This window comes from Camelus dromedarius, chromosome 10, assembly GCF_036321535.1.
Source record: "Camelus dromedarius isolate mCamDro1 chromosome 10, mCamDro1.pat, whole genome shotgun sequence".
Taxonomy (NCBI): Eukaryota; Metazoa; Chordata; class Mammalia; order Artiodactyla; family Camelidae; genus Camelus; species Camelus dromedarius.
The window spans coordinates 47,219,042-47,507,399 of record NC_087445.1 but is presented as its reverse complement, the minus strand read 5'-3'; the positions used below and the strand labels follow the sequence as shown (position 1 = coordinate 47,507,399).

The window sequence follows — 288,358 nt, the reverse complement described above, 5'->3', positions numbered from 1 at the left end:
AAAGGAAGGTCAAGGGAAGAATGAGTTCCCTGCCTCCAGAGGCACTCAAGTGCTGCAGAATATTTCCTGGAAGGCTGCTGCTGGGGCTCTAGAACAGGTTCAGATGGGGAGGGGACTAGAATGATGTGGCTCTTCATGTGCCTCCAACTTGAGTTCTCTCACATCCGCTCTTCAGCCTCATCTCCCCTTGTGATTCCTCCAGGCCCTCATGAAGGTTCTTCCGTGTGGAGCACCGTTCTCCTCTGCTACCTGCGGGACCCCTTCTCAGCTATTCTGTGATTCAACATTTCATTTGCTGTTCTGGGGATACGGGGATTACTGAAATATTGTCCCTGTTTCCAGAACCTCAATCAGCTATCTCCTTCCTCCCATCCGTTAAGAACAACTGGCCCCTGTCCTGCCATCCCTCAGGCCGTGAGCAGCCACAAGGCTTGTGTCTGCCCCTCTTGCCCAGAGCCCCCTGGATGGGGTGAGGAGAGGGAGGGGGAGGCCAGGCAGCAGATCACATGGGCTCTGCACAGGGAACCAAGGAGCCCCCCACAGTCACAGGTTCGTACTGAGCCCCTCCAGACCTCAGAATATTCAAGAGTCAGGTCCCTGGTATCAGTCAATGGTTTAGGGACTCAGGCAAATCCATTTATTCTCCCCAGATCTGGGTCACAGCCCCTTGCCTTATCTGGAGAGGTCAAGCCCTAACAGACAGAGGAATCAGGACCTCGTGCCTCGTAACACCCCATCTCCATTGTGCATGTGACTCTAGCCTTGAAGCCATAATCATCTTGGAAATTTGTGGCATTTCTCCCAACAATGGGATTTCAGAGCAAATGTATTCTCCTCATTGGTGTCACATCCTATCTACCCCAGCCCACCCAAAAAGGGTTCTGGAGTCCCAAGGAGGTGCCCACAGGCTGGGCAGAGGGAGGCTCAGAGTGGGAGAGGCTGGACGAGTGATGCCTCACACAGTCCCTGACTCACAGAGGTACTTAATACATTTTGGTCATTATTACTACCCCATTTGAAAAATAAGGACACTGAACTTATATCCTTTGTCTGGAGCTCCACAGCTGGAAAGTGGAAGAGCCAGAACTTGAGCCAGATAGGACTCCAAGCCCACCCTCTGGGATCTACTGACAAGTCTCAGAGTTCTTTCTGGGGTCAGTCCCTGAGATGGCAGTATCATGGGAGAGGATTGAGACCCTTGTTTTATGAAAAGTCCTCTTTCCAGGTGCACAGGCATTTGTGAATATTCATCTTGGCACCAGAGTAGCACACTTGGCCTCTGAATAGATAGAGAGGCCTCCCTGAAAACAGATGTTAGCTGTTTGGTTTACAGTGCAGACCAGGGTTTCCTCACCTTGGTTCCATGGGGTTCTCCCAACCCCCTCTGCCATCCTCACAGCTGCCTCTGCTCCCTCTTCCCTCTGCCTCCGCCCAGGGGGTCAGAAGTAGGTCCCACAGCTCCCAGGTCCTCAGGCCTCACCACCTCTCATCTGGACATTGCAGTAGCTTCTTCCCTGCCTCCTGCCTCCCCTCCAGGCCATGCTCCACACACAGCCTGCCACCTTCCCAAAGTTTCAGAATGCACCCAACCTTGTCACTTCCCTGCTGAGAACCCTTCCGTGTGGGCTGCGTTCATTGGCCACAAGGCCCTGCATATCAGGCTCCCATCTGCTTTCCTGCCTCCTCTTCCCCCATCTCTACCACTCAGCCACCTCCTGTCCATGGGCTGTTCCCTTTGCTATTCCCTCTGGATGTCACCACATTTGTCTCCCGCATCGTCAGCCTGTGAACACACTGAGAGCAGCCTGAGGCTTGGCCATCTCTACTTCCCCAGCACCTGGCACCGAGGGCAGTCAATATTTTAGAAACAATTTCATGATAGTCATTCTGCCTTAATTTTGTGTAGTACTATACTTATAAAAGCATGTTTCTATCAATTACTTCATTTTAGCCTGAAATTTCTCCTCCCATGATGGTAGACCAAATATTATTCCCATTTGATGGATGAGAAACTGAAGTTCAACAAGGTTAAGCGCCCCTCCCTGCAACAAGAGCACATGACCAATCAGTATCAGGGCCTGACCCTGCCTCAGGGGCTCTGAATCCCATTCCTCTGGCATGTTCCATCACACCAAGATTTTCTAGGTATGGCTAGAAATCTTTGAAAAACACCAAGGCATAGGGATGTTGACTGTGGCCTGAAAAATGCTATTCCGGTTTTTTGAAAGAGAAATAAGAAGGATGGCCCAAACCAGAGATCAGTGACCTGGACATTGACCCAGGCAAGACTGGCGGTTGTGAGCAGCCAGAAAAGGCAGACATCAGTAGGAGGTAGCAGGGCTTGGGTGAGACCTCAGCATCCACATTTACCAAAGTGAATGTTCATAGACAATTATAATCAACCACAAAAATCTGTGATTCCACCAGAAAGCGGAATTTGATGTATTTCCTGGTCAGTTACCTTCGGACTCTACAAGTTCCCTGGGTTCTTACCCTCCCTGTCTCCTAAGTGTTCAGTGATTGTCTTAGCTGACTTCTTTTAGTCCCGTGTGTGTGTGTGTGTGTGTGTGTGTGTGTGTGTGTGTGTGTGTGTGTGTAAAATCCTCTAAATTACCCAGTACCAGCCGCCCCATCCAGGGACTCAGGTCCTCTTTCTTAATGATGATTGATGGCTCTGAAGATGCAGCAGATCAATAAGGTCTGAATTCCTAAACTCTTGACAAGAGCTGGAGAGAACACACATCTCAATGCCTGCCACACAAAGCAGAAGGGGGCCCTGTCCCTCACCCTCCACTTCCTTCTATGGTCAGATCAACCAGAAACGGGGCCTCGAGGGGTCACTGAGAGATGGCACATCATACGTGGTCTGCAGTGTGGCAACAATTCCTTCATTCACTCAATAAATATTTAGCCCTATTATCTGTAAAAGATTGTACTGAGCTCTGCTATGTGCCAGGAATTATACTCAGCTCTTGAATGCATCCTCTCATTCAGTCCTCACGCAACCCAATGAGGAACCATTATTATCATCCCTGTTTGACATATGGAAAGGGGAAGCCCAGGTGGGGTCTTTTGGCCAAGGTCACAGAGCTAGGAAGTGTTGGAGGCAGGATCTGGGGCAAGAGTCCTCACCCTGTCACAGATAAAACTTCACAGGAAGGAGAGATGACCTGGCCGTGGAGAGAGAAGGGATGTAATTAGGGAAGATGAGGCTGGTGAGCCAGATTGCCAAGGACAAATTGAATTGGGGTGGGGGGGACAAGTATTCTTGCCAGATCCCATAACCGGAGCAAGGGCAGGAAAGACAGGCTGGAACCCAGTTTCAGGAAATGGGGAGAGTAGGTGGGTTCTCAGAGAGCACAGGTCCCAAGGAGAGGGACCATAGCCGGATGATGTTGGGAAAGTAGTTCAGGGCCAAGTGAGGCAAGACCTAGGAGCAGTGTTTTCCCGAGTGGGGAATAGGGAGCCACAGAAGGCAAGGTCCCCACACAAGAGAGGGTCACTGCCAGGGCTCTGAATCCATAAGAGCAACCTAGAGGTGGCCTCAACAGCAAGACAGAATGAGAGAGATAGAGCCAGAGATGGGGAGAATGGCACGTTTGTCGCCTGGCCCCAGCCGCGGGGCCTGGGCTGTACTGGGTGGGTTGTGCCAGGCTGCAGGGCCCGGCCGGCTCTGGGGCGGGCAGGTAGCCAGGGCCCCGCGGGCGGCTGGGGAGGCCGCTGCGGGGCGGCAGGCGGGAGGCTCCCCCTCGACAGGTAAGTGATTGGATTAAGAGGCCTGTCTGACAGGATGTCCGTTCAGCCGGGGAGGCTAATCAACTTCCCCATCCTGTCTGCTAATAAATCCTGCTCCGGGGACCACTCTGCCTGATGATCTCTCCTCAGGGACCGCCGCAGACTTCTCCCGGAGAACACTCCCGCAGTCTATTAAGGAGCCGCCTCGCGCCTGTCAGGCCCGCCGTCCCGGGGAGTCTCGGGAGGTGCCCATCACCCAGGTGCGCCCGCTCCGAGGCAGCCCGCTGGGGCCGCGGGGCTCACGACGACACGAGCCATTGTTCTGCTGCCGCGGGGCTGACAGCGCGCCCAGGTCCCCGCTCCGCCAGGGGCTGCGCCCGGCGCGGGGGCCTCTGCTTCCTCCTCCGGGCAGCGGCCCAGCCCGCGCTCGGCCTCCTGGAGGGCTCCGCGTGCATAAATTAGGAGGCGGCAATTGTTGGACCTATAATATCTACAGAGAAGATGTATAAATAAATTAAAGCTTTAATTATTTTCTTGGATTCGTTGCAGCTCAAGAGAGCTGGCGGAAAGCTGTCGGGGAAGGCCTGACTCTCCAGAAGCTGCTCTAGTTTGCTTAGTTGCAGTAATTTCTTTTTTCCTTTCTTTCCCCCACCAGCCAAAAGGCACCAGGGGGGCTGAGAAACAATCTCCTTTGTTGCTCAAGATAAAAAGTCCAAGCCTTTTGACTTGTAGACCCAGCTGCTTCCAAAATAGGATGCATCCCCACCCCCAACACACACACACACACACACACACACACACACACACACACACACACACACACACACACACACACCCTCTACCACCAGCTTTCTTTTTTGTGAACAGTGTCTATGGGCAGAGTTCAATCCCACATTTTCATCAGATCAGGAAGAACCTCCAAGGGCATTATTAAATATGTGAAATATGCCAGAAATATTCAAGCAACCCCCATCTGGCCCTGAGAGGAAAGAAAAAAGGACTGGGAAAGTAATAAAGTGTGTTTATTTTTTAATCTAGATGACATGTTTTACATCATTAAAAAGGACAATTACTTTTAAAATTCAGCCTGCATGCTTCAGTGGTTCGGGAGTTCTGCCACCATGGAATCCATCAGAACCTCCCTCCACAGCCAGGCCTGGGTCCATCCTCAGGGCCAAGTCACATTCTTAAACATTCAAAACCACAGGAGCAATTGTGAGTCATCTCTGAGTCACCTATCCCAGGAGAAAGGGATTTCTGATCTCACAACTCAAAGGACCCTAAGCTCAGGCAAATGAATTTCAATGGGTGATGGAGGTTAGACAGGGTTCACAATGCCCAAACCTTGGCCAAATCACCAATATCTTTGAAACAAAGCACCAGTTGTCCCATTATGAAAACCCTGCTGATGGCTCTCCAAAGTAAATCTCACCTCTGTTGTCACTGGTCCAGGCTCACATTCTAGTGAGGGAAGAAGCTGGGACTTCCACCTCATCATCTGAGACCAAACCCAGGCTTCTCTCCAGGACACCCAAGAGCCAGCTCCTGAAACTATTCTTCTCCCCCGTCCCTTGGCTTCTTGGTCTGCTCTGAACACAGGCCAGAAGCTGGTATAGTTAAGTGTAGATCTGCTTAAAAGCACGCATCCATTTTGACTCAGCAAATGGATTTCTAGGAATGCCTAGAAATACAAGCAAGTCACCGAAAAAATTATGTGAATATCAGCCTTAGTGATGTTCACCATGGCATTATTTATGTTAGGTTAAACCACATGAAACTGCCATTTCTTAGGTCAGGAATAGCCCAATGTCAGAAATTTCATATGGCTGAGTTTAATAATATAAAAGAATTAGAAATACCTAAACACCCATTAATTGGGATAGTTGGCTGGATTTCAGTGGCTGGAAGACTACTTAGCTGCTGGAAATGATGTCACAGAAGTATACTTAGTAGGATGTAAAGATTTCTGAATTATTTTCAATAAAAAAATAATGTATACCACCTGATCCCTCTTCTGTAAAAATGAAAAATAAATACACAGAGTTAAGGATAGACCCAGAATGTTAGGAGGGTTTTCCCTTGATATTTGGATTCTATATGATTTTTATTTTCTTCTTTTTGTTTATCTGTATTTTCTGACTTTTATAACAAATGTGCATTGTTTTATAATAATAAAAGTAAGCAGTATAGTGTTTCACACACACGCACACACACAATAATAAAGTGTGTGTCCCAGAGCTCAATCTGAGGTGCTGACCAAAGCTGAAGAGAGGAGACTGCCCAGCCTGAACCCAGACCTGAACACACGCTTCACCTCTACTCCGTTGCCTGCTGGAGGCAGGCAGAGGAGGTGGGACAGGAACTCGGAGAAGGGGCAGTGGCCTAGGGTGGTGCTGAATAGCCCTCTTGGGTCAAGTGACCTGGGCACCTGTCAGCACCGTGGGAGCTCCCTGGCTGCCTCGGTCAGGGCTGGCCTTAGGGCAGAAGCAAGAGGAGTAAGAAGCACACATACAAAGGTGGGCTCCCCTGGAAGAGAAGCTGGATTTCTAGCACCTGAGTGTGACTCCAAGAAAGGCAGAGTGGATGAAGCAAGGTCAGTCACAGACCCACCCTGGACTCACCAAGTGCTCTGTCTCAATGTGGCCAGATAACATTCCAGCTATTCACTGGGATGCTTGCTTCCACATTTCCTTATAACTTTTGCTCTTGCCTGACTCACACTGCACAATAGGCGATAAGGTTATTTCAGCAGAAGCAGAGAGCAATTAAAGAGAACCAGGGGAAAAGGTTTAAGACAAAAGGATTGTCTTTTGTCAGAGTCATTTTTTTTTCTACCCCAAAGGACATTAAAAATTCCCTGAGCTGTGAGAGAGAAGAGGTCAGAGGTTAGATGCTGCCTTCTCCCTGCTGAACCTGGGATTACAGGGCTAACAGAAATCTCAGGTGGGTTTGAAGAGATCTGAAAGTCGACAAGACCTGGGCCTCTTCCCCGGGGGAGGCCAGGGAGGCACAAGGCTGGGAGATTCCCCATGTGTGAGTGTGGGCAGGAGGGACAGAGTAGCGATGGCTGTGGGTGGTGTGCCTGAGCAGAGAAGGCCTTGGGGAGACTTGAGCTTCCCGCCACAGGAGCGAGCAGCTGGATTTTCCGTGTCTCTTAGGGGCCTCTAATGTAGCTGAGATTACACATCTAGAGAAGTCTGTCTTGGGTGGGAGGGATGGTGGAGGGCACCATCCCTGAGAACTGTGTATCTCACGGGCTGACAGCCAGGGTGGGGGTCTCCTGGAACACAGACAGCAAGCCCCCAGCTCATTTTGCAGAGGCCGTAAATGAGCTCCCACCCAAAATTGAGACACAGTCTGACTGATGAAGACTAGGGAGAGAAACTCCAAAGTAATGAGATCACTCCCAATTCACTGAGACTAGACATGCAGCTGAACGACAGCACAAAAGAGAAAGAAAGCCCCATGGGGAAAGATAAAGTCTTCTTTCTTATAACCTGAGTGTGTGGCCTGAGATTGGATGAAAGGACGATAAGGTCCCACTGAGCACCATGTTCTGTGAGTCTGCACCTTCTCGGGCATTCAGGCAGCCAAGAGGCAGAAAAGGCCAGGCATGGACAGGGATGAATAGATGGAGAGGGCAGGCCAACCTAGACTCAGAAGAGCCCTTGGAGGTGATTTGGTCTGACACCTTGGCTGGACAAGTGGCAGAGAGAACAAGGAGATGCTTAGGGTACCAGATAAGCTCATGGCAGAGCCAGGTTTGGAACCCATCTCTTTCTAACCCCAGGTTTTGCAAGTGGCCACAAGACCAACAGAGTGGGGTGGATGGATGGGCACTGCAGAGCCATCCCTGAGGTGTGTGGCTGGATAGGTGGACAGTTCCCCAGTCCAGGCAGCTCTCAGAGTGCAGCCTTGACTTGGGGTCTCCGGGAGCTCATATGCATGCTGAGCCAGCTGTCTCCAGCCATGGTGTCCTGCTAATAACCGCGCTAACCGTCCCCACACATGTCAGCACTAATATCCCACACAGCCTTCCAGGACCTGATTTATCAGAATGGAGGGCACGCTCTTAAAGGGTCACAGCCCACCGCGGATCTCCACTCCTTTAGCGGTAAGTGGCGGAACATATTTTCTCTGCTAACACTACTGTATGTTACAGGATAGATTATTTTAAGAATCAAGTCTAAATTGAAACAAGGCAGGCTTGATTTTTTTTTCCCCTAGAACCATAGGAGAGGGTCATCCATCAGCGTGACGCAGTGGGCACAGTACTAGAGAGTGACTGCAAAGCCCAGGGCGAAGTTCTCATTTCCAGCACTGATTTGCCCAAGTGACCTTGGGCAAGTCACTTACCCCCCTTGAACCTCAGCCTCCTCATCATTAAAGTGGGGCCACTATCTCCTGTCTTGGTACACCAGATGGTCTTACAAATATATCAGGGAAACACAGACTGAACATTTTACCATGAGGGACACGCACACGAACACACCACTGGTAAACAGAAAAAAATGTTCAAAATCTCTAATCATTTTAGAAATACAGATTAAACCAGCTAGAGGACATTTTCTCAGTTATCAAACTGACAAAGATTGAAAGGTGAGAAAAGCCAGCATTGGTGACTGTGGAGAGATGCAGGCACTTTCAAACACTGTGGCTGAGAATATAAATCAGAACGACCTTTGTGGGGGGCAGACTTGACTGTTAAAATGAGCTTACTCTCTGATACTGCAAATCCAAACCCAGGAATTTGTCCCAAGAAAATAATTAACTGCGTGAAAAAGATATAAGAACTTTAGGAATTTTATTCCAGAATTAGCTTATAATGGGGGAGCAGAGAGGAATAATCCAAATATTTGATCATTAGGGATTGGTTAAAGGTTGTTACAATCATCTGATGGCATATTATGGCAATTTAGCTGCCAAAACCATTAGTGACACAATATTATTCCTTGTTAAGTTTTTAAAGAAGCAGGCTACAAGACAGTATCCAGAGTGAAATCTACTGGGAAAAAAATACTAGAACAAAATACACTAAAATATGGACAATGGGGAGTCATTGGGCAATGGCTCATAAGTGACTTTTATTTTCCTCTTCTTGTTTATTTGCATCTTCTACAGTTCTACAGTTTTAAAACAATAAAAGTTATTTATGGTACTAAAAACTATCCTCACTCTTTCTCCTCATGGTGGGAATGAGGATCAAACTGGAGACACTAAGGAAACTGGACCACATAGAGGACTGTGGTTCCACTGTCCTCCCCGAGGCCTCTGCCCTTGGTCAGAGTTGATCACTCCCTATTCAGTGCCTCCATTAACCTGTTTGTGTTGTTCTCCTGGTACTGACCATACGCTGCCTTCTCTTAGGTTATTTACATACCCATCTCTCCTTGTGGCCTGAGACTTTACTGGTGCAGAAAACCACCATGTCTTGCCATCATCACCTGGTCAGGGCTTATCCTAGAATCACTTTCCAGTGAATTCCTGATGAATTAAACTAAATGGCCGTCAGCTAGAGCTAGATCACCTTGGAGCCTCACTACTCAAATCCAATGCTCTAACCCTGTACGCAGGGTAGCAGAAACCCAGACCCAAATGGATACTCTGAAGTCTTCACACAGTGACAGATTTCGATTCCAGGACTACCCTTCCCTAGCTGTGTAGCCTTGGACAAAGCCCTTCCCCTCTCAGAGCCTCAGTTTTCTCATCTGTAAAGTGTTCCTAATAATCTCTGTCTCAGAAGGCTGTTGAGGGGATTACATCAGAGGGGGAAGCTCCTCACACAGGATCTAGCTCAGTGTATCATCTTGCTGGTCAGATTAAGGGCTGCCTCCAGACATGGCTGCCGGGTGGGCCTTCTGCTGGGCTTCTCATGGGAATGGCCTTACTGTCCGTGTGCCCTGAGATCAACAGGTGCTGCCTAGGAGGCTGATGGCAGACAATGCCTCCTTCTCCACGTTCTGTCAGTCTCCTCCTCTCTTAGTCTCATTGCACCCCTCCACCTCTGCCCCGTAAAGAAGCTATAGAAGGAATTTTGTCTGAAGACACCAAGTTTGTGGTTAATTTGTTACAGTGATCACAAGAAATGAATACAGTTAGCCTCTCTGAGCCCATAGGAAAGTTCTGTGATCCCGTGCTTGTAAACCCTCAGGCCAAACAAAGCTTCCAGTTGAATAATGAAGAAAGTGACTCACTTCTGGGTTGTGGCCCTCAATCATTTGATGTCAAATATCACCCTTTTCAATGCTAGAGGCCAGTGCAGGATTGAACAGAACCTTATGCTCTAGAGATGAATCAGGAATTCTCAGAAGTGCTCTATCCAGCCCCAAGAGTCTGAGACCAGCACAGCTTATCTGTATTCTTTTATATAAAGGACAGTATGGTTACTTTGAGAAAAAGAGTTCTGCTTTTAAGGAAAATGTTCATGATTTAAAAACTAGGGAAATAATACCTATAGTATGTTCCTAATATTGCAAAATTATATAGATGTATAGACAGAGAGAGAGAGAGAGATAAATCTCCTTACTCCTGGGCAAAGGTGGTCCCTAGTCTTGGGTCACAATTTAGGGCATTCTACATTTCATGAACACACCACACATAGTTATTACAGAAGACATGGGCACTTTTGTGACTTGGGATCTGGTGCTTGGTGCTGCATAGCAGAACCTTAAACATCAACTTTCAACTAATATCATTTAAGCCCCAACAACTATGTCTCCATCTCTTGCCGCCCGTCTTTGAAATAAAGGGGGCCTGAATCCGAGCGCCACAACACTGTGTGGGCTGTGATGCTGCTGACATCAGAGATGGACACTGCTTCAGAGTGCAGGCAAGATGTGAGCAGTGGACGTGCTTAAGTAAGAGAAAAGACAAATTAATTTGTCAAACACTTCCTCTCAGATAGCATGAAATGAAATCTTTTCTTGCATAACAAAATATCACCTCCCAGAAGTGCCAAGTGTCCATTTCCTTGCTTTTCTTCGTGTTCTAATTCGTGGTTCCAGAGGTACACACTAATTAGCACGATATTTGTAACAGCTGCACATAACAGCTGAGGAATATTTTGCAATAGCAAATAACTCATTTTACTCTTAAATTTGTATGCATGTAGGTCTAGACATAATATTCATAAAGCACGATGCCAATTCTTTACATTGACAACTAGATGGATCTTGGCCATTAAAGTAGCATAGACTTTTACTATTTTAAATATTTAGTTTAATCTATTCAAACATTTGAAAATTAAATTAAAATTTTCAGCTTTATTAGAATAATTTTAATCTAAATTTTTAATATTTACTAATTATAATTTGAAGTTTGCCTTCTCATCTTAATAATTTTGAATGTTTTAGAAGAAAAACAACTTTTTTTAGGAAAATGATTTAAACATGTGGAATATGGAACTCCAATAGTACTCTTGCCCTGGACCCCTCAAATGTACAGGTTAGTCCTGCGTTTAGAAAAAGATCCTGAGAAAAAATACATTAGAATTTTAAAGAAGGTTGAATCTAGATCACAAGGTTGCCATGATTTTTATCTTATTTTATTCTTTTATTTTTATTTGTATTTTTCAAGATTTTCTACAATAAAAAGATATTACTTATCTAGCCAGAAACAAACACAGTAAGCATATTTTCAAGTGATGTATATTTACCAGGTCAGCTCTCCAACCCCACCTCAACATGGAACTTTCTAACCTCAACCAGGATCCTCTTAGCTCCCACAACGACCCCAGACTTCCAGCAGGAGGGACCCAGAGGGTGGCTCCTCCCACAGCCCACAGTGAGCATTTCCCCCCGTAGCTGACATCGGTGTCAGGTAATGAGATACATAAAGGAGCCCCCAAGTGCCCCATGGGACACACCCCTGGCAAACAGCATTCTCAGCCCGGGGTTTTTCCCAAGCATTTAACTCAGTCCTACTTCTGGGCACTAGAAACCAGCGCCCTCCCTGGAGTTTGCACTGACCAAATCTTTCCCACTACAGGGCTAAACCGCCCCACCACCTGACCTTCCTCCTCAGATAATCAAGCACACTGGGGATGAAGGGAAGATGCTGTCATGGTTCTATGCTCAGTTCGCTGGCAGATGGAATTTCCCCATATAGGGAACTGACAGTAACGAGGAAAAGGCATATTTTTTCAGAGAAAACAACAGTGGGAACAGGGAGGTGGAGAAGGTACGATATTCTTACTGGTTCCCACCCAATCCCAGTCTGACACCTGCAGCTTCCCCTGATCCCATCCCAAGCACCTTCACCACCAGCCCCTCCACCACCAGCCCCTCCACTGACCCCATCAGGCAGTGAGTGAGGCTGTTCTGAGAATTTGGAGCAGAAGACTTTGCCACCTTGTAACCTACAGGGTCCCCGAGGAGCAAAGCCAGGAAGGCCTCAGAGCTAAATCATGTGTAAATCTTTTTACACATGAGTCTCAGAGCTCCACCAACCACTGGCCCTAGGTCACAAAGCAATCATGTCCCAGTGGGAACCCAAGAAGTTTCTCTTCTGGCACACTGCAAACCCTGAAACTTTCCCTCACATCGTGACATTTAAAATTGAACACAGGATATCTGCCACATTATTCAGGACACATGCTTACACTTCAGGGTTTGGGGGTTTTGTTTTTTGTTTTTATTTTGTTTTTTTAGAGGGAAAAAAAGCATCCACCAAGATGCTTGCCCTGAGCTGCAAACTGAGCAAAGGCAGAGACTGCAACACCAAACTCCCTACTGTAGCCTCAGCGGTTCCCAGCATGCTGCCTGGTTCTCTGGTTCTAAGGTGGGCATTTTCCCATATTTTCACGTCTCTGAAAGTGGGCTACAACTTGCAATCAACCACAGATCAAAGTTTAGTTGGCAGCATTTTTTTTCCCTTAATAGATCAATCATTGTGCATTATACAATTGATGCATCTTAGAGTCAATGAAATGTGGTGAAATACGGCAATAGTGACCAAATCTTATCTGCAACTGAAATAAACTCCTCCGCTGGTTCTTCCCAAAGTTATGAACCACAGCTGAAGACAGTTTCAGAAAATCTTGTGGCCCCTGCCTCATGTCACCTCACTCCAGAGCCTCCTGCAGCTGGGGCCCCATGCAAGTGGGTCCAGACTCAGTGTCCCAACCATGGGGACCCTTGACCCTAGCCCCTTCCTTCTGAGCCTGTCACTGTGGTCCCACTGTTGAACAGGAGGCATTAAACAGCTCTGTTCCCCGCCAGGGGGTGAGAGCTGCAGGCCCTGGGAAGCCTGCAGTCACAGTTTAAGTACTGTTGGGAGCAGTTACCCAGAGCTGAATGCTACTTTATCATGTGCAGGTGTCTTTGGTGCCCTCTCCTGCCAGCTTCACTGGGAGCTAGACTCCCCATCCTCTCTACCCCAGCCACACTTGCCACTGCCTACTGCACTCTCCCCTCTCCTCCTGCTAGCCACCCAGGGCTCCCCAAAGCACACTGCAGACTCCCTTGTAGTATTGGTAAATTTAACATGAGTAATGAATATATTGATCTACGTCAACCCACCCTAACCACAGCTCCATGAAGACAGGAATAGGGTCTGGGGTTTGCCCTCTACTAGATCCTCAGTTCTCAGTACAGAGCTCGGCACATTGTTGAAACTAATAAATAATTGAATAAATAGACAAATGAATGAATCCCACATGATTCTATGAAGCAAGAACTACTATTATCCCCCACTTTCATAGCTAAGGAACTGAGGCAGAGATGAAGGAATTTACTGACCAGCTACTAACTGAACAGAGTTGGAACCCACTCTTTGGGCCCCAGACCCCCAAGTTCTACCTCCAAACCTGAGAACATTCACAGCAGACAGACCTGGGGCTACTTTGGCAACTGGTATGCTGTCTGTCCTGAGACCAGGCAATGTTTTCATGTGCAAATTTTCTCCCCTCTTCTTGCTCCTAGATTTCCACTTCTGTTTCCCTTTCTTTCTCCCTCTTCTCTCTCTCTTCTCAGACCTCCCCTGTCCACTGTGTCCACAGCCTGAGAGAGTCACAAAGACCCAGCAAGCTCTTAATGGGGAACTTCTCAAAATAAAGGCAGGGTCATGTTGGAGATAGAAAAATCCTAGCATTAGGCTCACGTGATTCACTAGCCCCAGTGAGCTGGGGAAACAGAGGTAAGTAAATATCGAAAAGAATTAGTGCTTTTTTCATTTAAAGTCTGTCTTCAACAGGAAAGAAAAATAGATTTTTTTAAAAGCTCCTGAAGATGAAGAAAAAGAATATTTGGAAAACTTGGAGAAACAGATATAATAATGATAATTGGAAACTGGCTTCCACCCTTTAAAACGAATCCTGATGAGATGCATCCTGAAGTGTAAACAGATTTGAACAATAAACTTATTGAACCATATACAATTATTTCTGGAGAGAAATGGATGAGCAGTTGGTTAGACAAATGGAAGAGGTGTGAATGATTCTTAACACTCTGATCTGGCAAAATGGTCCTTGGAAATTAATGGAACAAAAAATTATACCGAGGAAGAGAAGCATCATCAGGAGAAAGCACTAAACATAGGAACCATGAAATGAAAACGCATTCTTATGAATAAGAGAATTAATGAAATGAATTTAAGAAAAGGTCAAGTTGGGGAGACTATCAGATGGGCTGCAGTTCCACAGAGCCCCTAAATTTACTGTGGCATTTGAAGTACAGAACTTTGGAAGCACAAATTCCCTGAGAATTCATCCATTCCATGCTCTTTTTCTATAGATCAGGAGTCTCATGTCCAGAGAGGGTGAGTGACTTGTTCAAGGCCACACAGCAAGGTATGTACCAGTCCTTATGCTGTGTTAATGCCACATGTGGATCAAGGAGAGTCATGCTTTTATTTACTCTGAGCTGCATTTAGTGACAGAAAGGACACTTTAGAAGGTGCTGACAGGCAGGGGGCAGGCCTAGAGGAGCTGACTCAAGAGTCTCCATGCAGAGAACATGTTCTCTTAAGTCAGGGAGCCATGGATTCAAATCCTGCCTCTACCACCTCCCAGCTATGACCTTGCAAGTCACTCCACCTTTCTGAGCCTCAGTCTCTTCGTTAGTAAAATGGGGCCAACATTGCCTATTTCTCCAAATGAAATGAAATACCCCTGAAAAAACACCTAGTACATGGTAAGAACTCAGTAAGTGGTGCTGCTGTTATAGGTATGACCAGAATTCATTGTCTGAAAAGTCTCAAGTTCACAAAAAGGAAAAAAAAAACTTTAATGTCAATAGAAGGAAAACAAAGCATCATGACAGAATGAGAAGTCTGACAAAGAAATTAGGAATGGAGTGTTCTCCAAAAGCTTGCTAGCTTTCCTCAGAGAAGTCAAATGGCCCAGGATTGCAGAAAAAATATACTCAGAGAGTGGGCGCTGCCTGGGGGAAATGCTAGCCTCTCTTTACAGCTTGGTTCTTGAGATGCTCTTGAGGATTAGGACTGCCCTTCCCCAGCTCATCTCACGAGGGCCCCTCTATGGAATACTGCCCCCGTAACTAGTGGTGCCCACTCTGCAGGAGAGCGGGATTCTTTGTCAGGCCCTCCAACCCCATCGCTGGCTGTGGTTCAAGGAAAAAGGGCAAGAAGAGCCCTGATGAAGAGGCTCCACTTACCACTCCAGGAGGACACCAGGGCTACACTATCCTCCCAGGGCTTCTCAGAAGCAGTCCTGTAGCAGCTGTCTGGCTAGGGCATAGAATTTTGCAGAGGTCAAGTTTGGAAATATCCACAGGGCTCCTGAGGTCTGCAGAGCCCAGAGCTGACTCCACTCAGCAGGGCCCCTGAACAGCCTACTTGTAAGAGAAGTGAGGAGAGTGGCCTGGTTAAGCCCTGACTCCTGTTCTATTCCTATGAAAAACCAAGGTGTATTTAGCTGCAATTATTTTCACAAAAGGATGGTATAATGAGCTTAAATAGCTTACTGCCCAATAAGTTATTATGCTTGAGCCCTGCTCACACATGACCTGGCAACTCCCAATCAGCAGAACAGACAGACTCAGGCACTCCAGGCTAGGAATGTGGCCATAGCGCACTAGATCCTTCAGATTAAGCTGCTTGCTTTGACTGGATGAACAAAACAGCAGTAATATCCCAGTTCAAATTCTACCAAGTTCATAAAGCCTTCCAGATCCCCCTATCAGAATCGGTTCCTTCCTCTAGATCCTGTGACTCCATGTACACCACTGTCGTTCTGAAATTTAAGATTAGACTGCATGTCAAGTGACAGCAACTGAGGTCAGGGACCACCTTTTCCTTCATCCTCAATGACTTCAGCACATCTAGCTGGGTCAGGACTAAGAAGCATTCTTGGAATTAAATTAAATTAACTAATTGTGGAAAATGTAGGGTTAGGCCAAATTTTCCAACAGTGACTTTACTGCTTTTATATCCCTTATTCTTTGTAGGGAAATCCCAGGTAGTTTACACCAAGGGATTTATAGTAAAAGGTAATGGACTCTGTTCAGTCATGGGTTGGCCTTGGCTGGAGAGCCGGCATCCGAGCTCAGCGAGCTGCCCAAGGGAAGAGAAAGAGGCTGTTCTTTGGTATGGTTGGACCCAGGGTCAAACTCTAGCTCTACTGCTTACTAGCTTGGGCTTCATTTTCTTCATCTGTAACAAAAAGATAATAGTATTTAACTTTTAGAATAATAGTGAGATTTAAATGTGATCATGTGCAAAGCACCTGGCTCACCATAGGCCCATAAGTATAATAGTTCTATTCTCCTTTCATGTTTTAAAGAGACATCATGGGTTGGAAAAAAGTTCAGGCTTCAGAGTTTTGCTGACCTAGACTAGGTTTGAAAACTCCCTTCTCCACATGCATTTGTGTAACTTTGAGCAACTTATTTAACATATGCAAGCCTCTGCTTTCTTATCTGTAGAATGAGAATAATAGTACCTATTTTATTGGATTTGAGGGAAGACTAAATGAGATGACTAAAATGCTGAGAACAGTGCTTGGAACATATTCAATTCTAAACAGGTGGGCACTATTATGTTCTTCCCTAGGCTGGTAGGAGACCATCTACCAGGCCACAGTCAGGGCTGGGCTTTGAGGAGGGCTCTGTGGATTGGGGGTCCTGGTCGAGAGAGCCTGTAAGACCAAAGAGCAGAGGATCTGGATAATGGCAAAAAGCCTCTGATCTGGTCAGCACCATGAACAGCTCCACAGGCACCTTTGGCTGGAGTGTGGCTTTTGCCCCAGAAGTTCACGGCTCCTGAGGGTATATAGACTTTCCAGGGGATACCCAGTACAGATAACTTTAAGAGAATCAATTTCCTGGTTCTCAACTATGAATTTTTTCCTAAAATTGATCTGTCTGTGGTGGAAACATCATGCCAGTTTTCCAGTCCCATCTTCCTTTCTATAATACCCCTTCTTCTACTGTACAGACTCATCTATCTTTTCACCCTGAATCTTATTATGGCGCATTGCCCTGTTGAGTCAAAACTTCTGGGACATCAAATAAAGGGAGAACTCAACAAATGGTGTTATCAATGTCACCTTTAATCAAGGTGACCACATTTAATCAATAACCACCACTTCCCAAATCTGGGGCCACCACATTCAGTTATGTAGGTTGTTCACTGCATAATTCCAGGGGTTGCCTTCTACATCCCAGTCAATGGGAATGGCTCTCCCTGGAGATTTGTAGTGCACAGACTGCGTGGCTATATGAGGTGGTCTTCCCTCATCCATATCATTAAGAGAAACATTTCTAATAAAATTTAACTATTTAATTATTATTTGTCAAAATTTGCAGTACATTCATGTTATTTTTATCATGTTTGTATTACTAATAGTTGAAGTAATAAGTCAATCCAGAAGAATTTTTTTTAATTCTTAAAGGCTTATGGTCACAGGAAATAAAAAAATTTCAATTTATATACATCTTTTTGTTGCAGAGAAGTATGATAGAAAAATCAATAAAAGACTTTCAAGCATAAAAATACATTACATTAGAATAAAATTCTGTGGGGGAAGTGGATTGGAAATACAATTTCCTACTGTTAAATAAGAGCTCATTCGTGTATTTTTAAAAGCATGGTGGTGAGTATCAAATTGCTAGGATATTTGTATTTTATTGGACACATTTAAAACAGCAGTGTGAGAGTTTTATAATGTCTATAGTATATCAGATATTACACCCTTTGTAATTATTTTAAATTGTTTATCTAAAATTATTTAAAATTGCTTAAGATATTCTAGATGTCAACTTTTAAATGCTCAAGAAAGGGATATACATTTTTCCAAATTATTTTAGGGAGCATTGAGAAAAAATAGTTAACCCCACTGATGTCAACCCCATTTTAGACACCAGCCTGTCCCAGCAAGTGGATGCATCCCCTCTACAGTAGAACACATATCTCACTATGGGAGTATTAGTTCTTTGCTTTTCTTTAGCCCTAGGTCAGGCTCAGGGGCAGGGATAGTCCTATGTGGAAAGGATGGTCTTTGGCTACCAGACTAGGTGTGCCCGGCTGTCTGCCGTCATTCCTCTCCTTCCTACAGAACTTGGGTTTTCTTCTGTGTGATTTTTGACAAGTGTTCACCTCCCTTTGGGCCCCAGCAATCTGGCTGTCAGGAAGATGAAGGACTCAACAGACCCCACCAGGACTCAAATGGTGGTTTGGGACTCTGGCTTCTCCTCCACCAAGGCTCCCTCACTCTGAGTGCCTGACACCATGCCTGGCACATAGTAGGCCTACAGTTAATATGTCTACCCATGTGACAACCTCAAATATGGAGAGGTCTGCCTTCTCCCAATAGAAAGTTCTAAAACAGAATTTTTGTACAATCTGCATATATAAATTTTTAGGACTATAGATGCCATAGTCAAAGGTCTACTTATAAATAAATTTTAAAATTTAGTTTCACATATATTTAAATTAACTTATATAAAACATATTAATATAGCATTATAGTAATTAAAATCAATATGTTAATTGAAATTAACATATTAATATAAAATCTTATATGAATTACAAATATATTTAGAAATACTGCTTTTTTTTCCACATTCACATTTAATTTGTGAAACAATTATATTCATTCTCTTCACATACATCTTTGACATTGGTATTTTTGTCACCACTAGAGCCGCTTCCCAAGCCATCTAACTCAGCCTTCTAGAGAGCATCATCTTCACTTCCATCTGAGTCATTTAAGATACAGGACATTTTGCATTTTAGGATGATGCTGTCACTGGAAATTATACTCCTAGCCCCAAGTACCCATTCTCTATTCATGAGCTCTGCAAAGTAACCACTTAGTGTATTGTTTTTTAAAGGGATCTTTAAAAGGCTTGTTTACAACATCGAACACTTGCAATTATGAGGAAAAATGACTAAATCTGTGCTTAGTGTTTTTGTCTCCATTTTTGCCTCAGTAAGTGACCTTTATGAGTGTTTGAAGCATAGCCTTGACTGAAGTTATTGGGGGCTAATATGTCATCCCAAAATAGTGCTTTGTGGGTTAAAATTAAGTGTTTCTGACAGTGAGCCCTGCAACATAAGAGACTTAGTAAGGGCTTGAACAGAAGGTAATCTCTCTTTTCTGAAAGATAATGGGTTAGTGGCAGGGTGAACGAACAGTTGGGTATTGCAGTCTTTGGCTAAATTCAACACCCTCCCTCCCAGGTTAGGGCTTCAAGGGGGCTGCCCTGCAGGTCCCAAGAGTCCTTCATTAGAATCTCCCCCAAGACCGACCCACCAGTATGGTTGGTTCCGGTTTGAGCAGACAGAGGCCGATGGCAGGGCTATCATCCCCACCCAGACCCAAGCCAAAGAGAGGAAGCCAAGTTCACCACGTGCTTCCTCTGTACAAACACCCTGGCACCTTCTCCTCTGCTACCCGCTAAGTCTCCCCAAAAGGCTGTGAGATGGCAGTTTAGCTGTGAGAACACTGAAGCTTTAGGCATTTTTCAAGTGCATTTATAGAGACATGAAAACTCGACCAATAATTAATCTCCCAAGTGATTACAAACTTATGCCCATTGGTTCAGAGCTAGCTTTCGGAGTTAGACATCCCAGGTTTAAATCCTGTTTAAACCACTTAGGAGACGTATGACCAGTAGTGAGTCATTTAATCTTTCAAGGCTTTACTTTTCTGACCCATAAAATGGGGGTAATAATGTCTGCCTCATAGGGCTGTCATGAGGATTAAAATAATGGTACCTAGCCTAGAACTCAGTACATCTGTAAGACCAGACCCTGGATGTGCCCAACTCAAGCTCTGAGGGCAGAGAACATAATATAAAAAGAGAACCAGTTGCCCCTTGGGACAACGCAACTCTTCCCTGGGCAACAAGTGGCCACACTGTTTGTCTTTGCACATGTGAAATACAAAAAAGAAGATAGCAAACTGGCCACCCACCCAGAACACAGTGATTCTAGCAGGGGGCTTGGTGTACGACAAGAATCTTAAAAATATGTTTGCAGCTTATTTCTCTTATTACAAAAATGATACAGTTCATTATACAGAGGAGCAAAAAGAAAATTACAATCAACTGTAAATCTCAGGGATAACATCAGTTATTACTTTGGTATACATCCTTCCAATCCTTTTTTTGTTTGTTGGTTATTTTTTGTTTGCTTGTTTTGCTTTTCCTCTGTTGATTGCAAACATAGCATCATACCCTCCATATTATTTTGTAACTTGCTTTTCTCACCCTGTGAACATCTTTCTATACCATTAACTATTATTTCACATCATTTTAATGATTACATAATGCTCCACTGATTGTGCCATGCTTTTTTTAAAAAAACAAATTTCCTTTTTTGGAGACTTTTGAGTTGCTTCTCATTTTTTTCATTACAAACAAGGCCTGTTAGAGTTTTACAGTGTATAAAGCACTTGCTCCCATCACTTTGGATCTTCTCATTAACTTGAAAACAGGACAATGTGATCATCATTTTCCCCACTTGACAGGTGAGAAAACTGAGGCTCACAGAGAAAAAAAAAGTGGCCTGACTGAGGTCACTCAACAGCTGATAGAGCAGCACCCAACCTGGGTCTTTGGGACCTCCAGCCTGACCAACTTCCGGACCCTCCTTGTTTTTCCCCCTCACAGAGTAATGAATCCCCCAAAGGATGATGTGCCTCTTCTACCTCCTCCCCAGGAGCATCTAGGCTTAGAGGGACCACTCAACCCAAACCCGAAACCCTGACCTCCTAATCCAAAGAAGCTCCTCAAAAACTCCCTACCCTGTCACCCGGTTTTGTTTTGACCATTGTAGTTACCACTACTTACTATTTTCTTGTTTATTTACTTGTCTTTATATAGTTCAGTGATTCTCAGTGGGGCAGAACCAACCCCCAGTGATTGCAAGGCAAGGCGTGCATTGTCTCACACCCTTACAACATCTGAATTTTAACCAGACATCCATGCGGGTCAAACCCATTTATAATTATCTAAATCTAGACTCCAGCTTCATCTTACACACAAAGGATCATATGCTTGGTTTAATTTATACCACCTTTTCCAGGAATGCAACCACCATGGAAAGTGAGAGATTAGTTTCTTCAACTTGGAGTTTTCTTGTTTCAGAAAATGACATCCTCAGTGACAACACCACTCGTGGTATTTGAGTCACTGTTACTACCCTTGTATCAGTCTGCATCTATAGCATCTCATTCAGAACAATTTTACTTACTGGTATCTTTTTTTAGCCCTTATTTCAAATTGCCAAAGATAAAGAGAAAATATCATCAACATTCAGCGAGACATGATCTCTTTTTTCTTAAATTCAAACATTAATTTTAAGTAAGTAAATATGAGAATGCTTCATGATGCTTTCTGGTGTACTTAGGACCAAACCTTTGTATATTGAAATACGTATTATTTTATTAAAATTTCTTTCCCCATTATATTACAGTGAAAATGTTACATTGATTTTAAAATTATGTGACTAAGTAGAATGTGTTATTGTGAATTTAATTTCAGGATAATAAAGGAGCCATTCAAAAGATTTGAGTTACAAAGGGGCCTTTGGGTCTGATTGTGTTGAGGACCCCTGGTGTGGTCTGTCTCCCCCACTAGAAGCTCAGCTCCATGAAGGCAGGATCTGATCTGACGTAGTGCCCACTCTGGCCCCCAGCACCCAGAAGCGTACTCAATTAAAACCAGTTGAATGAAGGAATCATGGAGGCATTCCAAGCATTGTAAAAAGCTGGGTGGGGAAGATATTTACGGGCAGAGTTCAGTCTTTGACAAGTTGATTAGGTAACATTTCTGAAATTCTTTTTCTCCAAGTACCAATGGGGGTAGGAACCCTGATCTGCCTGGATGCTGAGAAGATTCAAGGAGATAACAGATTTGAAGACTCCTGGCACCAGGCCTGGCACAGGGGAAGGTAACTGATTGCTGGTGTTGTTTTTGTTGTTAGATTTCCTAAACAGTAAACCATTAACTCTCCATCTCAGCTACCCGGCCCCCTTCTCTGCTCAAAATCTGGTCTTTGTTACTAATACATTTTCCTAAGAACCTCCTATTCTCACTTATTTCCTCCCTCCTCCCCCATCCCAGACCTGGGCTCTCTTCAATAATCTCACTCTAATCGGAAATTGGGGCTGTCAGGATGACCTTCCTCTCCCCTCCCCAGTTCTCACCTTGGTCCAGTCTCTGACAGATGCAAAGGTCCCTACGGCTCCAAGCAGAAGCCACAGACCTGAGGCCAGGAGGGCCAGACTCCCCGTGGGTGCCGCGGCATGGCAGACCCAGGGCTCCAGACTTCAGCTGCCACGCGGGGTGGACCTGGCTCCTCTGCCGATTCTCGGCGATGAAATGCCGCCGCCCCCGGGGAGCCATCTCCAGCCTTCCACGGTGGCTCGGCGGCAGGTTTATCACACTCGCTGAGAGAAGACATAATCAATTCCCCAGCTGGCACTTTGCGCTGAATACCCACTTTTTCAGCTTGATAGCAGGACTAAATTAGTTATTTAGCAACTAGGCCCTAATTTAGAGCAAGCGAGAGCCTTGACAAGGATCATTGTTCAAGGCCATCCCCCCTTTGCCTTCAGATAGGAGGCCCACAAATCCCCAGAAGGTGATAAATAGACAATTAGAAAATAGATATATTTGGTTAGATCTACAAGGCTCCCCGGCGCTGTCAGGCTCACAGTGAAGGGGGTTGGGGTAAATTGGTGGCCAATGAACGCCAGCTGCACGGCCATCCGTCCTGCAGACACTCAGCCATATGTGGCCATTTACAGGCCGTCCTGAAGAATAGATCGGACCAATAAGACCAGAGGGAACGAAAAATACTTGACAAAGTTGGCTGCTCTTCATTTAACAAGAATAAAATATCTAATGGGGTGTAATGGAGGCCATCAATCACCTGCTGCCAGACCCGGTTGTAATACCATACTTTTAACTATTAATGCAACTTTTTTCTTCTCTAATAAGTGGGACGGGCACATCTGCTTTGTATACAGGGTGGATGTTTGGGGAGTGGAAATGAATGGGAGATGCTGGAGAGCTGTGGCAGAGGATGAATTTCAGCTTAAAAATAGAAAGAATGGTGGGATGGGAAAGTGGGGCAGCCACTGTGGAAAACAGCATGGCGGTTCCTCCAAAAGTTAAACATAGAACCACCACATGATCCAGCAATTCCACTCCTAGGTATAAACCCAAAAGAACTGAAAGCAGGGACTCTAAGATACCTGTACACCGATGCTCACAGTAGCATTACTTATAATAGCCAAAAGGTGGAAGCAACCAAGGGTCCATCAATGATTGAATGGATAAACAAAATGTGATGTATACATACAATGGAATATTATTCAGCCTCTAAAAGGATGGAAATACTAACACATGCTACAACATGTATAACCCTTGAAAATATTATGCTAAGTGAAATAAACCAGACACAAAAGGACAAATATTGTATGATTCCTCTTATATCAAGTACCTAGAATAAGCAAATTCATAGAGACAGAAAGTAGATTGGTAGTTGCCAGGGGCTGGAGAGAAGGGGGATTGTGGGGTTATTATTTAATGTACAGAGTTTCTGTGTGGGATGATGAAAGAGCTCCAGAATTAGCTAGAGGTGATAGCTGTACAACATTGAATGTATAGAATGCCACTGAATTTTATACTTAAAAATGATTAAAATGGTAAATTTTATGTTATGTATATTTTATCACAATTTTTTCTAATTATAAATAGGAAAGGCAGAACAGGCAAAACATTCCAATTTGCCTTAAGAACAGAAAAATCTTGTGAATTCAATTAACCTAGTATTTTTTAAGTCACCGCAGAAGACTGATCTTCTCTTGGCAAGTCATGTTGGGATATCAGCTTCCTTGTCAACAGATGATAGATAACAACCCTTGACCCCTCTATCTCCCAGAGCAATTGTGAGGACCAAATGAGATGAATGGGACATGAGATGAGCATCCTTTGTAAACTTTTAAGCACACTTGTCTAATGTGTCAGTCCACACCTGCTTCCCGTACAGCTAATAAACACTTCAGGAAACCTACTAAAGTTACTTCATCCATATGGACTGAGACATCAATCTGAAAGATCCCTTGGATGGGAAAGTCAGGCCCCCACAGATGGAGACCAGACCCTGTCCTCAACCCACCACCCACTTCGGGAGGCTCTCCCTTGGCCACTGCTGGTTTCATGCATTATTCAGTCACCAGAGTCACCCTACAAATGGCCCTGATGGTGTCCTTCACACAGTCTGCGAGTGTTTCCAGGTAGGGCAGACAAGGAACAAGAAGCAGAATGACTTTGAACACACCTGCAGAGCGCAGATGAGCCAGGTGCTATGGCAGCGTGGGGCTGAGTGTTCTTCACAGGGAAGGTAGGAGAGGTCTGGGCACTGGAGGGGATGATGACGGCTGCAGAACAATGGCCATCAGGTTTCATGATGATGCCTGTGGTTTGGGCTTTTGTTGTCTTTTTATAACACCCCCCACCCCGCCACCAGAATGCATGTTTTGGGTTTATTAAAAAGACTCCTTCTTTTAAAAGCTGAAATGTTTTTAAAGCACATTTATGCCTTTTAACTCATTTGATCATCAAAACCACCTCATGCATAAATAGACTGAACGTTTCCTTCTCCTGAATCTGGCATGCTCTGCTTGTGTCCTAGTTCACCAAGCCTGAATTCAACTCAGTCCCTGTGCTCACTGTTTAATATACACCCATGAACCCAGATGCCTTTTCTTTTTCCATCTGACGCATGCTCAATAATTAATTCATTTAGCAAATTATACTAGTTAGAATTCACAAGAAGCAGAAAATCAACTCAAAGGAGCTTAAGCAAGAAAGAGGAAGTTAGTGTAAGGATTATAGAGACTCTCATGAAACCCAAGAACAGGAATGTGGCTGGGTCCCAGGGGCAAAACCCATAAACTCAGTCTTGGTCAGTACACTTTTCATCTCCCTTCTCTGGCTAGGTATATGACTTCTTCTCTCTCAGTCTTCCTCTCTTTCTCCCCGTAACAGTCTTCTCCAATTCTCTGGTTCAAAGAGAAGGAAATATGGTCACCAACAGTTCCAGAGCTTCATCTCTTATGTTTTTAACCACTAGGAAGAAAGAAAGCTAGCCTTTCTTCTATCCGAAATCTAAAAGCACCAGGAGGGGGCTTACTGGCCAGGTACCCATTCCTGGGCCAATCGTCAATGGGAACCATCATATGAATAGAATGGGAGATATGGAGCAATCCTAGAAGAGGTTGGGGGATTAGTGCTGAGAAACAAAACACAAGGTTTCCATTACACAAACACCTCTACAGCGCACCATGTGTGAGGCATTCATTAATTCAAAAATATGAACTAAGCACCTACTATGTGCTAGCTACTGTGGCAGGCACTAGAGACAAAACAGTTAACAAGAAACTAACCCTGCTCTCAGAGACCTTATGGTCTATTTGGCAAGAGAGATCACACATAATTATACTTGATAATTTACTGCAAATGGGGGGTTTAAAGGAGGATAGGATATATTTATACAGGATATATATCAAAAATAGATAAGGAAATATATATATACACAATATTTTATATATCTACATCTACATATACCTTCCACCCTAGTGTGAATGGATGAGATGCCTTCCCTGAGGAAGTGCGATTGAAGCTATGACTGAAGGATGAGTGGCAGTTACCTGGAAACTACTAGGCACTCTGGGAAATTTAAGGATAAAGACTCTATCTTCAAGAAATTTCAGTCTAACAGGGCAGTGTTTCCTGAAGAGTTCCATAGAACACAGGATGCACTGCATATTAATAAGTTTCTGGTTTATAAAAAAGGTTCTCTAGTCAAATACAGTTCGGAAACGCTGAGTTGGACAGTTAAACTATTGTCTTTACTGTAGAACTTAGAGATTTTTATATGCCAAATTGCCCTGAGAATCTCCAAAGAGATTCTCTTTTCCAATTAAGACAAACCTTTATAAGTTACATCTTCAAATGCAAGCAAAAGTGCTCTGACTAAACACCCTATCAATTTATGGAGGGTAAGAGACCTGCCCAAGGACACACAGCTCATTAATGATAGAATCTGGACTCTATTGATCTTCCCACTGGTCCTGCCTCTCTCCTATCTTCCTTGCATGATAGAGGTTGTAAATGCAAGATAACCACTTCCCCAGCCTCCTTTATAGCTATGAATGGTCATGTAACCCATTTCTGCTAATGAAATGTTAGGAGAATTCTGCTTGAAGGCATGTGAAAAAGATTTTGCTCCTGATGTAAAGGGAGATTTAATAGGATGAGTTCTCTCACTGGCCTCCCTTCCTACTTTTGTACTCTACTGACAGAAGACATGGCGCTCTGGGCTGCTGCAGCCATTTTGTGACCATGAGGGGAGACATCACCAACACTGTGACTGTAGTAAAGTATAAAGCAGGTGAGCATAGCCAGAGCCCTTGATTCCATTACATCTGTGATCATCCATCTCTGGATATACCCACTGTAATGAGGGAGAGTATTATGTTACTTGCCACCAAAAAAAAAAATAAAATCTTATTAAATCAATTCTCAATCCTGTTCATCCAACTTAGACTTTTAAAACACAGAATGTCTCCTGTATAACATTATCCCAGTATTATGACACTTAGAATAGGAATACCCAAATTTCATAGAACATATATGTTTTTCAATATGATACTTAATCAAACATTCATAAAGGAAAAAATTTTAGTTAAAAAATTTATCACAAAACTCATTATGACATTATTAACAAAACAATCCATGAGAAAAGTCTCAAGTTTTTTCCAACTGTAATTGGTAGGTCATCAGAATCTCATACAAAATTTTGAAAGCACACTGGGAGACTGAAAAAGGAGGTGTGTCTCAGATGCAGCTGGCCCTAAACAGAGCCTTGTCACTGTGCACAACTGTTAACAGCCCTATTTATCATATAATGACAGGAAGAGATGTTGTAAGCCTTTTTACATCCTAATATGACCATTTGTAACTTAAATTTAAATGGGCATTTGATTGTGTTTTAGTTATGTTTTAGTAAAATTTGGTTGAAAAGTTTGGGTTGCATGTAATACATTGAATTTTTTGCCCCATTTAAAATATTGGAAAATTGGATCCCAGTTAGTGTTTGTGTGCAAAATGTCTGGTTTTCAGGAATGGATTACTGTAAGTACAGATGTAGTAGGAAAACTGAATTCAAATTGCTTTATAAATGCCTTCACTGAACTACAAATCAATACCCCTCTCGTATTAAGAATCAATATGATAATTGGTTGTACTAAGAGTTTCTGCATCCTCTGCAGAACAGTGATTACTCATTTGTTCTCCATAAGGTTTCTACTCCACTGAGCCACAGGCCTGGCCGTGACTTAAACCTACTTGAGGAGCTTTTAAAAAATATAGATGCACATGTCTCACCCTAGACAGATTAAACAGAATCTCTAGAGGTAGGGTTCATGCATCAGTATTTTTTAAACTCCCCAGACAATTATTAAATACACTCAAGTTTGAGAACCACTGCTCTAGACAACAAATCCCTCCAAGAACTTAGGAACATTGACATTGACAACAAGATTTATGAAACCCACTAGGTTCCTTTTTATCTTGGCTATCAGGAAGCTCAGTCAAACTAAGTTATAATAACTCTCTTATCACTGGTTCTTACCTCAATTAACTCTCTCATGAGATGTTCAGATGCTGATTCTTTTATCTTAATTCACTTGTATTACACTAAAATCACAAATCTTCTGTGTTCTATCACCAGAATCCCATCCACTTTGACTAAGCATTGTAGCAAACATAACCACACATGAACACACACACACACACACACATACACACATGCGTGCCAGGGTTTAGCCTACACCAGGAAGCCACACCTCGTGCTTTTGACTTAATCTTCCCCCTCTAGAAGTTTGATTGCCTTAAACATGTTCTACAGTGGTTAAAACCTTGACTAATCCAATTTTCTATGAATCAGGGCTATCAAATATTAATATCAACCTACTTTCTGTGGCTTAAAAAATATTTTACTTTGGGAACAAAATATATGGCCTCATTTATGCCTGAGTTCATCAACCAGTTAAAATTTTTTTGTGTTGTTCTTTTCATCAGCTCTGACAAAGTGATATGGAATTAGACACCCTGTGAACTGTTTCTTTGCTCTAATGTGTGAGCTGCGCTTCACTAGAGGGAATAAAATAATCCACTGTCATTTCTGTTTTTATCCTATTCATTTTTGGCAGAGAATTTATTCACTCTTCACTATATAGTTATTTATGTGCTACAATCTTGCATTTTTGCATTCCCCAGAGAACGCACCATTAAAACTCTTAATGTGACACCTCATATTTTTAGTAGACTAGAAAATAGTTACAATTTTAATTTAAATTGAAATGACTATGTAATAGCTGGACAAATCAGTTTGAGATCCCCAGAGCTCTTAATTGTAATTCTCCATTGTTTTCTATGCATAAATTTCTTTTCCAAAGTGCTCATTCTGAAATACTCACTCATTTTTTTTTCAGCTGTTCCATGTTCATTCCAAACTCACTTATTTAATAATTTTCTATGGTTAACAACTTCATGATTAAACTTTAATGTTAAATATAAATGGTTGAAATAATAAGCTTATTAGAGTGTTTAGAAAAGAAAGAGGATTGGACATTTAAGGAATCATAAATTTAAGTATCAAGTGTAAGAACAGGAAAGATATTCAGTCTAGCCAAGAACAAAGCAGAGACATAGATTTTGATACTTAATATACATGTACTATATATATTATATATAATAGAGAGACATATGGTAGTATGAATGTCTGAGTCTGCTCCAAGCAATGGACAGAGGAGACTTAAACATGATGGAATTCAGGGCTAGACGCAGCTATGAGAGTATCTTGCCTAACCTACTCATTTTACAAATGAAGAACACAAAATTCGGAAAAGGGAATGATTTTTTCCCCCAAAATCAAGTGATGTCTTAGCCGAGACCAGGCTAAGAGAAGAATCAGAAGTGAACTGAAAGAAGCGGTAAAGGATTCTACTAAAAGTGGTCAGATAGCCTCCTCCAGAATCACCGCACTCATCAATGCAAGAGTCAAACAGAGCAATAAAGGATACTACAGCTTCCCATTTGCTGTGCTAAGGATGTGTTGCACAGCATCTGATTCTTAGTTTAAAAACAAAAACAAAAACAAAAACAAAAACCGACACCTGCACTCCAGTCACATCAAATTTTATTTTCACTTGGCCTGGTGATGTTGAAAAGGTGCAAATGTCTCCAATAGAAAAACAGGTGTAATGCCTCTCAGATAAGCCTTGAAGGGTCTGCTCAGCTCCTTTGAACGTTATTAGAAGCAAGAATATCTATTTTTCCCCCTCCATGCCATACTCCAAACTCCCAGAACACACACACACATACACACACAGATAGGACCTAATGAAAGTTGACTGCTGAGCTGTCCTTCTACATAATAAAGGAGATTTAAACCACCTAGAAAAGAGCCTTAAATAAGTTCTGACAGATCTATGGTCCAATACTGACCCTGACACTAACTGGCCATGTGACTTTGGTCAAGTCCATTGACCACACTGGTCCTAAATTTCCTTATCTACAAAATGAGAAGGCACACCAAAAGTCCTCCCCTTCCAGCTCTAATATTCTGTGGCTCCAATTCTACCCTTTAACTCCATCTTCATGGCCTTTACTTGACATTTACTGAGATGTTCTATAGGCCAGACTCTGTGCTTGGCACTGGGAATATCAGAGTGATTAAGACATTGTCTCTGCTCTCCAGAGTCTCAGTCTACTGCAGTGTGATGAACAATACAGAATGTGGAAGTTAGTCAATAGGGGGTTTAAAAGGATAAGTATGAAGTTTCTGGTGTGTGTATTTAAGTGAGTGGTCATGCCACTGTCCAAAATGGATAAAGGGACCTTATAATGTGTTATACAAACCAGGACATCTTTGAGAGTGAAAAGAGGGATTATTAATAATTATGCTGGGACAACAGTCTTAAACTGAGACTATCCCAGGCCTACCTCACGTCAAACCAAATCCAGCTTCTTATTATATCCGTGCTTTTGGTCTTTTTTATTCCCAATGGGTCCACCCACAAAAGATCAAATCTCTCTTCCACGTATCTTCAGATGTTTGAAGATGCCTGTCACATCTCTTTCTTAGTCTCATATCCATAAAGCCCAGCCACCTCCATTTTTCCTACATTCCTCCTATCACAGCTTCAAATCCCCTCATGACCCTGACCCACCTATCTGAATGTAACCATTTCCCATAGTGAAGTAAGTGTATGTATGTGTGTGTGTCTGTGTAAGTGAACAAAAGGAATTTTTTCTAGTTTTCCTTTAAGTAGTTCATTTTTGCAAACATCAGGGAGCAATTTCCGAGAGGCAGCATGACATATGATGACATAGGAACAAGGTTACCCAGAGCCCAGCACATCAGACAGTCTGGAAAACCCTTAAGTGAAGAATGCTTGTCTCCATGAAACCTTGATAATTTAAAAGGGACAATGACTATCTGAAGCAGTCAAGGTCTCCATTAAATCCAGCAAAGCTAGGCAACTGGAAGGGGGGGGGCTTCTCATGCAAGGGGACCCTTTGGTCTTTAGCGACATCATTATCTGCGGGTTATTATCATTACTACAAATACTAATACACTTTTATTAAGCACTGGCAATGACCCAGGGCAAGTGAGTTTAAGTTCATATTATATCCATTTTCATTATCAAGAGAAAAGAGGAGAGTGAACAAAGGACTATAATGTGAAATTCTAAAGTAGGAAAAATGAAAAAAGGTTAATTAAAAAAAAAAAAACCCACAGAGTAAAGAGAAGGGCTCCAACTGTTCGTGGTCAGGAGCCATGATGGATGGTGGATCTTGTCACCCTGGACTTGTCCCTATGATTTCTTTCCATCTCCCTCTCTCTAAAAAAAGATCTTCCTCTCAGCTAAGGACATAGCGGGGACAGGGGCGGGGGTGGGGAGAAGGCAGAAGACTTATCTCAAGGGCCCCTGAAATTCTACAAATCAGTATTTCCTAATTCTAATACCTAGACCAAAACCGAATCAAATTTAACATTTAAAATCCATTAAAATATAAAAATAAAATAACAATATTAAATCCTGAGAAAAACCCCCTTCCCCAAAGACTTTTTTTACACCTCTGGCACTAAACTACCAACGTATACTGCTCTCACCTCTGAGTACACACCCTGGCCTTCTGTATGGTTTACATTTCTTAGGACAAATGTAAGAAATTTCCCATTAACCACCAAACTTCTCTGAAAGTCTCCCATGGAATTACATCTTTCTGCTCTATAATTCCATGCTGGTAATTCAAAATATTTTTCTATGCAAATTACTTCTCTCCATCAAGTGAATGCCTGAGGCTTTTTAAGTGTATAAACCCGACCGGGAATTCAGAACACCCAGCAGGTCAGCAGAATGGACATCCAAATATAAAGTGTGTTCTCTAGACCAGAGTGTCTTTATATTTATGTCACAAGATGAGGTGTTTGTAACTACTCTGTTGGAGCTACTTATCTCGGCTAAACCTTAATCCATCAATACAGATTACATATCAAACCTCAATATCATATGTGGTGTCAGCTAAGAGGGACCCAGAAAGAGGTTTGTATGCATTTGCACGTATGTGTCATGTATATAGAAATAAACCTGGAGACAGGCAGTGACTTACCCAAGGTCATACAGCAGAATCAGGTCTACCGAGTTCTCCGAGTGCCTGAGTCCCAGCATCCAGTGCTCTTCCTGCTAAAGTGCACAATCTCTCACAGATACTGATACAAAATGCCAGAGCTGGCCTTAAAGAAGTCTTTACAATGCTTCAAAGTAGAAATAAGAGGTCATAGCCAGACCTTTCTCATATGCTATGAGAAATAGGTGCCTCTTGGAACACTGGCTTAGAATGAAGATCAGGTGGAAAGGAAACACCGGAAAACCCCATGTGTGACCTTTTAAGCATCTTGTGTTGCCCAATGTGTTTTCCATTGAGCCCCTTAGCACCCTGATAATACATTTATTCTTTCCCATATCCCACCTAGCACCAAGAATCAAGTTTAAACTCAATAAATGTTGACTGAGTAACTGAACTGAATGAAATTAAAAGTGAGTCAAGAATGAATAAACATTCAGCAAATGGCATGGGGTCAACTGGCTAATCATTTCAGGGCATTAAGTTTGGCAGTGGAAGGACTGGGGATGGGCGTGCAATATCAGATTTGTGTTTTGACAAGACCACTCCACATCCAGTCCAGTGAGGAGGACACTGTGAAGCTTGTCTGCACTTACTTTGGGCAGACACTGTGCTAAGTTGCATGCATGTTCAAACAATTCTTGCAACCACCCTTTGAGGAGGGCATCATTCTTGTTTTGCAGCTGAGACCCTGAAGCTTTCAGAGACTAAGCAACTGCTCAAAGTATTCCTACTAGGACATAACAGGGCTTTAACAGTAACTGCCATTCCAAACATAATAAATGCTTTAACATCTGCCAACAACCCCAACTCTTCCACTTAATGACATACTCCCATCAATGTGGGTGTTACTGTTGTTAGCATTTCCTTACTTTCTGGCACTACTCATCTTGCATATTTCCTGCCCCAGTCCTAGAATCAGCCATTTCTCCATGTAGCCCTGGCTCCTTTTACTAGAGAAGGGTATTAGAAACTAAGATCTGGTCATTAAGTCTGCTCATTGCTACCAGGGTGTCGTTTAGATCTTCTCAGCTAACAGAACAAAGAAATACATATGCAAATATGAACTTGAATACATACACAGAGCTATAAGTATATCTATATGTAACCATCTCTATATTAAGGTAAACACCACATGGATCATTCTGGCTTTCTTCCCTTGTTTATCTGTAAATTTCCATTCCAACAGTGAGAAATCTGGTATCCAACACCCAAAATTCATTTACTTCAGTTCTGGTATATAAGTATCAGGAGTGTTAAATTGACTCCTCTGGGAAACAATTTTATCATCTAGAGTAGAGTGCTTACGTGTGGTTCCTTTTGCATTGAGTCTTACACACTTTGTGAGGTTGTTACATACACTTGTAATACAGTTAGATTTTCTTGTCAGTATACATTTCTTCCTGGGATATCCCAACTTCTGTAATGATTTTTTTTTAAATTCACATTACAGTAATGCTATAGACTGAAGGTTTTTGTCTGTTCCCCCCCCCCCAATTCATATGTTGAAACCCAATCCTCAGTGTATTGGTATTTGGAGGTGGGTGTTTGGAAGATGATTATGTCATGACTATGGAGCCCTCATGACTAGGATTAGTGCCTTTATAAAAGAGACCCCAGAGGACTCACTTACTCCTTCCATCATGTGAGGTCACAACGAGAAGACAAGCGTCTCCGAACCAGGAAGCAAGCATCTGCCAGTGTCTTGATCTTGGACTTGCCAGCCTTCAGAGCTGTGAGAAATAAATGCTGTTTAAGCCACTTAGTCTATGGTACATTGCTATAGCAGCCTGAACAGATTAAGACAACTAATATTTACTTCCTATGTGGTAAAGTTCTGTAGATTTTGACAAATGCGTATTATGTATACCCCCTGTACGGTATCACACAGAAGAGTTAATGTAATGATTACTGTAATCATACCGTAGATGGTCTCTTCAGACTGATTTCTTTCACTTGGCAATATGCATTTAATGTTTTTCCATGTCTTCTCACAGCTTGATTGCTCAGTTCTTCTTTCTGATGAATAATCTTCCATTGTATGGATGTACCACAGTTTTGTTTACCCAGTCACATACTGAAGGACAATTCTGTGGCTTCCAATTTCTGGCAATTATGAATAAAGCTGTTATAAACATCCACATGCAGGTTTTTGTGTGGACTTAAGTTTTCAGATCAATTGGGTAAAGACTTGGGAGCACAATTACTGGATTATATAGCGAGATTATATTTAGCTTTGCTAGAAACTGTCATTTCCAAAATGGATGTGCCATTTTACATTTCTACCAGCAGTGAATAAGAGTTCCTGTTGCTCCACATCCTTGTTAGTATTTGATATTGTCAGTTTCTTGGATTTTAGTCATTCCAATATACAGTAGTATCTTGTTTTAACTTGAAATTCTCCAATGATAAATGATGTTGAGCACCTTATCATACATTTGTTCGCCATCTGTATATCTTCTTTGATGAAGCATCTATTCAGATTTTTTATTCATTTTTCAGATTGTCTTGTTTTCCTATGGTTGACTTTTAAGAATTTTTTTATATTTTGAATACAAGTCATTTATCAGGTAGGTGTTTAGCAAATATTTTCTGTGGGTTGTGATTTCACTTTTTTGATGGTGTCCTTTGAAGCACAAGTTTTTAATTTTGGTGAAGTTCAAAGTATCTATTTTCCCTCTTGTTGATTGTGATTTTCATATCATATCTAAGTAACCATTGTCTAATCCAAGGTCACATATAATCCCAGATTTTTTTCTAAGAATTTTTATCATTTTAGCTTTTACATTTGGGTCTCTGCCTCATTTTAAGTTATTTTTTTTAATATGGTGTAAGGTAGGAGTGCAACTTCATTTTTGCATGTGGATACCCAGTTATCTAAGCACCATTTGTTGAAAATGCTGTTCTTCCCCATCAAATTGTCCTGGCATCTTTGCCAAAAATCAGTTGATCATTGTAATAGGCAGAAGAATGCCTCCCAAAGACATTGCAACCTAGTTCCTAGAATATATGAATATGACATATAACATGTCAAAGGAGAATTAAGCTTGCAGATGAAATTAAAGTTGCCAAATAGCTGGCCCTAAAACAGGGAAATAATCCTGCATTATCTGGATGGGTCCAATGTAACCATCTTTGTTTGAAGCTGGAGGAAGAGGGCCATGAGCTGAGAAATGCAGGCAGCCTCTAGAAATTGGAAAAAGCAAGGAAGTGGCTCCTACCCTCAAGAAAGGCTTGTAAATATATAATTCTGTAGGCCTGTTATTACCTAATAATCACAGTCATAGAAATAAAGCTCTTTACAATGCATGAAATCACTGTGGAACCCAGAAGCTGACAGTCATTCAATTCTTATTCCCTTAGAAGACTGTATTTTCCTTACTCAGATGAAGACACTTTGAACTTGTTACTTTTGCTAAAACGAATCACATAACATACTCTATTGTAGTCAATTACAACGTAATAAGACCTGAATTAGTGAAGTTTTCCCATATCTTAACAAGTTTGTATAAGATTGCTGCTATAAAAAAGCAATTTTTTAATAAGTATCATATATAATCATGCTTCCCTATATGGTACAATTTCAGGAGAGAGGTATTACCTCTATTTCTAGTACAGGAAAGAACATGGACTTTGGAGCCTGTCATGCCTGGTTCAAAGCCAATGTACTTATAAGTTTTATGACCTAGAGAGTTATTAGTTTGCCTTTCTGAGCCTTAGCCTTCTTCTCTGTAAAACAGGATACCACCTCACTTGCAGATTTAAAACTAAATGAGTTAATGTGTATAATACATACTGTGTTGATTTCAAAACATTTATCTAAATCAGAGGTCAGCAAACTTTTTCTGTAAGTACTTTGTTTTGCAGGTCATACGTTGTCAAAACTACTCAACACTACCACCACAGCATAAAAATAGACAATATGAGCTATTTTATATTGGCTGTGCTCCAATAAAACTTTATCCAAAAAGGCTACAGGGTAGCCCACAACCCATAGTTTGCTGACTTTCGATACAAATCATCCAGTGTAGCATCTGGCATGCAGTAGGTGCTCAAAACCTGATGGCTACTAAGACCATTGCTTTATTTCTCCCTATTACAGCCAACAAACACATCTCCTGCGACTTTCACCATCCTATCATTCCCAATTTCCAAAATATTCAAGACTACCTAAAATGCTGCTGTAAAAGTTTCTGCAGTCATTCTACTCCCAACATTCAAACAACTGATTATCTTCCACAGTGTGACTGGACCTCAGATGCTAAGGTAGACAGGAGCTTCAGGGCTATTGGTTCGGTTCAGTACTTAAATCCCTTCTTTGACCACAAATGGTTGTCAAACAGGTCTGAACACCTCCAATGACAGAAAACCACTGTATTTCTAAGTGTACTTTCTCTTGTCGGGTAGCTTGAAGTTTTTCTGAAAGCTCTTCATTGTGAGCTGAAGTTCAATTATGGCTCAACTTTCTAAGTATATACTGAGTCCCTACTATATTCCAGACACTACTACACACAGGGGACACAAAGACGAAAGAGAGAGACTTTATGACAGACCTTCAGGTATCTGAGGAAAATGCCCTAAGTGTTCTCCAGGCTCCAAACTCCCAATTCAACAATTCCTCACAGATTCCTTCATCATTCCTTCATACTGCCTTCCTCTGCACATAAAATTCACACATGCCCTACAAAGAACCCCAGGTATGGCTGGACAGTGGAGAATGCAGCCCATATACCACAATGCAGATTTAGTTTGGTGTCAACAACCCAAACCATATTTGCCTCTTGGAGACTAATCCAATCTCATTTACTTAACTCACACCTCTACCTCTTTTAATTTTCCAAATGGTTCTATAGAATTAGAGCTAAGTGGTAGATTTTGGAAGACATGGCAACCATTAACATTTTATTTTCCTTAAAGTAAAGCAAGATTCAGCCTAAATAGCAGTCAGGGTACCTATTTTTACTTGATCTAGCCTGATGGGCAGTAGAATTAATAACACCATTTCTAGACTGAATTGATCCCCAAAAAAGATTTTTTTAATTTTTAAAATTTTAAAGTAAATATACTAAAAACTTCAGTTGAACAATTGCAGTTGTCAGACCAGATGTTTAGAAAAGAAAACAGAATAGAAAATAGTATCACTTACAGTAAGGTTAAGTAGTATTTCATAAATAAGTCAATGCGTTGGAGCCCAAAGTAAAATATGCTTCTTACTATGGTTCATGGTCAAAAGTGTTTGAGAATCACTGCTCCAGGCCATGTCATCTGCCACAGGAATAAAAGAGTAATCTTCTCTTATGTTTTATAAAAACAGATCAAATGGACTTTAGAAAATTTAAAATTTTTGTTCTTCAAAAGACACCATCAAGAAAGTGAAAAGACAACAGACAGAATGAGGGAAAAAAAGAGCAAATCATGTATTTGATAAGGGACTTATAGCTAGAACTACAGAATTCTTACAACTCAACAATAAAAAGACAAACAACCCAATTAAAAATGGGCAAAGGACCTAAATAGATATTTCTCAAAAAAAGATGTGCAAAAGGCCAATAAGCACATGAAAAGATGCTCAACATCATCAGTCGTTAGGGAAAAGTAAATCAAAACCACAATGAGATATCACTTCACACAACTTCACAGGGCTAAAATAAGAGACAGACAATATCAAATGTTAGAAAGTGGGAAAAGTAGAATCCTCACATATTGCTAGTAGGATCATAAAATGGTGAGCAGTTTGTCAGTTTCTCAAAATGTCAGATGACTCAGCAATTCCATTCCTCGACATATACCCAAGAGAACTGAATGCCAGTGTCCACACAAAAATTTGCACACAAATATTCGTAACAGCATAATAGCCAAGAAGTGGGAACAACCCAAATACCCATCAACTGGTAAATGGATAAATAAAATGATATATCCATACAATAGAATATTATTCAGATGCAAAATAGAATGAAGTACTGAAATACGCTGATTGCCAGGGAGGCGGGGGTTAGAGGGTGGAATGGGTACAGGGCGTCTCTTTCAGGTCATGAAAATGTTCTAAAATTAGATTGTGGTGATGGTTGCACAAATGTGAATATACTAAAAACCACTGAATTGTACACTTTAAAGAGGATAATTTTATAGTATGTGAATTATATTTCAGTAAAGCTGTTATAAAACACTTTAAACCCATTGACAGCTCTCCTTTACCAATACAGTTTTGTGGAGCATTCAGGTTCCTTCATGTGCTTTCATCACATATTTCCAGCTAAACTTTCAACCCTCATCTCCTGCTATTTTCCCCTTCACCACTTTCTGCCTCCACCCTAAAGACACAATGCCACTTTATAATTCCATGCCTTCGCACATACTATTCTTGCTGCCAAGAATGTCATACTGTCTTCTCTCTCTATTGAACTCCTATATATCCTTCAAGGCCAAATAATGTTTCTTTCAAGAAATTATCCCTTACTCCTCCAGACAAAGTTATGATGCCCTCTCCGCTATAAATATTGGTTGATGTATCTGCCCTTCTAATAGACTCTGAACTCCTTGAGTTTTCTATACAATATCATCTTCAGCCCTAGGACCTAACACTTACTAAGTGTTTACTGAATAAATGAATGACAAAACATTCCCTTACTATTGACTAGAAATAGTGTTATTTTTTCTCCAACTAGTTTAATTGGTAAAATCCATACAAATATAACTTGAGTGCTTGCCTTTAGAGACCAATAAAATGAAATAAAAATACAAATTTGGGGCCAAAATTGAGACTTAAGGAAAATTATCATAAAGTAACATTTCTTGGGGGTTCATAGTTCAGATACTTATCATTGTTGACCGAACACACTTACTGAAGTCAATACTCTTGTATTCAACATATTAAATGTGTTGTTTAACTCTGGTAACCACAGCTGTGACTTAGTTAACGATCTCAATAAATCCTACTTAAATCAGAGACAGGAAAAAATTATGCAAATGAATCCTTATCTGTTTTTCTGCCCAAGGCATATTTGATAACAGATAAAACATACTCTAAATAGTCTCTACTTAATAGTCAAGAAGCCATTTGAGGTTTTATTTGGATCAAAATCAATTACAAAGAAGAGGAAAAGCCTGCTATATTCACAAATGGTTTTATTTCAGAAAGAAATTACACATTAAAAGGAGACATAGTTAAGAACTTACATTCATGTATGGAAGTGAATCTTAGAAAGTCAACAGTTATTAATATACAAAGCACATGATTAAAAAAGACAGTAAAAGATAATGACAGATGGGCTTGCCTTAGATTCATCCACAAAATAATATCTTTTGTTTAAAAACAAAAAGATATTGATCTTTAAGATAGCTCTTTGGAAACGAGCTGATAGTTCCAGTGGACTTTAAAAATCAAACCAATCACACCAGGCTCCATGTAGGCTGTATCACACCATACTCATCCAGCAGGATGGAAACCACCCATCAATTAAACCTTGCAGCTAGATAGGATGTCTTCCACTAATCTCTTGTAAACCCAGGCATCACCCTTAAGCCGCTGCCTCCTGATACCCACCACATCGGGTTTTTGAAGCTGGCACACTTCTAGTTCAAACTGCATTGTCACTTTGCCAAAATCTGACTGTGTTTGACACTTCAGTGTATAGCTGTGAAAAACAAGATAAGAAGCCGGTTAGTAGAAGAACCATGAATTTTCTGCATAATATGAGAGATTTCTAAGCCTCTAGGAGGCTGGTGGGGAAAATGAACCATTATTTCATATTAAGCAATACAGTACTGCTTACGGTTTCCAAATGACCTAGCTATGCTTTAGTGAAAGAGTATGACTGGTGTTTTCCCATAAGCTGAACCAGGATCTTAAAAAAGAATAAAGATGAAAAGGCTTTACCAGAATTCTCCCTTGCTCCAAAGGAAAGCCCTTCTTTCATAGCTATACATGCCATTCATGCTCAAGAAATCTTCTGGCATCCTTTATGCAAGTCTTTCAACAGTGTAATCTGTGAACATTAGGTCATTTCCACAATGTTCACAACAAAGGAAAGCACAGGGAAGATAAGAATATTTTATTGTGTGCACTTCATCAGAAACTTCTGTCTTTCATAATAAATAAAGCTGAAGCCACCAACCTGTCAGAAGGACGAGGGTTTTTGAAGTTTTTCTAATAGTAATAAGAGGTTATGATGGTTACAACACTTGAGGGCAGAGCTATAAAAGACAGCCCAACGATATGGTACATTCCCAAGGTTGAAATGTATGGCACATATAATTAGAGCTGCCATGTTAACTACTCTGATGATAGAAAGGCCCAGTCTAAACGAAGCCTTAAACACATCTTAAGAAATAGGTATGTTCCTGCAAAGTTGCATAAATTAAATTCATTTAAATCAACGGTTAACTTGTTTACGTTATATTTTAGTTTTATTTGTCTCACTGATCTTCAATAGACGATAGACACAAACAATAAACAACAGGATTGATTCTAAATTTCAGTTCCCTAAATATTTAGGGGCACTGTTTCACAGAAATGTGGAGAAGTTATTTGTATTTGTTATACATTATGAGGTTTCAAAAAATATCATTCTTTTTCTTACTTAGTTATGTCCTTTGGGGCTTGATCTATTAAAAATAAGCAGTCAATATCAGAAATGCTACAAGGTATATACCCTGCAGCTAAGGTTCCTGATGGGAAGATGAAGCATAGAGCAACTGAGTGACAGCAAAGATAAAAAGTGATTCTTCCTCACTGGAGAAAGATGCTAATGGAATATAACTGAGATTAGTGACACCACACCACTGAAACTTGGTTTTTGTTATTCTGTTTGTCACAAAGAACGAAAAACAGAGATAGTAAAAAGAAAAAAAAGAGGATCAAGGCAGACCTTCCAGTTGATCAGGAAGTTTGAGGAACAAATTATCAGTTTAACAGTCAGTTAGTGACCTGACAGATCATATGTTAAAGGAAAAATAATCAAAAGTGTTCCATTATAGATTTAACTAGAGGTTCGGAAACTGTGGAAAAACACCAAGCATAAAGAACAAGTCAGAGTTAGACGTGTTCTAATGATGCCTAAAGAAGAAAGCAAAGGTTTACGTACTGAGTGGTTGCTAATATTCAGAGTAAGAAGGGAAATTACTTGTGCAAAAGATTGTCCTAAAAATCTTACTCTACACTGACTGTTCTACTTAAATGTTCTTGTTAATCTATTAATGGCTCTTCTTATTAGTGCTTTAATGATGAAACTTTAAAGAAACATAACTAAGTGGAAATGCCTAGAAATACAGACATCTTGGACAACCAGGAGAGGTCTGGCTGTTCAGACCACGAGCTCGTAACCAGGGAGGCTTGATGGCAGTTCACTCAACAGTGGGAAAGAGCTAAGGTGAAATAACTTCTAAAGTACTGAAAACCCACCCTTGTCCCAAAGCACATCATAAAGAGAGTCTATATACATATATACATTCTTGATTTGTTTGAGGTGTCTCATAAATTTAGATTACAATTTAGAAATATTATTGTAAAGCAGAATATTGAAGGAAAAGATGCAAAACAAAACTGGAAGAAGGCCAGATTTTCCTCCTTTGAAAAGTCTAACTTTGAAAGTGGTGACGATGTGGGCACTTAAAAAATTTCTGTAGCTCATATAAAACAAAAGAATAAATTATGAACAGATACTAGCATAAAAGCTTTTTGGAAAATGAAGTGGGAGAAATATATTTTTAAATAAGGGGAGAGGGAGAATCAACCCACGTTTTCTCAAAGTTCAAGTAATAAATGCAACAGCCTGTAAGTGTGCTTCTTACCCCTTTTGTACAAAGTCAACATGCTTCTTTGGAAGAATAAACATTATTTCATTCAAGAGCTGATCTGGATTCACTAATCTGGTTGTAGTCACATTATAGTGAGGCTAAAAGAGAAAAAGGATGAGAAGTAAATCCTTACATCAGCACAAAGGCCACCCTATCCAAACTCTTCAACATAGTACCATTTCAAATGGAAATATTTCAAGAAAAACACTGTAAGAATTTATAACCAACTCTTGGTAAGTTGGATTAAGACAGCACTGGGAAAGCCTGGAGAAATCATGTTGATTAGTAACTACATCTATATTATCCTTTTCATATTTGTGTCTTCCCCTCCTACCAATTTTTTAAATGAGTAAATAAATGTTAAATAATGTCTATCTGTTTGAGCTCTATTTATTTCTCCCTCTCTACATAAAGACTCTTGAAATGTAAACTGTGAGAAGATGAAACAAATGCCCTAGAAAATTTCACTTGTATATAGTTGGATACATTTCCTTTAATTCTCTCTTGATTATTAGATCCCAGAATCTGACTCTATGACAATTCTATGAAGGAATGAATATAACAAGTGCTCCTTTAAGAAAGTAATATTATTTTTTTCTCATTCACTAACAGTATAATTCTCAGAAACAATTTAATTCCTAATTGGTATCCACCCATCCATTCATTCAACAACTATTTTTTGAGGGCTTACTAGCTGCCAAGCACTGTTTTAACAGGGCCTGGAGACAAAGAAAAATCCCTACCTTTCTAGTAGTTCCTTCGCTGTCAAACAAAATTATATTTTCCGTGACTTTCAGATTTCAGTTCTTTTTATAAATAACAAAATGCTGAGGTTGGAAAAGACCCAATCACCTTACTTTTCAGATTAAGACCCTACTACCCAAAGAAGAGATATGTTTCTTAAGACGGGGTTTCCCAAAATGTGGTATAAATTATAACTGAAGTTATACAAGATAAATCTGGGTGCTCATGGATAAATATTTTTATTTTAATATTTATGTATTTGTTCCAATCTGATTTAGAAAAATATAGCAAAAACTAATGATTTATAGCTTTCTTTAAATAAATACAAGTTTTTAAAAAGTTAGTCATCTTGATTGTGGTGATGGTTTCACAGTTACATATATAAATGCCAAAGTATATTAATTACACATTTTTAACATATGCAGATTATTATATGTCAATTATACCTTTATAAATCTATTTTCAAATGAGTCATATAAACAAAATAAGCGTGCAGATGATATGGTGCTATGCCAACATGGAGGTGACTGTGAAATGACTGCAGTTCCCCAACTCCAGCTTCAAAGTTTGAAAGGAGAAAGTAAGTGGCACAGCTATGACAGGACCCTCTGCTCTTGGCTCCCAATTCAGGACTCTTTCACCAAGTTCAAGTGATTCCTTTTGTAAAATAAAGAATTAATCCCACTTTATCTATATAAACTTCAGATTTTTATAGATTGATTCCTAAAAGAGTGCTTGACTACATAGGGTTTGCTATCTAAGGTGTTCTTTGTACCATTTTTTTTAACTTTTCTGTAAGTTTACAACTTTTTAATATAAAAACTAGCTGGAAAAACAAGGCTTATCTCCTAAAGCAAAAAGTCTTTCAGTTCTGCAAAAAACGTAAAGCATTAAAAAGGGTTAAAGATCCAAAGTGAAATAAAGTTCCAGATCTTAGGTGTGTGCTAATGAGGACTGTGGTTCCGCTACTCAACGCTGATAGTAATAATGATACTTGACATTGGAACACCTTATATTAGTAAAGTGTTTTACATGCAATGTGGCATCTCATGCAGTCTTGTTTATATATCCCAGCTCTGTGCAGCTGCCAGAATAGACATCATCTCCAGTTTTTACAAGTAAAGAAATTGAGGAAGTCAGAGACAAAATGACTTATCCAAGCTACACAGTATGAACCCAGGCTTCTCATTCCCAATCTTGTGATTTTTCTCTTACATCCTGGCAATACTGGGGGAATATCTAGAAAGCCAACTAACAACACAGCAGTTCCTATTGGAAAATACATTCAAGTTCCAAACAATTTAGATAGGTGAACATTTTTAGAATATCATCCATTAGTATTTGATAACCACTTAGCTTCTCAACAATGTATATAATTAGACAAGTTTCCTTAATTTTCTTTAATATGTTTCAGAGAAATGGCATTATGGTTTTCTTAATCCCAAAGTCAGGGTTTGGAATACCTCACCTGTCTCCAGAGAGAAATCTCAGAATAATAGGAGAAAATATGCCTAATAAACAGCCATGTGCAACATAAAATTCCTCAGTGCACTAGGTGAATTCAGCAAGGAAACAAACACCCATAGAGAAGTCCTACCTTCTTTCACCCGGAGACAGGACATAAATGGGATCATAGAACACTCTCCCCTAAAGCACCCTTCCGCCCAGCAGCGCAGCATTTCCTTCCTCCAAATCTGCCCAGATTTGCTCAAAATGAGACTCTTGGTGTAGAAACTAAACACAGACCCAGTCCCCAAATCATGGGGAACACTACTGTCTTCTCTTCCCTCTTCTGAGCCCCACATCTCCTGGAACATGTTTTCATTACAACACTGAGCCCAGCGGGTCAGGGCAACAGCCCTGACTGTTTTCACTGCCACTCGATGAGTTCCTCAAAGCCATGGGCTGTGTCTTATGCATCCCTTACCTCTTACTTCCCCCAGACAAAAATGTCATTCATTAGATGTTTGAGTGAATGCTCAGAGAGAATCCAAGAGAGTAAAAAATACTTTATATCTGCTTGTCACTTCTTTTTCTTTTCCTTTACCCACCAAATATATTGTCCACACCACTGACACATTAGACCTTTGAAAGCATAATAAGTCTATCAAGTAAGGTTCAAACATCTTGGCCAGCCTACCTTCCCAGCCTGTTGTTCACTATTTTCCTCACACAAACCACACTCAAAACTCAAATTAACTTCCCATGTATTCAAATATTTCCTGAGTGCCTACAAAGGTACCCATGTGTCAGGAACTCTTCTATGTGCCAGAGATAGGACAACTGAGCTTAAGTTCCCATCCTTAAGGAATCCTTAAGGCAGTTCCTCATATATGCTCCATGCTTCCCCACCTCTATGTTACCTCTGTGATTAATCCCCCTATCTGAACTTGAACACCTGACTTTTAGTTATTTGCTCCTCCAAAGGAGTAACTGGACCTAATTTATCCCTGCATTCTCAAAGCCCCTTGCACAATAACGTGTATATTTAAGGCACTCAAAATATATGTATTAGCTAAATAAATGAGTAAGTAAATAAAAAGTACTAATAAAAAATGTAATCCAGCTAGCTATCAGCTTCTAAAATCCATATTAAAGAATTCCAGTCCACTTACCTTTAGTCTTCTTGGCCCATCTTTGGCAGAGCCTTTCCTTTTGCTCCTGGTAAGCACAGTGATAACCTTATCCAATCCTCTCTCAAGGCTCCCAAATACTTTGGTTCCTTTTCTTTTTGGAGTATCCTCTACATGTGCTTGGTTGAGATTGAGTTCCACTGAGTGACATCTTTAAAAAAAAACAAAACAAAAACCCATGAGTAAGAGCTGGGCTTCCTGCCTGCTGGGTTCCTCACAGGTGTGCTTTTGTGTGTTAGGTGCGCCTCATTCAGGTATGCCAGGACCAGGCCATCTTCCTCCTCCTCAGGGAGCATGAAAACGGTCACCCACTGAAATGCAACCATCCCCCTTCCCCCAGCTGACTGCCAAAACTGTTTTTCCCTAAACTTTTTTTAAAATGTCAAATATACAGAAAAAGTTGAACAAAAAGTATAATGACTACCCATCTATTTTTCTAGAGTCAACAGTTGTTAATATTTTGCCACATTTGCTTTCTCTACATATATATATATAACAAATACATTAAAAATATGTACCTGTTACTGAACCATCTGAAAGAAATGTGTCTCATAGCATCATGACCCTTCACTCTGAAACACTTCAGCATGCATCACCAGTGAATAAGGACATTTTCCTACATAACAATATCATTATGATATCAAGAAAATCAGGAATAATGCCATAGTATCATCTAGTTCACATTCGAATTGCCCCAATTGTCCTCAGAACGGAGCCTGCTTAAAAAAATAGCTATGAAAGACAATGAAGGGTCACCTGTGCTGCAGAACTGTTTGTACAAGAGGTACGATTTTCTCTGAAACACCCTTTAGAATCTTTACCATTTGAGTGACTGCTGTCTGTTAATGGATGCCCATACTCTACTGGCAGAAGTGGAGGGAAGGATGGGCTTCAGTGAGGGAACTATGTGGCTAGAGTCAGGGCCACTGTCTTCCCAGCCCTCTGTATTTTAAGCTAAGGTGCCAGTCCTACTAATGAGTTTCACAATTCTACCCCTGAGGAAGGCAGTGGCAACAGCCTCAGTAATGGCCAAAGACCATGTTGATACAGACATTCCTACAGACTCCAACAGAATCTACGTGATAGTTTACCTTAACTGAGTTTATCATATGTGAAAAAGGAAATTTGGTTACATATACTAAGAGTCTAAAAAACTGAACACTTACCGCCTCTCAGGGCTAATGACACCCTTTATTAACTTCTCTGTTTCTGCTGAAGTTACTGGCATTTTAATTGGGGTTTCTTTCAGGCACTGGTTTCTAGCTATTAGAAAAAGAACAAACACAAACCATATGTAGCTGATACGCTATGGTTTCAAACTTTCTATCAGTATGCATACATCACCTCATTCATTGACTGAGAAATACTGTAATTACTTGGCCAGTGATGTTAAGGCTCTAATTCTTTAAATAAATGTTTCTACGTGATTTATAATAAAAACAAAATCATTTTGCTTTACATGTGTGGCTCTTTTTCTTCACTGCAAAACTGAGGCCATGCTTATGATTTTATTATAAATATCATTTGGTAAATCTAATAGATGATATAAATAAGATTTCATGACTACAGATTCTCCTTTCTATAAATAAGTCAATCTGTATTTATACTAGAACCCAATTCATGTCTTTAATTGATATATTATTGAGAGGTGTTAATTCAATTCATAGCCCTTTTCAACTCCTGTTAGGCAAAGAGAACAGTCCCTGTGAAAGCTGACAAAAGTTATTAAAGAGGTGTGAGCTTTGGTTATTTTTATATTCCCTATTCCAGAATTTGGTGTTTTATTCCTAGGGTATTTGTATCCCTAGGACAAACTGGCATTAACAAATATGGTTACTACTGATTAGTTAACTTTTTGTTCATAATCTAAAAGTTGTATACCGTTTAAAGATAACAATATTCATTTTATAAAAATATAAGATACCAAGCTTTTAAAAAGAGATCGGGGGTTTTGTTCTGTTTATGGTTATTCAGCACTACTCTTACTGGTTCCCTAAGAACAAGAAAATAAGATCAATCAACAGTATCATCTTTGTATACTGAGAGTATCTACTACCACACATAGTTACCCTTTGACAAATTGTCACTGACTGGATTGTACAGGATTCAGAAAAATAAAATTAATGCTCATGTCAAAAATGACTCAGAGCAAAAGTAAAATGCAAAGCGCTAATGGAAGCTATCAATCCAGACTTCAGTCACTTGCTCCTGGAGACGGCTCACTTACGTTTAAAGCAAAACGGCCAATAATAGCTTTTGACTAACGTAATCTTTCTCACACAGACGAGATATGCAAAGTGATTATATTTTAAGATTATAAATTCTAAACTATCTATATTTCAAAACTTCCAGAATTACATAAAAAGTAAAAAATTTAATTATTAAGACCATATGTATCAAAGTCTTAAAAAAAAAAAAAAAAAAAGCCCTGAATGAGTAAAGGTGAGCTAAAGGTCCGTCTTAGGGCCCTACCCAACCCCATGACTCACAAAGGACGTTGTCACTATATTAAGAGAAAGAGATTCCTGCCTCCACCTTGCTGGGAAAAGATGCAATAGCAGGAATTACTGAGGTCCTACTATGTGCAGATATTATCTCACTGAACACTCATAATTAACCACAGGTAGCTACACACGCAAAACACACATCACACCAAATTGGCCTCATTATTTTAGGAAAAGTGTTTGAGTTGATGGACTGGAGAATGCCATCAACAGGACTTCTCAGCAACTATTCTGACCAAGTATTTCATAATATCTTTATGTACAAGAAGTAGGCTCCAGGACTAGCCTTCAGCCCCATCAGCACACTGGAAGCACAATGGCAGGATGGGGGTCAGCAGCAGTTCACAAGGCAATGTTTCACAGTGTGGTTCATTAGGATCTTAACATAACAAGAGAAGGTCACAACTGCTGGAAAGGAAACTAATAAAGTCAACGCATCATTTTTTTAAAGTGATACAGTCTACATTACAGTAAATAAAATCCCTTCAGACTCTCTAATTGAATAAATTCCTTCATTCAACAGAATGGCCCCCACTATATACCAGGCACTGGGCACCTACTAGGTCCACAAATATTTGTTTGTTGGGCCCCAACAATGTACTATGCCATGTTGCAGTAAACATGGCAGACACAGCCTCTACTGCCATGACACTTACTGTCTCATCCTGGTGAGACCCGGTACTAGAAAAGTGGGTTCAATTCTAGGTATTATGTTTTAAATAGAGTGACAAAACCGAATGTGCCCAGATGAGGCCAGCAACCAAAATGCTGAGGTGTCACAAAGGGAACAGTTTAAGTAACTGAAAATGATAAAGCTGAAAAGGAAATCAAGGGAAATGAGAAAGCTGTAATATGGACATGGGCTGCAGATATCTGGAAGAGCATCCCAGATTTACCCTGTCTGCTGGAGTATGGGCAGTAATATGACAGGCAGAGCAGGATCAGACACCAGAACTGGAGATCCAGTTGAGTAAGGGCTCATCAGAGATTTCAGTGCAGTCATTCTAAGTGGGGGCAGAGGGGCAAGTAAAGTCTAAACCTGGATATATGACTGTGGGCAAATCAGTACATTCGTCTGAGTCTCAGTTCCTCAGCTATGAAACGGACAGCTGGATTAAGTCAGCTCTAACTTGCCTTTCAACTTTGTTATTCTATGATGCTATGATTCAACTCTATAAATGTGGAAGAGAGAGAAACTCAGTATCATCTGAGAAAAATTAGAAGTTGATTAATGTGGCTTCATTTCAAGTAATACAAATAATATATGCTTAAAAAAGTAGCTTGACTTCTCCTAGCAATTTCTGGGAGCAATGCTTCTCATTTCTGACCTGCTATATGTTTACTTAGCATAGTAAGGAGGAACTTGAAGGTGTTTTACCACTGTTTAATCCACACAGCAAATACCTTTTAAGGGTGTAGCATAATGATTTGGTGTGGTGAGTATTTCTCTTTTATGTTGGTTCTTATTAACTGGAGTCTTTGGCTCAGGAAATACAAAGCACTCTTCATTCTTTACAGCAGACTTAGGAGTATATACATTCTCTTTGTTCTTTAATTTATTGGCAGATGCTCTGCATAATACTGGAGTTAATGATTTAGATTCCAGACCATTTGATTCTGTCCAATGCTTGGCAAACTGGAAAAAAAAAAGGTACTGGATAAAGCACATGGAAGAAGAGAAGTCAACTTCTTTACAAAACGCCTTAATCATTTGTAAATTAACTTGCACCATTTTTATTAAAATGAAACACTATCAAAAGGATATTTTGGTAATACCAGAAAATTTGAAAATATATACTCAGTTCTCTTTAGTACATGTAGATCACATTAGTCTGTTCTATTGACAGGTAATTTTCAACATTTTTCAGGCAAGTGTTTAATCAAACATACCCACATTTAGGCAATATTGAGGATGGCCACAAATAAATTCCTAAGAATTGCTTCCTATACCTAGATTGCAATGGTTTGTCTCTAATATGTACCAAGCAATAAAAGTTTAGTCAATAACCAGTGTAGAAAAACCATGTTAAAATACTCCTTTTAAATTTATGTTTGAGCTTGCAAAAAAGAAAGGAAAATTCTCAGAGGCCAAACTAAAAGCAAGAGCATGAATCCAGAGATGTAACCAAGGCTGAAACTATCCGTTGACCTAAGGGCATCTACCTACTCTCTCAGATAATCTATAGCATAAATTTTGATAGCCATGGAAGCCCTAGACCTATGCAAAGTTCTATGTTAGAGCCCTAGCTCCCAAGAGGGCGTATAACTAAAATAAAAGGGTGAATTAAATATAAACCTGCCCTGCAAAGCAGTCAGCAAGAAAACCCGTTTGCCCTGGCCATGGCTCTTGAGGAGAAAAGAGTCTCTTTTAATAATTTTTAAGTAGCCACATAGGTTTGGGGCCCAAATTCATACTACCTGTAAGGTCCCAGAAATCTCAAGTCTAGAACTTGATTTAAAGTAGTCCTAAATTGATTGTGTTCCAAGAACGTGACAGAAGCAAACACAATTCCCATCTGAAAGAAAAGCTTCAATCCAACACAACTCAAGCCCTCAACTCTTAATCCAAGCCTCAAAGCATTCCTAGAGAGTTGCAAGAAAAATGAGCCTATAAAAAAAATCCCCAAAGAAGGGGGAAGACATGGTTCAGTGGCAGAGTGCATGCTTAGCATGCACGAGGTCCTGCGTTCAATCCCCAGTACATCCAACAAACAAACAAACAAACAAACATACCTAACAACCTCCCCCAAAAAAATTTTTTTAAAGTTTTTGTAAGAATCCCAAAAAATACAAACACCATGAGCAAAAAGTCAGCAGAAAACAATAAACAAGAGAATCAAACCCATAAAGATGTCAGATATTAAAATTAACAAGTCCAGAACATAAATATGTTCATGTGTTTAAAATAACAAAGGAAACTGAAAACATGAGAAGAGAAAAGGATGACTACCAAAAATGTTAAAGCAGTTTTGAAAAAGGATAAAAATCTCTAGAAATAAAAAACATAGTGATAAAAATGAAAAATTCAATAGACATGTCAAATAGCAGGTCAGATAGAAATGAAAAAAATAAATCCATGAATGAGAAATAAATCTGAAGAAATGATCCAGAATGCAGTCCAGAGAGAAAAAGATACAGGATATACGAAAGAGAGTTTAAAATAAATGAAAAATGAAGTGCAATGGTCTAACATATGTCTATTCTAAGTTCCAGAGATAGATAACAGAAACAATGAAAAAGCAGCAATTATTCAGGGAATTTTCCAAAACTGATTATAAGTCGTCAAATATAGGAAACACAATAAATCACGATTAAGATAAATAATAAGAAATCTGTATCTATATTTACCAGGTTGTAAACTCCATGTGACACTACCCATATGGACAGTAGTCCTAATGGTAAGAATGCAGAACACCAAAAACAAAGAGAAAATCCTAAAAAGAGCCAGAGAGAAAAGACAAACTAGAAAGAAATCTGACTGACTGATTTCTCAACAGTAACAACAAAAGTAAGAAAGGAGTGGAATACTATCTTCAAAATACAGAACAAGGGGAAGGTATAGCTCTGTGACAGAGCGCATGCTTAGCATGAACAAGGTCCCAGGTACCTATATACATTACAAACCTAACAACTCCTCCAAACAAACAAACAAACAAACAAACAAAATATATATATATATAGAAAAAATACAGAGCATAAAATAACTGATAAACTAAAAATCAATACACAAGGAAACTACATTCCAAATATTGAAAGACAATTTTAAGACAACAGAAAGAGTGTTTGCCATCAATTGTTACTTCCACTAAAGGAATATTTAAAGGATGTACTTCAGGAAGAAGAAAAATAATTTTTGAATGAAGGTTTGAGAGATAAAAAGGATAAGTAGGCCCCCCAAAATGTGAGTTAATCAAAACAAATACTAATATTACATTCTAAAAATAATATGTATTTATGAAATTAAAAACGTATAGAGCTAAAAAAATTGTATCACAGATATGCAAGATGTAACTACCGAGAAATGAATGAAGGGTCCACAGGACCTCCCTTTACTACTTTTGTAACTTTCTCTGAACCCATAAAGATTTCAAAATGAAAAGCTAAAAAAATAGGCAGCTAAATTACTAGACATATCAATATATGTAATATTATATATATTATAAAATAATAGACACATCAATAGTATGTAATCTAGGAGTGGGTGGTCAGAGATTAGTGTTCTAAGGATTTCATATGTAAAGATCCAGATTAACTTTACATTTGGTTAAGTTAAACACCATGTTAAAAGTTTAGAGTAAATATTAAATATTAAAATGAAATAGAAACAAATGGAATAAAGGGGAAAAATGACACAGAAAGATGAAAAATATATGAAAAATACAGAAAAAGTGGGACAAATAGAAAACAAAATAAAGATGGCAAACATACAATAAATACATTAGTAATCAAAATTAATGTTAAGTTTAGTAAGCTTGCAACTTAAAAGACAAAGATTTTCAGTTTGCATACCAAATCTATGTTGTTTTTAAGAGATATACCTAAAATATACGGGCATTAAAGGCTGAAAATAAAAAGACGAAAAAGTATAACAGACAAATAACAATGAAAAAAATCAATATGGCTACCTTAAAATCAGAGAAACAAATAGACTTCAAGGAGAAACACAAAATAATAATAAAGAGGATCATTATAAATGATAAAAGGTTGAATTCAGCAGAATAAAAATTCTGAACTTATATGCTAATTGTATAGCTTCATATATATATATCACACACACACACATTTGAAGCAAAAATAGAAATGTAAGAAGAAAATGACAAACTACTATCCCATTAGAAGATTTTTAACAGATCTCATTCTCAAGTAGGCAAATTTATGGATCAAGCAGACAAAAAATTAGCATGGACACAGAAGATTTAAAAATAGAATTTAATAAGCTTGATCTAATAGACAAATAAGAGCAGAAAATAACAAAATAGAAGCAAAAATATAAGAGAGAGAATCAACAAAGCCAGAAGCTGGTTCTTTGAAAAGACTAATAAAATTGACAAAACTCTGGTAAGACTGATTCAAAAAATGAAAAAGCTGCAAATAAACAAATACACTTCAATCATGAAAAAGGGGACATAACCACAGATATTGCAGATATTAACAAGATCATAATATCCTCCTATTGAGTTTATCCCAAAACATTTTAAAACTTAGATAAAATGGACACTAGAAAAAGAAAATTCACCAAACTGACCAGAAGAAATTGGAATACTGTACAGTCCTATAAACACAAAAGAAATTGAATCAGTAGTTGACTAGTTTCTCAAAAAAACATTCCAGGCTCAGATAGTTACATAGTAAGTTCTAGCATACATTCAAGGAAAATATAATTAATAGCCCTTAAAAACTATTTCAGAAAATAAAAAAGAAAGAATATGTTCCAATTCATTTTAGAAGACAAGTATAATCTTAATACCAATCAGATACAATAAATGTAAGATGGGATGGGATGGAAGAATGGGGAAGAAAGCCTTTCACTCTTTATTCAACATAGTTCCATACTGTTTGAATTTTTCACAAGATAAACGTATCTATGTAATACTTCTGTAATAATAAAATTCAAATTTTCAAAAGAAAAAAAGTCATCTAAGAAAAAATAGGCAAATCTCATTTAAGACCATAAAAGGAAAAAAATCTAAACAAAATATTAGCAAACTAAACCTAGCAACATATAAAAAAAGACAGTAATACATCATGACCAAACTTGGCTTATGTAAATAATGCAAGATTGGTTTAACATCAAATCTATTAATATAACATGTACTATATAACAAATGGAAAGAAAAAACAGATGATTATCTTAATAGATGAATTCAATATCATCTTTTTTCTGCAATAGAGATTCATAATTTTTAAACAAATCATAGCAAACCAAGACTAGATGAAAAAAGTCTTAATCTGAAAAATATGGAATCAGGTGCACAGGAAGGAGAAAGGGAGAATGACAGGAAGGAGAGGAAGGAGGGGGAGAAGGGAGGGGAGGAAGGGAGGGGAAAGAGAAAGGGGAGGAAAAATGAAAAAACATCACTTTTAATGAGAAAATATTAGAAGCATCTTTCTACAATTGGGAAGAACACAAAAATGTCTACTATTATATTAGGACTACTAAGTATCATAATAAAAGAAAAAGATAATAAAGGCTTAAGAACTGGAAAGGAAGAAACTCTCATCCACAGAAGATATAATTTTCTACATAGAACACTCAAAAGAATATACAAACCATAAGAATTTAAAGAGGGAGGGAGGATATAGCTCAGTGGTAGACTACATGCTTAGCATGCATGAAGTCGTGGGTTCAATTCCTAGTACCTCCATTAAAAAAAAAAAATAGATAGATAGATAAACCTAATTACCTCCCTCTCCACAAAAAAGAATTTAAAAGAGTTTAGGAAAATTGTTGAATACAAGATCAATACACAAAAATCAATTACACATCTATATACCAGTATCAGACAGTTAGAAAATGTGACTTTAAAAAAACCTACCATTCCCAATAGCAATAAATTATAAAAGTACCCAAGAATAAATCTAGTAAAAGATATGTAAGGTCTTTTGGGAGAAATTTTTAAAATTTTATTGAAAGCAATTAACTAAAACCTAATAAATGGAGATGTATACTGTATTTACAGATACGGAGACTTGAGGTCTACACCCTCAGATTGAATCTTAGAGTCAATGTAATTTCAATTTTTGGGTGCATATAAAATTTATCAAAATGATTCTAAAATATATGTGGAAATCCAAAGGAGCAAGAACAGCCAAGACATTCCTATAGAAGAATAAGATGGGAGGAAATTGAATATAAGAAATATTATAAAATTACGGATGGAGGGTATAGCTCAAGTGGTAGAGCGCATGCTTAGCATGCGCAAGGTCCTAAGTTCAGTCCCCAGTACTGCCATTAAAAAATCAATCAATCAATATAATTTACCCCCCCAAAAAGAACAACAAAAAAATTAAAGAAATTAAGATACATGGTATTGGTACAAATAAAACAATAAAATTTAAAAAGAGCCCAGAAGCAGACACATGACAACTTGATTTATGATAGAAATGCCACTGTAGATCAGTGTGGAAAGAATGGACTTTTCAATGGCACTAGCACAACCAATTATATGATGGAAAAACTGGTTCCCTACTTCATACCACACAATTAATATAAGAAATTAATTCCTGATAGATTAAAGACTTAAATGTGAAAGGAGAAGTTCTAAAAGTTTTGGAAGCAATATATGTGAATGCATTTATGTCTTCTAGAAAACGAAGAATTTCATTTAAGACAAAAATTATAAACCATAAAGGAAAATACTGACAAATTCTAATTCATTAAAATTAATGACTTCTGCCATCAAAGTAAAAAGACAAGAGAAAAACTCATACAATATACTTGGAACACATAACTAACAAAGAATTAGAATTAAAATTAAATTAAGAACTTCCTTAATATCACAAGAAAAAAGAAACAATCCAACAGAAAAATAGGCAAAGGACACAAAATAACTATTTCATAAAACAGGAAGAACCACTGGTTGATTAACATATGAAAAGATATGTAAATAATCAGAAAAGTACAAATTAAAACCACAGTGAGATATCGCTTTACACTCACCAGATTAAAAAACATTAAATAACTAAAAATATCAAGCAGTAATAAGCATGTAGAGCAAGAGGGACATTTTTATACTGTTGACTGAAGTGTAATCAATATAACCACTCTGGGGAAAAAACTGGCCTTATCTGGTAAGGCTGAAGATACTTATTCCACTCCTAAGTATATAACCTGAACTCTTGCATCAGGGGACCTGCTATGCACAACTTTCCTAAAAAGTTTCCAATGCTAAGGAATATGAAAATGAATATATGTATGTATATGCATGACTGGGACATTGTGCTGCACACAGAAATTGACACACTGTAACTGACTATACTTCAATTAAAAAAACATTTCCAGTGCTAATAAGTGTGTTTGTATGGCTGGGGCACTGACCCCTGCTGCACCAGGTTGTACAGACTGCATAGTGTGGTTTATGGTGGACACCCATTCCATTCTGGAAGTCTAAAATTTTTATAATTATGACAGATACCACAGGCAAAGAGTCCCTTTGTAACCAGTCCCCAATAAAAACTATGGAGTCTGAGTCTCTAGTGAGCTTCCCCAAGCAGAAACATGCACAGCTGCTGCTGTGTTTCAGTGCTGGAGGAGGGAGTGCAGTCTGTATGGTCCCTTGGCGAGAGTGGGAGAAAAACATTACCTACACATCCAGAAGTTAAACAAATCCAAGTATGATAATATTATCAAAAGGACAGGAAAAACAAAGGGGATGGAGGAGAGAAGAGAGAAAAGGGATAGGAGGAGGAGGGGTGGGAAGGGAAGGGAAGGGAAGGGAAGGGAAGGGAAGGGAAGGGAAGGGAAGAGAACAGAAAAAAAGAGCAGTAAAGCACTCCAAAATGGAATCTTGGCTTTCTTCAACTTCAAAATAACTGGCTTCCCTTTCATTCATATTCCAACAATTTCCCATTAATATTTTCAGTGGCTTAGAAATTCATTAAATTTGCAGGTACAAATTAGATCTCACGTTAAAGCCTAGATATTTTTACAATTGAGACAAAATGTTCTGCTTTAAATAGTAATAAAAATAACCAACCTGTGGTGTTTGTGGAGTAGCCACACCTGTTGATGTAATGTCTTCACACCATTCATAGTCTATTAATCCAGCCACATAACCGTCATCACTGGTGGTCACATCTTCTAGACTCAGATTCTTTGACTATTCAAAAATAGAAGAACTCAGAAACAACACCACCATGATTCAATTTTAAAAGGGTACATAACAGGCACAGGGCAAGGCCCTGGAAACAGAGGCAAATGAGAGTATACTGAAGGAGCTCACCATCCAATACAGAAAACAGGAAGTCAAATTTTTTTTTTGGTGCTTCTGTGCCCCAAGGGCTGTTTTATTGCTGCAAAAAAAAGAGCTTGTAATCACTTTTCCATGAGGTTCTTATAATTTAATATGAAATAAGCTTTTTAAAAGACTACAGTGAGAGGGGGAGGGTACAGTGAGAGGGGGAGGGTACAGCTCAAGTGGTAGAGCGTATGCTTAGCAAGCATGAGGTCCTGGGTTCAATCCCCAGTACCTCCTCCAAAAATAAACAAACCTAATAATCTCCACCCACACCAAAATAAATTAATTAAATAATACAATAATAAATAAACTATTTTTTAAAAAAGACTACAGTGAGAAACAAACCTAAATAGTTTAAATAAATAAACAAGGAAAAAACAGACAAAAAAAAAAAAAAAAACCCAAAACCTAAATAGTCACTCCTCTGCCTTGCTCAGATGCTTCTAAGGACTCTCATTTTGCTTCATGGCAAGGCCCCTCCATATGGCTCTCCAAACATCTGTCCAGTTCTACAGCTGCATCTCTAAACTTGGGTTCCCTAAGCCCCACTGAACTGGGTGAGTTATTGCCACACTGCTGAGCATATCCCCAAACTTCTTCATTTGGTCAAAAGACCAACTAGAGAGAGAAGGAAGACAAGTTATGTCTGGCAGGGACATAAGACCCACTATACCTGCAGCACATGATTGACAAGTGCCAAAAAGAGGGCTCTAAATGTGTAGTTAAAGGAACTGGGAATGGGATATGGGGATTCAACAAAAGATCATGAAAGAGATGGCATTTTAACATTTTTTGACAGAGTTTTGAGATCTAAAGAAAAAAAATCACCTCAGCCACATAATCATTTGGGCTATACTGGATTCCATGAAAAGGGCCAACTACTTCTCTCTGAGAATAGCAGAAGTGCAGTTTCCTAGTGCTAAAACCATGCAACCTGAATCAATGGAGGGAAGATTATATTTCGAAGTTTCACATCCATCCAGCAAAGTGTTTGGAAGGGAGAATTTTAAACCATGGAGATACAAAGAATCACACAAAACAGAGGCTAATACCAGCGCTTAGGAATGACAGGGTGCCTCCAAATATGTAAAGCTTCTCTACCATTCTGAATGTTCATGACCAAATTATCCACAAACTTCTTCATTGAAAGGAAAGGAAAATGAGACAAAAACAACAGAAGAGAAAAAAATAATTTGGTTACAACTCATACAAGGAACCTGAGTGGCATGAGCTATAGCTACTGCTGAAAACAACCAACCTAAACTCTTAACATAAATGAGTATCAAAATATTTGCTGAAATACTTCATGTTATATAGAGTATAATATGTTCTATATTCAAAGGTCTTACTGTCAACAATTTGAATGTTATCTAAAATTCAATAATACTGTATCCTTTAAAAGCACTTACATGTACATTAATTATATAAATAAACATACTGAAAAAAAAAGACTGGAAAGACACAGCAAAATATAAATTATATTATCTATAGGTAATAGGTTTATAGGTAAATTCTATTTTCCTTTAGCTTATCTGTGGCTTAAAATCATTCTATGACAATCAGAAATTGCTTTTGTGAAAAAAAGTGGAAAGTAGAATTTTTTTTAATGCCATGTTAACATTAAAAATTAAACAGTTCAGAATTTCCTACTTTCCTCATCAAAAATATTTAAATCATAAAATGTCTTTCCTCTGGCTCCTTGACACTAGTAAAGTTAACCTTCCTAGTCTATGTGCACTCACGAAGAGGGCTGGCACATGGCAAAAGCAGTAGGTGCCCACAAAGTTTCTAACATTCACCTTGATGTCTGTGACCGGAGCAGTGCTGGCTTGTCCACACGAAGAAAGAAGCCTTAAACGAACAGGTTTTCCCCGAGCCTTCTTGGCGCGGAGCAGAAGATAAGTAGCTGTGAGGTGATCATACTGCCACTGGAGAAAAAGAAAATCAAGTTTAGAAGACTAAAGTTGTTTTTTGAAATAATGTTCTATTTAAAATTTTTCTCAATGTAATAGATATTCAGAATTTTTAGGAAAATGTTTAGCTTTATAAGGCATATAATGAAAAACAACAATCCCCTATACTACACCCCTCTACACACAATTTCCACTCCCCAGAAGGCACCACTTTGAAATACTTTTAGCTATTTTTTCCATATTTCTAAATTAATTACTTATCTTACTATAGAAAATAAGAACTCAGCTCTACTCCTTCCTTCCCTACACACGTCTCTTCCCTGCATCTTCCTACTATAATTTTATCACAGTTTTTAGTTAAATCAATATTTAATAATTATGATTATATAAATAGTATTCACAACTACGTAAAGGTAATGTTCAATAAATTTAATTAGTACTCTGACACCAACCAATCAGAACAGAGGCCAAGAGCTGAAGAGGGTCCTAGAGGACCCCTGCCACGCCATTATTAACCTTTTAATTGTTGGATATGGGGCAGGACTGGAGGGAGGTAGCAGAGGCCCATGGGAGATAACAGGGCAACAGGGAAGGCACTTGGAGTAGTAGTTATTTACCAATCAGTATATAAATATTCTAATCTTAATAATCTGTATGGCCATACTGACTGGACATCAGCCCTGCAACTAAGCCACACAGGGTGCTATCCTTGCATTTCCTTCTTTTATAGCTTTTTCCTGAAGTTAAAAAAACATTAAAAAGAAGCAGTTAGTCTAACTCCACACTCTCTAACACTCTTCATCTCCTCTCAATATGTACACAGACATCAGCTAATCTGTCTCCTCCTCTGTCTCCCTCTGGTCCTCCTCCTCATCCTCCACTCTGGTCTGGCTTCTTTCTCAGTCTGCAACTCAACAGTCAGTCTAGGGATAGATAGTCCAGTCGCCTCTATCCTACAATGTATCACCAGTTTCCTAGATTCTGAGTATTCCTTTTTCTTGGTTTACTTCCTTGTTTTGGTGGAACATATCCCCCAGTAACTTCCTGAGGGTGGATGGATGGAAGGTAAATTTTCTGAGATCTTTCATGTCTGATAAATTACTGTATTCTATCCACACACTTTATCCTGGTTTGGCTGAGTACAGAATTCTAGGTTGACAATAATCTTCACAGTTTTGAAGACATTGTTCCATGGTCTTCTCAATTCTAGTACAGTTATTGATCTGAAGTCTTTCTGATTCCCAAGCCTTTCTGTATGATCTTTTGTTTTTTGTCTCTAGAAACTTTTTGGATCTCCTCTTTTTTCCCAGTTTTCTGAAATTTCACTAAAACAGGCCTTTGTATGGATCTATTTTCATCCATTTTTCCAAGCCCTAGCTAAGTCCCTTCATTCTTAGAAACTCGTATCTTTCATCTTTCAGTTCTGGAATATTTCTTCTTATACTCTTTCTCTGATGGTTTCTTCCCCTCTTTCTTCTCTGTTTTATTTTCCTGCAACTTCTGTTATGTGTATGTTGGAACTTTCTCACCCCTTCTCTCCTCGCCATGCATCTCTGTCTTTAGGTTCTACTTTTGTAAGATTTAACATTATTTCATTTTTCAAACATTTCTACTGAGCTTTTCATTTCTGTGATCACAGTTTAAATATTCAAGCTATCTCTTGAAATGTTCCTTTTTAGTCATCTTATTCCTATTTCAAAAAAGAAATAGCTTCTTTTTAATTAAAAAATTGGGGGTAATTAGATTTATTATTATTTTTACTTTTATTTAACAGAAGTACTGGGGATTGAACCCATGACCTCGAGCATGCTAAGCATGCACTCTACCACTGAGCTATACCCTCCCCCCTAAGAAATAGCTTCTCTTATCTCTGAGAATATTAATCATCATTTCTTAGCCATTTCTTCCACTTACTACATTATCTGTTTTTTCTGAGTGTCTTTACTTTTTCTTCCCCTTCTCCTCTCACACCATTTATTTTGATCTCTGACTTTCATGTTAGAGGCTATCCTCAAAGTTCTGGTGATTGTTGGCTGTCTGTCTCTATTTGAAAGCAAAGATCATACTACCTAGCTAAATAAGGCTCTGTGTGTAGTTTGGGGCTGCTCATCACCTTGGGGGCTTCTCTCTAAGGTGAACAGACAGGAACATGAACTCAAACCATGGGTACAGTAGGTCTTTTCTCTTGGCTTTTCCCTAAAATGAGTCTCCCAATATTTTCCCCACCCCCCACTGCAATTAGGATAAAATCCTGGTTCCAGTATTCTCTGAGTTGAAGAGGTAAGGGAGCTAGAGGCAGTGGCTCACTGTCCAATAAGAGGCTTGTGTGTGTCCATGCATCTATTTCAGAATGGTTCATCACCCCCACCTAAGCTGTGTCTGGTACAAGAATGCCTCTTGTTCAATGTCTCCAGTCTTCTGCTAGAGTGGGGGAGAGGTGGCTGTCATGCATCACAAGGTAGAGAAAGGGACCTAGCAGTCTAAATGCTCCTAAGATAGACTTTCAACCAGTCTCCTTGGTTTCCACCCTGCTCACTTTCCTGACCTCAGAGTAACTGTGGTTACCTTCCTAGTAACTCTGATTCCTGAGCTTTTCTGGAGCTCTAGGGCTCTAATCAACTTCCTTACTGCTTTTTCCCACTGCAGGTACTTTGCTTTCAGCTTTTTTCCAAAATGTTAGGTCAGCTGTCACTCAGCTATTTTACTCTCTTCATTGTGAATTATTTGCCTTTTAATTCCTTTGTTGTTATTTTAGTGAGGTTTTAGGAGTGTTGGATGTATACATATCTGTTCAATCCACCATATATAACTGAAAGTTTCTAAATAATGTTGCTAAAAGTTTCCAAATAAGACTATGAGACTCTCTGCCCTGCAAAAGTGTTAAATTTTAATACTGAATAATATTTTATGCTATGTATCTCTCACAAAGTACATGATCCAAAGACATCTACTACCATCTCTGATTTTACTAGTAAGTTTTATCAGTTAACGTTTTAGGTGGCCACAGTCATAGTATATGCTTTGAAATTTACATAATGGATCTATCAATCTAGGGGAGAAGTATAACACTGTGATAAGTTATCATAGAATGTTGCCTTTAATCCAGGTAAGGTTGGGGGGAGGAAGGACAGAAAAGGTTTCATGGAAAAGGTACTTGGGAATTGGGTGAAAACTACATAGTTACAATTACTCTCTACTTTCCAAAAGCTACATTACTGGTTTTTTCTGCACCTCCCACATCTATGGTCTCATGTGTGATAGCTTCCTTTCAGAAAGAGATGCCATAAAATGATTAGAAGCAGTGGCTCAGAAACAGCTGCCACTTGCTTGTCAAACATGGCATAACCTGGGCACTGTAAGCAATACCTGGACAGTGCTAAGAGTTTTAGGTGGAGTTTTCTAAGCATGCCTGGGAGTTTTATAATCATCCTGGAAACTCTCTTTTTCCCTAGGCAAAAAAAGCATCCTTTTTATAACTTTTTTTGCAATAGCCACTGCATACTACTTATTATGATAAGATGCACAGGGGAGTTCTGTGTTTTTTCATAAAAGATAAATCAACACATTAGTTATGCTTTTCAGATGATGTCAATCTACAAGTCTAACACAACCAATGTCTTCCTTATCTTTTAGGCAGCTCCTTCTTTTGAAAGTCAAAGGCCTGAAAGTAAAGCAGTAGGTTTACCTGTTACAAAGAACGTTCAATTTCTAGAAAATGAAAAACATTTTAAAATCCCTAGTTATTGTTCAGGCAGGCCAAATGTTTAAAAAGCTGCCCAGGCACCTGGGCTGAGGAGAAGCAACTACTGGAACAGAGGGTTTGAGATATTGAGGAGTGGCCCCCTATCCTTCCCCTGACCTTGCTCCCGAGGCCCTCAATCTTTACATCTCCATCACTGGAATACATGAGTATTTGCACTGCAGGGGTGAGGGTAAAGGACCTGTCTTGGTCTGCAGGCTCGTGTGCACATGTGACCCTCAGTGAAGTTCCCCCACTAGAGGACTGGCTGCTTCACAATCCAGAGCCACTCACAGCTAGCAGAACGGGGAAAGTAAGGAAAGCAATGGGGTAGAAGCTCTAGCACCACTGCAGGAAATTTCAAGAGGGCCACAATGAGACAGCGGAAAATCATGAGACACGTGAAACTCTCACTTCGGCCCACAAAACACAGTTTAAGAACGTTCATGTATACAATATAAAAGTGGTAGTTCCATGAGTTCAATGTTTGGGAATAATATTGTTTCTTTCTCTTTACAGAGAGATCAGCAGCACCATACCCAGCACGGATCGCATTAAACTGATCTCTCTCTGTCCTGTCTAGCCAGCCCAAAAAGTAAAGGCAGAGCTCCCAAGATACTAGAAAAAAATATGACAGACCATAGTTAACCTCAAACCTGGTTTTCCTGAGGCTCTTTAAACTGGAAAGTACCTAGGACCAATGTGAATTCTCTGAGGCTATCCAGACCAGGATTTTTCTACCTCAGTGCTATGGAGAGTTGACCTGGATACTTCTTTGTGGCCAGGGGCTATTCTGTGCACTGTGGGATATTTAGCAGCATCTCTGGCCTCTACTCACAATGTGTTGATGCCATTAGCATATACACACATCCCAGCTGTGACAACCAAAAATGTCCCCTGAGGGGCAAAATCACTCCCAGTTGAGAACTACTGACTTAGACCAACGCTTCTCAAGCTTTAATGTACGTATGAATCACTCAGAGTACATTAGGACGCAGATTCTGTTTTAGCGGGTCTGAGGTGGGATCAGAGATTGTGTATTTTTAACAAGCATGAAGTGATGCTGTTACTGCTGGTCCTAGATCTCACTTCGAATAGTGAGAATCTAGAGTAGTACTTCTCTACTCCTGGCTACACACTGCAATTGTCGGGGAAGTTATGAAAAAATTCTTACACTTAGGCCATACCCCAGACCGATGAATTTATCACCTCTGGGGTGGGATTTAGGCATTAGGATTAAAGTTCCTAGGAGATTCCAATGTTCAGCTAAGTTGAAAAGATGTACTCTATTCATCTAGAGGACTGGAAGTTAAGTATAAACAGCCATTTAAGAATGAGAGAAGAGTACAAAAGAAGAAAAACTGTAACTTCCCTCACGCATTCTTGATGTTGGTCGTGTCTAGCTTGCAGAATAACTGAGATCTTCAGAAAACAACAAGCTTCATTATTTTGTTTTCTGTATCAGAAGTAAAGAAAACAATTCCTATTCCTATTTCCATTTCACTTTTAAGTTTGAAAACTACACACAGATGACATAAAGGATAACTATTTTAGACTTTTTTTTTAATGATTCTTGAAATTCTGAGCATGTTACTTTTAAGATTCAAATTTTAAAAGTTTGTGGTTCTCATGCCAAATTTTTTCTGGATAAAATGACATGATATATGAGAGTGCTTTGAAATACCCTTGCCTAAAAGGGCAGATGGAGGATGATGTTGGGACATAGATAAAATTGCCAAAATCTTAATATAATTATCGAAACTGGATAATGAGTAATGGAAAAATCAGTTACTCTAATCTCTCAATTTTCATAGATGTTTGAAAATTTCTATAATAAAAATTTTTAAGAAATTTTTTGAATCTGAAATATAGTTTTCTATTAAAGATTATCCCAAAGAAAAAGTCATGCAATTTTTTCTAACTTGTTTAAGTAGAAACTTCAAATTTTCACTGTAAAAGACTTAAGGACCTGACACATCTTGCAGCAATTCCCAATTCTTGCCATTCCTTTTCATTTCATGAAAAAGTAAATTATCACTCCATTTTCCAGACATATTCCATTTGTCTGGAATTGTCATTCAAAAGACTCATGTCATTCTAAAGAATTCCTTTATATCTCCTCCTCACTGAAAAAAAGTTGTGGCTTAGCAAAGCTTTGGTTAGTTACAACAAAAAACAACACCAAAAAAAAACTGCTCACAGCCTTTACCTTTTAAGTTAGAAAAGAGACAGAAACAAATACAATTCATAGGTGAAGAAAGACCTAGTACTGAGCCAGGAGCAAAGCTGGGTGCGATCCCTGCCCATCACGTTAGATAGTACTCAGAGACAGCTGTGAGTGTCTCTATCTCTAGAAAAAACCGCATGTGTGATCTAGAGATTAAGCACCTGAAAGAGCTAAAATGATCCAACACCAGAAATCATGATAATAATTTCATGGTATTTGGTTCATAAGCTTGGGGGTGATGTGATGCTAACAGGATGGCTTTTAGGTAAGAAGAAAGCTGCTTTGTGTTTGTTTACCTCATTTCTACAGCAGAATCACAGTTCCATGTTAGAAAATTTAAAGTAGTTAAAACTGGAGCTCTGTCAATTTTCTGGACTCGTTTGTTCTGTTTCTTAATATTTTTCCATTATAATTCTCTTTGATCAATCTCATTTTTAAAGAGGCTATCCAGCAGACATCAGAAATGAGTTGAGTGGAAATCATACATAAATATAAAATAAGTACAATATTTTACACCCATGATAAAAATCATAGGTCTGACAAATGCTATACTATTTTTAATATACTAGTAAAATAAAGAACAATGAGGAAACAAAAGATTCTGCTCTCAAATTAATGCTGTATTTCTTACCAATGAAATTAAATCCTCCATTGTTTGCTTGTTGTTTCTGTGATGTACAGAGAGTTCCGTTACACAATCTTCATCTAGGAGAATAAGCTACAAAAAAAATTTTTATCAATTTTATTAACAAAAAAACTACAAAATAGTTATGGCTTTGAAATTTTTAAATTATCATAATTACCTTGTAAAATCAAACACCAACATGTAAGAACAACATGCGTTTGTCAAACTCTTGGGTAAGAATAAAGATTCTCCACAATTTTAAAAGATATAAGCAGGTGACAATAAGCAGTTCAAGAAGACAATGAGCTCTCTTTCCCAGCCCTTCCCAGCCCCTTCCTCATCTGATCCATTGTTACAATTCTGTTGTGCAGCCAAGAGACTATATTCTCCTTCCCTATTGCAAGACCTGGACTGGCATCTGCATCAAAGAACAATCACCTAGGCACCTAAAATCAGTGGCTGAACAACAGACTGGGTAAAAGAGTGGCTCAGACTTGTAGCATATTGTCCCCCAGGTTATATTTGGGTTTAGCCCAATCCAGGGAGCCCTCATGATGGTGCCATAGATGCTGGCACAGTCATCACTATACCAACACTATTAGCAAAGCACAATTTTAAAAAGGAAGAAGTGAGACAGCCTTTACACAAACTTTATTTTGCTTAAGGACACAAATTATTCAAGTATCCTGATCCCTCTGTGATGAGACCTCATCATAGATGGGGCCAGAAATGGGTTCTTAGAACCAAAAAAGGTTCCCCAAGAATGAAAAGGCAGGAAGGGTCTGGCCAGGACCTGGAACAGGAGTTCAGAAAATCACATGGGAAGAGAATCATAAGAAATGTAATTTTAAAGTCATCTTTCCAATGTAAAAATGCACTTTACAACAGCCCCAATAAGTGATGTTTCACTTTCTGCTTAGTCTTCCTCTTCAGAATAGCTGGGATGGTTAGCTTCTTCCTCCTGTCCCCTGAGGTCTGTCTTCCTGTGATCCCTACCCACTGTGAATCAGTACAATCTGACAGCTGACAGGCTTTGGAATTAGACCTTGTTTTTCATCATTACATCACAAAATAACCATATTATTTTGACCTTGAGCATGTTACTATACCTCTCTGAGCCTCAGTTTCATCATCTGTAAAACAGAGATGGCACCGGCCTTCCAATGTATGTAACATATGTCGTGTGCCTAGCACATCATCTAAATAGAGTAGGCCCTCAAAAAATGTTAACTATTTTTACCAACAGTCACAATTCTATTTCCTCTTTGGTATAAGAGCCTTCCAGAAATTTGAATAATTCCTATTATCAACAATTTTTGTTCTCCAAGTTTTCTCTTTTCCAGTTGCCTCTACCATTCTGGCCCTTTCTTTAGATGACATAATTCAAGTTGTCACTGACCCTCAAGGTGAGGTGTTCAAAACCAAATGCAAAATGCCAAGAGAGGCTTGCCCAGCACAAACTACAGCAATATCATGACCTTCCCTTATTCTGGACACCACACTTGTAACAGTGGACTCAAGAGGAAGTCAGGCAGCCATCATGAAAATAGAGGAATGGTACAGACAATGACCTGCATGATTGGCTGGTACCAGCTCAACCTCACAGTCTATGGAGAATGTGGAGACACAAAGGTTCATACGAATGGTTCTATGAATGTCCAAAATGCTACTAGTAGGTTTTCATTGTGTTGCTTTGACCTTGGCAGCTCCCAAAACTATAGATTCCCACTTTAGGAAGGGCTCAATCTCAAAAGTCCAGACAGTTTACCACCCAGTTGGGCATCTTCTTGTTGGTATCGCTGCTCAAGCAAGAAGGAAATGATTTCCAGGGTTCCCACATGACCTTAAGTTATTCTCTTAAAAATAAAAACCTTCTTTTCCTCATGGCCTCTTGTTCTGTACCTTTACCACAAGGTGCGTGGGGGAAAGGAAGGAAGGGTAGGAAGGAGACGCTATCTTCTTTGCTGGGCTCCTGAACTGGAAAGAATGGAAAGAGTGGGACAAGACACCAAAGTCTGAAAAATATGGTTTATCTCAGGTTGAGTTTTCCAAAGAGGCTCAATCCTTTAAGTACCTCTGAATTCTCAGCCATACATGCTATAGTCAAATTAAGTACAAAAATGCATGCCAAAAGCTAGCCAATTATTTTGGATTATCCGTGCCTACTACATTTCCTGTTCAGTAGGGCAGAAAATAGAACTGAATGTAGCTTTCATTTGATACAATACTTGGGTACTAGAGCTCTGTGCGTGAAAATGATAGAAGATCATGCACAGAGTTACAGAATAGCATCTATACCTTAAATATCCAAGTAAATCTGAATTATTTTTCGTAGCTCACTCTTGATGAAACACAATACTGAGGCAAAAAAGCAAGTACTTCGAAAAGCAATAAGCCCTTACAGCTGTCCTGTATATAACTCATTCGATCCCAGCAACAGCTCCGTAAGGCAGGCATGACAGATGAATGAAGTAACATTTAAAGGCACTCTATAAGTGGCAAAACATAATCCAAACATACAGAAGAGACTGACATTAGAATACCCATATTAGAGGTGCAAAAATGAAGACTCAGAAAAACGTACACGATCTGCCCGAGACGGACATCGTTAATCCCAAGCCCAGGGTTTTCCTCCCACACCACAATGCCTCCTCTCCACAATCTGCTCCAGGAGCTATTCCAGCAGAGGCCAGACAAGCAATGCCCATCACAAAGGCTACAGCCACACCAAATACAGGCCCTGAGTCTGAATTAGCTGACTTGTCAGATCCATTATTTTCTGGAGCCTTTCTGCCTGGGTTAAAATCCTGGTTCTATACTTACTAGTTGTTTGACCTTGGGCAAGTAATTTCATGACTCTGTGTCCAGTTGCTTTGTCTGCAAATGAGGACAATAATAGTATCTATTTCAGGGGGGTGGTATGAGGATTAAATGAGTTAAAAGAGTTAAAAACATAAAGTCCCTAACGGTACTATCCTAAGGGCTCTGTCTATATTATACTATAGTACTATAATAGCACACTTCCCTATTATAGTCAGTATTCGATAATTATTAGCAATTAATATACTAAAATGTAAAGAAAACCGTATTTTTTGGAACACTCAAAACTAAGTATCTTACTTTATACTATGCCCCAATTTAAAATAATCTTTGTGTTGTTGAAATCAGAGACTTTCTTCATCTTGCCATCTGTTCTGCAAACAGGAGCATATCATATCCTATTAAGGATCATGGCTGAGAAGACATGCAAGGCCCTCCCACACATGGAGAAATGATGACCCCCAATGGTTAAACAGGCATCTGCAGCACCTGCGTTCACCTCACAAGGGGCCGTCACAGCTGCAGGGGCACTCTTGCTGCACTGCTCGGACCCCCACCTACTCTGCCGTCCCTAGGCTCTCAGTGTTCAAAGTTGTTAGAATTAAGTTGTAGCTCTAATTGTATTTGCTCAACTTCAGAGACTGAAGACGTCACGGAGGGTCAAAGGATATGTGGAGAAAAGAAATTTTAGGGGTTGACAGTCACAGGAGAATCAGGAGGAATTTCAGATCAAGCTACATGGTCATAACAGTGGGCAGACTAGGGAGAAGGGGTTAAAAACATGATAGCTTATTTTCCCAAGTATTCATATTTATTGGTGTGATTCTTCCAGAAAGCAAGTATCTCACAGCTGTACCAAGTCTATATTGTGGCATGTCTCCAAGCTATTCTGTTGATCCATGCATATACCCTACTCCGTTGTAGAAGTTTTAGTAGATTGTAAGAAAACATCCCCAACTATCTGAAAAGGCTATTAAAATACTTCTCCATTAAAGCATTAAAATGCTCTTCTGAGTACATATCTGTGTATGGCTACATTTTCTTCACATGCTATAATCAAAACGACATATCAAAATAGACTGAATGCAGAAGCAGATGAGTACCCAAGTGTCTCCTACTAAGCTAGACTTCAAAGAAATTTGCAAAGATGTAAAGCAATGCCACTCTTCTCATTTTATTTCTTGAATCGTTATTTTTAATTTCTTGATGTCCTTATTTATGAAAAGGGGATAAGAACTGTATGAAGTTTGATGGGTAAACCCTCCATACTGGCTCTGGGCTTTGCCACGTGGCTTGCTTTGGCCAGACGTTAGTAAGCACAATGCAAGCAGAGGCTTGAAAACTGCTTGAGTATTAGGGCTTGCCCATCTTCTTGCTTTTTCTGGAGTCCAGCAGCCGTATGAAGAATCCTAGACTAGCCTGCTGGACACAATGTGGCCAACAAACAGGCAGCACAAACTAGTCTTTGAGTGAGGCTTAGTCCATCTGGCCACAGTCGAGTCACCAATTGACTGCAGCCACATGAGCGACCCCAGGTAAGACTCACACAAGAACTGCCCCACTGAGCCAGCCCAAATTGCTGATCCACAGAATTGTAAATATTACTGCTTTAAGTAGCTAAATTCTACCGTGGTTTTTTAAGCACAACAGTTCACTAATATACAAAGTATACATACCCCTTACATAAAATAGATAAGCTACAAGAATTTACTGTGTAACACAGGGAACTATATTCAATATCTTTTAATAACCGATAATAGAAAATAATCTGAAAAAAATGTATATATACAACTGAATCACTTTGCTGCACACCTAAAACTAACACAATATTGTAATTCAGCTATACTTCAATTTAAAAAAATTATACATACCAGCTAGTAATGCTCACATTTTTTTACCAAGTTCAAACTGCCACTTGTTAAAAATTTTTTTAAAACATTAATGAAAGAATATTTATTAGTATAATCGCTTAAATTTGTATAGCACTTGTGTTATTTAAAGTTCTTTCATATATATATTAGACTAGTTCCCCAGGTGTGGTCTGCAGACCCCTGAGGATCTCGAAGGTCAAAACTACTTTCATAATAATACAGCTTTTCATTTTTTACGGTGTTAACATTTGCACTGACTGTACAAAAGCAATGATGAATAAAACTACTGATCAGTACAAGTCAATGCAGTGGCACCAAACTGTACTGACATTGTGTTCTTTGCCATGCACTGACACTTCAAACTAAAAAAAAAAAAAAAAGCCAGTTTCAATTAAGAATATTGTTAATGAACCAGTAAAAAGTATTAAAGATTTTATTAAATCTTGGCCATTGAGTACACCTGCTTTTAATACTCTGTGACAAAATGGGAAGTATGCATAAAGCCCTTCTGCATGCCAAAGTATGATGCTGTCCGGAGGAAAAGCACCTGTGTGACTGAATTGTGAGCCAAATTAGCCAATTTCTTCATGGAACACCACTTTTACTTAGCGAACACTGACAAACTATGGTTACTTAGACTTGGATATCTGGCACACATTTTCTCAAAAATGAACAAAGTGAACTTATCACTTCAAGGAAAACAACTGACTGTATTTGTTGCCAATAATGTCATTTGGGCCTTCAAGCAGAAATTAGAATTTCTGGAAAACTTGTAACTGCCACCGTGAGTTTGACAGCTTTCCAATACTTTTCTGATGAGATCAATAGTGATTTTAAGAGATGTGATTTTTTTATTTTGTATATAAATATGAAGATGTTAACATTTGGAAATTTTGCACAACTCAGTGAATCAGTATTTTCCAAATGACCAATACATAATGTTACCTGGAGAAAAGATCCAAGGAACTTTAATGTAATAGAGTATAAAAAGTTCACTGATGTGGTTTCAGATTCCACATGCAACTAACCTTTAAGAAACTACCACTATCAAGGTTTAATGGAATATCAGAGAATATACCCAATTATCTGAAAAAGCTATTAAAATACATCCTATGTAGCTTTGTGAGGTTGCATTGTCTCCATATGCTTCAATCCAAACAGCAAAACAGACAATGCAGAAGCAGGTGAAATCCAAGCGTCTTGTATTAAGTTAGACTTTAAAGGAATGTTCAAAGATGTAAAACAACGCTACTCTTCCCACTAAATTTCTGTTTTAAATATTTTTCATAAAAATATTCATTTGCAATAAACTGTAATAGGTTTAGTGCTGTTACTTTTAAATAAATCAATCAATTTTTAAATAAATAATATAAAGAGCATAAAAGGGGCATCAGACTTAAAAGTTTGAGACCTGCTTTAACTTTGTAACTACTCTGGGAAGTATAGAGAACAGGTTTAACCTACTTTTTACAGATGAATAAATAGGTTTGGAAAAGTTAAGTAACTTGCCCAAGATTCCCAGAGCACGATTCACAATCCTGACTACACATGAGAAACGCCTGGGAGCTTTTTAAAATATCCATTAATTATTCTGGGATGGAGTGCAGGCACTTTTTTTAAGGTCCTCGTGATTCTCATGTGAGGCCTGGTTAGGAACCACTGTCCTAGAGATTAACAGGCAAATATATAATTCAGTTACAGTCTCCCAAACACCAATCTGACAAATAAGTTTACAAAAGGTATTTTCTTTTATATTTAGACTACATCATTGTAGGTCCTGAATTCACAAAAAGATCAAAGTTTTTGTTTTTTTTAATTCTACTAGATTTCATTTTACTTACAGGAGTCTTGCTTTGCCACTCAACAGGACAGTTGTAATCCTGCATGATCCAGGGATGGTTCAATATATTTTTCACAGAAATCCGTTTCTTTGGGTCCACCTAGTGGCCATTGAGAAGTAGCTAGAGATTAACATTTCAAATAGAAAACACAGAACACCCTTCCTCCTGAGAATTCAAAATTCATCAGAACAGATGTAAACTTTATCATCACAAAAATGCTGTCAAAGACCTTAAAATGGCCTTGGAATAAGTTCTTTTAAAAAGGGAATAGAAGCAAGAAAACTATAGCAACCAACGCGGGCTTAGAAGATAAATGTTTAACAAACATGAACTTCATTGGTATGGACATTATTCATGAAGTTCAGTCAATCTATTGTATGATGTAATAGTCTTTTGCTAGAAAACCTATTCACAGGAAATATTCACCAATTTAATATTCAAGCAGCCACAATGCAGGGCATTCACACTGAATATGCAATCTCTACCTCCGATGAGCTTACAATCACACAGAACAAGTTGAAAAGCACACCTTTCTTTTCCATTTGTAATTTTCAAATGTGAGGAGAGTAAAATTAATCAACAAAGATTAAGTTTTTTGGAGTTTAGAAGAAAGGGTGAGGTGTTTTCAATCTCATTTATGGAGATTTGGTGGTCTGGCCCCAATTAATCAAGGTGGGTGAGCTTGAGGTAAATTTTGAATAAAAAGTAGAGATGGTTTAATAGATGGAAAAACTGGAAGATATTTTGAATACCTAACAATGAAAAAATATTGCACTAATAAGGTACTCATATTTTTAAAGTGTTTCCTATTAACTTCATTTTATCCACATAACACTGTATAGCAGTGAGGCCAAGCTCAGAATCCCCATTTTCTAGGTCAGAACCAGATCAGGTGGCATGACTATTGATTGGTAGGGTAGTTACCTCAACTTCAGCACTCCTGTCCTTCATCCTCAGAGGTCATTAACTAAATTAGTGGTTTTCAACATGTGGTCACCAGACCAGCGGTATCAGCGTCATCTGGGAGCTTGTTAGAAATGCAGATTCTTCATCCTGCCCCAGATCTACTGAATCAGACACTCTGGGGGTGGTACCCAGCAATCTGTTTTAATAAGACCATTTGGCAATTCTGCTACATGCTAAAGTTTGAGAATCACTGCACTAGATTGCAGGGCCCACTCAATTGTATTATCAGCTCATTCAAGCATTTATTCCACATCTACTATATATCTAATGTACAAAGAATGGGAGCAAGAAAACAGAAAACAGTAGAGTAAGAGCTGGTTAGAGAAAAGACACAATGCTCAAGAAAAAGGAAAACCAAATCAGCAAAGACATACGGTGGCAGTCTTTAAAAAAAAAAAAAAGTACCTGCAAAGAAAGCACTTAGTAGAGAATAAATTGCCCAGTAGATACAATGAATGGAATTTTTTAAGCTAATAAATAAATGTAGTAGCACCATAGATATCTTAAAATCAAACAATTGCAATAGACTTCTATTATTTAAAAATAAAAAGCAAAGATTACCTGTAGCATTTGCTGAAGAAGCAGAACGCTACCGGGAGAGAGCCACTTAGGAACCTCGTATTTCCCTCTCTACAAAAAATAAAGTATTAAAGAGATTTAGGTTCAGTCGGTCTTGACACAAATTTCTAAGGTTAACAACATGCTGGAGGTTTACTTCCAAGCTTAAAGACTTTACCCAACTTTAAGATTTGGTAAACGTTATTAATAACAAAAGAAATTCATTTCTTGCCTTAAAGAAGAAGGTCCAGTAAGTTAAATACTATTGTCACCTCTAAATTACCCACATATCAAAGAAAGTCTAGAGCAAAGAGAATGTAAGAGTATGTTACAGGCCTTTGGAATCTGTAGCATGATTAAATGGACAGCAAGTATACACTGTAGTCAATGTTTGTATTGCTGAAGCAAATTTTAGTTTACAATCCCAGAGGAATTATCAGTTGACAAGATGAGATCGCATAAAAGCGTATTAGGTGGCAGGACACAGGCTGTGGTTAAAAACAGGTCACTTATCATCCATAAGGTAGAATTCACAACCATTGAGGGGAACTGATGAAAGCCACCTTCTAAAGCAAGTACTTCTTTTTGGAATGGAAGAGACTTAAGAGACAAATGTTTATAACCTGGTATGCCCAGAAATTACACCAAGCCATCAACCAAAAACAAGACCAATGACTTGCTAAACACTAATATGTGACAAGAGTAACTCTTTACACAACCTGTCACACACCCTTTTTTCCCAATTTGGAGGAAATGATAGAATCATTTTTCTTAGCAGAGAACAAACTGTTTAAGAATACTAGGGTAATAATTATATATAAAAAAGTTAAGACTGAACTACAACTCACAGTCTACACCAAAATTAATCCCACCCACATTAAAGAGTTAAAATACAAAACCATGAGAGTACTTAAAGGAAGCATCAGTGATTATTTCTAGACATGACAGCAAAACCAAGAGATTGAGATTGACAGATGACAAAATTAAAAGTTGACACTTCTGTACAGCAAAACACCACTAACAAAGTTAACTAACAACCCACTGAGGGAAAAAAAACCTTTCCACCTAAATGACAAAAGATTAATACACTTCATCACATAAAAAGCTCTCACAAATCTCCACCAATCCTGTTCTTCCCAATTTTCCCCCTTCTCCGCAAATGGCAACTGCATTATCAGCCCCTGAGGTCAGAAAACTTGGAGTCATCTTCAGCTCCTCTTTCTCTCACATTTCACTTCCAATCCATCAGCAAAATCTATTGGCTCTGTGTTATACACCAAGAATCAATCACCTGTCACTACTTCCACCACACCTCTAGGGTCTCTCATCTGATACACAGCAAGAGGCTCCTATCTGGTCTTCCCCATTCCGCCACTGTCCCCTCACAGCCTAGTCTCCACTTACCAACACCAATGTTCTTTCAAAACATTGGGTCAGGTCATATCACTTCACTAGTCAAGACTCTCTAATGGCTCCTCAGCTAACTCAGAATGAAATCTAAATTCCTTACCCTGGCTCCAGAGCCCTGCCTGGTGTGTAACCCCAGGCACCCCATTCCTTGCTACTTCTCAACTCACCTCCTAATTCTCTCCCTCACTCACCAAACTATGGTCATGTCCCATGTCAAGCACAATCCTGCCTTAGGACCTTTGTACTCTTTGTTCCCGCCACCTATAATACTTTCCCCAATGTCAGCAGAGCTTGTGCCTTCATCTTCTTCAGGTCTCCACTTAAATACCAGTAGTGTCAGCGAGGCCTCCCCTGACCACCTTTATAAACAGCCTCCCCACCCACCATCATTCTCTACCTCCCTTTCATGGAACTTTCTTTACGGTCCTTATCCCCATTTGTCATACTACGTATTTACTTATTTTCTGCCTCACTACATTAGAATATAAGCTTTTTAGTCACAGGGGTTTTGTCTGTGCTGTTCACTTGAACAGTGTCTGGCCCTAACATATAAAAGGTGCTGAATTAATGTTTGTTTAATAAGTAAAGAAATGGGATAAAAGCATACATTCTAAAAGAAAACAGGCAAAGAATGTTTATAGGTAATTCCTAAAATAAAAACTTTCAAATGCTCAATAAACATGAAAATATGTTCAACTAATCTAGCAATAAAAATAATTAATTTAAACAAAAATATGATACCATCTATTATCTACCAAAACGATAAACTTCAAAAAAAGTTATCCAGTGTTAGACTTCAGGGACAAGAGCACTTATATATACAATTAGAGAGCATAAACTTTTCCCAAGCGTAATCTGGAAATATGTATAAAAAGCATTCAAGATCACATATCCTTAACCCAGCAATTTCACTTATAGCAATTTATTCTAAGCAAATAATGTGGCATAAAAAATTCATGAACAGTAACATTCAATTGTTTATGATAACTCTGGGAACTAAGAAACACAGTCTGATGGAACTCAGAGGGTCTCCAAAACTAGTCAAAGACAAAATTACCTGAGGAAAGACCCAGGATTAGAAACACAGGTCCAGAGAGATAACGGCAAGCACGCATGTGCACGTGCACACACACACACACACACACACAAACACACACACCCAACAATAACCCAACTAGGCTAGAATGGTGGAGGCAAGGAGGTGGGGAAGCCATCAACTAGCACCAGCCTTGGGGTTCTCTGATCTTGTGAACTGTCTAGGACATAATTCTCACAGAAATCAGTCTAGCTTAAAGGTGAAGGGAGAAACAGAAAGGTGTAAGTCACTCATAAGACTACATGACATGCTAGATTTTTATTATGTTAAAGAAACAAAGTTCTAAAGAAGTGTTGTCAAACAATTAATTTAAAAAGAAAACGTGCTGAGGTCAAAACAACACAACCTCTAAGCCTCTCTGATGAGAGAACACAGGCTGACCTACAAGGTGTTTCCTAGGAAGGGCAAAAGCTTCCATTTTACAAATGACATTTAACGTTATTAAACTTTTCATTCTCCTTTATCTAAAGCACCCACTACTATCCAGAGAGCCTATTTACTTACACCTCGCCAGGGTACCTTAACACTTGCCAATGTCAGATGCTGACAGTTTGTTTCTGAATTATAATTATGATGCCTCAAATTCATATCTCCTTACTGTCTCTCATCCACCAAGCACTGAAGGCTGGGTGCTGCCTGGGCCCCAGTCCTATTCCTGGGAAGGGGAGATTTTTAGATGCTTCAGCCACTCGCTGGGACTCGGCAGCAAGTCACAGTTGCCATGTGACTGACCCTGACCTACTTGGCCCCATTCTTCTGCCTGAGCTTTTCCTTATTCCTGAGACCAAGGCCTCTCATGGTTCAAATCCTGGGTACCTGTCATGTTCTTTCTTGGCAAACTGACCATTTGCCTGGTACCTCAAATACTGTAGCCTGCTCTTGCCAGGGCCCCAAAGAAAGTAAAGCCTGGGGTAAGGACCTGCTTACACTGATCAAACGGTCATGACCTACCTGCATCCAAGGAACGCCAGGGATTGCAGGCAAACACCAGAAGCTAGAAAGAGGCAAAGAACTCTCCCCTAGAGCCTTCAGAGAGAGCAGGGCCCTGCCTACACCTTGATTTTCGCCTTCTAGCCACCAGAACTGTGAGAGAATAAATATCTGTCATTTTAAGCCACTAGTTTGTAGTACTTTGTGACAACCCTAGGAAACTAATATACCATCCATAAGGATTTAACTTCCTTGAATTACCTCTCTCCTATCAGCACCTGCCCACCCCAAGGATAAATCTGGTTCCAGTTCTAGCCCTTACTAGTCTGCCCCAACACACAGATAACAGGTCCATAACCAGATCTATGATAATAAAATAAATTTACACCTTTAAATCCAAAGGCTACCATCCAAAACAAAAGTACTTACTAAAAGTAGCAGAATTCAATTAGAAACCAGATGTAAAAATGAATTTTCAGACCAAAGTCCCGAATAACAAGAGCTCCAGTGGGCTGATTCCAAGTTCCTCTTTGCCTCTTTTTATCACTCCTTTTATCATCCCATCTTGAAATCATGAAGTATCTTTTAATAGATCCCCTGTGCTGTGCTGTAAGTTGGCAGCACAGAAGTAACCCTATCCAGGGAGAGGCAGAGAGAAGAAGTGAATGAAAAGTGTGGTGCTTGGCGCACTGGAAACAGGCAGAGATTGGAATCTACATTATGTGTGATCCCAGTTTGCCTCTTATTAGCTCCTTGAACCAGTACAAGTTATTTCATCTTTCTGACCCTATTTCCTAAGAGTAGGTTCTGGAGACAAATTGCCTAGATTCAAATCCAGGGTCTACCACTTACTAGCTATGTGGATGAGCCATTTAACCTTGCTTTGCCTCAGTTTCCTCCTCTGTAAAAAGAAGTATAATAGTACCTACTCTATAAATTGTTGCTAATGCCACTTTCAGGGCTATAACAAAAATAAAAGAGAATGCATGTGACAGCACTCAGCACAATGCCTTGCACATAAGAGACAGTAAATATTTGTTCAATCTGAGAGAAATTGGAGGGGGAGATAGGGCAACTCAAAAAAGTAGTGGACCAGAGATGGCAAGTTGGCCAAAAGCCATGCATGCCAGGGTGCTAAATACTCAGGATAGGAAGAAAGGCTGAAGTCATTCTGAGGAATGCCACGTCCTCTCAAAAGGACTTTGCCTTATTCATGTATGACTGAAAAATTGTGCTGTACACCAGAAATTGACACAACATTGTAAACTGACTATAATTCAATAAAATATTTTTTAAAAAAGGGACTTTGCCCCACTGCAGCTGCCTCAGGATTTCAGGATTGCCTGCCTGGCAAGGAACACATCAACAAGCCAAGTCCTGCTCACATCACCTCCTGAAATGTACCCATCCACTTTCTCTACTTGGACAGAACAGCTCTACTCAGTACCGTCCACAAACAAAGCAGGAGGCCTGTGTCCCATCACCACGACCTGACATTCCCAGCTTCAGTCTCTGCACTGACATACCAGCAGAAATAAAGTCCAGAGCTAAGTTCTGCTGCCAGGCTTACCCCAACCTCCTATTTGCACAGTATTTAAAAATACACAGAACATTTTTTAATCCAGTATGCAGGGATTATTAACCGCATTACACATACGAGGAAACTATGTCTCAGCCAGGGAAATCAAATACTTGTTCAATGTTATAAGGCATTTGTTCTCAACCGGGGGTGATTTTGTCCCCCAGGGGACATCTGGTAGCATCTGGAGACATTTCTGATTGTCATGACTTGGAGGCCACTACTAGCATCTAATAGGTAAAGGCCAGGGATGCTGCTAAACATCCTACAATGCACAGGACAACCCCCCACAACAAAGGACTATCCAGCCCCAAATCTCAATGGTACCAAAGTTGATAAACATTATTATAAAGCAATAAAGGGGTACAGACATGAGTAGAAGAGACATACAATACTTTTTCTGTTGTACTTTGCTGGAAAGTCTAAGGATACCTAGAAGTAGACAGGGAGAAAGGCTCCTTATTTAAATATTGAAAGTAGATATCTAAGGATCAAATGGAAAAAGCCTTGAGAGGAACAGTTCTGCTAGGGAAGAGCATCTCCACAAAAGGCCCTGTGTCAACCAGGCCTGTGCCCCTTAACCCTGGTTTCTGCTCTGCCTTTGGAGAATTCTTGTTTATTTAAGAGATGATTACCTTGCAAATGAGAGCAAGAAACAGGTAATAGAGGAAGAAGTCAAGTGAGAGGGGAAAAAAGATCTGTGTGCTAATAAGCAAGAGAATCCTGGGAATGCTGGTGGGCTTGCAATGATTCGTTTTTCATACAGTACTAAGAAAGGCAGGCAATCTCTCCAACACATAATCATGGTGCTGCAGTCAATTCTATAATTGTGAAATACAATCTCAAATAGATAATTTGCTCTTTTTCTTTAAAATAAATTGTACATGCCATCTTTGGTCTGCTACTTTTTTGAGTAGCCCTATCTCCCCCTCCTATTTCCCTCAGATGGAACAAACATTTATTGTCTCTTATGTGCAAGGCATTGTGCTGAGTGCTTTACATGCATTCTCTTCTATTCTTTTTATAGCCCTGAAAGTGGCATTACTGTACTTGTTTCACAGATAGTAACAGTAGTAGTAGTAGTAGTAGCAGCAGCAGCAGCAGAGGTAGCAGCACTAGTAGAAACTAACAGATACTGAGTATCCTACTGTTCTTACTGTGTACTGTGCCTGGCATTGTGCCAAGTGCTTATTATGTACAATTTAAATAAATTGTAATCATAAATTGCTCTTGTTAGAAAGCAATTTTACTTTCAAACTACTCAATTTTCATTTACTAAATTAGTTATATTTCCTTAATATTGTGTACCCAGAACTGGAGTACAGTCATGCTTGTCTGAATGCAGTGATGGCAAATGAATATAGGTGACATTAATAAGATTAATACTCAACCTATTAGTAACCATGCTGGAAACTGCAGTTAAGCATTTTGCTTAAAATAGGCAACAAATACAAAAGATAAACAAAGTATGCCTCTTAAACAAGAGTTATATACAGTGTGTCAAATATTGCTGGGTTTTTCAATCAAACCAAGAACAGAGGGAAGTATTATTCCCAAGTGAGGAATTTTAGAACATTCTAAGCAAAGATACATACTGCATGCAAGTGATATGACACCTTAATTAGATTCAACCAGCAGACTGTATTACACTGTGACTCGGAACAATAGTTCTGAGCCAAGATTACAATAAATTTCAAAATCTATAATGTGTGAAATTAAATTCCACAATAATGCATAAAAGTCCTAATTTGAATCAATTTTCAACTTGCAAATACATGAAAAACTAAAAAACGAAATTCAGAGTAGGAGAAACAAAGAATATACAGTATTAGTAAATAATATTAATTAGGAAAGCTAAATCTCTCCTGAACAAGAATTAGACATTTTCTACCATACTCATTCCACTGCAATAAATATTTGATTTACCAAAAATATCAAAACTTGGATCCAACATCCACTATTACAACCAATACTTTTATATTATCTTTAAGTAGTTCCCCTCCCCCAAAGGATTGATGCAGAATCCACTAGTGCACTCAAATAAATAAAATTAGAGAACAATGAAATTTGTACATTGGTACATTCACCTTGTATTGATGAAACAATACATCAATAACTAGGAGCATTAATCTCCATGGCTGCCATATGAATGTGAACTTACAGTAATAGCAAATGAAGGCAAATAAATAGCATAGGAGTGTGGGTCTGGGTAGGTTAAAAAAAAAATCAAGCTTAGAATTAACTCAATAAATGAGGAACATCATGGATATAGTGTAGTTTAATTTCAGTAAAGTACTAACAGTCACTTATTTTATCTTTGTGGATAAGACCACAAAATCTTGGTTAAGTGGATCTGACGCAGACTAAAAACCAACACACGGAAGACTAGCAGTGGTCCAGTTCTATTCAGTTTTTTAATCAACAACTTGGCTTAGAGATGGTCAAGAAATGTACAAAATGTCACAGTGCTGACAAGGACAGCTAATATTACATGAGATCAGAATGAAGATTCAATATATTAACAGAGGAGAATACTAGGCTGAAACAAATAAGGGAAACTAAATGTGAATAAACAGAAATCAGAGAACTTATAGCTACTCAGAGCTGGAACGGACCTTGGAAATTACTGATTACTGCAGTGCTCTAACACTACTGATAAAGAAAATAAGGATCAGTAAGTTGGACTACCAGGGGTGACACCTAAAGTGAGTAGAAAAGCTGAGGTACAATACCTAATACGAATTAGAAGAACTGGTAAACATAGTTAGTCCTGCTAAATATGAAAAGTTGGAATGTCTAGGAACATTCCCAAGTGAATGGGCACAAAGAAGCTAGGGATGGGGATCACTTTCCCCTCTAGAGTCTATGACTCTCTTGAGACTAGCAACTACAGGGTTAAGAAACAATATCTCACGGTGGCTATGAAAATGGGTTCTGAAGCTTGACTAGCTGGGTTCAAATCCCAGCTCTGCTACTTACTAGCTTTAAAACCCTGAATAATTATTTAAGGTCTCTGCCCCTTAGTTTCATCATCTATAAGAGGAGAACAATAATAGCAACTACTTCACTCAGAGCAGTGTCTGGCAAATAAGAAAAACTCAGGAATGTGAAGCATTGCTTTTGTAACAGAGTAAGAATAAGCATGCCAGGAAATATTTTATTTTTTCTGAGCAACCATGTGCAAGGGTCACAAAAATATAAAACATACATACCTCAGAATGCTATCTCCTTGGAGGAAACAAAAAATGGGAGTGGGGAAAAAGCAAAAAAGTTCAACAAAAAAAGACTGATGCAGATGCTCTAGGCAGAGGAGACTTCAGCACAACTCAAATTAGCATATAACTCTAATTCTTTAAACCTACAGAGACTCAGACCCAGCTTTCAGAAGGCACCTCCCCCACTTTCCACATCAGTTTTTGCAGTTCAAAACTTTTTTTAAACAATTTATTTATTTTTTTAATATTACTAGCAAACCAAATTCAACAGCATATTAAAAGAAGTATACAACATGACCAAGTAGGATTTATTCCTGGAATGCAAGGATGGCTCAACATACACAAACCAATATATGTGATACACCGTATTAACAGAATGAAGGAGAAAACCACATGATCACATTAATCAATGCAGAAAAAAAAAATCTGAAAAAATTTAACACCCTTTCATGATAAAAAACATTCAACAAAACTAGGAATAGGAGAAAACTACCTCAACATAATAAAAGCCACATATGAAAAATCCACAGCTAATGTCACATTCAATGGTAGAAGACAAAGCCTTTCCTCTAAGATCAAGAAAAGACAAGACTGCCCACTTTTACCACTTCTATTCAACATAGTATTGGAAGTCCTAGCCTGAGCAATTAGGCAAGAAGTAAAACCTTTACATGATTCAAAACATAAGAGGTACAAAGGAGCACAGAATGAAAATTCTCCCTTCCTTTCCTCTCCCAAGTTTCCTCCCCAGAAGGAGAAGCAACTGGCAGCTTCTTATATCTTCCTTCACATGTGAGCAAATAATATAAACATATCTCTCTTCTTTATTTTTACAAAAATGACAGTATACTGTTCTACACCTTGCTTTTCCCTTTAACAATATATCTTAGATAGCATTCCATATCAGTATTTAAAGAGCCTCCTCATTCATTTTTATGATTGGAGAATATTCTGTTATAAAGATGTACTATAAGTTAACAAAAATGTTTTCCAAAAGAAAAAGAAAGCACTATTAAGACTCACAAACACACAAAGAGTTAAGAAATAAAAAGGTGGTCAAGTCGTAAACCAAACTGTGTTTCTATGCTATGAGGATACAGAGTCCTTGAAGGGATCGTAATTTCATTTTTCTTAAAGGGGGGAGGTAATTAGGTTTATCTATTTATTTCTTTTGGTGGAGGTACCAGGGTATGAACCCAGACCTCATGCATGCTAGGCATGCACTCTACCACTGAGCTATACCCTCCCCCTAAATTTTTTCTTTTCTTTCTTTTTTTTTTCAGGGTTGGGGGACTGAAATTTCATACAACACAAAAGAACACCTAAGGCCAGGTCTCCAATTCTGGCTCATTCATTCACCATTATTAATATTACAGATATATTACCAAATCATTCCTTTTTAAAATAAAATAAACTTTATCCCATCAAATTATGGACCCATTAGCTTTCTAAGCATATCATTTAAAAAGTACATGAAGGAAAAATAATCACATAAAAAGAGCCAGGAAAATTCTAGGGGAAAAAAAGAGTAAGAGGGAGCTAATTCTACTAGATATTAAATAAATGGTATTATAAAAACCCAGTAATTAAAATAATTACATGTAAGACAAGCATAGACAAAAAATAAATAAATACAATGAAATAAACAGCCACAAAGAAGAAATATGTAAATGTAGGAATCTAATATATAATAAAATCATCATTTCAAATCAATGGGAAAATGATAGATTATTGAATAAACAGTTCTAGGACAATAAATAACTGTTGTTGTTTTTTTTAAAAAACTGGATCCCTAGGAACTATCACAGATATTATATTTAGTTGTCATATCAACTAATAATAGAGAGGACTGGGTAAAGGATAAATGGGAACTCTTTATACCATCTTTGCAACTTCTCTGTAAATCTAAAACTAGTTTAAAGTAAAAATTGTATTTAAAAAGAAGCTGGCACTTCTTATACCAATATTAATTTCTGGTAGATCAAAGAACTAGTATTTTAAAAACACAAAAAGTACTAGGGAAAAAAACAGAGAAAAATGCAAATACACAGATTATAATACACAGGACAAAGTGTTCATTTCTTTGGGATGCTCTATAGCATAGTAGTTAAAACTAACTTCTTGCCTTTTTAGCACTCTGGAAAGGAGTAAGTTAAGCTGCAACACAGACTCTTAGCTATTCACACATCCATAGAATTGTACATTATGCTACTTACTCAAGAGTCAGGTTAGTAGGAATGATTTCTTGACAGATCAACTATTACTTTCCAGTAGGATAAAACAAAGATCTGTCCTGTCCCTAACCCCCCCCCCCCGCCCACTTACTCTTCTGTTTAACTTGCCCCTAATGCCTGGGTATGACTTGGAAGAGCTGAATGCATGCACTCCTGCCAAGTATTCTTCTTGCATGTGAATTACATCATTTTAACATCACAAATCAAGGATTATAGCTCTGTATAAGCATTGCTGTAAAGAAGAGATATAATTATTCTAAAATCAAAGTTTATAGTTAGTAAATCCAAACAATACCACATTTTGCTTTAATAGGTGTATATCTGTGGGGCATATGGAAGGTAGACTGCTCAATCTCAGATACCTTTATTAAGACTTTACGTGGTCAAGGCGATTACTCGAAATTCTTCTTGGATAAAATTATTAACAGTCATCCTTTACAGCATAATGTCTTACTGCAATTCCCAAATACTCATCACCGAGAAGTCAAGTATCCTTTGAAGGCTCAATGTTCACAGAAGGATGTCAATTCCAGCACCAGTTATACTGACAGCTGCTTTTGTTCTTCTTCAGCACAGCCATAACTTCAGGAAATTTCTAAGGAGAACAATCCCTAATATACTGGTACTCAATAACTCGGCTGAGAAGGATTACATTGAGAGACTACTTAAAGAATATGCCGAGTTCACTATTCATACTTCTTGATTGGCTATCTTCAAAGGTGGGACATGTGCATCCCAGCGGGTATATAAGAAGATACACTAGGGTGTGGAAAGAATACATTAGGACTTCCATTTATATTTTTTCTATCTAAAAAATAAGATGGAAATTAAGCATTATTAATATTTAGTATGTGGACTGGCACTGGGACCTTCATTAGTCTCTATGTAAACTACAGTATGAGGTAGCATGAGGTAATTCTTCCCCGACTGTGACAGTGACACATGACAGACAACAGTGGCTCCAACTTGTACCACCCTCTGTATATTGTGAAGGCTTTACCTGAGCCCAGATAAATGGATTTACAAATTATACTATCTGGCTTAACTAAACTAAATCCTTACAAAATAGCCAGGTGGTTTTAAAAGATTCTTGCAAAGAAGCCACAGATTAAAGGTAAAACAATAAATACAAGCACAAGCAAACAACAGAGCTGACGCCTCTACTCTTAGTGTGAGCCCATTAGCCAAAATACAATGTTAAAAAAAGACCTAATCAGACTAACAAGTGGTCTCAAAACTTGAAATTATGAAGTTGATTTGAAATACATTTACATACATTATTCTTAACAATGAAACTCAAATCTAAGTACATATGGCTAAGTTGCCATCACAATTACAAGATTTTTAAAAACAAGAATCTAGAATATGAAAACAAATCTCTACAACTTTTTACTGATGTTTAAAGGCAAGAAACCACTCAAAAGCAAATTTCAGGTGAATCAAGTATTTAAACATTTTTAAAAAATGAAAACATAAGAATACTAGAAGAAAAAATGGGCATTTAAAAAATAATCTACTTAGGAAAGTCTTTCCAAATACAACAATGAAAGACTGATAAATTTGACTAAATAAAAATTAAAAATTCCTGCGTAACAAAAAAATCTTAACATAATAACATAAATATCAAGAAAGGTGATATACTGTATTGATGTGATTATGGAAAAACAGCTATTTTCATCCTATTGCTGACAGTTGTGTAAACTGATAGAACTTTGCTAGGAAGCAATTTGGTAATATTTAATAAAATTACTAATTCACATACCCTTTGATCCAATAACTCTTCTAGGAACTTTCTTACAGATATATTCACAATGTACAAAATGACCACTTGGAAATTACTTAAATGTCCATTAACAGGACTGGTTAAATCGATTAAGGTACATGTATCCACAGCAATACTGGGCACTGAATTCTATGAAAAGGTTCTGAGCCAGTACAAAATGGTTTGATTTCCAAGACATACTGTCGAGAGAAGAAGATAAGATGCAGAAGAGGGTTCATGGTATGCTACCATCTGTGTGAAAAAACTGAGAAGGGGATAGCATAAAAAGATAAAATACAAGGTTCTTTATGTAGAGAGAGACTAATCTGAAAAATATAACATAAAAATCTGGTATACACATTGTCACTGGGTAAACAAACAACTTAATGCCAAGAAATTTGAAAAATTAGACAAAATAGACACATTCTTTATGCTCAAAATCAGACTCCTTATCATCCCTGCTCTACCAGGAATCTTACCCAGCTCAGCTGTCGGCAGCTCCAGCTTCCCAGTTGCTCAGGTTACTCCCTTCATCCCAACCATCAGCATACTATGTTAGCTATACCTTCAAAAGACAACGGATTAGTCCAAACATACATCCTGACTATGCTGGTGGTGGCTATGTCAATCTATATGTGTGTTAAAATTTGGAGACCTGTACACATAAAAGAATTTATTTTACTCTATGCTAATTTAAAAATAATTAAAAAAAAAAAGATACCCAGAATCTAAGCACTTCTCACTACCTCAGTGGCAATCATCTCTTCTCTGAAAATTACTACAGTATCCTCCCCATCAGTCTCCCTGGTTCTCCTCTTTGCTCCCTGTAGCCTATCTCCACACAGTAGCCACTATGGTCCTGAGAAAACCTAAACCAGACCATGTCTCTCTTCTGCTCAAAACTCTCAAGTGGCTCCCCATTTCACTTAGAGAAAAAGCCAAAATCCTTATCACAGCCTACGGAGCCCGAGGCAGTTGGAGCTCTGTTGCCTGAGACTTTGTTTCCTACAACTCTGCTCATTTGCTCCATTCTAGTGGCACCAGCCCCCTGCCCTCCCTTGCCTATACCAGGCATGCTTCTAACTACTGGCCTTTGCTCTGTCTCCTCTGCCTGAAATACTCTCTGCGTTCATAGCCACTTGACTAACAGTCTCACCTCCTTCAAGTCTTGCTCAAATCTCACCTCTGTGAAGTTTACTCTGACCACCATATTTAATATTTAGTAATGCAACCAGCCCTCCTATTCCCTTCACATCCCCTCAGTCTGTTCTCCTGATTCCTCTTTACCCTGCTCAATTTTTTTCTTTTTTCTAAATCAAGTATCATCTTTTAATATAATTTACTTATTTATTATGTTTATTATCTTTTTGTGCTACTACCACTGTTTTTTACCCTGCCACTAAAAAATAAACTCCATGAGGGCAGGGATTGTCCACCCGTTTTATTCACTGATATATCCCAAGCATCTAGAACGTAGCAAAGAATAGGTGCTCAATAAATATTTAACTGCTTCCCAATTGAAAGAACACTGAATGAATGACTAAATGAACAAATGATCAAACTAACAAAGGAACAAACAAATGAACTGCTGCCTTTCTATTTACAGAACATCTAAATAGAGATCTAAAGAAAAGGAGAGGACAAAGCATATACCTGGCAAAAAAACACTTCAGATGAAAGAGCAGGCACAAATGTCTTGGGGCAGATGCATGCTTGGCATGTTCAAGAAAGGAAGGGTAGGGGACACAACAAGGAGTACAAGAGAATGGAGCAAGTGAGGAGGGGGAGTAGTCAGGGACAGGGCATCGAGACAATGGGAGCCAGCTCACCTGGGATAAAGCCCACAGCCCACAGGGCGAACTCTGTCTTGTTGTACTGGAGCGAGATGGGAAAGAAGCCAGTGGAGAGATGCCAATAAAGTGATATGATCTGACTTATGCAGTATTTTAAAACCTTCCCATAAAGAAGCCACGGTGGAGATGGACTTTCAAGCATATTCCATAACTCCAAGGAACTAAAAATTCCAATGTTAAACTGCCCTTCCCCCAAAAAGTAAAAGGAAGAATACTCCCCAACTAACTTTATGTGGCTAGTAAAATATTGAAACCAAAACCAAACAAATAAAATAGCTCCAGAAAGGGAAACTACATATTAATCTCTGAACAAATTTTAAGTCCTGGACAAAATATTGGCAAACCAAATTTAGAAATGTATCTCAGTAAGAGCTAGCGTTTATTGAGCACTACACTAAATGCTTTCTATGGACTAACTCATTTAATCCTAACAATCCTAAATTGTGAATATCATCACCCATTTTACAGACGAGGAAGCTGACACACAGAGAGGCTAAGTCCACAGATAGAAAGTGGAGATCCTGGATTTTTAAAATACCAATGAGATTCTCATTTAATTGCTCTGGAGTTTTTTTAAAGCACCTCAAGCAATGCTAATATGCTGCCAGTTTTGTAAACCACTGCTCTAAGTCCATTAGCTAAGACTTTCCCCACCCTGAGAGAGATTACTTGGATAAAGCCAAGGTAATAGATATTTTAGTGAAAATTTAAACATGAAACAAGCAGAGATAAGAAAACATGATTTGTAAGACCCTCTCCAACAGTAGAATTCTGACTGTGTGCCCCACATTGTCTTTCTAGAATTCTGAAAGTTATAAAATTTCACACTATAACACCTAGTAGATCCAATTCTAGTTCGTCTTTGGAGAAGTTTGTCTGTCAGTTTATTTCTTTGGCATCGAGTTCCCCCTGCTCCCCTAAAAAAGAGTATATGGTAAAACATAACAGTAGCTTATAATAATAAAGTTATTTTCAGGACAAAGAACAGAGCTCTACTTTACAGAAAGAGTAGCAAAAAGAGGGAATAACTCAAAAAGCCAACCCAGTATTTTTTGAAAGTATAATTGGAAAATTGTTACTGAGCTGCCCAACGACCAAGCCTCCTTCCCATTCCACATCTGTTCACTAAAGCTGAAGCTACAAAGCAATCCTAACACTACTCTCCCTGTATCGTGCTGTTGACACAGTGGGGTGTGGCTCTTTGAGGTCAAGAACTGCTGTCACAGGCAGCAAGCAGAGCCAAGGCAACAACTACTACTCTCAAAGTTAAGGGAAGCTTCGGGAGCAGGAGTGGGAGGAAATACAGACTGTCTTGGCTACCCCAGCAGGCTCCAGGAGGCCAGCCTCCAGGCCACTACCCCATCCATCTCCCCTCCCCAAGGAGAAGAACATGCGTTCACAGTTTCCCAAAGCAATGGCAACAGCTACTGCTACCATGACTTCTCTTTGATTCTGCAGAATAGAGCTCTTTGGCCTTCAAAGAATTAGAACTATTACCATTCCATCGCTTACCAAAACTACTCTTGTAGTTTTGGCATTGCTTTTAAAAGTTTTTCCAGGGTGGGATATAGGAAAAACTATTAAGTCAAATAGATAAAACAAGTGAAGGTTGAACTCACTGCCCTTAGACTTGGTTGTTTTATAGAGCAGGCAACAAGCCAACTGGTTTCACCACTTTCAACTCTGTATGCTACTTCCCAGAAATGAGAGTTGATTTAGGTGGTCTCCCTACCTAAAGGGTGTTAGAGACTTCACAGTACAGCCACATAAAACTTCTAACCATTTCTCCCATCTTATGTCTTTGCTGATACTGTCTACCAGATATCCTCTCTCTCACCTCCCTTTCTGAAGCACTTCTAACCTTCTTTAAAGTCCAGCTCAAACCTTACTTCCTCTAAGATGTCCTCCCAAATCCCACACCCACTCCTATATTAACTTCATTTATACCTCTCTTATAATTTGGCACCCCTCACCCTTTCCTCTTTTCAGATAGCCTTGTATCTGTCTCCAACAAGGAACCTGGCCCTGGTGGACAGTGATCAAGTTTCACAGATCTTTGTTCATGTCTTTCAACAGCTCATACAAAGACCTTCAGGAAATATTTGTTAAACAGAACTGAATCTAAGCTGCATTCAGAGAAGTTGCTCTGCAGATCTGACCCTGATTTGCTATGGACACAATATGGTGCTCTTTCTTCTTCACATATCTTATTTTGCTAGCTTGCTCTGAGTATTAACTCTTTGAAAAGAATTTTACTATTTTCCTTGCTATACATGATTTTTGGGCTTTTTAATTCAATATAGCTCCTATAACATAGAATTCACACTTTGAAACCGTACAATTCAGTGGTCTTTAGTATATTTACGAAGTTGTACAACCATCACCACTGTGTAATTCCAGAATGTCTTCATCAACCCAGAAAGAAACCCCATATTCATTAGCAGTCACTCCCCACTGCCACTCCACCCTCGACCCCCGACCCCACACCCACACATCTACTTTCTGTCTCTAACATACATGATTTTAACAAAGCTTATAGTACTCTTAACTGTGCTTTTATTATACCTTAAAGCCAAATTTTATCATCAAAAAGAAAGTTTCTCTTATTTTAACATAACTCAACAGAAAAATGTGATTTAACACAACAACTTACTAAGGTATCATTTCAGGATACAAAACAAAAAATATACCAGGAAAATCAGCTTACATGTTTACTTATCCATTTGTTTTGTTTTGTTAAGCTTTCTATTAAAGATGTATAATGTATAGAAAAGTACACATATCATAAAGGTATATCTTGATAAGTTTTCAAAAATTGAATACACAAGTATTATCAGCACCCAGATCAAAAACCAAACAGAAGCCCCCTCATGTCCCTTTTCCAGTGGCACCTCCAAAGAGTAACCACAGTCCTGACTTCTAACAGCATACATTACTTCTACCTGTTCTGTACTTTTATAAACAGAAGCATATAGCTTGCAGTGAAAGAAAACTTTTACAATGAAATCACATGCCTTATAAAACTCACCATAATCTTCTTGTACAAAGCCATGACATTATCATCATCAAATGGTAGAAAGCCACACATAAGTACATATAAGAGTATGCCCATGCTCCAAACATCTGCCTGAGAGGAAGAAAAAAATAATTCAAAAAAATTCAGAATGCATTTCAAAATGGCAGTACACGTAATAGATCACAGAATCCTCACAGAGCGGGAAAAGAGCTCAAGGGTCATCTAATTAAACCTGCTCATTCTACAGTCTAAAGCCCAGAAAGGAAAGCTTGTCCAAAGTCACCCAGTCAATGGCAGGCCACCCAGGTAGGTCTCTTGACTTCCAGTTCAGTGCACTTTCCTCTAATGCTGGACTCTAATGCTTAATAGAAAATAATTTCCAGGAGGGAGGGGATAGTTCAGTGGTGGAGCACAAGCTTAGCATTCATGAGGTCCTGAGTAAATAAAATAGAAAAAAAGTTTCCAGTTGGCAGGCCTAGATTGAGCATGCTAAGGAAGAAGATGAGGCTGGGTCTCTGATTCTGAAAGACAAATCTACAGCACTACTGAGGGTTTATTACATATAAGGATTATGTAAACATGCATGAGGCTGTCAAAACAAGTCTTAAAATTTACTACTGATAATCTGAAAATGTGACTGAGCTGCACTTTAAAGTTCTCTCTATGTAGAGAAACCTTAATAAAGTTCAACGATTGACTTTTCAAGGATCAAGGCTAGAAATTAGCCTGCCAGCACAAATAGTCCTACAAATCTCAAAATCCCAGAAAGGAGCTTAACCTTTATATAAGATATCCATGTGCCCCATGAGTCCTAAGCACTAACTACTTATTCAAGCAGTGTTTGGCCTTAGTCAATAATGATGCCACCAATGGCTGAGAAATCACAGTTCCCACCTTCATTTGAGCCTTAGGAAAATTTTAAGAAGTAAAAAGGGCAGCATCTTAAAAAAAAAAAAAAAAAAAAAAAAAAAAACGAGAGGAGGGAGCAAGAGGGGAGAAACAGAGTTAAAATAACTCCAGCATCATCATACAACTAGGTAGTATGTATGCTAAATAACACAAATCTCACACCTAGTCCTGCCTACCAAATCACATCAAATTAGGACTCAACTAGGATGCCCCAAATGAACTTACTTTCAAGCAAACATCTGATTTTCTTTCAACTTGCAGGAAGTCAGAAATTAGATATTTATGCCTGAAAGATGTCAAATACATCTATAAATTGAATCTTGATGGCATGGCACTGCTGACCAGGGTTCTATTCAAAGAGGCTACACAGGAAAGAGTGGGCTAATACGGCCTCATCAAACACCTTAAGAAGAGGTCAACAGAGAAATTATGTCTGAGGTTAAAGGAAAAGATGAAGAAAATAATAGTAACATCCCAATAGAAATCTACCAAAGCTACTAGAGAGAGAAAAGCTGAAAAAGCATTCTTCAGTTAACGCATCAAAGCATTTTCACTTCACTGTTTGAAATGGATATGAGAATAAATTAATCAACTGAAATCATAAACCAAAGCAAATGCAAGTAAATCTATAACTACCAATTGCCAAATGAGGGAAAATTAATTGGGGAGGAAGGGGAGGCTTGAAATCACTTCCTCTGAGAAATTACAAAAGGAATTAGAGATGTTTACCATGGAACATTCCTTAAAGCATGATCTGGGGGGAGTGGGTATAGCTCAGTGGTAGAGCATTGCTAGCAAGGTCCTAGTATCTCCATTAAAGAGAAAAAAAAAAAGTTCCAAAACAAGCATGATCTGAACTACGAGCAAGAGAATAATCTAAAGTACTTATTTTAGAATGAAGATTCCTAAAAGCCCTACCTTAGAAAACAAAACCAAAATATCTAAACATACAGCCCTGAACTCTGCATATTTAACAAGGGCCTCAGACAACTCCTTGGTATGTTGTCCTTAAGAAACTGTTCTAGAGCGACAGCGACGCAAGATGGCAGCTACCACGGGCTCAGACAGATCATGTATTCAAACCAGCAGGGCCTCATCATCAGAACTCTAAGAACCTTGTGAGCATTAGGCGTATGATTACCACTCCTTCTAGAAGACTGGCTGAAACAGAGGAAAGAGTTCAGGTGTGTGGTAAAGCCTCACTGAGTTCAAATCTTGACCCATAGTTCCCAGCTGTGACCCTGCAAAGGCATTTAATTTCTGAGTCTCAATTTCATTTTCTTTATCTTATGAAATAGAGTAACAGTATTCATTCCAAAGGAATTTTGTGGGGCTTAAGTGAAAATTATAAAAACCCTTGTGCACTGCTGCAGAAATGTAAAATGTTGCTGCCACTATAGAAAACAGTATGGCAGTTCCTCAAAAAATTAAAATAGAATTACCATAAGATTCAGCAATTTCACAGTGGTGTACATATCCAAAAGAACTGAAAGCAAGGTCTCAAAGAGGTATTTGGCCCCATCAGCATTATTCATAGTAACCAAAAGGTGGAAGTAATTGAGTGTCTATCCTTGGATGAATGGATAAACAAAATGTGGTACATACATACACTGGTATATTATTCAGGCTTCAAAAGGAAGGAAATTCTGATACATGCTACAACATGGATGAAGCTTGGAGATACTACACTAAGTGAAATAAGTCAGTCACCAAAAAAAAAAGTATAATTCCACTATACAAGGTACCTAGAACAGCCAAACTCAAAGAGACAGAAAGAAGAATAGTTGCTAGGGGTCCATGGAGCAGGGCATGGAGAGTTACTGTTCAATGGATACAGAATTTCAGTTTTGCAAGATTAAAAGAGCTCTGGAGATTGGTTGCCCAACAACATGAATGTACATAGCACTACTGAACTGCACATTTAAAAATGGTTCAGATCGGAACTATACACATAAAAAAGGTTAAGATGGTGAATTTTATGTTACGTGTATTTTACCACAATTGAAAGGGAAAAGAAAGGATCTAGCATGAGTCTAGGATTATGATAAACACTCAGTAAAAGTTTGTTCCCTTTCCTATGATGCACTAAAGAGGCCACAATATTACCTCTGCGGTATTTCTGCCAAAAATGCATAACCTGAAACTAACCACAAGAAGCATCAGATAAACTCAAATTGAGGGACATTGTACAAAATAACTGGCTTCCTCAAAAACTTCAGGGTCTTGAAGATAAAATGAGCCCAAGGAACTCTTCCAGATTAAAGACTAAAGAAACACGACAATGCAGTGCATGATCCTAATGGAATCCTGGACTGGAGGCAAAACATAGCTATAAAGGACATTATTGGTACAATTAATACCATCAGAATATGAATTGTGGATTAAATAATATCAATGTTAAATTCTCTTGATTTTGATAACTAAAATTCGGTTATAAAAGAGAGAGTCTTTGTTTTTAGGAAATATAGACACAGTATTTAATGATAAAGGGTATGATGTCTCCAACTTACTCTCAATCGATTAAGAAAGCAATACACATATATAAACATAGAGAATGAGAAAGCAAATAGGTAAAAAAGCAAACAACTGTGAATTTAGCTAAATATATACAGAAGTTCCTTGTTCCATATCTCCGACTATTCTCTAAGTTTGAGATTATATCCAAATAAAAGGTCACCAAAAACAAGTTAGCACCCATGTTTTCATGTTATAAATGAAGTAAACCAGCATATCTCAAAAGTTTTTCCCACATAGCACTAGTCCCAAAAGATGCTCCACATAAAGAATGGATTCCGTAGGTGTGTAAAATCTAGACCAGCTGCTACCTGTGATATTCTCCACCCAAAGGACCACAGGAACATGCTAAGATTTGGAGACGTCCTGAACTAAAGAAAACTGTTCAACCCAGCATTTCCATAGCTTTTGACAACCAAACCTTTTTTATTATTTTTTTTCAAACCTTTTTTATTTTATGATACTAATGTCAGCAAAAATAGTACTCCAGAGATTGGAAGGGGCAGACTAGCTTGTGAGAGCTAGCAGTAAAGCAGGCACTGGGCCTGCAAACACCGGACTGCTGGCCTCAGAGAGTTAGCTGTGGACGAAGTAAAGGTTTTCTCTGTGCTAACCAGCATCTCTGAAAACTGAGGCTTTAATCCTGGCCTCACACTCCACCTGGCTAGACTAACCAGTCTAAACTATGGCATTGTTAAACACAAAATCAACCACAACAAGGACACCAGAAATACATCCCTGTTTCATAAGTATACTATGTATTATTTTATTTATTGCAAGTTGTTCATTTCACTTTTTACTTTACAAATCTCACTTTCTGAATAGACAACTCTTTGATTAACAAGTTTATTTCTGACCTCATTATATCCTCAATGCACAGTGCCTGATTCACTACAGGTCACCAATAAATGTGTATTGATTATATATTGAATTAACCAATGAATAATTACCTCTGATCCCAGATATGATTTGCCTTGTATTAATTCAGGTGCTGCATAAGCAAGACTACCACAGCATGTTTGTAGATGGTAATCCTTGTTACCCTGCCAATAAGATACAAATGAAACACTATTAATTACAGCCCTTAAGAGAATTAAACCCTTGATAAAAGTCTTTCGGCACAAGCAAAGAGACACTAGAAGAAGAACCACCCCAAATAATAAGGGACTTTTTTGCGAACTCAATCCTCTGTCTATGTGCATGCATGCACGTGTGGCCTCCTCTCCCCTGGATTTACAATGCCACTACAATCTGGCCTGAACAAAATCCTTTTCCCTTTAGCTCAGTCAAGTCAGGTTCATACTTCCCTAGGCATCCATTTGCATAATAATCAGCTTAGCATACAACCAAGCACCCATGTCTTCCCACTCCCAAGTACTCAAGGAAAAGATTATTTATCTATTGGACTCTACCTCCAATATCAAATCTTTACACATAGAGAAGTTTCTTTCTCCCTAGAGGAAAGAGCAATGTGCTACACAGACCAGTGCCTCGGGAGTCTGTTTTCTAGACTCAGTTATGAAACAAATCATGACCTAAGCTTCCAGATCTGTTCAAATGAAGAATCTGGGGGGAGGGTATATCTCAAGTGGTAGAGCATATGCTTAGCATGCATGAGGTCCTGGATTCAATTCCTGGTACAGTACCTCCTCTAAAAATAAATAAATAAATATACCTAATTACCTTCCCCGACAAAAAAATAAATAACTAAAAAAAAGAATCTGCTCAACCTCCTCCGGTCTCATGAAGACATAATGAAAAATGATACCACTGCCTTACATACAATTGGCAAATGACTTGTGAAATTGTGAGATTTCATTTACAACTGCAACATGCCCAACAGTGAGCTCCTCAGCAGAAAGCTCAGGCCATCCTCTCCCAGCCAATCTCTGCTTTTTGAGATGATGCCTGTGTGGGTCGAATCTGCAGCAGCCACAAATAAAGGCTAACAGAGTCTGTCATGAACACTCTCTACTGCCTACTCTGATGAACATGACTTAAACCAGTTTATCTGCTCAAAGTATGCTTTATCTTTATATTTCTGTCAATCAAAAAAATGCCTTCTAGAATTTGGCTCCCAGACACAAGACTCTACTGACAATCTCTGAAGAGCCAAGGGAAGGAGAGGAAAATCAGACAGAATCACTCAGCCAAAGGGGCAAAGTCTGCTCTCCTCTGCACCCAGCTAATTCTGATTGGGGCAGGAAATAACCACAGGACTCCAAAGGGCTGAGACAGGTCTATTTCAACATTCTTAATGAGTGTAGACAGCTCATTAGAGATTTTCAGTACCATCATTAGAAAACCCAGGAGGAAGCCTCCAACAGGTAGCCACACAGGAAAGTTCAAAGTCACCTCAAAGAGAAGATATGCTGGACACCACCAGTAGTTAATTATGGAGTGCAAATGAGGAACTATATCATAGTATAAATTTTAAAGTGCATATCAATTTTTTTCCTTCTTCTTTTATGATGGGATTGTCTCTGAAAATGTAATCAATTGTTAGTTATAAAACCATTTGGATAATAAAGAATAGATTTCCACTAAATTCCCAACACTCATGTCTAAATGAATGAAGGCCCCATCTAGTGACAACACACTCAAACTGCAAACACATGGTCTATTCAGCATTCATGGTGTGATGGCCTCATGTCACCTTGGCACTGCAAACTCTCTCACAGCATATCCATGGTGTCTTCAGCAGGACCAACCCTGGATCTAGAGCAGTGGTTCTCAATCTTGGCTACATATTAGAATTAGAGAACTTATAAAAAGCATGAAATTAAACATTCTTCTCAATGGATGCAACCAGGCTCAATAAAGTAGACGTCAGTGCAAGAGTAACACACTAAGAGTTGCACTGACAAAGGAAATAAATGCATTTTTATTTCTGTACTTACCTTGGGTTTTGCACAGAGACCAAAGTCAATCAGCTTTAACTGATGATATTCATCAAACAACAAATTTTCCTGGAAAAACAAAGATATTTACATAAATATACACTGTCTTCCTTATGTCACAATCCCCCTCTACCTATTTCTAAAATCACCTTAAGTTTTTTTTATATTAAACAGCCTGGTTACAAGAGTGAAACTCATTAAAAAAAAAAATTAAATGACAAGAAGTATAGAAGGGAAGAGAAGAGGAATGTTGGTAACTATCCCACTCCCCCACTAGGCACATTAGCATAAACCATTTTCTCCTTGGTGCTCTGAGGTTCAACTACAAGCAAACACAATGTGTGCCAAAGGCAAGTTTGAACCAGAAGAGTGACTCAAACCAAAGGGTTGGGTATATCTTATTAGATCAATTCTAGGTCCCTAACCCTGGTACCAAATAACTTAAAATCCACATTCACCATCATGCATATTAGTCAGAGCCTACAGACTTAAGAGTATCAAATTTTTATTGTCCTTCTATTCTGTCCATTTCATTGAACTGGTCCTTTCCGAAGCATAATGGAATTAAAATAAAGGAAGATGGGGTTAGGAAAAGAGTATTGAAAGTAAAATACTCAATGGCAATATTCTCAAAGAAAATACTCAAAATTCTTCTTTTCTAGAAATAAACCGCTGAGGTTTATATTCTGCAGCTGATTACTAAGATATTTGTAATGTCACACACAATTGACAGATAAATAGAATGCCAATAATAAGTCCATCCAGAAGAGCCTACCAGGAGTCAAAAGTAAAGGAGGAAAAAGAAGTGATACATTGTGAGTGGAACAACAACAAAAAAGCAAATCCAAGATAGATTCTAGAGAGAAAGAACATCTGAAAACTTAGTAATGACAGGTAAATGATGTCAAACTATTTTAGGTGACCATCTGAGACACAGTCACTTACTGGTTTGAGGTCCCTGTGAGCATAGCCCTGGCTGTGCACATAAGCAACTGCAGATAGTATCTGACGGAAGACAATTCGAGTCTCCTTCTCCGACAGGCGATCCTGGGAAATTATGTAGTCAAACAGCTCTCCTCCAGGGCAATACTTCAAGAGCAACAGAGTCACACAGATATTGTTACTTCTTACAAAAATCACTTCAGAGGAATTTGAAGTAAAAAAATTATACTTAACTCAGAGATATTTTATAAGGAAGGGAATTAAGTAAGGCATATTCAAAAATACACTCTCAGGATCAAACAAGTCAACAGTATTCCAAGAAAGAGAATAGCTCTTGCTTTCAAATAGTTTTATTACCAATAAGCAAAAGTAGAACCATCACTGTGATTTTTAAGTTCATTCAGGGTTTTTATATTTTTTATAGCAAAGTATTAAAACCCATTCTCCTCTTAGTGCACTCACACTTAGTGTAATTACCTGAAACAAACAAACAAACAAAAAACAGCAGCAATTATTGCTTCCCCATCCCAAAGATCAGTGATTTTAAGTCTGTACTAGAAGGACCTCAACTCTACAGAGTTCCCTAGAGGTTACAAGAGAACGGGTACTAGAGCACAAAGCTCTAGGCTTTCTATCCCTTCTTCTCCAGAGCAGTTCCATTATTCTATAAACTGGCATTTTCATTTAAAATTTCATTTCATAGTAGTATCAATTAAAATTATAGATGTAGATAGCTTTTGACCTCATAGGCTCACACTTAGGAACTGTTCCTATAGCTACAGTCTTACTCATCATCAAAAATCATGCACATTCAAGATCAGTCAGTGCAGAAGCACTGCTTGTAACAGCAAAACCCTGGAAACAATCCAAACGTGCTCACACTACATAAATCATTGCACAGGTACAAAATGGCCTTCTATGCAGCCATTCTAAAAAAAAAGAGGAAGCTCTTTATGAACTGATAGGAAACAATCTCCAATAAGAGTACACACTTTATGATTCCATTTATATCAAATTCTAGAATAGATAAAACTAACCTATGGTGATAAAAATCAGATCAGCGATTGTTGAGAAGAGCAATGGGAGGTGGGGTTACAGGGATTAACTTTCAAGGGCCAGGAGAAAACCTTCTGGTGTAATGGAAATGTTTGTACGTTGAATAGAGTGGGAAGTACATGGGTACATATCTCTTTCAAAAACTATATAATTAATGTATTTATTTTATCATATATAAATTATACCTAAATGGTCAATTTTTTAGATGCTAGCCAATAAATTTTACATAAAGAGCAGACTACTTTATATTTTCAAGTAAAGAAATACAAAATAAAATGAAACAAAAACATTGGAAATCTCTATGAATGTACATAGATGGTCTCTAAGCTAAAATACTAAATGAGGGAGAAAAACAGGTACAGAATAATATTACAGTATGTGACCATTTGTGTGCAGAAGCCAATAAGCTACACATACACAGCGATAAATGTAAAAAACACATAGATATATATAAAATATACATAGGTATTTCTAAGCATGTGGAGCCCTCATGAATGGAATTAATACTCTTATAAGAGGCTCTAAAGAGACCCCTTGTCCCTCCTACTATGTAAGGACACAGCAATACGGTACCAGCTATGAACAAGGAAGAGGGCCCTCACCCAACCATGCTGGTGCCTTGATTTTGGAATTGTCAGCTTCCAGGACTGTGAGAAATAAATTTGTTGTTCATTAGCTACCCAGTCTGTGATATTTGTTAGAGCAGCCCAAACAGACTGACAGTGACCAAATACCTTTAGGTCTCTGGAGCATACTACTGACCTCGAGAACCATGAATATTTTGTTGGCTGTCTCTAGCACATGGTAGAGTTGACATATATGCTGATGTCTTAGGTTCTTCAAGGCATCAATTTCAGTTTTGATCCGGGGCAAATCACTCTGTGACAAAACATTGTATTAAATGAGCAAGAAACCTATTTGGGAATTGTTCCAAGCATCAGTATCAACAACTTTAATACTGAGTAGCAAAAGCAACAAAACAATTTGTTCAACAATATAGAAATATATAACCAAACTTATTTGTGTGTACATTTAAAAAAAGGCCTTGAGGGTCTTACAAAAGATAAGGTCTATGGGGTGCAATAGTACAACACCCAGAACAATTAACATAATTTCTGACTCCCTTTAGAAGGTTAGCACTCCAAACAAGGAAAATGACAGAAACACTGCTTAGTGTGCATGCCTGGGCTACCGCTTCGGTCTCAGAAACATCCATGAAGGAGCATGCTGAACCAAAAATTGGTGAACATAGGTAAAAGGTACACAGCTTATTCACTGTCTCTGTTTTCCAACTTTTCAAGGAGTTTTCAAATTTTGAAATTTTCCAAAATAAGAAGTTGATTGGGAAGGGGAAGGGTATAGCTCAGTGGTAGATGTGTGCTTAGTATGCACGAGGTCCTGGGTTCAATCCCCAGTACCTCCATTAAAATAAATAAATGAATAAATGAACAAATGAATAAATAAATCTAATTACCTCTGCCCTGCCCCTAAAAAAGTTGGTTGGAGAGGAGAACAAACCAAGCTGAAAAAATTTTTAAATCCATATTAAAGATAGAAATCCAGATATTCATAATGTAAACAAGTAAAACTTTATTATAAAATGAGACTCGATCTAATTAATGATTAGTGGCTTAAGATCCAATTATCTAGGGCCATGCAACCAGATATTAGTTCTTGACCAAGTATCAATTGTAACTTTCACTATTCTGATATGATCATCTTTTTTTCTTTTTTGAGGGGAGTGGGAGTCTAATGACTAAAACCCTGGGAGTAATCAAAATATTTTTGAACTCCTAGGAAATAACTAAAATAAGCACAACAACAATAGAAACTATAAAAGTAAGTTTTAAAATAATGAATTAATGTCATCATATTGATGCTTCAGAGTAAGTTTTGAGTATTGGTGTGATGATACGTTTTGTAGCAACAGTTCACATTTTATTTGTTATTTTAGTGTTTGTGTGTCCAATTAATACTAATGTGTCCAACTAATACTGTGTCCAAGTCATACTAAAGGTGTAACTAAAGTTTAAATTAAGGGAATTAATCAGATTTGTAATCAGTGTTTAAATGCTCAAGAAAAGTAGTTTTTAGTGCCTTTTTACTAGTTTAATAAATACAGTATTGAGCACTGAAAAACAAAAATATTAAAAGAGAGCCTGAATTGTCAGTTGATAGATTATTAGAAATTATTTCTGATAGATCACTGTGTAATTTTGGCATATATTTCAGAAGAAGTTTAAAGAATTGAGTGACATTATTATAATAAAACTTATATTCTCTTTAACTTATTTATGTATGGTTTTGTTTTGTTTTGGGGAGAGGTAATTTTATTGATTGGTCGATTGATTGATTGTACTGGGGACTGAGCCCAGGACCTCGTGCATGCTAAGTGTGCACTCTACCACTGAGCTATACCCTCACCCTATTTATGTATGTTAATCAGCACAAAATAAGGTAACAGTGGATGTTAAACTCTGTCTCATTCCAGAAACAAGGGAGACTCCCCCCCCTCAAAAAAAAGTCCAACATAAAAGTCCAATATGAAAATGCATTTTCAGTAAATGGTTATTTTTTAATGTTTGATAATTGTCAGCATTTATAAAATGTTTGTGTTGTTTTACTCAACTGTATACTAATAATAATTATGATGCTAACTCAACCATGAAGAATAAAAAATGTTTTTTTTAACATTCAGAGATTTTTGGTCAAAGGAAAAAAAGACATTTTTTAATTTTTAAAATTTATCTCCAAAAAAAGAAACAGTCACAATATATACTAGAAGACTAGTGAATTTTCAGTGTAGAGACCAGAACAAAGTACAGAAGCCAAACCATACAAGGGATGGCAGAAAGAATTAGGAAAAAAGACCACTCAGGATGACTTCGAACACTGGAAAGAGTATATAATGCCAAAAAGACCATAACAGAGACAGATCGCCCCTTAATAGAAAAACAGAAAACTTTATGTATGTTATAGCCAACATAACAAACTGAATGGGCTGCTTTAGGAGGTAATGAGCATCTCAATCCTGGAAGCATTCATGTAGAGGAAAAAGAGACTGATTAGGAAAAGGATTTCATTAGATAACTTCTAAGGTCACTTTGAATAAAATTCTGGGACGGAGGATCTATCTAAACTATAAAATAGATCAACATTTAGTAAGGGTACCATGAGAAGATAAAGGGGGATATCAATACCTAGAAACACCCACAAGACTACAAAACAACTGCAAAAAAATGGATCCTTCAGATTTCAAATATATGCCATCACCTGGCATTAAAATTAAGGAAAAAGTAACCCCTTCCCCAGATTACTTCTTAAAACCATAGATTTACACATAACTGGCTATGGAAATGTTATTCTAATAAAAGAGCAGTAACTAGAACATTAGAGCAAATTCAGGTTTCAATTTACAAAGCTGATCTATAAATATTTTTAAAATAATGTTAAACTTACCCCTAGTGCATTTTTATCCATGATTTTTATAGCTACCATTTCTCCAGTGAGGATATGGCAGCCAAGTTTGACCTTTGCAAAGCCACCTAAGTATGAGAAAACGTATTATGAAGAAATAAGCAAACTAACTTAAATACCACCATCAGAGCAAACTGAGGCCTCAGGCACAAACATCTTTCCATTTACTTTTATAAGGCTCTACTGATCTATATTTTCCTGAAGTTTGTGGCTCTTTCTTCCTGTTGCTTCCAAAGTGTCAGCCATGACCCTAACCTCTCCTCATCCAATGTCTAGCTAAAGACTCTTTTTTTCCATAATAGAATAGCTTTCATTTTGCAGTGAAGAAGTAGGAAAAGAGAATAAAACTCTTCAGAAATTTGTTTTATAATTAACATTGCTAGAACACAATATAAAGTTGCAGAAACAAAAGACAATATGAAATTTCGATTCAGTTTTAAAACTGTAAAAATAAGCAATTATGTCTCAAACTGGATCAAAAGCTAGGTAATTGTCTACATTAAGGTATCTAAAAGAAGCACTTCTAAAAAGAAGCTCCTGGTAGTCCCTCCCATGGTCTTCCCCATCTCAGTAAGTGGCAACTCCATTTTCCTAGATGCTTAGGCCAAACATCCAGGAGCCACCCTCAGCTCTTCTCTTTTGTCTCACCTCACATCTAACTCATCAACAAATCCCACTGGCTCTGTCTTCAAAATATATCAGTGTTTACTTTGGGGGAAAGGAGTCAGGCACTGACTGGAAATGTTCTATGTCCTGATATAAGCAGGGAACATATGGGTGTATATGTATCTAAAACTCATCAAAATTAGTACACTTTGCATATTTTATTGTGTTATGCCTCAATAAATTAAAACACACACACAAATACATGTATGTACATGTGTTTATGTGTCTACACAGAATCCCACCCCTTTCTATACAAAGAATCCCACTACCTTCAATTCTATCACCAACCAAATAACCATCATCTCCAGCATCACTTACCTAAATAATTGCAATAACCTTTTAACATCTCTCTGCTTCTGCCCTTGCCCTCTCTCAGCCAATCTTTTCACAACCAAGCAGCCAGAGTGACCCTTAAAAACAAAGGTCAGATCACTCCTTGGCTCAAAACTCTTTAATGACTTTTATTCTATATAAAATGACCTATAAGGCCTCTCCTACAACTCTCTTCTCTTGCTCCATTTTTTCTTACTAAAGTAGGTTGAAGAATTTTAAAACTACATAGGTTAGGCTAAAAAGCTCCTGGCTGCCCATACACTATACTCTCAAATAGATGATCTATCCTCTCCAAGAAAAAAATAATTACCTGTCCCAATAGTTTCATATAATTCATAGTATTTAAGAAGTTCATCATAATCTTTCATAGTCCTCCTGGAAGTTTTGCTCAAAATTAAAAAAGAACCTGTAAGACAATAATGGTACATGATCAAAAAAGGAACTATTAAGAGATTATCTCCTTCATTCTTGTAACTACAAATATAAGTAAGCCCTAGGCATATAAATGATACTGGAAAAACTGATTAGCTATATGAAAAATCAGTTCCAGATCAAGTAAAGACTTAAATAAGAAAGGTAAACCTTTAAAACTTTTAGTAGGACATTGTCATCACTTCAGGATGGAAGAGGATCTCTTAAATAGATACAGAAAGTGCTAATAAAAAATATAATAACACATTGAACATTAAAATTAAGAACTTCTGCATATCCAAAGACATCATTTAAAAAAAAACCCATAATTTGCAGCAACATGGATGCTCCTGGAGAATGTCATTCTAAGTGAAGTAAGCCAGAAAGAGAAAGGAAAATACCATATGAGATCACTCATATGTGGAATCTGAAAAAAAAAAACAAACAAAGCATAAATACAAAACAGAAATAGACTCACAGACATGGAATACAAACTTGTGGTTACCAAGGGGGCGGGGGGTGGGAAGAGATAGACTGGGATTTCACAATTGTAGAATAGAGAAACAAGATTATACTGTATAGCACAGCGAAATATATACAAGATCTTATGGTAGCTCACAGAGAAAAAAAAGTGACAATGAATATATATGTGTTCATGTATAACTGAAAAATTGTGCTCTACACTGGAATTTGACACAACACTGTAAAATGATTATAAATCAATAAAAAAAAAGTTAAACAAATAAATAAAAATAAAAAAACATAAATGTGAGAAAATATTTGTGACACTTATAATAATGGATTTTTATCCAGAATATATATACATTACCTTCTCTGATGCAGTAAGCTAAGTACACCTAATGTTCCTTTAACTACAGATGTGTTCCTAATGGTCTGTGGTCAGTAGGCCTTAACAAGAGCTGTTAGCACAAAAAGAATGAGAGGAAGAGCATTCCAGAAAGAGGGAATTTAGGTGCAAAGATCCCAGAGGAAGAAAAGGTTGACCATGTACTGAACTGAAACTGCTTTCAGAGGTACCAGCAAAAGGAAATGCAGATTTGGAGCTGGAACAAATGGTTAGGCATATTGGAAAGAAGAACACTGGATCTCTACCTCACACCACACACAAAATCAATTATAATAAAGACTTAAAAGTGAAAGACAAATCTTTAAAAAAATATATAGACATACCTATAGTTAGCGGTGGCAAGAGGAAGACTATGGAGACAACAACTAGGAAGGTTAAGAATTAGAAGAATACAGTTTCAGGGAAGCCAAGAAGGAAGAAAAAGCAAAACTACTAAAAGAAAGTTTCTAGGAAGTTGATTTCTAAAAATAGAAGTGTTCATATATAGGTCAAGTCCTAGCATCTGAGTTTAGGTGCTGCAAAGTGGAGTTTTCTTTATACGGAGACATGGAGTGAAGCTCTGAACCTATATAAGTACAGTTTCTCTTAGGAGCTCTTCTTCCCAGAGGCTAATATGAAAGGACAGGACTTGAGATTTCAACCTTGGGAAGAGATGCTCCCACACCCCTTAGAAAGCTGAGTAGGAATCAGAGGGGCCCAGGAAGTGGAGGTCAGTGAGTCAAGAACAAAGAATCTCCCATATAATCCAGCACAGCAGACCAAGGGCTCTGGAGTTTATAAAGGGCCTTGAGGCTAGTGATGAATTCCTCCCTTGCCTGGCCTGATTCCTGTGCACAAATCTCCCTCAGTGACCCAGCGGTGGACTAGTTATGGCAGGCACAGGGTTCAGGATCCCAGGACCTCACTGTTTCTAACACTTAGATTTGGTAAGTACACACATAGCCAATTGGGACTTGAGCAAAGTTCCACCTGGAAAGTGCAAAACTCATACATTTTAATTACTGCCTCTCAGTAGTGGAAAGCTGGTGCTACTGCTCCTTTCTTGAGCCAGAGAGTCTCCCTTCACCAACAGGCAGAGATTTAGGAAGTCTGCTGAAGGCTGTTGGGTTAAGTGGCCCGCACCATGTTCACTGCCTTCAAGTTCCCTGTCCTTCATCCTGGCTTATCCAGAGCTGAGTGACCAGCATGTTATTAAGCGTTAATAATGGTCATGACTTTGGAAAACCAAGAATATGAATTCAACCTCAGGAGTGTGGTGAGTTTATAAAGGAAAAGACAAGAGCAATAGGGAAGATCCTTACTACATTGAGGATGAGCCATCTTCTTAAACTGAGGTGAAGAAAAAAACTGAATGAAATTATCAAAAGCCCAAGAGCTACAGAATATTTTTTTCAAATATCCCTTTAAATATCCTTTTAAAATGCCTAAAGCACTCTAATTCCATGAATCATTTTATTTGGAGATAAAAGGTATGTTATTATCAGCAAGTAAAAAGCCTGCAAAAATTTGGCCAGTGAACTGAACACTGGAGCAAAAAGTTTTGGAAGAAAAAATATCAAAATCTAAGGAAAAAAAATCAGCTTTGAAAAAATAAAAAACATTTTCAGTCTCAATTATCAAAGCTGAAATAGCAAGAAAGATAAAGATCATGGCAAAAGACATTCTGATCCAAGAAATAATGAGTCATTTCCTAGGAAGAGATGGCATTGGACCAACTTAATAAGCAGGTTGAACTTTTAATCTAGCTAAACCTGCATGAATGGAGTAGGCAAACAAAAGAAGCCAAATCAGGTCCTGATACTAATGGAAAGTTGGTGATATAAAATGAAATATTCCTGCTTCCACTGGAGTGGCAAAAGTTGTCCCAGGCAAGCAGACATCACAGAGGAAATATTTATTCTCCCTGGGCACCTGAGACACAGGATTAGAAATATTCTTAACAACAATACTAACTCAGAAATCTTTTAAAGGGCATTTGTCATTGGAACAAATGTAGGAATTAAATAGAACCACACCACAAAAAGACAGGAATCACAGGACTAAGAATTTTTAAGACAGGCAAAAACAGAGGTCAACACGAGGCTAAGAAATCTTTGAGATCCTGATGAGGGAGAAGAGAAGGAATAGAAGATTAGAAATGTCAGGCTATAAATCTTGTCTAGAAAGTTGTCTGCTATAAAAGCAGGCTATAAGGTTCCTTAAAGAGCAAAGCCCCAACTAATGCAGTATTGGGATATTCAGAACACAGGTGCTAAAGAGGTAACACAAAGAGACGTTTCAAAGTTTAAAAACCACGAGACGGAAATGGACAAAAGGAAAGATGTAGGCCTTAGGAAATATAAGAATCCCAATTACCACCAGTGCACAGGCCTAAATTCCATAAAAAGGACTGGGCTATTTCAAACTACCATACTCAGAAAGAGAAAGCAACTGGTATGATGTTGGAATTCACTTCCCAGATGAGGGATATATGAGTGTCATAACCACTTCTTGATAGATTTTTCCCAAATGAGTTTGCAAGTTCCAGGTTATGGCCTCTGGTCAACTAGCAAAGATCAACTTGCACCAATATAAGACTGAATCACACATCTCCTCTTCTTCTGTCTTCCATTTTCTTATCTACCCCCTTCCCTCAAATCACACCATGTCTTTAGGTGAATAATACCAATGTGGGCCTAAATTGTATCTACTGAATCCAGGGAACATCATTTTTGCTACTGTATAAGAAAACTGGTGTTTATTTTGCAAACTGCTATAATACACAACATTGTAAAATGACTATAACTCAATTTAAAAAAAAACTGCTATAATGATAGCAGATTTTACTTGGTTTTTAAATTTTCTGGATGTGGACCTGGTTCTAAAGTGCCCTGTTTACCCTCTAGAGTTTGGAAATACAGAATACAGGAAAGACTTGTGACTGGAGTAACCCAACTACTGCTAAAGGAACTATACAATCAATGTAGAAGGCAGTCTCTCAACTATAGATAATGAAGAAGGAAACTAGACCCCAATGAAACACATGAATGTCCTTCTGAATGTGATTAAATAGAAGAATTGGAGGTATATACAATTGGGGTTTGGACCTCAGGGAAACAAGGAATTGCCTACTTAGCGGGAGGAAGTTTATCAGTACATTTTATAAGAGAGCAACAAATTGGGGGCACATTCTTATTAATATAGTATTATTTGGACTATGCTATTACCTGTTGTGTAATACATCTACCTCATCTAGTGAGCCTCGTAAGACATTGAGGCTGAGGATATTTCAAATGAGAAGTAGAATACAAATGGCTTATAATGCGGCCTTGTAATATATTTAATTAACATCCGGTCCTGCTCCCTTGCAAAGGTTTCTGGGAGCACCAACAAAGAGGCATTCATTCCTAAAGGTAATAAGGGACCAATCTGGCCATCTCCTTGGTTCACGGTAGACACACAGAAAGGACAGATCCACTGGTGAGACAAGCCCATGAAGATGCAGTAAGGGCGTTTCTGAGTTGTCACATAACACAGAAACAGAAACCAAAATATGTACAAAAAAGCTAGGAATACTGGCCTCTAGGCAAAACTCCAGGCAACTCTGAACCCCCTATTCCTTCCCCCTTCTACTACCAAAGAGAAATACCAAAGGTGAATCTCAGGAACAATTACTCATCCTAGGTGCTAGAGGCCTGATCGCTCTCCTGGGACGCCCTCCTTTGGAAGTCTCTTCACCCATTGGTTTCTGGGTGGGAGCCACTCCTTTACAGCTAATACCATTCTGTGTACACTCTCAGTGTGAGCCTCTTAAGCCACTACTTTAAGAAGGCAAAGGGAGAGGAAGGGTTTGGACTCTGAAAAGGAGGTGATAAGAAATAACACATTTCCTTTTTTACGGGACTGCCCCAGTAAGCTGAGTTGTATGAACAGAAATAACTCGAAACCCTTCTTGAACTTCTTTCCCGGAGACCGTCAGGATCATGGAAACGGGAATTCACATCAATCACAGACTCCTAGGTGGCCAATGGTTTGCCTGCACACTTCGTAGATAAGCCGGAGGCGGGTACGTTCACTATCCCCACTTAACAGAGGAGAAAACCGGGGTTCGGAGAGGTTACCGCATAGAGGGGGCCGCGCTTCTAAGGCGGTGCTGTGGTGAAGTTCCTCAGTCTCCCGTGAGCCGGAAGCACACTGGGCTCGCGCCGCCGCCCCCACGCCGCGCACAGCCGGGACCTCGGCCCTCACCCAAGGCGGGACACTGACCTGAAGGCAGAGAGCCAGGCGGGACCGCGCTGGGCAGGACTAAGGCCGGCGGTCCGGAGCAAATCTGCGAGTGCAGAGCCCCTGGGAAGACTTTGAACGGTCGGGTTCTGGCCGCTTCCGCCCGCCAAGGGACTCAAACCTCCCGCGCCGGAAGGGGCGGGGCGCGGCGGGGGCGTGGTCGCCCTCGGACCCGGAGCTGGGCTGGCTGGCCCGGGAGCGGGGTGGCCGAGTGGCCTACTGGGCGGCTGAGGCGTGATTTGGTCTTCAAACTGGAGTACTCTTCCCCCGGAGGGCCCTTGAAGATTTTCTTGGTGGCGTGGACGTACAAAATTTAAGCATAATTCAACTTTCTTAAGTTGTTTCCTAAATGGATCTGCAGACAAGACGCAGATCTCATTTTCGTCCTCCCCTTGCCCAGTGGCACTTCTCCCATCCAACAAAAAACAAGTACACCGCTTCCTCTCCAAATCTTACTAAAATGTGTTGCCACGAGGAATAAAACCCCCAGGGGCCAAATTGTCCATTAGATAACTCAAGGTACCAGAAAACACTAACCTAGCATCACAGTAGAAGTCCTAGTATGTTTTACTGTTCGGTCATTATTTATGTGACTTTCATCAGCTTTATGAATTACAGTTGTTAGAAGTCGAGCGACAAGGAAAAAATTAAAAATCGTAGCCAAAGGAAAGAAAAAATATTAAGTATAAATTTATACATGTATTTTTTAATGGACTTTTTTTTTTTAAAGCAGTTTAGGTTCACAGCAAATTTAAGAAGGTACAGGGATTCCTCCTAAACTCTGCCCCCACCACAGGCATAGCCTCCCTTATTATCAATAATATCCCCCACCAGAATGGTACATCTGTTACACATGATGAACTTACATTACTACCCAGACCGTAACTTAATATGAGGGTTCCCTCTTGGTGTTGTACATTTTATGGGTTTAGACAAATACATAATCAGGTGTCTCTACCATTATAGTATCATACAGAGTATTTCACTGCCCTAAAAATTTTCTGCTCTGCCTACCCATGAAGTGGAATAGTGTTATATATGTGTTTTTATCACAATAAAGTACAATACAGCACGGGACAAAAGATTTTCAAGCAAAAAAAAAATTACACTAAGATAACATTCTTTGGAACAGAAATATAAGTAAGGAGAAAAAAGAAGGAAAACGAGCAAGTTAAAAAAGATACCGTGTATTTTGCTCGTGTATTTTTTAATTGAGTGATAGTGGGTATCAAATCATTCCAGTATTTCCAATCCACTGGCTATCTTTAAAGCAGTTATAGCTTTACTTTCAGAGGTTTACAATAATCAGGTTTAAAATATATATCTACAATAAGGGGGGAAGATATAACTCAGTGGTAGAGTGCATGCGCAGCATGCATGCGGTCCTGAGTTCAATATTCAGTACCTACATTTAAACAAACAAACAGACAAACAAACAAACAAACCGAATTACCTCCCGCCCCAAAGTTTACAATAATTCAAAACTTACAACCTTTGTAACTATTCAAAATTATGATCGATGTTTATAACCCAACTTCAAACAGTTGAAAAGGGCTGGCTTTTGAAGATGGCACGGCTCTAAAAAGTTTGGAAGCGGTGCCAAGGAAACTTCGTGCAACTTTGGTCAGGAATCAGGATTATTAAGACCTCAGCGATTCACCGCTGCTAAAATGGCGTGGCCCAGCCAGGGCCCCCCATTAGGAGCTAGAGTAGCCGTCTCTATGGTCGAGCAGACATAGAGCGGTTCCCTTCTTCTCCACGCAGTGGGGCTGCGCATGAGCTGTAGTCGCAGCGTTGGAAAGATGGCGGAGGGACAGCAAGAGAAAGCCTCCCTTTGGTTCCAGAAAACTTCCTGAAGGAGAGGAAGTTTTATCAGACCCTCAGAGTCTCCCAGGCAAAGCAGGAGCTTTTTGCAAAAGAAGGAGCAGAGGAAAGGAAAAGCTCAAGTTTGAGCGACTAGAATGGGTCTTAAATGATTCCTGGCGGCAACTACGGGACAGGGTGTGCCTCAGACGACTGCTAGTGAAACCTCGCGGCTTGGAAGTGCTAGATAAACATTCCCTGGCCTTTGTTGTATGCATCCAGAGGATTAATGGGGTGAGTTTACTGGTGCAGAGGACTGTTACAAGACTCGCTTGAATGAGATTTTTAGTGGTGTCTATTGTAAGACAACGGGGTGGCCGGTTGGTGAGCCAGTGACATGCGGGTTGGTAAAAGAATACCAGAGATTAAGTATAAGAATAGAAAGGAGTTTATTAGGGTACACTGTTGTAGGCAATAGTGGGACACACAGGCGAGGGGTGCCTGTGTGAGCTCCTAGGGCTGGTTATTGGGGCCTTTTATAAGGTCGGGGCACAAGGTGCCTGGTGCACAAGTCTCTGACTGGGTGTAGCTGAGGTCAGCTGTTTAGGGCAGTGGGGTTTGACTCTTATAAAGTGGGCTGAAACAAGCTAGCCTGAGCTATTGTGAGATTAAGCATTACCTAGGGCTGTTAGTTTGTTAAGGGAAACACGCCCAGTAAAGAATGTCAGCCATCTGAGAGCCTAGGAATGTGGGTAGTTGGACTTTGAAGGACATCAGTTGGCCAAACAGTGTCTTTGCGAAAGTAACTCTTCAAACCATAAAAAATATTTCCTACGGTGGAAACTTCTGTGACCTGGGAATTTCCAAATCTGAAGTCTGTTGGAGAAGTCATCTTGAAACATGGACAAGCCAAGGTCAAGAATAAAATCATCCCTCTAACAGGCAACACAGTGATTGAGCAGCACCCGGGGAAGTTTGGTGTCATTTGCTTGGAAGACCACATTCATGAAATTTCCTTCCCGGCCAAGAATTTTCAGGTGATCTCAGGGTTCTTGTGCCCTTTCCAACACTCCTTGGCCTGTCACACTGTCAACAATAGAGTGGGCTTCCTCGGGGAAGTGGCTTCATCTGGCTATCAAGGTGAACGCGTCACACAGCTCACTCACCAGCTGAACTAAACCCAGAATATATGAAATCACAGTGCATTGGATGCATGTGTTTTTTTGTTTTTGGAATTGTTACCCAGTATCTTCAAAGTAGTTTATTTTCTGCTGTATCTTCAAACTGGAAGGCAAGTTTCATGGAAAAGATGGTTCATGGCAGACACCTTTCATCCCACCCCAGTTCCAAGGATGAGTTCCTGTGTGTTTTCCACATTGGCCCCATCCACCTCTGAAACCAGCAAAGGACTTGTGCCAGGGAGAAGGGAGTCCTGCTTTGTCACATCTTCTATCCTCGGGTTTAATGTTGGTGAATGAATACCCAAGCATGAATACAAGACAGCAGTGGACCAACCCCAGGGGCATACTTGAATCTGGGAGTTCCGAGGGCCTTGTTTGGGAAAGAATTTGAAATACAATAAGAAAGAAGAGCACAAAAAGCAATACTCAGATGTCTCTGCTGTGAGTCTGTGTTCTAACTTCAGTGACAGCTTTGTGAGTTCTCAGACTTGGCTGACTCTGGGTGTATCTGGTGGTTTCCTTATCCTTGCCTGCAACTGACTTAGTACTTTTCTCTAGCTAAGGATTTTAACCTTTTCTTGGATCTATGAGAAGGGAAGGCCCCTTTCCCCAGGGAAACATGAAGAAACTCCAGTTTTTTTCTTGGAAGTTTAGGGTGTTTGTAGACCCTACCCAGAGACCCTTTTGTGAAGAAGTTCTTCACTATCAGGATTGGTCACCCAGGCCCTGACCTTGGTCTGGTTCCATCTCCTGGGGAAGTCTAAAAGTTGCCAAGGTAGTTTTTTCCCTTAAGCCAAATGGGTGTTTCCTATTAAGAACACAGCAGTAGATTGCTTAGTCCCTCTGCCATCAGGGAAATGCCTGCCATTTATTTCTGCTGAGCTTCGAGATGGAATTTTCTGGTTTCCCTGATGATCAGTTCTCTTCCTAAAACCCAAATCAGGAAAGAATGAACCATTTTCTTGACTTGGCATAAATGAAATTAGTGCTATTTGGTCTTTTAGGCCCCAGGCAAGCAGGTTAATTGGACCCTTTCCTTCTATATTCTAGACTCCAGAAGTATTGCCTCCTACCCTGCAGGTTATGATGTGGACCAGCAGTAGGGCTTAGATCTAAAAAGTGGAGGTCTGATCTTGCTTCTGTTTGTCACCAGTGTCCACCCCTAAATGGGCTTCCCTCTGCTCCTGTCACTTACTTAGTGGCCTCAACATGCCATCTGAGCAGTTGATGAGGGTGTGCCAGGCCCAGCCTAAGAACTGGAAACATGCTTAAATATTGCGTCCCCTGATCCTTTAAGATCAGCTCTGCTGTAGTTTGGGTTCACGGGCCACTCAAACATAGCTGTGAGACTGAGTTGGAGGTATTAATGCCTTAAAATGTGCCAGATTATAAGGTAATTAAGTTAGTTGGTTCAAGAGTTAACCTGCCAGAATTAGATGTTACAGATGTTACTCTTATACTGTAAAGCACTGTGAAATCAGATTACTTCAAAATGATGTATCAAAAAGTCATGAGTGGGGGAGGGTATAGCTTAGTGGTAGGAGTGCTTGCCTAGCTTGGATGAGATTCTGGGTTCAATCCCCAGTATCTCGAGTGAAAAAACAAATAAATATATCTAATTACCTTCTCCCCACCAAAAAAAAAAGTCATGAGAAAAGAGAAGTTGTGAGTGTGGAAGCCTAGGGTTTATATCCCAGATCTGTCTTAAACTAAATATGAGATTGTTTACACTCTTGCCTGTAAAAGGGGGCTAATATAATCTATCCTGTCTGCCTCACATGGTTAAGAATACTAAGCAAAATAACATTTTTTAATTTAGAATTCTATATAAATAAAAGAGGTTGTACTTTTTTAAATTATGACAGAATTTAGATATCTACTTAAAATTTTTCAAAATTATGTTGAGTGTACATATTCAAAAGAGTTTGAATATTACTGAATTAAGGAGAGTAATTATGCTGCAAGACAAAACTGTCCGATACAAGGAGGCAGGGATCTGAGCTGTGAGGACTGACCTGAAAGAAGTGCCTGACCCTCTGTGGACCTATTTCCTCAAATGGACAATAAGGAGATTGGATATGATTCTGCTGCTCCCTGTTTCTTGAGTCATTACCTGGGTGGGTCAAGCCATTTGAGATGTAACATCTCTACCAATAATAGCAGCATTAGCAACAATGATAAAAACTGACTACAGGTTTTTTGAACAATTAATGTGCACTTACATGCATCATCTCATGTCTGCCCCTCTCACACAGGGTAATTTGTGCTGTTCATTTTCTCATCAGTTACTGGTGTCTACACTATGGCTCACCCCATTCAGGGCAATGCCAGAGAAAGGAAGAGAAGAGATGTGGCTTCTGGCCAAGGAAGCTCAAAGACGCAAGAGCCAGATCCACAGACAACCAAGTCTGATAAAGGACCAAATGGAAGCACTAAACAAAGTGCACTCAGCCATGCAGGTTGGAGCTCAGAGAGGGGAACAATTATTTCTGACCGGGGGATTGAAGTATTTTGTACTGGAGTTAGGCCTTGAAAAAAAAGGGAAAATTTGACAAGGGAAGAGCATTCCCCAGACAGGGGAAGCTCTGTGCAGAAGCACAGAGACAAGAAAACACAAGTCTCCTGGGAGAAAGGTATGTTGGGTGGAGCACAGGAGACAAGGTGTGGTAGGAAGGAAGAGCCAGTAAGCAGGGAGCCCTTTGTGAAGGGCCTTGTGTGCTGGGCTGGGGTTGGGAGGGGTGCTGACCAGGAAAGGGAGATGAGGAGATGCGTTTCAGAGAAAGTTCAAGCAGCCACTCTGCCAGCATAGCAGTATCCGGGCCTGGCAAGGCAGGGTGAGAGATGTGCTTCTCTGGTGGTGGAATGAATGCCTGAGTGTCTGTCAGTGCTGTGTGAGGCTGAGTCATCATGGGGACAGGAAGCAGTCTTCAGTTCATTCATAGCGATGCTATTTCCTTTCCGAGGCCGTCCAGATTAGCACACCTCAGGCTGCAAACCATGCCTTGATTCTTATATGCAAGCCAAGATAAAATGGGAAGCCACACAAAATTAAGTTTTTGGCCATAGTCTTGCTAGAAAAGGAGATAGCTCCAAAACACCTGTTAAAAATACTTCAGGGAAAAAAAATACTTCAGAAATTTGAATTTGAAAATGACTTTGGGAGTTTGTTAAATTTTTTAATTTTGATAATTAAATTGTGGTTGCGTAAAAGAATGTCCTTGTTCTTAGGAAAACACGGTGGGGATAGGGAAGATTGACGATGATGATAGGACAAAATGTAGAATAAGTGAATCTGGGTGAAGAGTACATGGGAGTTCCTTGTTCTGCTCTATTCTTGCAAACTTCCAATAAGTTTGAAATTATTTCAGAATTAAAAGTAACCAAAAATGTCAGCAATATGTTTCTTAATTCTGTTTAATCCCTTAGTGCCTACCACAGGATCTTGACATTACTGTAAATAACAATGAATTATCTCTTGAGTGCTATTCTCTCCTAGACACTGTACTATGAGTTGCATACACATTATTTTTAATCCTGAAGAGTAGGTATTCTTACTCCCATTTTACAGATGAGGAAACTGAGGCTCAAGAAGTTTAGCTATCTGGTAAGAATAAGAGCCAGGAATCTAAAAACCAGGATTTTTCCACTATAGTTCTCGGTTAATGTTAGCTGAATGAAATATAAGGGAAGTTTGAACAATTTAAGGTACCATTCAAATATAAGGGACTTTATGAATTAATGAGAATGATGATGAACACTCTTATCTAAAAAGCACCATCATCAATAGGCAAAGGCTAAATATTATACAGTGGAATACCATGCAACCCATTTTTCAAAAGAATTAGGTAAGTATTCTGCCTTTAGGGTTGACAGATAAAATGGCAACATACTAGGGACATATTTATACTAAAAAAAAATCCATTATTTATCCAAAATTCAAATTTACTGATCATTTTGTATTTTTATTTGCCATATCTGGCAACCCTAAATGCCATGGAAAGATGTTTGTTTTTCAAGTGAACAAAATAAGCTACTGACATAAACAAATAGCAAGCCCCATTTTTGCTTAGAGAAATATGTAAGCATAGGAAAATGTCTAGAAAGGTATACTTTATTATAGTGTCAACATTCCCTCAAGAAAATGGAATTCGGATAAGGCATGGAGAAAAGACTTAGTTATTACTTTCTATACTACTATATTGTGTGTATTTTTAATTGAAATCTTCATTGAGATAATATAGATTCATATGCAGTAGTAAGAAATAATGCAGGTATCTCTTGTATCAGTTTCTCTCTAAACTGGGGGGAAAAAAAAAACAACTTTTTTCTGTACTACTACTTAGACCAAACACTTCTGACACCAGCTGGGTGTCTGCAGTTCAATTCTGACTCTCTACCTGAAGTTAGCATTAGACCCCACCAGTTAAGGACTCACTCCGACAAAACTGCCCCCACTTCAGATCCCAATCTGGAGTCTAGGCCTCCTGTACTTCTGACCAAATAGCTATAAATCAAAGTTTCCCATGATCTCCTCCTCAAGTTCCATAATCTGATAGAGCAGCTCACACAACTCTGGAACATGGTTTACTTAGTACGTTACTAATTTATTATTAGAGTATACAACACAGGAACAGCCAAACAGAAGAGGTGCATAGGGCAAGATTTATGGGAAGAGGTGCAGAGCTTTCATGCCCTTTCCGGGACCATCGCCCTCCCAGCACCTTGATGTGTTCAGCAACCTCTCCAAATACTTCAGTTAGGGTTTTTCATAGAAGCTTCACTATGTGGGCATGATTGATTAAATTTTTGGCCACTAATGACTAAGTCAACCTCCAACCCCTCTCCTTTCTGGATGTTGGGGGAGTGGGGCTAAAATTTCCAACACCGTAACCACATGGTTGGTTTTCCTAGCAAAAACCAGCCCCTATCCTTAGAGGCTTTCCAGGAGCCTCCAGCCACTAGTCATCTCACTAACATACAAAAATATACTCACTGCTTCAGACATTAAAGGGTTTTTTGGTGGAGGTGGGGAGTAATTAGGTTTAGTTGTTTATTTTTTTTTTTATTGAAGTATAATCAGTTTACAACGTGTCAGTTTCTGGTGTACAGCATAATATTTCAGTCATACGTGTACATACGTATATTCGTTTTCATATTCTTTTTCACTGTAGGTTACTTCAAGATATTAAATATAGTTCCCTGTCCTATACAGTATAAACTTGTTGTTTATCTAATTTATATGTAAGAGTTAGTATCTGCAAATCTCAAACTCCCGATTTATCCCTTTCCACCTCCTTCCTCCCAGTAAACATAAGTATATTTTCTATGTCTGTGAGTCTATCTCTGTTTTGTAAATAAGTTCATTTGTCTTTTTTTCAGATTCCACATATAAGCGATATCGTATGGTATTTGGTTTCTTTTTCTGGCTTACTTCACTTAAAATGACAATCTCCAGTTCCATCCATGTTGCTGCAAATGGCATTATTTTATTATTTTTTATGGCTGGGTAGTGTTCCATTTTATAAATATACTGCAACTTCTTTATCCAGTCATCTATCAATGGACATTTAGGTTGTTTCCATGACTTGGCTATTGTAAATAGTGCTGCTCTGAACATTGAAATGCCTGTACCTTTTTGAATTAAAGTTCCCTCTGGATATATGCCCAGGAGTGGGATTGTAAGTCTTTTTAGTTTTTTAAGAAATCTCTATGTTTTCCACAATGGTTGCACCAAACTACATTCCCACCAACAATGTAGGAGGGTTCCCTTTTCTCCACACCTTCTCCAGCATTTATTGTTTGTGGACTTTTTCATGATGGCCATTCAGACTGGTGTGAGGTGATACCTCAGTGTAGTTTTGATTTGCATTTCTCTGATAATTAGTGATATTGAACATTTTTTCATGTGCCTATTGGCCATTTGTATGTCTTCATCGGAGAAATGTTTGTTTAGGTCTTCTGCCCATTTTTGGATTGGGTGGTTTGTCTTTTGTTATTGAGTTGTATGAGCTGTTCATGTATTCTGGAAATTAAGCCCTTGTCAGTCACATCATTTGCAAATATTTTCTCCCATTCTGTAGGTTGTTCTTTTGTTTTATTTATGGTTTCCTTTGCTGTACAAAAGCTTATAAGTTTAATTATGTTCCATTTGTTTATTTTTGCTTTTGTTTCTATTGCCTGGGTAGACTGCCCTAGAAGAGCATTGCTAAGATTTATGTCATAGAATGTTTTGCCTGTGTTCTCTTCTAGGAGGTTTATCATGTCTTGTCTTATGTTTAAGTCTTTGATCCATTTTGAGTTTATATTTGTGTATGATGTGAAGAAGTGTTCTAACTTCATTGATTTACATGTTGCTGTCCAGCTTTCCCAATACCAGTTGCTGAAGAGACTGTCTTTTCTCCGTTGTATATTCTTGTTTTCTTTGTCAAAGATTAATTGACTGTAGCTGTGTGGATTTATTTCTGGGCTCTCTGTTCTGTTCTATTGATTCATATGTCTGTTTTTGTGCCAATACCATGCTGTTTTTATTACTCTAGTTCTGTAGTATTGTCTGAAGTCTGGGAGGGTTATTCCTCCAGTCCCGTTCATTCTTTTTCTTCAGTATTGCTTTGGTAATTCTGGGTACTTTGTGATTCCATGTAAATTTTAGGATTATTTGTTCTAGTTCTATGAAAAATGTTGTGGGTAATTTGATACGGATTGCCTTAAATCCATAGATTGTTTTGGGTAATATGGCCATTTTGACAATATTAATTATTCCAATCCAAGAGCATGGGATATCTTCCCATTTCTTTAAATCATCTTTAATTTCCTTAATCAATGTTATATTGTTCACAGAATGAGTTTGGGAGTATTCTGTCCTCTTCAGTCTTTTGGAAGAGTTTGAGAAGGATCAGTATAAGTTCTTTGTATGTTTGGTGGAATTCCTCAGTGAAGCCATCTGGTCCTGGAGATTACAGAGGTTTTAAGAGCTGTGTGCCAGGAAAGGGGGAGTGGGGAGGGCAGACACCAAATATATATTTCTTATTATATCATCACCCCAATGGTAACATTTTGCAAAACAAATTCATCCAAGTTGTTGCATGTATCAATAGTGCATTCCTTTTTATTGCTGAATATCATTCCATGGTTGGATTTACCACAGTTTATTTAACTATTCACCTGTTGAATGACATCTGGGATGATCACAGTTTGGGACTATTACAAATAAAGCTGCTATAAACATTGTGTGCAGGTTATTGCATGTATATTTAAGCTGTTTTTTAGATCTAAAAATAATAGGCTATATAAAAATGTTCATTTCAGACTGTGACACTTGCTAAAAAAAACTAAGCAGGGATCGGGATAGAAAGTGTTGTGGAGAGATAGTTGCTATTTTGATTTATTTATTCACTTTTATTGAGGTATAGTTGATTTACAATATTAGTTTCAGGTGTCCAACATAGTGATTCAGTATTTTTACAGATGTACTCCATTAAATGTTATTATAAGGTAAAGGCCATAATTCCTTGTGCTATACAATATATCCTTGTTGTTTATCTATTTTATACATAGTAGTTTGTATCTCTTAATCCTGTATCCCTATCTTGCCCCTCCCCCTTCCCTCTCCTGACTGATAATCACTAGTTTGTTTTCTGTATCTGTGAGTTTATTTCCATTTTGCTGTATATAGCAGCACTATTTATAGTAGCCAAGTTATGGAAGCAACCCAAGTGTCTATCAACAGATAAATGGATAAAGAAGATATGGTACACATATTTACAGTGGAAAATTAGGAAATAGTCAGCATTAGGAAATAGTGAGCTATTTAAAAAAAATGAAATTCTGCCATTTGCAGCAACATGGATGGACCTAGAGAATATTATGCTTAGTGAAAGAAGTCAGACAAAGACCAGTATTGTATGATATCACTTTTATGTGGAATGGAAGCAGTGAAACAAATAAATGTATATAGCAAAACAGAGAGCTGCTGTTTTTGATAAGGCCATCTAGAAAGGCCCCTCTGAGGAGGTGACAGGAGAGCAGAGGTGTGAGGGGTGAGAAATAGAGAGCTATGTGAAGATAGGAAAGGGCATTCCAGAACAACAGAGACAGGCTCTGAGCAGGACAAGGCTTGGCATATTCAAAGAAGGCCTGTGTTGCAGGGAGGGTATAGCTCAGTGGTAGAGTGCATGCTTAGCATGCACGAGGTCCTGGGTTCGATCCCCAGTATCTCCATTTAAAAAAAAAAAGGTCCGTGTGGCTGGAGCAAAAGGAGCAAAGGAGAGGGGCTGGCAGTAAGGTGGAGAGGGGGATCCAGCAGATTGCATAAGGCCTTGCAGCCCAAAGAAGCACTTCAGACTTCATTCCAAGTGTGATATAAAGTCACACTTGGGGAGTGACAAGATCTGGTTTACATTTTTTAAAGATCAGAAGGCAGATGTGTAGGGAATCAACTGGAAGAGGGAAGAATTTAAGCAGTAAGTCAGGAAATCTACTGCTGTCCAAGTGGTTGGTGGTGGCTTGGCTTTGGGTGACAGTAGTGGATGGTGAAAAGTTGTTGGAATATTGAATATATTTTGAAGGAAGAACCTTCTCGGGGAGTGAGAAGAGAAGAGTCAAGGATAACTCCAGGGTTTTTGAGCTGGGCAACTGGTGAATCATGATGCCATCAATTGAGATGGTTATATATAGAAGAAGAGGTGGGAGGAGGTCTGGGATCAAGCATTCTATCTGAGGCTTGTTAATTTTGGAATGGCGAGTAGGCAGCTAGATATGTGATTCTCGAACTCTGGAGATAGGCTGAGACTACAAACAGACTGGGGAGTCATTTGTGTAGAGGTGGTGTTCAGGCTCCAGGACTAGATGAGGTGAGTAGGAAGAGATGGAGAAGAGGTTTTTGAATTGAACACTGGGACATGCCACCACGATGTGGCCAGGAAGAGAAGAAGTGGCTGAGAAGGTATAAGGACGAGCACATGGTCACTGGGAAGCCTGGGGAGGTAGTGCTTCTAGGAGTGCGTCAAAAGCTGCCAGGAAGTTATGGAGGAGAACTGAGAGTTAACCATTCTCTAGTGAAGGTGGAAACCGGTGATAACCTTTCAGTGAAGCGCTTCAGGGCTTGCCTCACTGAAGTGAACTGAGGAAAAAGTGAAAGGTAAGGACGTGAGTGAACAGTATGAGAGAATCCCAGCAGGAAACACGTGCTGGGGGTTTTAAGAGGCACCTTTTGGGGGAGGGGATAATTAATTGAAGACCTTGTGCATGCTGAGCAGGCACTCTACCACTGAGCTATACCCTCCCTGCCTTAAGAGGCATCTTAATGAAGATATTCTTCACTGAGGTAGGTGGAGTAAGAGTCCTGAAGGGGATGTTGAGACTCCCAGGGAATAGAATAGCTGGGAGCTGAGGCAAGAGAAGAAAATTGTATTAACTGAAGCTGGGTGAAAAGCCAGGAGGAGAGGATGCCTGGCAGAGCAGTTGCAGTTGAGGGAAACAGCACAGGGAAACACAGCCAAGCAGGGAGAAGCACGAAGGATAAATTGGTCTGAATTCTACTGGAAGCTATTGGAAACCAGCAGGTAAGGCAGTCTGGTGATAGAATTCATGGAAGCCAGCTTCCCAGGGCAGGGATGGGTTTAGAATGGATACGGGGATGGAAGGAAACAGGACAAAGTCAGCACAGCCGTGAGCCCGCGATGGGGGGAGAGGACAGCAAGTACAGGTGACTCCAACACAAACCAAAAGGGAATGTAGGAGGCAAAGAATTGGTTAAGAGAACAAGTGTAGATATTAAATCCCAGTCTCACAACTGTTTTACCTTGGATACTGTTATTTAATATTCCTGGGGTTGTGAGAATTAAATGAGATCATGAATATAAGGTTCTTGGGCTAAATAAATTGTAGCTATTATTACATGCTATAAATGTGCTATGAAGACATAACATTAGTTTATTTTAAAAGTATCTTTAAAGAATCATGTTTAGAATGTCAGGGGTTAACTCAAGTGGTAGAGCGCATGCTTACGCGTGAGGTCCTGGGTTCAATCCCCAGTACCTCCATTTAAATAAATACATACATACGTACATACATACATACATACATACAAACCTAATTACCTACTCCCCCAAAATTTTTCTAACTACTATGTTTAAAAATCATGATGATTTAATGTAGGTTCAATAAGGAAGATAAACCCCACCTTCCAGAATCTCCCACAGTGCTGGACATTGGTGGTTCAGTGGTAGAATTCTCCCCTGCCAGAATCTCCCAAAAAGTGTTTCTTGTTTTACTGCCTGAACCTGTGGCTATGCGTGCCATTACCACCTGGTGGCAGCATACCCCAACCATGGGTTTCATTGTTGGGAGAGCTGACTCCTTTTAAAAGGTTATGGACAGAAAGACAACTGAACATTATGGGCCTCCCGATAAAGTACACAGCACCATTTTTGAAGTAGCCTTGCCAAAAAAGCAAACCTGAATGCAATTAAGGCTCTGGATCTAACAACCAATTTACAGAAAATACAGGAAAGAAAAAGCCAAGTTAAACAACCACATGAGGATGCAAAGCAGCAAAACCAGAGTATGGAAATCTCTACGAAACAAATACCTTGCTTTCTTTTTAAAGAGAAAAAGGGGGGGGGGGGCGGAGAAAGGCTGGAAGAGGAATCTTTAGGTTAAAAAACTAAAAAAAAAAAAAAAAGACTGGAGATACAAATTGACATCACAATGAAAAAGCACTCAGGAGAATATGAATGCTAACTGGATTTTTGGATGACATTAAGGAATCACTGTTAAATTGAGAGAGTGTTGATCTGATGGTTATATTTTTCCAGAGGATGTACTTTAATAACTTTTAAAACAAAAATACATATTGAAGTAGAGGTGTAATGGTAAGATGTCTGATATTTACTTCAGAATAATCTGCAGGGAGCAAGGAGAGGAGGAGATGGATGAGGAGGTGAAAACAAAATTGGCCATGAGTTAATTATTGTTGAAGTTGAGTAGTGGTACTTGGAGGTTCATTATATCCTTGTGTTATGGACTGTATGTGTCTCTCTAACGCCTGTGTTGAAGCCCTAACCCCCAGTGTGATGGTATTACGCAGGGGACTTTGGGGAGGTCATTAGATATAGATGAGATCTTGAAGGTGGAGCCCATGATGGGATTAGTGCCCTTGTAAGACCAGGAAGAGACCAGATCTCCCTGTCTCTGCCATGTAAGTGTGTAGAAAGAGGGTGTCATTTGCAAACCAGGAAGCGGGCCTTCACCAGAACTTAACTATGCTGGCACCCTGATCTCAGACTTCCTAGCCTCCAGAACTGTGAGAAATAAATGTCTGTTGTTTAAGCCACCCAGTCTATGGTATTTTGTTAGGGCAGCCAAAACATGGTATTTGTGATCAGCAACATATCTGTCACAGGGAAGCTTTTTAAAAATGCAGGCCCCACCCCAGACCCATGAGTCAAAATTGCAATTTAACTAGCTCCCCAGGTGAATCATAGGAACACTAATGCTTGAGAAGCATTAAATTACGTTATTCTTTCAACTTTTGTGTATGTTTGAGATTTCCATAGTAAAAATACAAAAACTAAGAAATTATAAAAAGAAAATTAATATTGTATAGCAAATACTACATCAGAGATGCTCAGTAATCGGTTGAGGTGTGTCAGATGCTGCCCAGATAGCAGATATTTCCAATTTTATTATCAAAAATAAATATATCATAATTTCAGTGTGTTATGATTAAAACTACAGCACATATCAACATAGTTAATCTTTGCAAAAAGCCTTTAAAGTAACCTTTGTTACAGATTTCAGGGATGAGTAAAATAAAGTTTAGAGAGACCAAGTGACTCATCCATGATCTCACAGGTTTTAAGTGGAAAAACCAGGACTTCCAACTCCAAAACCTCTTCTCTTTCTCCCACTACACCACAATTTTAGGAATTGAAATGTGTCCCAGGCATTTGTACTGTGTTTTATGTAATTTGGTTTGGGTTTTAGTCTTTCATGTGTCTATTTTAAAAGTTTCTTCTTATAACATGGCTTGTTGGGCCACAGTTATTTTTACTTCCCACTTTGATCTCGACTGACATTCTGCTGGGAATATCGTGCACCTCTGGCTTTTAAATCTTACTTTATTCAAGAGACAATTATCTCAATCCTTGAATTTATCTCATTCACAGGATCTTGAAACTTGAGGACTAAAATGACTGAGTTACGAGAATGGCATCAGTGTTTCATGAATTTGTCTGTATGTTGAAATCAGTTGGGAAACTTTAAAAATTCCTCATGGTTAGAGTTTCTGAGGGAGGGACCCAGGCATAAATTCCCCAGGCAATCCCAGTGGAAGGTCTAGTTTGAGAGCCAGTGATCTAGCTATTCTCATTGGAAGCAATGCTACCTAGAGAACACTTTGGAAATTTATGGGGGAACTTTGATTGTCAAAATATTAAGAATGGCTAAAACTTAATAAGTGCTGGTGAGGATGCAAAGAAACTGGATCACTGATACTTTGCTGGGGAGAATGTAAAATGGTGCAGCTGCTCAGAAAAAGAGCCAGGTGGTTTCTTTTAAAACCAAAAATGGATTTAACTACGACCCAACAATTTCACTCTTGGATATTTATCTCAGAGAAATGAGAATTTATTTTCACACAGAAGCATGCCCATGAATGTTCACAGCAACTTTATCCACAATAGCCCTCAATTGGAAACTACCCAAGTGGCTTTCAATAGATGAATGGTTAAATAAGCTGTGGTACATCCATATCATATGGAATGGCTAATTTTATGTGTCAGCTTGGTGATCCACAGGGTGCCCAGATTAAACATTGTTCCTGAGTGTGTCTGGATGAGATTAGCATTTGAATTGGTGGGCTTGAAGTAGATTACCCACCTCCCAATTTGGGTGGGCAACATCCAATACATTGAGGGCCTAAATAGAACAAAAGGCAGAGGGAGGACAAATTCACCCCTTTTTTCTGGCCTCACTGCTTGAACTGCTAGAATATCTCATCTCTTCTATCCCTGGAGTAGGATTTACACCATCAGCTCCCCAGGTTCTCAGGCAGTTGGGACTCTGACTGAATTACACCCTCAGCTTTCCTGAGCCTCCAGGGTCTCCAGATGACAGATTATGAGAGTTCTCAGCCACCATAATCCCATGAGCCAATTTTCCTCATAATAATCTCTCTCTCTCTCCATATATATATATATATACACACACATAGTATACACACACACACATATACATCTCTCTCTATATAATACACACACACACACATATATATACACATGCCCCTGTATATATATATCTCCCTTGTTTCTGTTTTTCTGTCTCTGTCTCTTTCTCTCTCTATAGAGAGAGTGTGTGTGTGCTGGAGGAACTGGAGACATGTACCTATGAGACATGGATTTCAGGATAAGCATGAACCAGCAACTGCTGTGTGCTGGTCCCCAGCTTTGTGAAGGACAGTGTCTGATGTTCTCTTAGCCCCACCTCACCACTGTATGTTGCATGTGTGAAGGGAAGACCATTGTCCTTGTTCACAGCCCTCTGCATCTGAAGAACTGCACCTGGGGAGATTCCTTCACAGCTAGACCCGATTTAGACGACACGAGCCTAGACTTCAGACCAAAGCCTTAATGGAATAAGACTTTTGGGGGAGGGTGTGATTCTATTTTACACATGGGAGAGATGTGAATTGTTGTGGCCAGAGGAGTGACTGTGGTAGATTGTCTCCAAACACAGCTTTCATCCATTCCTTCCCTTGCTGTACACACATGCCATTTCTCTGTCAAGAGGTAAAGTCTACTTCCTCACCTCTTGGATCTGGCCTGACCTTGAGACTTGCTTTGGCCAAAAGAATATGGCAGAAGTGTCACTGGGCCTATCCTTTAACAGAACTGGTTTGATGTCCTCTTACAAGCCATCCAGCATGTATGAATGAGACTCACCTGAGACCACCATCCCTGTGAGGAAACCTAAGGTAGCCATGTTGGGGGAAAAGACTGTGTGGAGGAGCACTGAGGCTCCTACAGCTGCCGAGCTGCCAGCTGAATGCACCTGAGTGACCCAGCCTTTGCCATGTGGAATAGAAGCACCACCTTGCCAAGCCTGAACTTAATTCCTGACCCACTGAGTCCTGAGAATAATATATTATTGTTTTGACCACTAAGTTTGGGGGTGTTTGTTAGGCAGCAAGAAAGCTATTCTCAATAGCTCAAGGCATCCCCTGCAGGAGAGCAAATACTACTACCTTTAATAAAAAGTACAGGTACCTTTTATAGGACAGATTTTCCAAAATGTATATATAAACGTAAACATCAAATTTCAACGTATTTTGCATCGCCCCTAAAACTCTGACAAATAGACAGCAAAGCAAGTCAACTTTGCAACAAGAGAGCTTTAAATAACTGAGCCATTTCCAGTTACTGTGATGGACATGCAAACTATGATCTAAAGGACCATGGGCCTCACCAGACTTCCAGGCCAAGACAGGACTCCATATCAACACATTAATTCCAGCCAGGGAAACAGGACACCAAAGGAATTACAGAGAAAGGCCTGACAAGGCTGTTTGCTCAGCCTTATGAAATTCTTTTGGCCACTCCCATGGCTGTACTTTGTACCAGACCACCCATGTGGATACACATCTCATTGCAAGCCTGCCTGGAAACTGGAGAGAAGCCACAGCCACATCAAAAGCACTAAAAACGAAGTACTCTTGAGTCCTCTCCAAATCACAGGTACCATTTAGGACTACAACAGCCTGAAAGGGAACTCCTAAGTTTTCACTGCTCTGTAGTGGCTTTCACCTGGAAAGAGAAGTGACATCCATAACTAAGTAAGAGATACCCACCGTGAAGTGTTCTTGGAGAACTGTATGGGTAGGCAGGATAATTAACCCCAGGACAAGCTGTGTAAACCAGGAAACCTCAGGACAAACCCTGCCTTTGGATTCCTTGCAGTCTTTACCTTACCTGCAATGGAAGTTTGCTGCTGCCTACCAGGAAGATCTTCCTTCCCCCCACTCGCTTTCTCCATCATATAGTGATGATGAACAGCAGTTATCCCTAGGAAGGCATATTCTTGGTCTGATGAATGCTTAACTATGAATATGTGGATTTGTCTATTCCGAAAGATGAGAATACAATGAAGAAAGCAGCCCCTCCCTAATAAAACACTGGAAATCATGCAGGCAAAATATCAGTCATCAAAAAAATCTAGCATTTCACTCACCTACACAAATACTGTAATGTTTTTTATAAGAATTCTAAATATTTTATTGGACAAATAACATTTCTTTCAAATCAATGTTATGATTTCAAAAAGTCTTTTAAAAAAATAAAACAAGACTTTTTATATTGGAAAATTTGAAATATATGCAATGGACAGAATAGTATAATGAACCTATACACTCATCACCAAGCTACATTTATCAACTCACAGTCAGTCTGGTTTCATCTATACCCCTGCCTATTACCCTCCTGCCACATATTTGGAAGCACACCCCAGTTATTATATCTTTTCATATAAATGTTTAAGAATGCATCTCTGAAAAATAAGAATATTTTAAAAATATAACCACAATGCCATTTTCACATGTAAAAGTAAAACTTCCTTAATAGAATTAAACATCCAGAGTACACATTTCCTTGATTGTCTCATTTTTTTCCAGTTTGTTCAAATCAGGAGTCAAAGTATAAATTCAAGATCTATACTTTGTAACTGGTTGCAGTGTTTCTTAAGTCTCTTTTAATATATAGGATTTTTCTTATCCTTTTTCCCTTGTGATTTTTTAAAGAGAAACAGGCTCATTTATTTATAGAGTTTTGTAGTCAAATAGCCTTTTTGAAATTGGCTAACTATTGACTACAAGATGTGTCCACTAGAGAGTGTCACAATGACTCATCTGCCCTACCTGTCTCACAAGGGACCTCCTCCACTGTGATCACAAGGTGATTTTTAGAGGAGAATCTGAGGTTTTACTTGTGGATAAAGGAAGTCTCTATTTTGGTGAGTTAAGGAATTGGAGCTTGATGTCTGGTGAGCACTCCCTTCTTTCCTGCAGTGCAAATGGTACAGATAGTAAGGTCTTATTTTTCAATTCAGAGTCTGGAATCATAGTTCCACAACAGTTTACTATCAGTTGGCTACATAGGATCTTGAACTTTCCCCCAAAGTAGTCCCTATATGCCCACATTTTTCCTAAAACCACCAGCCAACATTTACTAAGGATACAGTAAGTATAAATCTCAGTTCAAAAATTTATATTTCAACAAATGAAACTTTATTCCAAAGAAGACTTGCAAATGGCTAGAGGTATATGAAAAGATACTAATCATCAGGGAAATACAAATCAAAACCATAGTGAGATATCACCTTACACCTGTTAGAATGGCTATTATCAAAAAGTCAAATGAAAAGTGTTAGTGAGGGTGTGGAGGAAAAAAAACCTTGTATACTGTTGATGGGAATATAAATTGGTACAGCCACTATAGAAAACAATATGAAAGATCCTTGAAAAATTAAAATTAGAACTACCGTATCGTCCAGTATTCCCAACAACTGGGATTTCAAAGAATTGAAATCAGGATCTCAAAGAAATATCTGCACTCCCATATTTATTGTAGCATTGTTCATAGTAAACAAGATATGAAAACATCTGTCAACAGATGAATGGATAAAGAAAATGTGGTTGATATATACATATCAACCATTGAACAACATGGGCTTGAACTGTGAGAATCTGCCTGCACTGGGATTTTTTTCAATAAATACGTACTACAGTACTGTACCATCCACAGTTGGTTGATTCTGCAGTTATGGAATCTTGGATAAGGAAGGCTGACTATAAACTAATATACAGATTTTCAACTGTGGCGTCCCTAATTCCCGCATTGCTCAAGGGTCAGCTCTGTATAATGAAATATTATTCAGCCATAAAAAAGAAGGACATTCTGCCATTTGTGACAGCATGGATGAACTTGGAACACATATGCTAAGTGAAAATAAGCCAGACATGTAAAGACAAGTACTGCATGATCTCATTTATATTTAAATCTAAAAAGTTCAGCTCAGAGAAGCAGAGAGTGAAATGGTTGTTGCCAACGGCTGAAGGTGGAGGAAATAGAGATATTGATCAAAGAGTACAAACTTTTACTTATGAGTAAGTTATGGAAAGCTAATATACAGCATGGTAACCATTGCTAATAGTACTATATTGTACACTTGAAATTTGCTGAGAGCAGATCTTAAATGTCCTCACCAAAAAAAAGTAACTATGGGATGTGATGTATGTGTTAATTAGCTTAATTGTGGTGATCATTTTACAGTGTGTATGTATATCAAATGATCACATTGTACACCTTAAATATATATGATTTTTATTTGTCAGTTATACCTCAGTAAGGCTTGGGAGAAATAAAGAAATTAAACTTTATTCTTCCTGAAACTTAAGTTCTGTTATTTCTGTAGCTTGGTAAAAGCTCGTCTCAAGTCACATGGGAATCCTGCCCCTTTCCTCTTCTAAATGTTGCCATCACCGAGATGTGCTTCTCCCCAGCTGGGCTTCAGTCCCTGTCCCATGCTTTGCTCTCACATCTTCCCTTGATCCCAACCATGTGACTTTGAACCCAGGCCTCTTTCAGCTACCTCTGTGCCCCTCTCAGGTCCATGGCGATCAGTCAGCATCTCCAATGCTGTGCAGAGTCATAGGGCCTTCAAGTTGCTGTCTGAGGCCTTGCCTGCCTAGTTTCTCAAATTTTTCAGCTTCAGCATCACCAAGATGGCTTGTTAAAACACCAAGTGCTGGGCCCAACTTCTGATTCAGTGGGTCTGGAGTGAGGCTCAAGAATTTACATTTCAAACAAGTTCCCAGGGGATGCTGATGCTACAGATATGAGGACCAGGTTTTGAGAACCAGGAGCCTGGACTTATTCTCTGGTTTTACCCCTCTCAGGGGCTCTAATCAGGAAGAGGGTCAACCCTCTGCATTTAGATTACCTAAACAAACCAGAAGTTTTATTATTTGCTGTTCTTCATTCTTTATCTCCCAGGGTTTGGTTTACTGGGGAAGAGAGACAGGGGTCACTCTGTGGAAGACCCACAAAATCTACACATTCCTTACTTCTCCAACTGTCCTCCTCCCCTAATTTGGAAGTCTTTATCTAGACCACGGGTCAGCAATACTTTCTTTTCTGTGTGAGGCCAGATAATAAATATTTTAGGCTTTGTGGGCTATATAGTTTCTAATGCAACTACTCAAATCTGCCATTGAAGTGCAAAAGCAGCTATAAACAATATATAAATGAATGGTTGTGTTTGAATAAAACTTTATGGACCCCAATTAATTCTTAGGATTAGTCTCATTTTGACTATTTTCAATCATTTAAAAATGTAAAAATCATTCTTAGCTCATGGACTTTACAAAAACAGGCAGTGAACTGGATTTAGGCCTCAGGAAGGATGTAGCCTAGTGGCCATAATTTTCTGAGACTTAACCTAGATCATAACTTTTGCACAAGCTTTCCCAAATTTGAAATCTGGCTTTTAGGGGATGGAACTTGGTAGTAAGTTACAAATATATGGGATGTCTCCACTTCAGCTTTAGACAAGAAATAAAGATGACTTTTACATCTCATTTTAACTGTTGGGTGGAGAATGTGTCTAGAACTTAGGGCTAAATCCTTACCTTATTTCAAACATTATTATTATAAATGAGATGAGGTTTTGAGAGAATTGTGAAGCCAGGAAGGAAAAGTAACTGATCATGATTCACATTCTGCAGTTTGATATTGATAAATAAATAGAAATCTCCAGCTTCTCTAAATAACTCGCCTATGTGAAAAAGATACCTAATATTCTGTTTAAATGAGCACGGTGGTTTAGCAAAATAACATAGCAGAAGTTCAGTAATATGTGAGTATCTTTCCCTTTAGAAAAGTGATTCTCAACCTTGGCTGCATTTTAGAGTCACCTGGAAAGCTTTTTCAATTCCAAATGCCTAGGCTGCACTGTCTGACACAGTTGAGTCAGAATCTCTAGGGATGGAAACTCCCCAGGTGACTCTAATTTATATCCAAGGTTGAGAACCACTATAGTATATTATTCAGAATTTCTGCTCTTTGTCCAGGTGCTCTGTGTCATGTTCAGTGTCAAAGGACACAATTTGCTATACTTGTACAATCCTGTGTACTCTAACTCCTAAGTAGATTCAGATTCTTCGATTATAGACATCTGGCCTGTCTTGTCTTGAACATGTGTGCTAGGGCCAGGTGATCTCCAGGTGGGCTTCTGGATTCCATATCTGTAACCTTGGCAACAAAGAATTCTGTATGTACAAATGAGCTTTTTTTAAAAAAGCAAAAGGCTTGAATAGACACTTCATGAAAGAGGTTATATGAATAAGCACATGAAAAAGTTCCCAGTGTCTTTAGTCATCAGGGAAATGCACATTAAAGCCGTAATGAGATATGATTTCACACCCACAGACAATACCAAAAGACTAACAATACTAAATATTGGCAAGGATAGAGCAACTGGAACTCTCATACAATGCTGATGAGAGCATAAAATGGCACAACTACTTAGATAAACTGCTTAGCAGTTTCTTCCAAAGTTAAATGCTCACTTATCCCATGATCCAGCAATTCCACTCCTGGGAAATAAAAACAAATGTTCACTAGAAATGTTCAAGAGTGTTCATAGTAGATACTAACTACTATATATAAAATAGATAAACAACAAGGTTCTACTGTATAGCACAGGGAGCTATATTCAATACCTTGTAATGGCCTATAATGAAAAAAGAATATGAAAAGGAATATATATATAAATGAATTACTATGCGGTACACCAGAAATTAACACAACATTGTAAATCCACTATAATTCAATAAAAAAAGAATGTTGATAGTAGCTTTATTCATAATAGTTCAAAACTGCAAACAACTCCAATGCCCATCAACAGAGAAATGGATAAACAAACTGTGTTATATTCATACAATGGAATAGTACTTAGCAATAAGAAGGAATGAACAATTAATGCACACAAAAACACAGCAGAATCTCAGAAACATTATGTTGAGTGAAAGACACAGAGTACATACTGTGTAATTCCACTTATATAAGGTTTAAAGAGAGGCAAAACAAATCTATGGTAATGGAAACCAGATCTATATCTGGGGGATGGGGAGGGGAGGTGCACAAGGATTGACTGGAAAGGGGCAAGGGAATAAGGGAACTTTTAGAAATGATAGAAATATTCTAAAGCTTCATTTGATTGGTGGTTACCCATGTGAATACAACTGTCAAAACTCAGAACGGTACACTTAAGATCCATGCATTTTATCATATATACGTTATACCTCCGTTTAAAAATCAGGTAGGAAGAAGGCTGGAAGCCCTAAGACCACATGTCATTGATCCCTCTCTCCAGGAGGCTTATCGACCTTGGCTGAGGTGAGGATGGGCATAAGGTGAGGAAGAGCACTGTGACCAAGGCTGGTGTCCCAGAGCTTCCTCCCCACCAGAGCAAAGGCCCAGAGGTGGCCCAGAGGAAGCAGCTTTTGGAGAATATCAAGTCGTAGTGTTCTGCACATCACAGTTCTGCTGGAGCGTGGGATTATGTAAAGGGGAGTCTGGGAAATAGAAATGGCAAAGAGACCCTTGAATGCCAGGCTGAAGAGCTTGATCTTAACTGTAGGTGATGGAGTCTGCTGGAGGTTTTGAACAAAGAGTGCTTCTCAAATAAAAGCCTTCTTCTTGAGGGTTTCACTGATTCACCTTTAATTCCTTCTTAATGCCTTTTGGAATTCAGAGGAATTCACAAAACTTACTAGCAAAAGTTATTCCTCCTGGATTCTATCAAACTCATAACCTTCGTCCTCCGATAATGAGCAGAAGCATGAGGGCTGTTGTTTGCTTTGGATTCAGATTTGTTTTATCCTCTCCCAATACCAGGGAGATGCTTTCATGGAAATTTTCTTGAGGAGCTTACTTTCTGGCTCCATTTTCCTCATCTCCAATTCACTCTTCACACTGTGCAATCTTATTCTTCATTCCACTGTTCTTCTTAAACCACTCTCACACACGAAGCCTATTAATTAGGGCTCTATATTAGTTCATCAAGTGCTGTGGAACAAATTACTCAAAACTTAGGTTCATTAAAATAGTGGTAATCATTTATTATCTTTCATGTTTTTTGTGGGTCAGGATAGCAGACACAACCACCAGAATGACTTGTCTCTTCTCCTTGATGTCTCGAGTCTCAGCTGGATGACTTGAAGACTAGAGGCTGGAATCATCTGAAGGCTCATTCATTCACATCTAGTGATTGATTCTGGCTGTCAGCTGAGACTTTAGCTGGGCTTGGTGATAAGAACACCTACACATGGCCTCTCTAAGTGGCTTTGGTTTCCTGAAATATGGTGTGTGGGTTACAAAGGCAAGTAGAGAGAGAGTAGTGGAATCTGTACCTTTTTATACCTTAGAGTCAGATATCACACAGCATCACCATACCATCCTCCACTGGTCTGGACTGTCTCTATCCCCACCCAGACTCGAGGCCTGGGAACACAGACCCCATCCCTCAGTGGGAGGAGTACCAGTCACAATGCAAGAGGAGCACATGGAATGGGATAAATATATTGATGCAGCCATCTTTGCAAAAACAATCTGCTACACTCTTTCTGGTTTTCTGATTATTGACTCACATATGTGAAAACTCCAGAGGTAGGGCTGACTCCAGATGAGGCTTGAGTAAATCTTAAGATATGCCTCTTGAAACCAATTTCTCTTTCATCGTCTCTGGGCTCAGTTTCTTCTGTAGTAGCTTGAGTCTCAGATTCTCCCCTCATAGTGACAAAATGCTGCCATCTACCTTCTCTTGCTCAATTACTTCAGGAAAAGAGAAATTTGCTTTTCTGACATTTCACAAAAACATCCTAGAAACTGAGTTTCTTTGGCTCTAATTGTCCTGATGACTTGGCCTGTGCCCATCCCTGGACAATTTGCTGTCGTCAAGGAAATGTTCTGTATGAACTGGTTTAGGCCTGAGTCACACATCCACCTCTGGAGCTAGGGGCAAGGTCAGCATCACCCTAAATCACAAGTCTTCTGCAACAGAGATTAATTCAGCCCTACCCCTGGAGTTTTCACATATGTGAGTCAATGAATTTCCTCCTTGTTTAAGCCGGTGAATCTTGAGTTTTCTGTAACATGAAACCAAAAGAGTCAGTAGCAGATTGTATTTTCCAAAGATGGCTGCAGGAATGTATTTATCCCACTGCATATTCTCTTCCTGCAATGTGACTGATCCCACTGAGGGGTAAGGTTTACATCAGGAGTTTATACTTCTCACATCACAAAAAATCAAGAGTCGTACAGCTACTGGTGCCCATTCAGCCGGCCAATGATTTAGGGCTGGTAGAGCTGTGATTCTCTTGATCTTTTTGCATTTTCTTACAAGATAAACATCCCAGTTCTAGTCATCGTGTTTGTCTAGACAGTCTGTCTCCTTTGTAAGTACCATACATCACATTGCCACTGCTTGCTGTAAAGTGTGAAAGTGAGTACAGGTGAGGCAGGCAAAGGAAAAGCTGGTTGGGAATGATGTTAGGTTATCCAACCCACAGTGCTACATCGACCTGGGACAAGGAAGCCACCCATGGAAATCCAGTTCACCTGAACCACATGGCTGTAAGTAAGAAGGGCTGTCACTTTCATAGCAAAATTGGAGTGCACTTAGCAAAAGAAGCCTAATGAGATGCTGGATGGCAAACATAAGAAATGATCACTACCTCAATGTCCTTTTTTTAATTCTGGAAAACTCTTTTCTTTCTGTGGGAAACTCAGAAGAACTCTAGTGACCTCTTACTGGTAACTGCCAAATTCTATAGAAATTTAAGTAATGTTCTTACTGGATCTCTCTTTTGCATTTGACGTTGTTGGTTATTCTCTCCTCTCTGCAACTCATTACTTCTTCATTAAAACTTTGTTTCCCTTGCTCTGTGATGCTGAGCTCTTTTGGTTGTCCTTGAACCCTCTTGCCATATGATTTATGCATTTGAGAGGCTCTTCTTCCTCACCCTGCCCCATACCCGTGGACCTGACTGCAGCCAAACACCTTTTTTATTCTGTCACCCCCCTTCTCTTTGTCAAGTTTCTTAACTTGGCTGCTCAGCTCAAGCGTTTTCATTCATATTTCTATAATAAGGAAATTTAAAGTTGTTAATCTTCCTATAAGTAGAGATTTGGCCCATTCCCATAAGCTTTGTTATATAGTGCTCTCCCTTTTGTAAATATCTAAATAGATTTTGCTTCCCTTGAATTTATTTTGTAATATGAATAATGCATATTCTGCTTTCTTTTTGTTTGCACTTGCCTGTTGTCTTTTCCTAAAGGTTATGTTTAATGTTTCTGCTCATTCATATGTTGCACACACTTGACTTAAATACACACACTTGACTTCCATCTAGTACACAGATGGACCCTTGTTATTCTCCATGTTCCTTAGTTTAAATGCCAGTGGCTGTACATCCAGAGGTTTCTGAACTTATGGCCCTTTGGATGCCTTTGATAAACTTCATGGAATAGATACTGAGGGAGCTGTATTAGAGGGTTCTTTGGTTGCAAGCAACAGACAGCTCTGGCTAACCTAAGAAAAAATGATATGGGCTAGCTCTCAGAAGAAAAGGAGAAGCTGAAGAATTCAACTCATTCATCACCCCCAGGGAAACATTCACATTTGTTAAACAGTGGAAAATGACCCTTATTCTTTCCCTGAGTCAGACACTATTCTAGGCACCAGAAAGTCAGTGGGGAACATGATGAATATGACCCCTGCTTTCAAGACACATATGTTTAGCATTGATCTAGACCCAAGGTTATGGCTCAACGGCCTCATTTCCTGCCACTTTTCAACATTCATCCTAAATCATCAGCCATGCACATTCCTGGTGCATCCGATTCTTTAATGTTTCCATAACTTTGATTATGCTACTCTTTCTGCCTATAATGCCTTCTCCCCCATCTTTACTTGGTAATCTTCTATTTCAGTCTTCAAAAATCAAGCAAAATGTCACCACTATTGGGAGGTCAATACATGACTCTCACCTTTTCCCTGCTCAGTTCAGAATTATTTGAGATGTAGACAGAGGAACTGACTGAGATTAAAATGTCATTTTTATTATTAATAAAGTCTAGATTGGAGAACCTGGGCTTATGTTTGAGGCCAAATGACTTTGTTAATATTTGTCCCTAGAATTAGTCAGACTTTTAAAAAATTACTCAAAAAATATTTTATCTTATTTTATTATTAGGTGTAGAAAATACCTATTTTAAATAATTTTTAATAATTTGTGATGATACAGAAATCTGAAGGTCTGTTCTCATTTCAGCTTTTTTTGGGTGCTTTGTTTTGAGGCTGTCTTAGCTAAAAAAGATGCTTCACAATGATATGTAGATCCAAGACTTTGATATGTATATCAAAACCTGATTTCCTCTTTCAATTATATACTCCCACTGCTTTTTGTTGAAATTCAGCAAGTAAATTTCCATCTTCCTTTATGCTAATCATTTTTTCCTACAAACTATTTGCAAGATGTGGCATTTTAATTTTTAACAAATCAGCCTTTTAAAATCCCACTGATACTCTTTATCTTGAAGATTTTAAAACTAGTTAACAGTTTTTTTCCATTTTCTATGTATGTATATGTAAATTTTATAGGCGACTCTCATGCACTTTTACAATAAAATCATGTTATTATAGAAAATCCTTTTTCACAATTCTCTCTACATTTACTTATTTAGTTTTTTCCCCAACTGTATTGAGGTATAATTGAGATATAATAAACTACACATCTTTCTAGTGTGCAATCTGGTAGTTTTGACATTCCTGTATACTTGTGAAACCATCAACATAATCAAGATAATGAACATATCCATCACCCCTGGAAGTATCCCATACCCCTTTCTAATATGCCCCCTGACCTTCTCCTCATTCGGGTCCAGGCAATCATTGATTTCCTATAACACTTGAGGTATAAAGGAACAGTTCAGAGTATCTGCCAGGTCCATGTGGGCTTGTACCAAAGAAAAAGCCCTGTATGTGATATTCCTTCCTCCAAACTCACCAGGCACCAGTCATAACCCACTACTTCTCCATTTAAGTCCCTCCACGGGAATGCATGAAACCTGGGATAAGGAAGTTCCTTCCTCAGTAATCCCTGTGATGCATTGCCCTCATCCTCATACGGAGTCCATAACTCTTGTGGACTCCCACTTTATGAACACCTCTGTAAGAAGATGGAAAAAACATTACTCAGCAGAATTCCTGGAGGACTGGGAAAGGAAATATTGAAACTGCTTTCCATCAGGGAAGCAGCAGGGTGTAGGATGCCAGGAAAGTGGGCTTTTAGAAGGTGGTGGACTATCAGAGATAGTTTTCAGAGACAGCTGAAAGTTGCATCTTGTGTGATATCATCCCACCTCCATTTACTCTATGATAATAAGCATAACTGGATTTTTACACATGTGAGAAAATGGTGTTGGGCCAGAGATCCAAGATCAAATTTGATGAGGTGCAGAAGAGAGGCAATGCACCAGTACTGAGAGAACCACAAATTTAGATATCCAAAGGTTTTTCCAAGGGGCATTGTGGTAACCAGCCTCTAAGGTGGCCTCAAATGATTCTCCTCTCCTGGCATTCACTCCCTTCCACAATGAACAGAGTGGCTTGTGTAACATACAGGATGTTTTGGTAGTGATGGGGGAGTGACTTCCAAGATGAGGTCATAAAAGACAGTGTGACTTCTGCCTTGCTCTTTCTTGGATCACTCACTCTGGGGGAAGCCAGCTGTCATGCTGTGAGGACACTCAAGCAGCACTATGGAGAGGTCCACATGGCAAGAAACTAAAGTCTCCTGAGCAGTTACATGAGTGAGTCCATTCTCCAGCCTCCAGGCCAACATCTTGACAGCCAGCTCACAAGAGATTCTTTACCTTTGACCTTATCTCATGCTTTGCAAGCTGTCTGGTTACTCAGCTGCCTCCCTGATGGACTCTGAGCTCCTAGAATCCTGAGCCTTTGACTTAGTCATTTTATTAGTCATTTAACTCTGTCCCTAACATAGTAGACAAACTAAAGACTCAAAGAAATTGCATGGAATGTGTGATAGCTGTCCTCTAACCAAATGAATAAATGAATGAGTGAGGAAGAGATTCCTAGGGATCTTAAAGTCAAAAGGCACAGACTTCATCTAAGGGTCTTTCTGAAAAAACCAGACCTAGATCTCACAATAGCAACATCCAAGGGAGAGACTACTTTCAGACAGACTGTGAAAGACTGCCAAACCCCCAAAATAATGGGTAGGAGGAGGAGTCTAATTGGGCATTCTTTAAATATATATTATATTATGGTACTGTGCTCAGAACTTTATATGCTTTTTTACTTAAGTAGTTCCGCCCTCCTGGGAGGGAGGTGTAGTTATTCCCATATTAGAAATGAGGAAACTGGAGATCAGAGGGCTAATTAATTGCCCAATGTCACACTACTAGAAATGTGGAGTAACTAGAACCTAGGTCCCTCTGACCCTCCAGTTTCAATCCTATGTCACCTGTGTGAATTAAAAACAGGTACCTCTGCCTCGGGAAGAGCTCATGGACATGGGGGAACATCTTCTGAGCACTGGTCGTGCATTCTGCTTCCAAGCTCATGGCCCTTAACCACTATGCAATAATGGTTTATCAAAAGAATGATGATATTTTCAATATGATAAATCTGTATTAATTCTGCAATTTCTCTCTTTCAATTTTTATTCTGTACTGAGAGAATGGGAAATAGAGATTCAGTATCTGCTGGCATACTATAAGAAGCAGATACAAGAAAAGGGAAGAGAGTCATACTGCTCAGACACAGTGACACCACATCTTGGTCAGCAATGAAGAGAACCCTAGAGATCTGGGTTCTAGGGTTACCTTCCAACACAATCTAGCTATTTGACTTCAGTCTTGGTTTTCTCATCTGCACAGTGGTATAAGAAAGGGATTGAACCAAATGAATTCTGAAGTTCCTTCCAGCTCTAAGGTCTATGTTCCCAAGAAAAGATGAAGGTGCCCAGTGGGGAGATGTTTTAAAATCAGCCAGAAACCTAACAAATGAAAGAGAATAGTAGAAGATAGGCAGACTACAGAGATCTGAGACATTGAAAAGTGGTATCTAGTCTCAGCTGAAATGAGCCCTTGCCCCCGTGAGATGGGCCATGGCATTGTTGGCTAGTTCTGATGGTTAGAATTCCTTATAATGAGTCAAAGTTGCTTTCTTAGTCCAAGCTGTGCCATGGGGACACAGAGACCATTTCAAATACACTTCCCCAAGATAGTTGTATAAATATTGGAAAACAGGAGTATGTCTTCCCAGAGTTATCTCTTCTCCAGGCTAAATGTCCTCTGGACTGCCATTCATCCTTCAAAGAACATGGTGTTAAGTCCCTTGACCTAGGCTCATTCATTCAACAAACATTAATTAAGCATATCACATGTGCCAGTTTCTGTGGGAGTAACTTGGAATACAGAAGGGGAATAAGACACAGTCCCAGCACTCAAAGGGTTTAAGTATGGGCCCAGTTCGTGGCACCCCAAAACAAATACAATAGTAATATCAAAGATCACTGATCACAGATCACCATAACTAATAAAATAATGACGAAAAAGTTTGAAGTACTACAAGAATTACCAAAACAGACATGAAGTGAGCTGTTGGAAAAGTGGGGCTTTTAGACTTTTTAAGACTTGCTCAATGCATAGTTGCCGCAAACCTTCAATTTGTAAAAAACTCAATGTCTGTGAAGTGCAACAAAACAAGGCATGCCTGTATTATCTAATGGGGATGACAGACAAAGAAGCTCCTAAACTATTGCACCAACCCTAGTAGAAGGTGTGCAAGTATAGTGGGAGTCCAAGAGGAGACAGTCAGTTCCACCCAGGAGGTCAGGACGGCTTCATGGAGGAGGTGAGACTTCTGCCTCCGTAGGTCCATGCATAAGTCACTTTATCTTCCTCTTCATCCAAGGACTTTACCTCCTTCTGCATTCTTTTCTTGGCATTTCTCTGACACATCCTGTTGGAGTGTTATGTTTCAGGAAAATTTTTTAAAATATATTCATCTGCCACCTTAGAAATGTTTTCATAAGAATAAAATATAGCAGCTTGTGACAAGAATGACTATTTCAGCACAAAGTCTGAGATAATTTCACCAGCTCCCATTCTTCTGACAGTCCATCCAACCTGGCTTCCTCTCTTTTTTCTTCTCTTTTTTTCCTCTCTCTTTCAGTCTTTCTCTCACTCTCCCTTTCAAGGCATTTTTATAGTCTCATGCTTATTCCTTACAACACAGCTTTTTGATAAACTCAAAGGGGTTAAGAGACTTGGCAGAGGGCACAAGCTGGGAAGTGGCAGAAGCAGGATTTGAACCTAGGTCTTCTGATAAATATTCACATTCAATTACAGGAAAGAGATCACCGGGTTTCTACCTGACCCTTTGCTAATCTAACAGTGCATATTTGAAAATATAATTATTTCCATGACACACCAAAACTCAGGCCTAAGTCTCCCATCTAATTGTCATCTAACCTTCCTGAATAAAATATCCTCTCCTAACTGCTTTTAACCTTTTTCTGCTAAATGTACATATATTCAACCATTCAATCATCACTTTCACATTAAAAACTTGTCTTCTCACAATTTCCTGAGCAGGTAAACTTTTAAAAGTCCTTTATCTTATCTTGAAGGGATGCAGCATGATATAATAAACACACTGTTTCCTAAACTTCAGTAATTTGCATACTTCTTTCATAATTTTTATCACGTTCTTGTACCAGTTGCAGTCCTTTTAAAAATATTTAAATTTTAATTCATTCACATTTTCTACCTAAATTTTAAAAGAAACTTCAGATCAGTATATAATATCCCTATCCATAAAATCAAAGTTTGATGTGCTTTTTATGTTTCCTAAACATTAAGATAAAGGCATAATTATTCGTATCTTTAAACATTTGCCCGGCACTACTTAAAGTAATCTCAGGAGCACATCAGTGAAGCCAGGGCTGCTGCATTTAAAAGTCTAAGTGTGCCATTTGCATCATGGTCACATCAGAGCTGTTCAGGGGCACACACGACCTGTGTAACCCAGAGTAAATCTTGGGAACTTTAAAAAAAAAAAAAAGGAAAATAAAGAGAGCATATAATGGGAGCCTATAAACCTGTGCTGTAGCTGAGGCACTGCCACTGATTTGCTGTGTGACTACAGGAAAATCCTTCCACCTCTCTGGACTCCAGCTTCCAGATCTGAAAAATGAGAGTGTTGGATTCGAAGAGCTATAAAGTCCCCTTTTAATAGCCATAATCCTTCTTTTGAGTAGCTCTTGTCTTGCATATCGTTTTGAGGCTTTTCCTAACTTTTAATCCCAGAGGAAAGCCTTGTTATTACTATAATTCAGCCAGACACAATGGGTACTTACAGACTAAGGAAGAGAATTTTCTTTGCTCCTGTGTTCAGTTGGGGTTCATGTTGTGCAAGAGGGCAGCTCCAGGCAAAATTGTGGGTTTGATGTTATTGTACAGAATCAGGTGCTATCACTATGGTTAAATATATTGCTATTTATGAACTTTTCCCCCTCTTGACTAGAGAATAAACTCTTTGAAGGCAGAAGCTGAAATCCTCATAGTACATTAATGCAGTAGGATCTTAGTAACTGTTCAAAATTGGGAGCAGAGGGGAAAGAGATGAAGGAGAAGAGAGGAAAGGAAGGGAAAGATGGGAAGGGAGGGAGATGGGACTGGAGGGCTTACCCTTTTATTCCTTAGAATAAACTAAATCATTTTGGTTCATCACAGGAGTAACACCTAGATCTGAAGGGGGATTTTCTTCACTATTTCTATTCACTGTCTTAATTTTCAACAGTGCATTATTTCATGTAGTAGAAATCTCATGTAGGATGTTTTTCTAATCCTTTCACCACAGTTAAGGCTATTTTGAGATTTCCCTTATGTATCCTCAACCTATTATTCACAAACGCACCTTATTTAAACGACTTAAATGCATTGCTAATTATTATATATTTCCATTCATTTATTCATTCATTCATTTATTCCAGAAATTCTTTTGAGCCCCTACTATGTGTCAGGAACCATGTCAGATATTGTCGAAACTATAATGATGATTAAGATATGGTTCATGACTTAAAAGTTTTCATAAGCTATTTTGGGAGACAGGTAATTTAGAAGTGACCCTTGACATTTGTGAATTATTATTCATTGTTTCAGCTATTCAATTTACAGCCTCAGAGACTCATGAAATGAATTTAATTGTATTGAGAATAATTGTACTGATACTGTGGGCTGTTGAGAGGATTAACTGAGATAATATATTTTAAAATACTTAGCATGAATATGAATCAAGAACATTGTAAGAATCTTGTACAGTTGGGACTCACATGGCTGGCCAAGACAAACACAGAGTGAACAAATGGGATAGGTTGCAAGAAGAGGGAAATGTGGGCAGAATATCCAATCCTCCAAGTTTGGGGGAGAGATAACATTTCTTATAATCAATAGAAATATGGCAGACCATGAAAAAATATATGAAATCAGTGGTACAAATTATAAAACATAAGTCACAGTCCAGGTTCTTATGTGGCACTATTTTAAAAAATCACAAGCTACTTACCAAGACTGAAAAGAAAAAGCATGAGCACACTGGTGTAAGTCCGATGAAGATCATTCCTCTCGCCATCTCTTCCTGGATGATGTTCTGCATCCCTGTGTACACACAGAGTTATTCATATCAATACTTACACAGTTTTGCATCATTTAGGACCAAATTTGTGATTCAGCTGCCAACCTTTGTTAACTCTTATTACATTATTCAAAATTGTCAAAAGAAAGAAATTTTTTCTTTTTTCATTTTTCCTCCCTGGCCTCCTTTCATTGGGAATATTCTGAGCAGCCCCTGTTCCATGTCTGTTTGTCTCTCTTTCAGCTCTTACTGTTTTGCTTTGTTTTGTTTTTCTGGCCATTGCTTCTTCCTTACCTCATCAGAATTGTTTGGTGAGGTGGTCATATGGAATTAGTGTCTCAGAGACTGGAGAAAACAACTGTGTCCTAGTGTTTGAAGGTTCAGAACCTTGGAGAGCAACACAAGTGCCCTCCCCATTTAAACACTCTCATTATGCTATGCCTATGCAGACAATAATGAACCGGAATCACAAATGTGTGTGTCAGGGACCCGCCATAAGACTCAACTTGGTACGTGTTATCCTAGCAGAATAAACAAAGTTTGTAGAAGAACCAAGGAAGGAGAGATTTAAACTTCCTAAAGAATCCAGGAAAGTTTCATATAGAAGGTGACACCATACTGGGACCCCACAGAATAATAATCATAGTATCCAGCGTTATGAGCTAAAAGGGATCTCAATTTCATTTTATACAATTTTAGGTTTAAAAACATTTTGCTTTAGTGTGTCAGGATTAGAATTGGCTGCTTATAACAGAAAGCCTAAATAAATAACTTTAAAAAACAAGACAGAAGTTTGTTTATTTCATATAAATGAAGTCCAGGGATAGTTTATATAGAGCTGATACAGAGACTTCACAGTCATTAAAGACCCAAGATCATTATATATTTCTCTTCCACTATCCTTAGTGAATTCAGTTCTGTGGAGGGCAACTCATGATGCAAGACAGCAGCTCAAATGTCAGCCCTTACATCTATATTCCAGGCAGAAATAAGGAGAGGGCAATAATGATACCTCTATTATCTAGGTGAGTCTCTTTTAAGGAGATGTCCTGGAAGTCCCTCCCTACAACTTCCATTCACACCTCTATGGTCATCCCTAGCTGCAAGAGAGGTTGGGCAAAGTAATATTTTAGCTGAACACATTACAGCCCATGACAAAGTCAGAATTTTGTCAGTAAGATAGAAGAGGAGAGTAAATATTAGATAGGCAATCTTCAGTCTCTGCCACATTGAGTAGCCTCTGTAAGGGACCTTGTGGACCATGTTCTCTGTATTCCAGAGAGTAGCACAGTGAATGAAAATGTGTATGAATAAACTGCATTTTGGGAAAATTGCAAGGTCTCTGATTCCCCATGGAGGGTTCTCCTCACTGCACTCTATTTCCCAGAATTTCCATTCACTGGTCCTTTTTCTCCTCTGAAGTCATCGGGATCAGTTCTGCCTTTTTCTTACACGGCAAACGTTCAGATATATCTGGAGACACTTCTCTTGTCCTATCCTTTTCCCCAAACCCTTAATTTCCCAGAACCATGACCTCCACCCTCTTAGCCATTTCTCGTAAGATGTGACCACTGGATTCTCCCTTTCAATTTAGCTTAATGGCAGAAGCCAGGAATGAATGAATCTATTTCAACCATGGGCAGGACCTAATTTCAGGTGCTGTCTGGGCTCCAAACTGACTAAAATAAGGCCTTATAAATTATTTTATTAAGTTTCCCTGCAATTAAACCTATTACAAAATGGATGGGGGAAAAAGACATGTGAAAATTAAAACAACATCCCCAAAGCTGTTACTTGATATTCACAAAATATTACCTCCCTTGTGTTTTATATTAAAGCCCCTGGCATAGTGGAGTTTTGCCTTTTGGTTGCAGTCCCAGGTGCTGCTTCCCTGCTTCCCTTGGGAGTTGAACATCCAGCTCCCACACCCTTATTTTTCTTCTCTTCAAAGCCTTGGGTCTCTCTTATTGAGACACTATTCACACGCTGTATTGTGGGGCTTGTATGCAGTATCCTGCATAATCAGTGGGAGCTTTTCTAGAAGATGCAGCCTCCAGCCCAAGGCCTCAAATTTGCCTGATCTCCCATTAATCATCCCACGCACCCCTGGGTCCAGCCTACCTTTCTGCTCTGGATTCCCTGATTAACTCTGCCTCCACATATTTTATGAATATATACACCCACTCATGTAACCACAACATAGATTAAGATACAGAATATTTATAGCTCCTAGAAGTCTCTTTTGTACTGCCTTCTAGTCAATACTCACCCCTCAACAATAGCCACTGTTCTGGTTAGTTTTGCCTGCCTTTGGACTTCAAATAAGTGAAATTAGCCTGTACATACTCTTTTGTGTCTGCTTCTCTCCTTCATTATTATGTCAGAGAGGTTCATCCATGTCATATATAGCAGTTTTTTGCTCTTTTCCATTGCTGTGTTCATTGTAGCAAGTGATTCAAATATCATTTCAATTTGAGTCTAGTGCATAGCCAAGATTGAGAAGCATGGCTCTAGAGTCAGAAAAAAACAGGGTTGGAATCCTATCTTCTTAACCTGGATTTGCCCCTGAGATGTCCATCATCAGGTGGTCTTTGGGCTCAGCTAGACATTCAGCCTCACTTGGTTACTATAGGCCTCACTTGGTATCAGATTAACTCACAAGGGACCGAGGTAAGAAACAGGATGCCAGCAGGACAGCATCTGGTGCTTCTCTTCAGCAAGAGTTCTTTTCTTTTTAATTTAATTGAAATATAGTCAGTTTACAATGTTGTGCCAATTTCTGGTGTATAGCATAATGATTCAGTCATACATGAACATACATATATTCATTTTTATGTTCTTTTTCACCATAAGTTACTGCAAGATATTGAATATAGTTCCCTGTGCTATACACTATGAACTTGTTTTCTTCAGAGTTCTTGTAGTCATCCAGTCTTTGGCCCCACCAAGTACCAAGAGACAAAATCACATCAGCAAGTGTGGTGATAACCTTAGCTTAGAAATGCCCTGTCCCAAATAAGAATCAATACTTTGTGTCCCATAGGCATAGCTTTCAGGTTCTCTGTGGAAGATGAATCTAGTCACAAGAGTCACTGTGCTTAGGGAGGCCCAAAGCCATGGCTTCCCACCTGGTAACTTATATATCCTCGCCCAAGATGCACTTTACTAATCAGGGGTTATTTTTACCATAAGCAATGCTGCCTAATACTATAGCTGACTTCACACCTTTATTAGATTCCAGAGGGACAGAGCTATAAAGTTAGACCAAATCTGTCCTAAGAGAAGGAGAAAGGAAAACACTCTATTCATACCCGCTTCAGCTGACATGCTGAACTTTACAGAGTAGTTAACCAACAAGATTAGGTCTGAAAATGTCCCTGTTCCTTGAGTCAAAAACAGTTTTAGGCACATGAAGATGCTTCATCAATATTTGTTAATAAGCAAATTAATGATAAATAACAACAACAAAACTACTTGATTTTATGTTACCTTGGGCAAGTGTTAATTTCTCTAAATCCCTGCTACTTCTTTTGTAAAACGAGAATAATAATAGTTCCCTTCTCATTAGGAGTGTTGTGAGGGATATGAGATAATGTATATAAAAGATATTACAAACAGCTACACTGAAATTTTATTATTATAGATGGAGAGAGGAGGTCTAGAGAGAGAGAGGGATGTGCACTAGGTCCTATATGGTGGCAGAACAGTTCAGGTCTCCTGACTCCCCAGTGCCTGTCCGTAATGCCATGTGGGTCCTTACCCAGTTAATGTATCAAAAATCATAAATCTCAAACCAATTAGGATTTTTGTCCAGGAGAGAAAACTTTTGTGAAGATCTATTTTGCATTGTGTTCTCATCACCCATCCTTCACAGAACACAGTCCATTCAGGTGCATTTCTCCAAGTGTTCAGGATGAAATCAAGATTTTTCTCAAGGGCATGAGAAAAAGTGAAAATTATGCCCTTAGCAGACAAACGGCAAACAGAACCTCTAAGCATTCATTCTTGAAAGCTCTGGTTCCTTTTTCCTTTCCATCAGCCACTGCAGGGAGGGGGATGTGAAAGCAATATGATCAGAAAGTAATGAAGGAACAAATCTCACTGGGAGTCAAATACCATTGTTTAAAAAAAAAAAAAGGCACCATGGGCAGAAGCCCAAAAATCAGAGGCTTCCCCCAGTGTTCTTTGAATCCATTTTTTAAGCTGTTAAAAACACCCTTAAAATAAACCTACCATCTTGTGAGGACAGAAAGAAGGTTACCCATCTTTCCACCACCATCTGCAGGGCTAGCTCAGCTTTAGGCTTCCTTGAGCCACACTCTCCCGCCTCCAGCCTGTTCTTTACAACATGTCAGGGTGGGGTTGAGTATAGTCTTTTCCCCTAACTTAGCAAAATTCAATTACAGTTAAAATTTGAAGTGAACCAAGAAGAGACCATAGAAAATGTAGTTCATTTCACAATGCATTTTAGTCTTGCGGCTTCACATTCTCGAATACAGCTGACCCCTCAACAACGCAAGGGTTATGGTGCCCACCCGCCGCGCAGTGGAAAATCCCTCTGTAACACAGACTCCGCACTGGCGGTTCCTTTATATGCGCGGTTCCACATCTGCAGGGTCAGCCAATCGCGGATTCAACAGTGGATCCTGCAGTACCTGAGGAAAAAATCCTCTGTAAGTAGACCTGTGCGGTCCAAACCCGTGTTGTTCGGGGGTTAACCGTAAGTTCTACTATTGTGCTTGGCCCGCTTGTATTTATCAGTCTGGGTATGGATCGGTTAGTTTGTGAGTAGGTTCAGGGCTCAGGATACATCCAGCATTAGAGATCAGTCTGCTGCTGGGGTCATGGCTCAGACTGTGGTTGGGATCAAGGTCCACCTGGCAGCTGTGATTAGGGCCCAGTCTGTGGTGGGCTATGTGTATAGTCTGAGATTAGAGAAGAGACCTGTCTGTGATCAGCGTTAGGGCCCAGTCTATATTGGAATCAGGTCTCAGCCTGTAGCAGAAATCACATTTGTCTGTGGTGAGTGCTGCGATTCAATCCATAGCTGGGGTTATAGCAGGATAGATAGGGTTCTATTCAAGGAAAGACGGGCAGGAAGCATTGATCAGGAGTGAGTAAAGTCCACTGAAGGGCCTATAGACCAGAGGACTGAACAGATGGGAAACAGAGAACCGAGGTGGGGGTGAGAGGGTCAAAACAGAGTTAGTTACCCCCATCAAAATGGCTTAAATTAAAAGGACTGACAAAGTGTGGATGAGGCTGTGGAGCACCTGAAGCTTTCTTATATTAGTGATAGGAGTATAAATTATACACCAACTTCGAACAACTGTTTGGCAGTATATATAAAGCTAAGTATATGTGCACTCTGTGGTTCATCACTTCCACTCCTGGGATGAATAAAAACAACTGCTACATACAACATGGGTAAGTCTCACAAAATAGTATTAAGCAAAAGAAGCCAGACACCAAAAAGCAGACATCTTATGACTCCATTTATGTGAAGTTCAAAAACAGGCAAAATTAACCTCTGGTGGCTAGAAGTCAGAATAGGAATTACATTTAGGGGTGGTATGGACAGGAGGGGCCTAAAGGAGCCTTCTGGAAAGATAGTATGGTCTATATTGTGAAATGGATGGTGGTTACACAGGAGACCATATATAAAAATTCACTGAGATGAACATTTAATAATCGTACACTTTACCATATGTAAGTTATATTTCAATGTGAAAGAAAAAAGAAACAATATAGAAGTGTGGTTGGCTAAAGACTGGGGAGTTAATTCTACAGTCATGATTTTTCTGCCATGACAATTGTGATATTACTGCCAAGGCTTCTTGAGCCTGGGAGTGGGCCTGAGGGGTTTGGGGGGTGCAAGGGGGCAACCCTTGAAGCAACCACATTAGGCAATGATGTAGTATAAAAAGCTGCAGACTCGGAGTCAGAAGTCCTGAGTTTGGATCTCAGCACTCTGCTTGGTATTTAATCCAGTGGAAAGCACTGGTGTGTTATAATCGGTCATGAAGTGAGTTACAAATTATTCATTGGTAATTATAAATCACTGAAGCTTTTAGTAATTTTCTCTTAATTCATTTGAATTCATAATACATGCATTTGGTTAAAAACAAATTAAATCTTATAAAAGAGTATACAGTGACAGGTCCATTTTCCTCCTGTCCCTGACTCCAAACATCAGTCCCCCAGTCTCCCTCTTGAGAGGCAACCCCTGTCATCAGCTTCTTAAATACCCTTCCAGAGATAGCCTATGCATATTCATGAATGAGTTCCTTGAAGAAAATGAGAGCAGATTCAAGGTATTCCTATAATAATGTTGCTGGCATACTGAATACCTTATTTTCAAAATGGAATTAGATTTTTGTTATAAAAATAATACATGATTATTTAAGAATTGTATGAAATAAAAGTAAAAGCTACCCCCATACACTCTGCCACCTCTCACTCCTCAATTCCAGAGTTAACCACTGTGAACAGTTTCCTATGTGGCCTGTCTGACAACTTTATGCATGTGTAAACATACATAGGATATTACATAAATAGCAAGTTTGCAATCTAATTTTTTTCATCAACAATATATCAGAGATATAATTCCACATCAATTGCATGTAGCTCTTCTAACCCTTCTGCAAGCCTGTGTAACATTTAATTCTTTCTAGTGGGAGAGAAAGGAATGAAATATGGCAGAAATTACACAGGGGAGTATGTCCACCTGAAAGCATCATCTCTCAAAATGTCCCAGAAGAAAAATGTTGACAGCAGCTGATTTACTCCATCTGGGTCTCAGTTTCTTATCTGCAAAATGGAGACAATAATGCAAGCCCTGATTGCCTAACAAGATTGTCATGAGGATTATATAGGAGAATGGATAACAGAGTACTTTGAAAACTGAAAAGTACTGTGCAAATGTGAGACACTATTATTCCTGGAGGGGAGAAGGAAGGTGCAATAGTTGCAGGGTCTAAAGTCTAACAACCAGCACTAATAATAATTGCTTTTCCTGCCTTTCTTAGCCAAATGAATTGTTCATCTTTACACAATAATTGTGAACATTTGTTGAGTTCTTACTTTGCCCAGCATTCTTCTAAGATATACATATGTGTGTGTGTGCACATAGTATATATTATGAGGTAGGTACTCTTACTATCCTCATTCAACTGTGAGCCAACTGAGGCTGACATAGTTAACAAGTGGCAGTCTTATTTCTGAACTGCACCAAACGCTGTGCTATTCATTTTAGAGGCTTTTGCCATACTTCAACTATGTGATTTGCCTGTAACTTAGACAGTTAGAAAGTGCATTGAAGAAAGAAGTGGCTCACTCTACTGGTACTAAAAACTAAAAAGCAACTAAGGAATCAAAACCCTGAGTCTCACAGATAGTCACACAGGTGGTCACACTGTAACCTGCTCCAAGACCCTTCACGACTCCCCTCTTGGCTAAATAAAAGCCAAGCTCCTCAGCCTGGTGTTCCAGATCTTCCTTAGTTCAGTCAAGTGCTCTTTCCAGGCCTTTGTTTTATACTAGGAACTTCTTAAACCATCTTCCCCATTATTTTGTACCTGTCTGGGAACCTGTTAGAGGTTAAATTGTGTCCCCTGAGAACACATATGTTCAAGTCTTAGCCCCCAGTACCTCAGAATGTGAACTTGCTTGGAATAGAGTCGTTGCAGATGTAATTTGTTATGATGAAGTCACACTGGAATAGGGTGGACCCCAAATCTGGGATCTTATCTTGTGCTTTTGCCTGGAATATATTCCTCTGCCACCTCATTTTGTCTAAATTTCTATTTGTATTTTTATGTAGGTTAGTTACATTTCTTGACCTTGGAGAGGTGGCCCTCTGTATGAGACATCTTATATGTCTCAGCAGTGCACTCTTCTCTTGCCACCCAAGGGCCAGGGTCCAGCTAGTCCAAGGGTAGATTCTGGCCTGTGTTTGAGGACTCTTTCCACAGGCTGTGGAAGTATTGTTTTCTTACTTCTGGTGTCTGTCCCCTGGTGGGTGAAGCTGAATTAAAAGCTTATGCAGGTTTCCTAGTAGGAGGGGTGGGTGCCTGCCCACTGCTGGGTGGAGCTGGGTCCTGGTGGGCAGAGCCATGTCTAGGGATGTGTCTAGAGGTGACTGTGGGCTCAGGAAATCTGCTGATGGGTAGGGCTGGTTCCCGCCCAGGTTTTTGTTTGGCCTGAGGCTTCGCAACACTCAAGCCTCTAGGCTGTTGGGTGGGGCCAGGTCTTGGCACTAATGTCCAGCCTCCAGGAAAAGTTCATGTAGATGAACACTCCCCTAATATCCACCACCAGCTTCTATGTCCCCAGGTTGAGCCACAGCCTCACCCCACCTTCCCAGGAGAACCTCCAAAACCAGCAGACAGGTCTGGCCCAGGTTCCTATGAAATCACTGCCTCTGCCTTTCTGGACCCCTAATTCAATATGACTGATGCCCTTATAAGAAGAAGGCCACATGAAGAGACAATCAGGGAGAATGTCATGTGACAACAAAGGCAGACAATCAGGGAGAATGCCATGTGACTACAAAGGCAGAGATTGGATTTATGGAGCTGCGAGCCAAGAAAGGCCAAAAATTGTTAGTAAACGACCAGGAGCTAGGAAGAGTAAAAGAACGATGATCTTACAGGTTTTGAAGGGAGTGTGGTCCAGCCAATACTTTGATTTGGGGCTTCTAGCCTCCAGAACTGTGAGACAATAGATTTCTGTTATTTTAAGCCACCCAGTATGTAATACTTTGTTACCACAGCCCCAGGAAACCAATATAGAGCCTTAGCCATTTAACCCCCTGATACTGCCTTAGGCCTTTTTTTCTCCTGTCCCATTCCTGTTCTCTTAGCCAGCCATAGCATCCTTGGCGGTTTGCTTTTACAACACAATCACACCCATGACATTCCCCAGCTCTTCTGGCAGGCAGCACACCAATGATCTATTTACTTCCAGACACACTCTGCGCAGGGCCAGTCAGGTCCCCTGCCCCCTGCCTCTTTCTGGCTCAGGGCCAGCCCAGCCCCTCTGGGGAGACAGTAGATTGAAGCCCCCTTCTGGGTTGCCTAGGCGACAGTGCCGTCTGAGTGCCCTGGAGCCAGGCAGCTGTGGCTGCAGGGAAGGGAGGGACCAGAAGAAGGGGGAGGGAGGGAGGAGGACTACAGGAAAGACCCAAGGAGAGTCCTTAAAAGGGGCTCTAGTACAAACCCAGAAGGTGAAATTAAAACTGCCTCTCCATAACCAGCATTATAAAGTAACATGCAAGACTTGAGATTGAGAGGAAGTCTCTACTCAGGGGATTTTATACAGAGATCAGCTCTGTGGGTCTTTGAGTCCAAACCCCATTTAAACATATGCTTTGAGGCCTTTTGACAGCATAAGAGATCAAAAGATAACAAAATTCAGACAAAGAGGGACTGGCATTTTGCATACCAAAGGCAAGTCATCTATAAACTGCTTTGAGGTGTACAATAATGAAGGAAAGGGTGCCTGAGATTTTTAGTTCAAGATAAGCATTGCCTGCTGTGTGCAGGGAAACACACAAGGTGTTGGTTAGTTGGGGAGGGAGTACAAGGAAGAACAAGATGTTATACTTGCCCTCAAGTAGCCCATAATCCTTCCTTCAATCATTATTGCAGGAATGGACTTCTATCATTGCATGCTGGAACACTCCAAGACAGTTTTTCTTAGTCCATGGGATTAGATCGGGCTTCAGGGGGGCATGGGACTTAGTCCTAATCAATCAGGTTATTGCATTGCCCTGGCTACAGATTGGTATGGAGGTGAGCACATACACAATCTTAGCCAGTGAAGAGTACTAAGTCTTTCACTAGGACTGGTGAGAGGAATACATGTTCTCTTTTCTGTGCTAGCAGCTGCCATCACCATCTTGCGACCACATGGATTCTTGCATGAAGCCAGTGTGGTGGCGAGCACAGTTGAGAGATGCAGGAGGGTTGGGGAGCTGATGACATCATTTGAGCCTGCTGAATCAAGCCATGCCAGATCCACCCCAGACTTTGGGTTATAGAAGCTAATGAGTTTTATGTTTCTTAAAGTGGTTTGTGTTACTTCCAATTCAAATGGTTCAAAAAAATATGTATTAGAAAATCTTTTAACTGATTAACTGGATTAACCAATGCTTTTCATTTCCTATGTAAAATATACTGATTTATGTCTCTGTATACTGAACACTCAGGGTCAAGAGGCTGCTTTCTGGTATTTTGTCCCCCAACCTATCTATGTTAGTTGTATTTATTACTGCAATTATGTTATTTAATTAAATACTAAGTAAACTGAAGAAACACAAGTGCAAAAGGAAAGAGTTCCTGGTTCTATGAAAACTAAATTAAATGCTTTTGAAAGACCTGATAAAAACCGAGGATTTCAAAACTGCCTTTGGGTTAGATATGGATACACACATAGTTAAAAATGAAACAATAAAAATATGAATGGGTTTTGCACTCAGCATTGGAAGAGTCTTTAGATTTTTTTTTCTCCTTTAAAGAACCCAGTGCTGGAAATAGTGGATGATGTATATTGGATGAGAAAGTGACCATTAATTGTCTTATAAGAAGCCTTTTAGTTTTGACCTGGGACACTTGGAACATTTTCTCTAGGGGAGCCAGGCACTATATAAGAAGTCCATGTAGCCTGGGACCACCATGCTGTTAGGAAGCCCAAACTAGCAACATTGAAAGAAAGAGAGATGCCCTGCTAACCTCTAGCTCTTCCAGCCATCTCAGCTTAGGGACCAGACAAGTGAGTGAGGAAGCCATCTGGGATATCTGTCCCAGTCCAGCTTTCGGATGACTTGAGCCCTAGCCAGAATCTGACTGCAATCTTACAAGAGATTCGGAGAAAGAACCACCCAACTGAGCTTAGTGTATGTACAGAACCATGAGAAATAATAACAAAAATTATTGTTTTAAGCCACTTGATATTAGGTTGGTTTGTTATACAGAAACAGATAACAAGTCTTTTGTGGATGAAAGAAGAGAGTTACAAGAAAAAGGAGGTGGCCTCTAATGTCAAATATCATAAAGAGATCTTGGAAGATGAGAAAAGCCCATTGTATTTATCAGTTGAGAAGTCACCGTTGTCCTTCAAGCACTGCAGTTTCAGTAGAATGAGGTGGGCAGAAGCCAAATTGGAGGTGTTCTAGGGCAAGTGAATGGTAGGAAATAGATATAATGCTAGATTGGTCTGTCTTTCTTTCTTTCTTCCTTCTTTCCTTTCTTCCTTCTTTCCTTCCTTCTTTCCTTTCTTCCTTTCTTCCTTCCTTCCTTCCTTCCTTCCTTCCTTCCTTCCTTCCTTCCTTCCTTCCTTCTTCTTTCTTTCTTTCTTTCTTTCTTTCTTTCTTTCTTTCTTTCTTTCTTTCTTTCTTTCTTTCTTTCTTTCTTTCTTTCACAGTTTAACATTTACAAATGATCCTCACCTGAATCAATTATCTCATTGGAGATTGCAAAATGGTGACTTTTCCAATCCTATCAGTCTTTCTACATTTATTAGCTGACATTCTTCTGTAAAGAAGAGTTCTCCCTCATCAATTGGGAATGAACCTAATTTCTTCCAAAAATGGCAGGTTAAATGCTTCATTCTTTCCCTTTAATTACCAATTTCCTGACAAAGGAGCTGGTGTCATAGTATTTCTATTGGTTACAAATGAGTTTTTTTCTCCCTTCTCTCTCTTCTTCTCTCTTTTGAGTATCATTATGGACTCACGTGTGGACTCATGCATCACATTTATTCAATGCGTTACAATCAATTACAGACTAAATTAGTCTTTTAAGAAGCAATGGAGGATAGGGCTAAGGATGTGGTCAGATAATTCCTGGAAGAATATATTGGTTAAAAATATATGCACCCACACATTTATCCTTATTAGTAATCAAAAAATAAAAATCAAAACTATATAAAGGAGAAAAAAGCTATAAAATATTAGTTCTAATTCTACTACTGGATATATAACCCCCCCAATTCTCACACAGGTCCCAATAAGGGACATGTATGAAGATATTCACAGCAGTGTTGTTTTGGGTTGTGCGGAGTTGGAGACAATTTGGATGTCCATAACTGAAGAAGTCCTTAGGCAAAATGTAGTGGGTAGAGTACTAAGCAGTAGTTAGAAGCAATGGACTAGATCTTTAAAATATATTTTAAATAAACACCTACAAACAAAAGGATACACATTAAACACACTGGAATGATTTTCTATGGTGGGAAAGAGGAATGAAGTTGGAGAATATGAATAAAAGAGAATAATAAATAAATAAACCAATGTGAGTGGCTTTGTAAGTGAGGAATAGGATGAAGTCAATTCCCTCTTTTTAAGTATAAATAAATAAAGTGCTACTACAATCATTCTGCAAAGTAAAATACTTTGACCTAGAATTCTACTTTTAGTACTCTAGCCTAAGGAGATAGAAATTAATGTTTATTAGTGTTATAACAGTGAGAAAAATGGTCAGTATGTGTTCTTTTGACCCCACTCACACCCTGCAATATGCATCCCCACATGCTTTAGGGAAATCTGAGAGATATTTCATAGGTGTTGGTGATGTGCTTGTGAACAAGTGTAGTCACATGGTATTGGCACTTAAATTCATCATTTCCCGCTTCCAGCCTCTTCCATTTGACATTGCTATTTCCACTGCCTTTACTGGGCACGATTACAACCATCAATGAAGTTCCATCTCATCTGAAGTCCTTCAGTTGTTAAGGCTGTGGAGTGTTATTCTACAGCATAGCCAAGACTATCTTGCTTTTATTTTGGTTTCACATACTTTTAGAAGTCTATTGTTGTTCCAATTTTTCAGGATATAACTCTTTCAGTATTGTCTTATAACCTCCTTCCCTTACCAACACCCTGCCTACCCCCTCTTTCACAAACCAAGCTGGAGGACATATATAAGTAACAGATATGCTGGACTTGAAAGTGAAATGGGAAATGCAGATCAAAACCACAATGAGATACCACTTCACATCCATTAGGATGGATAATATAAAAAAGAAACAATGGAAAATAACAAGTGTTGATGAGGATGTGGAGAAATTAGAGCCCCTGTGCATTGCTGGTGGGAATGCAAAATGGTGCAGTCACTGTGGAGAACGGTTTGCTGTCTCCTCAAAAAGTAAAGCCTAGAATAAACATATGATGTGGCAACTCCACTCCAAGGTGAAATTTAAAAGCAGGGACTCAAGGAAATATTTGTACACCAATGTTCATAGCAATATTATTCATAACAGCCAAAAGATGAAAGCAACATAAATGTCCATTGATGGATGAATGGATAAACAAAATGTGGTATATACGTACAATGGACTATTATTTAGCTTTAAAAAGGAATGACATTCTGATACATGCTAGAACATGGTTGCACCTTGAGAACATTATGCTAAGTGAAATAAGCCAGACCCCAAAGAAAAAATATTGTATTAAGTACTGACAATAGCAAATTCATAGAGACAGGGAGTAGAATAGAGGTATCAGGGGCAGCAGGGAGGGGAGAGTGGGTGTTTTTGCTTAATAGATACAGAGATTCTGTTGTGAATGATGAAGAAGTTCTGGCAATGGATGTTGGTGATGGCTAAATAATATTGTGAATGTAGTTGCTATGGACTGAATTATGCCCCCTTCCCTAATTCATATGTTGAAGTCCTAACCTCCCAATGTGATAAAAATTTGTAGACAGGGCCTTTGGGAGATTTTACATTTTGAGCTTATAAGGGTGGGGCCCTCAAGATGAGATTAATGACCTTATAAGAAGGGACACCAGACAGTTTGCTCTCTTTCTCTCCCCACCATGTGAAGACTCAGTGAGAAATTAACCATCTATAAACTAGGAAGGGAGCTCTCACCAGGAATCAATCATGTTAGCATTTTTGATCTTGGACTTCTAGCCTCTAGAACTTTGAGAAAATACATTTCTGTTGTTTAAGCCACCAGCCTATGGTATTTTGTTATGGCGGCCTGAAATAAGACAGTAGCTAATGCCACTGAATTGTATACCCAAAATTGGTTAAAATGATAAAATTATGTTATATATATTTTACCACAATAAAAAAAAAGGAAACAAAAAAGCAAAAGGGCAATTCTGCTATCTTGCCTCTCCTTTGCAAATCTCTGGGTCTCAACCTCAGAAGGACATTAGTAATTTTTAGGAATGGCTCAAGACAACTCCCTGAGCCCTTCTGCCTTGTATGAATGAGGAGAGTGAGAGTTACAGAAATGAACTGATTGAACTAGGATTGTAGTTCTCTGTTTCTTATCCTGTATTCCCTATTTTTAGAAATGGCTCCACTATCACCTAGTTACCCAAGCCAAAAATCTTTGTCATCTTTGATTCTCTCTCACCTTCCTCAACTACTATGTCTTGGTGATTCTACCACCTTACTATCTCTCTATTGCTACCAGTGCTGCCTCAGTTTGGGTCACTTTCATCCCTTGCCTGACATGATAGCTTTTTAGCTGGTTTTACACATCTCTTCTTGTTCCCTTCCAATCGATTTCCTACATAGCAGCCAAAATCTTTCCAAAATCTAATCTGATCATGTCATTGTCACTAAACCATTCAATAGCTCCCTTTAGTTACTTGGGTTAAGTTCAAACGCCTCAAAGTGGCATTCAAGACTCCTCATGATCTTCTGGTCTCCTCTTAACTCTCCAGTCTGATCTCTTCTCTCAACTCAACCAGGCTGTGCTCCAGTCCTATTAAACTTGTGGTTTCCTAAACACATCATGCTCAACTCTTCCTGCTTATTGCTGGAGGATGGAAATTTTCAGAGATAAAGTTCACAGCACACAAGGATGTGGTCCATTCTTTCTTTTGCATCCCTTAACTGGCAAGGTGAGGTGGCTTAGGGCCTGGCCTAGCCCTCTCCCTTATTTCTTCATGTCCTGGAAGGCAGCCTCAATGGGCTCCTTTGGTGACTGGCTTAAACTGCTTGCCTGTCCCTTTTTTTCTAGGCATGGTAGGCAAAACATTTGACTAAATTAAATTTACTATAGCTGAAACTGGAGTTTGGGCTTTGGAGTGGAAATAGGCCTGATTTTATTTAAGGCTGTTAGGGCTATCAAAGGGGAGAAAAATGTCATAGTTTATGGGCATTCTACAGTAGGCATTGGGACTAAAGTCCCAGCCAGTAATATGTTATCTGTCTCCTCTGTGACCAGAAATTCAAGGATTCAGGAACTACTAGGTCCCTTGGCCAATTATAATCTTTTTTTTTAATTGAAGTATAGTCAGTTACAATGTGTCAGGCCAATTATAATCTTAATGTCTTCCCAGTCCACTTTCCCCCAACCTGCTCCACCTGGTGAAATCCTACTCATCCTTAAGTTCTTAACTTCTAAGACTATATCTCATCGGCCTCCAAGGAGATTGTAAACGCTTTGAAGGCCTGGACTGTATCTTTATCATTGTACCCCCAACGGCTAGCATTGCTCACGACTGTATAAATGAAAAGATCACACACCTAGTTAAGTGTCACGGTGGAATTTGAAATGTCTGTTGACAAGGGTTTATCCACACTTCTCACTCAAGGGGTCAGCCTATCACTGTAGCACTGTGCCTTGTCAAGTTGTAGCTCTCTGCTCAGTCCCCAGTTGGCAGCTGCATGTGGGGAAAGGCTAAGGATAATACTTTATTGAAATGATTTAATTGTACCCTCACAGACATGGCTGTACTTAGAGACACTCCTAGTACATGATTGAGTTTGTTTTGCTCCTCTATGGCTTTGATATTAGAGTTAGAGAAACATGAAAGGAAAATGGGTTCAATAACTAACATCAATCCAAGGAGAGGAGGGTGGCCAAGGGGGTCATGAATCTGCAGAATTCTTCTCTCATAGGAAAACTGTCAGCATAGCTCAATAGCATTTCCGCACCTCACAGTCTTTCCCTCTGTCGGGACTAGGCCCAGCCGGGTTGGATGGTTTCCTGTAAGTCTTTTAACAACAAGGGCGTTTAAGTAAGAAAGAGGAAGAGAAAGTCAGAGAAAGGGGCGAGGGGCCAAGGCTGAGCCAGGCTGGCTTCTGTTCATAATTCAAGATGGGTCTCTGGACTCAGAGAAGGCAGCACATCTCCATCTCTTTCGTTTCTGCTTCTGCTACCCACTCTGGGTCCGCGGGGATTGATTAACTACTGAGGTACAGCCCAAGAAGGGAAGGGAGTTTCTTTCCTAAGTGTCTGAAAAGGAAAAACTTTGAGGGAGAGGGAGGAGGAGAGGAGACTGTGGCCCCAGTGTGGGGAGAGGTGGAGGAAGGAGGCCGAGGCGGCACAACCCATGGAATGGGAGCCCGTGGGCGGGCGCGCTGGCGGGCAGCGGCTACCCTGGCCAAGCCCTCCGTACATTCGCGGGCGCCAACACAGGCGCCAGAGGTAGCCGCGCAGCGGACCCCAGGAGCAGCCGGGCCTGGGTCGCACGAGGCCTCGCCCCGGAGGCCCGGGGCGGAGCCCCAGGGGCGGGCCGGGGGCGGAGCAGCCCCCAGAGCTGGGCTCTCCCGGCGGACGGCCCTCAGCCTCCACGCCTGTGCGAGCGGCAGCAGCAGAGGATGCCCCACCGCGCCGCCCGCCCAGCCCGGGAACCACGGCTGGCCGAGGAACCCGCCGCCCATTGGCGGCGGCGGCTCGGCGTCCCCGCCCTCTCGGCGTCCCCGCCCCCTCCGCCGCCGCCGCCGCTTCCCGGCTCCGCCTCCTTCCCCTCCGGGAGCCGCCTCCGTCGCCGCCACCGCCACTGCCGCTGCCGGCCGGGGCCCAGCCAGCCCCCGCCGCGCCGGAGTCGAGTCGCAGCCGGAGCCGCTGCCCGCGGCCCCGCCATGAGCGGAAGCGCCGCCGCCGCGGTCGCCGCCGCCGCCGCTTCAGCAGCTGCGGCCGCCGCGCACTTCCAGCCTCAGTCGTCGTCTCCCAGGCCGGGCCCCGCCGAGCTCGGGCCCCCGCGCCGCCCGCGCCCCCCACCGCCGCCGCCCCGGCCCGAGCCCGCTGCCGCCGGTCGCCTCAGCCCTCAGGGCCACGGGCCTCTCCGAGCGGGCGCCCAGGGTGGCGGCGCCTGCAGCCGAACGCCGGGAGCAGGTACGGGGTCCAGGGAGCGGGCCAGGCGGGGAGGGGCGTGGGTTGGTCCCGGGGTGGGGGGGCCCGGAGGCGTGTGGTCCTGCCGCCCGGCCCCACGGAGGGGGTGGAGCGTTGTCCGGGTCAGCTTTGTCCGGCCCCGGAGCCCCTGTGAGCTCTGCGTCCCCGCCGCGCCGAGCGGCTCACAAAGCGTTTTCCCACCGGGTGGGTAACCCCCTCCCCTAGGGTGGGCAGGGCAGGACCTCTCTAGGTCTCCGCTGGGCGGAGGCTTATGGGGGGAAGTGACTTGCCCAAGGTCACATAGCCGGCGAGAGTCGTAGCCTGCCTGGGACCCAGGGTCACTCTGGGCCGGCGCGAGCCCCGAGCAGGGGAGTCTGGGAGGAGGAAGCGCCCCCAGCCCGGGAGAACCGAGGGAGATTGATCGCGGAGAAGCGGGCGCTAGGCCCCGGTACCAGGCACGCCCACCCTGCGCGTTTTGGGCTGGCTTAGGAGAAAGAATCTCCTGCAGGCTGGGACCGAGGAGCGGGGGCTGCTTTGGGGGCGCAGTGGTGTCCTTGGGAGCCGATTTGGGGAACTGCAGGGGGAGAGACTCCTGTGAGGTTGTACTCTCTAGGAAGAGGGCTTTCTTGAGTGAGTGGGTCAGAGCTTTGGAAACTTCTCATCGCGGGGACCATTTCATCTCTGCCAGGCCACCTTCCTCACCACTGCACAGACTAAACCAATCCAGCTGGAATTAGTGTAAAGGAGGCCTGTCTGCTTTTGTGGAGACGCACCCGTAAGGTGTCTTTTTCACGAAATGGCCCGAGTTTCGTTCACGCCCCAAACAAGTGGCTCTAGTAGAGGCATTTCTGCCACAGAAGACCGAAGGAGGTTTTCCCAGGTAGTCTGGACCTGTCACACTTGAGGACCCTCCAGAGAAAGAACAGCTATCCCAGACGTGAAGGGGGAAGGAAGTAAGAGGATTGGGACCCGCCTGCTTGGCGTGTAATAGGGCCATGTACCGCATGGTGTTCCCTTTTTTCTTTTGGGTGGGTGATTGGGTGGGTTGTTTTCACTGTGGATGCATCTTGGAAAGGGACTTGCGGTTCTAGAGGCCAGAGAGAGAGAGAGAGCGCAGAGTTTTAGGCAATGAAGAGGGCCCTGTGGAGCTAGAAAACAAGCTGTAGAATTAGGGGAAAGGAGAGGATATTTAGTCATTTTGGGGGAAGGAAGACGAAAGGGTTGCTGAAGGGAGGGGGACAGTGTCTAGTGTAGGGAAAAAAATTGGGCTGTTCCAATGAGGGAGCCAAAGGTAATGAATTTGAAAGGAGTCTGTTAGAGGTAGATGGTATCTTACAAGGTTGAGTAAAAGGTATTGGTCTGCAATCACTTCATACTCTTTGAGTAGAGACAGTTGTAAGCACTTTGAAGATAAATGTTTTTGCTCGGTACTCCCCACCCCCATTCTCTCTTCCATTCTAAGGCTGTGGGTTCGTAGTATTGTCTTGGAAGTAAGGCTTGACAAAAGAGGGAAGGGAAAGACTAATTAGCAAATGCATTAATTAGGGCCCTTTGTCCTAGATGGTTCCATGTTTAAGCCAGCTGTTTGCTTGTTGCCCTCCCATACCTCAGCTTTCCAGCTGTGGCGGCTGTTGGCAGGGTTCTTTGGGAGGAAGTGCCTTGATTCAGACAAGATGGATTAAATTTTATTAAAAAACTGAGAAACATATATTTGAGAGATATATATCTATATATATATATATATAAAAGCATGAGAACTTACCTGTCAAAGACTTAAAATCAAGGAAATGCAAACCAAAACATCAATGAGATGCCATTTCACACTCACCAGATTGGCAAAAATTTAATGTTGTGATAACCAAGTGTTAGTAAGGTTTTGGGGAAATCACCTTTTGTATACTGCTAGTGGGAATGTAAATGGATGCCACCACTTTGGAGAGTAGTATAGTGATGTCTAGTTGAAGGAGGGCAAACTAAACCTATGTACCTAAAATGTCCATTTCTGGCTATATACTCTAAGAAATCTTTGCACACTTGTCTAAGAAAATAAGTACAAAAGTTCAAGAATATTCATTGCTGCTTAAATGTCCACCAACAGGGGAATACATAAATTGTTAGACAGTTCCACACAATGGAATATTACAGCATTGTGAAAAATAAACTATAGCCACATGCATTAAAATGGAATCTTACAAATATAATATGGAGTAGGGGAGAAAGTAACAGAAGAGAATGTTTCTACTTGCATAAAATCATAAAAGGTGCAAAATAATATTGTCTGTATCTGTGTACATACATAGTAATAGTATAAAAACATGCATGGTAACAACTAACACCGGATTCAGAGTAGTGGTTATCTCTGCCAAGAGCAGGTGAGGAATGGGATTGGTCAGGGGTACACAAAGGGCTTTAATTACATCTAGTATTCTGTTATTAAAAAAAAAACTGAATCAGATAATTGCAGATGAAGATTTGCTTCTTTTGGATGTGGGGTACAGAGATATTCATTATATTATTTTAAATATTTTTCAGATGTTTGAAATATTTCTCACATGTAAAAAAATTTCTTGTTTACAAAGCCCAGGGTTTTTAGTCCCATAATAATGAAACTAGCTACAGGCTCCAGCCTAGCACAGCCTGTTAAGCATGCAGGCTGGTGATCCTTTTCTCACCCCTTTCTGACCTGCAAAGCCTAGTTTTGTGATGGATGACTTTTATTTTGGAACAGCTGATAGGCGTGGAGGATTTCCCAGTCTTTCTAAACTTCTAGTGGACCCAGGTCAGCAGTTTAAGCTTTGTCAAAATATAAGTGCTCCAGGACATTCTGATCTATCAGATACAGGGAGGGACCCAGAAATCTGATTCTGAGCAAGTTCCCCAATAGATTATGATGCACACTAACTGAGAACTACTGCCTTAGGTTTCTTATGACTCTGGGCTGTGTTCCTTTGCCCAGCCTAGCCCCCAGGCTGCCTTCTGTTGTCCCTCCTGCATGACTGGGACTAATTTGGACCCATGTGATATTTAGCTTTTTTGTAGGGCGTAAAAGAATGGTAGAGTTGGAAGCCATTGAATGTTAAGCCCTTCATAATCCAGTTTGTCTATTCCTCTTATTTTCATGCAGGTAGCTAAGGGGCCCACCATCGACGAGGGTTGTTTATCAGGTTTTATAAACCTTAACCACTTGTCAGTATATATGGTTTTAATAGTTAGAACAGAAGCAAAGAAATGTCTGACTGAGAAGGAAAACTAGCAAATTGGAGAAAGTAAACCCCCAGAAGTAAATGCATGTGATCATACCTTTCTCTGCAGATGTTAGTGATTGTTTTAGTGTTTTAGCTTAGAACATGTATTTGAAGTTCAGCTATTTGAACCTGTAGTCAAAGATTAGGGGCTTTAGAAACTACTGATTATCCTTCTAGGTGGAAGAGTTTTCTTCTCCCAAATTTGCTAGTTTTCCTTCTCTGCTAGACCTTTTTTGCTCTTGTCCTAATTGAATGAATTTATATTAACAAATGTGAGGATTTCTGATAATGAAATTTGTGAAATGCCTGTTTGTCTTTGGTGAGGTTCTTTTGGAAACCTACTTGGAGGTGTAGTGTTGCCCCAGGTACATTATTGCAGGGCTGCTATATAGCTTGCATCCAGCACAAGGGCACTTGTTTTGGTTAGCAAGTGGGAGTGGAAATCCATTTTGTGCCCCAGTTACCAAGATGAACACCTTGTGTGAAAGAAAATGTGTCCCCTTAGAAGGGGCACCCCTTTTTCATCCTCACAAAGGTGCTCTATGAAATAGCACGGCCCTGCGACTTTGGAACTGTTGGTCCTGCTGTAACCTGACCATACTCACCATAGGCTCTGCCAAGAGAGATGGTTTGTGCTGGGCCTGGGGCTCCCAAAGAGTTATCTCCACGTGAACTTTTCATGGGAAGGGACCTACCCCTGGCTTTTCATCACCATGCTCGGTTGAACCGAAGAGTTCAGCTCAAAATTGTAAAATTTGTTATCGAGCTAGAGAAGTATATACAGACTAAACAGTTTGAAAAAATACCGTTATTTCTGAAAAGAAGAGAGAAATCATTAAAAAGATGAGCATCTGGCAAGTGAAGGAGAGAAAGTAGCTGTGCACCACATTTGCTCTTGCATTTGTACAGTGCTCACTTTGAGGGGGAATACGATATTATTTTTCTCTCCCTATTTCCCCCTACATCAGCATTCCTGAATTTCTTAAGACCTGAGGCTTTTTAGCCAATTTTGAAAATATTTACCCATTTGTATTTTCCATTAAGTGGTTGTTTATGCTTCCTGCTGTTTCATTTTTTTTCTTGGAGAGAGGAAGGGGGAGTGCTGAACCAAGGACAAGGCTGGACTTCCTACTGCTTTTGCAAATAATGGCAGTGTGTTTTACAGAACAGTTGTCATGGAAGAGTGCTGTTCTGCGGGCTCAAGGGAGAGATACAATTTGAAGTGGTTTCTGTTGGATTTTTTTTATTATTATTTTTAAACATGATTGAGGGTGATGGGTAGAGAGTTCCATTGTGTTTTTGCTACTGTCTTGAAGGAGTTTTTTTTGAAGAAAACATACGTAAACAAAAGCTGAGAATGTTTAATGAAAATGGTTGTGCCTACACAAGGAGAATAAATAGTTCTTACCTATAGGCCTTACCCAAAGCAGTTTCATAGTGTTTTTTTTTTTTTTCCTGTTCTGTTTAAATGGATATTAGTGCTATTCTACAGACTGCTTAGAACGAACAGTTAACCAGAGTGTTGTTGGGCAAGTGGAGGAGATTGATGGGATTATACTAGGGTTTATCAGTAGCTTCCTCCAGCTGTGATATGGAGAGCTGTCACTGCATTGTCCGCTTTTGTGAGAGAGATTTGTGGAGAGATTGTGAGTTTTGATATAACCTTCTGACCTTGATGAAAGAAGGGAAGTAGTGGTAAGAGAAGAAATACCTAAGTGGAAGAGAGAGCAGCAAGCAATTAAGTCCTAGGACATTTTGTAGGGCTTCCAGGATGTTCCTTGAGTTGAGAGTTACCTGTCTGTGTTCTGCTTCAGCACCTTTGATTTCAGTGTTTGTAGATGCTGCTCACTGATCTTCAGTTGAAACTTGTTTCACTGTCACAGAGCTGGAAAGTGAGCAGTTTTGGAGATAAGACTGAAGTAGCAGGGTATGGTAAAACAAGCATTCATTTCATAATCACTTTTGCAACTAGGAGGTGGGACTCTCATAATTAACAAAAAGTATTTTTGGTGGGAGGGTATAGCTCCAGTGGTAGAGCACACGCTTAGCATGCATGAGGTCCTGGGTTCAATCCACAGTACCTCCTCTAGGAATAAATAAATAGACCTAATTACCTCCCCCCACATAAACAAACAAACAAACAAAATGTGCTTTTCAGTTGGCTTTTACGCTATCCTATTTTTAAAAAAATTTTAATAGATTTGTCTTCCTGTGCAGATTTTTGTTGATGTCTCAATACGTATTTGAGTGAGCACCTATTGCTGGTAATATCAGTACTAACGCTGATTCATTGGGGTGATAGCTTCACTGTCCAAGACTTCATTACCTGCAGTACTGAGCGCAGTACAGAGGATGATGCTTCAGCTACTGCTTTCTCTTCTGCCTATTTTAATTCTTCCTTTTGCTCCCTGGCCTTCTGGGCTTGGTGGTGATCTGCCCATCTGTCAGGATAGGCCCTGTCCCTTCCTCTCCTTGTGGGAGGGGTGCAGAGGCTCTGCTGAACCTTTGGCCTGGGCTCCCACAAGTAAAACCCCTTGAACAATATTGAGCCAGACCCGAGGGCCACCAGCGTGGCCCCATCTTCTCTTCCTTCGTTGCTGTCTGTGTTGCCACCACCCACCCTTTGCTGTGGAGCCTGGAAGGCGCCCCCCTCACCCCCAATCATACAAAGAGGCTTTGTGCTCTGAGGATGTTCTAAAGGCGGGATCACTGTAATTATAATTCCCTAAGCACAACCAAGTAATGGGGGAAGGCAGGGTAAAGATGGTATCCAAGTACTTGTTGGTAGGGAGAAGTCAGGCGGGGATTAGAAATCATCTGGAGACAGTACCAAAATGGATAATGGAGTGTTGTTGGTAATGCTGACTGGAACGTGTTTAAGTGAATACATTTCAGGGTTTTAAATTCTAATACTTGCAAGATACGTGAAGCTTTAAAAAGCACAAGACAGCTGAAACTTTTTTTTTCTAGTCTAAAATTGTAACTGCAAAGTACTTTAGAAGAAGGTATGTAGAAATCCAGGCCTACTTTGTTTAGCCAGAATGATTGCCCAAGAAAGCCAAATACATAATTTGCTTACTATCTAGGAGGTGTTCTTACTAATCTGTTTCTTTTTTGTTTGTTTTTTTTTTGTTTTATGTTTCTAAAAGTTAGCACTGACTGACATTTTGGGAAGCTGATTTTCCCCTGCCACCACTAGGAAAAAATCAATTTACCTGAAAATATGTGCTTAATAAATTTATATCAACCATCTTGTCATGCTGTGCTTCTAAGCTCTGTTGGCAATCAATCTTCGAGTGAACACTTTTTTTTTTAACTATGTTAACTATTAGTATAGTACTCCTACTAGTGTCTCAAACAAAATTTTTTCCTCTCCTCTTCTCCCCCCACCTCTCCCCTCCCCTCCCCTTCCCTTCTTTCTTTTCTTTTCAGAAATGCACCAAGCAATTGACTGCAAAGGTTATCTTTAGACTTTAGGATAGTGGACTCCAATTGTCCTCACTCAAGGTGAGGGGAAAGGAGTCCTTTTTGTTGCATTTAGCACTGATATCTGTGGTTGATGAAGCAGCCAGGTAGATAGTATATACGCCACGGAAACCTACAGCTACTGTGAGCTGACCCTTCCTCTACTTGTTGGAGTCAGGTCAGGAGTTGTACCTTTATTTTTGTTGTCTAGCGTGATTTTTTTTTCCTGTTTGAAATCAACCTTTTTTATTGACGAGTAAAATTGTGTATATTTATAAAGTGTGCAATGTGATGGTTTGATATTTGTATACCTAGTGAAATGAAGACCACTATCAGGTTAATTAATACATGCATCACCTCACAGTTACTTTTTTTTATGAGAATGCTTAAGATCTATTCTCAGCAAATTTTGAGAAACAGCAAGTACAATATTATTAGCTATAGTCACCGTGCTGTACGTGAGAGCCTCAGAACTTATTTATCTTATAACTGAAAGCTTGTGCCCTTTGACCAACATCTCATTTCCTCCACTCCCCAGACCCTGGTAACCACCGTTCTAGTCTGTTTCTATGAGTTTGACTTTTTAAATTAAAAGAATTTTTTCTTTTTCGAGTCTGCGTATAAATGAGATATACACAGTATTTGTCTTTCTCTATTTGGCTTATTTCACTTAACATTATGTTCTCCAGTTTCATCCATGTTGTCACAAACGGCAGGATTTCCTTCTTATGGTTGAATAGTATCACACTGTGTGAATATACGATGACGTCTTCATCCATTCATTCATCAGACACTGAGGTTCTTTAGCTTAGCTCTTGTGAGTAATGCTGCAGTGAACATCGGAGTGCAGATATCTTGAGGAAATCTACCTTAAATTTATCTTCACATAAGAATATGGGGAAAGGGGGTGGGAAGGGATAAATTTCGGAGTTTGAGATTTACAGATGTTAGCCACTGTATATAAAAATAGATTTTAAAAAGTTTCTTCTGTATAGCACAGGGAACTGTGTTCAATACCTTATAATAGCCTTTAATGAAAGCAATATGAAAATGAATATATGTATGCATATACATGACTGGGACATTGTGCTGTGCATCAGAAATTGATACATTGTAATTGACTATAGTTCAACAAAAATAAAATAAAACAAGAGCACACTGGTAAGAATCATTAAGTATTTAAAAAGTTATTAGAACACATAAATCTCTTTAACGTGTTATGATTTCACTTATTCTGCTACTGTTTTGTCTCATAAACGTGAGTGCAATAAAATTCTAAAATTCAGGGGAAAAAAATAATACTGGGGAGTCCATTACAAAGATATTGCCCAAGTAATCCTTGAAAGACTGTACCAATTTGACAGCTAAGTTTTTAGGAGATTTTAAAATATGCAAGGATCCATTTTATCTGCTTTTAATGAAGTCAGGTTGATTCCCGTCCCCCTCCCCCACACTGTTTTAGGCAAATGTATTGATCAGCAGTGACATACGTTTTAGCTTAATTATGAACTGTTATTTGGCAACTTTGTTTGCTTCATTTATCATTTCTTTTCAAGATTAACCTCTGTTTACTTCACAGCTCTCTGGAGGCCAGTAAAAGTAATGATAAAACATTTTGAATGCCTACTATGTACCATACACAGTGAAGGTTTCAGATATGATTCAGATATGCAACAGTTTAGCAGTAGACTCCTGCAGTGTTAGCTGAATGAGTGAATTTTGGGGTCTGCTAACCCCTAATAGGAGGGCAGAAAACATCAAAATTGCACTAATGGTAGTGATATTATATAACCATTTATAATTAACATTGCTGAAGCACAGATCTAATCAGATCAAAAGTTTAAGTGGCTGCCTTCTAAGTAAAAGAAACATTTTTTGGTCTGGCATTCAAGGCCAGCATAATTGAATCTTCATTATTCCAGTCTCTACTATTCTTCATGAATATTCTCCAGGGAATTAGAATGCCCTGTTGTCCTTATGTGCATCACTTCTTTCACCTCTGCTCTGTTGACTGTTACTTGAGCTTGGAATGCCTGTCTTCCTTCAGTTTTTCCAAATCCTACTTATTTTTTAATGTCTAGATAATAATGGTCACTTATTGTGCGCTGATTATGTGCAAGGCTCTGTTCTAAGTGGATTAATTCATTTACTTTTCACTACAGCCCTCTAAGATTGATGCTATTATTATCCCTTATTGTGCAGATGAAGAAACTGGAGCATAGAGAGGTTAAGTTACTTACTAGAGATGATGCAGTTATTAAGAGTGTTATCTAGGATATGAACCCAAGTAGTCTTATTCCAGTGTCTGTATTTTTAGCCAACGTGCTTTACTGCATCTCACTTTATAGATAGCCTAAGCAAACATAGCAGTTGGTTTTGGTAACATAAGGTTGAACTAAAGAGATTTCAGTGTTCAATTTTACCTTCTGTCTTCCTGAGAAATACACCTTTTTTTTTTTTAAGTTCTGAATTTTTGTGTTAGGATTATTTAATTGATTTTCTTTTTAGTCATTCATTACTTCTTCATGTAATAAGAAGTAGGAGTACCTGCATCAGAGTGGGTTCACTTCAGATCAGATATATTTAAATTGCTTCTTAGAAAATCTCCCATGTTCTATGATTCTGAACATTGGTCTTAACTGAGTGCTTATTTGAACACTTAAGCAGATACAAACAGAACTTCCCCTGGAAAAATTTGGTCCCACTCAGAGGAGCTTATGAATCCTACGTTTCTGTGGGTATGAAAATCCCTTTTCCCAAAATTAGCACAGGAATGGATGTTAGACTTCTTTTTAGCCTTCTTAATTTCCATAATAAACTATGATTTGTCACAAGCTAAAGCATAAACATATCCCTTTATTTAGCAGCATAGAATATGGATATTTCAGGCATCACTTTGAGAGTCTCGTGCTGTGTTGATGTTGTCTGACCCAGTAGATTATTTGAGGAAGATAATGTAACATAGAGGTTCCCAAAAGAACTACTTCAAACTTGGTTGGAATGCTTGTTAAAAATTCTCTGTCTTTAGGTGGCCTAAAGTTGGAATCTGAGTTTGAGTAGATTTTTCTCAAGCACTTTTAGTATTTCTAATATTTTGTCCATGTTGCAGGCTTAATAGGCATTTGTGGGCCAACCATTTAGAAAATGTTCAATGGGAAAATAGGATTCTAAGGTCAAAACCAGGTACAGTAATAGACTTTTGGAACATGGTCTTTTTTTTTTTAAGTTGTGCACTGCCAACTCAATCTTTTTCTTCTGCTTTGTTTATGGATACCTGTAAAGGAAAAATGAGTTTTCCGTCTTTCAAATTACTAAGCAAAATGAGAGTTAATTCATAGGAGGAAGATGGTCTTTCCATTCAGGCAGGATGAAAGCTGATTAAATCCGGATAACTCAGGAATTTCCACCCATTTACTGGTTTGCATTTCTTTGAGAACTTTAGCTTCAGAACATGTCTAAGAGTTACAGTATTTTGGGGGCTCTAATTGAAGACATTATTATTACTGTCTTTACTATATATGAAGAATATGAATCATGAACTTTTGTGATCTAATTATCCAATGTTTCTATTAAAAACTGTGCATGTATTATTGAAATATATAACAGGAATTACTATTCCATGATAATTTTGAGCTTTAATTTTGAATAAAAGCTACCATTTTGTGCTTAAAAACAACAATGGCAATAAATCCAAAACGCAACAAAGGCAACAGGTCAAAAGATTTGCTTTCTTAAAGTGAATTTGTGTGCAGTTCATGAAGTTATTTATTTCGCTGTTGAAATCAAAACTAAAGTCAGAATTTGACTGCAGAATGTTTAGATAATTCTGTATATATTTTGAGTCTAACTATTGGTAGAATAAAATCTTTTAAAAAATGAACGCTGCCTCAATTGACTTAAGTGGTTTTAACATAAATAATTCTGTGGTGTGGGGGTAGAAATCAAACTAGTTTTACCATACCAAAATCTTTTTATAGCACTTTTGAGATGTAAACATGTTTCCTTTTGAAATCAAATTATTTGATAGAATAGTTATATTATTTTTCCTGATGCTATGTAATTAAAAATCCAAGACCCAAATTTAAGTCTTGATTAAAACTTTCTTTCTATAGAAGAAAAGATAGCAAATTGAAAAGGGGCTTTAGAAATTATGATTCTGAGATTACTTTAAGAAGGGAGAGGCAAGTCAGATTGGGTTTGGGCCCCACAGAATTTACCGTGCTAGTTCCTGGGTCAGGAAAGCTCGGAATTGAGGGGGCTGTGCTGCACTGGGGCGGGGCATAAGCTTGGTAGGAACTAGAAGTGAAACTGGAAGTGCCTTAAAAAAGCAGATCTTTGTATTAGCCCGAGTCAGGCTGCAATGAGCAGTTGAGACAGTATGATTCTCAAGCACAAACGTGAATGTAGTTACCCTGGCAGATTTCCTGAGAAAGTCAACATGTTTGCCTGTGACCCAGGACAGACCTGAAACTCAGTGGAGGAACACGGGAGAAGAGCAAAGGAAGAGGCTGAGGTAAGGGCTTTAGGGTGCAAGTTTTAAAATAAGATTTCTGAGCCTTAGAGGGAGGCAGCGGGGAGTTAAACATGAAATTCCGGGGACATTTTCCCTTCCCCATAAGCTATGTAGAGGTGGAGGCTGCAGCATGGAAGTGGAGGGTTGATACACTTGTAGATGTTGATAAAGGTATCCTTGTTAAAGTGGAAAAGGTGTATCTCAGTGGTTTGTTTTAAAATGGATTCCTGTTACAATATTAGTGATACAAACAAAGGTTAGCTAGTCTTATATAATTTTATTATGCCTGGGGTTAAAATTGGAGTTCACTTATTTTAAAAGAAAAATGAGAACTTATGATATAACATTGACACCTAAGAGCAATACATTTCCAGAGTAGTTTAATGGTAGTTATGAGCTATCTGTCACGCACCAAAGATGACACTGCTAACATGCTCTGCCTAACTAGGGCATGCAGTGATGATGTTTTTCCCACAGGAGTGATAGATTTAAGTGCAGAGAGGATAAAAACCATTGCTCTTTCTGCTGGCCTCCCCCCTTCCCATCCCCAAAGCCAGTCACAGATACTCTGTGGGCAGGTAGGTGCAGGTAATATGTATTGGGGTTAGGTTTACAGCTCAGAGCTAGACTGGCATTTCACAGTTTACTTCTGTGTCACCCTGGGATGTAGTTAAAAAGCAGATTTCTAGCTAGGGCACAGGTGATGGAGAAGTGGCCCTCAAACTTTGAGGCTGCATAATAGGGGAGGGCTGGTTAAAAGGAAGATTACTGGGCCCCACCTCCTGAGCTTTTGATTCACTTCACGGCGGTGTGTGTGTGTGTGTGTGTGTGTGTGTGTGTGTGTGTGTGTGTGTGTGTGTGTGTGTGTGTGTGTGTGTGTGTGTGTGTGTGTGTGTGTGTGTGTGTGTGTGTGTGTGTGTGTGTGTGTGTGTGTGCTTTTAAACAGATTCCTAGGTGATGCTAATACAGCTGGAGGGGGAGGGGATATTTTGAGAGCCACTGAGATAGAATATAAATAACCCAGAGGCGACTCAAACCATTCATCTTGGTTTCTTGAGTGTTATTTTATAACTGAACTGAAAGTGGTGAAGAAAAAAAAAGGTTACAAGAAGTAATAGAGTAATTAATACTGTTCATGTTAAGCAAATAACACTTCACAATTCTATATAGTTTATTGTGGTGAGTGTGTGTCAATGACAAACCCCATCAAATGATGATAATAAAGGTGATTACTTCTGGAGAAGGATTGAGGATTATGGAGGATGGGATTTTAGCTTTCTATGTAAGGTTTTAGCTTTTACTGAAGATACTGTTCTTCTATTTATATAATTAATTTTATAAAAAGATAGGGGAAATCTGGGCCAGATACCCTCCGCTTACTTCTCCAGACCTGTCTTTGACCCCTTTTTCTCCTGGCTATTTACCCCAAAGAAAGAGTTCGCAGGTCTTCTGGCTTCTGTTTGGTTCAGCCTTAAGAGGAGAGTGAAGGGAAGGAGGAGGGTGAGGTCAGCATGTTTATCCCCTCTCCTCTCAGGGTAGCATGTGTTATCTTACCTGGATTCTGGTGCTCTCTTGTCCTGATTTTTTTGGGGGCCAGAGCAGTAATTGTTCTGCTATTGCTAGTCCTGGTTCCCGTTCATCCCTGTGGTTTCTGTAGGCCTCACCTCCCAATTTTGTAATTATTCCTTTCCTAAATAAAGCCCCTTCAGATTATTCTGAGTTTCCCATCTCTTCACTGTGAGGACAATGACTGATGGACTCTCCATTCTTGTTCCTCTCTTTATTGTAATCCCAGAGGTAGTGACAGTACTATTTTGGTATGGGTATCTTTCCAGACATTTTCTATACATGCTTGGCTCTTTAATTAATCAATCACAAGGGATCACATTGTACTTCCTATTCTCTATGTTGGTGGATTTTTTTTTTTTAAACATACTATACTGTGACCATCTTTCTACATTGGTATACTCCATCTCATTCTTAAAAACTCTGCAATATTCCATTTTATTTGATAATGGATTACCTCAATTTAACCAGTTCCTTATTTAGTTAACATGACATTTTAAATCATACTGAATTTCCATTAATGCTTAGATCTGTTTCTGCACTCTGTTCTATTGATCTGTCTCAGAATTCTGGCACCAGTATTGCACATTTCACTTGTTGTAGTTTTGTATGGATAAATGCATGGTAGGGCAGCTCCTTGTAGTTATTTTGGAAGGAGACTTGGCTTTCATAACATGCTTTTTTTCCATTTCCAGATATATTTTTTAAAAAGTTTTTGTCAGGATTATTACAAAAATCCCAGTGATACACAGATTGGAAAAGCATTATATTTATTAAGTTGGAAATAATCAATCTTTTCACACTATTGAGTCTTTTCATCTATTAACATGATTTCTTTCCACTTGCTCTTTTTATGCGCTGTAGTATGTACCTTAGCAGAATTTTGTAATTTAATTCACCTGATGTCAGTTCCATAATATTTTACATTTTTCTTGCTTTTGACACTGGGATGTTTTTCATCATACTTTTTGAGCTTTGCTGATGTTAGGAAAAAACTGTTGATTTTTATGTATTTAAAAACCTGCCTGTTTGCTGAGTTCTTTTAGTTATTTTAATAATTTTTTTATAGATTTTTCCTGGGTATTCCAGTTGGACAGCTTTATTATTGGCAAATGTTGCTAATTTAGACTCCTTTTCAATATTTTCCTCTGTTATTTTTTTCTTGTTTTATCGGCTAGACTACAACATCCAGAAAAATGTCATATACTTGACTATAGTCAAATGAGGCTGCCTCAGGTATGCATCACTGTTTTTCTTCACTGAAGTGTGCTTCATTGTGAGGTTGGCTGTGTGGGTCTGAAACGTCACAAATTAAAGAAGCAGTATTTTTATTTATAAAGTGCTTTTCTTAGAAAGGATGTTTGTCAAAAGTCTTCCAACCCAGTTATCTACCCTTAGAGATTATGTCTCTTTGACCTATTTATGTGCTGAGGTACATTAATCAATTTTTAGTAAGGAATTATCCCTGAATTTTTGTAATGAATCTTACAGTACTAGATTGATTTGTTAGTATATAGGGCTTTGGTATGTCCCAAATTACAAAATTGTAGGAGAAAAGGCCTGTAATTTTCCTTCCTTGTGCCGTCCTTGATACCAGGATTTTGGTAGCATGAAAAAATAGTCTTTTTGGGAGGATGAGGCAGTAACCATTTCTGTTTTGTTTTTTGGCTTATTCCATTCAGTTTTCAGTTGGGGAGTGTGTGGGGGAAGTAGTTAATTTTGGTGAATTTTTTTTTTTAAGAAAATTATATCATTTTCTGGCTTTAAAAAAGTATAAGTGAGTTCATTGTGTTATGTTTAAAAATTTTCTTTGAAAATATGATTTTATGAGCTTTCTTATTCTTAATAAACTGTATTTTATTCTGTTCTGATTGGATTAAAATCTCTCTTTTGTCCTATTACCTGTAAAATCTATAAAATAGGTATAATGAAAGTTAGCTAATGTATATGCCTATGACATAGTAAGCAATCAAATGATGGTTGCTATTATTTAAAAAAAAGATTGTCTTTTATTCTTGGATTTATTATTTCTATATTTTTGTAAAATGATTCAGGAATTTCTTTTCTTACCTTTATTATTTTTGTATGCCTTAAAGTTTTTTAATGTATGCATTTATTATCTTCTGATTACAAAAATGCACATGGCAAAAAATTCAAACATTACAGAAATATGTGTAAGAGAAAATAAAAGTCCCTTTACTTGAATTCTTCAGAGATCACTGAGAACAGGTTGGTGTGTATACTCGTCTGTGTGTGTGTGTTTTACTGTGCACACACATACATGTATATGTGTAAATTTATAAAAAATGGATCATACTGTATATAGTGTTTTGAAACTTGCTTTGTTTCCATTTTATATCTTGGATCTCTCAAGTTAGTACTTAATAGATCTAGTTATTCTTTGCTGGAACCTTTATTGGATGTATGATATACATATAAAACATGCACGTCTTGTAAGTTTTCAGCTTTAAATCATCACAGTGTGAATACACTTTTGTCAATTCGTAGGTCAAGAAGTATGATATTACAGGTACCCCAAACACCTCCCATTGTGCCCCTCACCTCATTCTTTTATAAAATTCAACAGCTTTATTGAGATATAACTCACATATCAGATAGTTCACCCATACAAAGTGTACAATTCAATGACTTTTGTTATTTTTGTATATTCACAGTTGTACAACTCTCACCACTGTCTAATTTCAGAATCTTTTCATTGCCTGGAAAAGAAACCCTGTACCCAGTACCCATTGGCAGTTACTCTCCATTCCTCCCACCTTAAGCCTAGGAAATGACTATCTACTTTCTTTTTCTATAGATTTGCCTATTCTGGACCTTTTATACAAGTGGAATTATATAATATATAGTCTTTTATGATTGGTTTCTTCCACTTGGCATAGTATTTTCAGGTTCATCCATGTTGTAACATATATCAACACTTTGTTCCTTTTCATAAACAAATAATATTCAGTTTGTATATACTGCATTTTATTTTTCCCTCTAGCAGTTGATGGACATTTGGGTTGCATCCTCTTTTGGACCTTTATGAATAATGCTGTGATAAACATTTGTGTACTAGATTTTGCATGGACCTATGTTTACATTTCTTTTAGATATGCACACACACACCTAAGAGTGGAATTACTAGGTTAAATTATAACTATGCCTACCCTTTTGATGAACTGCTAAACTTTTCCAAACTGTTTGCACCATTTCATTTTACGTTTCCACCAGCAATGTATCAGAGTCCTAATTTCTGCACATTCTCATCAGTACCTGTTTTTATCTGTCTTTTTGATTCTAGCCATCCTCCAGGGGGTACATCGGTAGTTCATTGCAGTTTTGATTTGTATTTCCCTAGTGGTTAACAGTATTGAGCATCTTTTCATATATTATTGGTCCATGTAGATTTTAAAAAGCCCTTTAAATTTTCTCTAATTGTCAGAGGCAGAGCTAAATAGTATCTTTTGTATCCTTGTAATTATTATTTTTTATTTTTTTTAACATTTTTTATTGATTTATAATCATTTTACAATGTTGTGTCAAATTCCAGTGTTCAGCACAATTTTACAGTTATTCATGGACATATACACACTCATTGTCACATTTTTTTCTCTGTCAGTTATCATAACATTTTGTGTATATTTCCCTGTGCTATACAGTGTAGTCTATTCTACAATTTTGAAATCCCAGTCTATCCCTTCCCACCCTCCACCCCCCTGGTAACCACAAGTCTGTATTCTCTGTCTGTGAGTCTATTTCTGTCCTTTATTTATGCTTTGTTTTTGTTTGTTTGTTTGTTTTTGTTTTTGTTTTTTAGATTCCACATATGAGCGATCTCATATGGTATTTTTCTTTCTCTTTCTGGCTTACTTTACTTAGAATGACATTCTCCAGGAGCATCCATGTTGCTGCAAATGGCATTATGTTGTCGGTTTTTATGGCTGAGTAGTATTCCATTATATAAATATACCACATCTTCTTTATCCAGTCACCTGTTGATGGACATTTAGGCTGTTTCCATGTTTTGGCTATTGTAAATAGTGCTGCTATGAACATTGGGGTGCAGGTGTCATCCTGAAGTAGATTTCCTTCTGGATACAAGCCCAGGAGTGGGATTCCTGGGTCATATGGTAAGTCTATTCCTAGTCTTTTGAGGAATCTCCACACTGTTTTCCATAGTGGCTGCACCAAACTGCATTCCCACCAGCAGTGTAGGAGGGTTCCCCTTTCTCCACAGCCTCTCCAGCATTTGTCATTTGTGGATTTTTGAATGACGGCCATTCTGACTGGTGTGAGGTGATACCTCATTGTAGTTTTGATTTGCATTTCTCTGATAATTAGTGATATTGAGCATTTTTTCATGTGCTTTTTGATCATTTGTATGTCTTCCTTGGAGAATTGCTTGTTTAGGTCTTCTGCCCATTTTTGGATTGGGTTGTTTATTTTTTTCTTATTGAGTCGTATGAGCTGCTTATATATTCTGGAGATCAAGCCTTTGTCGGTTTCACTTGCAAAAATTTTCTCCCATTCCGTAGGTTTTCTTCTTGTTTTATTTCTGGTTTCCTTTGCTGTGCAGAAGCTTGTAAGTTTCATTAGGTCCCATTTGTTTCTTCTTGCTTTTATTTCTTCTAGGAGAAAATTTTTGAAATGTATGTCAGATAATGTTTTGCCTATGTTTTCCTCTAGGAGGTTTATTGTATCTTGTCTTATGTTTAAGTCTTTAATCCATTTTGAGTTGATTTTTGTATATGGTGTAAGGGAGTGTTCTAGCTTCATTGTTTTACATGCTGCTGTCCAGTTTTCCCAACACCATTTGCTGAAGAGACTGTCTTTATTCCAATGTATATTCTTGCCTCCTTTGTCAAAGATGAGTTGACCAAAAGTTTGTGGGTTCATTTCTGGGCTCTCTATTCTGTTCCATTGGTCTATATGTCTGTTTTGGTACCAATACCATGCTGTCTTGATGACTGTAGCTCTATAGTATTGTCTGAAGTCTGGGAGAGTTATTCCTCCAGCCTCTTTCTTTCTCTTCAGTAACGCTTTGGCAATTCTAGGTCTTTGATGGTTCCATATGAATTTTATTATGATTTTTTCTAGTTCTGTGAAATATGTCCTGGGTAATTGGATAGGGATTGCATTAAATCTGTAGATTGCCTTGGGCAGTGTGACCATTTTAACAATATTGATTCTTCCAATCCAAGAGCATGGAATATCTTTCCATTTTTTAAAGTCTTCTTTAATTTCCTTCATCAATGGTTTATAGTTTTCTGTGTATAATTCTTTCACCTCCTTGGTTAGATTTATTCCCAGATATTTTATTACTTTGGGTGCTATTTTAAAGGGGATTGTTTCTTTACTTCCTTGTAATTTTTAGATAAGCATTTCAGTACATCTGTACTTCTCCATTCTCTTTTTTCTTTGTAAATATTATCTATAGTTTTATTTATTTGTCATTTTTATATGTTACATATTTTCTTTTTAGAATGATTTTTTTTTTAATGGAGGTACTGGGAATTGAGCCCAGGACCCAGCACACGCTCTACCATTGAGCTATACCCATCTTCTTAGATTGATTTTTTAAAAATGTTTTCCTGCAATTATGTAGCCAAATTTACAGTAGTTATTTAGATTTATCTGTATTTTAAATTGTTTTGCTGTTGCCTTCCATTCCTAGCTATACAATAAATGTACATCAGTTCATTGGGTGAGTACTGTGAATTAATTTGTTGGATGAGTACTGTAGTTTCCAGGATCCATATTTTCACAGATTCTGTATAGGATTACATGAGTTGATGATCTATATGACTGATAAACCTGGTTTAAACATTTAAAAGATATGATTAAGGTTTGCATTTCATTGACATAATCCAGAGCTTTGCTTGCTCTTAATTCATCAAGAGTTTCAGGGTAGTGTTTTTCAGTCACCCTTCCTGGGAGAGCAGCCTGAGTTAGGGATTTTGCAGAGAAAAATGATACAGTCTGTTTCTTCACAATCAGGGAGATGAATAGGGAAACCAGATGGACAGACTGGAGAGTGTAGTTCCGTTATTTGGAAGAATAAGCTAATCTCAGAGCATCATACCTACTTGTCTTTGTTCAAATATAATATGTACATATCTTCATATATGTGTGAGTCAGTACCGTCATTCCTCCATTACTCCTTCTCTGAGTTGTTTCAAATAATTTTTGCCCAGTATAATTTGCCTTACCCCAAAGTTCATATTGAAAACAATTGATAATGAAATCTAAATGGAAATACTTCTTGAAGAGCCTCTGGGTTATGGCCCCCAGGGTGATACTGTTGTGAGTTTTCCAGGGCCTGGGGGCTAGTATTCAATTTCATGGGCCCAGAAACTGGACTTTTTTTTTCTGCATATCTATAGGCAATCAGATTCACACTGTCTAGATAACAGGAGACTTGTATCCAAATTGAAAGTACAAGTTTATTAATTTGTAACATGGAAAGTCTTTTCTAATCACTTAAATGCAACAAGTAAATATGTCTGCTGTGTACCAGGTCACTTACTGGATATACGGTAGTGAACAAGAACAGGTTAAAACCTCTGCTCTTATGATGAAGCTTACATTCCAGTGATGTAAGACAGACGATAACTGATAAATATATAAGATGTCATAAATATGGTAAGTACTAAGAAGAAAAATACAGCAGGGTAGGGAAAGATGAGCAAAGAATGAAAGGAGCGGGTGCTATTTAAACCCATCAGCCAAAGAAGGCCTCTTTGGTGTGGTGACATGTGAGCTGAGACCTGAAGGAAGTGAGGATCAAACTGTAGGTGGAGAAGCCCTGAGGCAGAGGGGTGCTTGCTGTCTTCAAGAGGCAGGAGGGAATTCTGAGTGGCTCAAGGAGGAGAGTAGCAGGAAGTAGGGTGATGACCTTCTTGGCCATTATAAAGATTTTGTTTATGACTTTTGTTCTGAATGAGATGTGATCACTGAGCAGAAGAATGATGATAGGATGTGACTTACCTTACAATTCTCTGGCTTCCCTTTCATTTTTTCTGCACAGCAGCCAAGAGAGCTTTTAAAAGAATGGATCATATGGCTACTTAAAACCATTCATTGGTTTCCTGTTGCACTTGAACTTATCCAGTTTTTCCTTTCCCTCTCATAAGCTGTTTTTCCTGCATAGACTGTTCACTGTGCCCTTTGAGTGCTCAGTTCCTACTCCTCCATTAGCATTCAGCTTTCCTTGGCCTCCCTGTCTAGGGAGGTTCTGCTTCTCTGCTGTCTCATTACACTGTTTTTTCTTCATAACCCTTAACTAAATTTACAATTACTCATTTATGGGTTTCCATATGTGGCCCTATGCTTGTCCCACTGTGTCTGGCAGGACAGATGAGTCTGTCCTTTAGCAGAAGAGTTTGGTCTTGATTGTAACTGATCACAAAGAAAGTGAATCAGAAGAGGCTGCAGATAATTTTTCACTTTGTCTTGAGTGAGTTCCCAGAAGCCCATTCTCCTTTGACTTCCCTTCCTTTTCTATAACCTTTTTTTTTTTTTTTTTTGGCCAGGAGCAGGGCAATCTTTGACAGCTTGTGTTCAAGCCTGGATTAGCTACTTCCTGGCTTCATCTAGTAAGGTGGCTTTGATCATCATATTCTTCAAAACTGAACATTTATAGGACAGACCAAGACCTCTCTCTTATTTAGCCGTCTCTCCTAATATAACTTTGGTATGTTATCCCAGTGAACGTTCTCCTAACCAGGAGTTTGGCATGGGAAGAATGACTCTTGTGTTCACCATCATGATGTACCCAGTGCTTATATAATGCCTGGCACTTAGTAGCTGCTCCGTATGAAATATGCACAGAATGGAATTAGAGCAAAAGCAGGTAGCTCATCTTGTGAGAATTTCATGTGGGTGATGGGGGATTTCATGAAAAAAAATCTCTTTCTCTTAGTGGTATATGCCTCTAGTATCCAGAATATTTGTGCCTGTTCCCCTCTTCTCCCATCTCTCATCTGGGAAAGCTGGACATAACGAGTGGTCTCAGAAACTGTTTCTCATTGCTGATGGCGACCTTCTGGTGGCCCTTTGTTTCTTTATACTTGTTTATCCCTCTGGTTACACTAGTTGCTTCTCCCAGTCCATTACGTGTTCCTGGGCCTAGGAAAAGCCTGTTTTCTACCACTGTGTTTTGATTTCTTCACTCTCTGAATCAACCCTGTTCTTGTGGTGGGGGTAGTGTGGGGCAGGCACTTGCACCCACGTATTTTGTTGTCACTCCATTTGCATTTACTCCAGTATGTATATGTGTATGTGATAGCTTGACTAAACCAATAGAGATAAAAGTTCTTTTTTTTTCTGCCTCTAAATTTACTATTTGGTTGCTTAAATTTTGGGCTAGGTTAGTTTCTTCCTTCTTATGGTCACTTATGCTAGAGAAGTAAACCATCAATTTTGCAAAAAGCAAAACCTATTCCTTCTCCTTCCTTCCTTCCGATATATATAATTATTTATTTTGAGGTAGCATTGGTTTATAACATTATGTTTCATGTGTGCAACATTGTATGTCTAATAATGTATGCACTACAGCATGCTTACCACCAAAAATTGTTTGTATCCATCATCATATAGTTGATCCTCTTTACCCATTCCACCCTCCACCAGCGCCTTCACCTCTGCTAATCACTAACAACACCCTATTTTTAATACTCTCCACTACCTTCTTTGTTTGTCAGACACCTGTATGGAGTTGTGGAGAAGGTGTGCTTATATCAAATAATTGTGCTGTGCCTATAAATGGGAGAATTGGAATTTCTAATGTGTTTATTGGTCATTAATGTCTTTAATCCTCAAATTGTTTTATAGGCAGTTTATCAGGAACTTAATAAACCACAAGAAAAATGTTTTTTTTAAAATACATTTGTGATCTTTAATTAGAAGCACTGATACTGGCCCTGAGTATAGTTTTCAGATATTAAGAGGTATGATTTTGGTGAATGAATTGAATTTCTCTGCCTTTTAAGTTAAAAAAAATTTTTTTTTGCATCAAGATAAGAATTTTTCCTCTAAAGTATTACACAGCGATAGTCTAAAAATACATAGGTGTAAAACAGCATTTGTGCTGTGTTACCACTGTGAAGAATCTTGTGTTCACAGATTTCCTGAATAAATAATTCTTTCTCTGTTTTTCTTTTGGAAGAACACCGATATCAGTTGAAACTCATTCTTAGCATTTTACATGGTAGTAGAAGATGAATAGGAAAATAAAAATTTCAAAGATCTACATGCCTTTAAAGTGAAAAATATATAATCATTAGTGGTGGTGGAGGGAAAGGATTTCTGTATAAGCAACATACAGTATTTAGGGTTAATGTTTTATGCATTCTGTATGTAATGGAATGTGGAGTATGTACACATACTCTCTAATACACACATATACACACTTTCTTTTTCTCTCTTTCTCTTGCATCCAAGGTGTTAAACATTAAATAATTCTTCAGTGTTGAAAACTCTAAGGGGATTGATGATCACAGCTTATAAAATCATGATAATGGATTTATTCTCAAAATATTAAATATTCAAAGTACCAGATGAGGACAATATTGCATCCCTGATGTTTGACAAAAAGGTTTTATTTTTGAATGAATAAAAGGGATTAATATCTTAATACAATTAGTAAATTTAACCCTAAGAGGAGATAGTACTAATTGAGATGAAGTAATTTCAGGGTAGGTTTTTGCAAGTTTGTGGTTGCTAGAAGGTTCTTTACCTTAGGGACTCCCCCATCATGTCTCCACCCCTTCCTCCTTTTCAGTGTATGGCCATGGAGGGCAATCTTGCTTTCTTAAAAAATATCTTGGAGGGGAGGGTATAGCTCAGCTCAGTGGTAGAGTGCATGCCTAACATGCATGAGGTCCTGGTTTCAATCCCCAGTACCTCCATTAAAAATAAATAAATAAACCTAATTACCCCCCCCAAAAAAAACAAACAAAAAATATCTTGATGCTCTATGATTAAGAGACAGAATTGGTGATATGTTGGTGGGAAGATACAGTAGACTTAGTATATATAATGGACTTGTCTCCCAATCTTGTGACTGGGGAACTCTAGTTTCTCAAGATTACCACTGTTTTGAAGTTCTGCATACCAGAAAGGTTGGTGTGTGAAGAGAGCAAACTTTTGTGTGTGTATGTGGAGGTAATTAGGTTTATTTATTTATTTATTTGAAAGGAGATACTAGGAGTTGAACCCAGGACCTCGTGCATGGCAAGTGTGCAGTCTGCCACTGAGCTATACCATCCCACCCACCTCTCTAATCCCCCAGAGCAAACTTGTTGTTGGGCATTCTGCAGCCAGCAGTGAGCTAGCTGTCTTGCCTCCACAGCCTGAAAACTTTGTATTACTGATAGTGACTCTGATCCTTTTGATACAGCTGTAGATCTTCTCTCTTAACACATACATGTGTTATTTTGAACAAAGACTTTTAAACTATTTAAATATTACTGTCTATGCCCATTTGCAGACTATCAAAATTTCATGGTGTGAGCATAATTCTGTTGAAAGGATAGATGCATGCCGTTCTCTTATAACTCAGTAGAAAAAAGTTAAAAAATAAAAGATGAATTGCCAAATGAATGGTTTAAATTCAGAGAGAGTCTTTTTAAAGCATGTCCTACTCTAAACTATTACCTGAATGCAGAATGTGTGGTTCTGTGAGAGAGTTATAGCTTATGTTTGGTTTAAATAGGACTGAGTCCTGAGTCAGGTGCCTCCATGTTCTGGAAGAAAGCGAGCACCTGTGATAAAGCTAGTCCTACCTTAACACAAGTTCATCTAGCAGAAATCAGATTTCTGGGTTCTGTTGTCTTATTCCTAGAAGCACTAGTGTGCTTGAACTTAAAGAATTTTGGTAAAGTTTGGTTCCCTTAGTGGTTTTGTCATCTTGTACCTTATTGTATGATAATCTTGGAGGCTGTGAGTGTTAATGTAAGTAGTGCAAAAAGCACTTGGACTAGAAACCAGCAGTTCTGAAATATTAGTATCTTTTCTGCCACTAAATAACCCTGTGACTGCAGATGAATCACTTCATCTTCCTGGAGTTTACTCATCTATAAAACAGGGAGATTGAATTCTTATCACTAAGGTTCTTATATCGTATAATTCTAAAATACATTTGTCATTAAAGAAGTCAACACGATGATCAAAACAACCCAGTCTGCTGGTCTTCATATCTGGTAAAACATGGATGTAGCAATTCTGGACCCACCCAGGTGTGGGGCTTTTGAGCTAGCCAGGAACAGAGGCAATGGGCACTCATAAAGAGTCTAGTGTGCTAAGAGCTGAATTGCAGGAAGAGGCCAAGAGAAACCCTCAGCCCAGGAGGGACAAGTCAGAGCTTAGATCATTGGAAAAAAAAAACCCCAAGAGCCTGGCATTCAGGAAAGCAAATGTCTGGTTCTCCTTTGATTCTATAGTAGCATATATTAGAGTTTGATAATTGATGTTAATGATGATATGTATCTTGAAAATTTTTTAAATACTTTGGATTTAATGTTTTATAAAGCAGAGGAATGTATGTTATATTTTGGAATAGTATCAGTAAAGATGGCTGAAGTAAAAATTATTTATTAGATTAACTGATATAAAGAAAATTAATCAGGTGTAGCTTCTACTCCCTACTGATGCTAGAAAAATTAAGAATTACTGGACTGATTTTTCTGTGATCTGGTCAAATGGTGATCTATGTAAGAAAAAAAGAATTAGGGAAAAAGAGTGCAATTTTAGATTTATTGGCCTCCTAGCTTCCTTCCACTGGAGATGGTTGAGAGTTGGCTCCTTTGTATATTTGTGCTTAAGAAACAAAACCTTCTTAATTGAGATAAAGTTCAGTACCGCATTTGCAGTTCCTCCTGAATTTATTTCTGTGTACATTTGAGAGTTGAATACTGATAAATTTTGATTTTTCACATTTGTAGCTAATGAAGTTTAGTAGGATATAACACAAAGTTTTTGTTAACTAGTATAAATATGTAACCTTGAATATCTACTATCTAGTTACAAGATTTAAAATTAATGTGGCAATTATTTCCCCAGGTTTTAAAAATACCTGAAGAAAACAGTATTTGTGCAATATTGATGTATGAAATGCAACAGGTACATTTTTTTCTAGAGTTTAAAAATTGAAATCTGTATATTTCTCTATTAGTAATATTGTAGGCATACTTCTAATGTTTGTAATAGAAAATTTTAAACATGTGCAGATGTAGAGAGACTAGTATAATGAACCTCTGTGTACCTGTCATCCAGGCTCAGCAGTTACCAGACTATGACAGTTTTATTTCATCTACACTTTCACTTACTTCCCTGTACCTACCTTGGATTTTTTTTCTTTTAATGAATCTTTATTATTTGCTACAGAACAGTGTCTTGAAAGGATAGAAAATTTGTTCAGAGATAAACTCCATTTAGAGCTTGTCTAATTTTTTTTTTATTGAAGTATAGTTGATTTATAATGTTGTGATGTTGTGTTTCTGGTGTACAGCATAGTGATTCAGTTATACATATGTATTCTTTTTCATATTTTAAATTATAGGTTATTACAAGTTATTGAATATAGTTTCCTGGATTATTTTGAAACAGTTCCCAATCTTGGACAGCCATGACACTCTCTTGCCACCTGGTGGCAGCATACCATAGTTTGAAAATTAGTAAAACCTTTGAGAATGTAATTATAAACAATAAAGGACAGGGGAAGGAGGAGTTATTGCTAAATGGTTACAGGGTTTCTGTTTAAGGTAGTGAAAAAGTTTTGAAAACTGGTGGTTGCACAACATTGTGAATATAATTAATGCCACTGAATTATACACTTAAAAATGGTTAAAATGGTAAATTTTATGCCTTGTATATTTTATCACAATTAAAAAATACCAGGAAAGGTGGGGATAACCTCATGACAGTGTATGATAGCATACAAATACATGAGGAGATTCAGTAGTATGGTTCTTGTGAAAGGAACTAATACGTGTTTGTCATGCTGTCTTCTTTTTGGGGAGAAAGACCTAGACTAGCTTTTAAATCAGTGAGCTTCCAGAATTTGAACAGCAAATCCATGGTAAATTGTTAAGAGAAGTATTTGTAGAGGAGATCCAGGTATCAGATGGGTGTTTTAACTACTTTATCTTGTTCAAGTCTATTTCAACCTAAGATAATTGTATAGTCAAAACTTTTTGGTGGCGGAGGGCGTGGATGTAGGTACTTTCTGGAGAACGTTGCAGATTACAAGAAAACGTGTTTAGTGTTTTAGATGCTCTGAGTTTCAGAGCTGTATAAGAGGTCTTAACATTATTTAGTTCAACCTCTTTTTAAAAAAAAATGTGCAAACTGAATTCCAGAGAGATTGGCTTGAACAAGTACCACACAGGTAGGCAGTCAGTGGTAGGGCTGGGCTCTGTACTGTACCATTACTGCTTTATAGCATGTCTAGAGACAGGACTAGTTACTCATTCTGCTTTATCCCTTTTCTCATGTTCTTTTTCCTGATAAATGTGAGGTTCAGTTATCAAAACTAAACTGGTAACCAGAAAACTAAATCAACTAGAATATATGGTTCCTCTGAGGAGTCTGCTTGGGAAGGTTTTGCTATATTTGATCATTTCAGCTTGCATTTGCATAATACTTTGAAATAGTTTATCACAATAAACACAGATCTAGTAACTGCAGGGAGGTGGTTTGGATTATTAGATCACTGGCCTTGGCTTTTAAGATTTCTTCTGCCCTGGCTCTGCCATAAACTTTCTGTATGTCCTGAGACAATTATCTTCCCCTCAGTGGACCACAGTTTTATGCTAAGTGGAAGAGTAGAGGTTGATTTGATGAGCTTTAAAGGTAACTTTCAGCACTGCCATCCAGAGCTGTTAAGCTGAATGTAGGCTTCAATACTGAAGTGAAGAATCACCTTCTTCCATGCTTTTAGCTAAAAAGAATCCACAGGGTAGAAGCTGCCTCTTGGTTGCCCATGACAGTAATTATGCATGTAGTGAAAACAAACCAGTTAAGAAGTTTACATGAGTGAATTTTTATTTAGGTTTTAGTACAGTTAATAAATTTTTTGAATGTTGAAATCTCAAGCTTCTTCTTGGCCTATGTCCTAAGGTTACTGGATTTGAAAAAAAAAAAGTAAATGGTAGTTGCAAGACCACTTCTTTCTGTGTTTGCATTTCTGTTACTTATTCAGTAGTTATTTTGAATCCCAAGTACACTAAGAGGGCTCAAGAATTCAGAGTCTGTAGAATACTTGTATTTTTTTTTGCTTCTCTAGGGACTTACTCCTTTCCTTGGTTATTTATTTTAGCAGGTCATTTGTTACTTAACATTTTTTAGCATCACATATTTCCAAATGCCCACACATCTAGGGCTTGAAGTATGTAGCTATTTATTGCTAATTTGAAATCCTTCAGAGATAGCAGAATTTTGGTTAGAAATTTGTCTTCTGAGTTCATAATGAGTATCATGTCTTTCCATTCAGAAGTGTTTATTTACCTGTTATGTGCCCAGTGCTGTACTGGGCTTGGTATATCAAAACAGTAAGTCTTGGCTTCTGCTCTCAAGCAGCTTTTGGTCTGGAAGGAGAAGCAAAGCGTTGTGGTGTGTTTTGACGTGTTCTGCAGAGGTCTGTGGCAGCACAGAGGAAAATCTAGATCATGCTATTTAGTCTCAGTGGTAAGACTCTGGAGTCAAAATTTCTAGCCACACTTAGTCACGAGAGCTTAATCAGTCTAACTTGATGTGTACATATTTAAACTTAATAAACAATTTTTAGATTTCATTTTTATTTTAATGCAAAGAAATAAACAGTTGTTTCCAAACCATTATTCCAGATTTTCTTTCTAAGAAGCACAGCAGGAGGCAGCGGGGTGGAGCATTTCATATAAAATGTTTTACTGAATTCATATTGTCCTCAATTCTTAAGAGATTGTCAGGAAAATCCTTACTGTGTATATGAGCCCTTTATATTAACTCCTTGCCCTAAACTCCAGGAATAGAAAATAACCTTCATGTGATTAAAAATCAGTCTAACGTTGCCAGAGCCTACTCTTGAAGGGCAGAAGTCCTTCCTAGAGGCTGTTGACATGGTTAGGACTTTGCAGGGCTAGCTCACGGAGCAGCTCTCAAAGATGAGTGAGGTGCAGTTGTGCATGTGGACCATACAGAGCAGCATGTGAGTTCCTAGTGCATCACAAAGCTTGGTAGACTTTCCTGGGAAAGGACCAAAAGTTTAGGGGAAGGGGAAGGAGGAAGACAAGGAATGGATTAGAGCAGAATGTGCCTGGGAAATTTGACGATTCAAGTCCTAAATGTACTTTGTGGGACTGGCTCATGTTATACTTCAAGGTGAAGTGTTTCAAGCTTGGATGAGAGTTGAAAGGGAAAAGAATTTCAATACATCTTTTCCTAGGCTGTCATTTCAGGTGACATGTTGAAGCTGTGAGTTGTTTTTGTAAAGAAACATGTTCGCTGCTGGTGTTTGTTGTTTTGTGACACTTCTTGAGATCAGCTGACACTCAGAAGTACCGAATTGAAAACTTGGTTCAAGTAGTTGTGGCCTGGTTTTCAGAGAGCCACATGCCTCTTTGCTTAAGGAGAGTCTTTCAGTAGTTGGTTCTCTCTCTCTCTGTCTCACCTTCCTCAGGTCTTCCTGGTTTATGGTTTGACTCCCTTGTCTTAGCATGGACTGTTTTCTTACCCTGCCTCTCATCCCAACTCCATAATTCATTTGTAAGCATCTCTGTACCAATGTAGTAGGCTCCATTGCTTTGATACATATGGCAACCATTTATCCAGTCTCAAATTGTGTATGCATTTGACAGAGTATTTCTTGATTTATGAAACTATTAGTGTGAAAAAGAATGGAGTAAATGATAATTAAGTCCATTTAATTATGCAATTAACAAATAACTATTATGGAAAAGAAAAAAATTACATGAAATCATATTCTCTCAAAACTGGGGATTCATGGCCATGATACCTACTTTGTATGTCTACTGTCTGTTTCTCTAACCATGTTCAGTTTCTCTGCCATGTTCAGATTTTCTCAGCAAGCATCTCATGTTTAATTTCTAACCACCTGGAATTTTTTTGGTTGTTGTTCTTTGTTTCTACTTGATGTTTCTTGTTGATAAGGTGCCTTTAGGTGTTCCTAAGTCACATCATTTGTGTGTACCCTCTCTGTCATTATAGGATGGAAGCATCTTGTCATAACATGCTGTCACATGGTAAGAAAGAGTGAGGTGGTCCACCCTTATGGATGCCGAACCCTGGTAAGGCACCATGTGTCCTGGGTCAGCTAGTGTAGTCAAGAAGATTTGAGCCTTTTGGTCTTTGAAGAATTTACTGGGGCCTGAGGAATAATGGATTAACCAGAGTATATCATAAGTGATCTCCAGAGATGGCTATGAAGAGAAAGAATGATTCTTAAAGCTGCAGTATGAAGTCAGCATTTAACATTAATAGCATTTGGTGGGGGTGGGGGAAGGGAGAGCATTCCTTTACTTAGATTTTACTCTAAACTTTTTTCTTCTGAAAAACTAAACTATATAATTGTAATATTTGTAAAGCTGTTGATTTTAGTCAAGGATATGTAGAACATTTTATTAGATTAGCAAGATTTTCTGAACTACACATTCCCTGAGTTCTCAAAAATGGCAGTTTACTGAAGTATTTTGCTACAAAGTAGCTTCCGGCTTACTGTCTCTTCCAGGCCTTTATTCCGTCAGTGAATTTCTAGTGAACTGAATTCTTTGGACACTTTTCAGTCTTGATTTTTATTTGAACTTCCTTTTTATCACTATTTTTGAAATCCTGCTCCTTTGTTCAGTGAACTGTTCTGTCCTGATCATTCACTGTCTCTGTTTAGTATTCCTATTTAGGTGCTTTGGTTGCTTTTTCTTTGTTTGTGCCTCAAATCAGCAACGGCAAACTGGCAATCTATGGTTCAAATTTGTTTTGCTAACATGTTTGTCTGGCCCTCAAAGTGTTTTGAAAATGTTTATAGTAGTTGCCAGTAATAAAAATACAGCATTTTACATTAAGAATCTGAATGTAGCTTTTGGGGGGAAGTGCCCTGGCTGCACTGGGTGGCCATTCCCCTGTGGCAGTGATCCTCAGAGCTGCTCCTCTGGGAGGGGCACGTGTTTGCTCCGGTGGCCTTGGCTCCTTCCAACGATGTATGTTAATTAAGACTTTTTATCTGTTTGTAGTGATTCCTAACTCATTTGAGTCTTCTGTGTCCCAGCAGCTGAGTGGTTGTCATTATGTGCATATAAATGATATAAAGATTGAATTGCTTTGTTTTTACTTTTCAATAAAAGTATATAGCCGCACTGTCAGTTTTCTCACTCTGGCAACTTTCATAACTTTGCTTTAACGCCTTATGTAAAACCCTGTTTTTGAGTTGTATACCATATTGCCCTTTACCCCTCTTTGTGATTATTTACTAAAACTTCTAGCACAGACATTTCTTTCATCCTGCTCCCCTCAAGTCATGAGAGATTTTGTTACCTGGTTCATAGTGTTGCTATCCTCACTCTAAGTATTGCCGCCTCTATGTCTGTGGACAATCCATTTAATATGCCACCCTGCCCTCTAGGAGTGTAAAATCTACTTGGAGATAATACACATAGTAAGTACGTAAAAAAGGCTTAAGTAAAAATAACATTTTAAGGCATCTATAAAAGAAGTGGCCTAGGTCTACGGTTGATAAATTCCTAATCAAATTATATAAGCAGTTTTCTGAAGGGCAAAAATCTCTTTTAGCCTAGATTTCATGTTTCCATGTTGAGGGACATCACTGCTTGTATTCCCTTGGCCTATCTTTGTCCCAGGGAGGAGTGGCTGATCTTACTGGAGAATTCAGGCAAAGAACTAGTTGGGGCCTAACTCTCAGTCCTTTTCCTTTTCCCTTTCCTGGGGAGCCAGCCAGTGGTGTCTGTTTCTCCAGGTTCTCCAGAAACAGCTCCATGTGGGGAAACCTGTGATATTGTGACTTTGACTGTGATTGGATGGGTGAGTTGGCTCAATTCTGGGATGAAGTTTTAGGAAGTTTTAGGAAGACATTGTTGCTATGCCTTTAAGTTATGTTTTAAAAATATGGGCTTTATCTACAATAAAGCCAACAGTTTGATCTCCATCTCTTTGACTTTTTTGTCTTATTTCTCAATTATTCCAGAAGTAGGTGGGTAGATAAATGGAAAGAAGGGATTTTAGTTAATGATCCCCTAAGGCCCAATAGTAATCTGCTAAAAAGTTCATAGGGAAATTATTCTTTCTAGCTTTTTTGAGGTTTGAGCTGGGTGTTGAGAGATGGCAGAATTCAGATAGGATTTTAAAAGTGTAGACTTGAGAAAATTCAGGCAGATAAAGCTGAGTTCAAAGAACAGGAAATTGATAGCCGACCTAAGTAAAGGGCTTTGGTAAGATGTTGACAGTGATGAGACTAGGAAGGTTGGCCAGGGCAGATCACATAGGACTTTGAATGCCTGATTAGAGGAATGTGACTTTTTTATCTTTAAGTAGCAGCAAGCAATTGGTGGTTTCTATGTAGGAGGATGATAATGTTAAAGAGATGTGTTAGGAAAGAGTTTTATGAATTGATGTTTTAATATAGTATAATATATAAAAGAATATATTATCATTAGTGGCTAAGAGCAGGCTAACATTCAGTGGTAACAGATAATAGGGGACAATCTAATGTTCGCTGTAAATCATTTTGGAAGTAAAAATGATTTAATATATCAGGAAATAATTTTCTTGAAGGTAGTCATTCCTTAAGTAGCTATGATTTCTTTGAACAGAAGGCCGCTTGACAGGCGAATTTAGATGGATTTGAAGTCATCCTTCAGCGTTAGTATTAACTTCCCAAAACAAGCCTTTTGAAGGTGGTATACAAGTTTTTTATTGAGGGGTGTGTTTATGAATATATGTTGGACCGTTTGTAGTGTCTGGCAAAATAAAATGAGGTGAGAAAAATAGTTTTGGAATCCATTCAAGGTGATATAATTCAATATTAAGAAAGATTTGGCAAAGTAATTTAGTAACCCTGAACAAGTAAGAATCCTGCTAAATGAAATTACATAAATTACATCTTTACTTACCTGCTGACATTTGTGGAGAGGTTGGCTGTATGGCATATAAATAGCTGAGTTCACAGTAGGTACCTACCAGTGTGGGCAAAGACCATTTGTTGTAACCTCAGCAGTACAGAATGAAATAGAGGAGGGTACTCTTTCCGCTGAGCTTTTTCCTTCTCATTACTCTCACTTTCTCCTCTACCATACCAACACCCCATTCCCCACCCACTAGCCCCTATTGTGGTTAAAGAAGCCATGCCCAGCTTTGCCTTGGCTGTGTTAGATTGGCTGGCAGATGGAGCCAAAAATAAATCTGCTTGTGGGGTTTTCAGGACTGTCAGACCATGAGCTACTTTAGGAAAAAAATGTTTTGGGTAGAAAGGTTAAATTGGTATCTGAGATTATATAAGTGTTTTGTATAAGTAGTTTTTATTTTAACTATACAAGTAATACCTTTTCTCTCTTGTTACTAATTTTCAAGTTTGCAAGTAGTGCTTGTAATTGAAGATGCAAACAATACAAAATATGTAAATACCCCCAGTCCCATTATCCTTTTCAAGGATAATTACTGTTAATAGTTTGTGTATAACCCCAGATACACTGGACCTTTTTATATTATTGTTCTGCAGCTTGCTTTTTTTCACTTAACAATGTATCTTGGTGGCCTTTCTGTGTCAGTAACTTTCAGGAGGGCTGTATAGTATGTATATCATAGGAAGGAACAGCTATGATTTATTTAACCTATGATGGATACGGATAAGATCTTCCCCATTGCAGACTATGCCAGACAGTTTCTGGAGGGCTAGAGAAAGGAGATCGGTACTTTAACTTTTCCCGTATAAGATTAACCACTTATTAACCTTTTTTAAAATGCCAGACACAGTGCTAAGTTCTTTACATACATCATATAAACTTTGCAACAACCTGTGTTGTAGGTGTTACACCCCTTCCCAGAGCAGGGAAAAAAAATTGAAGCTCACTTTCCCAAGATCTCACAGCTTATGATGGAAGAACAAGGATTAAATACCAAAGCCTGTCTTATCACAAAAACCTTGCTTCTTTTCCACTTCTCATTTCTTGTTTTAAATATATTATTAGCAAGTAAAATGTTTTGTTTTGTTTTGTTTTGTTTTCTGCCAGTGATGTTAGAATTAGTTTGAATATAATTTTTGTGTTCTATTTAAAATTCATTTCTTGTTTATTTGTAGTTCTGTAGTTTTACTTTCTATTGCTTTTCATGCATAACACTATTCTGCATAGATTTGAAATACGGCAATGTGAAGTGGCCCCTATGACTCATTTTACCTCCTGTTCTAGTTTGTGAGCTAGAGAGTAGTTGATTTAAATGTCCATGTAGCAGTATTCAAAGCTGAGAGAAATGTCTAGTAATATTTCTTAAGCTTCTGACATCTGTGCTGTAAAACTTACTTCGTGTGTTGCTTTGCCCTCCCCCGGGCTATGGCACTCTAAGGTAGTGAGAGCAAGAGGGAGTCTCTCCCCAGGCAGGGGAAGGTGCCAGGCCTCTTACCTAGCCAGCTGGGTGAGAGGGAGGTTTTCCCTCTCAGTGAGGAATGGCGTTGACACTTCCCCCGCCCCCTACCTCTTTGGCTTCTGGAAGGTAAAGAGGTAAATGCATGGGAGAATGAGTGTTGCTTTCCTACCTCCGGGCCTTCTGCTCAGGGCAGTGAAAGCACTGCTCTGTACTGTACTCAATGTCCTGAAACTCTTCTGCTTGTAACTGTATTGGAGTGACGTGGGGAGGAAGGAATCTTGAACATTTGGTTATAGAGTAGTGAATCTTAACTTTTTGAGAATCCTGGACTGCTATGAGGATTTGTTAAAAACTACTCACTGTATTGCCTTTGCACTTACAATCTGAAGTAAACCATCTTGACATGCTATTTTAGGGTCTTTCTCTGATATTTAGGCTTTCTTCCCCTTCCTCAGTTGAAAGCTGCCTGAAGGTAGGGACCATCTTTTTGCTGCTTTTACCCTCCTTCCTGCACCAAGCTCAGTCTGACAGGGAGTAGCACTGATTGGCTTATCACTCATCAGGTGATAAGTGAACACTTTATGTTAGAGTGTTGACTGTAGAAAGCTTTGAACTCAGGTGGAAAGGATTAGTTACACAGATCGAAGACAGACATTTTACAACCAAGGATGTGTGAATAATTTTCGGCGAGATACAACAGTAACTGACCAAGCTTAGGTAGATTTTCCTCTGAGTTGATTTTACTTACTGGTATTTATACTTGGGTTCACTTGCCTCGTCATAGATAACCAAGCTTTGATATAAGAAGATATTTTAATTGTAAGATTTGTTAGGGAAAAAAAAGCAGATAGTATACATATGACCCATCTGATGCTGTGTGAAGAGTGGCATCTTTGATAATAAGATTGACACATGAATTCTTACTCTTTCTGCCCTGCTCAGCTGAAATGCCAGGAGAAGGAGGGAAAGCCTGGCCTCCTGCCAGTGCAGCCTCAGTGACCTTGTTAAGTAGCCACTCCTATCCTATTTGCTTCCTCAGTGTTTCTCTGTAGGGGCAGCAAAGAGGGAAAAAGGAAGGGCCTGACTTTTTGCTTCTCTGGTGGTAAAAAACTGCTTTCTCTCAGAATTAGCAAGTCAAGAAACAAATGTCAAAGATTACTGGCCCAAGTTGCCATGACAAAGCTAGAAGATGGATAATTATTCATTTTTATATTATTTATTCTCATGTTCCGATTCTTTAGTGCTAATCTTATTGTGACTGTTACCTGCTATTGATTATGCTTCTATAAATTAGTGTATTTCCCACACATATAGGAAGAAAAAAATGGATGAATCTAAGATGATAATTTAGAATATGCTGTGTAAATCTGATTACTATTTTAATATTGGGCAGTCATCTCTCAGAAAAGAAGTTGAGTGGGTTTAGCTCTTTCCCAACTGAATTGAGCTCTCTTTTCATTTAGATTATCAGTTTAATATCAGCTTTCGCATGGAGATCATTTGTCATCCCCAGATACTTTACAGGGAACTTTTCCAGTTTTTTACTTTTCTACTCCTCATGTTTTTGTTACCTTCCTCATAAAAACAAAACAACATCCTGCTACTACTTAGGAATGATACAAGCCTAATTTCAGTGGAAGATTCATCTGCAAAATGTTATTACACAATTGGGAATACACATGCAGAGAGTACCCTTAGCGTGAGGAGCTGACAGCTTCGAATGGAAAGCTTTATATTTAAATGAATTGCTTTGTGATTTTGATGTTTTTTAGGAAATAAAAGTCTGCAAGTCCTAGTTGATAAGAAAATAGAATTGCAAAGAAATAGATTATATTTGTTGCCTAGAAAACTGCTATCCTTAGAGCTTATCTATTTCTGAAATTTTGATGACTATCATTTTGATACAAACACAGACTGTGACATAATTATGTTGGAGTACAGGACGAGATAGGAGGTGGAACGAGAGGGATGGAAGAGTTTAGTTCTCTGCTGGCATGACAGAAGCTCAATAAACAGCTCATAAAATTTGATGACCAAGAAATAGTCATATAAGCACATTATGCAGGAGAATTGAGGTCAGTACTGGAGGAAACATCTGTAAGATTTGAGGATACTTGCCTCTGGGAAGGGAGACTAGAGATCAGGGAAGGGGGGTTAGTGGAGTTCTTTTTTTTATCAGAAACCACCTCATTCTTCATTTTATTTTATAAACTTAGGTACATGTATTACTATTACATGCTGGTATTTCACAGAATTGACTGGGAAATGCATCTTTATAGAATTGGTTAAAATAATAAGGTAAATGAAGGGCAGAGACCTTGTCTTATATATTTATCCCCTGTCCCTAGTGTCCAGGATAGACCTGATACAGAGTGGGAGTTGGATAAATATTTATTGAATGAATGAAGCAGTTGCAGAGATGAAATTTCTGGAGAATGAATGAGATTAGAATCTTCAGGATAGAAGGCAAATGGTCTTCACTGAGCTGTAAGCTCTATAGAGCAGAGTCTTGCTTGCTTTTTGCTGTGTCTTGTACATAGGTGTCTGCTACAGAGCACATACTCAATAAATGCTTTAAAATAAGCCATTCAAGCATTACAGCTCTGAGAGTGAGAAGGAAGGGGACTTCCCCCAGCTGTGTCTTGTTGCATCTATCCAGTTATAGTGTGCTGTTTGCCTCACTTGATTGATTCCTTTACTAGGCATAAAATCAGTTATTCAATTGCACGAAGTCTTTATATATTCGGTAAACTTTTTTAGTGAGGCTTTCTATGAACAAAACTTGGCATTAGCATATTTATAACTGCTGAGGTTATAAATATGAATAAGTCTCAGTCTCTAACTCCAAAGAAAATGTAGTCTAGAGGGGAATATCAAATTTATCTATATTTAACTATTATATACAAAACATTATGAGGCCTAAGCAGCTTGTGTGGGAGAAAGGAAGGTGTAATTAAATCTCACAGGGGCAGCGGGGTTGGGGTAGTGGGAGGGTAGAGAGACTGATAGAAGTGTAGACTAGAGAAGGGAGAGGATGAATCAGGAAGGCTTCCTTTCCTTCCTTCCCCCCATCCCTTCCTTTATTGTCCATAACTCTTATTTCCTTTCTGCCTTCCTTTGTTTCTGCATTTACTTACTGCCTGCTATGAGCCAGGAAACTCCGTGCTAGAATATGAAAAGATAAATTAAGGAACTTATGGTCTGACGGTTGGAGAGACAGACATGTAACCAAAAAATTACAGTATGATGAGTGCAAGGAAAGAGTTCTGGCAAAAAATTAAGGAGTTAGGCAATGTCTCACAGGCAAATCAGCAGCCTTGGTTTGAACAGAAGTGTTAATTATAACACCATTTCTTGAATTGCTTTGTCCCAGGCACTGTGCTGTGAGCATTTTCATACATTTAATCTCTTTTTTCCCTTTTTAAAAATTTTATTTTTATTTTATTGAAGTATAGTCAGTTTACAATGTCGTGTTAATTTCTGGTGTACCGCATAGTAATTCATTTATATATATATTCCTTTTCGTATTCTTTTTCATTATAAGCCATTATAAGGTATTGAATATAGTTCCCCATGCTATACAGTATGACGTTGTGTATCTGTTTTATATATAGTAGTTAGTATCTACAAACCCCAGACTCCAAGTTTATCTCTTCTCACTCCTTTTCCCCTCTGGTAACCATAGTTTGTTTTTTAAGTCTGTGAGTCTGACTCCGTTTTGTAAGTAAGTTCCTTTGTGTCCTCTCACCTTTTTTTTTTTTTTTTTAAGATTTCACATGTAAGTGATATCAAATGGTATTTTTCTTTCTCTTTCTGGCTTTCTTTACTTTTTATGACTATGTCCAGATCTATTCATGTTGCTGCAAATGGCATTATTTTATTCTTTTTTATGGCTGAGTAATCTTCCATTGTATAAATATACCGCAACTTCTTTATCCAGTCATCTGTTGATGGACATTTAGGTTGTTTCCATGTCTTGGCTGTTATAAATAGTACTGCTATGAACATTGGGGTGCATGTGTCTTTTTGAGTTAGAATTTCCTCTGGATATATACCCAGGAGTGGGATTGCTGGGTCATATGGTAAATCTATTTTTGATTTTTTAAAGAATCTCCATAGTGTTTTCCAGAATGTCTGCACCAATTACATTCCCACCAACAGTGTAGGAGGGTTCCCTTTTCTCCATAGCCTGTCCAGCATTTATCATTTGTGGGCTTTTAAAAGATGGCCATTCTGACTGGTGTGAGGTACTCCCTCAATGTAGTTTTGATTTACATTTCTCTGATAATTAGCAATATTGAGCATTTTTTTCATGTGCCTATTGGCTATTTGTGTGTCTTCATTGGAGAAATGTTTGTCTAGGTTTTGTGCCCATTTTTTGATTGGGTTCTTTGATTTTTTTGTTGTATTGTGTGAGCTGATTGTATATTCTGGAGATTAAGCCTTTGTCAGTCGCATCATTTGCAAATATTTTCTCCCACTCCATAGGTTGTCTTTTTGTTTTACTTATGGTTACCTTTGCTGTGCAAAAGCTTATAAGTTTAACTGGGTTCCTTTTGTTCATTTTTGCTTTTATTTCTGTTACCTTGGTAGACTGCCCTAGGAGAACATTGCTAAGATTTATGTCAGAGAATGTTTTGCCTATGTTCTCTTTTAAGAAGTTTATGGTATCTTGTCTTATGTTTAAGTCTTTAAGCCATTTTGAGTTTATTTTTGTGTATGATGTGAGGTAGTGTTCTAATTTAATTGATTTACATGCGGCTGTCCAGCTTTCCCAACACCACTTGTCAAATAGACTGTCTTTTCTCCATTGTATATTCTTGCCTCTTTTGTCAAAGATTAATTGACCATAGGTGTGTGGGTTTATTTCTGGGCTCTCTATTCTGTTCCTTGATCCATATGTTTGTTTTTGTGCCAGTATCACACTGTTTTGATTACTCTAGTTCTGTGGTATTGTCTGAAGTCTGGGAGGGTTATTCCTCCAGCTTCATTCTTTTTCTTCAGTATTTGGCAATTCTGAGTCTTTTGTGATCCCATATGAATTTTAGGATTATTTGTTCTAGTTCTTTGAAAAATGTCCTGAGCATACATTTAATTTTAATAATAATCCTCAGAACAGCTCTGTGAAGTAATGTAAGTAGATATTACTGTTCCCACTTTAGAGATGAGGAGCACATGTGATTTGTTAAATGACTTGACAAAGATCACATATTAGTAAATGACTGAACTGTATGTCTGACTCCAGGGTTCATTCTACTCAAGAAACAACCAGAGGGATCTTTATATACTGCTGGCAGAATTGTAAAATGATGCAGCCACTTTGGAAAATATTTTGGCAATTTATTAAAAGGTTGAATAGAGGTACATATGACCCAGCAGTTCTACTAAAGAAATGAAAACAAATATCTACACAAAAACAAATGCCATAACAGCATTATTCATAATAAGACTGAAATGTCCATCAGTTGATGGATAAACAAAATGTGGTTATTTATACACTGGACTATTATTTAGTCATAAAAAGGAAATGATGTATGCTATAACATGGATGAACTTGGCAAAAATCAAGCTAGGTGAAAAGAAGCAGTTACAAAGACTACATACAACATTATGATTCCACTTATATGAAATGTCCAGAATAGGCATATATTTAAGTTAGATAAGTGGTTGTCAGGGGCTCATGGAAGGGGAAAATGAAGTAATGGCCTTTGGGTTTCTCTTTAGGGTAATAAAAATGTTCTAAAATTGATTGTGGACCCCCCCAAAATTAAAAAAAAAATTCCTTAATGGGGAGGTTATAGCTCAAGTGGTAGAGGGCATGCTTAGCATACAAAAGGTTCTGGGTTCAATCCCCAGTACCCTCTATAAAATTAAATAAATAAGTAAACCTAATCCCTCCCATTTTTTTAAATTAAAAAAATTAAAAATTTATTGTGATAGTGGTCACACAACTTTGTGAATGTACTTAAAAATTAATTTTACATTTTAAATTGATGAATTATATGGTGAATGAATTGTATCTCAACAAAGTTGTTTAAAATAAAACATCCCAAGACTCTGAAATTGAATTTTCTGAGTTAGAAGTATCAAAAAGACCTTACTGTAACAGTAAATAATTGGGTGATCATCACTTACAGAGTAAGAGTGACTTTTTTTCTCGTATGTTTTTTTATCAACATTTATTTCACATTAATAATGTCTTCAAGTGTGTTAGCTAATAGTGTTGTGTAGATTTTAAGTAGGATTTCTAAAAATGGTGCCATCTGTTTTTATTTTTGGTTTTTTTCTTTTTTTGAGGGGGGGGAGATTTATTTATTTGTTTGTTTTTTAAGAGGATGTACTGGAGATTGAACCCAGGACCTCCTGCATGCTAAGCACGCACACTAAGTACCATATGAGCTATATCCTCCCCTGTGCCGTCTGTTTTATAAGTTCATTTGGAGAAAGCTTGAAACATTGAGGATAGATAAGTAAATAAGGTTGGATTTTTATCAGTTGGATGATACTTGAATCTTTGGAGCAGATATATGGAAATTGTTAGTTGGTTTTGAAGACTCAGAACCTTCTTGGCACATTTCTTTGCAGCTGTGCCATAGACTCTGCTATCCAGGCAGCAGTTGTGAAGGCTACTGCAAGTGATGTGATTAAAACCCAGAGAGATCATGTTCCAGAATTTAGTAAACTTCAGGCCAACTATTGGATAAGGCTCAATATGTTTTTGTGTCCTGCTATAAAATCAGGCACTTAAAAAATTCTTTCTGCTAGAGTGAAAGGAAAAGAGGCCTGAAAAAACAGTAAATGGGAATAGAACCAGAAAGTTAGACTTAAGTGTTGTGTCTCTTTTAGACAGTAATTACAGTGCCAGTTGCTTTAAAAGTACAGGCAGATTTCCTGGGTCTGGATTTTAAAAATGTCTATTGTCTTCGTGTAGAATGAACAAAAATGTAAATGTTTAGTTTTCTTTTTTTTTAAATAGTATTGAGTTCAAATGCTTTTTAGTATCTATATCAACTATTTGGATCATGGTGGCTGGCAGGCTAATTAAGTTTTTGAAAGACTGATTTGGAAGGGTTGTTAATACCTTAGAAAATGGAACCAGATTTCAGAACAATGAATTAAATTGTATAGAATACCCACTATGTGCAAGGGCCTATCCCATTGTCCGAAAGGATCTAAACAGCAGTGTGAGACCTAGTATCTTTTATCTAAATTGTACGGTTTCTTTGTAAGAACTTGTACATCTATCTGCCACAATGTATGACTGAATTCTGCTTTGCTAGCCTGTCTTTGAATTATCAAGGAGATCCTGTCTGAGACATGGCTTCCATTTTGGTCCACATGTGACCCCAAGTTAACCACTTGGCCTCCTTGGAATGTATGAACAATAGTTGTTCCAAGCCTTGATCATCATCTTGTATACTTAATTGGTGTATAAGAAGTTCTGGTTAAATCACTGAGGCATGAGGTTTTGTCCTACTTGCCCAGGGTTGTCCTTGAGCCAGCCCAGGTCAGTGATTCTATATTTCTACTCCCAATTCTCTGTATGTGTTTGAGGGAGGATGGGGTGGAGAGGAGGGAGACGTCGCCTTTGAGGAATTTCATGAACAAGCCAGGCAAGTGCTCATAGGTTGGTCTCAACTGCCTTCTCCAAGGTACTTTTTTCAGAAGCCATTACAGATTTGGACTGGAGCTTAATAACAACATGAATGGAGTAAAAATATCCCTGCCTAAACTTGGGCTAACAATTGAATCTTAGCAGAATAGAGCATCTTCTTAATAGTTGCCACCAAGATCATTTTGCGGATAGAAGCTCAAAGGAGAGAGAAGGTAATGGATAGTTCACCTCAAGAATCCTGGGGTCATGGGGTAATGTTGGAATCCTCTGCCTTTTTTTCTTAAGTCTGTTTGTCCCATTTGGTCTAGTATTCCTAGAGATACTGGGAGCTCACTTGGAACTAGGCTCTTTTTTTAATGGGCATCATAGAAAATCAGAAAATAAAGATGAGCAAAAATACTTTAAAAAATTTCTTCCTGTCACCCAGGGATTACCATTGTTAGTATCATAGTGTATATTCTTCTAAATGTTTCCTTCACATATCTATGTACATGTATGTGTACTTACTTAACTATCATGAAATCATACTATTCATATTCCTCCTTACCCTTTTTAAACATTTTATTTCAGTAAGTTTTTATCTCTTCTAATTTTACCATATTCATATTTCTCCAGTTCTCTCCCCAAAATCCTTTTAAACTTGTTTATTTAAACTAATATACAGTCTGGCATGCACATGGTATTTGATTATTTCCTTTAATCTCTTTTAATCTAGCACAGTTTCTGTCTTTTTCCTTTTAGAATAATAATTACACTGACTTACTGAGAACTTCTGCAGAACCAACTTTTGGATGATCTGATTGCTTCCTTGTGATGTCATTTGTTCTTCTATCCCTGTATTTCCTGTAAACTAGAAATTATATCCAATAGTTTTATGGAGCCACGCATTCTTTGCTTGAATGCCAGAGGTTAAGTCTGAATTTCACAGTGTGTCATATTAGACATCATATCTGGTTGCCCCACTGTTAATAATGCTAAAATTGGCCGTTGGATTAAGATGATGGGAGTTTGGTCTCTTAACAGTGTGGTTAGGTTCTCCTTGCAACTGCAAATAACCTGTTACACACCCCCATCAGCCATTCATCTAATGATTTTAGCCTGTTTGATAACCGTTGCCTGAATCAGCAGTTTTCTGGGGTTGGCAAAATGGTTTTCTAATTCTGAAATTTCTGTATGTATTAGCTGGCATTCTTCTACAATGTAGAATTAGGTAGAACTAGGGCTTTCAGTTACCTTAAAAGGTAGGATAAATGCATGATTTTTTGGTTTTAATGACCAAGTTTTGAAATGAGAGGTTGTTTTAATAGACACCTTAAGAAATGATAGTTGAGATTTTACTTTTCCCTTTTTAAAAAGTTACCGTTAAGGGGCTCCCAGATTTTCGTTGATACGATGTGTTTTGGTCAGCTACAGTCTTACCTTTCTTTTCTTGCTTAAACTGGTAGAACTTTGGCCAGTGGGAGCTGTTGCTCTTGGTCCTGTAGAACAGGTATCAGAAAGCATCAGGTTGGTGCTGTTGTTCTCCCCACTGTCCCATTTTGTAGCTTAAAACTTTCACTTTTAAACCCTCAAATCTTTGTTTCTGAGGTGACAGGCTGCTAGCTGTTGAGTTCAGGATATGCTTCACTTTTCCACTTCGTACTTCACTTTACAATGCAAACCCCCATCTCAGATGTGCACATTGAGAAATAATTCTAACGGTGCTCAAGAAGCCACACTTCCATGACAGCTTTAAGAGCCTCACCACTTTTAAAGAGATGTGCACATTTTGCCCAAGTATCTGTAATTCGGTTTTGTGGTTTAATGCCTCTTGTTTTTTATACCTAGATTTCAAGGAATATGCATATATCTCAAAGTGTTTTTCTTCTGATGTTTATATAAAAAGATTGTATGTTTATGTTTCACAAACTCAATACAAGTGGTTGTTTTTTTTTTTTTTTAACAAAGCAATATGCCAAAGTCCAGTTACATTCCAGCTATCCTTGAGAGAGCTTGTCATTTGGAAAACAATGCTGCCTGTCAACAAAGGGGATGTGAGTTCTGGATGAGCCTGGCACTAAGAGGCCATATCGCTGCATATAAAGAACTGTTCATGGTATTGTCTGACAATGTTTTAAGTATATTGCATACTAGCATGATAATTTGCTATGGAGTTTGTTTACTGTGTTTTAGTTTCCTTTTAGGAAAGAAGTGGTAGGAGATACAATCAGAAACGTGTAGGATAGCCAGGTCATGTGATACCTTGTAGACCAAGGAGTTAAGGATTGGATTTTATTTTGAGTGAGAGAAGGAACCAAGGTTTTAAGAGGAAGAGTGTCATAATCCATCTGAACCTTTAAAAGGGTCATTCATGCTACTACGTGGAGAACAGACTGGGGAGGAGGTAGGGAAGGTTCACGGGGAAGAGTGGAACTAAGGACACTAGTTAGGAAACTATTACATCAGTCCAGGCTTTGGCTTGGGTAGCAGCAGTGGAAATGATGCTATGTAGTTAAATTTCAGGCATATTTTAAAAGTAGAGCCAGCAGGATTTGCCAACTCATCAGCTGTGGGATGTGAGTGAAAGGGAGGAGTTGAGGAAGATGCAAAAGGTTTTGGCTGGAGTAGCTGGCAAATAGTTCTGCCATTTACTGAAACTGGAGGTAGGTTTAGAGGAGAAGATCAGAACCTCAGTTTTGGACGTGCTGTGTTTGAGATGCTGCTTAGATATCTAAACAATATTGAATAGGTAGCAGAATATACAAATCTGGGTTTCTTTGGGGTGGGAGGTGGGGGAGTCAGGGCTTGGAGATAAAAATTTTGGAGTCATCAGCCATGGGACTTGTTGGAATCCCTAAAGGAGTGAATATAGATAGAAAAGAGAAGTCTGAGGTCTAATCCTTGGGATGTTCCAACCTTTGGAAATTGGGGAGATGAGAATCCAGCAAATAGACTGAGAAATTGCAGTCAGGGATATAGGAAGTTTTCCTGAGGCCAACTGAAGAAAAGCATTTCCACAAGAGTGAAGTCAGCTGGGCCAAATGGTCCCAGTAGGTCAAGAAAGACAAGGATTCAGAATTGACTGTTGGATTTTGCAGTGTAGTGGTCTCTGGAAACGTGACAGTGTCTCTGCTTTACCTCTCTACCTTCCCCTGAGGACTAAAGACTCTAGCTGATATTCATGGCAGTTGCTCTGAAACTTCTCCACTTCCCCCACTGTTTCAAACTCGACCTCTTTGTGTTCCCTAATTCTAAACTTTGGGCTTCACACCCTGACTTGAGTCCTCACTTCTGTTCTCTTCCCTTGATTTCACATATTTGCCTGACTCTTCCTAGAATGTTACTCGTCTCTTTCCCCCTATAATGCTTCTTATCTAGTTTGTTACTCTGGACCCAGTATCTTCTGCTAGCCAAAGTAGGGTTTGTAATCATTTAGATGTGTGTCATGGACTCCTTTGGTAATCACGCTTTGCTTTTTTTCCCCTTCTGTTTTATGAGGGGGAGGTAATTGGGTTTATTTACTTATTTATATTTGGAGGAGGTACTGGGGATTGAACCCAGGACTTCGTGCATGCTAAGCATGCGCTCTACTGCTTGAGCTATACCCTCCCCCCTCCTTTGGTAATTGGATAAAGTTTATAGGCCCCTTTCTAGGAGAATATTTTTAATTGGATAAAATAAAACACATGAGATTATAAAGGAAAACACGGTAGTTATCAAAGTATTAAAAACTAATTTGTGATAAAAATATATTTGAATCCTTATTAACGCATTAAATAACACATTCTAGCAGTGGGCCTAACGCTGTTGTAAATTCAAAGTAGTGATAAGTATAAATGATATTTCAGTGTATCTGCAGCAACTGTATTATACGAAAATATATGTAGTTTTTATTAGGACAAAGTCACAGGTACTGTCAGTCCTAATGTGATTTGTTCCTATATTCATAATAGAGTGGAGTTTTACATTTCAGTTTCAAGTGAAGGAAAATAAAGTTAAAATTTTATTGTTCATGTAAGTCTTGGGTCCCAGGTTAAGAAGCTAAATAGGTGAGAGCTGTCGTGCTGGTGTGAGCAGAGCACTGAGCGCTCCCTTGCCAGGTGGAAGAACAAGCTTTGTCTGCAGGGAAGCATACTGCCACCTTCTTCACAGAGGAGGGGTCAGACATGGACTTTATGGCATGAGTTAGAGCGCCAGGGTAGGTTCTTGAGCAGGAATAATAACTTTATAAAGTGTATTTTGAAAAAAATCAGAAAACTCGTGGTAAACACTGTCATTTAATGTAGAATGTTTGGCTAGATTCTTTTAAGTTTCAAAAATTGGCCCCCTTATTTTAGTATGAAAAGTTTCTTCTTTTGCAGCTGTGTACTCCTTTCTCTGATTACCTTATTCAGAGTTGCCTTGAGACCTGTATTTTATTCTTTAGGAGTTCAGTTTGGGTGATCTTGTCTATATCCTTTGTCTTGTGGGTTGGGGACAGCTCGAGAGGGAAGTAGTGCTTGTGTCCATTCATTCACCTCTAGGATGGTTCTGCATTGTTTTCCAGCAAAAGGCTTGTCCCTTAGTGCCAAAGGAGTGAATTTTGATATTCAGGGGAAAAGGTAAAAGAGAAGCCCAGACCATTGAAAAATTGGGTTGTATGTTTTCTTACTGTTGAGTTTTAAGAGTTCTATGAATACTTTTGGATGCCAGTCCTTTATCAGATATACATTTTGCAAATATTTCCTACTAGTCTGTGGCTTTGTCTTCATTATTTTTAACAGTGTCTTTTATAGGGCAGTTTTAAATTTTAATAAGAAGTCCATCTTACCAATTTTTTTTCTCTCATGGATTGTGCTTTGGTTTTAGATCTAAAACTCATTGTCAAAGCAGTCACTTAGATTTTTTTTCCTTTTATCTTTTAGAAGTTTTATAGTTTTGCATTTTACATTTAGTTCTATGATGTGTTTTGAGTTCATTTTCGTGAAAGTTGTATGGTCAGTGTCTAGGTTCTTTTTTTTTTTTTTGGTATGTGGCTATCTGTTTATTTATTTTTAATGCTCTCTTTTGGAAGAGATTTTTAAGTTGCTGAATAATGTCTCTCAACCTTCATTTTTCCAGCCCTCATGGAATCCAAGTTTTTGACAATGGTCCCAAACGGTGGTCCCCCCATAGTCACTAGATGGTAGTATGTGAACTGTTGGAAGCACAGTTTTCATTTTTCTTTAATTGTATCCAGTAGAAACACATATAACATGATATGTTAAATAAAAGGGTTTTGTATAAGAGTAAGATAAATGTCAGTTTTGGTACCTCTTTGGAAACCTATCTAATGTATGCTTAAAATCATCAGCTCTTAGGGTTCTTTTCACCAGTCTAACTTTATTATTATATGACATTAGATTAATAGGAGACTGAAAGTATAATTTTTACTAACTCCTTGAAAAACATCTTCAATATTTTTGACACAGCAGTTTACGTTGTGATTTGATTTGCCATTCTACTATCCTAGGAGATTTTAGTATTTAAGGACATTGTTGTATATATATTCTTTCTTCCAAATCATGGTTGTTGAATATGTTAAATGCTGTTAACTGATATCAGTATCAGCAAGAACTCTATGGTTTATATTATGATTATCCATAATTATACCTTTTTGACAACTATACCTTCCCCCTCCTCATCCTTCCTAGAATTGTCATCCAGCAAGTTTTTCACTTGCTAAGCTTATTAGTAAGTTTATTTCTGAAACATAGAAATTGATAATAAATATTAGCAAATGCTTTTTCATCATTTTAATGTGATCAAACTTTTAAAAATTGTTTTTTGATCTAATACTTTGTTGATAAATTTTCTTTGATTGAGTTAGTTTAGGAATCAGGCTTTCCTTAGGCAAACATGAATGGTTTATGGTGACACATTATGTTACATGTGTTGTCACTATACTCTGTGTGTGTATATATATTGTATGCTGCAATTTTATTTATTATTTTTATTCTTGTTTGAGATTAATGTTTTCTCATTTTAATGCTTTTTATATTTTATAATCAATATTATATAAAATGAATTGTAGACAGTTTACACTGGGAAGTTAGGAATAGTCACTGTCACTGGGATTATTTCTGTACATTTAAAGAAAATAACTGGTAATAAATCTATCTAGTAAGGAATTTTTAATCCTTTGTAATTTTTAATAAATTTCTCTGCTATTGCCAATTTCATTATTTCTCATTTTCTTTTTATGAATGTACAAGAGTAATATATGATAAAAACCTATCTTTAAACAAGTCTAAAACAGTTATTTCAGTAAGTGTAAAATAAAAATTTTTAGTATTAAAATGTGTCAAAGTTTGGTTGGCTGCATTCTTTCTGAATGGCGCATGGAATGATTGGACATCTGAATTGATAGCATTATAAATTTTACCAAATATGGTGTTTGTCAGTATAATGTCCACAGGAGTGGTGGTGGAATGTCTTCTTAGGTTCAACTAAACATTTATACATTTAGACTGGTAAAATCATCGTAGGTCTTCCTGGGCAACACTTTGTTAGAAGGATATAGGACAGAAACTATAATTTGTCAGTACGACAGTGGGAGTCCTTGCAGCAGTTCATTCTTTCTGAAGTGCTGCCCTCACAGCTTCAGAGAGAAGCTCATAGGTTCAGAGAGAGGAAATCCACACGGAGTGGTGTGGAGAACTCCGTGGGCATAGTTTCCAGGGTCCTCTGCAAAGGACTTGCCTAACTAATTACATGTCACCACGCTCTGAGAAGCTCAAAAACATGGCTTCCTACTAAGTGTTTATTGTACTTCCAGTCTAGATGCAGTTTACTGATTTGGTCATTTCTTTTGTAAGCAACATTACCAGGTAACAGAGGTGGCATGCTGTCTTAATCAGGTTAACAGGGATTAACCTAAGGTCAAGTTCTCAGCAAAGAAGGGGTTTTGCTCATCTTTGGTCCACACTCATGCGTGCTCATTTTTCATTTATGGCTTCTTGTTTTAGTACCATCTTTTAGAAGGTTTTTCTTACTCCAAGTTTAGTTTTTAAATCTACATTTTCTTTTAAAATCAGTTTTATTTTTTACATTCACACAGATCTTTGAGCTACCATCTTCTGTATGGTGAGGTAGGAGCTAAAGCTTTTTTTCAAATGGCTAATCAGTTGTTCTAATCATTTATTGAATAGTTATTTATTTTCCTGTTGTTTAGAAATGTCATTATTAGAGGAGTTATTAGGAGATCTTCAAATTAACAAATGGTTGGTTATATTAAAAATGTGCACTTTCTAAAGTAATAAAAACCTATTTATAATCTTGTGAATGTGTATTAGATTTTGTTATTTGTATACTGAGAATTTATAAGGTCAGTTATTTTCTCAGGGAAGGTATGTGTAGTCTGAAAAGTAGTATAATTTTTTTCTTAAAAGGAGTTTGCCTTAATGAAGGCTGTTGTGCTTATTTAGGTGGCCCTACTCTGAAAACTAACCACTCCATGTACTGGAAAGTACTGAATTAGGAGTTTGAATAATGGGGTGTGGTTTCAGACCTGCCATTTCACTGACTGCTGTTTTGTGCAAGTCAGCCTCTCCTGTGTTTTGTTTTGCTCAGTTAAACTGCACCAATAACAATCCCCATCCTTCCTACTTCCGAGAATTGTTGAGGATTCGATGAGATAATGGATATAAAGGCACTTTTAATTGGTAAAGCAGTTTAAATGTAAGGAATTATTGCATCTTAATTTTTCCTCCCTTTCTCTTGTAGGTAGTGTTGGTGCTTCTTTTCAGTGCCAGTCCATCCATCACGACCACATTTGTCATGATGACAGTGACAAGGTGAGGTCCGTGTTGATGTCTACAATGGTGAAAATGCATGCTGCCCTTATGTTGCTGAATTCACTTGCCTAACTCTGGACGGAGGGCGAAGAGAGTGTGACTTGGGGAGCACAATGTTGTGATGGCAGAGGGCCTTGCTGGTTTGTGTGCCAGATTATTAGACTGTTCCAGAAAACTTGAGGATAATTTCTCAGGATGTGGGCTGGACTCCTAATAAACCTTCCATTTCCTTGCCCCCATCCCTTTCTCTGTCACCATGCTTCCTCTTTTCCTGCACAGCCTGGATGGATTATCTTAATATATGAACAGGCGTTCCCAAAGCTGATAAGTATCTCAGCAATTTCTGTTTCTAATTTGAAATATCTTAAACATTCTGATTTGGTTTGTTTCTGTAGTAGATTGTATTGTAGTTTCTTCTCATACTTACTTTTTTTGGCTCTGTTTCCAAAGCTTGATCTAAATGTTGAGGATTGAGCATGGAACCTGTCTGATTCATGCAAAAGAAACGTGCATTGGGCCTGTTTTGTTTTTAAAATCAGGTCCTAACTTTTGGTAGTTTTGTTTCATTTTGGTATTTTGTTTCTGTTCTTTTTATCTCTAAAGAAACTGGTCTTTGAGGGGCTTTCCAGTACACATCAGTACCCTTGATGGCCCAACCCTTGCAGTAGTTACTAATGTGGGCTTGGTGTTTGGAACATCTGGCAGCTAATATTGGATGGGCTTAAATTTATTCTTTTCCATCATCAGTTTCCAGTGGTTTCCCTCCCATTTCCTGTGTCTCGTATGCAGGAATCTATCACTCCCTTGGTAGTTTCCCCAGGCAGACCAATCCAAGCGATCTTTTTCTCTGCTGTTTTAATCAAGATCCTCCTCCCTCATCCTTTTGGAGCTCAATCAAGAAGTTGGTTCATCATTGGGATTTTCCAAATGGCCTTCTTTGTTCGGTGTGCTGTTTTGTCTCTGAGCTTTGCTCAGTCAGATTTCAGTCTATTTACAGAGAAAGTGGTATGCTTTTAGCATTCCAGATTCTCTTTTATTATTAGAGTAATCCAGAGGGTTTAATTTTTAACTTCTTTTAGAAGCAAGCCACTGAAGGAGACTTCTAGACTATATAGTTAGCTCCATGAAATTAAGTGTACCAGATTTTAGAAATGAACATTTGAAAATAAGACTAGTGATAGAAGGGAAAGGTAAAATCACTTTAGGTCAGTAATATTATAAACAATTGCATTTCATAATTGTAAAGATGTTTGAAAGTTAAATTTTCTTTTCCCTGCTAAGTATAATATGCCTCTATTCATGTTTGTTTATGGTGGAGAAACCAGACTATGCTCTGTTCTGTCTCTAGGTTTAGCATCTAGAGATGAGATTTCTGTCCACCTCTGCCAGATATTTTTCATCTATTTTAAAATGGTTTTCCTCTTAATTTCTGAATCTTTGTATGACTGAATTTATGCTTTTAGGAGATGGGATCTTTCCTGAAATATATTGGGAGGGGGAAGAGAAATTTTAAGGGATTTTGTCACTTGATCAGCAGATCAGAGAACTCAGAAATTGCTTTCCTGTCTCTCCTGCCTACGAAGGATATACATATGATTGTTTCCCAGAGGGAAATGGAGAGAATGGATTAGGGTCTCTTGACTCTGTTTATAATTCAACTGGTTCAGTCAGCAAATAATATTTGTTGATTGGCAGCTATGTTTCTTGGCACTTCGGGAATACATCAGGATACAAAACAAAGATTACTGTTTTTTTATGACTATGTAGTCTAACTGGGGGAGGCAGACAATAAAAATAAACATAATACATAAATTTTATAGTATGTTACAGTAAGCACAGTAGGTTAAAGAAAATGTACAGCAGAGTAAGTGGGATGAGGACCACTAAGAGTTGGATGGTACAGATTACAGCTTTGAATAGGATCATTAGACATCATTCTGGGAGGCGAGTGGTGGATAGATAAGATAAGAATCAGACCTCTGTGTTTGCAGCAGTTTCTGACTTCTTTCTATGATAAATGGGTGTTGGTTTTGCAAAGCGTTAACAACCTGGGTGTGTGTGTTCTCTCTCCCTCCATCCCTCCCTCCCTCCCCCTCTCTCTGAGAAGTGAAGGGATTCTAGAGCACAGCTAATTCAACCTTCTTTTTAAAAATAAACTTGGAACCTGTAACCCTAGTGGGAGAAAAGACTTGTTCAGGAGTCACCCTGCAGGGCTGGAGCTAGATCAGATCTTCTATCTCTGATGCAAGCCGTGTAAAATAATTGTCTAGCTATTCTGAACACACTGTCATAACACATGTTGATGCTTTGCTTATTATCCACACTTTCAGGCATGGTACATTTCTCAGATTTGGGAACAAAAGGTGATTTTTCTTAAAAGTTGTCTTAATTTTAACTAATCTGTGTGTGATGGTGGTGGAACTAGGGTTCAGGCAAGGAGAAAGAGGGTGAGTCCATTTGTCGGACCTCCCTTCTGCAATCTTGGAAATGGTGGCAAGTCCCCAAATTCCATGGTTTGGCCTGTTTTCCAACTTAAGTTTCTCTGCTGATGTTCATTGGTTTTTACACCTTACAGTGCTGATTCCAGCTGTGAGGTTTACTATTAAATACTGTGAGTTACAAACTTTCATATTATCAGTTTATATTGGGCTTAGCAATTCACACAAGCCCTCCAGCAATATTTTTATATTCATTCATAATGTCATAGCCCACAATTTCCAGGTAGCAAACATTTATTTATTATATATTTGAGTATCTACTATATACTGAGCATTGTTCTAGGCATTGGGGACAATGCATTGACCAAAACAGACAGGAATCCTTACTCTTACGAAGCTTGCTTTATGTTAAGTGGGTTAGGGAGGTGGCAAGACGGTAAGTAAAGAAATTGTTAGTTCATTTGTGTTATGAAGAATAATAGATCAGGGAAGGGATATAGGAGTATTGGACTAAAACAGGGTAGTCACAACAGGGATTTAAAATAGGGGTGGTTTTATCCTCATTTGTGGATAAAGACTGTGAGACGAAGATTAAGTAATTTGCCCAATTAGTAAGTAGTAAAACTGGGATTCACTCCCAGGCTAACCTAACTCCAGAGTCTGTGCTTGACCATCTGAAGAAATCTTAGCTTCACCCACTCAACTGTGATATGCTCAGAGCAAAGTTTATCTTCAAGCAGAGAAGGTCCTAGGGAATCACAGTGAAACCAAGTCAGTTGTCAGGCAGTCTTTGCCGGTCAGTTTTTTCTTGCCCAGCCTCTTTTGGCCTCCATTGTGATTCATGACTGTTTACTACTATTACTCCAGGCTTCTCTAACCCAACACCCCTGCCCTGCTTCATACTCAAAATTCTATGTGTCTTTATAAGAAGCCTCCCATTGTGTGTTACTGTATTGCACTGATCAAATGTGATGGTTATGTAGAAGTATACTTTAAAAATAGAAAGTATAACACAAAAATGTGATTGATTGTGAGAGTGTATTTGTTTCACTTAGATACTGAAATTAACCTAACTCAGCTAATGTCACCTTAGGATTAAATAGTCATATCTTCAGAGCAAGAACAAGCTTGGCATGGGGTCACCTGTCCTGAGGATGAGATAAAACATTGAACAGTTTGATAAAAGGAGACTATTCCTTCAAGTGAGATGAATTAATTTGTAGCCTCAGTGGTATACTTTTCCAGAGTGGCTTGGTATACTTACAGGAAGGCTGGCCATTTGAGAGAAGGAAATGAGAGAATTCTTTCTGAACTGCCGGTATGTGAGTGACTACTCAGAGCAGAAGTCTTTTCTGGACAAAACTTCCTTGTGCTAGCCTTCAGTCCATTTGTCATGGAAGAAGGCACCAATCCAGTTTGCGTACAGGTAATCCCACAGAGACTGCTTTCAGAAAGGTGGGAAACATGCTACTGGTTTTTCTTCTATGACTGTATACTTCCTTTTATCTTAATCTTTTAAGTTTTTAGTTTTTATAAAACTACATGTTGATTGTAAAAAGATACGCAGCACTATCTTCAATCCCTCTCCCCAGAAGTAACAGCAATTGGAATTTTAGTTTTAACAGGACTTTAAAAAGTTATATTTGTATAAAAATGTCTCATCAAAAAAAAAAGTCTCATCTTTGCAAACAGTGGTTTTTAGTATATTCAAAGAATTGTGTAACTATTCCCACCATCTAATTTTAGAACATTTTAATCACCCCCCCCAAAAAAAAACCCATACCCTTTAGCAATTACTCCCCTTTATTCCTTCTCTCCCAGCTCCTGGCAACCTCTAATCTCTCTGTCTATGGATCTGCCCATACTGCACATTTCATATAAATGGAATCATGCAATATGTGGCCTTTTGTGTGTGACTTCTCTCAGTTAACATGATAATTTCATGGTTTGTCTATGTTGTAGCATCTATCAGTACTTCATTTTTATGGGTGAGTAATATTCCATTGTATGGATCTAGCACATTTTATTTATCCATTCGTCAGTTAGTGGTTATTTATTTCCATGTTTTAGCTATTGTAAATAACATTGCTGTGAACGTTTGCCTGTAAGGATGTTTATTGGTCACATGATAGATTTTTAACATTTTGAGGAACTGCCAGGCTTTTCCAAAGTGGCTGCACCATTTTGCATTCCAGCAAATAAATGCTTGAGGGTTCCAGTTTCTTCACATCTTTGCCAAAACTTATTTTCCCAGTTATCTTTATAGCCATTGTAGTGTGAAGTGGCATCTCATTTTGGTTTTAATTTGCATTTCTCTAATAACTAAGTAAGCTGAGCGTCTTTTTATGTTTATTGGCCATTCCTAAATATTGTATGATCAGTTAAAAAAAAAGTCAAAGATCCTTTTATTGTTTGACCCTTGTGCATTATATAGTTAGGGAAATGTGGGGAAATAGAAATAGACCCATGTCATAAGTAAACTCACCATCTTTCAATAGATAACACCCCCCTCTTCTTTTTTTTGGACAGTGATAAGATCTATTTTTATTAATTTGTTTTTTTTATTATTATTAATGAGGCATAGTCAGTTTACAATGTTATGGATAATACTCTTAATATGCATTTTTTTCCTTCAAATTTTTCTTTGCATTCTCTGCTTGGATAATAAAACTAAACTGTTCTGATTATCTGTGGCTATGTAATGAATTATCCTAAAACTCAGTGATGCAAAGCATATTTTTTGTATCTTTCATGGTTCTGGGGTTTCCCGTGCTCAGCTAGGTGGCATGGGCTTCCTCACAGTGTGGCAGCTTGATTCTAAGAGTGACTGTCCCAAGAGGACCATGCAGATGCTGTATGGCCTTTTATGACCTAACTTCAGAAGTCACAAAGCCTCACTTCCACCATAGTCATGGGCCTGCCCAAATTCAAGAGGAGAGAGTATCAATCCCACCACTAGGTAGGAATGTGTACATAATAAGAAGAGAATAAAGGATGAGGGAGCTTATTATGGCCATCCTTGAAAATATAATCTGCACATTAGATATACATGAAACATCAGTTAAGATGGCTGCATGATGTTCCACCACAAGGATACATGGTAATTTATTTTACTTGTCTTTACTTGTGGAGCTTTAAGTCATTTAAAAATATTATGCATTTATTCATTCAGCAAATATTTATGAATGTCTACTATGTGCCAGGCATTGTTGAATCACCAGGATACCATGGTGAAAAGACTGACCAGGAAGTTCTTTTCATGCTTATTTTTTGTGGAAGGGGCAGAAAATGAACTGTATATGTAAACCAGTAAATAATCAGATACTTTTAAGTACTATGCAAGTACTTGGGCAGTTGGCTACTCTAGATTAGGTGTTAGGGAAGGCCTTTAAGAAGGTGACAGTCTGAATGATGAGAAAGAACAAATCAAGAAAACTTGGGTCATAGGAGAACATTCCAGGGAGAGGAAACAGCTAGTGCAAAGGCCCCAAGGCTAGAAATATCATGCAAACCAAAAGAAAGCTGATGTGCATAAGGTGGATGAAGGTGGAAGTGGTATGAGATGAGGTTGAAGAGGTCAGTACAGATCAGTGCAAGAGAATCTTGGTAAGCCAGGGAAAGTAGTTTAGATTTTATTTTGTCTCTTATGAGAAGGCTTTGGAAGGTTTTAAGAAAAGGAGTGACATCTGGTTTATATATTTTAAAACATTCCTTTTGTTGCTGTAATGAGAATTTTAAAAAATTATGGTAAAATATGCCCAACTTAAAATTTACCGTAACTATTTTTAGGTGTACAGATCAGTAGTGTTACATTGTGCAGCCAGTCTCTAGAGTTCTTGTCTTGCAAAACAAAAACTATACCCACTAAATAATAACTCATTCTCTTCTCCTCCCAGTCCCTGGCAATCACCCTTCTACTTTTTGTTTCTATGAATTTGAGTGCTCTGTGTACCTCATATATGTGGAGTCATACAATATTTGTCTTTGTGACTGGCTTATTTCATTTAGCGTAGTATGGTCGAAGTTCATCCATGTCTCAGAATTTCCTTCCTTTTAAAGGCTGAATAATATCCCATTGTTTGTATAAAACACATTTTGTTTATTCATTCAACCATGGATGGCCACTTGGGTTTGCTTCCACATTTTGCCTGTTGTGAATAGTACTCCCAGGAATATAGGTGCATAAATACCTCTTTTTAGACCCTTCTCTCAATTCTTTTGGGTATATGCTGTGGAATTGCTGGATCATTTCTATTTTAATGTTTTTAGGAACCGCTATTCTGTTTTTCAAAGTGGCTGCACCATTTTACCTTCCTACCAACAGTGCACAAGGATTCTAGTCTTCTATATCCTTGCTAACACTGGATGGTTTTTGTTTTTAATAGTAGCCATCCCTATGAGTGTGAGGTAGGTAGTATTTTATTGTGGTTTTGATTTGCATTTCTCTCCTGACTAGTAATGTTGAGCATCTTTTCATGTGCTTATTGGACATTAGTACATCTTTGGAGAAATGTCTATGTAAGTCCTTTGCCCATTTTATAATCGAGTTTTTGTTTTTGTTTGGTTGTAGTTCTTTGTATATTCTGGATATTAACCTCTTATCAGACATGATTTGCAAATATCTTCTCCTGTTCCATAGGTTACCTTTTCATTCTGTTGCACTGCTGTTTTTATTTTGAAGTAATCCAATTCATCTGTTTTTTTCTTTTGTTGCCTGTGAGTTTCAGAATGAGATCGTCCTTATATATGTTCTAAGATTCTTTTGTTAGAAATAAGGAAAAGACAGAAAATCTGACAAATCCATAACTACTCAAGAAATCTAATTCCAAGTTCAGTTGGCTAACTAGCAAATTCTAACAAACATTTAAAGAAGGCGTCTAACACCAATCTTACAGAAACTCTTGTAGAGAACAGAAAAAGAACACTCCCTGATTCATTTTCTGAGGCTAGCACAATCTCTAACAAAACTTGATAGGGACATTATAAAAATGGAAAATACAGTTAATTGCACTTAAGAACACAGATGTAAAAATTCTAAGCAAAATATTAGCAAACCAACTCCAACAATACATAGAATAATGCAGTATGACATGATTCTATTAGGAATGTAAAATTGGTTTAAAACCTCCAAAAAACAATTATTGTAATTCACATAGTAACAGAAAAGTCATGATCTCATAGATGCAGAAAATTTTGATAAAATTAAACATCCATTTATGATAAACTTTTTATGAGTTACCAAAAAAAGAGAGAGAACTCCTTTCATTTCCTAAAGGGATCTACAAAAAACCTATTGCCAACATCATACTTAACAGTGAAATGCTGGAAGTTTTCCAGTTTTGGAATAAGACAAAACTGCCTCTCTCACTGTATCTAATAGCACTGTGCTGGAGGTCCTGGTCAGTGCAGTAAGACAAGACAGGTTGGAAAGGAAATTGAACAGTCATTATTGGATTGTATGTGTAGAAAACACAGAAGAATAGAGATAAACTGTTAGAATAAATAATTATATATAAAACCTAGAGTAAACTCAAGAACAAATGTACATGACCTCTGCAGAAAACTGTGAAGCGCTATTTAAAAAAATTAACAACTCAGGTAAATAAAAGAATGCATCTTATTTATAGACTGAAGACTCAACATACCAGTACCCCCTAATTCATCTCTAGATCCATTGCAGCCCAATAAAAAATCTAAGCTGTTATTCCCATGTATTAGAATGGTAGGGTACCAGGGTAGACAGTCCCAATCACCAGATACATTTGAAGGAACTGCAATATTTTCATGTTTGGTAAGCAGCATATTGGTATATTTTTATTTTTGAAGTTGAGGGGACTTATATGACTTGGGTGCCTCAGGAAGAAGTTTTTAGTAGTCATTCACAGTTTTCACTTCTGTCATGAAAACTAATTTTAAAGGGCAGTCTTGGAGTCAGAATTCTTTAAAAGCTCTTGGTACAAGCAACTACTTTTTCTAAAAGTGCTGTGCTGTCCCCTAGCCACATGTGGCTATTTAAACAATCCTGTTAGTTAATTAGTTGTTCTAATCCCATTTCATGTGCTCAGTGAAATATAGCTAGTGGCTACCTTTTGGGTGATGGAGATGTTGAACATTTCCATCATTGCACAAAGAGTCATTGAACACCTCTCCAACAAGACTTCCCATCTTTTTGGATAAACGTTAAATAAAATTTTAGGTTTCATTCTGAAAATGACAGGCAACAAAAGAAAAAACAGATGAATTGGATTACTTCAAAACCGAGCGACTGCTCTGTTATAATGTACTCCCTACCACATTTGGTAGTCAGTGGCTCACCTTAAAATTTAAGCTACTCATTGGGTGTTTAATAGCAGGGTACCAGATTTTCTGATCAAGAAAATCAATTAGAGAAGAAATTGCAGTACAGATTTCAAACTATTCAGCATTGAAGTTTGGAAGCATTGTTTACATGCAGACAGACTTTTTGGGTGAACGCTTCAGATGCCAGTTAGCTAAGATCTCAATCATTTGAGAAGAGTTCTCAAAGAGTTTGCCTCACAAAGGATTGGCTGAACCCAGGAAGAATTCACTGTAAACCTAAGGGCGAGGAACCTTAGAGGGACTGTAATAGATTTTTGCTGCTGAGATTCAGCACTTGAGGAATCTGACTCTTATGATTGGACAGCTTCCAAATGGTAATTTCCCTCCCTGTTTCCAATTTTTTCCCTTCATTGCCCTCTCTCATCACATACTTCATATCCAAGTAAACAAGAAAAGCTGTTTCAAGGTGATTTGCATTATGAAAGGAAGCTTGTATAGCTAAGATTCTGTTGGGAGATCTGTAATGCTAGGTGAATCCACAGCAGTGAAGGAGGAATTATGAGAGATTCAGAGATTAGAAATGGATTACATTGGATGCCTAAAGGTGATTGGGATTCATGACTCTGTAGTATGAAATGAAAAAACAAAACAAAATTTGGATGTAATCATCTCTAAATCGACTACTTTGGAAGACTGGCAGAGGGCTTTGTGGGAAGAGTTAGATAACTGGGCTACATAATGGGGGTGTATCGGGGGCTCAGGGGAGGAGACGTATTCATGGGACCCTGTTATTTCATTCTAGCTTCTCTTTGCCCAGGAGTTGCAAAAGCCCGTGACGTTATTGCTGGAACTTTGAACTTAGCAGTTGCTAAGCACCTGCTGTTGTGTTTTAGGCTGTAGGTTTGGACCTTGGGGTTACAGAGTCAAAACGGCTCCAGCGCTCAATCTAATATGGGAGAGTAATGTACACAAATAATTACCATTTCGTGTTATTCTACGTAGAAGTGCAGTGGGTCCTGGAACATCATTTTCGTCTTACTCCCTAATTTTCTACCGGAGGCAGCTGAGGCCCAGGCAGGAAGGAGACTGGCTTAAGTAATGCCAAAACAACTAGCATCTGAGTTTTTTGCTGATGGGACTAAAATATGACCACCATCCTTGAAGACATCATCGAATTCCTATCTGCTTAAAGATAACTTCTCCGATAATGTCCCCTTGACTGCCCTCCTGTCCTCCGATACCACTTACCTTGTCCTTATATTCATTGTGCTTTTTATGGAAGATCTTGCTTCCTCTTTTAGATCTTAAACGTGATTAGGAGAGGCAGCATGCTAGCTTCGGCCTTCATACCTATCTCATTTCCCATCCTCAGAACAATCTGAATAACTGTCAGGTTAATTGAGCCTGACAGTGGGACAAGTTGGGTTCAAACCTGCTTGCTCTATTGTGAGACTCCTTGTACTACTCATCTCCCTCTACATCAGTAAAAATTCCTCACATTCGAGCCACATGGATACATATATTGGGAACTTGAGTGAGGTCAGTTACTGTCTGATGGCTGAGGTTTGGAGGAGGGAGACACGGACGAGCAGCAACAATTAGGCAGAGATATATACGAATTGGGGACCCGCCCGTCCGCGGTCCTGTGTGGCAGCGGCCTTGCCAGGCGCGGAGTGGGCGGGGGAGCGGCAGGGGCGGGGCTGCGCAGGGGTGCTGCGCGACAGCTCTGTTGCCGGAACTAGTCGGAGTCGCGCGCCGGATCGCGCTCCACGCGCCCCATCGCGCTCAGCGCGCCCCGCCTCGCGCTCAGCCCGCCCCGCCCCCCCTCCCCTGCGGGTGGAAACAAAGGGGGCTTGGCGCGAAGAGACTAGCCCAGGGGGGAAGGGGCGGAGCGTCTGGCAGTCTCCGGCCTTCCTCTCGCTAGGTTTGTTCCAGCAAGAGGGCGGGGCGGGGCGACCCAGACCCGAAAAGTGGGAGGGCCGCGTGCTCGCGCATTTTGCGGCCTAGCGGCGGGGGGCGGTGCCTGCGCGCGCAGCAGAGGGTAGTGCGCCGGCGCGCGGCGAGCCCCGTCCGCGAGCACCGGGGCGGGGTGCAGCGGGGCGGAGCGGGGCGGAGCGGGGCGGAGCGGGGCGGGGCGGGGCGGGGCGGGGCCCCCCTCGTGCAGTGGTGCGGGGCCGTGAGGCGGCCGGGGCGGTTAGGGCGCGGGGGCGGAGAGGATGGGGCCCCCGAGGCGTTAGCTGATTCTGTCAGCTCTGGGCGTGCAGCTGTCGTTTCCTGGTGCGCCCCGTGTGATGGTGCCGGGAGGAAGGAAGCGCCGTGACAGCGCCTCGGTCGGAGCCCGGGTTCCGGGGTTGAGGAGGCCCGGGAACGGAGAATCTGGCGAGCTGGCCGCTGGCTGGGCAAGCAGTCACAATAGGAGGCGGCGGCCCAGCGAGGAGCCGCGGGAGTAGCCCCGCAGGGCGGAGCCTCCCCTCGCAGGTACTGGCTGCTGCGGCCGTTGGTTCCCGCGCGAGGGCGGGACGGGCCGAGCTTGAGGCATTTGGGAGCCTGCTGGGACACGCTGGCTGGAAATGTGGTTGTTCCATGCTTGGCGGGGCGCGGCCGCCTGGCGCTCTTTGTTCCCAGGGCAGCGGAAAGGAGGTGCGGGCACAGCCCGCAGGAGCGTCGGCCCGCAGCCGCCTGGCAGATGGCCTCGCTCTCTGGATCCCTCCCTTTTTGCCAAGGCGCAGGTGAAATGATGTCACCCAGGAGAACGCGGAACCCGGTCGAAAGGGTCTTCTCTCGCGTCCTTCTGCCGCCGCGAGTTTCCGAACAGGCTGCGTTTTGTTCTCGGGATGGAAATTCTTCCTTTCAGGGCTGAAGAATGAGAGAGGTTGGTTTTAAACCCAGAGTTTTCAAATTATTGAAGGCAAAAGAGAATAAAGTTTTCGTTTCCGTATGTAGGACTTGTAAGGGACCTTACTTTTTTTTCTGCTGTAAAAATGATGTATCCTGTTATTCGGTAAAAGTTGGGTATGCTCATTCTTCCACCGTAAATAGAAATGAATACTGTAAAAGTGAACTGCCTTTTCTGCTTTCTTAGGCGCACTTAAAACAGGAAAATTTAAGTGTATGACACTCATGCACAGTCGTTTTGTACCTCAGAATTGCAAGCGTTATAGGATTCTGTTTGGCCTTGATTGAAAATTCCATTAAATAGCTAGCAACCAAGGTAATTAGGCTTAAATTAAAAAAAAAAGGAAGAAAGGAAAAAAAAAAAAACACCTTCCCTCAGTTTTTAAGAAATCAGAGCTTAATAAGGATCTGGGGACAGTTGGAAGAAATTGGACTTTTGTAGAAGTACCAGTACAAGACCAAGTGTTGATGTGAGATCAGTTGCAGTGCAGCTGGCATGAACTTGTGATAAGTAGATGAAATTACTTAGTGGATTTTTAAGTGGTTATTGTGTCACTTCATGTAATCCTTTCTCCAGGTCTTGCTGGCTCATAAATTCATTAGCACAATATATTTCACTTTTCGAATACCCATTATTAAATGTATTCATTATAGGGGTTCAATTTTAAGTTGATATATGTAATTTTCTGTAAGGCTTGTTTCTAAGGGGCTTGGTGGCCTTTTGAGGCTATAGTTACATAAATTTTGCCACAAACTAGCCATGTGGGCCTCAGGTTCTCATCTATAAAGTATGAGAGTTAGATTTAAATGAACTCTCTGGCCCCTCCACTTGTAATATCTTCTGTGACTCTGGAAGGTAGTTTGTTTCTGTACTTGAGATTTATATTCCCATGTTGTTTTTATAGTGAGACTGAGTTGGAAGTTAATTTTGAGAATTTTTTGTACTAGAGCAACCTGATTTTTGAGGAGGGGTGGACAGGGGATGGCATAGTTAGACATAACTGGATATATTAGCATTATAATGTGCAGCGTAGGTCTATTGTGACTCTGCCAACTGCTTTGGGTGAGGCTTTTAGTTACTTTCCCAGACTCTTTTCATTTGTGCTTTTTCACTTTTTCCCCCTCTGAGCCTGGGGGTTAGGAAGTATGAGTGAGAAATCCTTAGATAAAAATCTCTGAAATGATTGATCAGTATAGAAAGATTATTGGTCAAGATTATCTTTGCCTTCTACTTCCAGTCTATTCCATCTATTTCTCTGTGCTGCCCCACTTTTGTTTAGGCCTCCACCATTTTGTAATTCATTTTGCTGGAATGGTAGTTCTTGGTTAGTCTTGTGATTGTTGTGTAATGTCTGGGTCTACTTACTAGTTTTTTGATTGTACTTAGCACATATGTCAGACATCCATTTTCATATCGGTTCTACTTTGGTTAAATCATAGTTTGCTGTATTTTTCTCTGGGCAGAGCATACAGATTGTAAAAACACATTTGAGCTTTTAATTCTAATCTAGTTCATTTTTTCAGCAAGTGTTAAATTCTTAATAGGACATAGTTTATGTGGAGATCAAGCAAGTACTTGAACTCTGTATAGTAAATTAACAAGTGAGAAATTTGAGCAGTTAGAGAGGGGCCATGTACATAGTCTTATTTTTTCCCCAACTCTTCTATCATCTTGTGTTCCTTTTTTAAGGATCTGAACACCTTACCTTCTCCCCTCTGGCTATGTTAGTGGGCCCTATTGTCTTCATTTAGTTCTACTGAATTGCCTGTCACTAGGCTGAATCTCTTTGAGGGCAAGAAATATTTCTTTTTGTGTTTACAGTATCTAGCACATGATAGACATGCAATAAATAGGAATTAATTATGACTTATTTAATACGAATCGTAAAGAGCTCAGTCACACTTCATCTTATCCAATGTATGTGTTTGTGTAGAAATTGTTTTTTATTGATTTGGACTGTTCATGGGCTAGATATTTGCCAAATCCATGTAATTCTTAGAGATAATTCCTGAAGAGATACATTAGAGCAGTCTACTGAGAGGCTACCAGCCTAAGTAAAATGATTTTAGACACAATTCCTTGAGAGGAGAATAATCTTTGTGCAGGGAAATCTGTATTGTGGAAGTGAAGGAAAGAAAACTTTGTTAAAAGGATGTGTAACCCTTATTTTTCCTAACCCTTACGGTACCCTGCTCAAAATATGTAATGGTTAGACCTTCGTTGCATGTACCTCCCTTGCCCCTCGTTCCCTTTAATTTGTGGTACTGTGGTGTGCGGTAGGCAGAGAGTGGAGCCTTTCAGCTATTTTCATCAACCCTGGTTCTGCTCTGCTCCCAGAAAGACATGGGCTCAGTTTCTTGTTTGCTTTAACTCAAGAGTGGGAATAGTAGTTTATTTTTAAAAATGCTTGTCTCAGTGCTGGGCAGTAATAATCCTCCCCAGGTAAGTAGTACTCATTCTTGAATGGTTTAATGACTGCATAATAGTCCGCTGAGCATACATACCGTAATCTTGCTTACCAAATAATTACTTGTTCAATGTTTAGGTTACTTCTAGTTCCCTTTTAAATTGTGGCTCTGATGTGATGACCATGTTTGTGTATGTGGCTTTTCTCATATTTTGGAATATAGTCTGAGAATTTATCAGATAAAAGATCACTGATTCAAACTGTTAAGTTGTTAATAAAATCTGCCTGATTACTTTCCAGGAGATTAACATTTGCCATCATGGAAGCAGTGAGAATATTTGGATTTTTAGATAATTTGAATTTGACCAGTTGATTTTGTAGGTACCCAGACTTGGACCTAGAGGAGAAAGGGACTTTTTGGACTCAACACCAAGCCCCTGACTCATCATCTTTTGTTTTGTTTTTTTCTCTTCTGATAGGTTATGATTTGAGTACCTGTGAGCAGTTGGTATGCAACTAATAACAGTGAACAGTTTTTTTTTCCTGGAGAGTAGTGTGTCCATTTTGGGGAAGGCTGTTCCACCTTCTGAGCAATTTGTTTTGTAGAAAGTACATTATTTAATACTAGCCAGAGGTCATATACCTGTACGTTCTGTACTTCACTTTTATGAGAAAAAATGCAAATGATTGAGGAAGGCAGTGGTCATCAGAAGCAATTTTGGAGGAAGCAAGTTCTGGGACAGTATCTGGACCTAAGTCCCATGTTATTTTTAGCACAATAACTGGTAATACTGCATTCTCCAAGACAGAGGTTAAATTGTTGATTACATTATGGTTGCCAAGACTGGGAAAGGCCACATTAACCAAAAGATGTCCTTAAAATAGAAATGTGTTGGTACTTAAAAGGTTAAACTGTTTTCTATAATTTTAGTCTGGTGAAATGGGGAACAGTTTTGCTGGGTGAATTAGTCATAGTTATATGTAAATAAACATTAAAAATGAGAAGTGTGGGGAGTTGCAGATTTAATTCCATCTCAGGGATGTTTTCATGGCAGGGCTTTTGAAACAGGTTGCATCTTGAGAGACTGCTGAAGTTACCATGTCTTTGTAATGCTCACCAGTTGGTAGGTTAGGGGAAAATAGAATTGTGTATCGATTTTCAGATATAGTATAACCTCAGTAATTTTAACGAAGGAGCAGTTAGGGAAGTTTATGTCAGAAACAACTTAGAAAGAAACATTTATTTTCAAATACTTAAAATAGCTTTAAATAGGCCTTGAGGAATAGTTGTTAATTACTAATACAACTAAATTATAAAGAAGGGTGTTACTTTAAAGTTTTTTCAACTACATGGTGTTTGAGTTGAGTCTGAAGCTTAGAGCCAGATAGACTTGGCTTCATATTATGGCTCTGGTATTTATGAGATAATTCACTTTAAACAAGTCACTTAACCCTAACTTACAATATGTGAAGATCAGAAAACCTCGTTCTGTTCCTGGCATGAAATTAACTATTACCAGATTGAGGTTTTTAAAAATGCTGTATTGAATGGGGAGGGCATAGCTTAGTGGAAGAGTGCGTGCCTAGCATGCACAAGGTCCTGGGTTCAATCCCTGGAACCTCCATTTAAAAATAAATAAAAATAAATAAACCTAATTACCTCCCCCCCAAAACAAAACAAAAATTTTTTAAATGCTGTATTACTTAATTTATATCTTCATAATCAAATTAATACAGCTAAAATTCTGGAGAAGAAATTTTCCTTGAGTATGGTACAACAGTTTTTATTTTATCATATACGTTTATGTTGTGTTAGTTTTCTGTTGTGTGTAACAAATTACCACAAATATAGTAGCTTAAAATACAAACCTACTATCTTACAGTTTCCATGGATTGAAGTCCCGGTATAGGTTAGGGCCTTGTTTGGCTGGAGCTGTGATTTCATCAGAGACTTGATGTCCTCTTCCAAGCTTACTGGTGGTTGTTACAATGTGGTTGTGATTGTAGGACTGAGGTCCCCCATTTTCTTGATACCACTCTCAACTCTTAGAGGGTGCCTTCAGATCTCTATCACATGGCCCCCTTCATATGCCTTCTCACAGCATAGCAGCTTAGTCTGCGGGGTTGACAGGAGAATCTCTTTAAGAAGGGCTCAGCTTCTCTTTTGAGAGCTTTCTCTGATTATGTCAAGCCATAATCTCCCCCTTTGATTAACTGAAAATTAACTGACTTAGAATCTTAATTATAGCTGAAAATCCCTTCACCTCTGTGAAGGGGTTTATAAATTTAGGTCATATAATTTAACCTAATCATGGGAATGAAATTCACCATATTTACAGTCCTACCCACACACCAAGGAGGGATGGATTATACAGGAGATGTACACCAGAGGTGGGAATTCCTTCTTCCCTTCTCTCCTTCTCTCGCCCCCCCCCACTCCCACTCAGTGTATGATTTTATTTTATCCAGTGGGGGCACTTGGTTTTGATCAAACTTATCTATCATTTTGTCCTGAATCTATAGTAACTACAGAATTTGAATGTAGCTTTTCTCCATTGTATTGTTTGTCCTCCCTTTTTATGAACAAAGTGGAGGTCTGACCAATGGAAATTGATGTGGGTAGGAGAGGAATATGCCTGAAAATTATTAACTTGTGGTCACAAGGGTCAGATTTTGCCAGTTTTTTACTTGTGTATTTCTGAAATCTGTTTTCTCAGCCAGCTACTTGTACTAGCAGTTTGTAAGAGGGCTACTCACAGACTGCTTTAGTTTGGTAGTTGGAAGGTAGATGGCCTTATTAAAACACTCTTTAGAGATACTGTGCAAATTATAAGCATGAGAAAATTGCAGAATATGAAACCTACATAAAGGAATAGACTATTTTGAGAAAGGAGGGAATTGCTTTAAAGTGGTAAAAGTACTCCTTAGATTTGAGTAAGGAGTCAGGAATGTGAAATGTACTTGTTCCTATGAAATATTTTCTTACTCTTGTCGTCAGGTAAACCCAAGGCTCCTACCTCTATTCTAATTTTTGTCTGTATTATGATGTTTATTCATTTAATATTTTTATTGAAGTATTTTTTATTTAATAATTTTATTGAAGTCAGTTTACAATGTGTCAATTTCTGATGTACAGCACAATACTTCAGTCATATAGGAACATACATATATTCATTTTCATATTCTCTTTCACCATAAGTTACTACAAGATACTGAATATAGTTCCCTATGCTATAGAGTATAAACTTGTTGTTTCTCTATTTTTTTTATATATTAGTTAATATCTACAAATCTCGAACTCCCAATTTATCCCTTCTCCTTCTTCCCCCGCTGGTAACCATGTTTGTTTTCTGTGTCTGTGAGTCTGTTTATTTATTTTTTTTAAATAAATTTGTCTTTTTTTTTTTTTTTTTAAGATTCCACATGTAAGTGATATCATACGATATTTTTCTTTCTCTTTCTCGCTTACTTCACTTAGAATGACATTCTCTACGTTGTATTATGGCATTTAAGACATTATTCTATAGTTGGCTGCTTGTATATTTTTTTTTTTTTAACTAGAATAAGCTCCTTGAGGGCAAGATCCATGTTTTATTTCTTTTTCTAACATAACTGTTTGCTTACAGGAGGCAGTCAGTAAATATCCCTTGATTCAGCCATTCATACTTCATAGTGGTAAAGGAATGAGCACATTCCTGTTTGTTGTACAGAGATAAGCTTTAGTTCCTGTCCAAAACATTTTGTGGAGCAGTGCTAATGAAATCTAAAGTTACTGCCCTCAGGTGTTTTGCTTTTAATCCTCAGAAGGTCTCTGGAAGTAATTTTACTCTTAGCAACAGGCCTGGTTATCTCTTTACCAGGTTCATAGCAAACCAGAAGCAAAAATTTGTGAGAGGACTAAGGAAGATTGTTATAGCAGGATTATTCATAAAATTAGCATGCCACTTGATGATCTGTCTCTGCCTTCCTCTCTGGCAACTTCCTAACTACCAGCTATGCTGAACATTTTGCAGTTTCTTGACTATACTGCTGTTTCTTACCAGTTACCTCTCCATAGCACCAGTGTGGACCATTATCACAGAAAGATGATACGTTTTATATTGTATGGTGATTTGCTCTTGTTTCATTTTTTATAGCATATACTTCTTGAAGGTAGGAGACCATGACTATATTTTTGGTTTAGTGCTTGGCACAGAATAGACGCTTATGTGTAAAGAAATGAATGAGGCCATGAAAGTAAAAACAAGACTTCCTTAAAGCACATAGTCTTTAGTGTAGGGACAAGCAGGTCCACAGACCTTATCCTCAAGGGCAGTTCACTCCACAGCACAGTAGAATAGGTGATATTCTTGATACCTGAGATTTAAAATGTTACAGATTAAGTATACATATAAGTTTAAGGAGATGAACTCAAAATCTAGTCACACATTTAAAACATGCCGTTGTTTACTTTTGAGCTTATGATCTTTTTTAATTCCTTAGGAAAGTTGCTAGGTTTGTATTGACTATAGCTGAGATCTCCAGAGTCAAATTCTTGTTTTTTATACCTATGGTCACTGTGGAAATTTTGCCACAGATGTTCTGAAATCTCTTCCTCTTCCCTTCCATGGTCATTGAAAGTTTGATTAAAAAATAGAATGAGAAAAAATTAATCATAGTCCAGGTTGACACAATCTTTCCCTACTTAAGTGATTTTACCTCAGGTTTTCTTAACATGAAGTCTTATCTGTCGTTTAGGATTTCCAAATAATGCCAGCAGAAAAGATAGTAATAGATACTGTATGGGAAATATAGGAAGGACTTTGCATTCTTGAGCAATGCTGTTTTGTCTTTAAAATTTTTTTTTTGTCAGATCCATTGCCAGAGGCAACCTTTGTCATCCTTATATTTGTTTTGATGTTTAAGATTAATATTTTCTTTCCAGTCTCTGCTAACAAAATCATCAAATACCTAGAAAATCCTGACTGTCCTTCATAGGCATGATTCTCCACATTGGTGCAGCTAGCCATGAACTATCCTTTTCTTCTCCCTCTTTTTCCCAGATATCTCCCGGGGCCAATTCAGCACCTCTACCTGGCCATCCTAACAAGGTGATTTGTGAAAGGGTGAGACTTCAGAGCCTGTTCCCTCTCCTCCCAAGTGATCAGAACACTACCGTTCAAGAGGATGCTCACTTCAAAGCTTTCTTCCAGGTTCTTATATGTTTACCCTTTCCCTTCATAGGGCTGAAAGTCACAAGATACATTCTAGGTTGTTTCTAGGAAGACAAAACATTCTCAGTATCTTCTTCTTGCTTTTTATTGTATGTGGGAATGAGTATTCTTCTTAGAGGACCTCTTTAACATAGCTTTTTCAGCCAGCTTTTCTGAACAATGTTTATCTTCCCTTGAGATGCTGTTATTATTTGACCACTTAATGTTCCTTGTTTTTGATCTTTTGGTCTTAATCGCTTGTCTTAATAGGTGAAATTCTGTACAAAAGCAGCTGATATTACAAAATATGTGAAACTGTGTAGGGAAGGAAAAATGGAAGCATGTAAGATACTTTCAAAAGCCATTACTACTTATTTGCTTAGCATCCAGAGTTTGATAGTAATGCATATTTCAAAGAGAAAACATGGTTACTTGCCTTCTATAACTTTTAACACCTGTGGGTAAAGTGTGTTTAAAAATTTTGTTACATATGAAATGAAAACAGAGTGAGGTATGAATGGACTGAAGCTGTCATTAGGTTATTAAAAGATTACTAGGATGTATTCACATAAACATTGGCTGCTATGTTTGTAATCCATTACTCCTAGGAAGCGTGTTTTGGTAATGGAAATCATTATTACCACAAAGGAAACAGTTCCCAAATTGCTTATGGATGCTACGGTTGGGGGCCAAGTTATGTATTGTATATGTGTGTATAAACCTGAGGTAGTTGAGAGTTGCTAATCAAAGCTAGGACTTTTGGATAGAGCCAGCTCATTTTTTGTTTGTGTGGGAGTGACAGGCTGGGGCCTGGGACTAGCTCTGAAAGAGAAATGCTTAATGACACATTAAATTGGAGATGTAGAATTTCTGAGGATAGCTATGCAGGTGATACAGGGCTCTTCAATCTGATATTCCTCGTAGGAATTTGTTCCAGGTTCTCTGCTTTGCATGTATTCTCTCCTTCTGTTTTTAACCCTCATAATAAACTAGTCATGGATGGTTTTCTAGATAAAGAAAGGCTCAGAGATTCTCACAGAGATGCCCAATTACATATCTAGTTTAAATTAGCAGAACAGACTCAGATCCAACTTTTGCTATTTCTTCTCTACTGTGTCATATCATACCACCTTTGGATGTCAACAGGTATTTCCGTAAACACAATTCAGTGTGTGTTAAGAGACATCATTGTCTGTATTGAATGGAATGGCATATTGACTGCTATTTTGGATACAGCATTAGCTTGTAATTGCTTGATCTTTATTAGTAGACCAATATAGCTAAGGAAGAAATTGACTTGGTACCTTCACTACTGCCACCAACAAACAGTTATTTGACACTTTCTGTGTTCTCCAACCTTCCTTTGAGTCTTCAGGCATTAACTTAACATTAACTTTAAACTCAGAGAGTAGCTGCCAAATGCAATAGATTTAAACTCATGTTTTGAAAATAAAACCAAAAAGTTAGAGCCAGTTCCATTTGGGTGTTGCAGAAAGGTGAGAGGTATTATTGTTAAGGTTTTTTTGTGTGGGGGGGGTAGTTAGGGGATTGAACCCAGGACCTCCTGCTTGCTAATAAGCATGTGCTCTCCCACTTGAGCTATACCCTCCCCCTGTTAAGTTTTTATTTATAGTCCTTATTTAACTTAAATCTTAACTTTTCTGTAACTATAGAACAAGGCCCACAGTGTACTTTGCTCCTAAGAGAGACTGGAAATTTTCTCTGTCCACTTACTGCCCTACCATTGTTCTGCATGAAGCAAAGTACAACCTTCTCACATCCCTTTTGAGTTAGTAGGATACCTTCAACTAATTCTTACATGAAAATGGGTGTGATTTCTCAGTTTCAGTTATGCTTCACTTCCTTAAAAAACTTCGTTGCCATGTGAAAAGCAGAACCTACTCAGCCATCTCCTATCCTCAGAAAGTTATTCCCTTAACGCTTTGTGTTTTCTTAGCTCTTGGCTTTCCCCCACGTTCCTTCCTTCCCAGAGCTTTCTACTTTTCTTTCCCTTTGAAGCCCTCCATCTATTCTAAATAGACTCACCTACTTCCATTTTTTTCTTAAAGCACCCTCTTTACTTCATATTTTAGCTGAAACTAGTCTCTTTTCTGAGAACATTTTCCCTGCAAGCAACCTTCTTTAGGGATAAAGAAATTACTGAGTTTTTCCTACTTTGAGCATGCAATTGGGTATGTGGCTAGTAAGTAGGATGGTCATAGAGGAGAAGGAAAGTGTTGAAACTTCCTTGGATCCTTGTTTCTAACCACCAGTCTTCTTTGAACAAAAAACTTATATTTGTTTTTTTGTTGTTGTTGTTCCTTTTTGTCATTCATTTCCACTACTTAACAATTTTGTATCACTATCCTTGTTTATTTAAGTCTTTTACACTTTGCTCCTTTTTTACTTGCTTGTTTTTCTAGTCAAAATCTTTCAAATTTTGCATGCTTTTTTACTTTTTAAAATTATGAAATATTTCATATATTCAAGTTATAAAATATAAAGAAAACACATGTATAATTTTTAAAAACCCACCATCCAGTTTAAAAAATAGCTGTTACCAATGTTTTTGAAGCTTCTGTATTACTTCCAGGTACTGTACCTTGGGAAAACCTCTGCTGAATTTTGTGTTTAGCATCCCTTTGCTTTTCTGTATGGTTTTTCCACAGAGTATCCCTCAGTACTGTACTGTTTAGTTTCTGAACTTAATGTAAATTGTATCATACCTTGTATATTTTTGTCATATTGAGATTCATATTGATGCATGTGGCTGTTTACTGTAGCTTGATTTTCCTGCTTTTAGTATTCCATTTATGTAGATGTACTACTGTAGTTTATCCCTTCTCTTTTTGATGGACATTTGAGAATTTTTTAGTTTTATATTAGTATTACAAGCAGTGCTGCCATGAATATTCTTGTATGTTTCTTGGTGTACATGTGGTTGGTATTTTAATGTTTCTGTAAAAATGATGGCTTTGTGTACTTACTGCTCTGGATTTTTTGTTTCTTGTTTTTTGTTTTTTTCTGGAAGAGGTATAGGTATAGGCATATTTGCATCTCCAAAAATAAGCCTATATTTAAAATTAGGATTGAAGTGCCTCCTATAATTTTTTTAAATTAAAATTAACGTCTAGTTAACGTACAGTCAAATTCACCCTTTCTGTGTACCTGTCTGTGTTTTTGACAATACAGACAGAGTGGAACCACTGCAATCAAGATATAGGACAGTTTCATCAGCATCCCCAAATTCCCTCACGTCTCCTTGCTATCAATTTTAAAATTAGCAGTTTCTGTACTACCAACCAATTCAGTGATTGTGATTAAAGATAGTATGGTTTCATGAAAACCTCAGGTACATTGTAGGGAACTTGAATTTCATATGTGGCACAACCCTTGATTTGCGGGGTAGGGGGTGCATGTGCGCACACGTCTTAATGACAACTGTGATGCTTTATTTTGTACACGTACTAAAATAAATTAGGTGATTGAATTTTTCATGACTTAAACATGTAAAGAAATATACTAGATTTCTGAAAGAGAATACTAATTACTGTAAAAGTATCTTCTCCAGCAAATTTATAGACTTAATAAAAATATTAGCCAAAAATATTGGAAATTTTTTACTTCAGAACTTTACTTTTACCCTTAAATAAAGAAGGTTATCAAAGGAAAGACAGGGACAAAAGCTTTTCCAAAAATTGTCATAGAGGGAAATAATGCCATAATGATACTAAATTATATTATAAGGAAATAGTTCCATGTCAGTGAATTCCATCGTGTTAAATACAGTGGATGTTTTTCAGCTCTCATTCTACATGACCTCTTGGTTGAATCCTTGAAACTCCATTACACTGGCTTTCACTACGATACTCCATTCTCCTCTTATCAGCTACTCAGCATAAACTGTTGGAGCTTCTTAAGATTCAAAAGGACCTCCTTTGCACTGCAAAAACTATTGTGAACAATTTTGTCCATGCCTGCAACTTCATTGACCTACCATCTATCTGTATACCAAAACTAAATTTGTATTTCTAGACTGAGCTTCAGCTGTCTGCAGAACAATTCCACGTGGGTAGTTCAGAGGGATCCCCTGATTTTGAGTTGGTTCTCAATACCTTTTTTTTTCCATTGGTTTCATGTTTATGCTTCAGATTATTTTATTGATATATGTTTACAATACAATATGTAAAAACATTACAATTACAGCATCAAGATAAATCTTTTTTGCAAACCAATGTTTTATGTGATTAAAAATTAAGAAAAATCTTGGACTTAAGGTTGCTAGTGTTATTCAGAAATTAGCCATACAGGCCTACCTAAATTCAGCAAGTTATGGCCAAGGATATAGTAACATAGTATTTTCATATAATATTTCATCCTATTCATTATAATGGGATTGCAGTGTATTATACCACTAGAGTCCCTGTCCGAGCACTCACTGTACATAAAACTGTTCTTTGGCTTTTTTGAAAAGACAATCTTGGACCATATCAGAAAGAAAAGTTCTAATTTTTTTTTTAATGCATGCTATGGTGATTCTTTAAAATAGAACATTCAAAGCCTCTTTTCCTTCCTATATCTACAAGTGAAAAACGTCCCAGGAGGATATACTGTTAGTCTGGTTATGAGGTTGGATTTTATTCTGAAATCTTTTGAGCTGAGGACTATCAGAGCTGTCTGCACATCAGAAAATTAAACTCTTGTGTGAATTACATAAAACAGGACTATATATGTTGTGTAGTTCAAAGGCAGTACAGTCACTGAATTGTCTTTGGTACATCTTCACTAGTAGGGACACATTTTACATAAATCTGAATATAGTTTAGTGGGTGGGGGTATAGCTCAGTGGTAGAGCACATGTTTAGCATGCACGAGGTCCTGGGTTCAATCCCCAGCACCTCCCCCCATTTAAAAAAAAACAACTGAATACAGTTTAAACAAAGACCAGTTTCTGGAGAATTAAATGAGAAAATGTATAGAGACCATTTTGTAAATTGTGTAATTTAAATATAAAATTGTTAATTTCCTGCTTTCCCCTGCTTATATCCTTCCTTTGGAAACAAAAAAGGACTTACCTTGTTGGTAATTCTTTCTTTTACTAAATTAAAAAATTTTTTTTATTGTATAGTTGTTATACAATATTATATAACTTACACATGTACAACATAGTGATTCACAGTTTTTAAAGGTTATACTCCATTTATAGTTATTATAAAATACTGGCTATAGTCCTCATGTTGTACAATCTATCCTTGTAGCTTATACCTAATAATGGTTTGTACCTCATAATCCCCAACCCCTATGCTGCCCCTCCCCTTCCCTCTCCCCACTGGTAACCACAGTTTGTTCTCTATATCTGTGAGTCTCCTTCTTTTTTGTTATATTAGCTAGTTTGCTGTACTTTTTAGATTCCACATTTAAGTGGTATAATACAGAATTTGTCTTTCTCTTTGACTTACTGCATTAGCATAATACCTTCCATGTCCATCCATGTTGCCTCAAATGGCAAAATTTTGTTCTTTTTTATGCCCGAGTATTTCGTTTTGTGTGTGTGTGTGTGTGTGTCTCTATATATATACACACATACACACACATCATCTTTATCCATTCATCTGTTGATGGACACTTAGGTTACTTTCATATCTTGGCAGTTGTAGATGGTAATTCTTCATTAGCAAGTTGCTTTATGTAGAATGTCTTAATTTTCTAAGTGTTTTCACATCTATTATTTTAAATGAATTGAATTCAGTGAGTTTTCTCTCCTGGGCCATTTAAATTTGAAGGTTGTGGAATGAGAAGTTTCATCTTTTGTCAAAGATAGTTCAGGCAAGTAGAGAGAGTCTGGGAGTTTTAAAGAGGATAGGGGACTCTTAAATCAAGCTATGCTTATTTATTTGTAAATCTGAGATGAATGGTAGTGCTGAATAAGTGGAGGAAGGACCTGGTTTTTGGAGATTTTACCTCCCCTACTCTAGTTGCCCCCTTGCTCCTTTGAGATTGAAGTCCTTGGGGGCTTACTTAGTGGTTGCTGAAGTCAGAGGCACATTTCAGTTACCAATTTTTATCTAGACCTTGGAACCTGTTTCAGTTTGGGGGAGAGTTTGCTTGGCACACCATGTCCCATTATCTTCAAGACTGCTGACTGAGGTATTTTTATCTATCTACCAATCCACACACAGACAGATACATATTATTTGTGTGTATGTATATACATGTATATGTGTATATATATGCACATATGTGCATTTTTTTTCTTTAGCATTTAATGATTTCTGTTTTTTGTTTGTTTGGAACCATGAAATGTTTTCTCACGTGTTCGCTTCTAATAATGATGTTTGGTTGTTAAGATTTGGTGTTAATAGAGGTGTAGTCCTGTACTTATTTTATCAGATGCTAAATGTTAAGTATAAATGCTAGCTTGCTTGTTTTCTTTTGTCCTTCCTCCCTTCCTTCCTTTATCCCTCTCTTCCCTCCCTTGATCTCTAAATCTGCACCTCTATTCTGTACTGTACTATCTCTACAGTATTCTGTACAGCTAGAGACAATATGTGAACCTGATTTGAATCAACATCTTATGAATTTAGGTTGTCACCATCTGGTGCTTTGTAAAGTCAGCCTACTGGCACAGGGTCAGCAAGGAGGGACGGAATCTTCTCTCCCTGAGATTTCAAAATGTGAAATTTTCTGTTGTGGTGAGTTTATCCTAGGGACTTTTCCTAAGAGGATCTCAGTATCTTCAGTGGTTCAGTTTTTCCCAAAGTGTAGTCTCAGACCAGCAGCAGCAGGTGTCGTGGGGGGTCATGTTAGAAAGCAAAATTCTTAGGTCCCAATCCAAACTGTCTGAATTAGAGACTGGAAAGTGGACCCAACAATCTGGTATTTCTGACACAGGCAAAAGTTTGAGAACTACTGGCCTAGGTATTGGAAGTATCCTTCCAGATTCTGCTTTGCATTTATTTCTGTCAAGAGTCCATGTGGTAACATAGTTCTGGATTAGTTTTTATATTAACTTCTAAGTTTAGAGGTTCATAGACAACACGAGTAGTGAAAAATTTAAACTCCAGTCTTGGTGTGAGGAGCTGACCTGTGGTTTGAAATCTCAGGGAAATGATCCCTCCTCCAGTTCTCAGTCCATACAGAGTAGACTCTCTGTGCCAGTGGATGCCTTTTTCTAGTCCTCCCTTTTATTGAAAGCATAGTACTTGGAAATTTTAGCTTAATGCAGGGGTCTCAGTGGTAAGACCATATCTTCTTTCCCTTCTGGGAGCATCAAAAAACAAATCTATCTGTTTTTTAGTTTTCCTCTTTGTTTCTTGTCCTTGGTAATTTCTCTTTTTTTTCTGAATCCAGCAGTGCATTTAAAAATTATTTTTGTTGTATGTAAGCCATTATTTCTAGATATTTTATATTAGGGTTTTCACATTTAGTCCATGATTTTGTCACAAAAGTTTTCATAGTTACTTTATATCAAAGTTTGCAATACTTATGTTCTATTCTGTAACTATAACAGTGATCTTTCATGCCTTGTCCTATGTTGGTTATAATAATTGAAAACCAGTAAACATTCTTTTCTTCGTAGTGTTAGGAATATCTGTAAAGTCATTGCAGGACCAAGTAGCATGTTTGGTCCATGGATGAGGAGATATAATCGTCTCACTACTTGTAGAATGCTTTAGGTGACAAAATGACACGGATTTGCTTTTGTCTTTGTCCTCCACTCTGATTCCCTTGTATATTCCTTCCTTCCTTCCTTCCTTCCTTCCTTCCTTCCTTCCTTCCTTCCTTCCTTCCTTCCTTCCTTCCTTCCTTCCTCCTTCCCTTTTTCTTTTTCTGTTTTTTAATTGAAGTATAGTTGATTAACAATGTTGTGTTAGTTTCTGGTTTACACAGTGATTTCGTTTTATATATTTTTTTCATATTCTTTTCAATATAGGTTATAAGATACTGAATATAGCTCCCTGTGCTATAGAGTATGACTTTGTTGTTTACCTGTTTTATATATAGTAGTTAGTATCTGCAAATCCTGAACTCCCAACGTATCCCTCTCTACCCCCTTTTCCCCCTGGTAACCGTAAGTTTGTTTTCTATGTGAGTCTGTTTCTGTTTTGTAATTATTAATTAATTTATATCTCTCTGGTTTTTGTTTGTTTGTTTTAGATTCCATATATAAGTGATATCATACAGAATTTTGCTTTCTCCCCCTGGCTTACTTCACTTGATATGATAATCTCTGGGTCCATCCATGTTGCTGCAAATGGCAGTATTTCATTCTTTTTCATGGCTGAGCAGTATTCTGTTGTATATGTATACTACATCTTATTTATCCCCTCTCTGCTGATGGATGTTTATGTTGCTTCCATGTCTTGGCTACTGTAAATAGTGCTGCTGTGAACATTGGGGTGCATATAACTTTTTGAGTTTCCTCCGGATATGTCCTCAGGAGTGGGGTTATTGGATCAGAGAGTAAGTCTATTTTTAGTTTTTAAAGGAATCTCCATAGTGTTTTCCATAATGGCTGCACCAAACTACATTCCCCCCAACAGTTTAGAAGGGTTCCCTTTCTCCACACCCTCTCCAGCATTTATCATTTGTGGACTTTTTGATGATGGCTATTCTGACCAGTGTGAGGTGCTACCTCATTGTTGTTTTGATTTGCATTTCTCTGCTACTTAGCGATATTGAGCATCTTTTCATGTGTCTGTTGGCCATCTGAATGTCTTCTTTGGAGAAATGTTTGTTTAGGTCTTCTGCCCGTTTTTGGTTTGCATTGTTTGTTTTGTTACTGAGTTGTATAAGCTGTTTGTATATTTTGGAAGTTAATCCCTTATTAGTTGCATTACTTGCAAATATTTTAACCCATTCCATAATTTGGGAGGAAATTTTCGTTTAGAGTTTCCTTGCTGTGCAAAAGCTTATAAATTTAATTAGGTTGCATTTGTTTATTTTTGCTTTTATTTTGCTTTTTATTTTTATTTTGCATTTTGTTTCTATTGTCTTGGTAGACTGACCTAGAAGAACATTGCTATGCTTTGTATCAGAGAATGTTTTGCCTGTGTTCTCTTCTAGGTGGTTTATGGTGTCTTGTCTTACATGTTTAAGTGTTTAAGCCATTTTGAGTTTATTTTTGTTTATGATGTGAGGGAGTGTTCTAACTTCATTGATTTACATGCAGCTGTCCAGCTAATATTTCTCACAATAAAAGAGCCATGTACTTAAATTTTAATCATACTGTTCTCAGTTATACTATTTGAATCTACATTGTTTATATTGTTTGTATTTCTCTCAGTGTCCTCTGACTTCTAGTTCTAATTTGGAATGATTGCTTTTCAGACCTGCAGTGATGCCATCATCCTGGGATTTCTTTTCATTGCTCTTCTGGGTTACTTCTGTTTATTACATCATATGTATATCTCCTCAAGTGAAAGAGAGAACATGCACATACAGTCAATCAACTAAATTTTTTTGAATGGATATGTGAGAAGCAACTTTGAATCTGTGTACATCTGGCAAGTTCTTTGTTTTTGCCCCTATACTAGATTAATAGTTTGGCTGGAATATAAAACTCTAGGTTCAACATTATTTTCCCTCAGAGCGCTTGAGCATCTTTTGTTTTCTCTGGGAAGTCTAATGCTAATTTAATTCCTATTTCTTTGTAGATTACTCCCTGTTTCTTTTTCTGGAGATTATGAGGATTTTTTTTTTTTAGTTCCTTAAAGTATAAAATTGATAAGGAATATGATGAAACCATGTAGTAAACTAACTTTTTAAAATGTTTCCCTGTTTTTATCAAGTACGGTTTCCTACTACTTTGAGTGAAAAAGTACGACTTATTACCGTAGTACTGATGAATAGCTCACTTCCACTTAATTCCCTTCACTTTCTAGTCTTTGTCTCCTCTTATACACTGAGAACCTTTTTCCAACAACTCAGAGATGGGGAACTTTATCAGTTTTCTTTCTTTATCTCCACTCTTAAAAGCAACACATTTGTTGTAAAATAAGAATACGCTAACCTGTGACTTGAAAATCACTGAAAATATGTAAAGGTTGGTAGGCTAAGTTTTTTCTGGTCTTTTTTATGGATCTGTGGCAGTCTCCTCCATTTTGGGCAGTGTATTTGTAGAATTCAAGTTCCATATCTTAGCTTGCTTTAAGCTTTGCAGTATAGGATTATACATATGAAAGCTAGTGATTATGATTTGTCACTAACATTTTGTACTTAAAGAAAGTCAATGTTAGATAAATCTGTTTTACCAGATATGGAGATCACTTATTTCTAATGCTTATGTGCAGTTGATGTATGAGTTTGTCAAGTGTTAGTTGTTCTGCCATTTTGTTTTATTCAGAATATCTAAATTTCAGTGACTATTTTTTAAGTTTGAGGATTATCAGAACATAACTGATTTTCTTATTAAAATCAAGGGGTTAAAAGCAAGTATACTTTTAATAGCACCTAGATAAATCTAGGGAGAAAATAAGGTTAGTGTGGTGAGGAAAGTAACAAGAGCATTTGTATATGGTTCTGAAAACTATTTTCTATTTTAGTTGCAGTGACAGATTTGGATCATAATCTTAAATATAGAAGGAAAAGGATATGGTTTTTTGAATATGTCTGCTAAATAATCTAGAATGATCAGAAGTAAACATTCAGTAATTTAATTTATTCCTATCAGTTTAGTCAGTTTTGTTTTATATGCTTATATCTTAAAATCTAACATTGTATTATGTTGCCCCATATGTTCTTCAGCTAATATTAACATGTTTTTTTTTGCTAGCAGCAGGTGCCAATCAAAAGTGCTCAAATAATTAGAATTTGCAGGAGTAGACTGGAGATGGGAGAGGTTCTATTAGAAAACACATAGCCCTCATCAAGACTTATAGCTAATTTATAATTTTGGCAGTTTAGTGAGACTCGATTGGAAAATTGAGTTGTGTGGGGAATCCTGGAGAGTTAATAATTTAATTATGCTATCCTCACCAATTTTACAGCTAGTAAGCAATGCTGGGACCCTTGAAAACTTGAGACTGTGCCTCTGTATTAACAGGTGTAGGTTTTGAGTTATCCACTACTTACCTGATCAACCTGAAACTCTCTAAAATGTCTTTGCCAAAATGCTGTGATATTCTAGTTAAGAACTGATGTACTAGGTCAGCTGACTTTTTTTCTGTTTTATATAAATCTTAGTTTGTTCACATAACCTTTATTAATTAATAAATGTGACGTCCTTAAACAACAGGAATACGTAGGCAGACAGGTGTGATTTAGAATCAAATCAAGGGCTTATTTAAATTATACCCTCATGAATAGATCTCTCAGCTGAGACCTGATGCTTAAAAGAGTAACTATTAACTGATGGGAGAGCGTAGTAGAATTTCTCAGTCGAATTGAAGTTTTAGAGAGATGGTCAAATACCATACAATTGCTTATTGCCTTATTGTGTACCTTGTATTTGTTACCTGATGAATTTTATGATGAGTTTTAAGAAACAGTTAACTTTTCATTTGATACTGTTTGCTGTACATCTCCCTTTCACACTCCACCCCATTCTCCACATTTTTTAAAGGTAATTTAATTTGAGTTGATAGTGTATATTTTACCTCCTTTAGGGTAAACATAGACACTTATGCATTTAAACAGTAATGCAGAATTCTTAAAAGGTCTTATTCAGTTGACTGATCTTGTTGCATTGGCAGAGTGAAGATAGTCCAAGTCCCAAGAGACAGCGCCTCTCTCATTCAGTCTTTGATTATACATCAGCATCACCAGCTCCCTCACCACCAATGCGACCATGGGAGATGACATCAAATAGGCAGCCCCCTTCAGTTCGACCAAGCCAACATCACTTCTCAGGGGAACGATGCAACACACCTGCACGCAACAGAAGAAGGTTAGTTGGTTACAGTTACTTACTAAATTTTTGTTTATTGGTAGATATGTGAGGCTTTTTTTTGTTAACATCAGAAAGCATTCTTTCTTTAGGAGTTTTATAAACATACCAACACCTTTGTACTTGTACACACATGCACAAGCAACAACATCATAAGTTGTAGGCTTCTACACTAGATCATGAGAGTTTATTTAGCTTGTCAATGACAGAGGAAGAAATTGAAAGAGACTAAAGTGATTTACCTAAAATCAATCCATGCCATTATATAAGAATTAAGCCATCTTATGGTTTAAGACTTTGTGGGTAGCTTTCAATCCTGGTTAGAAAAATGCATTTTATAGTTTACAACTGTAAGGAAATATGGAAGTCTTAGAAACAAGCAGCCTCTTCTACTTCCTTCTTAGAAATGAATACCGTCTTCTCCACCCCATTCCTATTCCTTCTGTGTTCTCTAAGGCAACTGGGAGGTTTCTTATGAAATTGTGGAGCCTGTAATATGAAGAGAGAAGTTTAGTTTAACTTTCAGTCCTCTCTTCCTTATGAGACTTGGCCATTGCCTTTCCTTCCCAAGGGAATACATTTCCTGAAACTGCTTCCTCCTTAGTTGTTCCCTCAGATCATACCTTTCTTCTTCCAAGGAAATAGTGCCTCTGTGGAGTGAGAACATACTTACATGTTCAGGATGTTGATAATCTAAGAAATACTGATAATGTTGAGCTAGGAAGATGTTATGGACTGAATATTTGTGTCTCCTGGAAATCCATATATTGATGCCCTAACCCCAAGTGTGGATGTATTTGGAGATGGAGCCTCTAAGGAAGCAACTAGGATTGAATGAAATCCTAAGGATGAGGCCTTGATCCAAAAGGATTAGTGTCCTTGTAAGAGGAAACACCAGGAAGAGAGCTCTCATCAGAAACCAGCCTTGATTTTGGACATTGAGTCTCCAGATGTATGAGAAAATAAATTTTTATCATTTAAGCCACCCAGTCTATGTTATTTTGTTAGGGCAGCCCTAGTAAACTTATACTGAAGAGATCTTAAAACTCATCATTCATTGTTCCAAATGAAACAAGATAAACCTATTCCTGAGCTATATTCTATTGAGATGCCAAGACTTTTAAATTTCTGGTACATTATTACCTAATTATATGGAAATGTTTAATGTTATGCCAACTAGGTAAACTATTTAATAGCATTGAGGAAATATGGTTGATTGTTTCAAGGTGATAGCTGGAGCACCTGCTGTAATCTTTCCTATTATTTTATGATGAAATGTTCCATACATTTCAGGAGAACATGTACAACAAAAGGATTGTACCCAACACCTAGGTTACAATAGAACATCAGAAGTTTTCCTTCTCCTTTGTAGAGGATAAACCCTATTTATCATTTCCTTGATATGTATGTATTCTAAAACTATGAATGTATTCTAAAACAATATAATTCTAGTTTTTGCCTTTTTTAGTTCATTTAAGTGTATTCTTTGACTTTGTTTTTCTAAACAGTTCATTGTGGGTAAATCATTTATTTTTACTGTGTTATCTTTCATTATATTAATGTACCATAATTTATCCACCTACTGTTAGGTAATGGTTATGCCCAGTTTCTTACTATTATGAAAAGAGTGCTATTAGGAACCTTTATGTACACACCTCTTGGTGTACATGTATAACGTTTATTAGGATATAAGCCTAGGAGTACAACTGCTAGGTCATAGGAGATGCTCTGGACCAGAAAGAGAATGACAGAGGGTCTGTTTCTAGATGGTAATGGTAACTAGCTATGGGTTCCCAAATTGAAGAGAAGCATTGTGCCCTGCTCTCATTTGAACACAAAGGAGAGATAGGGAGCACTTACCTAGAAAACTAGCTGCAGGTTTACTGTGCCCAGCACTGTATGTTATTCCTTGCTCCATTCTTACTTTAATACTTTGTTATAGACTAGATAAAAGCTGCCAGATTTTCTACCAGAAGCAAGCTTTATAAGCAGATGCAGTATTCAGCAATAGTCTTGCATAATTTCAAATACAAAGATGAGTACACCAGGAAATTACCAAACATTTGAGGAAAGGTAAAAACATTTGAAGGGCACTAAAACTCAATAAAACAAAGAATTGAAGAAACAGTTAATAGGATAAACAAAATAGAATTTTAAAATAAGTGTAACATGAGAGAGATGCAAGAGGGGATTATTATATCCATAAAGTCAACTGAAAATCTTACTTGGTAAAATTAATAAATGAGCAGAAAAAGTATCTTGGTCTCTGAAAAATCAAGTGGAGGAGTTTCCCTAGAACATAGTATAAAAAGGCAAAATGGAAGATGTGGAAAAGAAGTTTAAATATAGACATACATCAGTTCTAAGTATGTGTAATCATATTTCCAGACAGGGACAATAAAAGGGAATAATTTTTACAGAAGTAGTACAAAATAACTTTCAAGAATTAAAGAAGGACTGTTAGAGGTAAGGTCGTGGTGGGATTTCAGAATATATACAAAGAATAAATAAAAAATTCACAGATACCTCAAGATAGAAAACTGACTTATCATTTAAGGGTAAAGCCAAAATATAAAAGCATTTCAAACATTTAAAGTTGATCAATAAGAGAGTTTCTCTGAAAGAATTATTAAATATTGTACTCTATCTAGGAAGTAGAAGAATAAATAGGATTCAAGGCCATTTGGTTAGCAAAGGAAGCAAAAAAGACACACTGCCAAGTCTGAATGAAGGTCTATTTAAAAAGGAAAAAACAGAAAATATCAGAACATAAAATGGAAACACAGCAGAGAGAAGTTAAGGAAAAGTACAATCTAGATGTTTTTAGAAAAATGAAAGTTTTTGATTAAAAATTTAAGTAGTCACTAGAAAAATTGAACTGGAATGTATGGCTTCTACACAATGAAACAGATAGACAACTTACATAGAAAACTCAGTTCAACAAATGGCAGGTAAGTGAGGCCAGGAGGAAATAGCTTTGTGCTTTTTACAAATGATACACCTGGTGGGTGGGTATTGCTCAGTGGCAGGGTGCATGCTTAGCATGCGTGAGGTTCTGGGTTCAATCCCCAATACCTCTGTTAAAAATAAAATAACTTTTTTTTAAAAAGTGATACACCTAAAACAAAGTGACAAAATAATATCAACTGAAGTCAAGTGAAAGTCATCTGAAAGAAATATTTGTCCATCTTTTGTCACTATTTCTTATTTCTAGATTTCCCAGTAATTCTGCTTTCTAAATGTTATACTTCAATGACACACATACCAGGTTTAATGAGAGGAAGTACAGGAAAGACAGGGACCAAAAGTGTCAAGAAATTTAACATGCCAGCAAGAGGACTTGGATCTCAATTTGTGTTAAGTTTGAGTTATTGAAATTATGTTTGAGTAAGGAAGTAAGAGCAAGAGACAGCAATAGAATAAAACAGTATTAGAAAGGGCCTTTAATGCTTGTGGACAGGTTGAGTGTTTTTCAGGAGATTTGTGATCTGGGCATATTTTCTATTTTGATTTTAAGGTGCACATTTTTCCATATCTTAACATCTAATAAAGACTTTAAATTGATGGTGTATTATAGTCTAATTGGCAGCTTTTCCCTTTTTAGTGGTATATAAAACAGTCTAAAATATTTGTACAGATATAAAGATATGTTACCTGCATATACATGAGTTAGTACACATAGCTAAATTTTCTTGTTCTGTTCTCTTAAGACTAGAAGTAGTGAGCACACTTAGCTTCTAAACACCATTCTGCAGTTAAAGGAACCAGGACTTTCTAGAGAACTAGTTAATTCCAGAATTGGTTAGGGAAAATACAGGATGAGGCTAGAGCATATTGTGGTGCCATATATTAAGGAAGTGCGCAAAAGGGTAGGGACAGTAGTGAAAGGGCCAAACTAAAAGGGCTCCCATTGTTCAAAGTTGAAACAATTTGAACAAAACAATAAAACAATAGTGTGGATTATAACTTAAAGAATAAAATAAATATCCATGAGCCCATACTCATTATAAATAACTGAATAAACAAATAAATAGGAGAGAAGGGACAACTTGTCCTTATAGAATTCCAATTAATACATGTGGAAGAAATGAGGGGAGTAGAAAATCACCATTAGAATATCATTAATAGTGATTGCTGAAGATCCATTAATGCATGCTAACGTTACTCAAAACTTTCAGCAGAAGCATAATATTTGCATAATCTCAAAGTATCTCCCCCCCAGGTATTTGGTAATTACATAGGGAAGAATGGTGGGTTTTTTAGTAGAGGGTCTTGGCAGAAACTAGTTTAGCCAAGTGATCAGTCATATACATATCCACCAGTGATGCATATTGATGTCATATGCCTCTTGATACAATGCACTGAAAGGGGCATAGCCGCTCTGTAGTATCCTTTCCAGTAATACATAACCTCATGCAGATCATGAGAAAACATCAGACAAACCCAGGTTAAAGGACATTCTGCAGAGTAAATAATGTCTTAAGAGATATCAATGTCATGAAAGACAGGGAAGGACTGAAGAACTGTCAGGCTGGAGAAGATGAAGGAACCATGACAACTGTCCTCCACTGGATTCTGAGACAGTGAGGAAATGGCATTGGTGGAAAAACCAGTGAAGTCGGAATACATTCTGTTGTTTAATTAAGTACGATACCAAGATTTATTTCTTAATTTTGATAATTTTTCTATTCTTATGGAAGAGATCAACATGAAGGAAAGCTGGATGAGGGGTATAGAAAAACTGTATGAAAATCATCTCAAAACATTAAAAAAGTGAATTCTAAGGTGGATGGCATCTGAAATTCAATGAAATACAACATGTAGGTTTCGAAGCAGAAATGCAAAAAAGAGATGCTTAAAGTAAAGATAAATGAAGCAATGAATGGTGGAGCTGAAACTGGGGGGATGGTATTAAGAGCACTATTGAGGAATTAATGTTGTAGAGGGGATGTGCCTTGTTCTCTTTAAGACTGGGCAGTTGGGGGTGAGAAGACACAGATTTGGAGGTACAGAGTGCAACAATTAAGGGAGAGGTGACCTGTCCTCAGTAAAGACTGCTGAGTTGGCTGTTTGCAGCTGTGTCTAGAAGGGTGCATGCAGCTTGGCTTCTTTAGCCCTATGTGGAGTACATTTTTAATGAGACCTGCTGCTTTTTCCAGTTGTTATTGGCGCTGAGCCATTGTAAAAAGCAGTGGAGCTGAATTGTGGGTTAAGTGGAAAATGGAAGTCTACTCACAATAACAACTGGTTAAAATTTGTGTTAAACTGTGCAGATGATGAGTATATGGGGAATAAAAGTGATTTCCTTAAATAAATAGATTCTACCTAAAAATTCTGTGTATTAGAATATTAATGCTGATGCTATCTTGTAATCATTTCCATTCTCAGCATTTATCAATTACTGATTATTTACAGTTGTCAGCGGATTAAATGTTCTTCAGTTATTTCATGCATTTTTACTCTTTTTTTTTTTTTGTCATTTTGGGCATATAGAAGCTGTGCCTTTCTGTATGTCTTAGCCAAATAGACAAACATAAAGTGCCCATTAGGCATATGTGGATTACTGGCAAGATATATGCAGATGAAAATCTGTCAGATAATACTTATAAAGGAAGCAAAATAATAGGTTAAGCCATATGAAGTTATTGATATTTGACCATGTTTTGCCTGTAAAAAGGCAGTTTCATGCAATTAAACCCCCTCCCAAAAAATGACAGTTGTTCGCTGTTGATTTCTAAATACTCTCAGAGTTGAATACCAGTTTTGTTTTCTTCTGCTGTTGTTTTTTTAAAAAACATATACATTCTATTTAAATTTGTAAGTGGTTAGAGCTAATGATGGTGAACCATGGCAATTATTTAGTACTCAAGCTTACCTTAGCATTTACTATTGATGGATTGCAAAGAGAAACAATACAGAATCCTAATGGATCACAATAGTAAACATTATAAAACTTTTTTGACTTTTTTGCTATATTACAGTCCTCCTGTCAGGCGCCAGAGAGGAAGAAGGGATCGTCTGTCTCGACATAATTCCATAAGTCAAGATGAAAACTATCACCATCTCCCTTATGCACAGCAACAAGCAATAGAGGAACCTCGAGCCTTCCACCCTCCGAATGTATCTCCCCGTCTGTTACACCCTGCTGCTCATCCACCCCAGCAGAATGCAGTGATGGTTGACATACACGATCAGGTATAGTAACAGAATGTCCAGGAAATACAGATACTAAATGTTGGTAGCAGTTTATTGAGGTTGATGGGGTTTTTTGTAAATTTCTTTTCATCTTACCTAAAAGGAGACAGTTTTACCAAAAATGAAGCTATTTTAGAAAAGTTCATCATTCTTCATTGAGGATTGAAATTGGAATTCTACACCGCTTCCTTAAAAGAAAGTTGAACTTCAAAAAATGAGAACCGGTGTTATGAAAGTGACTTCTTTGTAATAGTTGGTTTGAAATGATTGATATAGGATTAATGGATATCAGACAGCTGGTGGTTTGAGTATATATTCCTGTCTCCCTCTCCCTTCCAGTTTCTTCTGGAATAATTCAGTAGGCAAGACGGTTGGGTGCATCTTTGCTTACATGTTTCCCTAGGTCTCCAAGGAGATGACAGGTACAGAGCTTCATTTTGCTCTGTTCTTGACAGGAACTGAGGGACTAGATAAGAGGAGGGCTTGCCAGTCTTCAGAGCGTGAGACTAAAATTCTGTTATTTATCTGAGGTCAAAAGAGACACAAATTTAGACATATTTTTATAAAGTTGCTGGGTTTAGGGATGAGGAAAAGAATCTTCCAAGTTTATAGATAGAAGAAATTACAAAGGGAAAGAGACTTAGACTAGCATTCAGTTTTTCATCTACTGCATTGGATGATAGAAAACAATGAAAGTACCGTATACTGACAGTTGAAAGAAAATAAGATCTTGCCCAGACACCATTCTTTTGTCAGCCATGTTCTCTTTATTGTAATGAAACACTTTTTAAAAATTTGATCACATAATTTATAAAAAGAAAAGTTTTTCCAGACCACATTCTTTGTGGTCACAATCTGCTAAAACTAAAAATTCTAAGTAAAAAAAAAATTTTTTTTTTAAATTGACACTGAAATATTTGAGGCAAGATTATAAAGGAAAAATCATATCATGGTCTGTAGGACATGCCAAAGCTGTTTGCCAAGAAAATTTTATAAACCTTCAATATCTATTTTAAACTTTGAAAATAAATGAACTAATTATTTGAGTGATTGGGGGGGGGGAATTGCAGAGTCAACCAAAGGGAATTGAGATGAGTAAATTAGCAGGAAAAACAACTAAAATTAATTATACAAAAATCTATTTTTTTAAGAAAGAAGTAGCACAAAGAAAACCTAATCTTGGTGCTTTGAAAAGTTGGTAAGTATGGCACACCTCTTGTGAACTTGGTTAAGGAAAAAAGAACAAATGTAAAGAAGAGTAGGAATGATTTAAAAAAAAAAATCCACATGTGGGAACCATTCAAAGAATTTGTTGTTGTAAAACAAAAATAACACCTATTTCATAATGGATGTTGAAAGAATTAAGAGTTAATCCATTTTGAGCACTTAAAGTAGTACAAGTAGTAACTGCTTAAATACTGCTTCATTATTAACTAGTATAATGAAATTCTGTATATAACCCTGGGAGGGGGACAAAAGAAAACTTAAAATTGACCCAAGAATAATAGGGAAGTTTGAATTAGCACAGTAGTATAGAAAGCTAATCAGATACTTTCCATTGAAAAGGCACAGTGATCAGATGAGCTTACAGCTGTTTTTTCTAACCTTCAGGGAACATTCGTTTTAACCATACACAAATAATTCTAGGTTTTTTAAAAAGCCAACTCTATTTTCTGAAATCAGCATAATTGTAATACCAGAAGCAAACAAGGATTCCCCAAAAACCTCCATAATACGTAGGAAGAATTTCTAAATAGATGTTTAGAAAATACAAATATAGCACCATATCAAGAGTAAAACTATGACCAAATAAGATCTATTCCAAGTAAGAGAGGATAGTTTAATATGAAAATTATACCACATCAAATAATAGAAGGAAAACCATCTGATTATAATTAAAAGATGTTGAAAAGTCAGTTAAAATTTAATAAAAATGCTAATAAAATAGCGGAAGAAGGAAATTGTTTAATTATAATAAATAAAGCTAACAGCAAGTACTCTAATCTGTGAGTGACAAAATCAGCAACTAGAGAGATGCTTGCTCTGTCCATTTTTGTTTAATGTTGTAAGTACTACTAAATGCATTAAGGTATTGTGATGGATATAAAACAGAAGAAATTATTGTATCTTTCTCTTCATTGTTTAATTGTAGTAGAAGAAAACACAAGAGATTCTAGTTTGAAAGAATTTGATACAGTGCCTAAATGCAAATTAAATGTACTGAAAGCAATAACTTAATGTCAATCAGCTGATGAATAGATGCAATATGGTATATCTATACAATGGAGTATTATTCACTCAAAAGTAGCGAAGTACTAATTCATGGTACACTGTGGACTAACCTTGAAAATATGCTAAGTAAAAGAAGGCAGTCACAAAAGGCCACAGATTGATTGTATACCATTTATATGAAATGTCTAAAAGAGGCAAATCCATAGACACAAAGTAGGAGTAAAATGATTGCTTATCATTAGCACAGTAGTAGAATAAATTATGATACCTTCATACCATGGAATGTAACTATTACAAAGAATTAGAATTATGTCAGGAATGTGAGCAATACCTGCAAGATACTGTTGAGCAGGAAAACACTGAGAGAAGTGTTAATGTCTCATTTTGTAAAAACATGATTAAATATATGTGTATACATTGGACACTGAACACAAAGGAGAATATGGAGAAATGTGTACTAAGCTGGATGGGGTGGGTGCTAAAGTGAAGGGAAAGGGAAGGTAGGTAGAGATGGAACCAAAGAAAGAAAAGGTGAAAAGACTTTATTTCAGAAAAGGTGATGTCTTATTTCTGTAGAATTACTTACTGGCTCTATGTATTGAGAAATGAAGCAATTGCATATGTAAATACTAGAAGAATGCAAGAGATAGAAAACCTGAACAGGCAAATAGCTGTGGCAGAAATTGAAGGCAAAATAAAAAACCTTTCTTTAGAAATTATATCTGATTTCTGTCTAACCTTTAAAGAACTAAATAAGAAAATGAATATATGTATGTATATGCATGACTGGGATATTGTGCTGTACACCAGAGATTGACACATTATAATTGACTGTACTTTAATTTTAAAAAATTAAAAATGAACTGAAATTTACAGTTTAAGCTATTCCAGATCATAGACAAAGATAGAAATTCTCCAAGTATATTTTATGAAGCTTATGTAATTGTAATAATGAAACCTCATAGACAATACAAAAAATGAAAGCATTGAACTCATTTGCCTCTTGAATACAGATGCAGGTGCTTTAAATAATAAACCATAGCTAGTGTTAGAGTAAAGTAATCTATTAGGATTATTGAAATAAGATTGTTGGAGTTTATTTTCTGGCAAGACAGGATAAGTTCAACATAAGGAAATCTTTCAAATTTTTAATTTCATCAAAAATTGAAAGGGAAAGTTTTATTTTGCTAATAGGTGCAAAAATAGAAAATTTAGTTATGTCTAATAAAAGATCTTAAATAAAATGGAAAAGGGACTTTTATTTTCTAGAGCTGGTAGGCAAGATTATTCAGAGCATTCCCTTTGATTGAGGACAACTGACTATGCTAGATAAAATATTAACAATATCCTGAAAGCATCAGAAGAGCTTAAAGATCAGAAGGAATTGCCAGGTCAAAGTCTCAGGGGGAGTAGGGATGCTAATTCTGTCCTGTGAGCATTCTTGTTCATTTATGCAAACTTGAACTTCAATTTTAAGTCTCATCATGAGGCAAAAGAGACAGAAATCAAAGACTACTTAAAGAGTCCCTCCCTACATAGATGACTCTTCCTATAGTACATAGTAGGCTGTATCCTCAGGATAAGAGTTACCAGAAGCAAATGTAATTTGCAGCCAAATTCACATCAGTCTGTGAAATTAAAGTATTTGGGACTGCAGGGGCCTAGAAAACATAGATTCTCTTTGGAGGAAGAAATCTTCATTCCAGTTCTCAAAGAATTCCCTCAGGTAATTTTTCAAGGACAGTGAGCAGTAAACAAAGTTAAACAAGTATGTGAAGAAAGAAGGACTATAAATGAAAGCCAATAAAAACAGATCTACAGTGAGTTTAGATAGCCTATTCAAAAAACATAATTAATGATAAAACTTGGAGTGCTTTCCTCCTGATACCTGAAATAAGCCAGGATGATCACCATCACCATATCTATTCAGTATCTTGGAGACTAAGATGACTGAAAGCAAGAAAAAGAAAGTGTATGAAGAATAAGAAAAGAGCAAGTAACACCATCAATAATTGCAGATGAAATGATCTTATGGGTAGAAAATCCCAAATTTATTAAGAATTGAACTGATAGGCTACAGGAACAACTATGCAACAAATCAGTTGTATTTCTTTATACCAGAATCAAACATAATAAAAATACTTTAAAATATATATATACACACACTAAACCATCCAGTTTTTTCAGAAAAGCTGTGGCATGAGGGGGACGAGGAGAAATGCAAGTGGCAACTATAAATTTAAAGAGACATTCTATACTCCCTCACACCCTACACAAAAAAACCTCAAAATGACTTACAGACAAATATAAGACATAATACCATAAACCTCCAAAAGAGAACACTGGCAAAACATTCTCTGACATAAGTCATAGCAGCGTTTTCTTAGGTCAGTCTCCCAACATGATAGAAATAAAAGCAAAAATAAACAAATGAGATCTAATCAAATTTGTAAGCCTTTGCATAGCAAAGGAAACTATCAAAATGAAAAGACAACCTTCAACTGGGAGAAAATATTTACAAGCAATGTGACTGACAAGGGTTTAATTTCTAAAATATGCAGATAGCTCATACACTGCAACAACAACAGCAAAAAACAATCCAGTTAGAAAATGGGCAGAAGACCTGAATAGACTTCTCCAAAGAAGACATACAGATGGCCAATAGGCACGTGAAAAAATGCTCAATACCACTGATTATTGGAGAAATGCAAATCAAAACTACAATGAGGTATCACCTCACACGGTCAGAATGGCCATCATCAAAAAGTCCACAGATAATAAATGCTGGAGTGGGTGTGGAGAAAGGAGAACCCTCCTACACTGTTGATGAGAATGTAGTTTGATGCAGCCACTATGGGAAACAGTATGGAGCTTCCTTAAAAAATTAAAAATAGACTTGCCCTATGATTCAGCAGTCCTACTCGGGGGCATATATCTGGAGGAAACTCTAATTTGAAAAGATACATGTACCCCAGTGTTCATAGCAGCACTATTTACAATAGCCAAGACGTGGGAACAGCCTAAATTGTCCATTGACAGATGACTGTATAAAGGAAGTGTGGTATAAGTGGGGGAAGAATATAGCTCAAGCGGTAGAGCACATACTTAGTATGCACAAGGTCCTGGGTTCAATCCCTGGTACCTTTCTAAAAACAAATAAACCTAATTATCCCTCCACCCCACTACAAAAATAATTAGATAACACAATAATAAAATTTAAAAAGAAGATGTGTGTGTGTGTATATACACGTATACACAGTGGAATACTACTCTGCCATAAAAATGAAATAATGCCGTTTGCAGCAACATGGATGGACCTAGAGATTATCATACTAAGTGAAGTAAGTCAGGAAGAGAAAGATACCATATCCCTTATATGTGGAATCTAAAATATGATACAAATGAACTTATTTACAAACCAGAAAGAGACTCACAGACATAGGAAATAAACTTAGGGTTACCAAAGAGGAAAGGAGGGGGAGGAATAAATTAGGAGCTTGGGAAGAGCAGATACAAACTACTGTATATAAAATAAACAACAAGATCCTGTATAGCATTTGGAACTATATTCAATGTCCTGTAATAAACCATAATAGAAAAGAATATAAAAAAGAATGTGTGTATATGTATGTATGTATATATATATCTGAATCACTTTGCTGTACACTAGAAACTAACATAATTGTAAATCAACTATATTTCAATTAAAAAAAACATTCTAATTGCAGTATGTAAGCCATTCTTGGATCCTGATTGATAAAAAGAAAAAAAACCTGTTAAATCATTTATGACACAATTGGAATTTTGAACACTCACTTAATATTTTATTTCAAAGAACTTTTTCTTAAGGTGTATTGATAATGCCATGGTGGTTATTTTAGGTGTTGTCTTTCAGAAACAGTACTGAAATACTAATTAAGTAATAGGTTCCTGGGATTTGCTTCAGCAAAGTACAGGAAAGGGAGAAGTTGATGGGAGTAGATTGGCTATATGGTTTAGTGGTTTTGGAGTCTGGATAATGGATATGGGGGTTCATTACACTTAGTGCTGAGCATGTTTGAAATTCTCCAAAATGAATATGTAAATAAAGTACTACTGAAAAATCAAAATAATATGAAGAAAGTTAAGAATCTTAACAAAAGATGTTCAAGTCATCTATGTAGTCGATTACAAAACTAAAATAAATACTGATAGATTTGGCTTGAAAGATCCAATTTTGTAAAAACTCATCAACTGGCATACAGGATATATAAAATTAGTGCATTCCCAAGTAAATTTCCAGTAGGTTTTTGGTGTAGCTTGAGAAGCTGACTTTGCAATTCCTGTAGCATTTTAAAGGACCTGGAATTAATCCAGAGCAGGGAAAAGCAAACTATTGTTGGCTGTTTTTGTAGAGTTTTATTGAAATACACCTTTGCTTATTTATCTGTAATCTGTGGCTGCTTTGTGCAGGGATCAGGATGGCCCACAAGCTTGAAATAATTACTTTTTTGGTCCTTTACGATACAGTTGGCTGACTAATACTCTGGTCTAAAGTCTCTTAAGACCAAGTGGTTGGTTCTCAAAGTTATGTCCTGTATCAACTGGTCAACAGCAGCAGTATCACCTAGACATTTACTAAAAATGTACTTTCTCAGACTGTTTACTAGACTGACTGAATCAGAAACTTAGGTGCGCTACCCAGCAACCTGTTTTAACCCAGGTGATTCTAATGCACACCACAATTGAAAGAGCCACTCGTGTATAAGCCTAAAGTAGAAAAAGTGGGCAGAGTAGCTCTTCCAATTATTAAGGACTTCTTATAAAGCTTATATGAAGGCATTTATGCCAGAATAATTAAATAGTCTAATGAAACAATATAAAGCCCAGCGATAAACTAACATTTTTATGAATACTTCGTATGTGTTGTATAACTGCTGATGAGTTGGGACAAGACAGAATTTTTAATAAATGATGCTGGGACAGTTGGGTATCCAAATGAAAACATGAAACTGGATCCTTTATCTCATACCATTCACGAAAGTCAATTCCAGGTAGATTAAAGACATAAATGTTAATGACAATAGAAGCTTTTAAGAAAGTAACATGGGAATGACATCATGACCTTAAGTAGGGAGTGCTTTCTTAAACAAGACATAGGAAAAGCACTTATCTATACTGAGAAATGTTGATAAATTAAACTTAAAACTATAGGACTCATGTTTACTGTGAGAAATAGACTTAAACATATATTTTGGTCACTTAATTTTTGGAAAAGGTGCAAAGGAATTCCAGGAGGGAAAGGAGGGTCTTTTTCATTAACGGTGTGAAAACAACTGGATATTTATGTAGGTGAATTTGAACCTTGGCTCCTACTTCATATGTCACACAAAAATAAAGTTAGGTTCTGTGTTCTAAATGTGAAAGGTAAAGAAAATAAAGGAGCTGTCTTCATAAGGTAGACAAAGATTTCTTAAATAGAAAGTATTGGCAACTTAATAAACCCACATACTGAATTTCATTAAATAAAAAATTTCTGCTCATCCAAAAGACATTATTTAAAAAGCGAAAAAGCAAGTCACTGTCTGGAAGAAAATACTTACAATACTATTTCTGAGAAAGGACTAGAATCCAGAACATTAAAAAAAAAATCAGTTTATATTTCCATTGAAGTCAGATATAAGATAGGTGCCTATGAGCATCAGTTTTTGAAGCTTCTTTATTACTAACTCAAAAAGACAAATAATTGTGTTTAATCTTAGCAGATGTAGTTGTATACATAGAAAAAGGTTCTAATTTTTTAAATTACTAGAATTAAGAAGCTGAATGAGGTTGTTAGGTTTGAAATACATACATAAAAAAACAGTAACTTTTCATTACCAGGATTTAACCAATTTGACATGGAAATAGAGAACAGTAATGTATCAGCAATATAACAAAACTTACATGTAGTGTCTTTATGAAGAAAACTAATTTCTTGCAGTTACAGTACTATAGTATTGAATATGTGGTAGCATAATATTCCAATGAAAAGCCTTAATATAAAATTATGTTCTTTCTAAAATAACACTTAATACAATTAAATTAATACAGATTAGTTTACCAGTGGGTTTTGAAACTGGGTAAAATTATTTGAGTTTATTTACATAAGAATAAATATGTGAAAATGGCCCAAAATAAAGTGAAAAGAAAGTATGATAACAAGAATTTGTGTTACTAGATATTACTATAGTAAGATACTATAATTGAAACTGCATGAATTTAGCACAAAATAGATCCAGGTATATTTGGGAAATTATTGAATGGAAATAAGAGATGTTTCAGTTTAGAGGTGTAGGGATGTTTTAATAAATGAAACAAGTATGATGGAAAAAAAATTAGAGCCCCACTTCACACTATAAACAGAAACATTTTAGTTGGAGTATAAATTAAATGAAAAAAATAAATGTATTAGAAAGTTTAGCAGCATATTTGTATAACCTTATCAATAAAAGAAACCCAAAAGCTACACTCTGATTACATTCAAACAACATAAGGGGGAGGGTATAGCTCAAGTGGTAGAGTGCGTGCTTAGTATGCCCAAGGTCCCAGGTTCAATCCCCAGTATCACCTCTGAAAGTAAATAAATAAGTAAACCTAATTACCTCCCCCTCCAATAAATAAGCAAACAAATTAATTAAAAGTTTATTTTAAAAAGATCATGAAAGATAAAATTTACCATTAAATAAAGGATTTATCAAAAGATAAAACAGACAAAAAATATTTTTGTTATACATATCTCTAAAAAGCCAAACGATAACGTGAATGGAGAACCTAATAGAACATGGGCAGTGAGCAAAAGATATAGATTATTTATAGAAAAGGAAAATTAGATGGTTAAAAAACATATTAAAAGAGAAATGCAAATTTAAAGCAAACATTGATAATTTTTTTTGTTTTTTTGTTTTTTCATTCTTCTAGCAGGTAGTTATATCTACTTTGAGCAGAGATGCTGGGAGTCCTGTTGTTGCTGTTGGGGTGTGATTTAATCCATCCATACTTGCTAGTTTGAAATACATTCACCCTTTACCCATGAATCCTTATGAAATAAATGAAACTAATATGTAAAGATATTGTTCAGTGCTGTTTTTTACGGTTGTATTTGTATTGGTGAAAGAGTGAATGTAACTTGAGTGTCCATTAGTATATGAATAATAGGACTGTGTTAAAGTTATGAGTGTAGTTGAAATGTCTGGTTAGTGTCAAAAAGCATGAATTCCCTTTAATTCCCTTGAAGAGATACTACAATATTAATGGAAAAGAGTAATTTGCAGGGTAATATCTCACTTCTATTAAGAACAAAACCAAACATGACAACAGTTCATGGGTATCATGCTTGTATATGTTTATATGCTCATGAAGGAAGATGTGGAAAGACATGTTTTGCCTCAGAATTGGTAGGATGGAAATAGATCTGGCCAAGAGAAAAGGAAATTATTTAACTTTTAGAAAATACTAATTACTTTACATTGTTGCACTAGTTGCAATTAAACAAAAGTTTTTTCCCCCTATTGAATGTGACCAGATTATTAAAAGATAATGTTTCATTTTCCAAATTTCCTCTTTAGAGAAGCCTTCTGCTCTATGGAGCAGGCTAGAAAAGTTAATATGGCAATTCATTATTCTCCTGGACTTTTTGAGGGAAGAGTTTAGACCCAACTCAGTGGATATCATATACTACTACTCTTGAAACAGTCGGCTTTCTTATACAAGGACAATATTCTGGTTGAAACTGTTGCAGAAGTACATTGTGAAAATCTGTGCAACTAAGGGGACTCAATAAATGCCTAGATTTAAATTTTTAATAGTTGATGTTTTATCCAAACAGCTGAAGTTCCAATGTTTTGCTTTTCTCTCCTAATAGCTCCATCAGGGCACTGTCCCTGTTTCCTACACAGTAACTACAGTGGCACCACATGGGATTCCACTCTGCACAGGCCAGCACATCCCTGCTTGCAGTACACAACAGGTCCCAGGATGCTCTGTGGTTTTCAGTGGACAGCATCTCCCTGTCTGTAGTGTGCCTCCTCCAGTAAGTCTGTGCAGTCTTTGTTTAGAGTGGGGAAATGTGTTATGTAAGCAAACAAAATTTAAGAGACTTGTAGTTTTTCACTTTCAACTAAAGCAGTTTTATTGCAATAGAAATCTTAGTAGCATTTGTACAGTAACAGTTTAATAAAATTGGCTTTAAAACCTGATGCGTTTTTACATTAATTAAACATTTTTTAATATCCTGAAGGTCAAAACATGTTCCTTCACATATCAGCACTGTTTATAATTAAACTTTGATAAAGGTTGGCCTTGGAGTGTTAATAGGATATTGGGCCGGTTAGTAATACAGTCTCAGAAGCTTTAGTGTCAGCAGTAATAGTCTGAGCACTTCCTGGGTTTAACAGGCACTCTGAGCACTTGGTCTTACTTACTCCTCACTGCAGGAAGCCTGTGATGAAAGTGATGTCCCCGTTTTCTGAATGATGAAATTGAAAATGACTTAATGCCATAGAGACAATTAGCATAAGAAAGCAGAGATTCACACCCACTTCTTTATGCCTCTTAAGCTTATGCTTTATTCTTTACCACCCCACCCAGTCCAGCCTCTTTATTTCAAAAAGCAGGTTGCTGAGATCCAGAGGATTTAAACTTGTTGAAGGTCAATAATGTCTTCAAATTAATGCACTTTGTTAAATCTAAATATAACCCTAATACCCCTGTCTGAATTTGAGATTAAAATGAGCACATACAAACAAATACCAACACCAATGTAACAGATTAATTTACCCAAGTTTGGCTTCTCAGTAATAAATTATAGAACCAATGTGCTAAATTGGCAAACTAAAATGCTGTGAGCCATAGGCATTTAGTTGCGATTTGGGCTCTTAAAATTCCTAGAAGTAAAACCTAGAAGTAAAAAGACGTTCAAGATTGAAAAGGAGAGCTTCTTGGAAAGTTGTAATATCTGCTGTATTTTAAACCAAGTGAGATTCCTCTTTTACGCAGTACTTTCCTCCCGCTTCATAGGTGTTACAAAGGCTAAAGTAAAAGTTAGGTGTTTAGACTGATTTGTAAGAACTATATAAAAACACAGAAAAATTACTAGTTACCATTATTTTACTAGTAGATGCAAAAATACACTAGTATTTCATTGTTAGTATAGGTTTATAATATTTTGGTATGATTTTGGGAGGGGTATACAGTAACATTTCAATCTCACTGTAATGTTTTAAAATTAATTATATATTTGGAGACTTCTAACAAAAAAATGATTTCTCTTTCAGATGCTTCAGGCATGTTCAGTTCAGCATTTACCAGTACCATATGCTGCATTCCCACCCCTTATTTCTAGCGATCCATTTCTTTTACATCCTCCTCACCTTTCTCCCCATCATCCTCCTCATTTGCCACCTCCGGGCCAGTTTGTCCCTTTCCAGACACAGCAGTCACGATCGGTAGGTATCTCTGCTCTTATGACTTTAATTTTCACAGAATTTTTAGACCCAAAAGGCAGATTAATTTAGTAGATTAAGTTGTTACCATTTAAAAGCTATAACTTAGCCATTCTTCTGGTTCTTAAATGAATTAGAGTCCCCACACATACAAATTAATACAGACATTCTCTAGGTAGAATTATCTTGGCTTCTTAAGTTTTCCTAGTTATTTTGTATGTCACTTAAATTAAAAATTTTTTTTTCATTCACTGTGCTGAACATCTTTCTATTTGATCTAGTTTAAATTTTATTCCTTTGTATCTGTAATCCTTTGAGAAGTAAATCTGAAGAAAAATAAAGTTCTTTTTCCTTTTGCATGTTTCTAAAATGGAAAATGAAAATATTATAAAATTGTTTCTACCTGTTAGAATAATATTTGTATTCATATAGGCAAGTAAAGTGAACCTCTGAACCTCAGTTGTTTTTTTCAGTATGTCCTGATGAAAAGTAGATGAGATAGTCTACTAACATAGTTAACTCTGTCCTAGGGCTGGAATATAGCTGAGAGGCATATTATTTCAGGGGGCTGGAGGAGGTAAGCAGTGTCTAAGGAAGGGCACAGTCCAAGTTGAACATCTGAACCATCAGGCATTTAGGGAGAATAGCAGCACTATATACAATACCCAAAACATGGACGCAGCCTAAATGTCCATCGACAGATGACTGGATAGAGAAGTTGTGGTATATTTATACAATGGAATATTATTCAGCTGTAAAAAAAAATAAAATAATGCCATTTGCAGCAGCATCAATGGACCTGGAGATCATCATTCTAAATGAAGTAAACCAGAAAGAGAAAGAAAAATACCATATGATATCACTCATGTGGAATCCAAAAAAAAAAAATAAGAGGACATTAATGAACTCATCTACAAAATAGAAATAGACTCACAGACATAGTAAACAGTCTTATAGTTACCAGGGAAAGGGGATGGGAAGAGATAAATTTGGGAGTTAGAGATTTGCAGATGTTGACCACTAGATATAAAAATAGATAAAGAACAAATTTCTCCTGTGTAGCTCAGGGAACTACTCAATATCTTGTAGCAATCTTTAATAAAAAAGAATATGAAAATAAATGTGTGTGTGTGTGTATGCATGACTGGGACATTGTGCTATACACCAGAAATTGATACATTGTAACTGAGTGTACTTCAGTTTAAAAAAGGGAGAATAGGACAAAGAGCATATGGAAATGGTTAGAGTGGAAGTGGAGGGGAAATGGCCCTGTGAAAGGAACTCTTACTGTTCCTTTCTTACTGAACTAGACTGTTACTCTGAGCCTAACTATCCTTTCCTTAGGATTTATGCACCATGCTTAGTCTCAAGCAGAGTTGAGAGGTGAGCTTACCTGGCTGCTCTCCTGAAAATTACAGAAGCCAGTTATATGACAAGTTTGGCTATCTGAAAAGTTAAAGCTACTTCTACAAGAAAATCTTCTATTAGACTCGGGACAGGATTCATGCCAGGATGTTCCTTAGCTTCCAGTACCTGGGAATTCCAAGGGTAAAACTAAATGTAGCCATCACTTATATCTAAATTTGGAATTCTTTAAAAGGTCCAGTCACATAGCCAAATCAGAACTTAGGCTCACTTGTGTTGTCATAGTGTCAGCAGGTGTGATTTCTCTCAAGTGTACATAAGTTTCCAAATTAAAGTGTTAGCAGTTACTTGAATTTGAATAATGTGTTGCTGTTCTCTAACTGGGAAGAAGTTAGACTAACATTTAAGAATACACGTTCCCAAGAGAATCAAATTGAATACATCAGCACAAAAATGCGTACACAGATGTTCATAGCAGCATTATTCCTAATAGCCAAAAAGTGAAAACGGTCACGATGTCCATTAACTGGTGAATGGATAAATAAAGCATGGTATGTCTGTATAATTGATTAACTATAAAAAGGAATGCAGTACTGATACACAAACTTACAAGATGGATGAACCTTGGAAACATGCTAAATAAAAAAAAGTCAGATATAAGGACCACGTATTACATGATTCCATATACATGAAATGTTCAGAATAAGAAAATCTATAGAAATGGAAGCTAGATTAGTGGTTGTCCAGGGCTTGGGGAAAACAAGGGGATATTATTAGATAGTGATGATGGTTGCCCAACTCTGAATGTACTAAAATGAAAATCCCATTGAATTGCATCACTTAACAAGGTGAATTTTATAGTAAGTGAATTATATCTTAAGGTACTTTTTAAACTACAAAAGACAGCATGTGCTAGGTGCTTTGCATAGCACTGTGTGCTTTTTGTATATCGTCTCAGTGTTCACAACACACTTTTGAAGTAGTCTATGAACATGTCAGTTCTATAGATGACAAAATTGAAGTTCAGATTAAGTAGTTTGTATAAAAGCCACATGGCTCATGAGTGGCAACACCAAGCACCTGTCTAGTGCCAAAGCCCACAAGGTTCTCCTACAGCATACTGCCTGCTGTATCCTATCCCCTTTAGGCCTAGTTCTGATTTGTAATACATACCATGTTTTATTTCATCTGTTAAAGTGTCTGAAAATCCTGTCAGTGCCATGACTAACAAAAGTTTTTACTTTCATGTAATTGGCTTATTACTACATGATTTTTTTTGTCTTTCCTCCTCTCATTTTAAGAGAAGTTCAAATAGTAAAAGAAATGTATCCTTTAGTGGATAGTGGAAATGTTTAATAACATGTTTCAGAGACTTTCTTATTGAAGTTCAATTAAAGGCAATAAGATTTTACTATAGGCTGTATGTCCATGTGTGTGAATTTAGATTGATGTGAACATCAAGAAGTACATGACCTTAAAGACTTCTTTGTGGTTTTTTAAATTTTTATTGTTATAAAACACAGTTTGTCTAAACACTGAAAGTATATTAGTTTGCTTTTTCTCCCCCTCAGCCTCTGCAAAGGATAGAAAATGAAGTGGAACTCTTAGGAGAACATCTTCCAGTGGGAGGTTTCACTTACCCTCCATCAGCCCATCCTCCAACATTACCTCCATCAGCTCCTTTGCAGTTCTTAACACATGATCCTTTGCATCAGGAAGTTTCCTTCGGAGTAGTAAGTTTTCATTCACTATTATTAGTTTATTACTTGCCTTGATAACTTACTATTTTGAGTCCTGTTTTAATATAACTCTACGTGTTTAGAATTTTAAATGTATTCTTGGGAGGTAATGTATAGCTTAGTGGTAAAGTGCATGCCTAACATGCACAAGGTCCTGGGTTCAATCCCCAGTACTCCATTAAAAATAAACAAATAAATAAATACCTGATTACCTCCTCCCCAAAAATAAAAAAAAATAATTAAATGTATTCTTGCAGTCAGTTGGAAAACTGTATTTAGAAATCTAAGTGTTTTAAACTGTTGTGTTTATATTAACATTTAAGAAATATTAAATACTACTTGAACAGTAAATATCTAGGTTTTTAAAAAAAGAAGAGACTTTTTTCAACAACTTAAATGTTGTGAAGGTAAAATAATCTTAAATTGTTTGAACATTTTTCCTCTACAGCCTTATCCTCCATTTATGCCTCGGAGGCTCACAGGACGTAGTAGATATCGATCCCAGCAGCCAATACCACCTCCCCCTTATCATCCCAGCTTACTACCATATGTGTTGTAAGTTCTGTCTTTCATATTTTAATGAGTTCTGAATTTTGGCTCCCTTGAGATTCTCTTTCCTTTATGAACGTTTCTATGTGGTATATAATTTAGAGTGTGTTAGATGTTTGTTTGTATTTTATGTTAAAGGTTTGGTGTGGGGGACTGTTTAAGGGTGAAAGAAACACAAGAACGAGAACAAAGGAGACATGTGGGGAGACAGAAAATTTGTGAGCTGGAAGATAGGTTTAACAAATCAAAAGGTAGAAAAGTTTAAAATTTTGCCTCTTTTACAGCTGACGTTACTTGCCAACCTCTGATTATCTAGCATTTGATGCTGCTGCTTCTCAAAAGAAGAGAGAAAGAAAAGTTATTTCTGTGCCTTAGAAATACTGTTAGGATTAAGTTTATAACAAAAACACCCATGGGTTAAATATGATAGTTCTTTATTTCTTTCTCATGTGATAAACTCTAGAAGTAAGCAATTCAAGGATGGTTTGTTACCTCTGTAACTGAGGAATGGTTCTACCATCCTCAGAATTTTATAACTTCCTCCTCATGATCTAAGATGGCTCCTCGGGTGCTAGCCATCACGTCCACATTCCAGCTAACAAAAATGAAAATGGATCTCTCTGCCTACCTGCTTCCTCTCAAGGATACTTCCTAGAATTTGCATGTATTACTCCTGCCTACATTCCACTGACCAGAATTTAGTCTCATGTCTATAAAATAACTACCTTTTAGGAAGGCTAGGGAACATTGTCTTTATTCCAGAGGGCCATGTGCCTATATCACACTGTTTTGATAATTATAGCTATATTAGAAACCTTAAAATTAGATGGTATAAGTCTCCCAACTTTGTTCTTAAAATGATTTTATTTCCATATAAATTTCAAAATCAACGAGTCAGTTTCTACTAAAAAAAATAGCTTGCTGGGATTTTGGTAATGATTATGTGAAATCTGTAGATGAGTTTTGGAAGAGAATTGACATTTTTAACAATATTGAATATTCTAGTCTACTTACACAGTGTATTTTTCTATTTATTCATCTTTTAAAATTTATCCTGGCAGTATTTTTACAGTTTTCATTATACAAGTCTTGCACCTGTTTTGTTAAATTCATCCCTGTTGTTTCATGGTTTTTTATACTGTTGTCTGGTTTTTACTAGTGAAGTCAGTTTCTTTAGAGGGTTGTCACTGATCAGCATTGACCATTCTTTATCACAGTAGCACTGGCCTTGTTCTTCTCCTGTTCATTGAAATAATGTGTTAACACTTGTGTTGGTTGTTTTCACTGCAGATCAATGCTTCCAGTGCCACCTGCAGTGGGCCCAACTTTCAGCTTTGAATTGGATGTGGAAGATGGAGAAGTAGAAAATTACGAGGTTAGTAGGTGAACCTGTGGATTAATTTGGGGAGTTTCATAAGCATAAAAATATTGTGCTACTCAACTCATTCATTTAATTAAACATTTGCTAGGTAAATCCATTGTACATTTCAAGATATAAAAATGTCCAGAAAAAGTGTTGAGCATCCTTAAAGCTGTTTCGGGGTGTACCACAGTTACAATCATGAGATGGACTTCGGTGCTCTATTAGAATTACATACAGTTCCTATGAAAGGATGTCAGTGAGAAAATGGTGAATTATGATTGGATATTCTGAAGAGATTTTGTGGCAGTAGAAGTGTTACAGCCAGTTCTTGAAGGATAGGAAGGCTTTTTCATGCCTAAGGTTGAAGTAGGGAAATGGTGGATATTGATGAGGAACAACATACAGTCTGGCTCAAGTGAGCGGGAGAAAATGGAGATATGATTGAAAGATTCAGCTGATTGTCTTTGAGTGCCCTGTTCTTGCCCTGCTAGAGAAAAATGGACATAATTTTGAATATTGTTGGAGGAAGGAGCCACTAAATGTTTTGGTGCTTATGGTATCAGATTGCTACCTTAAAGAGCCAGAACTCTGCTAGTAAGTGGCATGAAGGAATAAATGGGAGTGGTTGGAAGGTGGTGGCAGGGTAATCTATCAGCCAATAAATTATAAAATTATGTAAGTTCTGTTCTGTGGGAACTGCAAATAGAACAGAGTACATCTTGAAAGACATTTCAACACTAGAGTCAACAGGATTTGACCACTGAATGGTTTATGGTAGTGTCAGGGGTGTGACTAGAAGAGTTGTAAGAGAAGATGCTGTGTAAATAAGGACTGCAATAGCTTGTGAAGAAGGCAGAATCAAAGGTGACAGAGCAAGTAGATGACATCTAATGTAGGTGGTGGTGACATTGTTACATTATTTGAGGTTAGGAATGGGGCGGTTTTAAGGGTTGGATTTGGATATGTTGAATGTGGATGCCTATGTGACTTTGTTTTGGTGCTGTCTGGTGTCTCCTGCTTACCCCAGCCTCACTCAGTCTATTTATACAACATGAATACTGAAACAGGTTTTCTGTTTGTTTTTTAAGGTGAATTGAACCTGGGAACAGGGAGGAGAAACTAACATACAAACATAATCTTACAGCGCTTTTCTCCTTTTTTTTTAAATGCATATGGAAGAGACAAGGCCAAATGCTATATCCTTTTGTAGTTTTCAAAATGCTATTATGTTGCTTTCTTTCTGCATATACCATCACACTGCAGTGTACTTTGGATTCCATTCCCACATTTATTAAGAAAGGGGCGAAGTTAAGTTTTTGATTTTGTTTCTACACTGTCTTAGTTTTGTACAGAGCAGTAAGAAAAGGAACTGGTTATCCTTTAGGCATTTTTGGTACTGAAAATTAAGTCATAAGTCATGTAGCTGAAAAAGACAGCTCTTTGTTAAACAGATTATATACATATCAGTGGAAAAAACTGATAGAATTCCAGTATACAAAATATTTTGTCTTTGGCATTGGAATCCCTTTCTAAATTGTATTTGGGGGTGACTCTGTTTGATCTTCTGCAAAGTTGCACTTTAATCCAATCAGGAAAGTCTTACTTGCTTTTCTGATTTTATCTCGTAGTGTACACTCCCTAGTCCAGAGTACTTACCATTTTTTGAGTCTACCCTATACATTCTTGCCTAAGTGCCTTTACCCCTCTTGACCCTTCTGCCTAAGAACTTTCCCCCTTCCTGCACATGGCCGTCTTTCAAGACCCAGCTGAAAAACTGCTACCTCTGTGAAAATTCAAATGAAAACCTTCATTCCCAGGTCTAAATGAGTCTTTCCCTCCATTGTGCTCTTAAATGTCTTATAAAACCTGACATACTAATCATGTCCTGCCTTCAGTTGTCTTGCTGCTAGATCATGTAGATTTGTTGAGGGTTCAATTATCATTACCTTTTCCATCCAGTAAGAGCTTAGTGAACATGTTTTATTCAATATAATTGTCATAAATTCTATTAGTTGACCTGAGTGTCCTATAGAATATAAAACAGAAGTATAAAAGATATATATCAGCTATATCACAAATTTTATCTGAATTTTATAGCTAATTGTAATCATCAATTAAATTTAATAATTTACCATCTATTCTAGCATTTAGAAAGACTTAAGGGCATGCATGGTGAAGAGGGGAGCAGTTTATTTTAAATAACCCAGTTCTCCAAATAAAGCTGTACCAAAAGCATTATTGCAGCAGCATCATATTAAAACACACAGCTGTCACAGCACTGATTTTTGAGATTATGGGAAATTAAATTTGTTCCTCTCGTCCATCATCATTTGTTTGTCACCTGTTCTCTTAAACTTGTGGCAGCCTTTAAAAGCGGGGGCAGAGGGGAAAGCAGCATGCAAATGGCTACCTGGTTGTAGAATAAAGCAAATGAGTAATTAGAGCCATTGAAAACTGGGAGAAAGGAGGTACTTATATAAAATCAGATAAGAGATAGCTGTAATATGTTGAAACATATTAACTATGTTAAAACCCATGAGTTCATAGTGATACTTCAAAAAATAAAAGAAAAAAATGAACTCATTGATCTTACCTATTTTATATAAATTATACTTCTGAGTACAGTTTTATAAGTCAGTTGACCAATATAGAAGTATCTATGTCTAATAACAATGAATATATGTTCATGTATAACTGAAAAATTGTGCTCTACACTGGATTTTGACACAACATTGTAAAATGACTAAACTCAATAAAAAATGTTAAAAAAGAAAAAGTATGTCTAATAAATGAAGAAAGAATGATAGGATATTACCATTTTGCCATCTTTAATAAATTAATGGATCTAAGCAGTGTTCCATCAGTGCTCACATAACAACTAGCCATGCTGAGCCTTATGATGGAAATAGTAAAATCTGTCAATTTATAGGAAGTGCAGGGGACAAGGAATAGATAAAATTAGTCATGAATTGTTGAGCCTGGGTAATGGGCATATGGAAGTTCTTTATACTGTTTCTCTACTTTTGTATATATTTAAATTTTTTCCATAATAAAGGTAATTTTAAAAATATATATATTGAAATAGAAAATTTAAAGAAAGATGCAGATATGTCTCCCATTCCCTTTATAGGCCCTGTTAAACCTAGCAGAACGACTGGGAGAGGCCAAGCCTCGAGGACTGACTAAAGCAGATATCGAGCAACTTCCGTCTTACCGGTTCAATCCTAACAATCACCAGTCAGAACAGACTTTGTAAGTACATTTTTCTGACATCATTCTGTGTTAAATTTCCTCTTCCACCTTTATGAAATAAAAACTTAAGAGTCAAAAATAACTTGATAAAGATAAATGATGACTGTTTCATATTCTAGGCCTATGCTGTCCAGTAAGGTGACTGCTAGTCACATGGGGCTAGTTAAAGTTAAAATTTTTGGTTGCACTACCAGTGATGCTACATCTGAGAAAGAGATGTAGAACATTTCTTGTCACCTCAGAAAGTTTAGTGGACAGTGCTGTTCTGGATTTTTAGGTTGCCTAGAAATTTTATGGTGTTTAATTCAAACTCTAGAATGTTTTGTATTAGATTGAAAAGTCTGATGATACCTATAAAATTTGAGGGTTATACCTAAAGATTCTGCTTATTATGGTATCTTTTTTTATAGCAACTCTGAGATACAATTCACATTTAAAGTGTACAATCCAGTGGTTTTTAGTATATTTTTAGGGTTTTGCAACCGTCATCACAGCCAAATTTACACCATTTTTATCACCCTCAAAATCAACCCCTTACCTGTTAGCAGCCACTCCCCATTTCTCCCTAACCCTCTCCACCCCAGCACAGCCCCTATACCCTCCCTAATTTACTTTTATCTCTATAGATTTGCCTATGCTAGACATTTCACATAAATGGGACTATACAATATATGGTCTTTTGGGCCTGGCGTCTTTCTCTTAGCATATTGTTTTTAAGGTCCATCATGTTGTAGCTTGTATCATTTCATTCCTAAGTGGCCACACCATTTTACATTCCCACCAGCAATGTATAGAAGTCCCCGTTTCTCCACATCCTTACCAATGCTTGTTACTGTCTGTCTTTTGACCCTAGCCATCCTAGTGGGAGTGCAGTGATACAGTATTGAGGTTTTGATTTCCATTTCCCAAGTGGCTAATGATGCTGAGCTCTTTTACTGTGCTTATTGCATATATATATGTATCTTTGGAGAAATGTCTATTCACATTCTTTGCCCGTTTTTAAATTGGGTTGTTTATTGAGTTGTAGAAGTTATTTATGTATTATATACAGGTCCTTTATGAGATATATGATTTTCAAAAATGTCTCCATTCTGTGAGTTAGTTGTCTTTTCACCTTCTAAAATGGTGTCTTTTGAAGCATTTTTTGTTTGTTTGTTTTTATGAAGTTCAGTTTATCTACTTTTTGTTGTTGTTTCTTGTGTTTTTGGTATCACCTCTAAGAAACCATTGCCTGTTTCAAAGTCATGAAGATTTACTCCTGCTTTTCTTGTAAGAGTTTAATAGTTTTCAGCTCTCATCTTTAGGCTTTTGATTCATTTTTGAGTTAATTTTCATATATTTTGTGAGGTAGGGGCCCAACTTCATTCTTTTGCATATAGGTACCCAGTTGTTCCAATACCGTTTGTTTAATATAATAGTATTTTCAGTATTAAGACTGGTGTGGGTTTTAAACCAGAAATTTTCTTGATCTCTCATTCAGTAAAGCAGAACACTCTTACTAAATGTCTTAACATCATGCTTTTTTTTTCACGGTATTAATAGATTGTTTTACCTTAAAATTTAAATGATATTCTGATAAGTGAGATGGTAACTGGTTTTGTAGGCTTAGATGGTTGTAAGAAAATAGAAACCACTTGGCTTTATGGTTAAACAATCTTTTTGCTTTTTTTAGGTGCGTAGTATGCATGTGTGATTTTGAGTCAAGGCAGCTACTTAGAGTTTTACCCTGTAACCACGAGTTCCATGCCAAGTGTGTCGACAAATGGCTTAAGGTAAAGTGATGGTATCTGAAGAGAATAACCTTTAGTTTTCTTTTTTATTGACCATAGTTTCACATAGAATAAGTTCATAGTTTAGTGGGGGGTGATTAGGGAGACATAATTGAAACACAGCTTTCAGTATGATATCTGCAAATAAAGATAAAAGACCAGTAGAAATTAGTATATTTTTAAAGTTTTTCAACTGTCAGTAGACATTAACTACAGTCATCAATGTGGGAGTGATTGTGCAAAATCTGAAAATGAGTTTTCTGTCCTTGATAATCAATATGTCCTAACTTTCTCATGGTAGATAAGGATCAGATCTGAACTTACAAGGCCAGTTTCCTCTAAGGAGTTGAAAAGAGGACCTCACTGGAGCTTCTTTGTGAGATATTTACTGGGAAATAAACCTCTAGTGCTTTTATGTAATTCTGACCATATTCTCGTTTGTAGATTGGGGGGTGGGCAAAGCACATGAATTCTAACAGTTGTTATGCCAGGGTGAAATTATTTCAGGGTCTTCTTATTTTCTCTTTTTTATAATAGTAGAATAAAAATATGATGCAGTAAAATAATTTAGTCAACTTTATGGTTTGTTTGATTATTCGGAGTAGGAGATGATAATACTGAGTTAGATAACTTCACGGTTTAGTGAGGAAGACAGATGAGTTAAAATCAAATCAGTCCTCTGTATGAGCACAGATTAAGGATACCCAGTTTAGCCCAAATGGGATCCTAAAGGCAAAGCATCTTAAGTTTTTAGAAAAAGAAAGTTATTACATATGCATAGCCCTGATGTGTGAGAACAGAGAATGATCAGAAAACCACAGGTTCCGTGTGGCTGGTGCCTAGAGCATGAGGAGTGGCAAGAGAAGAGGGTTCAGAGAGAAAAGCAGGGCCAGCTTGTTGTGAAGTCACTGTGAAGTATGTGGGAGTTTGGACTTGGTTCTGGAAGCAGTGTGGGAGATGTTTTACAAGACCAAGGCCACTGTTTGGAGAATGGAATAGAGATGATTTCTGAGAGACAGGGAGATGGAATAAGGATGTCTGGGTCAGATGGGGAACAATTAGTGGAAACGGGATGAGACGAGGACTTGATTTGAGAGCTCTCATCATGTAGAAATGAGAGTATTTGATGAAAAAATGGGTTATAGAAAGTAAGAGAGCACATGATGCCTGTGTTTCTGGTTTTAGCAACACCGTAAATGGCAGTGCTGTTTGTTGAGATGGAGTTTTAAGCCAGTTATTATATTTGCCTGAACTGGTGATGGGTAATCTTGTCAATATGTTAAAACAGACCTATTAAAAATTATTCTTAGGTTATTAATAAGTCTTTGAGGTTTGTGGAGTATTTTTTAAAAGATAGATTAAATGATTACCTTATAACTTAAAGGAACAAAGAATATAAAAACTAATATGGAAAGTAAAAATAGTTCTGTTGCTCTTAATATGTTTCATTGTATAAGTAAAAATTCAGACAAGTATTTTCTTTTATGTTTTAGGCAAATCGTACTTGCCCAATTTGCCGAGCTGATGCTTCAGAAGTGCATCGGGATTCAGAATGACCAACCTAAGAGCACAAATTTAGTTTGGGTGTTCCTCATCACATGTATATACGGACTATCCATTGAACTTAATCTGTGTGGCTTCCAGCCCTCCCTTTACCAAAAGGGTCAATGGACCTTTCTTTGCACTGTGTGACTTAATCAACTATAAAAGCTTACAATTAGTCTTCACAATTATGGGATTGTTATACTAACTGTGTGATTGGAACTCCAAAGACTTTTTCTTTAGCTTAATTTTGTGTGTGCACTAACATTCCCTGGTTTTTGTGTGATCATTCCGAGTGTTGCTGCAAGATTACAGTGGACGTGATCTTTTAGCATGTGCTTTTATAAAAAGTGGTAGCTCCAGATGATATAGCAATCTACCTTATATAGAGCCTTCAGAAACTGTGAGTGGAAGTGAGTGCATCGTATGATTGTTGGTGATAAATGTATCTGTGTGTGTGAGAGAGTGTGTGCAACTACTTGTGTGAGGGCATGGTAGCTAATGTGTGTATGAGATCCTATATACCAGCATGTACCAAGAATGTGTGTGTAGTTTTAATTATGCTGCAATGTATAATCTGGTGTGTTATTTAAACAGCACTAGTACTGTACACTGGTTTTTTCCCTTGTGTTTGCTGTTGCACACTGATTGCTAAGGGTGCATCAATTATAAGCATTGAATACTCATCCCTTTTCCTCCCAATGAATGGAATGAGAAAAGCCTTCTTCCTTTGCTTCAGGCAGCTGTCACCTTCCCTTTGTTGGTGATCCCAGGTGGGTCACTTAAGGAAAACAGTGTAACAGATTCTAACTCCATAAACCTGATTTTTTGATTCTGTTTTGAAAAAATTTTTTAAATCTCCAACTTGCTGTTTCCAAAAAGAAGGTGCAATATCATTCATCATCAGTTAGCAATATTAGCATTTCAATCAAAGATTTGAATGTTGATACTCTTGTTTTTTTCCTTTACATTTCCTTTACTTCTTACATGAAGTACTTGTGGGGTTTTTTTTGTTTGTTTTTTTAATGTTTAGATTTGTAGTCTATTCTGAAGATATTTGAGTAATATATTTCTAAGAATACCACTGGTCCCATGAAGTCTCACCTCCTCTACTTCCACCAGAAAAAAATCTGTTAACTCAGCTTGACTTCTGATACGTGTTCTTTGTTCAGGCTCCTCCCATAGGCAACTAAATTGCTTTAAGAAAATTATATTTCTGTTTCTATTAACTCACCTGCCTAGCTCCAATCCTGAAAGTTGTCTAGTTCTTCCCTCAGTAAATGTGCTTCTCATCGAAACCCTCATTTCCAGGATGGATCAAGTGCTGTGACAGCTCGAGTTCCTTAGACCCGATGTGCTTTGATGTTTTCTTGCTTTTTACTTTTTGTTTGAATGAGAAAAAGTTTAATATAACAGGTGTCCAGAATACTTGCAGTATAAATGCAGATTTGATTTTGTATAAAAATAATGCTGTAAAACAGGAATTGACCTTCATTTAGTTGATCTGAAAATAATACATAGCTGTGTGGGGTTTTTATAGGTTCACTGAGCGTAATTCAGATTGTTCAGTCATCTTTGCAGCCACGTTTGGTTCCTCTCTCCTTCTTCTCGTGTGTTCAGCATTGTCTGCCTCTTCCTGCAGTTGATGTCATTGCTGTTTGCAGTAGCACAAGCTGCGTAATTTCAGTCAGGACTGTGATGACTTGCTGCCAGCCTCACTCAACTTTCAGTTGGCTCAGTGTCAGTTTTCTACTCGGACAGTATTAACTACTTGTTACTGCCATGCTACTTGCCTTCCCTTGAAGACTCTATAAGCTCTCACAGCTCAGAGTTCAGTAAAGTCAATTCACACAGAAGCACAATTTTGCCCTTTTCCAGACACTGTTGCCTCTGTCTAGTCATACAGGAAGGATTTTGCATCCTTTCTCTTTGCCCCTGTATTTGTCAGTGCATCAGAAATACATCTAAACAGTGGTAAAATGTACATGTTACTTTTAAATCATTAACATATCCCCCACCGATTCCTGATGAATAAAGTTGTTAACGACCAAAATTGTTGGCATAATAATCAGCTACATTATAAATCACGTATAGTTTAATCTTTATTTTTTTTAATTAAAAAATCATGTTTAAAATGGCAAAAGCCCATCTTATACATAGACTCTTTTATATAGCTGTAAAAAATTTATATCTGTACAGATCTAACATAACACTACTACACTCAGTATTCATTTTATTGAAGCATGCAAGTAAAGCACTTTTTCTAATTTATATAGATACCTAATTAACAAGGCACATTGTACTAATGACTAGGAAAAGTAGCTTTCTTCCTTCCCTCTGACGATGAATTCTTGTCATAATACTCCTTTTCCAATAAATTTTGAGAGGCAGTTGGCAATGTAGGAGGCAGCAGGGTCTATTTTGGTAAAATCCTGAATTGATTGTTGCACTCTTGTGACTGATCTCTCTTTGGGAATGTCTTTTCTTTGCATGGGGCTCTTAGAGATGTGTGCAGACTTGCTTATTAAGTGGTTTTATTGCGTATTAGGAGCATACATGCATGTGTTCTGAACCAGCTCAGACTAGCCACAGAGCAACTTTGTGACTAGCAGAAGAGAAAGAACAGTTGATTGGTACCCAGCTGTTGTGACCGTGGGTGATGCACCAGATAGCAGGCAGATGTTGGTTTGTTGCCTTCTTCCTCTTTCTTCCTAAAACAATACTGGCTTTACCATCTTGACTCTGCTGTGTTTTTTGTTTTCCTTTGCATGAGATACCATCTTTGATTTTTTTGTGTGTGACCCCCCCCCCAACAGAACAAAACAGAAAAAAAGGCCTCCAGGTATTGAGATCTCATTAGGATTTTCTGTCCTGAATTTTTTTGAGCAAAATCTGGAAAATGTGAAAGCATATTTAGATTTTATATACTCTGAAATGTGATTTGTTAAGATTCTTAAATTTGGGCCTCTTACAATATTTTGAATGAGATCTACTAACTCAATTTATGAGAATATTTTTCACAGATATCTTTAGGCCTTCATTAGAAAGCTATTCTCCCCCTGTTGGTACATTTGGTTACCTCATTTTGCTGTTTGTTTCAGATTATGAAAGCTTACAGGGGTGTATTTTGGAATCATTTGCTGAGTCATTTTCTCAAATCATATTCCATTGTATCAGTTAACATAGTTTTAAATGTACGTATTATAAATATCTGTAACCAAATCATTTGAAGGCTTGATAAATTTTTAACAAAGTTTGTACATTTTTTATGAAAGTTACTAGTAATGCTTTACTAAGTAGTGCAATGAATTTTTATTTTTAATCCCTGTGCCCAATTTTGGAGTTGAGAGGGTTGTTGGTAATAAATGTATGATGTACACTTAAAACATTTTGTTGTGTTTCATGTTACTGTGTTAGGGAAAGGTAGGGTTGTGTGTGTTTGGAGGAGGGGTGTTAGGGGGATTCTAACAGGAAGACAGAGCTGTTGCTTAACTAAGCAGCCTGATTTAATTTCTAGACTATAGTCCAGATTTCATTTCTGCAGTGGTGTAAACAACTTAGAAACGTAAAAGCAACTTACATTATAACATATGGTACATATTTACATCTTTAAAAAGGCCAAGAAAGCTGAGAGTAGGCGCACGTGTGGTGTAAGCTTATTGAACAGTAGACATAAATGGGTAACCAGATTTCTTTCTCTGTATGGCAACCATAAGATACAGGAAATAAGAGAACAATAGATAATTGGGCAGATTTGTTCACATTAGTTACAGTAGCTTATGTCCAACTTGTCAACATAATATGGAAAGAGGAGCCTCTGCTTGTCATTTTCCATACATGTTTGTGTAATTGCTTTCTTTTGACTAAAAAAGGAAGAAAGTAAAGCAATCTATTTACCTATATGCTGAAAGTAGAAACAAAATTCAAAAAAATTGAGGCTAAATAGTAGATCCCAATTCTTCCTCTTTCAGGAAGCAGTTCTTTGGCTTAAGGGAAGGTGATGCCTTCTGACTGGCTCCAGTACTTAACTGACAGGAGCATTCAGAAAAGTGACCAGGTCCTCCTTGTTTCCCTCACTTTCCAGCATAGTTGAAAGAGTGTGTTGGATTTGGAATGTCTCAAAACTTGCATTGTCTTATTGCAGAGGCATTTAGTGCTCAGTAAATACCTATGTGTTCTCTCCCTTCTCTGTACCTACAGGAAGGCAGTGAGGCCTATGCCGCTGGTTCTGACCAAAGGACTGTGAGCTTAGGCCATGTGGGAGCATTTTAAGGCAACTCTCTTTACCTCTCCTGTGGTGATGGCAGCCCTGTGTCCTCTGAGTCACTACCTGGAAGAGAGCTGTCCTAGAAAGACACTGGACCATGCAAGTTTTCTGTTAACAATAAATGTAGGTCCTTAAACTACTCTTTATCAGGGCTTCATCTTTGCCAATTTATTTCCCCCTTTATTAAGTTTTTTTAATCTTATTCTAACTATGCTTTGATAATACTAATCCTCAGGTGTACCGAATGTGCCAATTAAATATCACCTGGCCACAATTAAGTTTGCAGTAGATCACAAGACCTGATATTTGCACCAGAGGATATAATTCTTGTGAATGTGGTCAGATCACTACCAAGTTTTTGAGGTCTCTTGTGTGCTTTAGAGTAATGAACCTGTATGGACGAGGCTGTCCAATAGAAGTATAATTAGCCACTTAAGTAATTTTTTAAATTTTAGTGACCACATTAAAAAGTAAAAAGAAACAGTTAAAAATTTAAAATGTATTCAACCTAACATGCCCCAAATATTTCAATCTGTAGTCAGCATAAAAGATCTATTGTCACATACCAAGTCTTTGTAGTCCAGTGTACATTTACAATACATCTCAATTTGGACTGGCTACATTTCAAATGCTCAAACAGCCACATGCAGATGTTGGAATGTTGGCCACCATGTTGGAACGGGAAGGTTTAGATCAAGACTGTCAGGTTATCTGGTTTCCAAATAAGAACATTGCCCTTGATACCCCAAGGCTTCTTAATTTTTTCATTGCATGCCTTAATAAACCACAGTATGATTAGAAGTAATTTACTCTTTGTGTAGTTGAATGTAACTTGTTGCTATATCCAACATACGAATTTGTAAAAAGCAGACTTACATTGCTGTGAACATCATGTATAACTTCCCTGGCTAACATTCAACAACAAAGTTCCTTGTTTGTCAGTAAATTCCCAAGTCAGACATTTGCTTTTAGCACCTTCAGGATTCATACCTATTTAAAAGATTAACTTGCCAATCAGAAAATAGGGCATTCTGAAGAAGTGAGAGTAAGACTAGCAGCCCACATTGAAATGGGTAGAGAATTATTCGAGAAGGAACCCACTTTCCCTTCAAACCTCTGGTTCTTGGTCTACACATGGAAACAGTATAGTGGCTGGTTAGTAAAAGGACCTATACCCAGCACTGTGCCAGTCCCCAGCAAACGTTCACCAGCTGCCTTCTTAGCCTCCCTTTCCTTGTTAGAACCCTTCCCCACAGCCCCCCCTTAATACCAAACTTAAAAGATTTGAAAGCAGCCTCCCTCTTCCCACTACCCCAGTACTTGCAGGTTTAGACGAGAACACATTTTATATTATCCAACTTTCTTGGTAGTTACTATCTTTTAGCAAAGAAGAGTTCTCCAAACATGTGCCAAGGTATGTTTCTGACAGTGCTTATTAATCTTGGTAATAATAGACATTTCTGTAGTCAGTGCAAGCAATATGGTATCCACATGTTTTAGCTGGTTCTTTTTTCCCCTTGTGGATATGTTAATACTGGACTTCAGCTAAGTCAGAGGAAAATAACCTTGACTCCATTACAAAACAAGGCTAGCTTTGCCAAGAAAAAAAAAATGTATCCCTATCCATGACAATTCAGGCCCCAGTTTTGTTCTCAGTAAGGAGGAAAATAAACTGCATTTACTCTGGCTCCAGAATATCTAGCGGAAACTTGGATCCTGTAATCCAAGCTACTAAATTTTAGTTGGGGAAGCAAGTCAGAGAGGAAAATGTGAGTTCAAGGTCAGTTAATGTCTGTGCCCCATGAAATAAGGAGAGACTTGAGTCCTTCCTAAGGAGTGTTCACAGCTTGACAGTGCTTTTTATTAAGCACCAGCCTATGCCTGGAAGTGGGAGTTTGAGTCCTTAGTTTATTAGTTTCCTAGGGCTGCCGTAACAAATTACCACAAATTTGGTGGCTTACAACCAATTTAATCTCTCAGTTTTTGGAAGCCACAAGTCCAAAATCAAGGCGTTGCCTGCGCTGGGCTTCCCTGAAGACTGAGGGAGAATCTTCCATGCTTCTCTGCCCTGGGAGTCCTTTGGTTTGTAGACATTGAACTCTATCTCTGCGTGTCTACTCATGGGTCTTCACAGGTTCCCTGCATCTGTGTGCCTTCACCTGAATGGAAATCCCCACACCTTCACTAGAAGTCAGCAGCAGGGGACTTAGAAGCCAAGTTTGTTTCATCTTAGTAAATTATTTGAATCTGTTTCAACAAATTCCGAATTCAGAATTCCTTATAAAGCATTACCAGAATAATTTTGACTGGGAAAATGTTAAAGAGGCTCATTCCTTTACCTTCAGCTCATTCCTGCAGCCAAAGATAGACCGCAGTCATGGTCTCACAGATTGACTCAGAGCAGCACAGCTTCCTAGTATATCCATGAAATTCAGTTAGCTGTGAAAGTTAACTACAAAATGTACATCAAGTAAGTGAGCAATTAGCAAATTTTTTAAAAGATGAATAAATAGGAACAAGCGTGCAACTTAAGTCCCAGGTGTATGATTTGATCCATGATAGTTCCTTTGTTGAATCAAAATCTGAAAAGAATTGTGAAAACATTATGTAAGTGAAAGAAGTCAGACAAAAGGCCACATCTTGTATGATTCCATTTATGTGAAATGTCAAAGGCAAATCTGAAGATGCAGAAAATAGATTAGTGGTTAATTAGGCTGACTTAGGAGGGTTGGAAGTGACAGCTAAGGAGTTTCTTCTAGGGGTAATGAAAATATTCTGAAATTGTGTGATGGATACACAATTTGGTGAATCTATTGAAAGCTGTTGAATTGTACCCTTTAAATGGGTGAATTGCGTAGTATGTGAATTATATGTCAATAAAGCCGTTTTAAAAAACCACAATACCCATCATAATGTCTTTAATTAAAAAGATTAAGAATACCATGTGTTGAGGATATGAAGCAAATGGAATTCTCTTACACTCTTGATGGGAATATAAATTGAAACGACCAAGTTAGAAAACTGTTTGACAGTATCTCCTAAGTTTAAGCATACCCTATAACCTAGTAATTTCTCTCCTAGGTATATATACCCAACAGAAGTGCATGCACTAAAAGGCATATGTAAGAATGTTCATAGTGGACCCTAACAGCCCTAAACTAGAAACAACCCAAATTTTTTTCAACTGCTGAATTGTTAGATTATAGTTGAGTCTTACGATGGTGTTTTAGACAGCAGAGAGCATGAACTACAACTCCACAGAACATCATGGGTGAATCTCAACAAATAGACTGAATAAGACACAAAAGAAAACATACTAGTTATTCCAATTATCGAAAGTTCAAAAACAAGCAAAATTGATCTGTGCTATGAGAAGGCGTGATAGCTGTTACCCTTGGGGTGGTGGTGACTGAAGGAAGCAGAGGGCATGGGGGCATCTGTGCTGTCAGTAATTTTCTGTTTGTTAGTACACATGCTTGATTACACAAGCTTCAATTTGAGAGGTTCACTGTAATCTATGCTTATGATTTGTTCAATTTGCTGTATATGTAATTTTATAAACTATTTTTAAAAATAAATGGTGGGTCTTACTCTGACCTTTGGTAGAAGCACAATGCATGTGGACAAATGAATCTTTATCACCTTAAATGAGTCATACCCAGTACATTAATATCCCCAATGTTGCATCACATAAAACTTTAAAAACCTCCCCAAATCAAACACTTCCCCCATCCCCAAACATCTGTGTTTTGAACTTGCTTTTTAAGTTAAGTGGGAGAGCAGCAACTATTTCCAGAATATTGTCTCCATGCTAATAAAGAGTGAGTATTTAAGCATGGCATCCACACCAGGGGGCACTATTGTACAAAACCAGTTCCAAATAAAAGCCTTTCAACGTACAGGTCAGGATTGATGTGGTTATGAATGTCCAAAATGTGCTTTAAAGTTGCTTTTATTTACAGAAAGTATCCATTAAATAATCTGTTTCCCAGAATAGTACAGGATCACTACAGCTCAGAGACTCCTTCCTTCCAAGAAATGTGTTTATTCCATACCAAGTAGGGCTTCTAAAATTAAATAGTTTTTGAATGTTTAATGTAAAACCGTTTTCTTTTTTTTTCTTGTTTTTAGTTGTGTTCTAAAGCGTAACTTTGTTTAGCTTTCAAATCAAGCTCTATGTTGATCAAGACCGATTCCTGCATATGAGCTTGACTCCCATGCTCCTTCCACATACACACAAGTGCAGTGAGATCCGGGCTACAGTATCTGCCAAGATAACCAATCACAAGTTCACCAGTGGCTTCCTAAATGACAAGCCTAATGAACATTTCCAGTCTTGCTGGACTTCACTGTGGTTTGTGATGCTACTCATTTCTCCTCATTTCTGCAAGCTCTCTGCCTTTAGGCTTTTACGGTCCTCTTCTCACTCCATCCTCCCTGTTTCTCTCCGCGTTCCTTCTCTCTCCCGTCTCTGGGTTTCTTTGGCCTGCCATGTTAATACCAGGGCTCCCAAGGACACGTTCCTCACGCTCCGGTTTTCTCACTCTGTCCTCTCTCTGGAGTGACCACATCCTCTTCTACTGATTCAGTTGTTTTATCGGTTCTCATGACCCTCAGATTTACATTTCCAGCCTCATCTTCTCCCCAGAGCTTCTGCCTGTGTTTCTAGCTTCCTGCTGAACACTTCCTCCTGAACAGCCCCCAACCCCGAGCAGCCCAGAGGCACTCACAGTCAGTATCCCCCAGGCTGGTTTCTCCTCCTGTGTTCTCTATTTCCATTGCTGACCCCACCACCCCACAAACACCCCAGCCAGAATCAGGGAAGTCATCCTTGACTCATCCATCTAGTCAGTTGCCCTGCTGTCTTCCCTTCCTCCACAGCCCCCTGGTTCAGGTTCCATCATCTCCTGCCTTTTCACGATCTTGCTTCCAGCTTTGCACCCCACCGCCCTCATATTCAAAACTCTCCAAAGCCTCCAAAGCGAGTCATTCAAAATGTGAATCTGTCTCCCTTCACCTCTGCTCCCAACCATAGCCTCCAACCCTTAGATGGTTCTCATTGCCTGCAGGACACAGTCCAGGCTTGCAGCACGTCCTCCTCTCCAACAAAAGCCCACCTTGTTTTGCTCCTAACTGTGGTTCCAGCCTCAAGACTCAAGATGCTTTTGCCTTGTATTTTACCCTCTTAGAGCATCAGTCTGCTTACGGTTTCCCAGACACACTGTGCTCTTTCTTTATTTTCTCAGGCAGACCCTTCTAACTGGAAGGCCTCTTTCTTTCTCCTCTCCCCTCTCATGACTCAATGCAGATATCACCAGCAGATCTTTCCTGATCCTGGAGGTTGGGTCAGACTGTCACCCCTCCTGCAGCGGCCTGGAATTAGTCATTTCCCTTCCTCAGGGTGTGTCAGCCCTTGGTCTTGTGAGGTTTCCACTCCCCTGTGAGCATCTTGAGTCTGCACTGGGGCACGTCTTTACCTCCAGAGCCCAGCACAGAATCTGGCACATGGTAGAGGTCCAAGAAATGTTTCTGGACTAAAGGATTGGAGAATGACTCCCTGGCTTGGTGGCAGGTGGAAACAATCCCCCAAGAAATTAATCTGCAGGGGGAGGGGGTTCTGACAAAAGTGAGGATGGGACAGGAGAGTGTGTGTGAAGGATGTGGACCTGGACTTTAGACTCCCTGTGACGTGCACACACACGGGCAGATGTCCAATAGGCAGTTGGATGAGCAGGTCTGGAGCTCCAGAGAGAAGGTGGGGCCCTTGGGTGTTGGAAGGATTTCACTGTGTCAGCTAAGAAGACAAGGCTCAGGGGCCCTCAGAAAAGGAGTCTCGTCGGGGCTGTCTAGGGGCCCTGCTCCACCTTCCTCCAGGAACTGGAGCATGCTGATCCTGGCCAGGCTAGCGTGGCTCTGGCGGAGGATAAACAGACACTCTCTTGGTGAAACATGCCAGGGAGAAGCTGCCATGGCTGCCTGTGGCTGTCCTGATTCTGAGTGAACCGCCCTTCCTGGATTTGTATGTGGGGTGAATTAGGTTCAGGTCACTATCAAGCTAGGCAGGTGAAAGCTGCGCCCTACACGCTCAGCACACAGACTAGGAGCTGGGAGCAAGCCCGGGCCCGTGCACAGAGCACAAATGCCATCAGCCCCTTGACCACCCAAGGTCCAGCAAGGCCGAGTGTCCAGAGAGGGCCTCGCTTGTCCCCCAGGGGCTGGCACGTTATGATTACTCCCAGGAATCCACCGCCCAAACCCAACCTGCAACCAAAGGCGTGCTGGAGGAGATGCCCCTGAATTCCCTCACCCGGCGCTGTGACAGGGGACTGTGAGGTCCCAAGCGACTACTTCATCCCCGGCTCTCGGTCCACTTTGTGAAGCAATCGCACAATAAACAGCCGCGGGGGCTGCCTGGACAAGACGCCCACGGACAGAGGAAAAGTGGGCAACCGGCCGAAGTGGTGGGCTCCCAGCTCCTTTCCCAGAAACACAGCGGCCAGAAGTCCCTGCCTGACCGCGCGGAGGCGGGCTCGCAGCTGGTCTGCAGAGAAGGCACGGCCTCTGGGTCACCCGCTCGGCTCACCTCACCGCGGCCTCCCTGAGGCGACCCCCACGCAGAGCGGCGCCGACGGCCGCCATGTTGTGTGAAGTCGCCCCCCGCGGCGGGCGGGCGCCTCCTCCAGGGTCCGGGGAGCCGGCGAGAAAGCGAAGGACCGCGAATTTAGCGGCCCCGTCTTCTGCCTTCAGGCCTGGAAGAGCAGAGAACATGTCACAGGAGGAGAGAAGAATGAAGCAGAAGTAGAGGTGAGTGGAGACGAAAACAAGTGACTTCTTTTTTCTAAGTGAGGTATAGTTGAATCACAGCGTTTTGATAGTTTTCGGGTGACAGCAAAGTGATTCAGCTATACGTATATATATTCTTTTTCATATTCTTTTCCATTATAGCTGATTACAAGATATTGAATATAGTTCCCTGTGCTATATAGTAGACCCTTGTTGTTTATTTTATTTAACAGCCTATTTTATATAACAGTTTGTTATATAATTTGCTAATCCCAAATTCCTAATTTCTCTCTCCCCAGCTCACCACTTTCCCCTTTGGTAACTGTAAGTTTGGTTTCTATGTCTGTGAGTCTGTTTCTGTTTGGTAAATAAGTTCATTTGTCTCATTTTTTTTAGATTCCACAAATAAGTGATATCATATAGTATTTGTCTTTCTATGTCTGACTTACTTCACTTAGTATGATAATCTCTAGGTCCATCCACGTTGCTGCAAATGGCATTTCATTCTTTTTTATGGCTGAGTAATATTCTATTCTCTCTACATATCGAATAGAATGTGTAATTCCCTCTCTCTCTCTATATATATATATATAAATATATATATATATACACACACCCCACAACATCTTTATCCAGTCATCTGTTGATGAACACTTAGGTTGCTTCCATGTCTTGGCTATTGTAAACAGTGCTGCTATGAACATTGGGGTGCATGTGTCTTTTCAAATTAGAGTTTTTTTCTGGATTTATGCCCAGGAGTGGGATTGCTGGATCATATGGTAAGTCTGTTTTTAGTTTTTAAAGAAATCTCCATACTGTTCTCCACAGTGGCTGCACCAGATTACATTCCCACCAACAGTGTAGGAGGGTTCCCTTTTCTTCACACCCTCTTCAGCATTTATTGTTTGTGGATTTTTTAATGATGGCCATTCTGGCTGGTGTGAGGTGATAACTCATTGTAGTTCTGATTTACATTTCTCTGATAATTAGCAATATCTTTTTATGTGCCTGTTTGCCATTTGTATGTCTTCTTTGGAGAAATGTCTATTTAGGTCTTCTGTCCATTTTTTGATTGGGTTTTTTTGTTATTGTGTTATATGAGCTGTTTGTGTATTCTGGAAATTAAGTCCTTGTCAGCTGCATTGTTTGCAAATATTTTCTCCCAGTGCATAGGTTGTCTTTTCGTTTTGTTGATGGTATCCTTTGCTGTGCAAAAGCTTCTAAGTTTGATTAGGCCCCATGTGTTTATTTTTGCTTTTATTTCTATTGCCTTGGGAGACTGACCTAGGAAAACATTGCTACGATTTATGTTAGAGACTGTTTTGCCTATGTTCTCTTCTAGGAGATTCATGGTGTCCTGTCTTATGTTCAAGTCTTTAAGCCATTTTGAGGAAAGAAGAGACTCTTGATGGCTCTTCAGTCCCTGGTTCTTGTCCCAGCTGTGTCTCGGCTCAGGCTCCATGAGACACCCTTAGATCCTTATGACGAATTTCCTGGGTTTTGACTCAGCTAACTCCACTCCAACTCACTAAGAATCCTAATTAATCCTGGAAATGTGCTGCTAATTAGCTCTGTGCCCATGGGTAATTTGCTTAACCTCTTTGGGCATCATTCCCTCATCTATCAACTAAGGATAATTAGATTCTTCACAGGATCAAAGGGACTAAATTAAATAATTTAGTGCAAGGGAAAGCGCTGGAGACAGTACCACCCACGTGGTAGGCTCGTAACTGATCCCTTTCCCGTTGATTCCTTCCTTGAGAGACCAAAGTCCCCTTTGAAAGTCTGCAGTGAAGATTCCAAAATCATTCACACATTGTGATGGGTGGTTGAAACCCAGAATTGAATGAAAAATGAATTATTTCACACCCTAAAAGAGGACTAGAGCATAGAGTGTCTTCTAAAACTGAAGAGGCAGCATATCTCTGGACTATGTTCCTAGGGTTGCAGATCTAGACATTTGTCTGCTGGACATTTTTCGTTGCCTACCATTCCCTCGTTTTTTCGTTAAAGTTCCTACCACCCTCCCCCTACGCTGCATGTTCTCATGAAGGGAACATGACTTCAGTGTTAGCTCTGGGATGGGCCCCGGGGACTTAAAGCCAATGAGAACATTCCTTTCCTTTGGGACAGTCAGTGCTTTGAGGGGCAAGTTTCGGTGAATCTCCAGTTCTTACTTGGAATGTTGGTTCAGAAATGCCCTCTGTCCCCTTAATATAAACATGGAAGTATATGTCCCTCCTGGCTACTGTCAGTCATCCTACAAGAATTAGCCTCAGGATGAAGCTGACCCCACGAAGGCAAAGGATATATGGAAAGAAATGGGCCCCAAGTCCACCTTTGTCTGACTTCTGGCTATGTGAGCCCGCAAAGCCCCTGTTCAATTTGGCTTTTTGTAACTGGCAAAATAGGACCCAGCTGATAGAACCACACAAACATCTTCTGGGGTTCCTGATTTCATAAAGTTAGCCATTTGTTTGAACAGTGCCAGTGTTTAAACAGATGCAGCACTGGTATTTGAGATCAGATCTCTTCCCAAACAGTGGAGTTTCTACCCCAAGGCAATTCCTCCAATCACCTGGGTTTAACTATGGCCCACATGTCAACAGTGACCAGATTTGCCTCTCCTGAGTCTCAGACGACATGTCCCCCAGGCAACTTACAGCTCAACGCGTCCAGACACACATTTGTCCTCCTTCCCAAACCTCTTAGCCTCCAGTGCCCTCAGATTTTGTCAAGGGCTCCATCATTATCCAGACCACCCAAGCTGACCCAGCCAATCCAGCCCCCCAGCCCTCCCACCATGCCTCCCAAGTTCTCATGCCAACCTCCCATTGGCCACCTAGTCTAACAACTTTACCTCCCAAACATTTCTCTCTTCTGCTCCTTTTTCTCCATTACCTTTGTTTAGGCTCTCTTCCTTTCTTTCCTAATTACTAATTTATTGTCCTAATTACTAATTGAATCATATTTGTTGCTTTTTCTTTTTTCTTTTTGAATCGAGGTGTAACTAACTTAAAACACCATATTAGTTTCAAGTGTACAAAATGATGATTCGACATTTGCATACACTGCAAAATGATCACAAGTCCAGCCAACCTCCATCACGCTCCATAATTACCCTCAATTTCTTTTTCTTGTGATTTTTTTTTTGGATAGGTTTTTTTTTGTTTATTTGTTTGTTTTTACGGAAAGTTGGGATCTTGCTGCATATTCGGCATGTTAGGTGAAAAGGAGGGGGCAAAACTGTATACAATATGATCATTCCTATCCATCACTAAATAGTCTTTGCAGAAGGGATTTTTTTAAATTGAAGTATAGTTGATTTACAATGTTGTATTAGTTTCTGTCGTACAGCAAAGTGATTCAATTATATAGATGTATTATATATAATGTATATAATATATATTATTTTTCAGATTCTTTTCTATTATAGTTTGTTACAAGCTATTGAATATAGTTCCCTGGGCTATACAGTAGGAACTTGTTTATCTATTTTATATATAGTTTGCATCTGCTAATTCCAGTCTCCTAATTTACCCCCTTTTCCCCTTTGGTAACCATAGTTTGTTTTCTATGTCTGTGAGTCTGTTTCTGTTTTGTAAATAAGTTGATTTGTCTCATTTTTTTAGATTCCACGTATAAGTGATATCATATATTATTTGTCTTTCTTGTCTTACTTCTCTTAGTATGATAATTGCTAGGTCCATTCATGTTGCTGCAAATGGCATTATTTGATTCTTTTTTATGGCTGAGTAGTATTCCATTATATATATACCACATCTTTATACATTCATCTGTTGATGGACATTTAGGTTACTTCTGTGTCTTGGCTATTGTAAATTGTGCTGCTGTGAATATTGGGGTGCATGTCTCTTTTCTGAATTAGAATTTTGCAGGAGGGATTTTTAAAGTGGCCTGCTAATCTATTGTATGGCTATCAAAACTTATTTAATCATTTTCCTACTACATTTAGGTTGCTCCATCCTGGGCTATGAGAATTTTGTCAATCCAATTATTTTCCCCCCTTGAATCCACCCTTCATGGCAAATCTTGATGTGTCATTCCTTTGTTAGAGCCCCATTCATGGCTCTGTGTCACCTAGATGGCACCCAGGACCTTCCTGGACCGCCTTACCTTTCTAGCCTTATTTCTTGCTAGTATCAATTTTGCATTTTACACTCTAGAAATGGAAATTATCTGTGACTCCCTTACACACACTCCATGCTGCCTTGTGCTCCAAGTTTTCCCGTCATGCATCCCTTCTCCCTGGACCATTCTTCTCACACTTCTTTGCCTGGAAAACTTCTTTTTATTCACTGAGACTCAACCCAGGGGTCATTTCTCCCAGGAAGCCCTCCACTGCCATCTCCAACTTGGTACTTTCTACATAATAATGCTTCTATTTCTGATTATATACTTTCTCCATCACTGATCATAGATTGGTTTCTTAAGACCAAGGATGATGTCTTGTCCATCTTTGAGTGTCTAGCCCCTGGCATATGGTATGTGCTAATTTTTTTTAAATCAACCTGAACTTTTGTCCAGTGGACTGGGAAGAAGAGAGGTACTCAGGTGTTAACACTGTGGCTGGAAGGTTGATAAATAGGAGTCAGCTCTATTAATAACTGTTGGAGGCAGGAATAGTTGGATATGATGGAGGCCCACGGCCACCACGTTTACTTCAGCATAGATTTTTAATGGGGAGAAAGGCAAAGAGCAAGAGAGATCAAGAGAAAGACAACCTGTAGTCAGGCTGTGTGCTTTATAAAAGAATCTGCATTATAAGGCAGGGCATTCATTTTTTGCTGTATAACAAGTTACTCCAAAATGTAGCAGCTTAAAAATAATAAACATTTATTATGTCACAGAGTTTCTGAGGATCAGGAATCCAAGAGTGGCTTAGTTGGTTCTGACTCACGGTCTCTAATGAGGATGTGATTGAGCGATCGACTAGGGCTGCCGTCTCTGGAGACTCAACTGGAGCTGAAGAGGCTGCTTCCAAGCTCGTTTAGGTGGTTGTTGGCAGCCCTCACTTGGGGCCACTTTATAGGGCTGCTTAACATGGTAGCTTGCTCCCCCCAAAGCAAATAATCCAAGAAAGAGAGCTCAAGTCTTTCTTAAACTGATAACCTTACCAGGTAACCTTATAACCTGGTAACCTTAAAACCTAATCTTGGAGGTGAAATGCCATCTCTTTTGCCATCGTCTATCAGTCACACAGACCAACCCGGGCACAGTGTCGGAAGGTACTACTCTAAGGTGTGGATACTGGGAGGCTGGCTACCACAGTTCCCCCTACCAACAACACATCTATTTGCTCTTCAGCAAGTAAATGGGTTTGACGGGGATTTTTTGTTTTGTTTTTTAAACACTGGCTTCCTAGGAAAACTGAAGAGAGCACTCTTTACTTAATCTGCCCCTGTGTAAACCTCAACTTTACCTGATAAGAAAGCCGGAAGCTCTGTTACACTGCAATCATCTCCTGTTCCGCCCCCACCCTACTTCACGTTAGCTGGGGTGATTAGAGAAACATTCCTGGTGCAGTAAATCTGATGGCAGAGCCCTACAGCCCAGAGCTTGGCTCCCTGGTGCCAGGGCGGCCAGCTGCCAGCGAGCCTCTCCCCCCTGGTCCACACCCCCTCTGTTGGCTCGTGGCCATGCCTGTTCATCCCCCACCCTGACTTGGGGTGGCCCTGGTCCACGTGTCCTTGACGCATGGTCAGACTCTACAATAGCCTTCTTAATGAAACAGGGAAACTGCAAAGTTCAAGTGGGTGTTTAGTACTCAGCTTTGGCTCGTACACTCAGTGATCAGATAGCAGTAGAGTCTTCAAACAAAGACCATAATGTTCATCTCGACCTTCGTGAGGAAAAGATGTTTGGGGTCTGGGAGTTTTGCAGTAGGCTGGGCAGGAGCTAGGAGTGGGCTGGGAGTTTTAAGCAAACAGCTGCTGAGTCTGTTAGGAGCCTGCTGCTGCTGTGGCCTGAGGGATACCCCAACGCTGGGGGCTCTGAGTCTCTGCTGGTTCAGCTCTAACTTATGAACTTAGATTCGGCAGAACAATGTGATGGGGGATGGCGGTGAGGAGTGTCAGCCGTGACCTCCCCTTTCTGTGTGTCCCTGGGGCCCTCCACCCAGTCTTCTCCCAGCGTCTCTGCCCTGTTATAAGTTGGCTCTCGATCAACTTTCTAAGGCAAAAGACATGAGCAACAAAGGACTTCGTGTCTTCTGAAAAGGATATTGAAACGGAACTCAGTATGTTTTGTGTTTTCAGAACCTCCCCTTTGCTGGCAGCTGTTCTGGGTTCTTAACCTTTCTGTGTGCCCTGACTCACCCCTCTGGCTGGCCGGCGAAGCCTACAGATCGCTTCTCACAATGAGGATTTTAACGTGTAAATCAGCACAGACGACAATAGAGGAGCCGAGCATATTGAAATATAGTTGTCAGAATCAAAACAAATTTGTAATATGGGGAAGAATGTTCCTTTACCAATGCATTAAATGATGAGGCCTAGCAAGAGGTCTAATTACAACTTTGATTTTGAAGAAGTGAAAGACGTAAGTGATATTCTGAGGTCTCTGGGACGACCAGAGTGTGGTGTGAAAGCATCTGAGATTCTAGTTGAGACAAAGTCACAGGTTTTCTAAAGCACATGGTTTGTTGCTTTCATGCTTAACTGAGGGAAAATGTAAATTGAAGTTAGAGGTTAATGAAAATCAGGCTGTAATGTTTTCCTTGCTGAGGAAAAACAGACCCTCTTGGGTCTATTTGGGGGCCTCTGACTGTGCATCCCGGAGGCAAGGCTAGTGCCTGCAGCAGGCTAGTTGCCCAGTGTGCTGGCCGGGGTTCTGCAGGCTGGCTCCCCCCTTTATTCTCACCTCCCACTCTCTCTCTCCCCTCTTCTCCTGGGTGCTGTTCCCTCAGGGCTGAGGGTTAACATTTTCCTATTAAGTTTGGCTTGGCAAGAGGTGGGAATTGTGCATATATAACTCCTCCACTGGCCCCAGTGACCCTACTATATATATAATTTTCTTTATCCATTCATCTGTTGATAGACACTTAGGTTGGTTTGATACCTTGGTTATTGTGAATAATGCTGTAATGAACAGTATATCTTCGATATAGTGATTTAATTTCCTTTGGATATATACCCAGAAGTGAGATTGCTGGATCATATGGTAGTTCTATTTCTAATTTCATGAGGAACTGCCATGCTGTTTTCCGTAATGGATGTACCAGTTTACATTCTCATTAACAGTGCAGAAGGGATCCTTTTTCTCCACATCCTCTCTAGCATTTATCTCTTGTCTTTTTCATAAGTGCCATCCCAGCAGGTGTGAGTTGCTCTTTCATTGTGGGTTTGATTTGCATTTCCTTGATTATCAGTGATGTTGTGCATCTTCTCATGTAGTTGTTGGCCATTTGTATGTCTTCTTTGAAAAAATATTTATTCAAGTCCTTTGCCCATGTTTAAATTGGGTTATTTGGGTTCTTTGTTTTTTGGTGGTTTTTTTTTTTTTTTTTTTTTTTGGTTTTTTGTTTTTTTGCTATTGAGTTGTAGGACTTTCTTGTATATTTTGGGTGTTAACCACTTATCAGACATGTGGTTTGCAAATGTCTTCTCCCATTCCGTAGGTTGCCTTTTCATTTTGTTGATGCTTTGTTTTCCTCTTCAGAAGCTTTTTAGCTTGATGTATTCCCACTTGTTTGTTTGCTCTTCTTGACTTTGCTTTTGGTCATCAGCAAGACCAATATCAAGGAGCTTACCACCTATGTTTTCTCCTAGGGGTTTTATAATTTCAGGTCAGGTCTTTAACCCATTTCGAGTTGATTTTTGTGTATAATGTCAGATAGTGGTCTAATTTCATTCATTAGCATGTGGCTGACTAGTTTTCCCAACACCCTTTATTGAAGAGACTGTCCTTTCCCCACTGTATGTTCTTGGCTACTTTGTCAGAAATTAATTGACCATGTATGTGTGGGTTTATTTCTGGGGTCTCTATTTTGTTCCGTTGACCTATATGCTTGTTTTTGTATCAATACCATTCTGTTTTGATAACTATAACTTTGTAATATAGTTTGAGATCAGGGTGAGTAATGCCTCCAGCTTTGTTCTTCCTCAAGATTGCTTTGGCTACTTGGGGTCTTTTGTTGTTCCGTATTAATTTTAGAATTTTTTTCCTCTGTGAACATTCCACTGGAATTTCTATAGGGGTTGCATTAAATCTGTAGATGGTTTGGGGTAGCCCATTTAAAAACTGCTGTTTTGCTTGCTATAGTCCTGGGGGCCTTGTGAATACAAGGCCCGTTGGCTGTCAGAGCTGGATGATCTGGGAGACTTTCCTTTGGGTGGCAGCTCTAAAAATTGGGGCACTAGATTTGTGGACCAGCTCCTTCTAGGGAGATACTGATGACTTAATTTTATTGTTGGAATAAACTAGAGGGAGAAGGTGGGGAGGTGCCCACCAGTTTCCCCAGACTCTGGACTCTGGGGAGGACCGCAGCCAGCCCTTAGGTGTGTGCTAACTTACAAGCCCAACTCTCAGGCAGCAGCTT

General features: G+C 38.5%; 2 protein-coding genes and 1 pseudogene across 10 annotated transcripts; 2 read left to right on the top strand and 1 right to left on the bottom strand.

Moving 5' to 3' along the window:
• Positions 1-39,015: 39,015 nt before the first annotated feature.
• Positions 39,016-108,672, bottom strand: MELK (maternal embryonic leucine zipper kinase). Of its 2 annotated transcripts, none has more exons than XM_010995566.3 (18): positions 108,517-108,672; positions 103,303-103,398; positions 101,976-102,061; positions 99,279-99,395; positions 97,464-97,607; positions 96,519-96,587; positions 94,569-94,661; positions 90,208-90,306; positions 73,104-73,172; positions 71,577-71,675; positions 65,051-65,137; positions 58,340-58,468; positions 56,280-56,402; positions 48,988-49,219; positions 46,246-46,342; positions 45,062-45,230; positions 41,697-41,800; positions 39,016-39,541 (listed from the first exon to the last, which is right to left on the bottom strand). In XM_010995566.3, exons 2-18 carry the CDS (start codon positions 103,358-103,360, stop codon positions 39,364-39,366), a joined length of 1,953 nt encoding a protein of 650 aa, XP_010993868.1. In that variant the 5' UTR covers positions 103,361-103,398; positions 108,517-108,672; the 3' UTR covers positions 39,016-39,363. The 2 variants fall into 2 exon arrangements, with proteins under 2 accessions (XP_010993868.1, XP_064346385.1); XM_064490315.1 differs by lacking the exon at positions 108,517-108,672 and adding an exon at positions 108,372-108,487.
• A 1,664-nt stretch (positions 108,673-110,336) lies between these two features.
• On the top strand, positions 110,337-113,423 carry LOC105102319 (large ribosomal subunit protein uL30-like; annotated as a pseudogene).
• Positions 113,424-159,285: 45,862 nt separating this feature from the next.
• Positions 159,286-272,134, top strand: RNF38 (ring finger protein 38). 8 transcript variants are annotated; one of them, XM_031450037.2, is made up of 13 exons: positions 159,286-159,381; positions 208,091-208,161; positions 227,245-227,292; positions 239,088-239,281; positions 245,263-245,476; positions 255,591-255,758; positions 257,002-257,172; positions 260,106-260,267; positions 260,722-260,828; positions 262,113-262,197; positions 265,316-265,437; positions 267,110-267,209; positions 268,700-272,134. In XM_031450037.2, the coding sequence occupies exons 4-13, from the start codon at positions 239,175-239,177 to the stop codon at positions 268,760-268,762; spliced, it is 1,299 nt and encodes a 432-aa protein (XP_031305897.1). In that variant the 5' UTR covers positions 159,286-159,381; positions 208,091-208,161; positions 227,245-227,292; positions 239,088-239,174; the 3' UTR covers positions 268,763-272,134. The 8 variants fall into 8 exon arrangements, with proteins under 8 accessions (XP_031305897.1, XP_031305896.1, XP_031305898.1 ...); XM_031450036.2 differs by having other exon boundaries at positions 227,245-227,394; XM_064490314.1 differs by lacking the exon at positions 159,286-159,381 and adding an exon at positions 170,431-170,601 and having other exon boundaries at positions 227,245-227,394.
• Positions 272,135-288,358: the final 16,224 nt, after the last annotated feature.

Bases quoted from the DNA above. Each gene is read 5' to 3' on its own strand.
- MELK (XM_010995566.3), bottom strand. From the start codon at position 103,360: ATGAAAGATTATGATGAACTTCTTAAATACTATGAATTATATGAAACT. The intron at 96,588-97,463 runs GTAAGTGACTGT...TTGTTTTTCCAG, and splicing joins CTCACAGGGACCTCAAACCA to GAAAATTTGTTGTTTGATGA. The intron at 94,662-96,518 runs GTAAGTACAGAA...TCTTATTGGCAG, and splicing joins GTCTCTGTGCAAAACCCAAG to GGTAACAAGGATTACCATCT.
- RNF38 (XM_031450031.2), top strand. The intron at 239,282-245,262 runs GTTAGTTGGTTA...GCTATATTACAG, and splicing joins CCTGCACGCAACAGAAGAAG to TCCTCCTGTCAGGCGCCAGA. The intron at 265,438-267,109 runs GTAAGTACATTT...TGCTTTTTTTAG, and splicing joins CACCAGTCAGAACAGACTTT to GTGCGTAGTATGCATGTGTG.